This window comes from Miniopterus natalensis, chromosome 1, assembly GCF_054644295.1.
Source record: "Miniopterus natalensis isolate mMinNat1 chromosome 1, mMinNat1.hap1, whole genome shotgun sequence".
NCBI classification, from domain to species: domain Eukaryota; kingdom Metazoa; phylum Chordata; class Mammalia; order Chiroptera; family Miniopteridae; genus Miniopterus; species Miniopterus natalensis.
Window position 1 is genome coordinate 144,969,924 of NC_142081.1, and position 217,412 is coordinate 145,187,335.

Genomic DNA, 217,412 nt, shown 5'->3' on the forward strand with positions numbered 1-217,412 from the left:
AGCTTCCAAGAGCTGTCCTGTCATATCCCATTGGCTATAATGAGGGCCACATGCCTATTCCTCAACCAATAACTGGCAAAGAGGATGTGATCTGAGATCAAATTTTATCAACGCTTAAAGTTAGCACTTTGTCTTATACTATCTTGTCCTGTGACTGTTTTATGAGAGCAGTTTTTTCAGTTATATTGAGAAGTCTTCCTGGGAAAGTAAGGTAGCTAAGAGATGAGTTTGGAATCTGAAAAACCTGGGTTCAAATCCTGATCTGCCACTTATACTTGTGGGACCTTGTGCAATTGAACTACTCTCCATGAGACTCAATTTGCTTATTTGTAAAATGGGGATAGTGATACCTACCTCACTGTGGTCGTTAGAAGGAAAAATGAGATATTTATTATTTCCCTAGCATCAGGATGGTTTCAATTTATAGTAGCTATCAGCCTACAGTGGTGTCAATCACACAGTGATTATTCAGTAAATGCATACTTGGGATTTTATACATATTCTAGACCCTCAGGCTTGGTGACTAATGCCTGAACTCTTGGGGCAGCTTTGCCTCCATAGACGTTTCTGTGAATTCATTCTAAAGAATTTCCTGGGGTGCAGAGTTCTGAACATTTAGTGTTTCAAGATACTTCTTTGGTTTAATAACTATCCAAAAAGATGTTATTTTACCCTAGTTTTTCCTAAACTAAATTCTATCCCACTTCAATAATTATCCTGCTCCGTCATTTCTCTCATATGCTACACTTAATTCATTTTTTTCTCAAGTATACTATTTCTAAAGGGGCTCCAGGGTGGAGGTGGGTAAGTACATTTGTGCCCTGCCTTCTGAGCTTTTGGTTTAGGAGAAATTGTGAAAGGAGAAAGAGAGTGATGAGATGATGTATAAGGACAATGTGTAACTTGTGTGTGGATTGTGCATGGAAGACACTGGTATCACCAGGTAGAAAAGCAGTACTGACATTTTGGCACCAACTGGTGATATTGCCATCTTCTCCATTTACTGGGTCATTATTATTTTTCTTAATGTCTTTATTGTTTTCAGAGAGAGGAAAGGAGAGGGAGAGAGAGAGATAGAAACATCAGGAAGAGAGAGTCACTGATCAGCTGCCTCCTCCCGACCCCCCTTTACTGGGGACCGGGCATGTGCCCTGTCCAGGAATCGAACCATGATCTCTTGGATCATAGGTCGATGCTCAACCGCTGAGCCATGCCGGCTGGGCTAGGTTATTAATATTTGTTCCCTTTTTTAATTCAAAAATATCTGTTGAGCTAGTATTATATACTCGGCTGTGTGCAAGATGTGGGGCAACACAGAGGCAGCAAGGCATAGCCTGTGCCCTGAAGAATCTTAGAGTTCTTCAGGAGAGAGAGAGAGTTGACAAGTGGATGTGGATGGAAGGGGATTCTGGTGGGGAGGGGCCTGGAGAGGGAGTGCTGGGCATGTTTGGGGTTCAGGGAACACAGCTCTGTTTTGGCTGAGGCCTGTGGACTGCAAAAAGGGAATATAAGAGAACAGGTCAGATGGTAAGGTGGGACTATATCACATGTCAAAGAGTTGGGTCTTTCATATCCCAGACTTACCAACAGGTTATCAAACACAGTCACCCCTTTCTACCACCCTGGTCATTGCCATGGTGAAACTAAGCAAAAGGGCCCTGCAGAGGCCACAGCAGCTCTTCAAGGTGCAGTCAGGTGCCATCTGCTGGGTCTTCATTACTCTCATGATTTACTTGGAATTTGGAGGACTGCAGATTCTGAAATGCCTGGACCAACCATTTGAGACTACTTTGGAGACAGAGAAGTCTGGTCATCTAGATTTGTTGCCCAGTGAATAGGAACAACATGCAAGGTGTGTGCTCTGACTAGGAAAAGAAATTGCACATCCAGACGTTCACCACACGGATGGCACAGGGGTCTTACTTCGTGGATGCATCTGTGGCAGAGTGAAACCTCTACTGACTTATTTATGATAGACTGTATAAAACAAATGGGTTTTTGTTTGTTTGTTTTAAAATATATATCTTTATTGATTTCAGTGAGAGAAAGAGAGAGGGAGAGAGAGATAGAAACATCAATGACGAGAGAGTGGTCATTGGTGGGCTGCCTCCTGCACGCCCCCTACTGGGGATCTAGCCCTAACCCAGGCATGTGCCCTGACTGGGAATTGAACCACGATCTCCTGGATCCTAGGTCGATGCTCAATTGCTGAGCCATGCCTGGCCAGGCTAAAACAAATGTTTTTAACAATGAGAAAACAAAATTAAAAAACCTATCTACCCAGCCTTCCTGTCTTATGGAATTGTCTCCATTTGACTAATGAACTGTGGGAACTGCGAGTGAATGTCCCCAAAATGTGTCACCCTGGCATGAAGCCTAGCAATCTCAGGGAGAGTTTTTTAGTTCCCCTTTTTCTTAAAGAGATTCAGATAGAAATATCTGCTGTAGGAAAGGAGTCTTGACTTAATAACCTTAAGAATTTACACCCTAGCATTAGTAAGGAAGACTAAGCATGTTAGGCAAGATAACCCCCCAACCCCCTTCTTGTTTCTGAGTTAGCTACATAGCAAGGATTTTTCTGCCATGTGTGTTCCACTCTTCTTCAACTACCTATGTAAGTCATCCATTCTCACTTCTGAAATTTAATGCCCACTCCATACCAACACTGCCTTTTTCCTTTGTCCAAGATGTCATATATACCCAATATTGCTTCAGTGTCTTTGGAATTTCCATGCTTATGTGAATTCCCTGTGTGCATATATTAAAATTTTTATTTTCTCCTGTTAATCTGCTGTATGTTGTTGGAATTATTCAACCAGCCAGAAAAACTAAAGGGCTAAGGGGACAGAAAGTGATAAGGTTCAGAGATGTTAAGTGATTTTCCCAAGGTCACACAGATTCTATAGGCCTTCTTTGGGAACATGAAATAGCTCCCAAAACCACATCTTAATATGGCACTGTTCTAAAAAAGAGGGTCAATATAGGATCTTTATAACCTAGTTAACCAATAAATTTCATAAATAATGACAACTAAAAATATTTTAGTATACCTTTTAATTTATTTGCACTCATCAGGGAATAATAATCTAAGTGGAGATATGGTATAGATTTCATTCATTCATAAACACCCATTACATATAAAGTACAGGGCTAGGATTAATCAGTAAAGAATAAATAGTGCATACTTTCTCTTCTACTTGTATGCATGCTAATATAATCCTAAAATTAGTTCTGTACTTCATCAAGGTAATAAAACCTATCCATTTTAGATATTGAATAATGGACATTGAGCTGCCCATTAATCAATATAAGCAAGTTTTTTAAAAGATAATTTTTTAAAAAGAAGTTTTAGGTTCACAGAAAAATTAAGGGAAAGGTACAGAGATTTCCCATATATTCTGAAAAGAAAAAAAATCTGAGATGTTCTAAATTAAATTACAACAGCTGAAAAGTGAAAGAAAGACAGAAATGTTTCAGTGGAAATCACAATGCCCAATTGTAGATATTGGACTCCGGTGCAGTTAACTGTCTTCAAAGTTTTGTTTTTAAGGCTCTGCTTATGTATGCCATACAGACCTCAGCACCTGATGACATCACCAAAGATGTCAAACTGCAGACAAATAGATTATCACTGTTTGATTTCATTCAAGCAAAAGCCTTGCATCTGGAAGTCATCTCAACTGTTTTGGGACTTGCTGTGTTCATTAACCTTTGTGATTTGTGTTCTTCCTTCTGTTTTTATAGGGTGCGTTCCTAACCCTAACCCTAACCCTAACCCTAACCCTAACCCTAACCCTAACCCTAACCCTAACCCTAACCCTAACCCTAGCCCTAGCCCTAACCCTAGCCCTAACTCTAATCCCCAAAGAGTTCCTTTTCTCTCGTTCTTCTTGCTCGTGTTCCCTCTTGCTCCATGATCTACACTCGCCTGTGCGTTCACCTGTTCTATCTCCCTAGCCATGTGGCCTTAAGCAGCCGCATGGTGCATGGCTATGTGAACCCCACAAGCAGTGGACTGCAGCTGGGAACACACGCTAAGCTAGCCAGATGCTGGACTGGACTGGGCTTTAATATGGAGCAGAAATTTTGGGCAGTGGCCTTAATTCTGGCCTTGCTGAAGACAAGATTGGACTTCTTCCATGGTGGGACAGGCAGAGATGGGAACTTGGAGGAGAACCCCCTTAACTTTACATAATCTGTAAAGCTTTCCACCAAACCCCATCCTTTCTTGGGGTCCCCAGGAAATTCTTTTCCTTGTGGCACCCCAAGAACTCCACTTCCACCGATAACAATATCATTCAGGGTATTATCACTGCCCTAATAATCTTCTGTGCTTTGTCTCTTCATCCCTCCCCACTCTGAACTCCTGGGAACCAATGATCTTTTTAATATTTCCATAGTTTTGCCTTTTTCCAGAATGTCATATAGTTGGAATGATATCGCATGTAGCTGTGATATTGTGATTTACAATAAGAAATATATATTTGATATTTCTCCAGTATCTGGCACAGAGCTCCTAAACCCTTGGAATTACCTAAGTGATAAGAGCAACAAAGGTGTCTACTGGTTAATGAGGTGATTTTTGAAAGCACCTTGGCATGGGGGCTGGTGGCCAGGATAAACAAAACTGTGTGTTTAGAGGGTTGGAACTTTCAGTCCCACCCTGTGACCTCTGGGGAGGGGAGAGGGGATGGAGGTTGAGTTTAATCATCAATAGCCAATGATATAATCAATCATGCCTAAGTAATGAAACTTTCATAAAAAACTAAAAGGATGGGGTTTGGAGGGCTTCCAGGTTGGTGAACCAACCTGTGGAGGTGCTGGGGGTGTAGTATGCTCTGGGGGCACGCTCTGAGCCCCTTTCCCCACACCTGGCCCTATGCTTCTCTTCCACCTGGCTATTCCTATTCCTGAGTTATATCCTTTTAAAATAAAACAGTGCCCGGCCGGGCGTGGCTCAGTGGTTGAGTGTTGACCTAGGATCCAGGCAATCGGGGTTCGATTCCCGGTCAGGGCACATGCGCAGCTTGTGGGCTTGATCCCCAGTCGGGGGTGTGCAGGAGGCAGCCGATCAGTGACTCTCTCATCATTAATGTTTCTATCTCTCTCTTCCCTCTCTCCTTTCCTCTCTCTGAAATCCATAAAGATACATTTAAAAAAATAAAATAAATATAAAATAAAACAGTGATCTAGTAAGTAAAATGTTTCATGAATTCTGTGAGCCACTCTAGCAAATTAATCAATCCTAAAGAAGGGGGTTGTTGGAACCTCCAGTCTATAGCCAGTGGGTTAGAAGCATAGGTCACAACCTGGGCTCATGACTGGCATCTGAAGTGGAGCAGCAGGGGGATGGGGCGTGGGGGAGTAATCTTGTAGTACTGAGCCCTTAACCTGTGGAATCTGATGCTACCTTCAGGTAGATTGTGTCAGAATCAAGTTGAATTGTAGGACACTCAGCTGGTGTCCAGAAAATTGCTTGTTGGTGGGGGGGATATCCTTCTGCCCCCACATTGGAATTGGTACCAGAACCTGGAGTAGCCTTTTCAGATTGGCTTCTTTTACTTAGAAGTATTCATTTAAGATTTCTCCATGTCTTTCCATGACTTGACAGTACATTTCTTATTAGTACTGTATAATATTACGTTATCTGGATATACCACAGCTTATTTATCCATTTACCTACTGAAGGACATCTTGGTTGCTTCCAAGTTTTGGCAATTACAAATAAAGCTGCTATAAATGTCTGTGTACAGGTTTTTGTATGTACATAAGTTTTCAACTCCTTTGGGTAAATACCAAGGAGCATGATTGCTAGACCACGCGATAAGAGTATGTTTAGTTGTTTTTAAGAAACTGCCAGTGTCCTCCAGCGTGGCTGTGCCATTTTTCATTCCCAGCAGCAATGAGAGCTCCTGTTGTTCCACATCCTTGTCAGCCTCTGGTGTTGTCAGTGTTCCAGATTTTGACCATTCTAATAGGTGTGCAAAGCAAGTTTTAATATAAGGACAACCAAATTTATGTATATGGTCCTTGATGGTTTAGTGGCAAAAAGATAAACTTAGGAATCTGACTGGGAAAGATCCCAGCTTCATTACTACCTAGCCATGTGGCCCTGGGCAAATTTTATAACGTCTCCATTTCCTCTTTTATAAACAGGTCACATAATGAAAATGTTATAGGACTTTGATACTATTCTCTTCTCCTCCCCTGTAAAACGTGACATATATGGTTGGGTCATCTCTCTTTATTATGACAATACTTCTTTATTATCTCCCTATTCAGTGAATTACTAACATGACTAGACTCGACTTTCTAATTTTTTAGGATATATTTTTAACTCATTTCACAGGATAATGGTGAACTTAATCTAACCTACTTGCCTTTACTTTACTAGTGGCTACACAGCACATAGGCTGTAACTTAAAGCAATGTAGAATCTAGTATTAAATGCTCATATCATGTAGTAGTCTCTTATTTTTTACTTATCCTTTTAAAATTTATTTTTATTTTTCAATTACAGTTTACATTCAGTATTATTTTGTATTAGTTTCAGGTGTATAGCATAGTGGTTAGATGATCACATACTTTACAAAATGGTCCCCCTCATATTTCAAGTACCCACCTGGCCCCATATATAGTTATTACAATATTATTGACTATATTCCCTATGCTGTAATTTACATCCCTGTGACTGTTCTGTAACTACCAATTTGTAATTCTTAATCCCTTCACCTTTTTTACCCAACCCTTCCAACACCACTCCCCTTTGGTAACCATCAGTCTGTTCTCAGTATCTATGAGTCTTTCTATTTTATTTGTTTGTTTTGTTCTTTAGATTCCACATATCAGTGAAATCATATGGTATTTGTCTTTCTCTGTCTGACTTATTTCATTTAGCATAATACCCTCTAAGTCCATCCATGTCATGTAGTATTCTTTTAAATGAATCAATGATCAAATTCTCCAATTTGAAAACCTTCTAGATTATTAAAAAAACCCATCAAGTAAACACACATTGTCCTGACAGTTTATAGATTCCTGCTTATATCACCTATCCTGGAATATGTTAGATCTCAGATTTTTAGGTTTCTGTTTCAAAATGTGATATCTTTCAAAGGGAGATTATTAAGTTATTTCACATAAGGAACATACTGTATAGATAAGTTATGCCCTAATGCAGAGGCTTTTCACACAAGAAATCTACCAGAAAAGATCACAGAACTTCCATAATTTTAACAAACCCTTGGAACCAACAACTTCGGTGGTATAGAACGGGGGGGACAAGAAGGAAATAAAACAGAGAATTAGTTAAAACATCAGCCAAAGGAATTAGGAAACTGGAAACTTGATGGAACAAGCAAGATTTGTCTGTGTTTATTTCTCAAATAAAAGTAAAGGAAACTATGAACAGTGGGAAAATTCCTTCCACTCCCCCAAAAGGAAATAGAAAGGGCCTAAGAAGGCTGTCCCCTCGCTTTACAAATAAGAAACCAAAATGCTTAGACAGTTTTACTGCCATCAAAATGCTAGCTCTTTCCAAATGAGGCTAATGATGGGCACACTGAGCTGGGACAACCCGATTTTAATTCCAGGACAAACACATCCAATGCTTAGTTTTCCTTATTCTGCGTTTCTGTTACTGCCATAAATGATGTAAATAGTGCATTTTCTTCTTCGGGAAGAATAACAGAAATGACTGTTTGTTTTTTTAACTCTTCTGTTTGTGTTGGTACACTTGACCAGGGAGAAATCTGTAAGCAATTCAACATGCAGCTTGAGGCTGCAAGTTCCTTGAGGATAAGAACCATTCTGGTGATGTTTTCACATTCTTTGGAGTCCCTAGAGGCGTCCAGAGAACCTGACACTCAAAAGATAATTGGGAGGGGCTCCCTAGAGCTTGGGGCAGGCCTCTAGCCAGTTTTGCACAGTGGTTAGAGCGTCAGCCTGTGGACTGAGGATCCCAGTATCGATTCCAGTCAAGGAAATCGTTCCTCGGCTGCAGGCTTGATCCCTGGCCCTGGTTGGGGCTCGTGTGGGAGACAACAAATTGACGCGTTTCCCTCACATGGATGTTTCTCTCTCTCTCTCCCCCTCCCTTCCACTCTCTCTAAAAAAAAAAATCAATGGAAAAAATACCCTCGGGTGAAGATTAACAGCAACAACAAAAAGATGTGGAGTCAGAGGAAAGCCCCTCCTGCACATGTCGTCCTCGCCCGAAAATTGCACAGAGAGGGTGGTCACTGCGCCTTCAGGGACATCCTGCGGGAATGGTGGCATCCTTAGTGTGGCACCATCCTATACGCACTGAGCACCGAGACCGATTTCTGCTGACTTTTCTGTCGTGGTCCAATATACAGCTACCTCTGGATCCTGGGATCAGCCATGCCGGCAGACTGACACCCCCTCTTCCTTACCGCTCAAAAGTTCCATCCTTTAGGCTCTTTTTTCTTCTTCTATCCCTTCTCTTTTTCCTTCTCCTTTCACTCCTCCCCCTCCTGATCCCTCATCAAATTCAGCATTACCAGTCACGGGTTTTTTTTTACTTAAGATGCATCTTCCTAATTATGACTGATATTATTCATTTGGACTTCATGGTGGTCTTAACAGATCAATAGATCAATGTCAGCCAAAACGGCTGTGAGAAATTAGTCACTTAATGTGCTTAAATAACCACCTCTGGTAACAAAAAGAATATATTATGCTGTAATACTATTTGTTAGCACTTTCTAAGCATCTAGTATGTGCCAGAGAGGCAACGTGTTAAATATTCCACAGATATTATTTTATCCAGTTCTCACAACAACCTGATGAAGTAGGTACAATTATTCCCATGTCACAAATGGGCTTCAAAAGAGAGAAGTCACTTGCCCACCGTTATGCAGCCAGAAAGTGATCGAGCCAGGTTTAAAACCAAGAACTTGATTCTTGAACTTGGACTCTTAATTACTATGGTAGGCTGCGTTACTTCCTTGATGGAAAAAAGAAGCACTTTTCTTGTCTTATTTCCCTGAAGTTTCAATGCTTTGTGTTCAAAGTCTTATGATATCAATATTTTTTTAAAGCAACATCTTGTAAACTTCTAGGCATCTGAAAAGTTTTCTCATGGTCGTTCAATTATGAAAAACCTTTCTTTGAAGATGCAAGTCTGAATCTTTTCAACAATTTTCTCTGACTTCACTATCTTATTTTATTTAATGAAACATCTATAATTTATTATTCTGCCTCAGCTTCTTCTATATGTCTCATATACTGTGGTGATCATTATGACAGAAGCAGGAAGAAAACTCATGATCTTGAAATTTTTTTCTTCATCTTATGTGATGAATCAGACTTGCAAAGTCCATAGCACAAAAGCTCCTGATGAATGCTAATGCTGTGGAAGCTGTGCATTCTACCCTCTTTTCAAAACAAAACTTCCTTTAGATGTTTGTCCTGTTTGTGGCAGATTTTCCAAGTTTAGACAAATGCTTTCATTTCTTACTGATGTGAGGGTAGAAGCTTTATTGGGTTGTAAATGACACAGTAGTCCCATATCTATCACTTGGAGACCTTAAGCAAGTTATTTAATTCCTTGAGTCTGAGTGCTTTAACTTCTAAAATGAAGTGTGGTACAATGAGGTCACCTCTAGATCCATTCTCTGCCTTCCGCCTCCACTCTGGGGTCCTTATGAATGGCTCCAATGGATTCAATTCCCTCTGACTTCCAGATGGGTTCAGCCAATGGGAGGAACTAGCAAAAGAACAGAGGAAGGCATATTTATTTGACCAGCTCTTTTCTTGTTAGCAGTGCATGGCAATAGCCACATTTCTTTACCAAATGTCATTGCCTCTCGTACAACCTCAGCTCTTCAAGTTCCAATGACCACTCCTCCCCCCTTACCCAGAATGTGCCAGGGAGTAACGGCTTCCTGCCTATGTTAACCTTACTCTCACCCTGACCGATACAGAAGATATGGATTTAAATAAACTCTAAACTTTCTTCTAATTCTAAAATATTTATTCCACTGATTTTTTTTTAGAGAGAGTGGAAGGAAAGGAGGGAAGGAGGAGAAAGAGAGAGAGAGAGAGAGAGGGAGGGAGAGAGAAACATTGATGTGAGAGAGACACATTGATTGGTTGCCTCCCATGCCCTTAACCAGGCATCAAACCTGTGACCTTTTGGTATGCAGGCTGATGCTGTAACCACTGAGCACACCAGCCAGGGCAAGTATTATTCCTTTTTGATACATCCTAAAAAGATTTCCTCTTCTGGGAAAGGAGATGATTGTAATGCTTACTTAACAGAATGTGCTCTGATAGGAGCCAGCATATATAAATGAGAGGATACTGGACTGGGAGCCAGGAAATCAGCAGTGCTGCTAACCAGGTATATGACTTTTTTTCTTTTCTTTCCTTCTTCCTTCCTTCTCTCCTCCCTTCCTCCCTTCCTTCCTTCCTTCCTTCCTTCCTTCCTTCCTTCCTTCCTTCCTTCCTTCCTTCCTTCCTTCCTTCCTTCCTCCCTTCCTCCCTTCCTCCCTTCCTCCCTTCCTCCCTTCCTCCCTTCCTCCCTTCCTCCCTTCCTCCCTTCCTCCCTTCCTCCCTTCCTCCCTTCCTCCCTTCCTCCCTTCCTCCCTCCCTTCCTCCCTTCCTCCCTTCCTCCCTTCCTTCCTTCCTTCCTTCCTTCCTTCCTTCCTTCCTTCCTTCCTTCCTTCCTTCCTTCCTTCCTTCCTTCCTTCCTTCCTTCCTTCCTTCCTTCCTTCCTTCCTTCCTTCCTTCCTCCCATCAGATGCTCACCAGCTCCGGGAAGCCATGTTGCTTGGTAGTTAAGAACTTATGCTCTGGGGTCAGAAATAATTGAATTTAAATCCCAGTTCTACTACCTATCAGTAGTGTTACTTAAAGCAGGTTGATTAAGTCCTCATAGCCTCAGTTTCTTCATCAGGAAAACGAGAATAACAGTACTTCCCTCATAAAGTGTTTAAGGGTAAAATGAGAAAATGTGTGTGAATCCCTTAATACAGTGCCCAGCACACTAGTAAACAATAGCTATTATAATTATTATAATATTTTATTCATTCATTTAACAAGCCTATTATGTCCCTGGCTCTGTGCAAGGTGAGAAGGGTGAAAAGATGAGACCATTGTCCTGGCTTTCAAGGAGAAGTAACACAGAATGCTAAGTGCAATGGGAGATGCATGGATAGGATGTTATAAATGCACAGAGAAGGTGCACCCAACCAAAAGTGGAGATAGGAAGTTAGCCAAGGTCCCCAAAACAAGTGATAATTGAGCCAAGTCTTCATGGATGAGTTGAGGGGGATGAAGGGCAGCTGGGCACAGAGGACCAACCACATGAACAAAAGTATGGTGACAAGAAGCAGTATGGCATGCAGGAGTGAAACAGTGTGCAGCTGAGAGGAGGCTAGTGCAGCCAGGGCGGGACCAGGGGCCGAGGAGAGCTAGACAGGCTTGTCTAACAGGCTGAGGACCTTTACTGTAGACAATGGCGAGCAGCTAGAAGATTTGTAGCAGTGGAAGGTCCTGTCTAGATTTGGGTTTTGGATAATACTTTCTGCTGCTTATACAGAAAATGGATGTAATTGGGAAAAAGAATGGAAGAAAGGAAAACATGTCGGAAGAAGACAATTTCAGTAAAGCAGACAAGAAAGAGACAGTATGAGTCTGAATTCGGGTATTGGACATAAGGATGAAGAAGATGAGGCACATTTAAAAAATGTATTTGGGAGACAGAGTTGGCAGGACAGGACAAGTTATCAGGTGTGGAAGTGGGAAGGGATGGAAAGGAGTCCGGGACTATTGGAAGATACTAACTTAGGTGCCTGAGCAGGTGGCAAACACAGAAACCAGGAGAGCTTGCAGTGGATACTATGGGGCACCGTCTTCAAGGTCGGAGCCGTCATTCCCCCAGCCTCCAGGAGTAATGGCAACAGATGGCCCACAGCTGAGTCTTTTTTTCCCCAAGGGAGCTACTTTGCTCAAGATTATGACCCTTTGGAGGGGCAGCCCACGGTCAATGATTGTTTAATGTAGAAGCACAAAAACTAGGCCCCCTTTTCTCAATTCGGGAAAACTCTGAAGGACCAGTCTAGCCCCAGAACTCCATGAAGATCAACTTAGGCCTCTGTTTTGTCTGCATCACACTGCAACTTCTTCCTGTGCCTAATTCTGCTCTTCCCCCCCCCCCAATGGTTTCTAGGTGCTAGACCCTAGAGCACTCCCAGTAAATCTCTTGAACACAGATATTTCAGTCTGTTTCTCAGAGGACCATACCTTAGAGAGAGGGGACTATATTCATTTTTGGATGAGTTGAGCTTGGTATGTCTGTAAGATATCCAGATAGCTCTATCTAGCAGGCTTTTGGAAAGTTAAGCTAAAAGCTCCAGAGAGAGCTATGACCTATAAATAAAAAATTGGGAGTTATATCAGCACCCAATGATAGTGATGTGTAATCCCTTACTTGCAATTTCCAAATCCAAAAAAATAAATAAATCTAAAAACCAAAGTCCTTAAAAAATTTCTTTGCTGGCAAAACCTGACCTGATCTGACACCAAAACCTGACCTGAATGTACTATTTATAGTCCCTTTAAAAATCCTACTTAGAAAAAAAAAAAATCCTACTTAGTATGAATATTTCTGCATTTTGCTACAGTAACATTTAAGTGGTTGATTAGAAGGTGCTGTCCCAGACTCTACTGGACCAGTATGTAATTTTCAGCATATGTACCTTATTACCTTCCCCAAATCTGAAAAATTCTGGATTCTGAAGCTACCTGGCCCCAAGGGTCTTAGACATGGGACTGTAGACTTATGAAAGAGGATCAGATCACCTCTGGGGAAACTGTAGGTAAAAGCGAGTACTAGAGAGGGAACAGCAACATTTTGGACTAGCCAAAGGAAGCGTGGCCAGCAAAAGAAAGAAGAATGTTCCTAAGTTGTGTTAATCAGGAGAGTCAGAGTCATGGAGGCCAAGAGAACAGCTTTCAGAATGACTCATCATGGGCAAGGGTCTAAGAACCAGGAACTAGGACGTATCCTCCAGAGTTGGCACTTGGTTGTTGATGGATGACCATGGCGAGTGCAGTTTCAGAAGCTCAAATGCAGAGCCTTGTGGAATGAATGGGAAGTGAGGAGAGAAATTATACAGTTTCTAGGTGGGAAAGGGCATGTGATTTTAACCTGAAGGAAGCCTTGGGCATGTCTATAGGGAGGTGGAGAGGAGCAAAGAGTGAGTGAGAGGCTGAAAATAAAGGTCAGAGAGAGGAGAAGTAACAGGGTGAGATCTAGGAGGAGGCAGGAAGAACTCAGGCGGGGTTGAGGCAGAGATTCATGTAGAGGAAGTGAGCCAGAGGGTTGGTCTAGAACTGAAGGGATGACTCCTCGCCTTCTGAGGTTGGAAAAAAAAGGAATGAGAAAGGAATTAGATGTCGAAAAATGGGTAGGTAGGAAAGAACAAAGCTGAGATTGATCACCTGATTTCTTCTATTTTGTCACTGAAACAGATTAGGTTATCTGTCTAGAGTAAAAGAGGGGCAAATTGAAAAAGGGATCATGGGGAGAGAGGTGAAAGTTTGTTGTAAAACGAGGAGCAAACCCAGGAAAATTAGAAAGATGAATAATTGGTGAAAATGTGGTGGCTTTCATTGACATGGTGGCATGATCCACCCCCAATCCCTTAGCTTGATGCACAGAGATGTTAATTAAACAGCAAAATATCTGTGTAGCCATTAAAAGTTGTCACAAAGGATGCTCAGTGGAAAGGAGAAATGCTTCAGAGACACTGTGGGAGATACTTGTTGGCACCATCCTCAGAATGCCTCGGTGTTCATTTGCGTGCAGATCTCTATTCCTGTTTGCTGTGACCACATGAAAGTCTGCCCGAGGCTTTCTTCTAGCCAGGCAGCATGCTAGAAGTCAGTGCTAGGGGAATGCCCATCAAATCCTAGGGGAATTATTCCTCCTCAAACTTCCCAGCTCTAACCAATTACTGATGGGAAGTTTGTGGTCAAATACTTTAGCTTCCCCAGCCCTCCTTGGGGCAATTTTGGATGTTTTCTACACTGTTTCTAAGAGTTCTCCAGCAGAACTCAGCTCCAGTTGCAACACAGTGCCAATTGGATTAATTATACAAAATTTATTGGCTTCTTTCCCATAATGATTTTTTTTTTTAATCCTCACCTTTTTCCATTGCTTTTCAGAGACAGTGGAAGGGGGAGGGGAGAAAGAGAGAGATCAATGTGAGAGAGACACATCCAATTGTTGCTTCCTGCACGTGTCCTGACGGGGACAGGGAATGAACCAGCAACACGAGTACGTGCCCTTGACCAAAAATCAAACCTGAGACCCTTTGGTGCACAGGCTGACTCTGTAACCACTGAGCCACACCAGCCAGGGCTATAATGATTTTATTTTTAAAGGCCCCAAATTCTTTGGCATTCCTCCCATTAAGTGGTAGGATTGATGTCTCTTCCCCTTCGTGAGCTTGTGATGGCCTTGATGAAAACAGCATGGCAGTATTGACACTATATGATTTCCAAGGCTAGACTATAAAAGGCCATCAGCTTCTGCCTGGTTCTCTCAGATACTCACTCTTGGAGAAACCAGTCATCAGGTAAGAAGTCTGACTACACAGAGGCTGCTGTGCTGGAGAGCCCACATACAGATGCTCTGGTCCATAGACCCAACTGAGCTCCCTGCAGACCCTCAGGATTAACTGCCAGGTGTGGAAGTGGGCCATCTGGGACGTGCATCCCAGAGCCTTCAAATGCCTGCAGGCTCAGAGGACATTTCACAGCTGAGCTCTTTCCAAATTCCTGATGCACAGACTTGTATGCAAACTATAATGTGCTGTTTTATTTTTTGTTGTTACTGTTTTTTTAAATTCTGACCTGAGGACATTTTTTCCATTGCTTTTTCAGAGGGAGTGGAAGAGAGAGAGAGGGAGAAAAAGAAACATTTATGTGAGAGAGACACATTGAGTGGTTGCAACCGAGGTATGTGTCCTTGGCCGGAATTGAACCCTGGGACCGTTCTGTCTGAGGGATGATGCTTTAACCACTAAGCCAAACCAGCTAGGGCTAATGCTGCTGTTTTATACAACTAAGGAATTACTTGTTACACAGCAATAGTGACTGGGACATTCCCCTTTCCTGTATCTCTTCCCCACTTTCCTACTGGTGTTTCTCAGGGTCACCTTCAAAATAAATTATGGGCTCTTGAATCTTTATTTCAGAATTTGTTGCTAGGAAACTCAAACCAAGAAAAACTATGTAATAAAATAGTAACTATAACCACAACCATGAAAAAACACGAGTGTAAAGAGAGAGAAATATCTACAAATGTTAACCTGGTTAATTTTTAGGTAGAAAGATTGAGATTGATTTTTATTTTGAATATTCTTTTTGTATATTTTCTAAAAGTTATAAAATATGTATGTATATTTTTAATCCTCACCCAAGGATATGTTTTTATTGATTTTTAGAGAGAGAGAGAGAAAGAGAGAAACATCGGTGCGAGAGAGAAACATCAATCGGTTGCCTCCCGTACTCACCCCAACCAGGGACCCAGCCTACAACCTTGGCACATCGGGACAATGCTCCTACCAACTGACCCACCTGGCAGGGCTCTCAGAGTCTCTTTTATAAGGTCATTAATACCATTCATGAGGGCTCTACCCTCATAACCTCCAAAATGCCTTGCCTCCTAATACCATCACTTTGGGGTTAGGATTTCAACATTTGAAACTGGGGGGAGGGGCAGAAACATTCAGTCCATAACAAATATTAACATTAATTACTTAATAAGGAAGTCATTTTCCTATTCTTATTTCCTATCCGAGGTGGCTGAGGCATAGGGTGTTTGGTGAGGGCCACGGTCCTGTGCTGGCAGGGGCACTTAACCTCTGCACGGTCCGTTCCTGCATTCCTGTGACTGCACACTCTAGGTTGGGAGCCCAAGGCCATGGCTCTTCATCGATGGCTCACAATAGGGTGTGAGGAGGTGAAGTGTCAAGGTTCCCCAGACTGTATAGCTGGTTGGAGGCTGCCTAAGATACCAAGATATGCATCTTGTGGTGATTGGCAAAAACATTCTGAACTGGCATCTCACTCTCCCTCCCTGCACTCACATTTCAACAATGTTTATTCATTTTCCCCCTGTAATCTGATTGGCAAACACAAGGTTGTTTAAGTATATTGAGAACAAGAGGTAACTACAAACTATAAGCTACTTGAGGCTGAGAGAAAGGTGAGGAAAGCCAAGAGAGGGATGCAGATCTTGTGGGCTCTATGCAGTCACCAGTTGAAACCTCAGGTGGGCCAAGATGAGCTCATAGCTTAAGTGGAGTAGGTGGGAGTCACCGTGCTTTTGTGATGTGAATATCATTAAACTTATTTTAGAGATGGGGAAAATGAGGCTCAGAGAGGGTGACTGATTTGGCAAAGAACAGACACAGTGAGAAATGGCAGAGCTGAGGCTCTATATCATGGGTAATTTCTATTTCAGGATGCCGTCTGTCTCTTCAGTTTGGCCTACTTTGCATTTGATTTCACTGCACCTCCTTAACTCTCAGATCAGCAGTGTGTGAGCTAGGGTAGCAAAGCTGACCTGACAGTATTTAAAAACTTAGGTAGTTTGCTTTTAGTATGAACCTCAAATTGTGCCATATAGTGCCATATAGTTGTCTCACTAACATATAAGGCCAGCACAGTCAATTTCTTACACAGGCACATATTTTTTAACTTAACTGCTACCAGCTTTTGAATGTGTAAACTGAGAGCCACGGCTAACCAAATCATATGAGAGCAGGGCTTCTGTACCCATTGTTAGCCTCACAGACAGACAGGCAGGCAGGCAGACACCCCAACATCCCAAACAAGAAAAGACCTTGTAGGCAAAGAGATTGATAACCTCATATCCAATAGCACCTATTCTATAACTAGTTAGAGTAGCTCATCTTTTCCCGGGGTATCCATAATACTTTCACAGATGGCTAATCGTTTTTTGCATGTAATAGAAATAGAATCTCAAAAATATGTAACATTAAAGGGTGAAGCTGGAATTTTCTCTGCAAGATTGATAACGAGGACATAGGTAGTCCGCATAAATAGTGAGCACAGCATTTTTGTAGAGTGAAATGAGGTCAGTCATGTGGACAAGATGCGTCACTTTGTACTTCAGCAGCTCTCTGGGCCTTTAGAATGCAGTGCACGGCCACAGGTTATGCTGGTACAGGACCGTGTACCCTCTAATCCAGCCTGAAAGTCAGCCCTGAAAGCAGCACATTGAACTGGGACATCGGTGACTCATGGACATTTAAGGAAGGATGCAAAAAAGACCCTTTTTGACTTTTTTTTTGTGCGTGAATAGTGACAATGAAGGGAAGAGACGGGCCTGAGGGACCATGGGGGAGGGGAGTCACCAGCCCTTGAGACTCTGGTTTCCACATTTCCTCAGGCCCGGTCTGCTTTCAGATGGAGGTTCTCTGACATCCACAGCCAGCCCAAGCCTCAAAAGTACAACTTTTAAGCCCCGGCCAGCTCACTTGGGTGAGTGTCGTCCTGTGCACTGAAAAGTCGCCAGTTCGATTCCCAGTCAGGGCACATGCCTAGGTTGTGGGTTCAATCCCTGGTCAAGGTACAGCCGATCAATGTTTCTCTCTCTCCCTCTCCCTTCCTCTCTCTCTAAAAAACCAATTTAAAAAACATATTAAAGAAAAAAAGTACAACTTTTAAGAGCCACGTTTTGGCCCCTGGGTATCATGGTAGTCCCCCCGAACCCTCAGGACTCTGACACTGTGGAGAAGTTTCTTAGGAATGGGAAATTACGCGGAGTCAGTATGGAATGCGGGGAAAGCTCCACTCGGCTGCAGAGCCATCCACTGAAGTCCCAGCTACCCAGCTTCCCGCTGGAGTGGGCTGGGCCTGAGTACTCATCTACGAAGTCCACTCCGCAGCGTGTATTTGGCACCTGCTCGGTGCCACTCTGAGCTGTACCAGGCACTGGGGATACTCATGGAGTATTCCCTCATGACCTCAAATCCTCACGGGGAAGTTCCCTTGAAGAATTGTTGTGAGGATCTGAGCCCACAGTGGGAGTTTCTGGAACACTGTAGGAGGGATTAATGGACATCAGCTCTTTGATCATAAGCTGATACCTTCTTCAGCATCATTCCTGGATCCCACTCAGTTGGAGCAGACACCAGGACATGAGTACCTGATAAGGAGTTTATGTGTTTCCTGCTTCCTGAGGGGTTACAACTCGCTCCTAAACTCCTGCGATGCAGAGCTGTAGGAACCTGGTTGTGTCAGAAACATGGCAAACTCTGGCTCTCGGAGGTGGGCTACTCACAGGCGCATCTCTGGGCGCACGGGATCAAGTACAAAACCCAGTCACCAGGGGCCAAGGGACAGATTATTTTTTTCCCTGAAGTCCCTTTGTCTACCTGTTTTCTGGAAGTCAGAGTCCATGAATATACCTACTGTGTGCACCGGGTGCTGGGCTTGGGGTTGGGGAAGAGCATGAACAGGGTAGGCTTGATCCTGTCCAATTAGAGCCCACTATCTAATGGCTTGTGTATGCATTGATGGAAGGCAGTTTGATAAAAAAGATATTAAAGGAGCTGGTTAGCACATAGACCCTGAGTCAGACAGACTGCTTGGGTCCAAATGCTTCCATTCCCTTCTCTGTAAACCAAGGATCACTCTGATTGAATTGTTATGAGAATTAAACTAATACACATACAAATCATTTAGAACTGTGCTTGGCTCATGGCAAACACTGTGTAAGTGCTTACAACAGTGTTAAGTCTTATCAAAAGCACTGTCGGAGTAGCCTAAGGGATTAGAGCGTGGTCTGAGGGGTGGCATTTAAGATTCAACTTGAGGATGGGTAGAAGAGGAAGAGTAGGGGGGCTACTGTTCCAGGTAGCAGGACTGTCAAGTGTTGGCATTGAGGGGAAATGATAGAGTCATTTTCGTTGTTATTGTTTTATAGAGAAAATGTTGTGCCCTGATTGGGTAGCTCAGTTGGTTAGAGAGTCATCCCCATACACCAAAGTTGTGGGTTCGATCCCCTGTCAGGGCACATACAAGAATCAACTGATGAATACATAAATAAGTGGAACAATAACTCTCTCTCCCTCTTCCCCCTTCCTCTCTCTCAAATCAATAAATACAATTTAAAAAAAGAGACGGATTAGCATATAAAAAAGAACAAGAAACAATGTTGTGAATTGAGTGCCTTCTCTGTGCCAGGCACTGTGCTGGACACTGGAAACACAGTGGAGTCAGTGTGGAATGTGGGAAAAGCACGACTTAGCTCCTGAGAACCTTACATTGCACTTCATAGTTTAAATGGTGGGAGACTGAGAAGTACAAATGCCGAATCATTTGATTCAGATAACTGTATTCATATAAATTCTGCAGTCATGTTGGTTAAAAATGACTTGTTTTCATTAAAGGCAAGCCTTTTTCCCCTGATCTGACAGCTGCATATCTATATAAAATGAGACAGTTTGACACCCAGCTCTGATCTCAATTGGACAGTTTTCCCCACACACTAATGGAAGAGAAAGACAATTGAGCATTATTAGATAGGAGAGAATGTTCTCACACACAGGAAAACAGCTTTTTCCTTTGAAAGAAAACACATAAAGAACAGAAAATGACTGACAGAATCAGAGCTTCCCAAATGTCAGCAGAGCTGTTTCAGCTACACTCTGGCCTCTGTTAGGGGAGATTAGGATAGTTTTAAGACAAGTATTGAACACACCTTAGCGTTAGCAGATGCAGGGAGAAATTTGCTGGTAAAATAAGCCTGCTCTTGGAACATGTCAAAAAGCTAAAATACAACTTGGGCTTTTTGTATTTAAGAAAGGCAAACACCTTGGTAAAACTTCATTTATACACAGTCACTGAAAAGTTTAGTAAGCAGGAAAACTTCAGTGTAAAACCTTCTTTGTTCCTTCATTCAACAAATACTTATGAAGTGCACACATAGGCTGGATGCTGGGGATCTGTGGGAAATATAGCCAAGGTCACTCTGCCCCAGTGTCTTAGAGACTAGAGGACAAGACAGACATTAATCTAATAATGAAAATAAAATCTGATGCATGTTATGTTGGAGGAAGTAGCAGTGCTATGGGAGGTTCACCCCTTGGTGACCTAACTCAAGCCACTGACTTGGGGAAAGAACCCAGAGGACCAGGAGTTAAGAGTTTGCCAGTTCAAGGTGGTGGGGTGGGGGGAGCCTTTGGGCTGTTTATTATTTAAGTGGTAATAGAGGAACTATTTTTTCACATATTTTATATCCAGCATTGGATTTTTCCTTTGACTATCCAAAACATTACAGTGCAGTGCATGCTGAAGAACAGTTAGCTCACAGTTGTAGTAGAACCATGGTGTAGAAAATAAGCATTTGTTAGAGTACTAATAATACTGGGCTCCTTGCCCCAAGATGCAAATTCTGTGTTTTCATTTCACTTCTTTTGTCACAGAGAAGAAGCTATTTAAAAACCAAATGATGAGAGTAGATGACAGGTGAGGTTGTGTAGAGACCTGATAAAACTGCTGGTGGATGTAAAATGGTGCAGCTACTTTGGAAAACAACCTGGCAGTTGCTCAAATGGTCACACGTAAAATTATCACATGACCCAGCCATTCTACTCCCAGGTACATACACAAGAGAAATGAAAACATGTGTCCACACAAACACTTACACATGAATGTTTATTCATAATACTCATAATAGCCAAAAGTTAGAAATAATCCAATTGTCCATCAATTAATAAATGATCAATAAATGTGGTATATCCATGCAGTAGAATATTATTTGGCCATCAAAAGTACTGATACATACTATAACATGGATAAACCTTCAAAACATGCTCAGTGAAAAAGGCCAGACACAGAACACCACGTTATGTAATGCCATTTATGTGAAATGTCTAGAATAAGCTCATCTATAGAGACCAAAAGTCAATTAGTGGTTGCTCAGGGCTGGGGGCAGAATAGGAAAATAGGCAATCATAGCTAAAGGGCACAAAATTTCTTTCTGAGGTGATGAAAGTATTCTAAAATTGACTGGGATGGTGATTGCACATATCTATGAATATGCTGAAGACCACTGAATTGTGTACTTTAGATGGGTGACTCTATGGTATATAAACTTTATCTCAATAGAGTTGAAAAAGAAGAGTGAGCACATGACAGGCACCCTGTTCTTCCTCGCTGGGTGTTGGACCAGCACAGATGGATGATGTGGGCTTTGCTCATGATGCTGAAGCACATCCATGCTCTTCCCACTAATGGTCCCTTGGCCTTGGCCTTCTTTTCCTTTTATTTATTTTTTCGTCTTCCTCAATAAACACCAGGAACACATAAGTGTCATTTTTTTTTTCTTTAAAAAAAATGTTTATCTACTAGCCTCTGGTAATGTATTAGAAGTGCAGAATCTTTAATTTGGTTTGAAATTGTGATGCCTTACCCTTCTAGACTCTAAGTGAAGACTCATTTTCAATTTTTTACCACCACTATTAACCATTCTCACGTATTTACATTTCAGCCTCTTTCCCATGGCTTTAGCCTTGCTACTTCTCCATTAATCTAAGGGATTCAGCTCCATGGAATGGTTGATAACTCATCAGCCAGCCACGATTACATGAGTTTCCTCCCCAGGGGCCCAGAGAAGAGATTGAGGTTGGACATGACTGATCTGATGATCCTGTGGCTGCAAACATTTTCAGATGTCAGCAAAGCTATTTGGTGAAAATTAATACTACTGTTTATACACAGATATAATCTAAGAGTTTTAGGTTAAAAAAAAAAATTACAAAACCTCACAATTATTTGGCCAGGCTATCCTGTCCCCCCATTTAATACAATAAAATTAAATTTTTTACATCTGGCTTGTTCAGCAAACTTGGCAAGTAACAGCCAGTTAGAGAACCCAAATGTCATAAATGTTTGGTTTTCTAATGTATTCCATTTGTGGCCACAGATTTACCTTTCTACTAATGTAATACGTAGCTTAGTATTAAATTGTTTGCATTCTATAAACACACGCAAGATTGGTGGTGGGAAGTCAGCCAAGAGTTAACAAAGAGTTCATGGGAAAATCTACTTATTTTCAAAATTTTGCTGGAGCTAGTTTGCAAAGAGAATAACCCACATGTAGATTATTGAGGGTTAGCTATGTAATCCCTAAAGGGCCAAACACTGGGTAATGATTCCTCTTGGGAGTGTTTGCTACCAGTTTCTGTGTTTCAGAGGTTTTAACGTATATTATCTCAAATTTGTACAATAAAATCACAATGCAGGTATTATTATGCACATTTTCTCGATCAGGAAACTGAGGTCCAGCGAAGGTAACCCACCCAAGGCCATTGAGATGTTATTGATGGAGCCCAGACTTGGTAGACCTGGGCTGATCTACTGCACAACATTGTCTCACTTGTTGATTGATTTTTTCAATTGTTGTAGTGTACAAAGAACAGCCTGGATTGTGGAATAGTATCTGTGTGTAACAATTAATAAAGAATTCAAAGGAAGAGTAAGTTAGAGGTTAGTGTCTTGATTGTAAACAGTTTTAATGGCAAAGCATAAAAAGAAAGGATTACTTAGCAGAGGCCAACATCTATATAAAAACAATCATTTTCCAAAATCAAAGATCTCTAGTCAATAGGTAACAGTCTGCCAGAAGATCTCAATTGGGTCTCTACACTGCAGCTGTGACATCTCTCTCTCCATGCATTCTGAGCTGCTCTCTTTTATTCTAAAAAAAGGGATATTTCTTTGATATGTGAAGTTCAAAGGAAGTTTGTTTCTTACAAGTTGAGTAATAACATACAGGTGAAAAGAATTCTGGGTTGTCTGGTAAGCTGTGGTCAACACCCAAATTGCAAATATTTGGGCAAAATCATGAAAGCACAAAATAACAAAGTAGCAATGAAAGGAAATGGACCGCCCAGGAGTCTGGAAATGGACTTTTATGTCCTTTGGTTTTATTGTGTAATCAGCAGTTTAAGTCAAGCAAAGACAAATAATAACCAAAGTAGTATTCTATCTCTTGATCTCGTGTTCAGGCTAGATAGATACGCAAACAAAATACAACCCTCAGAATTCTTAAGAGGAGAGATGTAACCAATGATCTTTTATTACAATTATTATTATTATTATTAATTTTAAAGGAGAAAAGCCATTTCCACCCACCTCACTCTTATACCATGTTGGAAAACCTCTCCCTTTGGAGGGTTAAGAATGAGAATATTCCATAGGATGTTCCTTGCAGCAGAGTGGGAAGGCTCTATGTTCTTGGCTAAGGAAATGAGGTAGGAAGAAAAATGGCCCCCTAAAGTCCATGCTTTAATCCCCAGGATTTGTTAATATGTTACCTTACATGGCAAAAGGGACTTTGCAGGCATGATTAGGTCAAGGATCTTAAGACAGGGAGGTTAGCCTGGGTTATCCAGGTGGGCCCAATCTAATCACAAGACCTGCAATATGAAGAACCCTCCAGAGCTGTGGTCAGAAAGGCATGAGCTGACAGAAGAAATGCTACATTGCTGGCCTTGAAAATAAAGGAGCCACAAGCTAAGGAATGTGGGCAGTCCCTAGAATCTGGAAAAGGCAAGGAAATGCATTATTTCCTAGAGCCTGCAGAAAGGAATGTAGCCTTGCCGACCCCTTGATTTTAGCTCAGTGAGACCCATGTGGACTTCTGACCTACAGAACTATAAAATAATTCATTTGTGCTGTTGAAAGCCATCAAGTTAGCAGTAGTTTGTTAAACAGCAGGTAGAGAATCTGAGCCCTGATCAGCATATCCTTCCACCTTACAGCTCTACTTCTTTTTGGGAAGAACACCTACGTAATCTCTAGCTTCTTAGACCAAAGTCAGTACCTGTTAGTCTTCATTACTTTTATTGATCTACCAGATTGTTTGTTTTTATCCTTACTAAAAAATAGATTGTATGTTAATTCCTTTGAAAATTCATTTCTTTGCCCTCCTCTACCTGAAGATCTAGAGTGGTGATTTAATTATTAATCACAAGAACACTTCATTTAATATAAAGAAATCTACCAAATAGCCAAGGACTGTTTTTACCTTAACACTAATGGCTTGAATGAAAAAACACAAAACCAAACAAAATTCAGTAAGCCCACAAACTAATATTATCATTATTATCACTGTGCCGATAGCACTATGATAATATTATCATCGTTATCACTAAACAGACTTAGGCATTTTCCAATTTATTATCACTATTGCTACAAACAAACCTTCCATTTATAAACATGTTAAGAAAAGCATTTGGTCTGAGGCTCACATGAAAATAAGGTACAAAATAATTGCTCAAATGAACTTTCAGTGGGTAGGTCCTTATATAACAAACCTTTCCGGGTTGAACAAAACCAACTTCTCTGACTCCTCTGCTTCATAAATATGACTGATATTATATCATCTTTGAAAATCATTTTTATATCAAACATGAAAGCATTGAGCTTGTAGCTTATTAACTCCATCTGCACCAACACTCTCCAGCTCTTCTGACTCTTCCTCTCTCATTGACCCACTCTCTTTCCATTTCATCACAGCCTACCATTTGCCCCAGAAGGATTGTCTAAACTTTATCTCCTGCTGCCAAATACAAATGATCAAAAATTAAATGTATAAAGGACAGACAGACCTGTGACAAAGCTTTCATTTAGCACCATGAAAAGAAGATTTACCATGAAGCGAAATGAAACTTAAGCTTCAAGGCCCCTCTCATGTCTGGGATCTTTCTCAGGCCGTGAGAAGGATCCTGACATGTGCACACAGTTAGAGATTTTTGTGAACTTGGCAAAAGTAAAATATTTTCATTGCAATAGGTTAAGGCCATTCTCTTTCCACTTTGACTTCCCATCTATCACACTGCAGTCAAGCGGTATTACTGTGGGCAGGAGTATTTGGGGGATCTGGGTCAAGGGAAGTTAAGTTGGGGGCACATTGAGTTTGGGTTTAGTGGGGTATATTTATGAGGGTCACAGTCACTTCCTTCTATGGTTAAGCTATTACTGGCTGACCTGGTATAGAAATGGCTTCTGGATACTCTCCTGCCCTTGAAGCCAGCTTATCAGGGACCGTGACTTGAAGAACCAGAGTCAGAGGTCAGGTCAGGGTAAGAATATGTCTTGCAACACCCAGCACTAGAAGTCTGTGAGGAGTAGAGAGAATCAAGGTTGGCAATGATCAGAGCCAGACAATGCTGTGGGAATTGCCTCCAAGCATCAGGCGTGTAAAGTTCTAAGCAGAGGATTTAGCTATCATCGAGGTGGAAATTCTCTTCTGTCAGAAGTGTATTTGATAATACAATATATATAATTGTAAACTCCAAATATATTTTTATGACAATCATCTAAAATAGCTTTTATTAGAATCCTTGTGTTTCTGGCTCACAATTGTGTAGCAGCAAGTACATCTGTGTGTAAAGTTGCATGTTTTATGCATGCCATCTATCGATAATGAAATAAAATTTTGACCACCCTTGCTAGAGGAAGTCAATTAATTTTCTTTTCTCTCTATAGAAAACCATGTTACAAAATTGGTGTTATCTGAAGAGGTAATCAAAGAATATGCAGCCAAAATATGTAGAACAAAAACATTATAAAAGGATGTGAGATAATTAAAAAATAAGAGTGCTATATGGTTGTAGATTTAGGAGTATTTGCTATGTTTATTATCTTTCTAATATATGTAACTTGTTTGAATTTCTTTTTATTTTGAATAAATATTTATTTTTATACCTGATTTTGTATTTATAATTTTATACTGTTATAGACCATTAAATAAACTTCAAGCCCCACAAAACCTAGATCCATTCTTGCATCCAGTTCTAATAATTGATTATCCAGATTTGGTGATCTGTGGAGGAGACCTTTATTGTTCATTGAAGGCCTTTGATTTGCTTGGTTACTTTTTATGTTTAAACCCACTGAGAAGATAAGAGAAAACTAACGGAACATTGTGATACTTCTGAAAGTGAGTTTTACATCCTGAACACAAGTGTCAAACATTAATTATCAGCAAGTTCTTTTTTCAATCTCTGCTTTCAGAGGAAGCCAAAGTAAGAGATATGCCTGTAGCAGTTTGCTCAGGCTGCCATAACAAAGCTCCACAGATGGGGTGGCTTAAATGACAGAAATCTATTGTCTCATAGTGGTGGAGGCCAGAAGTCCGAGATGATCCTGTTGCAGGCGTGGTTCCTCCTGAGTGCTGTGAGGAGGAATCTGGTCTATGCCTCTCTCCTACTGTCTGGTGGTTTTCTGGCAAACACTGGTGTTCCGTGGCTTGTAGTTACACAGCTTCTGTCTCTGCCTTCATCTGCACATGGCCTTCTCCCTGTGTGTATGTGTCTGTGTTCCAATTTCCCTTTTTATAAGGGCACCAATGGTACTGGGTTAGGGCCCACCATAATGGCCTCATCTTAATTAATTACATCTGCATAAACCCTATTTCAAAATAAGGTCACATTTTGAGGTACTGGGGGTTAGGACTTTAACATATCTTTTTGGGGGGGCAGAATCCAACCCATAACAATGCCTTATTATTATTATTTTTGGTACTTTTCTTCATTATAAAAACAAATGATGATAATACCCAATGCTGATGAGAATGCAGTGGAGTGGTCATTCCAACATATTGCTGCTGGGAATTAATTAGAATATTAGAAACAGAATTTGAGCTCATGCTAGAATGTAAAATCCATGAAGTCAGGGACTTTGTCTGTCTTCCTTTTCACTGTAGCTTCAGCAAAAATAGAGCTTAGCACATAATAGGCACTCAACACTTGTTTTAAATGAAGGTATGATCTTGAAATTCCTATACTAAATGGTCATGGTTTGGTAATGGTTAGAATACAGAAGTGTTGCTAAATACCAGAATCTTGACTGAATAGATGGAAAGGGTCCATCCACCCAGCCTGAAAATCTATCCAAAAGAATAATTTAGGTCTTTATAAAAATCACAGAATTTGTTGAATGTGATGAAATTCATACAATGGAACAAAAACTATAATTATACTTAATTTAACTGTATAGAAGACATATGTGTATTATATATTCAGTAAACCACAAATAAGGCTTTCGATTCCTTCTCCACTAAGGAATTGGTAAGAATCCTTACCCTAGCTAAATCTTTTTCATCTTTCACCTTTCATTTAAAACTTCAAGTCTCAAACAAACTCAAAGGAGGATTCTCTGACCCTCTGAGTTAGGTTAGGTTCTCCTGTCACTCTCAATATTTCAAAACTTCTTTTTTGTTAGTACTTATCACATTTGAACTCAAGCAATAATTTGTTGTTATTTTAATCCTAGCTTTGCTACTACTGTATGTTCTATAAAAATAGATCTTTGGCCTTTTTACTAACGCAATCACTAGTACTTGCTTAGTGTTTGGTATATATTTGCTGCTCAATAAACATTGGATGAATTAACTAATAAGTTAATGAAAGAGTGAATGAGTGAATCAATGAATATGCCTGGCTGTGTGACTAAGTGAGCCATCTCTAGTTAGATCTTGATTCCTGTAACTAGGACTTTTGAGTTCTGGCGATGATCTTCATCTTCTTTTCCAATCCCAGTATTTGAAGGAATGTCATTTTCTTGTGACTCTTATTTCTCTACAGAAAGTCTGTCTTTGCTTTGAGTTTGCTCAGAATAATAGTCTTTATCAATTTTATTGCAAGGGAGTCTTTCTTTTCCTTCAATAAACTCTGCAAAGATGCCTACAGCTGTTATTTATTATCAGAGGGACCTCCCTTTCTATTTGCATGACCCTGAAGCTTTCTAGTTCTTTAATCTGGGTTCTCTGTGTTCCCTGGTTCAGTGGCCTCTATGTTCTGCCCACATTATGTGGATGGAAGTGAAATTCTTCTTTTGGTGAACAGAATAACCTACTGATTGGGGTCAAAGCTACAAAGACATCCCCATTAGGCAGAAATATGCACACGGTAAAAATTCCTTTATAACATTAAGAATTATTTCTGGCGATAGCTGGGAAGGTTGTTTTCTAATTTAACCATTTCAGGTTCATTGTGTCTGCATAACTTTTATATTATTTCCATTTGGAAGCTATTATAATCATATTTTGAATTTGTTTTTAATAAAAAGCTTTCTCCATCTAAGGATTATTTCTTTAAGATAGTCTAAAAGTGGATATGCTGGGTCATCAATTGAATATGGACTGTTTTTTAAGGATCTTGATACAAATTCAAATTGCTTGTCTAAATGTATGCCATCAGGACAAAAGAAGGCTCTCGTTACTGAACCCTTACTGATAAGCAAAATCACAGTATTATGATTTTTTAAATGAATCTTTAGCAATAGGATTGGTGAAAAAAATTATAATAATTTGTTGTGTTATTTACTTGATTGTTACTAGCTGAATTTCTCTTTTGGGTAATAATCTCTTTTATGAATATTCTATTAACCAGTTATCAATCTGGGCCCTACTGCTTTTCTTATCAGTTGGCTTGTGTGAGCTCTTTATGTAGAAAATATATTAACTCTGACATTTTATTGAAAACATTTTCCCATTATTTATCTCATAGTCTTTTGTGCATATAACTTTTCTTTTTTATATGTGCAAATCTGCTGGTCTTTTGTGCTATAATAGCTTCTGTTATTTCTAAGCTCAGGAAATCTTCCCCCTTGCATAAATAGTTTTATAAATAGAAGTTTTATAAATAGAAGTCCATATTTTCTTCAACTGTTTCTATTGTTAGAATTTTAAGTACTTAAGTTTTTAATCAATCTAGTATTTACTTGGGTATGTGGAATGGAATGAGAAATCAAGTTATATTCATATTTCTAGACATTTGCCCCAGCAGCATTTATTGAATAATTCATCCCTGCCCAATGACTTAATATACATCTTTATGGCATAATGGATTCTTATATAAAATAGATCAATTTATGAGTATCAAAAGCAAAATTTTTTAGACAAATTTTTCTCAAGCATGTGCTACACTTTATTAACTTGCTATAAGAACACCAGCAAGGAGACTGAAACAGAAGTGCCAGTGTAAAAATGGAGGGCTCATATAGTGGGAGGCAGAATGCTTACATAATCAAATAGCTTATTTTGAAGAAAGGTTTCATTTTCAGTTTACAAGGTCACAAAAATATCATGCCCCTGTCAGTTGTTACAAAGAAGTATGTGGCCCTGGCTGGTGTTGTTCAGTGGTTAGAGCATCAGCCCAAGAACTGAGGGGTCTTGGGTTTGATCCCTGTCAAGGGCACATGCCTGGGTTGCAGGTTGATCCCTGGCCCTGGTCAGGGCATGTTCGGGAGGCACTCAATTGATATGTCTCTCTCACAATGATGTTTCTCTCTCTCTTTCCCCTTCTCTCCCTACCCCACCCCCCACCCTTCCATTTGCTCTAAAAAGCAATGGAAAAAATATCCTCATGGGAGTATTAGCAAAAAAAAAAAAAAAGGATGTGGCAGGATGGCCCATTATCCTAGGTGTGCATTAAGCTCTTCTGATATGTTTTAGAATGATTTTGTCAGTTAATAAATATAAATCATTGATATTTGATGGGAGTTATACTGAACCACTTATTTGGCTTCCGAGACTCTAAATTCTCCCAAGTTCTGTCCTGTTCTACTAGCTGCCTCCTTTCAGTCTTTGCTGGATCGTCTTCCTTGTCCCAAATCTTACATGTCGCTGAGCCCTAGGCATCTCTCCCCATGCATTCCCCCCACAGATGACCTCACCCAATCCATTCGCTTTACATTCCATCTATCTGCCGGTGGCCTGAGAAGCTCCCCTGAGTTTCAGATTCACAGCAACTGACTCCTCAACATCTCAACCTGGGGTCTGATAGACATTTCAAACTTAACATGTTAACACGGCTCTTGATTTCAGTTCCCTAACTTCTGCTCCTTTCCCAACCTTCCCCATCTTGGTAATTAACACTATGATCCAACCAGTTGCTTCAAGACAAGAACCTAGGGCCTAACCTTGATTCCTCTCTTTCTCTCCCTGCTCTTACCTAACCCATCAGCAAATCTTTTATGTCTCCCTCCAGTATATATCTGCAGTCTCCTTCTGATTCCTCTACTCCTACACTAGTACAAGCACATTTTCTCCAACCTGAATTACTGAAGTAGTCTTCTAATGACTCTATTTTCCTCTCACTTCTACCCTATTCTCAGCACAGACCAGACAAATCTTTTAAAAAATATGACTAGATCACATCCTCACCTGAGAAAATCTTCAAATGGCTCCCATCGACTTGGGACAAAACCCCAAGTCCTTACATAGTTTACAAGACCCTATATGATCTGTCCCACATTACCTCTGCCCTCATCTCCTACCAGTCTCCACTTCACTTGCTCTGCTTCAGCAACACTGGATTACTTATTGTTCCTGGAAGACATCAAGCATAGTCCCATGTCTGGGTCTTTGTATTTGCTGTTCCCTCTGCAAGAAACACTATTCCCCAGACAGCCTCATGGCTCTCTACCACAGTTTATTCAAATATCTATTCAAATGTTACTTCCTCGGGGGCCTTTCCTGACCACTCTATTCTGAACAGCATCTCCCTCCTTTCATTCTCTGTCTCTTAATCCTGTCATGTTTGTGTTCAGTGCACATTTCGTTGCCTAACATTGTATTTTAGGAAGGCTTTGTTTGGTGTGTCAACGCCATAAGAATCTAAACATCACGTGAGCAGAGTCTTTCTGTTGTTCACTGCCAATGCGATTATCCCCAGTATCTGGAATTTTGCTAGGATACAGTATGTGCTCAATAAATACTTGCTGAATGTCTTGATTAAACCTTATTATTTTGAAAATATTTAAACATTTCTAACAATGTCTTCCTTCTCAGAAACATAGTATATTTTTCCATTTTCTCACTAGTATATTTAATAAATATATCTCAATAAAATTTTGCTTTTTTCTTTGACTAGATGAAAGACATTGTGCATTAAGGCTACTTCTAAGGTGTTTTATATTTTTTGTTGTTACTGTGTATGGGCTTTCCGTATTCATTTTTTCTTACAACCTCTTCACATCTTTTTCAGAACCATATATAAATATACCTATAAAAGTTTCTAGCTAATTATTTTAATTATATTGGAATATATTTATTTTGGGCTGTTTATTTTACATTCATCCCCTTGTATTTAATCAATTTACAAATTATTTCTTTGGACTTACAGTTGTATAATTATTTCATCCAAAAATAAAATATCATTTTATTTCTTCATTATTAATAATATACTTTTAATTTTATGTCATATCTTATTGCATTGAACATAACTTTCAGAACTATATTATGTAATATTCCTTCTTTTGTACATATTTTTAGTGGGTATATCACTAATATTACTTATAAATATAATGCTGGCTATTGGTTTTAATCTTATAGTTTTTCCTATATTAAGGAAATATTTTTTCTATTTCTACTCTTAAAATAACATTACTAGGGATTGGTGTTAAATCTTATCAAATACATTTTAAGCATCTATAGAAGCAATTATATATATATATCATATTTGATGTATGATAGTAATAGCTCTTTTATTATTTAACAGTTTCGACCTCTCTGACTATGGTGGCTTATCCTTTTATATACTGCATCATGTAACTGGTAATATGTGTTTAGCAAAGTTGTAGTTATTTTATGTCTCTCAATATGTATTACTGGATATTTTAATTCAGTTTATTTGCTGTGTTTTCTTCCCTTTCCTATCTATCTGCTATCTCACTATTACTACCAAACCTTATTATTATTGGCCAATAGATAAGAGAGAAGGCATTATTTCTGTTTCAGAGTCTTATCTCAAAAATAAAAATAGCCCTGTCATCTTCTTAATGAGTAAAAAGACCAGGTGTTGAATATCTATAGAGAAAGATTCCCATCAAGCTGGCTTAGCAGGATTGTCACCTTCCATCATAGATAACAGCCTGTCAGGCCTCCATTCAACATTTGCTAGTGGGGACTCCCATTTGTTGAGAGCCTTTTTTGTGTCAGACAACTTACCTGTGTATTATCTCATTCACACTTCACACTAATCCCAGGAACTGGATATTACTATTCCCATTTTACAGACAGGGACACTAAAGCAAGAAAGGGTTAAATAATTTGACAGCTCAAACAGCTGTTAGGTGGCACAGCTGGAATTTGAATTTAGGGCTCTCTGGCTCCAAATGCCACTCTCTTTCCATACAGCTATAGGCTCACAGGGCAGTGCTCTGAAGAAGCAGGGGTCAGGAAAGGGGATAAGATAGAGCCATAGATAACTGTGCTACAAGACAGGATATAATGACTGCCATGAAAGAGGGTCAAGCATAATAGTTTTCATTGTGCTTCGGATTTGTTTCTGGACTGAAGGGATCTGTTTGCCTGCACTCATCAAAGCCCAATAAGACACCAGCAGGAGTCTGCAGCCAAGAAAGTAAGGGTTTATTAAGGAGATGGCACAATGCCAGGAGTCACAGGTAGCTCAGGCTGAAAAACCTGGCTCCCTGATGGCTTCTAGGGGATGGGTTATATAGGGGAAAAATCATTAGACCTGGTGACTAAGGGAGTTAGGGTCTTGGCTAGGGTCATGGCCTCTATTGATTGGTCAGCACTAGGGTAGGAGGATGTTGATCATTGCATCTGGACCTGACATCAGCCATGGTGTTGCTCCATCTGGTTTCCCAAGAATGGGGTCGGTGGGGTCAGTCAGGAGCTGAAACACAACTGAGGCCTCGATGTTATCTCTAATTTGAATAAAACTCTTTCTCCCTGCTCAACAGACCTGAGGCTTTGTTTCTAAGACTACTGGATACTGACCAGATTGTCCTGAGGGCTTGGTGATTAAGCAAAGGAGAGGGAGGTGGGTGAGTCAGGGTGCTGGGTGAGGCCGGTTTGAGTCAAAGAGAAAAAACCCAAATAAAAGGGCAAATTAAAGAAAATAAGATTCCTGTGCAGCTGTAGATTCACTTGGAAAGCTCTGGAGAGCCTTTAGGAAGGAGGTGGCATAGAATATGGAGAAGTGTCTTCTAGGCTGAGGGAACAGAGGGGTGAGGGCACATAACCAGGAAAGCCTAGGACTTGTTTACGAAAGAAAGAGCAATACGCTTTGTGATGGATTGTGTTCATGCTGCCGCGTAAACCAAGATGAGGCTGGAAACTTAGGTTGGGTTCTTATTGTAGAACCTGAAAGATGGACGAAGGGGTTTCTTTTGAAAGGCAGCTATTTAAACACAGGGCGAACAAAGTCAGGTTAGTGTGGATCAAAGAAGATAAAGGGGAGAGAGGAGACCTCTGTGAGTGGCTGTAAATAATATAGACAAGGCCCAAAGGGAGCCTGGTTTGAAGATGGGCAGTAGGAACGGAAAGCTGGGGCGTGACTTAGGATCAGCTACAGGGGCAGATTTATTAAGGTTGTGCAGATAGGATGCTGCAGCACCGAGAGTGACAGAATCAGAGATGCCTTCAGGTCACTGGGAGCCTGAGCCGCTGGAAGAAGGGCTGTGCCACTAACAGAACGATATTAAAGGCCAGGCTGGCTGCTGAGACGCCCAGATGGAAGCTGGCTGTTTCTAGAGAGTATGATTTGTCGTCATCTGCCTGAAAATGATAACTGGCATGGCGGGAGGTCATTACTGTCTTTTGAGAAAATGGAGTTAGTAAAAGTTGAAGAGTTGAAGCCAAGAAGAGATTCTCAATCCTAGTTAACATCAATATGGATCGTGAAACACACACACACACACACACACACACACACACACACACACACACACACACCCCTGAAACAGCTAAGAAAGCTCCATCTGTTAACTCAGAATCCGCAGATCTGGCGCAAAACCCCCCGGATAGTGGCTACTTCCTGAGCTGATTCTGTTGGAAGGCCAGAGCTGAGAACCACTGGGCAGGGGGAAGTGCGCTGTAGACGGGAAGGAAGAAAGAGAGGTGCAGCTTTTCCTAATCTGGGAGGGAGATGCACTGTCTGGGCTTCTCTCTGCATTTCCTCTTTCACACCCTTCAAGCATGTTTTTATTATGCAGATTCCATCAAAATCTAGTTAGTACTTTAACGGAGAACCTTCTAGCTGCTTTAGCAGGCATTCATCCCTCCTATCATTGAATGTTAAAGAATCAGAGTGTATGAGAGAGGAAAGGAAACAGTTGTTTTTGTTAGTCCAGGGCTTTGCAAACTTTCTTTAGCATGGGATACCTTTCAGAAAAATGAAACCCCAGTGTGTAAACAGATCAAAGTAGACTGTTTGGAGAGAACCACAGCCTAGAACCCGGTTACTTTCCCACGTGCCCCCACCCTGGGACTTTGGAGAGCTCTTCCACAGTACAATCTCTGTCTCACAGGTTCAGTCTAAGCTCCCCCCTTTTACACAAGGAAATGAAGGTTTGTGAGTAGTGGAGTAATTGATCTGAGGAGGCAAATTAATTAGGGGAGATCTCCTAGGTCCTTACACTGTTTTCCTTCCTTGACAGGGTGTTGTCTCCTCCCCTCCCCCCAGCCTAACATCTCCCTAAAATCTACTTTACATTCTGACAGAGAGAGGTGCACAGGGAATCCAATTACCCACAGTAGCTCCGGCACAAGGTTAAGTGAGGGAAGAAGCTGCTGCTGCAGACTGCCCTGAATTATGTGGTTTATCTACAGGGATCCCATTCATCTGTGCTGCTCCAGTTTCGGCTCCTCTGGTAATTCTGAGTGGCCTGTAAAATCCTTATCTGGCCAGTTCCGCCAGATAAAAAGCCTTGTTAGTCTTAAAGGGAAAGTTTCAGTGATTGGAATTTTATCAGCAGGGTAAGTGTGGAAAACCTTTTTCCCTTATAGATATCTGAGGAAAAAGTAATGAGCCCTAAGGAATTATAATTGAAAATGAGAATTCATTGTCTTTTGTATGTTTTATATGACACTCAAAGGAGGCTGATTTGAGACATATTTGATATTTAACATATTTTGGCATCTAACATACTTCCTAATTATCCAAAGCCATCTCCTGGCTGCAACTCAACTGGTTGGGAATGTTTGTCACAATGGAAGGAGCCACTGCTTCTAAAGAGGCTAAAATACATTCCTGAGTTGATTTTGAATTCCTTTGTCTTTTAAAATTTATTCAGATAAAATTTATTCAGAAACTTGAAGGATTCTTCTTGTGGGAGTCCAGAATGAGTCACCCCAAGATGTGATGCTGTGGTGTGCAGATTGTTTGGAGCTAAAGGCAACTGCTGCAGGCTCAAGAGAAACTCCTGCCTAGAACAATTTGAATTAGAGGCCTTGTCCGTAAGAGAATATCAGAGAGAACTTCTTCTGACCTATCTATGGGGCAGGGCAAACTTCTACTTACTAAGCAGTGGTTCTTATCATCCTGCAATGAACTTTTGAAGTGCCCAAGGCACCTTACCTCATCCCTCACTCAGGATGTCTTATATACCCATGTCCCTTTCTGTCTCTGAACCTCTCCTACATGTGGGGGGTGTGACTATCTCATGTATGCAGGGGTTCCTGTACATACATGTGTATTAAACTTGGTTATTTTCTCTTGCTAATCTGTCTCATGTCTATTTGATTATTAGACCAGCCGGAAGAGCCTTGAGGGTAAGGTTTGTCTCTTCCCTATATTCCCAAGCATTGCATCTAGGAGAGTTAACTGCTCTTCCCATTCATGCTCTTTATTTATACAAGTGCCTTTGCTGAGTTGAGTTGCTAATATTGAGTTGTATAATCATGGTTTTAGATGGGATCATAAAAAGCCAGTCCATTTCTCTGTCACTATGCAGGAACATATTGAATCACAGAAGGCTGAATTCATCTTTTTAAGGAGACTTGGAGCACAATTTCCTTTTCTTAATGCCCTGTGATTCTGCACCCTACTATTTAACTCACAACTTCATATTCAAGTCTCAAAAAGAGAGTGGCTGTTATCTCTAAATTATCTCCTGGCACTGTGCAAGAACATGCATTGCTTCCACTTCTGGCATCACTGCAAATTTTCTTCATCAATATTGAATGGAAGGGCCTGGTCTTTGTGTCCATGAAGGAAAACTGTGCTCTAACTACATTCATTTTTAATTCATGTTAGGTCAACAGCAAAACTTCCAGGATAGAAATTTTCCCCTAGCTATGGCAACCTCATGTAGATGACTAAAATTCACAGGCACCCTACTTTGTATGGCAGCCCATCAGACAGGTACACCTAGTTGTGTCTCAGAGCCCAACTCACATTTATCCACATAGTAATACTAAAAAATAAAATTGAAAGCATTGTAGGCAGACAGGCTGTGAGCAGAGTAAGGAAGATGGCCAGGTACGGAAGGTGACCATAGTGGAAAGCCCCAGGTGACTAGCAAAGGACAATTGTAGGGTGGGACCTTTCCCCCAGGGTGACCTTTCCTCCCCTAGCATATCACTGGTAATGTGGTTTGGAACCCCTGACCTTTCTTCCCTAAAGATAACACCTAGGCCTCAAATGTATTTCAGCTCCAGGCCTAGAAAAGCTGCAAAGCCAGGCTAATGACTCCATGGCTGACCTCAGGACCAGCTGCATTGGATAATGACCCCTGACCTGCTGCCCACCAACCAATCAGTGGAGACCCAGGCCCCGAAAGGACACACCTGGAAAGCTATTGAATATCCTATTGAGATCTTCCCCTGGGGCCTCTCCTAAAATCTCGACCCTTAAAACATTTAGGACCAAGGACCCAGAGCACCTGTCATTCCCAGGAGCAGGCCCACGCCTTTCCCTTACTCCTCCCTCTTGCCCCTGGAGCATTACCATTATCTTCCTCTCTCCCAAGCTCCAAGGGCCCTTCCTTTACCTCTATCCTATAACTTGTTTCCTAAGCCCATTTCTTCTTCAAATTACTTCTTTTACCTCTGTGATTTATAGATAAATGTTCTCTTACAGTGTGAGTCTTGGCTCTGAATTCTTTCCTAGCCAGGACTCGAGTGCCAAGGGTGCTGAACCCAGGTCTGGTCTCACCCCATGGGTCTAACGCCTGGTGCTGTTCCTGCCACCTACAACACAAGTTCAATAAATGAATCATTAAGTTAACATGTTTAGTCTTTAATATCTGAAAATGCATGCTGTTTGCATTTCCCCCCTCAGTTTCCTTCCTTTTTCCTTTGATTCATGTAAGCAGCCAAAGCAGCTGTAGAGTGAAATACTTGTTTATTAATGTCCAGATTCCAGCCTTTGCTCTGCCTTCTCCATCTCTCCTCTGCTTTGGCCACTCTTCATCCCCCTGCACCTTCTGGGACCTCAGGAACCTGGCTGGTCACTTAGCCCTGTGTGCTGAGAAGCTCACCCTGGCTGTGCATAGTGTCCTGGTGGCTGTGGGTAAAGGTATGCAATCCTGATAACAACAACATGCCTTGGATTTACACCCAGTGTACAAGGCACACTCCTCTTTATTATCTCTGTAAGGCTTGAATCCATGCAGGGCAACTTCCCCTCCTCCCGGAACACTCTGAAGAGTGCCTGAACTCAGTATTTCCCAAAATTCCTTGGTGAAAAGCATCACCTGGGCAGTTTTTATATTTTTATTTTTTTAAAAAAATTAATATATCTTTATTGATTTCAGAGAGAGGAAAGGAGGGGGAGAGAGAGAGATAGAAACATCAATGATGAGAGTCATTGATCAGCTGCAGCCCGCAACCCAGGCATGTGTCCTGACCGGGAATTGAACCCTGATTGAGCCACGCTCGGTCGGGTACCTGGGCAGTTTTTAAAATTCAGACTCCTGGACCCTGTGGGGAATCGGAAAAATTCCCCCTTTCCTACTCTGGTTCTTTTGGCTGCCTGAATAATCGAGTCAACAGGAGGCAGATTGACAGGAGAAAATAAAATTTGATATCGTGTGCATGGGAACCTCACATACGTGAGAGAGCCAGAGATAGAAAGGGGGACTGAGGTATGTAAGACATCCTGAGCTAGGAATGAGATAAGGTGCCTTGTGGGCTTCAAAAGTACATTGCTGAAGAGCAAGTTCAGTAATTAGTAGTTTGCTCTGCCCTATGGGTATGCCAAAAGAAGTTATCTCTGATAATTTCTAAGGAGCAAGGCCTCTAATTCAGATTCTTGTAGATAGTTTAAAGGGAGGGGCAGAAATTTCTCTTGAACCTGAAGCTAAAATTGCCTTTAGTTCAAAGTAATAAGTATATTACTAAGGCACATCTTGGGGTGGCTTGTTCTGGAACCCCATAAACCCAAAGAGACCTAAATAACTACCAACACCTAGGGAAAGGGCCTAGGAATCTGTAATTATATCAACAGATCTAGATGATTCTTCTTTCCAGACAAGGCTAGAAAACATGGCTGTAAACACACTATTTTTCTCATAGGCTCAATGTCAGCAGCCCTGAAATGAATGACCAAAGTGCTGGGCATTCATATGGTGCCAGAAGTATATCAATAGCAGGGTGCAAGGGGAGGCCAGGTGCTAGAGATTCCATCCAGGCTACATCCTTGGTCCTAGAGAGGTGCTCCAGATGGTGTTGAATCCTGAGGGACTGAGGGGTTAAGAGGGAGGGACAGAATGTCTCTTAGTAACAGTAATTTGAACCCTCTTAATGGTCTTGGCCCAGACCTGGTGTTGCATCGGATCTAGGTTTGCAGTTTGGATGTGTTCTTTCTCCTGGGGTGGCTGCCTGGCCCATTAGGATAACAGTGCACAGAGCTGTTCCTCTACTTCGTAGAAAGTCTTCCCTGCTCCAGATAGGGTCTTAGAGAGAAGAAGGTGGTGATGGGCCAGTGGGAGCAGAGGGGTGGGTAGAAGCTGAAGTTATAAAAGTGGTAACTAGGAAAACTGCACGTTTCTGGGGCTATATAAAGCAGCAAGGTGCTGAGGATCAACATATATTACTTTGGTCAATTCCAATTCATCATACCGAGGGATTATAGTTCCTGTTCTGCACCTCAGATTTTAGTTTCCCATGGTGATATTGTGGTAGGAGTTAGACAGATATGAGCAGAGCAAGAACTATGGGTCAGGTACAAAAGGTCACAAGGAAGAAAGCCCCAGGTGCCTAGCAATGGGCAAAACTGGGACAAAAAGGACCTCATCCCAGGGTAACCTTTCATCTCCTACCATATGGCTAATCATATGGATTAAATGCCCTGACCTTTCCTCCCCTGGCATATTGCTAGTTATGTGGTAGACCCCTCACCCCCTTAGAAAAGGAATAAGGGGGCTGGAGAATAGCCCTTGCATGACCACTCCCTTAAGAATTAAGCCCTGCAGCGGATCAATGACTCTCTCATCATTGATGTTTCTCTCTCTCTCTCCCTCTCCTTTCCTCTCTCTGAAATCAATAAAGATATATTTAAAAAAAAAAAATTAAGCCCTGGAGATAACATCTAGGCCTCCATTGCGTTTTAGCTCCAGGCCTAGAAAAGCAACAAAACCAGACTAGGGATGCAGTGGCTGACATTAGGACCAACTTCGCTGACTACTGCCCCCCCCCCCCCCCCCCCCCGGCCCTGGTGCCAACCAATCAATCAGTGGAGACCTAGATCCTGAAAGGACACACCTGGAAAGCTGATGAATATTCTATTGGGATCCTCCCCTGAGATCTTCAGATAAATACCATCAAGCCTGAGGACACAGAGGACCCAGCTTAGCTCTCTCTACGGAGTACTCCTGGCCAAGGAGCCCTTCTTTTGCCTCTGTAACTTGCTTCCATTTCTTTTAAAGGAAGAACTTTTTTAAAAAAATGTTTATTATTTATTTCAGGGAGAGAGAGAGAAACATCAATGATGAGAGAGTTGTCATTGATCGGCTGCCTCCTGCACGCCCCCTACTGGGGATTGAGCCCCCAACCCTGGCATGTGCCCTGACTGGGAATCAAACCATGATCTCCAGGTTCATGGGTCAACACTCAACCACTGAGCCACACAGGCCAGGCATGAGCCCGTTTCTTCTACAGTTCGCTTCTACCTCTGTGACTTTCTAAATAAGCTTTCTCTTATAGTTTGAGCCTTAGCTTTGAAGCCTTTCTTAGCCAGAACTTGAGTTCCAAGGTTGCTGAACTAAGATCTGGTGTGCCTCTACCGCCCAGCACCTGGTGCTGTTTTGCCGCCAACAATATTAAGTATTATAAAGCAAATTTGAACATAAAATTTTCTTTTTTCTTTTTTTTTTTTTTATCCTCACCGAAGGTTACTTTTTCCATTGCTTTTCAGAGAGAGTAGAAGAGAGGGAGAGAAGGGGGGAGAGAGAGAGAGAGAGAGAGAGAGAGAGAAACATTGATGTGAAACATCCATTGGTTGCCTCCCGTGTCTGCCCACCGGGGCCGGGGATTGAGCCTGCAACCAAGGTACATGCCCTTGGCTGGAATCAAACTTGAGACCCTTCGGTCCAAGGGCTGACGCTCTAACCACTAAGCAAAACCGGCTAGGGCTGAACAGAAAATTTTAGATTTTCAATAATTTTCAATGCCTTTTTTATTTTTAGAGGATAAACAATCATGGACCTGAAATAAAGCAAAAGTTAGCTTTTAGTTATAAATTATTACTGTATATTTTATGCCTAATAACTTAATTATGTCACTATGGAATTGGTGATTTGAAGAAACATGGAAAATTACATTGGCTATGGCTGTGAATCTAGTGATGTGAAGATTTATGTATGTTAATTTGATTCATATGCAAGTCAAAACATGCATATTTTTAATCAGCAGATGGTTTAATATGCTTTCCACACTTACAAAAAATGAAAAGTTCTGCAAGCTATTTTTTGCCTTGTCATTTATTCTGCCGACAGTGTTTACTGAGAACCCAGTGAATGTGGTGCATTTGGGTACATGGCAGAGTTACACACGCAGTAGAACCTACATCCCCATCATAGGAGAAGGTAGGGTCAGTAAACTTGAACGCAGATTTTTCTCACTTTATGTTTTAAGGAGTGTTTTTCTAAGATTGTATGTGTTATTTGAACTTAAAAATTTTTTTTTTTAATTAAAAAATCTTTCATCACCATTTATTCCCCCTATACCTCCACCTCCACCTCCCCACCTCCCACAATCACCACACTGTTGTCCATGTCCATGCATGAGTTCTCTTTTTTTCCTTTTTTGCTCAATCCCTCTACACACTCTCACATCCTTCGTGTTATTTGAACTTCTAAGTCTCAAGTAGATTTCCTGTATATTAGAATTTCAGAGCTATTTATAACAATTTTTGTTTGACCCTCCATTGCCAATTTTTATTAAACTTGTTAATTAATTAATCAATTCACTTATTCAGTGAATATTATGCACCCAGTGTGTGTGGAATACTTGCAAGGAAACAAAGAAAACCTGATCCCTGCCCTCAAGGAGTTTACAGTCTAATAGGAAAAGTAGCTGAACAATTGAACGAAAACTCAGGTTATCAGCTTAGAAGCTATGTGCTCATCCCCACATCTCCAACTCACTTGAGATGTGTTGGATTCTTGTAGAAGGCTTAAGAGGGGCCAGAGCTTCTCTGAGAGGGGAGAAACACAGGTGGCTGGTCTCCTGTGTGAGAGTATAAGCTGGAGAGGCACCATAGCTTCCTGATACCTCTTTCCAGAGAGTGTTCCTGTTCTCAACAGCCTTTTTGGGGAAGCTCTTTGTTTAAAGGAATGCTTGGATAAATCCCTCTACAAATGTAATCACCTCTTTATTTTTACAATTCTATTAGATTTCCTAAAGTGAGGACACACACAACTCAGAGCCTTTAGAATGTATATATTAGACATTTAATTTTGATGACCTTTAGACTTATGAGAGCAACTTATCATTTCAATAGTTTGAACTAGTCCTCAGTTTGTTATTTGTTGTAAATGTACACTTTTTATTGTGGTAAAATAGATATAACATAAAATTTACCATTTTAACTCTTTTTTAAGTGTTTAGTTCAGTGGCATTAAGTATGCTAAATCTTGTGTGAACATCACCACTCCCATGACTAGAACTTTTTCATCATCCCAAATAGGACCTGTTTGTCTATCAACAAAAAACTCTCAATTCCCCTTCCCCTCAGTCCGTGGTAACTTTTTTTGTTTAAAAAATTTTTATTATATCTTTATTGATCTCAGAGAGAGGAAGGGAGAGGGACAGAGAGAGATAGAAACATCAATGATAAGAGAGTCATTGGGGATCGAGCCCACAACTTGGGCATGTGCCCTGACCGGGAATCAAACCTTGATCTCCTGGATCCTAGGTCGATGCTCATCCGCTGAGCCACACCTGGCCGGGCAGTCCTTGGTAACTTCTATTGTACTTTATGTCTCTACGAATTGGCTTGTTCTTGGTACTTCATATAAGTGGAATCGTACAGTATTTGTCCTTTTGTGACTGGCTTATTTCACTTTGCATAATGTTTCCAAGTTTCATCTGTGTTGTAGCAGTATCAGAATTTCCTCCTTCTTAAGGCTGGATAATATTCCATTAGATAGGTAGGTAGGTAGATGATAGATAGATAGATGATAGATATGCCACGTTTTGTTTATCCATTCATTTGTTGATGGACACTTGGGTTGTTTCCACCGTTTAGCTGTTGTGCTGCTATGAGCATTGGTATACAATTTTCTGTTTAGGTCCCTGCTTTCAATTCTTTGGGGTATTTCAGGTGGAATTGCTGAATCACATGGTAATTCTGTTTAATGTTTTGAGGAACTGCCAACTGTTTTCCACAGCTGTTGTACTATGTGGTTTAGTATAAACTTTAAAACTTAATTCTTTCAGAGTCTTAGCCTCATTCGGTCTTGATGAACATAACTAGTTTTTGTTCCTAGTAATTAAAAAACCTTAATGCTACTAACTATAGAAAAGAAAAAGAAAAAGGAAAGACAGAACTGGAAGAGGTGTTTATTCAAGATTCCATTCTGATCACTTTTTGTAAACACATTGCACTTTGTTGGAATTGTAGCACTTAATCCATTCTGACTTGTACTACCTCTGTTTGTTCCAGTTGCATTCTTAGGCAAGAACTGTGAACAGAGGTGCTTTAATGGGATATGTGCTCAATAAATATTTGTTGTTGAATCGATCGATTCTACAAATAAAGCCTAAAAAGATAACTGATGAATTTGCCAAGATCTAGTCCCTGTTTTTGGAAATTAAATTCAATGTTCCACCAATTATAGTTCCATTGGAAAGAGATATATCACAGAAGCAAAGTTTGAAGAAGGTTTTTAAAAGAAACCATATGGTAAAAGAGGTAGTTCCTAAATATGATTGGCATGCCTCATGTTAAATGGGGGCAGATTTCATAAGGAGTTGAACTTTGCTTAACTGAAAAATTATTTGATTTGGTGATAGATGGAAGGGTGGAGTTTGTGGAGTGGGAATGGCATTCTGAGATTATTTGGTGATGATAGGGAGTTAGGAATATAAGGGAGCATGCAAGCAGGCTTGCCTTATAAGAATGGAATAAAAGACTGATATGTGGTGGCAAAGGAAAACACTCAAGGGCTAGATATATGGGGTGATGAGGTTAGAATCTTGACTGATAACCACACTCTGGAAATTGAGATGGACTTGCTTCTGTTCTGAGGGAAGATTTCTCTGTGCTGTTTTTGGGCACTGGCAAGTGGAAGATATATTAGGTTTAAGTTTTTTTTCTCTGAGGAATGAGATCAATCATGTAAAAATATTTATTAATGAATAAAATATATCAAAATATTGACACCAGTTTCTTTGGAAATGTTGTCATGAGTGATTCTTTAAAAATGGTTACTGTGGCCCGGCTGGCATGGCTCAGCGGTTGAGCGCTGACCTATGATCCAGGAGATCAAGGTTCTATTCCTGGTCAGGGTACATGCCACGGTTGTGGGCTTGATCCCCAGTAGGGAGCATGCAGGAGGCAGCTGATCAATGACTGTCATCATTGATGTTTCTCTCTCTCTCTCCCTCTCCTTTCCTCTTTTTGAAATCAATAAAGACATATTAAAATTTTGTTTTAAAAAATGGCTCCTGTGTTTTCTAAATATTGTATGATAAGGATATCTTATTTTTGAAATCAGAAAAAGTTAACATTTATTTTCTCTGAATATAGAGTTTTTAAAGTTCACATATTATTAATCAGGAATTTTTTAGTCTAAGCCATAGGAACAGGCATTATCTAATTTAATCATAAAGGAAATTCACTGGGAAGAAATAAACTAGCCTGGCTGGCATAGCTCAGCAGTTGAGCATAGACTGTGATCCAGAAGACTGTGGTTCGATTTCCCAGTCAGGGCACATGCCCCAGTTGTGGGCTTGATCCCCAGCAGGGGGCAGGCGGGAGGCAGCAGATCAATGGCTCTCTCATCAATGATGTTTCTGTCTCCCTCTCTCCTTTTCTCTCTCTGAAATCAATAAAGACATGTTTAAATAAAATAAATAAATAAATAGATAAATAAATTTAAATTAAAAAAGAAAAGAAATAAGCTAGCTTATGGAACTAGAGGGAGGGTAGAAGAACCAGGAGATCCCAAAGGTCTCAAGGGTGGTCTCAGGCTTGTCTATAGGCTACAATCAATGAATTTCAGGTGATTTTTGTGTGTTTAGTCCCTCTTCTCAGTAACATCAAGGGAGCTTCTGATTGGTCAAACTCCCATTGTATACTTGGCCCTGGTAAGGTGAGGGTAGGGCCTGGCAACCTGATTCACAGGCCTCGCTGGCTAATTCCAAAGTGGGAGGAAATTGAGATGCTATTTCCAAAAACAGACGGAATAAAAGAGAAACCAATGCTCGCTCTGCCATATTTTGTAAGAGATAGAATTCACTTTATTATATAAGCAATTATAATTGATTTTAAAAAAATGAAACGACTGTGCTCTACATATGCTTGTTTAATCATATTTATGAGACAGATGCACTTTTCTTTTATGTTCTTCCTGGGGCCCTGAAAACTGGTCTTTTTTAATGGGTATGTGTGGGCATGGGGAAGAGCGACACGAGGGTGGTGCCGATCCAGGCGGAGCAATAATTTTAGACAAATATAACATTTTCATTTGCTCGCTTTTCAACTAAGGAACAATAGGCACAATATGTAATCCATCAAATATAACAAATATACACTGTTTTACTATGGCCAATTTTTTAAAATATCATTTCATAATGGATTTGAGGTGAGGTGACCTATTGTTTATCCAAGGTTCTTTGATTTGCCCACTTCAAAGTAGCAAAAGCCAAAAGGGGATGGGATGGAAGAATTCTATCTAAAAATCTCCTAAATCTCAGGCATAGGGTCCACTTGGAGAAACCCAGAAGTAGAGAAAGGCCTTTGGCAGGGCCGGAAGCCTTTCAGGGCACCAAGTGCACAGCCATTTGCCCGGCCCACGCCTGCAGGCTGCTGCTGTTTCTCTCAGCCTGTGCTTCCTTCCTCTTTCTGCACAGGGAGCGTGTTGGCTTCCTCCTGGAAACACAGGCCTCAGCTTTCCTGAAAACACTGCCTGCATTTCAGCCACACGCAGGGGTTGCTTTGTTACTGACTCCCCACTCCAGGGAGACAGACTCTGGGGCCGCCCCCCTGGGTCTCTGCAGGCCTATCAACCATGACGTGCAAGCAGGGCAGGAGGTGGGGAGAACTTTGGGACTGAGAAGTGGGTGAGAAAGGGTGGGTGTGTGCAGTGCCAGGGGTTCCCCACTGTGCTGTTTAAGAGAGTCGGGAACAGCTGGGAGAGGAGAGGGGAGGGAAAAGTAGGCAAAGAAGGGGTGCTGGTGGTTTTTCAGGAAGAGGGAATCAAAGGGTTGGGGGAGAACATCAGAAGGAGCATGTTTCAGCCAGGATGCTTTTAGCTGCATGAAACTGAAAACCTTCCTCACGGTGCCTTGACCAAGCCATTCTCTCCTGTGACAGGAGGTCCTGAGGTACCCTGTGTCTGCCACGCAGCCGTGGCGTGAAGGCCTAGGTTCTGTTCCTTTTCTCACTCTGCCATTCCTGGTATGGTCTTTGTTGTGAGGCCGTAGAGGATTCAGGCATCACATCTAAACACAGTTTGGTCCAAGGCCAAAATGAAACCATCTCTCAGATGTGATGAAACCCCAGCAGATTCTGTTCGTGCCTCACTGGCCAGGATTGTGTCACACGCCCATTTCTGCACCAAACTCTGGCAAGAGCCACTCACCCCCTGGAGCCGGCCCTGGGCTGCTCTTTCCAAAGCATGTGGCTTGTTAGAAGAGTGGGGGACACTGGAACAGGACCAGAGTTCTGAGAGGAAGGAGGCGCACAGGCAACATGTAGTGCTGGCTAGAGAGAAGGAAAAGAAAAATACAGGACTAGAGGGACAAGAGAAGAGAGACAGTGAAAGAGAGCGAGGAGGGAGGCAGACAGGCAAGCTCATTAAATTCGGTGTCCTAGGTTAAAATGCTCTTGTCATATTTTGCCGTTCAGCTAGGCAACTATTAGAAAAACATGCTTTACCTGTTCTTACTGCCAGTTGCAAGGCTGATTAGCTTTTTTGTAGTTAAACTTATTAGCCATTTTTCAATCTCAGAATTATAAAGGAGATGGCTGTAAGAGTCTCCAGGGAGAAATCACTCATTCTTTTCTCCTTAAAATAGACCAGGATTTGTTAAGTCATGGAGTTGTGAGGAAATAAATATAATGATTACTTTACTTTCTTATTTGTCTTTGTTTATAATTTTTATCTTCATAATTGTAAAAGCAACATAACCACATTAAAAAAAATTGGAAACCAGAGGCATGAAACCAAAATCACCCACAATCACACCATCAAACAACTGTTATTATTTGGCAAGAATTAACTCCATATAATTGCATGCGATTTTATAAAGTGATTTATTTTTCAAAACGGGTATATCATGTACATGGTACAAAATCTGAAAACAAACGAAAGGGTATATTAAAAAAACAAAGCAGGCCTCCTTCCCAGCCCTATCTCTAGGTAGCCTACCCATTAACAGGAAATATGTGTAAATAAATTTTCCAATCTCCTTTGCCAACACACTTGTTTTACAAAATGGTAGCCTGCTGTGTATACTGTTTTGCATCTTGATTTTTTCATTTAACCATATTACTTTGAGATAATCCCATATATAGTGCCTTTAAAATTTATCTTTAGAATTCATTCACACATTGCCAAGTACTCTTTATAACCATTATCTTAATGTCTTAAAAGGGTTGAGTAAATGATTCACCCATTCCTTTAATAAATATCTACCAAGCACTTGATAGATTAGCGAGGTGCTAGGGACTCTAAGATTAAAAGGAGGTGGACCACACCCTTGAAGGAGTCACAACAGAGTGGAGAAGGGCAGGTAAACAGGTAATTACAGGTAGTCTTCCAGTGCCAAAATGGAAGAATGTAGGAGGTGTTGAGGGAACAAAGGAGGTAGTCTTGAAAACACTGATCAAAGTGTAGAAGAGCCTGGCCAGGCATGGCTCAGCTGTTGACCTAGGACCCAGGAGATCCCGGTTCGATTCCTGGTCAGAGCACAGGCCCGGCTTGCGGGCCCCATCGCCTGTTGGGGGTGTGCGGGAGGCAGCCGATCAATGACTATAATTTAAAAAAAAAAGTGTAGAAAAGGCAGCAGCTCACAGACAAAAGGTAGGGAGGGTTCTTCAGGCAGGGACCAGGAATGGTATGTGCAAAGGCACAGGAACAGGAAGTAACACTGTGGTCCAGGGGGCTAAAAGGAGCTGGGTATAGTCCCTACTCTAGGATCTTTAAGTTGCGGCCAAGTCTTCAACATAAATAATGCTATGATGTACAACTTGCAGTATATAACTTTTCCTTATTTTGGAGTATTTCTTTGGCTAGATTCCCGGAAGTGGGACTGCTGAGTCAAATTGTAGGAGCAATCTAACCTGCAACTTACAGCCAAAATGCTTTCCAAATGGACAGTATCATTTCATAACAACACCAGTAGTGTATGAGCAAACCAATGGTCATGATCTTTATATCTTTGTCTTTGGTTTGTTTTAATGTTTACTTCTTTGATTACCAGTAAGGTTAATTTTCACCATATATTTTTTACTATTCTATTTCTTTGTATGCAGCTTGTTTTCTGTTTATATTCAATCACTGAGACTCTGTATTTTACTTTAGTTGTATGAGCTCTACTTATAATATAGATAGATATTCAGACTTTTAAAAATGTTTGCTGTCAACATATTTTTTTTCTGCTTTAGGTTGCCTTTTAAAAAATGTTTGACTCAAAGAAATTTTATTACCCAGTCATATCCATTGATCATTTCCTTCTTTTGCTTCTATGACAAATACTTCTAGCCAGAGGTTTAATAAATATTCTATTTTCTTCTAGTTTGCTTTAGAAAATATATTTAACTCATTAATCCTTCTAGAACTTACTTTTGATATATGAAAAGAGGATTCAACCAGTCCCCTCTCCAAATTACCAATGAGTTACAGTATCTGAACCTTCCCTTCTCCATTGATTTTTATTTCAAAAATAAATCCTGCTTAGGGATCAAGTCAGTCATCAATTGGACCTAATTTCTATCCTTTTCTGAATTGTGTCACATCAGCTTAAGACAGATCTTTCCTCTAACTTATCCAGAAATCTGCAGCAACTGTTCTATTTATATATAGGAAGAATTACAATACAGCACAAAGAGGCTCAGGTAAAGCTTGTTAGTGCTTTCCTCTGAATAGGGAATCTGCTGCTGAAAGCAGACCTTACCTTTGAAGCCTACAAGATCGGTGGTAGTATGCTGTGTGTTTTGAGTTGGTGGAAGGCACTTTTGAGGGAGGGTCATTTCATCCAGAAGGCTGGTTATTTCATCCAAGTTAGCCCAGTGTCACAGTTCTGTGGCACTGAATGGGAAGGCTCTCCTGTCTCTCCCGCCTTTGTGAGTACTCCGGATCCTACCTGTGACCCCAGTGTAGGTAGCATCAACTTCTCTCAAGGCCACGCCTACCTCAAAGTGTGGTTTATTGCAAGAAAACATAACATCTTGCCCCTCCAAAGCTGGACTGCAGGTTGTCAAAAAGCTAGCCAGTTTTTGAGAAAAGCAAGAGGTGGTTAAGTAGGGAAACCCTTTGCCAAAGGTTCTCCAACTTAAGCCTACCGAAGTATTATTACCCGGGGAGCTTAGGAAACAAGCAGATTTCTGTTCCCAGTATCAGGTTACATGGGGTAGTACTGGGAACATTTCCTGATCTCATCTCTCTATCCTAGCTTTTTGAAGTCTTAAAAAAATACCGGTTGCCCTGTAGGTGTGGCCCAGCGGTTAGAGCGTCTGCCGGCTCACCAAAGGGTCCTGGGTTCACTCCGGGTCAAGGGCAGTACCTGGATTGCAGGTTCCATCCAGGCCCGGGTAGGAGCGCCTGCAGGAGGCCACCAACCCCAATCCATGTGTCTCTCTCACGTCGATGTTTCTCTCTCTCTCTCTCTCACGTCGATGTTTCTCTCTCTCTCTCTCTTCCTCGCTTCCCTCCCACTCTCTCTAAAACCAATGGAAAAAATACACCCTCAAGTGAGGATTAACAATAAAAATACCGGTTGACGCTTACCCAGTCTGAGCGGTTCTTTATTCTTCTTGCAGGAAATGCTGGTAGCGGCTCTGGTACCGGCTCGCCAGCGCCTAGGAAAGTGCTCCGGGCGGAGAGGCGGCACCTCCTGGGAAAGGTTCTAAAACTACTTCCAGACACGTCCTGTCCTTCCCCGGGGTGAAAAGCGCCGTGGTTCACGATCTACAACCGCTCTTCGGACTCCTCCGATGCCCACCCTGGAACTCCTGCTGGATTTCTTCTTTTTTTAAAATTTTTATTTTTTTGTTTATTTTTGTTTAACACATTACAGATGTCCCTTTTTCTCCCCCGTGACCCATTCCACCCCGTCCCCCCTCCGCAGCCCCTCTCCCCACCGCTGTCCGTGTCCCGGGTCGTGCTTATACGCTTGGGTTTCTTCTTAAGAGTTAGGAACCAGCCAGGCTCCGCGGGCGCGATTCCGTCCCGCGGGGCATTTACCGTCTGGGTTTGTGCTGTTGCGACATAGCCTGGGGCGCGGGTCGTACCCCGCCCGTTCCGGCCTTCTCCGGACCCGTCTCCTTCATCGCCTCCACTTCTGGGATAAAGCTCGTTTCTTTGGCAAGGGGGGAGGTTGGGTTGGGGCCGCACTGGGAACCCGCCGACGTTCCTTTGCAACCCTCCCGATTCGTTTCCCCATGCTGCGTCCCTCTTCTCCCCCTGCCCCAGAACCCCACCTTCCCCCTTTGCCCCCAGCGAAGACTACGACCCCTTCTCTCAGGCTCGGTGGCCCGGTGTCTCCTCTCGCTCGGGAACCCGGTGATGGAGGAGGGGGCCAGAGTGTGCGTACAGCCCGACGGGGGTTCATGGGGCAAGGGGCTCGCTGGACCCTAACCCCAACCCAGCCCTCTGGCCCCGGAGTGACCCTCTCCCCCACGTGCCCCCAGGAGCTGTCCGCCGGGGCGGGGGGCGGAGAGGCACCGCTGCTCACCCCTCGCGGTCCCCGCGCCAGTCGGCTCCCGATCGGGGTACTCCCGGGCGCCCTCCCTCCTCCCTTCCCCTGCCGCCTTCCCGCACCCGCTGCAGCGCTCGGGGGTCGAGGGTGCTCCAGCCGCCAGGGGAGGGGCGGGGAAAGGGAGCAGGCGGAGAGGAGTGCGGTGGAAGGAGGAGGCTCCGCGGTGCCACCGCCGCCGGGAGCGCCCGAGCCCGTGCGCGCGCGCGCCTGGCGGAGGCCCCGGCGGCGGGCGGAGCTGCGGGCGGCGCGGCGGAGGAACAGGCGGCGGAGCGGGTGGGGCGAGGGCGGGCGGAGCGAGGGTGGGAGGGCGCGCGAGCCGGCGGGCGGGCGGGCGAGTGGCTCCCCCGCCAGCATCTGCCGCGGCCGCGTTTGCCTGAAGCCCGTAGACGCACCGACAGGAAGGCTGCCCGGTGGACGGACGCGGGCGCTCGCCTGGTGCTGGGGGGCAGCTGTGGCGAGGCTCCCTGCTTGAAGCGCGCGGCTTCCCTGCGCGCTCGTTAGCACCCCGGCTCCGGCGGCCTCGGCGTGCCAGGGGCTGGAGGTTCGGGAGCCGCTCTCCGCCGGTCTGTCCCCTCGCGGATCGGCCCGGGCCGCCGCGCCGCGGCCCCGAGCGGCGGCCCCGAACCCCGCTCCCCGCCGGGCGGCTTCGAGCACCAGCGCTCCGGGGCTCCAAACTCGGGCTGCCGGGGCAAGTGTCTTCATGAACCCAGAGGATGTCCGGGAAGCACTACAAGGGTCCTGAAGTCAGTTGTTGCATCAAATATTTCATATTTGGCTTCAATGTCATATTTTGGGTAAGTTGGAGCGCTTTGGGGTTTCAACTCTTGGTGGCCGATCGATTGGCGACGGCTCCCCCCGCGTTGCTCGCCGCCTTTACTTTTCGCAGCCCCTCGGGCGCGTGCCGGAGCCGGGGAGGCGTTTGCAGAGGCGTTTGCCTTCCGCCTCCAGCTCGCGCGTTGGAGACACAGTTCATCCTTTCTAGGAATGGGGAGGGGGAAAGAGGAAAACCGAGCCGGAGAGGGAGCACCCAGGCCTCGGGCTGGCTTTTTAAGGGACCACTAGGTGAAAGCAAGGGCTAGGCAGTTGGAGAAACGAGCAGCCCCATGAATTAGGTCTGCTCCCGGGGGGAGATGGATGTCGGGCAGAGCGTGGTGTCATAACAGGGAAGGCTAATCGGGCCGCCCGACCCCGAGGTGCATCTTCTCACCCGGCTCTGATTGGACGAGCGCTCGGCCCGGGTCGCCGCGGCCGGTCGGTGCCGAGCTCGGCGTGTCTCTTCCTGCACCATCTCGGGCTTTGTGTGGGATGCAGATGCCGCGGTGTATGGCTCTGTAATGGGCACGTAAATAACGTTTCCTGCGCGCTCTCCCCCTGCGTCTGGAAAGCGCTCCTTTTGCATAATGGGCTGGCCAGTGGCGCGTGAGGTGCCTGGGTTTATTTCTGTGCGTATTGCTGTCAGGGTAGTAAGAGACCATCAACGTTGGTTTGCATGTGTTCGTGCCTCTCCTCCTTTTTTAAGGAGTGACATCGAGCGGGGCCGTTTTGGGGGAAATGCAAAGGAGAAGGGGTGAGAGACATGTTTTATTGGGGGTACTGAGAGAGCAAATGCTGGAACGCAAGGTTGAGACCATGCTCTGCTGGCGCTACGACGTGCTGGGCACCTACGGTAATTAGGCTGGGACGCCTACTCTTTTGTTTTGTTTGGATTCTTTTCCTTGATCTCACAAACGCGTTCCGTAACCAGACAAAAGAGTTCACTAGGACCAGGGTAAAACGGTTTGAAGACCGTGTTATTTTGCCGGCCCATCTCATCCCATCCCATCCCATCCCTTCCTGGGCACTGCCCCCACCCTGTGGAAAGTAAAGATGGTGGCTGTCTGGGGGGGTTCTCCAAGTTGCTGTTCATTGTAGGTTCAGTGTGAGATAAACAGTAATGCAAAGGCGGGATCAATAATCCACGGCAATCTGAACACAGGGTGTATTTATTTTGATTTCCTTTAATTTTGGCCATTTGCTGTAAACATATACATCTATGAGAATAGTTGTCCATACAGCTCTTTGTGTTTTTTTTCCTACCACACAATTACCAGGCTATTTATTTTTATTTTCTATAGGAGTATCTTGCATGGGTCACATACATATGTTTTGCAAAAGGAAATGGAAGGGATTGGAGAACACTCTGTGTCATCTTTATCAGGAATGATAAAGATAATGAGAGGGACACATGAATAAATATCATATGCATCATTCACAGGCAAATTTTTCCAGCGATTGTACATGGTTTCTGTTAGCAGTCATCCCCCTCCCTACAAACACTGCTATACATATAGGAAGAAGAAATTATTTTCTTTCTTTGCTTCTCCCCCCCCCAAACCCCTGCTGGGAGGGTTTAAAAGTGGGGGGCTGTGACATTTCTGAGTGAGGAGTTTTCATTTTATCTGAACTTGAAACTCCTTGACTTTGAGAGTCAGGGACTGCGTAACTGGGATGGGACCTTGTTTGGGGGTATGGGCCCAGGCCTCTCAATTCTACTTGAACACTTCCAAAAGTTGCACATTTTAGCTGCCGGGCAACAAAAAGCACCCAGGGACTTTCTCTTCAGTTTCATAGCAGGAGGTAGAAAAGAAATAAAGGGGTTTGGGCCTGTTTCCCTGAGAGCTTGGTATAATTTTGTACAGTGTGCAGAGGCAAATTTAGTCTTTTCTATGGATTAGAATGTAGCAAAACCTGTGGAATTGTGCAGATCTTCAAAGAGTTGTAAAGTGCTTGCATAGACAGTTCCAGAATAGAGCCACATCTTATCTTATTTTGAAGGCCTTCATCTCTGGGGGGAGTTTTATGGGAAGCCTGAAAGCAGATAGAGACTTTGGAACTAACTGAGCTGCCCAAATCCAAATTGTTACATAGACGCCCTTGTCATAAGGGCCCTTCTCTCACTCTGCTTTCTGTTGCCCCTCTTCCTTTTTTGTCTCTCTAAAACATTCCACTCATATCCATCTCCCCACCTTTCCCATCCTGCTTTCTGCTTCAAAATCACCCCATATTTAAGCCTCCTAGTTTGTCAGTACCCTGATCGCCAGTGGTGATCAGCAGGAAGGCAGCCATGATATTTGATGAAAGTAATTCAGACTATGATGTTAGTGACTGAAGAACTGGGGTCAGTAACTTGGCAGCCTGTTTCTGTAAAGCTGCACACCTGTGCTCTCTACAGAGTCATCATCTTCTCTGTGACTGCCAGAAAGAGCAGACTCGGTGCGACTCTTACACAGTTATGAAGAAGAGATTGATAACAGAGAGCATGGTTTCCAAGTCTTTCCTGTTTATGCTGTGAAATGCCAGAATAAATTTGAAATACACTGAAGACATTTGGAGGTAAAATAAAAATTGAAAATATAGTAGCACCAGCACTGAGTTTGGTTCTCTTACTAATGAGCAGTTTGACTCCTTGCTGCTCAGTTAAGTGTCCTGATCCTCAGTTTCTCAGCAGTTAAAATGAAGGAATTGGAGGACTTATAAGGTTCTTTCTAGCTCTGAACAAGAATGAGTCCATTGAGTTCCAATATGCTGGGGGAGAAGAATACTACAGATGGGCACTAATATATAGTGAAAGTAGCATATATTGGGATGTTTGTTAAATTATAGACCTTTTCTCTTACCAAGACTTGTCTGAAGATCAACTTTATTATTTTATTTCTTCCTCAAAGATTCTTTCATTAAAAAATAATTTTTAAATTTCTTATTGTCTTATTCACTTATTGGTAGAGTATGCATTTTCCCCTGTACCCACTGTGAATCTCAAATGTAGTCCTGTGAGTCATTAAATATATTTTTATTATTCGAGTTAGAATTTCATGTGTAAAATCTGAATCCTTTTATGTAACAGTTGTAATGATATTCTGAGTAACAAAGTCAACATCTTGTACAGATTCCTTTCTCATTAGTTATCACAGGGTGGTGGAGAAAATCTTATTTTCCCTATTTTATATTGCAAGAACTCAAGCCTGAAGGAAATTGATTTTATTGAGGGTGTCACCATACTAGGACATTTCTCAGAAAACCCCGAGGCTGCTTAGGGGTAGAGGAAGGAAGAAAAAGGGAGTTTTGTTTTATAGTGGCTTCTTTTGGGTACTGAACCCTCACATCCCATCACCCACCATTACTAGATGTTTTGCGCTGGCTGTAACTCTGAACTAGGCAAATAAATTACCTCAGTATTCTTACGGTCTATTGCTGCGTAACACAAAGCCCCCAAACTTAGTGGTTTAAAACAGAACTTTATTTTTACTATCTCACAGTTATGTGATTTGACCAGGCTCATCTGGGCCATTGGCACTTGTGATCTCTTGTAGTTGTAGAGATGTGGCCGGGGCTGGAGTGACTGAAGATTCATTTGGGGTGGGGTGCCTCGCTGAGAGCTGTCAGGGTTGTTGGGTGGAGCACTTACACGTGGCTTCTTCTTATCTCTGAGAATGGAAGAAAATTCGAGCCAGTTAACACTGTACCAGGAACTGGCCCACTGTAACTTTCATCTCTGTCAGTGGTTAAACTGTGCATGGAGCCTGCTCAGTTTCAAGAGGGTGAGGAAAGGGATTCTATCTTTTGATGGACAGGTGCTTAGGTTGTGTGGTTTGTGGCTGTCTGCTGTACTGAGCTTTAACTTCTTGTTTATAAAGGAATGATAACATCTAATGGAACTGTAGACCAAAGGATTCAATGAGCAAATGTATTACCAAGCCTCAATATTTTAAAAATGGTGAATATCATTATTGTTGTTATCTCATACTAGTCCCATCCTGGACTTTACAATGTCTAGAATACCTTAGCCTAGTAGTACATTGGCATCATTTCCACCAAGTAATGATGATAACCCTTTGAATCTAAGGGAGATGAGAGGAATGGATTCTGTAGATTTAATTGTCACTTGTTAGAAAAAAGTCTCAGTGGAAGCCTTGAATGACTTGGGAGAACTAAGTTATTTTTTTCTTCTCTTTGCTGTACAAGGATTGGAACAGCCTTGGATACATGAGGCCAAATTCTCCATGATGTGCTTGCAAATACTACATTACGTCTTTAAGTGGAGGTTTTTCCTGGGTTGATGGCAGAATGTTGTACCTAATTTCTTTCCACAGGGCTTAAATGCAGAGAGGAGAGAGATTTAAGGAACCTTGGGGGAGCATCAAGTAGGAAGCCTTATCTTATGATTCACTATAAATTGTAAGATGTTCTGGAATGATGATACATCAGCAGTTTATAAGTCATAATTTTTGCTTTAATTTGCTAGACATCTGTTAGTTTCGATGGCAACCATATGGGAGTCTAAATTGCCTTTTGAATTACAGGGAGATAGTAGGAAGAAAGCTAAATATGGTTATGAAAGTATCATATGGGAAAAGCGTAAGAAAGGTGTACAGACCTCCATGAGGGAAGTAATTGAATACGGATTTGCTTGGTCTGGTCACTCACTATTGGGTCAGTGAGAAGACACTGAAGCATTCTCACCTGATGATATACCTGGAAGACTGAAATGAGCCAAGGGGAAAAGTTGGGAAACCAAATAATGTTCCGCCCAAATCTAAAGAACAAAATAAACTGACAAACAAAATAGGACCAGAGGTATGGATATATGGAACAGACTGACAGATCTCAGAGGGGAAGAGGCTGGGGAGGAGGGGAAGATACCAACAGAAGAATATATATGCGTAGCCCATGGACATAGACAATAGTGCAGTGAAGACCTAGGAGGGGAAGGACAGGGTGGAGGGAGGCAAAGGGGGTGAAAATGGGAGATATCTGTAATAGAGTCAACAATAAAAAATAAAATAAAATGTTCCACCTACCATAAAATTGCCAACATGAGCTCATTTATTTATTTTGTTTTTTTGTTAATCTTCACTAGAGGGTATTTTTTCCATTGATTTTTTTTTTTTTTTTTTAGAGAGATGGAAGGGGCGGGGAGAAACAGAGAGAGAAAAACACTGATGTGAGAGAGACACACTGATTGGTTGGTTGCCTCCTGCATGGGATGGAGCCTGCAACTGAGGTATGTGCCCTTGACTGGAATCGAACCTGAGACCCTTCAGTCCACAGGATCTCTAACCACAGAGCCAAACTGGCCAGGGCCAACGCGAGCTCATTTAGATGGATCACTCTGTCTTAATGTGGCCACAGCAACAGTCTCTGGCAGAAGGTGAAAGCCACCTGTATTTGAACAGAGCTTTATAATTACAATGTCTCTCTTCTAAGCATCTCCAAGCATCTAACAAGTGTACTATGACAGATGAAGAAATTGGAGTACAGAGATTTGATGTGACTTTTGAGGCGTTGAAGAACATGTCAGCGTTCACTTTTGGAGTGTTAAGTCTCTTGCGGTGACTACAGCCCTAGCTTCTCCTTTGAAACTTATTTTAGAAGATGTTTGCTATTTTAAAATAAAACATCAAGTCTCTTACATCTGTTCATAATTGAAAAGTGATAAAGTTTTTGCGCATGCCTCAATTAACACCACCCACAAGCACAAAAACATTAGGATGAAAATGCAGTTAAAGAATATGATAGAAAAACAAACTATTGTGTCATCTATTAAAAATTCATAAAAGAAAATTGGAGTATTAAAGACAGTGTTCTTGAGTCACATGCCTCTTTCTATATTAACACTGATGACTGTCTTACAATTTCTACCTTCAGAATCATCGTACTTCACTGGATTATAAGGGCCTCAGTTGTAGGGACTGTGTCTCAGTCATTTTCATAAGCCCAGTGTCTAGCACATTGCCTGAAACACAGTAGGTGTTTAATAAATGTTTGCTGAGTGAAGTAATTATGAAATCACTGGGAAGTACATAGGTGTCTCCTCCTCTAACTTCCTATTCAGTGAAGCATTTTCTGTTTTACATCCTGCCACCCCTTCTAAGGATGTATCTGTTTTTGGACCACTTTAATCGTTAAGAGAGTTTCATCTATCCTCAAACCAGATGTAATCGGTTTCCCTGCAACTTCTAGCCGCCTAATTTACTGTTGTTGATTTTTAATGTTTATTTTGAAATAATCTCACACCTGTACAAACACTGCATGTGGTACAACTTGTTTTTATCCAGAATCGTTTGAGAAAAAGTTGCCAGCATGATGGCTATCACACAACACCTGAGAGTGTATTTTCTGTGAACTAGGATATTCTCTTAGACAGCCACAGCGCGGCCATCCAAGCCAGAAAATTGCCATTGGTACAGCACCATCATCTAGTCCTTTGACCTCATTCAAGTTTCCCAGTTGTTCCAATCACATCTCATACAGCAAAGTGGTCCAGTTCTGAACACACATTGTATTAAGTCTTTTTAGTCTCTTTTAGTCCTTCACTGTCAGGATCTTGACACTTAAAGATTACAAACCAGTTATTTGGTAGAATGTCCCTCAGTTGGGGCTTGTCTGCTGTTGCCTTATTCTTAGAGCCAGGCTGTGTGTCTTTGGCAGGAAAATACAGAAATGATGCTGTGTTCTTACTGTTGCATCCCATCAGATGGCACCGATTTTTGTTTTTCCCACTACTAATGATGATCACTTGTTTAAAGTGTTGTCTGCCAAGCTTCTCCACCAAAAAGTTACCCTTTGCCCCCCTTTTTCGATAATTTTGTGGCAAGTTACTTTGAAACTATGTAAATAGCCCATTCTTTATCAAAATTTGTATCTATTAATTAATTTACTTACATCAGTAAGAACCTATTGTTTTCTTTTTTTTCTCAGTGTGTTTTAATTAAACTGTTACTCTCGTTACTTGCTTTGATGTTCCACTTGGTCCAGGTTTGGCCTCAGTGGCAGTCTTTTGAGGCTGCCTCCTGTGCCCTTGAACTCCCATCATTCCTTGAGTCCTTTGTTTTCTGGCAGAACAGGATGTTCCAAGCTCATCTGGTAATTCACTGGTGTCGTCTGTTTTGTATCAGCCATTTCTCCAAGGAGCCCTGATTCCTTTGAGTGGAGAATGGTATTTAGAAGCCAGCATCTGGTTGTTAAGTGTGCTCACGGCTATGAAGTGAGGATATCACCACCCCTGGGACCTCTCAGTGGACGGAACAATGGAATATGTGTATGTATATACATATTTGCACACCTACACACATTTACATCATCACTTCTGTATCTAGTTATACACTTGGGACCCAAAAGTTCCCAGTGACACCTCAGATCCCTATGTGATACCACAGTGTTTATTCTAGGTTTTTCCTTTTCCGTATTTATAACTACCTTCTTTGACAGTGAGATTCCTGGCTCCCATTAATCTTAGCAGTTCGCTTGTTTGAGAAAGCCATTCTTCCTTGCCGCCCCCACCCCTCCCATGGCGCCCTCCTGACCTGCTGGTGCTCCAACATGCCGTGCCACAGCCCCACGCCCAGTGTGAGCAGCCCTCTCACTCTGATCAGGCTGTGATATCCTGCTCTGGGCTTCCACATCCCTCCTCATGCCAGATCCTGAGCAAAGACCCACCGTGCTTGTCCCCAGTAATGGCTTTAGGACTGATTTTTTCAGAAGGAGAAGGAGAATGGCCTAGGTTACACTTGTGTAATACAAAGTAAGTCTAATCTCCCTTTTCCATAGCCCTTCATCATTTAAAAATAGCATTATGTCATTCCTAAACCTTCTGATTTATATCTTTGAAAGCTCTTAGTTTTCCATGTGTTTTTCATTTATTATTTCCAGATTGTTCTTTGCCCTGGTCATGGTACTCTGCCTTGGGTCCCATTTAGATATGCCTCCATTAATGTAGCAATCAGAATGGAACACATTCTTCACCTGCTGTTGCAACCATCCAGAGAGCCCTGGGCTGTTGCTCTCCACCGCCTCCTCAAGTGTCTAGGACCTGGAGGCAGATGCCTCCGCTACTGACTCATTTGTCTTTGAGTAAGGTACTCTTCACAAGTTAGCTCCTCAGTTGCTCACCTGCAGTGGGGAAAATAATTCCAGGTGTTCAGAGAGTTGTTATCCAATTAGATCATGCATGTGAGGGTGCTTTGTAGAAGGTAAACCTCTCAATGCAGATAATACATACATAGTTAACCCAGGCCACACTGCACGTGCTTTTCCTGGCAGCCAGATTACATTGTTGGCTCAAGTTGAATTTCTAGTGCAATGAAACCTTCCCCTCTGTTTCTTTAATTTTAGAAAGAGAGGGATGGGGGGAGAGAGAGAGGAGAGAGAGAAAGAGAGAGAGGGAGGGGTGGAGGGAGAGAGAGAGAGAAGTATCGTTTGTTATCCCACGTATTCATGATTCGTTGGTTGACTCCTGTATATGCCCTGACTGGGGATCAAACCTGCAACCTTGGCCTATGGGACGATGCTCTAACCAACTGACCTACCCTGCTAGCGCCTTCCCCTCTTTTTCAAGTGAACTTATGTTAAACCCATCTCCCTAGGCTTAAGTGCTAACCAGAATCTTAATCCTCCAGTTAATTGTTTGAATTTAGAACTATATATTTATCCATTTAAATGTCTTATTCTGGGCCAGTAGTTTTCAAATCGTACTGATAGCAGCCTCAGGCTTCCTTGAGGTGTGCAGGGACCTGAGTGGGAGTATCTCTGACCTCTTTCCCCAGAAAGGGTCAGCCATTAGGTTTGATATTTTGGGATACCATGAGGGATTTTGCTTGGAAAAAAGGGGGGTTCTATTGCTTAAACAAACAATTGAAAACCACCAATCTAGCCTTCAGATGTTTTTGAATCTTGATGGTCAAGGTATGTTTAAAAAAAATTATTCCTGGTATGGGTTTGTCTCCTTTGTGTGAATCTCTTTATGCATAGGAAGTCCCTCTCACTGACTAGGGGTGACTTCTGTAGGATTAGTTGATATTTCACCCCTTTATAGATACAGCAGTGTACTAAGTACTAATAAGTTGTTAGTCAGGAAATTTCAGTCTTCCTAGCAGGGGATCTGATTCAGCAGGTCGGGATAGGGCCCTGGTATTGTGGTTTTTGGTTTTTAAACCCCCGCAGGTGATTTTGATGCTCAGCCGAGGTTGCGAAGCTCTGGCTTGTTTTTCTTGGCAAGCTGTGGCATATCTTCCCATTGCTCTCTGGAGGGGACATGTGGGGGAGCTGGGAGTGGGTGGTGTGGAGTTCTGACCAAAGGGTGGCTGATTTCACCAGCACATGAAGCTAGTGTTCTTTGCTTATGAGAAAAAAAATAATGTGGCCCACTTTATCACTCCTGGAATATTTTATTAGTCCAAAAATGCCAGTTTATTTTTAAACCTGAAAGCAAACCTAAAAACAAAACGAAGTAAGCCAGTCAGAAAAAGACAAATATCACATGATCTCACTTATATGTGGAATCTAATGGACAAAATAGACTGATGAATAAAATAGAACCAGAGACATGAAAAGGAGGAACAGACTGACGAATCTCAGAGGGAAGGGGGACCGGAGCGGGAAGAGATTTAACCAAAGAACTTATATGCATAGCTGCATTGCCCAGGACACAGACGATGGGGTGGTGAAGGCCTGGGGTCGGGCCAGCTTGGGGGGGTGGTCAATGGCGGTGGGGGGGCATCTGTAATACTCTCAAAAATAAAGATAAAAAAACAAAATGAGAAAATCTCTGTTAAAGAGAACCACTTGAGCTGCAATTAGTATGCTAAGAATTAGCATCACATAGGGATAGAAGTTAGTTATACTTATTCAACAGGAACGGAGAAGAAATAGGCATTTTGTTCTTTCAGACTTGCTGTCCTGCACACTTACCGCAGTGGACTGAGTCTAAAGCACAGACCTGGACAGACAACTGTTCTTCCTTCAAAAACCTGTCTCCCTGTCCAAGGTGCTCGGTTTTGTACCCTTTTTTTCCCAGGGTTTCCTGCGCCCCCAGCCTCAGTGCCTGGTTTGGGGCTGGGGGAAAGGGAGATGTTTTCTACATCTCCACAGCAGTTTCACTAACTTCACTGTGCTGTAATGCCACAGTAGGGACATTTCTTCCCTCATGTATATATAATTTTGCAGCACTGTCACAGAGAGCTGACCGTAAAGCAAATATGGGAGACCCAGCCCTGATATTTGTCAGTTTTCTTTAGAAAGAAAAGTTTCAATGTAGAATATTCAGAGTATTTGTAATGAAATTTCCCATGATTTTCTTGATGTCTTTCTTTCCCTTACCCCCTTAAAAAATAAATTAGGTATTTGATTATAGCTGGGCTCCTAAAGTGGAAGTCTTTTGAAAGAGATAAAATTTTGAATAAAGATCTAAATTGTCTCACAGATGTTTTACTGGGGCACATAGTCATCATCACTACTGAAAAAACAACAACAAATAAACCCCAGATGGCATAGGAACCCTCTGATTAGTACTGTGATATTATCTATATGTACATAAAGGATCATTAATTATGAAATGCAATGTATAATTTTTCAGTAATGTTCCTACCAACCACAATAACAAAATAGTATTTGGAAATGGATGGCTACCTTAATGAAAATACACAGTGATATTCTACAGCTCTTCCAGCTACTATTTACAATTTGGATAAGTACTACAAGGCATAGGGCTCTTCTTGTTGAAATTTTTTTCTGAATTATACTTGGCACTAGGCTCAAATTTCTAAAAATCTAGAGGGAACAGCTGGTGCTCTAATAAATATTCAGGCCAGCTATTTTAATGTTTTTTACTTAATTAAGTAGTCCTATTAAAAGGAATACTTGACTTAAGCATTTCTCAAAGTATAATGTTTTGTTTCCAACAAAAATTTCCCCAACTGTTAATATTTCCCCCGAAGCAGCCTTAAAATGTAATTCTGCCAAGTAAGTACTGTAGTTCTAGTCACTGTTGAAGCATTTAATGCCAAAACTTTGTTTTCTTGTTTTAAGGTATAGTTGGATCAGTATGGCCCAGCACTTAACAGATGAAGACTCCAGAGTCATCGGGCTTCTAGGAAAATCCTTTTTAGAATACTGTATTAGAGCGTGAGGAAAGGTTCATCCTGACCTGGGCTTCCTAGTGCTCTTCAGGCAGGCAGAAGGGTCTGGTGGGAAGGAGTTTGGACTTTGAGTACGTCTGGATTTTTACCCAGCTCCTTTCCCAGGCTTATGACCTTTGACAGGTTACTTACCTTGCAGTTTGTCTCTTCCTCATCTGCAAAGTGATATTCTTAGCTATAGTGTTAATTAATGTTATTAATAGTAGTATTAAGACCTTGCAACTATCTCAGAGTCATGAGGATTTAGAGGAGTTAATATGTATAAACTGCTTGGAATACGCAAGAGGTATTTGCAATTATTATTCTATTTTCCTCAATACCCATCATTTCTTTTGGTTGTTTTTCTTAACTTCTTTCTGGACTATTAAAATAATCTTACATTGTAACATATGTTGTTTGTTCTCTGTAATGTTCTACTCGCGTAAGTACATTCTCAAGATAACTAAAACGAGAAAAGATCTAACAAGTGTTCACAGTGTTCCTTTCATTGAAATGAATGGCATGTAATTCTTATCATGGACACCAGACTCTTGAGTTTGTGTCTATTGTTTGTTGTTAATTTTCCCATTTTTCTTTACCCAGTTCGATTCACTCTTCATTTTCTTTACAAAACTAAACGGTCTCATATTAGTATTTCATACTGGGAAGTTGAGTTTTGGCTTTATACCTGGGGGGAAATAGAAACATTTTATTAATATTTGTGAAATCTGGATATTCTGGAAATATCTAGCTGGATGTAACTATATAATTTTAACGTCTATGGTATCATAAGTCCTATGTATTTTGGTCATTGTTTTACTCTGTATTTCAGACAAATTCCTTAAGTTTCAAAGGTTTTCATCAAATGAGTGATACAGCTAACTCACACTTTCTGCTTGTGTGTCCTTCCCATTGGCGCACAGCCAGGATTTTGGCTGACCTACCTGGATCATGGACTGAGAGTCACCCACCTTGGTAAATGAGGTGCCCCCTGGATTCTCCCCTGGGGCATTAATGGGATGCACTGAGAGCTGTGCTCTTTTGCCTCCAGTACTGTCACTTGATGCAGAAGACCCAGGCTGTCCTATTTCCAAGCATAAGCTTCTCTCTAACCGAGTTCAGCTCTGGGAGAAAAGGCCAGGGCATGCTAACTTTGTCATTTCGAGGAGCCTTGTCACTCATTCTCATGTGGAAGGAGTGCAAAAAACCCCAGCCCTTGAAGGTAGAAGAGAAGGGATGAAGGGCAGGGCTAAGGAGAATTTTACTATAGTATTTGTTGGTAGAAAGAATGATCTGTGTGGCAAGAAAGGATATTTTAGGAGTGTATTTAAAGTAATTTTAGCTTCCCCACCACACCCCCTACACTGCTGGTTTAGATTCACTCATTGATCTCACAATCCATTGATGGTTTGCAACTACCCAGTGGGAAAGCACTCAAGGTTCCTTTTTGTCCTGACTTCCTCCATCTGATTTTTGGGTGTCTGGAGGGTAGCCACCTGATGATCTAAAGCCGTGCATCTCAGAGCTCAGACATTTGAAACTGTCTTTATGGTTTTGGACAAACTTTTGTGTCACCCCAGTTTCTCAGATTTCAGTGTGCATACAGTTCACACCAGTACCTTGTTTAAAATGTAGATTCTGATTCAGCATGTGTGCGAGGGGCCAAAGATCGGGCACCTTTAACAAGGCCCCAGCTGAGGCAGAAGCTGCTGGTCCACTGATCTCATTTTGTGTTGCAAGGATCTAGATAATTTCAAACTACTTTTCTTTTAATTGACTTCATTTTAAAAGCTTAAATACATTTCTTTTAAAAGGAAACTTGAAAAATATCACTGTTCCAATGCATACAATGACAATAAAATGGCTTATTCACTTCTAGGTAGCTATTGGTGCCAGGCAGATTTTCCTTTGTACCGTGGAGGTTAACAAGTACGCAGTGTTCGATATCCTGGCGTCAAATGGAGACTTTGACCTTGACTAGACTAGGATTAAAAGAGAGAACAGGAAATGACTTTCTTATTCAAAGTTATTTAATGCTATATTCTAAAATTGTCTCTTCTGGCACCCCAGGTCACCAGGGAATCACACTTTGGGGAACACTGCTTTTAAGTAATTCGCAGGAAGTCATGCATGTATAAGCTGAAACCTATTAGTGAGATGGATGAATCTCTAGAGGTAAAGTGGGTGGAGGGATGTGTTGAAATTTTTGCCTACTCCAGGTTCTGTTTCTTATCAGGGAATAAATAGGGGCATTCCCCTATTTCTGAAATGTTGCTAACCCCAGGCCCAGTGAGTAGCTAGCTGCATTTTAGGTATAAAAAAGAAAATACTTTGGAAAATTATATCTCAGGCTAACAGGAAGTCAACCTTAAATACTTAGGAAATCGCCCTGGCTGGTGTGGCTCCGTTGGTTGGAGTGTCTTCCTGTGCACCGCTTGGTCCAGGGTTTGATTCCGCCAGGGCACATACCTAGGTTGTGGATTTGATGAGTCTCTCTCACATCGATGTTTCTCTCTCTCTTTCTCTTCCTTCCTCCCCATCTAAAATCAATAAAAATAAATACTAGGAAATCTATTTCAGTGGCTTTTGTTCTCTGCTCCTCCCTTTCCTCTTTCTTCAGGTTACTATTGATTATGTTTGGTTTTGGACTGAGTCCATTTATTTGATGCATTTTTTAGAATAGGACACTTTATGCTTTTCTTTTTTAAAAAATATGTCTTTATTGATTTCAGAGAGAGGAGGGGAGAGGTAGAAACATCAATGATGAGAGAGTTGTTGATGGGCTGCCTCCTGCACGCCCCCTGCTGGAGATCAAGTCTGCAACTCGGGCATGTGCCCTGACAGGGGATCGAACCTAGATCTCCTGGATCGTAGGTTGATGTTCAACCACTTAGCCACACTAGCCAGGCTATTTATGCTTTTCTATTGTAAAAACAGTTCAACAACATCAATATACCTTTTTTTTTAAGGAGAGGAAATTCACCATCATCCCAGTAATACTTTCTTTTGGTTCAGTTGTAGTAAAAGTGGAGACTCTTAGTCAAATGCTTTAAGAGCTGTGAACAAATACCCCCAAAACAACTAACCAAAAAGAAAACATTTTAAAGATTCAGTTGTAGTCACTAACAAGGCTTTGAATTTAGCAAACCTAAGTTACTTAAGTTTGTAAAGGAAAAATGTGCTTTTCCATCATTACCTTTTAAGCGTTTCTTCTGACTTTACTGGCATTTCCCCCCTCAGGATAACATTTAGAGTAAGTGTTTTCAACATACAGAACAAATACCTTGTGAATAAACATCAATTTCACACAACCAAAAAAAAAAAAAAATCAATAAACCTGCTTTAGGCATTTCAGAGAAACCCTGTACTGTTAAAGGACAGAGTTATAGTATTAAGTAACTGAAAAACAAAAACTAAAAAAAACCTGACTCCTAGCTCTAAATGTTTTTCAACATGACCTTTAGGTAGACAGGAAAATGTAATTGGGAACTTTCTGAGCACCTGTTTTATTGTTGGTGCCCACATGGCAACTCATGGGAGAAATGCTACTTAGTATTTTTTTTAAATCTCATAACTGGAATCCTAGGGAAAATAGTGTTTCTTTGATACCAGTTCTCTCAGCTTCATCTGTTGGTTTTTGAAAGAATAAATTGAATGAAGAGATAGCTAGATGATAGAGTTATATGTGGCATTTTCATTTTATTCTGAGTCTGCAAGATTTAATAATGCCTAATATTTTAACTGTATGCATTGAGAGTTTTAAAGTGCTCTCCAGTGAGGACTTAAAACTATTGCATAAAAGCTGCAAAAATAGTGTTTTACTCATCTTTTTAAAAAAATGCAGAATCAATATTTCAGAAATGAAAGGATTAGGGTCACTAAAAAGGACTGAAATATCTTTTATTTTGTGAAATACATATGTTTCATTTAAATATTGATATATATCCTTGGGTTTTTAAAATACATATTATCACTATATATCCTTCATGAATATTATGTATTGATCTATATCCTTGGAATTTTTTTTTGTTAAGGAATTTTTTTTTTCTTTCTCTTCGGAGAAAGAAAAGCTACTTAAATGACCATATCACCTCTAAACAATTTCATTTGCATAAAAGACTGAAATTTCATTATCACAGTACATATAAATATGCAAACTAAATGAAATTTTCTTTTAAGTTAAAAATAAAAATGAGAGATCAGTTTTAGTATCTAAGACACAGCAGGAAAAAAGACTATTGTATTTTTTGTTCCTAGAACAAAAATACATATTAGAAAATAAACTCTTTGAACTATGAAATTACTATAATTTAGCTGGAGGCATTAACAGATCATTAATTATTGCCAAGAACCTTCCAAGTGCAGTTTTTAAGTTTTAAGTGTCCATTCTATTGAATTTCCCCCTTTTCTTCTCCCTTCTTTCTGTGACTTTAATTCCAAACTGAGGAGACAGGGCCTTTTGCTTTTAGGAAAGTGAAATCTTTTTCTCACTCTTGAAAAGGTTAACCTGCCGATGAAAGAACAGCAGGTTGGAATTATCTTGAACAAGAATGCAAATATTTAATTCAGTGTTCTTGTGGGCCATTTTAGTGCCCACGTACTGGAACTATCTTTTAATTGGTCTTTTGCAGTCCTGATTATATAATCTTAGAACCTATATGCTGAAAGGGCCCTTAAAAATTACCTAGCCCTCTTAGTTTTTACCTCCCTTCCCCCAAATCTTTTTTCCTCCCTCCGAGCAAAATTCTAAGCAAAGCTCCCAATTTATAGGCCAGGGAACAGCTGCTATTCTGGGAGCTTAGGTCTCAGTGGGCTCAGCCATTCTCGGGCTCGCTGCACGGGGAGTGTGTGTAGAGGGGACAAGGGGAGAGAAGGCATCTGTTCACCATTTACCATTGAACTAGGATGGAGTCGACGTTTGGCCTGTGCAGTCTGTAGGCTGTGTGCACGCCAATTGCCCAAGTTTCCAGGTCCCAGCGCTTTGACGCCATTTAGTTCTAAGCAGTTTTGGCGCAGTCATTTTGATTAACATCAACCTTGCTTATGTTGAGTAAGTATTCAGGTTATTTATTATGTATTACTCTTGTGCTTTGGAATGAGCAGGCTCAAAGTATGCTTCATATGGATTCCATATGTGGCTTTTAAGTTAGCAGAAATGCAAAGGCTTCCAATTAATTTGCACGTAAAGTTGCATATTGAACAGATTAAACTTGATGGCATAGGTATTATTTGAAATTCTTCGTCATCTCTAATATTGTTCATATTTCACTTAAACAAGCTATTAGATGTTTGAAGATTCTGTGGTGATGAACTTAATCTATGAATTCACATATGTCCTATTTGGTTTCTTTTATTACCGAGGACATACACCCACAGAATTTTGTTGTTTGTTTTGCACTGATGAGGTCCAGATAGTATGAGGTGATATTTAAAAAAAAAGGGGGGTTGCTCTTATTTCTAACTTTTCCTGCCCCTGCCCCCCAAAGCTAGGCATTGAATATTGCAGCATGTAAGATGGTGGTTAAGAGACTACTTGGAGTCAAATATTGGCCTGGATACTTCTAAGCTGTGTAACCATGAACAGTTAATGCATCACGCTGAACTGTCCCTTTTGGGCAAAAAGTGGGTAACTATAGTGCCTGCCTCTGGGAAAACTGTAGAGACTCAATGACATGATGCGTGCACCACTGCGAGGGTAAGTGTGCAGTGAATGTTGATGTTGTAATCAAGCGTGGGGTGGATGACTACTCAGCACAGATGCAGGCTTTTGGTTCATTATCACCTAGGAAAGTTGCTGTCAGTGTCCAGGAACCTCAACTTTCAACTTCACTTCCAGGGAAGTACCTGCTGCAGGATAGAACTTGTCACTTGTGCCAAGCTCTGTTGGTTTACTGTTCTCCTTCATTCACTGGAAGAGATTGTATCTCCATGCTTTCCCATGGCAACTGGATCTGTCTGAGAATTTTCTAGCCAGGGCAGCTGCTCTATTCCCCTCTCTTTTGGACCTTAACTTTCTCTCATGTTTAGCTGCAGCTGTCCACCATGCCCACCACTGGCAGGACCTGACCAGCCCTCTGTTTCCGTATCACAAGTGCCAGCATATGTCATGTCTTGCCTAGAGGATCGTTTCTGGCTTTTGTTTTGTTTTTTTTTAATGGCAGTATATGTAGAAAATTACAGTTCCAATAAAAACAATATAAATATCGCTTGAAAAATATGTAAAATATAGTAGATATCCAGTAATTATAGAAATAAGTTAGATGAATCTAAAGTAATTTTCTTCACTTAGGAACAAAATTAACATCCGTTTGGGCCTCTGCAAAAATTTGTTGTGCACAAGTAGGTATGTTTATGATGTTTAATTTATTAATATGTAATTTATTCTGTGATAATTACAGATTTTCTAATTGAATTTGCATTTACATGCTTACAAGTTTTTGTTACAAATGGTGTTTGTGGGCTACTGAGCTTTAAGCAATCAGGCATTTTAAATTGTTTTTCAGTATATGGGAAGTAAAAACTGTAAGTGTGAGAAGCCATTGACATTATAATAAAAGAAAGCTGCTTTCTCCGAAGTTAGTGCCTTTCAGAGTGTGAGCATTTGCCAAGTGGATCTTTGCCTCATTATTTTTCATTTTCTGACCTATCATAAGTGGTTTCTCTTCCTTTAAGTGGATGGATGAATGTCGGGGGAGGGAGGCTGCAAGGGGTGTTTCAGAGGTGAGACCTCCAGTGTAAAGAAGGCCCGTGGGGCCAACATCGAGAGACCGATTCCCCCTTTATTGTGTACAGTTCTGGTTATATAGACTCTAGCAAGCAGCGTGCTAATGCCGCATGCACAGTTGCATTCTGCTGAATCATCATTACATAAGGTCACCATCATGCGCAGGCACAGGATAGCCAGGGTCATGGATGGGACCCCAAGACCTACAAGCCCTTATCAGACACACCTGACAATGATTTCTGGAAGTAAAGTTTTGCCCAGATTGAGATCAGCTTCTATCCTGTCCACTGGTAGTTTATTAGTTTTTAAAAATTTTAGGTACATTTCTAAACAAAGATAAGTTTCAGAGGTGGAGGGGTGAAACAAAGGAGGAGATGCAAAGGCTCTGTTGGGCAGCTGCATTGAGGGGAGATATGCTTGGGGGATCCCAGACTGTACTAATGGACTGAACAATTAAATTATGGGTGTTTCAAAGTACCTTTCCACCGAGGGGCACATGCTGCTGCTTTTACAATTCGTGACATGAAGACCGTAGTGGAAATTCATGTGGAGCAGTTGCTGGGACTATGAACCCCATAACGGTGGTCGTCTCAATTTAGTAATATACACAGGTTGTTGGGAGACGCTCCTCCACAGGTCTCTTGTGTTTTTTTATGTCTTGCTGGGTTTGCCAAGAATGCTCTTTACTGGGCGATTTCTTAGGGTTATGTTTGCAGCGAGCAACCTTGAAGGATGAGGTGATGTCTCTCTTGGGAACAAAGAGCAATCTCACTGCTTAGTATAAACCAGCAGGTTCCCTAAGCACAGGTTCCTCAGCGGTGATGTGAACATAACACAGCACGTGCAGCTTCCATCTGGGCCCCTTAACACCACTCCCATTAGAATTTGGGGGCCAGGAGAACTGACACAGACATGATGCCTGCGTTGCCTGCTATGCTGTGAATAATAAAGTCCTTTGTCTCTGACCCAGGAGTCTTGTGTCTTCTGCCAGCTTCTATGAATGCAGACATACCTCAGTGATATTACGGGTTCCGTTCCAGACCACCACAATAAAGCGAGCCTCGCAATAAAGTGAGTCGTAATTTTTTGTTGGTGGAGCGCCTTGCCTTCAATTTCAAAACATGCTACAGCTGTGATGTGCAGAAAAGCAAAGCACAATAAATCGAGCTATGCCTGTAGTTAACAGGCTAATTTATTACCTTATAGGTAAGGTGAAAGCAAAGCAAGGCCAGACGCAGGTGTACTGTGTAAAAGTTGAATGCACAGCCAGTTAAATGTGTTCAGATGTGTCCTGTTTAGAACATCATAATTACCTGGGCCTAACCTGCAACTGGCGGGGTTAAGAAGGTGATGGTGGGTGGTTCCTCGGAGCTTCTCACGTTTCTAAGACCTGGCGAGGGCTTCTCCGGCACTTTGTCTTTGTGGCACTGGCCAGCACGTCTCCAGGAAACCAAGGCATCTTTGCCGGGAATTGTGGATGCTGAGTTAGAGGTAAGGTGTAAAACTGACACATGTGAGTGGTTGATTTGGAGAGTGCAGAACAACAGCCTTCGGGATTATTGGTGGCAGTGGGAGGACAGCACAGGTTAGGAGCCTAGGCAGCCCCAGCAGGCAGACGGGACAAGATGCGGAGGCTGCCAGACGTCTGGCCCTGAAAGAACAGCCAGAGGTGGGGAAGTGCAGGCCAAGGCATAGGGCCAGAGCTAAGACGGGGCGGGAAGAGCTCGCTTCAGAAGCAACTTGGCTCTGCTGAAATTGGACTAGGGAAGAGAATTTGTTTGCTTTTTGATATTTGCAGAATGAATTTGTTTTCAAGCAATCAGTTAACCAACCTATTGGAAAATGACACTGAGATCACCTCCAAGCTGGTTTAGGCAATTTAGAGAAGCATTCATAATTAACAGCCGTGGCACTGATGAAAGCCAAAGAAAAACATTTGTGCAGAACAGCATTTTGGTTTTTTTTCTTTATAATATATCTGTGAAAGTGTATTTACCTGTTACCTGCAATAGGGATTTGTTCCTTCCCCTGTCAAAAGAATAATGTTTCTGTGGTAATTAAGGTTGACATTAAGATTCTAGGTGGAGAGAGGACTCTCAGAGCTCAAAGAGATGAAATAAGATGTTGTGACCACACTCTCATTAGTTTCTGGCATGAATCTTACTGGGGTTTAGTCAGAACCAAATTTTAAGTAATATTGTTCATTTGTTTAATAATATGTGAAAATTATTAACTGCCTGCAGCCATCAATTTAGATCCATGGTGACTTCTGGAATCTAGCGATTCGTGGCTTAAGTAAAAATTGGTCAGAAAGTGGGTTTTCATGGGGAGCTATCTGAGGGAGTGACCTCTTTTCCCAGGAGCGACCATCCCATATTGCTACGGAGGCTGTGAACCGCAGAACTCCCTGGGATGAGCATAATGCTCCCTGGAGGTATGCAGTGTGGCACTTTGTGTGTGTTAGGCGGTCATCCAAAGGGTTAAATAAGCGCCATATAAAATGGGTGATCCTTTTCAGTCGAATGGGTTCAGGCCTGCTGTTAGTGTGATAAGTACCACCTGGGACTTTCACCCCTTGAAGAGGAACCTGGTGGTGGTCACGGTGGTGCAGGCTGGGAGCTCCCTGCCAAGGGAGAGGGTTTCTCAGTCTGACAAGGACTGTTCAGGTGTTTGGGGACCTTGCAAACTGGGCCAAGACACCTCAGTCCAGGGCCCACTCTTCATTGGGCCCAAGGAGCCCAAAAGACATGGAGTTGCCTGACCTCTGTTATTGTACCCTTGAATTTGTTTGCTTATGTTAATAGATGAATAAGCTTGACCATTCATGTTCAAAATAATTAACTCTCACTTGTAAGTAATCGTCTGTAATTGCCATAAACTCTTGAAACCAGTATATATATTTTTTATCAAAATGAAGACAGTGCCAACTAAATCTTTTCAGTTTCTTAATACAGTTACTTTACTTTTATATATGTCAAGTGTTAACTAGTTTGAATGCACAGATAATAGAGATCATTTTTATATGGAGAGTTATTTTAATTCATACTTCTGCAAGTAATTTTAGGAAATAAAGGCTGAGTATTAACATACAAACTTTTATTCGCCATTCTGAAGTCAGTTTCACATAACACTTCACATTTTACAGGTGGAAATTTTGCAGGTGAATTTAGGATTTAAGTGGCTACAAAGAGTTTGGGAATTCTTAGCTTGACATATTGAAGAGGCTGGATTCTGTTCTGTTTTCTATTTGTGATATATTTCATGAAAATCCAATCTTTGGAATAAGTAGTACAGGGTAATATAGTCATTGTAACTTAGAAGATTCCTTTCCATTTATCAGATTGTCTCAAAGGGAGACTACCAATCTTTTTTTTTTTTTTTTTTAAATATATCTTTATTGATTTCAGAGAGAGGAAAGGAGAGGGATAGAGAGCTAGAAACATCAATGAGAGAGTCATTGATTGGCTGCCTCCTGCATGCCCCCCACCGGGGATTGAGCCCACAACCCAGGCATGTGCCCTGACCAGGAATTGAACCCCGATCACCTGGATCCTAGGTCGATGCTCAACCGCTGAGCCACGCCTGGCCGGGCCCAATCATTTTTAATTCTGTTTAAAAACAAAATTTTTTATTGCACTGAAAAAATAAATGGGGACCTCATGTGATTTTACAGAGTTTCAATCCTAGAAAGGATTTGAGATTTGAATACCATCTCTAAAAATGAAAGGCAAACTTCCTGTGTCACTCAGAAATCGAATTACTTCTTCAACTGTATTATTGGGTGACATTACTAAAGAGGTCACCGGGAACACTGAGAATATTGAGTTGTTTAGGTGAATCGGTCTTGTTCAGATTGTTGAAAGACTCATTGATTTGTGAAAGGGAAAACTGTGGTTGGGTAGTTATAGCATTTGCATTTAATTTTAACATTACGCGAGGGATTTTTTTGAGGCTGTGTGAACAAGATTATAAGGCAACGAGCTTTGCTGTCTTATGTTCAGGCCCCTTTTTTTCTGGCTGAGCCAGGATCTTGACCACCTTCTCACCCCATCACTGGGGTCTTTGGATGTCACCTTTTAATCTTTTTCATGCCTGCCCTCATTAGTCCATCTGTACAAACATTGCCCTGATCTGGGCCTCCATCCTCTGGACTACACTGTCCTGTTGTTTTCTCTGCCTCTTGCTTTCCTCCCTGTGGTCCACTCTTCCCCCTGTGCCTGGGTTCTCCTGTCCCACCTCCGTCCCATCACATCCTTGGTGTAGCCTGAAATCCTCCTGTCGTGTTTTCCAGTGCCCACCTATGTCCTTACCCCTTCCTCCCCTTCCTCTTCTCCCACTCCAGCCCTCTTGCCTTTCTTTTCTTCTTGAATCCTTTCTACTTCAGAGCCTTTACACATGCTATTCCCAAGAGTACGTGGGATTCCCCCCAAAATAGGTTAAGCTGTGGAATATTCTTCATACCACCCAAGACTATTCCTCCTGAGTGTCCATCATAATTAGGCTAGATCATTATTACTTATTTGGGTGATTATTTGTCTGTATTTTACACTAATTATTCGGCCTCAAGAGGCTGGGGCTGTTTTTTTAATGCAACATTGATGGTCACATTAGCACCCAGGGTAGGACCTTTAAAGTGCTCAATAGGTCTTGGTTTTCTGTGACAATTTTGGTTGGTGCCTGTAGCCCCCACGTAATGATGAATAGTGTCTCCCTTTCACTTGGAAAAGCATTCATTTTAAATGATGGTGTATATAGTGATCTTATTTAAAGGGTCCTGAGGATGTTAAATCAGTAAGGTAAAGGGTTCCATTGTCAGGCTTCTAGAGAAGGGAGCCCAGTGCAGGGTTGGGGTGGCAAGGAGCTGTTGCTAAATTCTCATTCTTGCTGAAAATAATTTATGTTGAAACTCTGACAGCATACAGATGTGCATGTTTTTAACATTTTGAAGAGGTAAGAACATTCCCTGTGCACCTGGGATTTTAGAATATGAAAGTGGGACGCATCAAAATTGTTGTAGAAATGGAAAATACACACTGGGTGGCAGTGGGTAGGTACTCCTTCCAGGCAGAGGCTGACACACTTTTGATTGGAAGGGGTTGAGGATACTGTTACACTTTGTTTGACCAGCAAACATGGCCTTTGCTGTTCTCATTCTAGGGTGAGCCAGTTCCAGTTGGCAGTGTGGTTGTTTTGGGGGGAAGGGGGTCTTGTGTGAGCATATGCATCATCTGTGCTTCAGTTTCCCTGCCCATCCGTAGATTCAAAGAAGGTGATGTGTACAGTGTCAGGTGATCTTGTTGAGTTAAGAAAAACTAAAAGGCAGCATGAGGCCCTGGCTTCTAAGGCCTGTGCTGGGCCAGGCCCCTGGAGACTCAGTTTCCTCCTCTCTGACTTGTAGCCCACAAGCACCTGCCTCAGGGAAGGCTCTGAAAAATGGAGCAAGAACATGCTTGGCAAGACACTTTCATATTGCTGGGTTCCTCCAGGGGAAAAGGGCTTTTTGTGACACCAGTCTGAAGATAATTTTTATCAGATTCCATAGCCTGAGGTCTCAAAACTAACAACAGCAGAAAGCCCCTCTCAGGCCTGGCTTCTGTGCAACAGCCCTTGGGCCGAGCCTTGAAGTGGTGGATTCCTTCTTGTTGGTCTTGCAGGGTGGGGCAGGCCTGAGAGATGCTAGAAAACAAAACAAGCATCAAAAAAACCAGACCTTGTGCTGTGTTTGCCTGAGTGCAGGTGTGTCCATTGTGTAGATATAGGCACACTCACCCAGAGTCAGGGACGGAAAATGCATGTGAAGGCCACACGCTTCTGAGATGCTGAAGTGGACCTAATGAGAGTCCAGTGATCGGCTCTGTGAAATTTAATACAGTCTTCCTCGCTTTTCTGCCATCTTTCAGTTTGAAGGTTGTATGTGAGGGCTGCTCTCTGCTTGCTTTTGGAGTTTGCCAGTCGAATGCTTCAGCGAAGCATTTGCAAGGTTTCTCTAATTAATAGTTAAATACCTATAACAGGCCAAATTTGGGTTGGCTGAAAAGAAAGGTGAGATGAGGTCATCAGAATTATGGGATTAATTTTTTAAAAAATTCCTGGCATCTGGTGTTTTGTGCCTACCAGAAATATTCCAGCAAAACCGTGATAATGCCTTTTAACGCTAAGCCTTCTAGATGACAGTTTCTCAGCCAGTGATCAAGCGAGGAGCACTAGAGACTTTGAGTAGGTTAATTCCCTTCCTTGGGGTGACCCAGTGAACTCTTGTTCGCTGTTTGTGCTGAGCACCAGTGGAACGCCATCCTGAAGTCCTTAGCCTGAGAAAACCACTACACCCCACTTTAAAGGGAGGATGTCTTTACATTTCCAGTAATAAATGATTGTCTCAGTAGAACACTTAAATTGCTTTCTCAGAACACTTTTTGTATTCTAAGTGGACTCTAAATTCCTTGAGGACCGAAGCTCTCCTTCCTTCTAGGAACACTGATGCACAGGGAAGCTTGGTGTGGGATTCTGAGGGTTTCACCTTTTCTAAGTCATGTGCACAGCCTCAGTTCCCGAACTGTAATTATGGTACCTTTTCCTTCACTTTGGGATCCTCCCTGTGACTCATTCAATTCAGGGACGTTTACTGAGCATGCAGGCCTGGGACCACAGTACCAGATGATTTCTTCAGATCACCCATGGACTTCAAGAGCTCTCAGTGCTGTGGAGGAAAGACATGCATATTAATATGCATATAAATGGGATGCAGTGCATAAGCCTGAGGATGGGATGACCAGGGCATGCTTCCAAGCAGGTGGGTTGCTGTGTGTTTGAGGAGGGTCAGGGATTTGCTGAGTAGAACAATACCTGTGGTATTTCTCAGCAGCAAAGGACCCCCACCCAACCTACTGGGATGCAGAATTGAGCTGGATGTTGCACATCTGCTATATGCAGCCTAGCAGACTGTGATGGCTTCAGTGCTGTTTTTCTGAGTCCTTGGTTGTTTTTGTCCTGTTCCCATTTACTTTGAGGGCACTTGCAGCCTACCCTGGGGTGTGACTTTCTTTGAACTTGTATAATTGATACTCAGAGGTTACCACTTAGTTTCTCTGTTAGTTTTGTTATCCGACTAGATTTTTCTCTCTCTCAAATGAGTTTGTTTAATCTCAGGCAGTACAGAATTCAGGATAGAACAAGACTGAAGAACACACTTTGGCAGGATCCTGGGCTGGGTTTATTCTGACCTCACAGCTAAGGTTGAATTGGCTGAGTGAGAAGAACTAAGGAGATGAGCCACTGCATGATTATTATTATTATTTTTAAACAAAAGTTTATTTTTCAATGTACAATAGGCTCCAAGATAACACTTCATTGTAGCTATAGGTGGAAACAGATGCTATGGCAGGGAATCCAGATGTTGAAACAGGAATGGAATTAAGGATCACCATTGCCCCAGGCACAAAGAACAGCTCATTTTTTACCAGATGTATAGAGCAGGAGCAGAGTGGACTTTTTGGACATCTTTGACAATCCAATATGCAGTCATTGTTAGCCAAGACAGGTATGTCAAGTGCTATGTCAGGACTGAGTTAAAGGGGCAGATGACATGATACTGGATATAGAGAACCCTAAAGAGTCCAACAAAAAACTACCAGAACTTATAAATGAATTCAATAAAGTAGCAGGATACAAAATATCCAGAAATTGGTTGCATTTTTATACACCAACAATGAACTATCAGAAAGGGAAACTAAGAAAACAATCCCATTTACAATTACATCAAAAAAGTACCTAGGAATAAATTTAACCACGGATGTAAAAGACCAGTACTCAGAAAATTATAAGACACTGAAGAAAGAAATTGAAGATACAATAAGTGCCAGCGCATACCATGTTCATGGATAGGAAGAATTAACATTATTAAAATGTCCATACTACCCAGAGCACCCTATAGATTCAGTGCAGTTCCTATCAAGATGCCAATGGCAGCCCAGCTGTTGTGGCTCAGCAATTGAGCATCGACCTATAATCCAGGAGATGGTGGTTCGATTCCTGGTCAGGGCACATGCCCCAGTTGTGGGCTTAACCCCCAGCAGGGGACGTGCAGGAAGCAGCCAATCAATGACCCTCATCATTGATGTTTCTATCTCTCTCCCTTCCTCTCTCTAAAATCAATCAAGACATATTAAAAAAACAACAACCAATGGTGTATTTCACAAAACTAGAATATTCCAAATTTTATATGGAACCACAAAAGACTGAGTAGCCACAGCAGTCTTGAAAAAGAAGAACAAAGTTGGAGGAATCATGCTGCCTGATATCAAACTATACTACAAGGCCATAGTAATCAAAACAGCATGATATTGGCATAAAAACAGACACATAGATCAATGGTGCAGAATAGAGAGCCCAGAAATCCATGCCTTTATGATCAATTAATATTTGATGAGGGGAGGGGAAGGAAAAAAATTTGACAAAAGAGGCAAGAACATATAATGGGGTAAAGACAGCCTATTCAGTAAATGGTGTTGGGAAAACTGGACAGATTCATGCAAAAAAACCCAAAAAAAACAAAACTAGATCACCTTCTTACATCATTCACAACAATAAACTGAAGGTGGATTAAAGACTTAAATGTAAGACTCGAAACCATAAAAATCTTGGAAGAAAACAGGCAGTAAATCTTGGACATTTCTCTTAGCAATATTTTTTCTGATATATCTCCTTGGGCAAAGGAAACAAGAAAACAAACAAATGCGACTACATCAAACTAAAATTTTTTGCACAGCAAAGGAAGCCAACAAAATGAAAAGCCATTGATGGGCTTGTCTTTCACCAGTGATACATTTAATGGGTAAATACCCAAAATTTATAAAGTACTTCTAAAACTCAGCATCCATACAAACAATCCAATTAAAAAATGGACAGCGGATCTGAACAGACTGACACTTCTCCACAGAGGACATACAAATGGCCAATAGACCTAAGAAAATATGCACAATGCCGCTAATCATCAGAGAAATACAAATTAAAATCACAATGAGAGATCACCTCTCACAATGGCTATCTTCAATAAATCAACAAACAAGTGTTGGTGAGCCCTGACTGATATTGCTCAGTGGTTAGAGCATTGGCCCAAGCCCCAAAGGGTCATGGGTTCAATTCCCAGTCAAGGGCATGTACCTGGGCTGCAGGTTTGAGCCCCAGCCAGGTTTGGGTGTGTGGGGGAGGCAACCAATCACATTGATGTTTCTCTTTCTCCCCCTGCACCCCTTCCACTCTCTAAAAAAATCAGTGAAGCCTGGTTGGGCGTGGCTCAGCGGTTGAGCGTTGACCTGGGATCCAGGCGATTGGGGTTCGATTCCTGGTCAGGGCACATGCCCGGGTTGTGGGCTCGATCAATGACTTTCTCATCATTGATGTTTCTATCTCTCTCTCCCTCTCCTTTTCTCTCTCTGAAATCAATAAAGATATATTTAAAAAAAAAAATCAATGGGAAAAATATAATTGGGTGAGGGTTAACAAAAACAAACAAACGAAAAAACAAGTGTTGGGGAGGATGTGTAGAAAATGGAACCCTCTTACACTGCTGGTGGGAATGCAGACTGGTGCAGCCACTGTGGAAAGCAGTATGGAGTTTCCTCAAAAAATTAAAAATGGAACGGCCTTGTGACCCAGCAAATCCACTTCTGGGAATGTATTTGAAGAAACCCAAAACACGAATTTGAAAGAATATATGCACCCCTATATTCATTGCAGTGTTATTTACAATAGCCAAGACTTGGAAGCAGCCCAAGTGCCCATAATTAGATGAGTGGATAAAAAAAGCTGTGGCACATTGACACATTGGAATACTACTCGGCTGTGAAAAAGAAGGAAACTTTACCTTTTGTGACATCATGGACGGACCTGGAGAGTATTATGCTAAGTGAAATAAGCCAGTCAGAGAAAAACAAATACCATATGGTTTTGTCTTATATTTGGAATCTGATGAACAAAATAAACAAAATAGAAACAGGTTCATAGATACAGAAGATAGACTGACAGCTGTCAGGGGAGCCAGGTTGGGGGCTAAGTGAAAAAGGTGAAGGCATTAAGCAAAAATACATCATAGACACAGACAACAGCATTGTGATTACTAGAGGGAAAGGGAGGTGGGGGGAGGTAGAGCAGGGTAAAGGGGGAGTAGATGGTGCTGGAAGGGGACTTGACTTTGGTTGGTAAACACACAATACAATACACAGATGATGTATTACAGAATTGTATACTTGAAACTTACTTAATTTTATTAGCCAATGTCACCCTAATAAATTCAATAAAAACCCACAAGCAATATTTGCAAAGCTCAATAAGGTAAAGCACAATAAAAAAAAAAGACTGAGTTAATGGGGTGTAATTAACACCTTTAGAAGGGGTCCTGGACACCCCAAACCACAAGTCTGGACTCTTTGGGTGAGGATGCCACCTGAACACTGATATGAGTGGGACCTCCACCCTGGGTTGGATGTAAGGACTCAGAGCACCCAGCACTGGAGCCTGGCTGTCCCACGAGTCACTCTCAGAGCCCTGCCAGACTTCCACTCCACCTGCAGACACGGCCTGTGACCAGGACGTCACACCAAACTCTTGCTCTGTTGGCTTCTATTGTGTAAGGTCCCCCTCTCTTGTGTAACCTTCGTGTGACTCTCTTGGCTTATTGGGGCCATCTCCTTTAATAAACCTGGCATTGTGGAAAGACACAAACGTGTGTGAGTGACTCCTTTCAGGGATGCTCTCTTGCTCACACCACCAAATGTCTTAATTCCACCTGTGGCGAGGGGGCCCTTCCCCAAGGCCTGGCATTTTTCCTTTTGCTTCTGCTTGAATGCCTTATTTCATCCATCTCGTCAGCCTGCCTCATGGGCTTCTTGCCACCTTCTTGGCCAGTCTTGGCACCGGCCCCCCCTTCTCCAGACCTGCCATCGGAAGCTCTACCCAGTTAGATTTTTAAACTCGGTGAGTGCAGGTCCACCCCACCCGTATCAAGCCCAAATGCAGCCAGTGCATACAGCGGGTGTCTAGGAAGGCTACTTGAGTATTTTTTAGGTCACTATTACCTGGCTCTATCAGTATGACAAGACAGTTCAGCAGTGACACTCTTAAGTATAAACAGTGTCAGATTTTTTCGTTTTAAAGAAAGCACAAGTTTGTGGTCAGCAGCATATCACCAATTTGATGTTCATTCATTCATTCTCTGCCTTTTGGAATAATACTCGTCTTTTCCTACATTGAGTGCTTTTAAATGTTGCATTTTTACTATACGGGAGGATTTTACTCTTTAAACTTGATAATTTGATAAATCCGAATCTCTTTGGTACTGGCTTAGAGCTAATTCTTTTCTATTAAGTACTTCTTAGGGTAGTTGACCATAAACCATTTGAGAAATCACTACTTTTATTAATGACTTCTGAGATGTGGCAGAACTAAAGTTGATGATAATGGAATGTGCTTTCATAGAAAACCCTGAGACTGCTTCACTCTGCAAAGCAGGGCAGAGATGAAGATGTTACAAAAAAAAATCACTTATCCACAATTTATGTAGGTGTATCAAGTAATACAAGGCTGGACAATAGAGATTACTTCTTTTTAAATCGATGTGGTGGGCACTGTTCTAAGTGCTGCTTGTGTATATTAACATCCGGTCCTCCCAGTGACCACATGAGCTGTTTGCACTGTTCTTCCTCACACTGTACTGATGAGGACATTGAGGCACAGAGAGGTATGCCTGGCCCATGGACACGGCCATGCGCCCACCAATGACCCCTCTGCGACCGAAGACATTCCAATATATACAATACAGTATGCAACTGGAAGACTGGGAAGTATTCAGAGAGAAGCTTCCAGTCATTCTTTTGACAGTTAATTGTTTATGACAGTTAATTCTTTGGACAATTAATTGTTTCCATTACAGTATGTGTGTGTTTATGATAGTGTTCCTTTTTAAAATTGCGGTGAAAAATGCGTAACTATGATGGTTAGTGTTGAACTCATTTAGAGGGCTCCTAAAACAAATAACTTCATGTTTTGATAAGCTAAGAGACTTTCAGAGCATTTCTGTTCTCCAAGCAAAGTGGTTTCAGTTAAAAATAATAAACTTTGTCATCTTGCCATTGTTGCTTGTGAGCGTGCCTTTGGAAAAACCGTGAATGTAGTTTATACATAATTAACTTACGCTTTCTCTCTGAAGTCTTTTTACAGCAGAATGTATAAGGTACAGCTTAGTTTTGGTATCCTAGCAAGTTGGGTGTTTTGTTGGTTTTTAAAGCTGGGGTTGCAGATTCCTGTGCTCAGAGGAACCAGACAGAAAACCAAGTCACTGAGAGTCAGAGGTAGGAATGTGATTGGAGCAACAGGAGTGTGGTCAGGACACCCATGCTTCTGCCCTGTGTAGGGGGAGCTGATTTCCTCCCGCTGATGGTTGACCAGGGGACATGCACCTCTGTTGCCAGATCTAATCATTTTTCCAGGAGAGGTTGGAACTCTGTATTTTTTAAATGAGAAATTTCTCAGCTCAGTGCTTTGGAAGAAAATTCAAATTTTACACAAACCTATACCAGAGAGTGTGGTGGACCCCCCACACAGCGGAGAGTGGGGAATTTAGAATGAGCTTGGAATCTATTCGTGGACTCCCCTGCTGTGGCATTGACTCCTGCTTGGGTTTGCCTGTAGTAGCTGTATCCCTGAAAATTTGTATGCAAGTTAATTTTTTTTTCTGTATTTTAAAACTAGCCTTGTTCCATATCGTGGAAAATCAGAGGACTTCTGATGAGTCTTTGGCACAGTGAGTGATCAATGTATTTGTTTTGTGTGTTTGTACTTCCTGTGTTTAAAATGGGGGCCACTGTTAGACACTGTGTCCGACTGGAGTTGAGGTCGTTAGCTGGGCACGCTTTGGGTACTTGGATTCTTATGGCTGTGGTGTTTGTTGTAATGAGGTGAGAACTGTCAGGGGAGCTGTAGATGCTTGGAAGAGTGTTCAGTCCTTAATACTTGTATCTAAATTCTAGGCATGTTGCCTGTAACTTCCAGTTTCAAGAAAATCTATGTCAATCTGTTTCTTTATAACCCAGTGCTATTGCTATGACTCTCACCCCCCTTGTTTTATATTCAATCATTCTCTTTGGCTCACAACAGCAATCCAGTCCAAAGATTTACTTTTTCTATTTCCAACCCCATCATTATTTTTATGTAAAAAGTGTGTTTTGAGTTACAACGATTCATGGAGATCAAGCTTCTACTCTGTAGGGAGAAGAGAGATGTCATTTATTCCAGAGTTTATTCAGAAAGATGTCCTGCCGCCTGCTGTGTTTCCACTGTAATCCAGGGGGTTTATTTGTGTTCCACTTAAAGAAAAATGGCCATATGTGGGCTGACTCCAAGCCAAGATGGTATAGGCCCAAAGTTCCTGGAGGAATGGGGGAGTAAGGAGGAAATATTTGAAAGAAACAGTCTTTTTTTTTCTCCCTGTATTATTCATTAGGAGATTCATTTACAGATTTTTTAATGCATTACATTTCTCATGATTCTAGTTCCTTTTGTTTTCCTAGCCCCGCCCCTCCATTTTCTTCTTTTGAAACAATTTCAAACTTATAGGAAAGTTGTAAGATTACAGGGTGTCCCCCCAAAATATGTACACACTTTGAATGATTATAAAGTCAATGTTTATTAACATACAGTTCATTTTCAAAATTTAAAAGAATCTACAGAAATGCATAATTTTTTTTGTCAATGCCTGTTTTCAAACTGATGACCAACTCTCTTGGTCCAGGCACTGCTGATAACACGAAGCAATGGAATCGCAAACATCTAGAATCGTTTCATTCGGTATTTGTGTGCCCTCAATTCGTCGACTGTTGCCGGTTCTTTTATGTATCCCCATAAAAAAAGTTCCAGTGGCACGTGAGGATAAATTTTCTTTGTTCAAAGCTTAGTCTGGCTTCACCCATTATTTCAAATCAGTTAAACCTGAAAAAGAGTGAAAATTAAGTGAGTTATCAGCCGTTAAAGTGTGTACACATTTTTTGGGGGGGGGGGCACCCTATATTTTAAAAAGCTCCTCTACACCTTTACTGAAAGACTCCAAGTTTCTTCAGTTATCCCAAAAGTGCAGAAGGGTCCCATGCAGGAGCACACATCACACCCATTGTCACATCTTCCTAGGCCCCTTCAATCTGGAAGAGTCCCTCTTTCCTTCCTTGTCTTTCACAATATTGACATTAAAATTTTTTTAATATATATAAATCTTTGATTTCAGAGAGAGGAGGGAGGGAGAGAGAGGTAGAAACATCAGTGATGAGACAGTCATTGATCGGCTACCGCCTGCATGCCCCCAACTGGGGATGGAGCCTGCAACCTGGGCATGTGCCCTGACCAGGAATCGAACCATGATCTCCTGGATCCTAGGTCAACGCTCAACTGCTGAGCCATGCCCGGCTGGGCAACACTGACATTTTTGAAGATCACAGGCCAGTTGTTACATAGAATATCCTCCCTTCCCTTAGAAGGTGTTCTCTGTTCCTCCTTCAAAACTGAGCTCGTGTTACCTTCTGGGAGGAGAGCTGGGCTGCTTTCGTGAGGAAGTGGTCGCTCTCCCCTCTAGATTCCTGTAACACTCTATTAATACCTTTATATTCATTCATTGACTCATTCATTCGGTAAATACTTTTTGACTTCTGTGTGCCAAGTGGGATACATTTAAGAACAAAACAAGTATTTGATAAGTATTTTGCACAGTTGTCTGTCCTGTTTGGCATATAGAAGGGACTCGGTGGTTCTCAAACTTGATTTAAGACTTACATGGGCTGTTTGTGAGTGATGCTGATTTCTTCACTAGAAACTAGAATTCATTAGGTCTCACCTGTGTTGTTAACAGCCACCCCCAGGTGATTCTCATGTGGATGGTCCTTGAGCCACAGGTTGATAAATACAGTCATAAGTGATTATGGAATGAGTAAATAATTGGTTTATGGAAAATCCTTTAGAGATACTTAAATATGAAGTGTTTCCACTCTTATTGCTTTATTTTTTAAAAAACATATTACTGAATTTCAGAAATATATATATGGCAGTATAAATTTCCTCTTAACAACTTATCTAGTACAAAATGATCTAACTATGCAAGGCTTTTTTAAGAGATGTGTATTTGCCCTAGCTGGTTGGGCTCAGTGGTTAGAGCGTCGGCCTGAGGACTGTAGGGCCCTGGGTTCAATCCCAGTCAAGGGCACGTACCTTGGTTTCAGGCTCGATCCCGCCAGGGCAAGTGCAGGAGGCAACCAATCGATGTGTCTCTGTCACATCAATGTCTCTTTCTCTCTTTTTCTTTCTCTCTCCCTTCCACTCTGGAAAGCAATGGAAAAAATATCCTCGGGTGAGGATTTAAAAAAAATAAATCCTCGGACCAGTTTTTCTGCCTCTAAACGTTATTTCAGGAGGACTGAATAAATGCTTCTAATAGTATTCATTCACAAAGAAGCTATTAATGTATTCTAGAGGAAATTGGATTCAGGGAGTAGGCTGGGTGAAGCCATTAACGATATAAATGAGTATTTTAGTTACAAATGAATATTTAGGTCCAAATGACTATTTTGGAGCCAGAGTAGCCCAGATCTGGCTTGGCATTTTATTGCACCAGAGGTCCATGGGACGTGTGTCAGAGGAGCCCTGGAAACAGGGTTAAGTGCAAAGCATTAAGGGACTTTTGTTTCTTCTCCTTGGCAAAGTTCAATCTTGCATGGGTAATCTTGGAGTGAACATGAAAACAAGTTGTGCCTTGTTTAACCGTGTAATGTCGTGGTCAAGAGCATGTTCTTTGGGGCCAGACTGGCTCTGAGTCCTCCTATGAACTCTCAGTGCAACTCATATGCCTCAGTTTCCATGTAGGAGGGAAGTAATAGCACCGACCTCACAAGCTCATTGTGAGGATTGAGTTAATTCCCATAGGTAGTTAGAAAGGGGTCTGGCATATTGTAAGCATTCAACAATTATTAGCTTTTTCTCCGCCTCCCCCTCCTATTCTTCTTCTTATTATATTTCAGTGCTTTCAAATCATATTTTGCCTTCTGGAATACAAATGTTCAGTGATTGCTGTTTTGGGATAAGTGTAGTTATTGGTTGTGCCTAAAAATATGCTCATTTGTGCCTCGTACATATGAGGGATTTAAAGTCTTCAGGGTAGTGTTTGTCCTGCGTATTTATGATTAATATTTTCTGGAAGTCAGTTGCTACCAGTTATGTAACTTTTTTCCCTTCTATAAAAAAGGTGCTCATTCTCGCTTTAGGGATGTGTTGAGAGAATTAATGAGTAAGTTAATGTTTGTGGTTCTATCCCATTAGGTTCTTTTTTTTTTTCTTTTTTTGATCGTTAATGTAGATTTTACTTTATTCTTCTTTTAACCATTAAGTTCTAATTAGCATTAGTTACTGCTCTTATAGTCTCTCCAAGTACCATCATCAAACTGATTCTCTGACCCAGGGACATCGAGAGAACTTTTTCTAGTGCATTGAGGGGAATGATGTTTTATAACATTTGCTGTTTTATTACTCCCTGTATCTGAAACAGCATCAACCTTATTCCCCGTCTCTAAAATTTTTATACCTCTCTGACAACAACAGAAACAAAATTAAGTAACTTCTTATAGAACTCTCAGTAATACAATCCTATTTAATAAGCATTAAGTAATTATTTTTTTCTCTGGACTATCACAATCTTTCATTTTTGGCTTTATTTTCTGATCCGTATGCAGCAGTTACATCTGTACTTTGTACTAACGTTTAAAGGTTTGTGTTTCAATTCTGTATCACCACAGGCAAGATTTGGAGCTTCTGCACCTCAGGACCTTTGTAAAACACAGGTAATATCTTTGAAATAACATATATGGCAAATACCAGGCACAAATGCCAGCATGTGTGGCTGGCTGTGGCTAATAGTGATTTTATTACTTTTTCCAATGTGATTCACTTTGGTAGTATAACTGGAACCAATTTCATAGTTTCCCTATAAAGCAAAAGAATATAGCTTTTCAGGTTCTAATGTCAATTGGAATTCTGCCCAACATAGACTGCCCTTAAATATCTAATTTCCAAATTTACTCTGGGAGGACTCCTCTTCTGTCAATAGATAATATTAAATTTTTCAAAGGATTTGGATTTAGAGTCAGTATGGGATTGTTCGTGCATTTTATTCAAAGTAATTGAGTGTATCGCAATTTTACATTTCCCGGTTTTGTTGTGGCTAACCAAGGGCAGGGGCACGGATCTGTATCCAGAGAGGGCCCAGCTCCTGTGCGCCTCTAAAGGCAATGCTTATTTAACCACAAGAGTCCTTTGTTCGCATAATTACAAAGTTAAAATTCAATTCCTTGCAATGTAGGCCTGAAAGGATTAGCTACGCACTTGATTGATATGTAAAGAGAGTTTTGTAATCTCTAGAACTATGGCTTTGAAGGAACACAATAATCTAAACTATAATTTTGAGATGGGACAAAGGATGTTATAGGTTTATTCTTAGGATTCTAGTCTTTGATTTGCCTCTGTAATTAAATACCTACTTGTCCACGGGGAGGGTGTGTAGAGGGGTGATTATTGTCTTGCTTCAATCACTGTTGATTTCTCAGGGATACTTTGAAGTGGTGTCCAACTGTCTTCCCCAGCTTTCAGACGCTTTGATGCAACAATGGGAACTTGTTAAGTACATAACCAGATTCTTCCACGCAGCCTCCTTATGGGAGGTCTATTTTAAGTCAGATAGGTTTGATGTCCAAACCGACAAGTGTTTTTTCACCAGTATTTTTAAAAGGTCAAGTAGTTCAACATCTTACACATAAGACAGAAGGAACTAAAACCATTCCTCTCCACCACCAAGCACCCTCTACTTCCAAAAAAAAGGAAAGGGAAAAGGGGAAGATTTAGAAAGAAAGAAAATGATACATATCTTCTTTGTTAAAGTGTCAGAATTTAGACCTTTTTCAGATCTTCTGTTTCTTTTTGCAGTTGGGTAAATCTCTTTTGTCTTTGCTCTGTCACCTTCCTCTTTTTTATTTCCACCAGTTTTATAATTTTGTGCATTCTATTGACCACGCTCCTTTGTACAGTCCTTTTCTTCTACTCTCCCGTTCATTTGGAGGTCCCCAAAGTTCTGACTAAGCCTCTTTTTCTATACTCTGGACTTTCTCTTGTGGAATCTTGTCCATGACCATGGCTGCTGAGTCTCTGATTTTTGACTCCAGAGCCTACCGACTGCTTCTCAAGCCTCTTCTACCTGACATCTTCACTTGAATGTTTTAAAAGGCATGGTCAAACCCATTGGTCCAAAACTAACTCATGTTCTTTCACAAAAGCTGATTCTTATTTTTTTCAAAGCACAATTCTTATTATTTTTTAATTTAATTTAATTTTTTTAAATATATCTTTTATTGATTTCAGAGAGAGGAAAGGAGAGGGAGAGAGAGCTAGAAACTTCAATGATGAGAGAGTCATTGATTGGCTGCCTCTTGCACGCCCCTGACTGGGGATCAAGCCTGCAACCTGGGCATGTGCCCTGACCGGGAATCGAACCCTGATTGCCTGGATCCTAGCTAGGTCAACACTCAACTGCTGAGCCACACCCGGCTGGGCCATAATTCTTATTTTTACTCTATTTGCTTGAAACTTGCCAGGGAAACCTCAGACATTGCTGCTAGGAATGAAAATGATGCAGCCACTGTGGAAAACACTTTGGTGGTTCCTTGGAAAGGTAGAGCCCTGACTGGTTTGGCTCAGTTGGTTGGGTGTCGTCCTGTGTACCAAAAGGTTGCCAGTTCAATTCCTGATCAGGGTACATCTGTGTTTCTCTCTCTGTCTCTCTCTTTCTCTCCCCCTTCCTCTCTCTCTGAAAATCAATAAAAATATATTTTAAAAAAAGTTAGTTACCATATGACCCAGCAATTCCACTCCAAGGTATGCCCAGGAGAAATGAAAATGGGTGTTCATATAAAATGTGTACAGGAATGTTCAATAGCAATGTTATTCATAATAGCGAAAAAGTGGAATCAACTTAAATGTCTACCAATTGATAAATGGATACATAAACTGTGATACACACACACAGTGGAATATTATTCAGCTTTGTAGAGGAATGAAGTACTGATGCATATATGGGTAAACCTTGAAAGTATTCTGCAAAGTGAAAGAAAAAAGACACAAAAGGCCTATATTGTGTGATTCTGTGTATATAAAATGTCCAGAACAGGCACATCCAGAGCAACTAAAAGCAGATTTATGGTTGCCAGGGCTGGGGGAGAAGGGAACAGTGTTTCCTTTTGGGATGTGAAAATGTTCTAGAGTTAGATCGTGGTGATCACTGCACTATATTTTGAAGATACTAAAAATCACTGAATTGTACAACTTAAAATGGTTAAAAGGGTGACTCTGTTACTTCCCCAGGGCTGCTGTAACAAAGTACCACAACCAGTTGATGTAAAAAGCAGGCATTTTTTTGTCTCATAGCTCTGGAGGCCACGGTCTGAGAGCAGGGTGCCGGCCGGGTTGGCTGCCTCTGAGGGCTGCGAGGGGGCGTCTGTCCCTGCCTCTAGCTCCTGGAGGCTTGCTGGCAACCCTTGGTCTCCTTTGGCTCGTGTATCCATCACCCTGATCTCTGCCTTCATCTTCACGTGACATTCTTCCTGTGTGCATGTCTGTGTGCAGATGGTCCCTTAAGGACAGTCTTATTTATTAGGGCTTACCTTAAATACTTCATTTTAACTAATTATGTCTGCAGCAACCCTCTTTCCAAATAAGGTCACATTTTCAGGTACTGGTTTTAACTTCATATGAATTTTATTTTCAATCCTCATCTGAGGATATTTTTTCCATTAAGTTTTAGAGAGTGGAAGGGAGAGAGGGAGGGGGATGGGGGGAGAGGGACATCAGTGTGAGAGAGACGTATCGATTGGTTGCCTCCTGCATGCGCTGCAGCCAGGGCTGGGGATCGAACCCAGGCATGTACCCTTGGCTGGGAATCGAACCCGAGACCCTTCGGTGTGTAGGCCGACACTCTAACCACTGGCCAGGGCCATGTGAGTTTTTGAAGGACATAATTCAACCCAAAACAATGACTTATATGTTCTGTGAATTTTACCTCAATTGAAAGAAAAAAAAAACCCCAACCAGAAAACAACCCTCCAGGAACTTACAACTGTCCTCAAGGAACAGACCAAAGGCCTGAGCGTGGTCCGGCGGGGCCTGCCCCCATTAGCCTTCCTGCTCCTCTCTGTGTGCCCTGGCCATCTGGCTTGCTTCCTGTGTCAGCCGCTGACCTCAGGGCCTGTGCCTACACCTACTTTTCTTTCTTTTTTCCCCCATCCCCTCCCCTTCGATTTGCTGGAAGTCTTTCACCCTTCAGGTTTCAGTTCCAAAGTTACTTTCAGGACAAGTGCTTGAGTGAGTTCCTGGGGAAAGACAGCCTCTTCCATTATATACACTCCTTTGTTTTGGTTGTCTACTGCTGTGCAGTGGAGCACTCCAAGCCTTCCTGGTGTTCAACAACACCCACTCTATTATGCTCTTGGATTCAGACGCACTGAAGACAGCTTGTGTCTCTTGTTTGATGTCCAGAGCCTCAGTTGGGAAGATTTGAACAGCTGGAGGCTGGAATCCTCTGGGAACATCTACACATGTGTCTGGGTTGACTCAAAGACCAAGTTCAGCTGGGACCATTGACCAGAGTTCCTACCCCTGGTTCCTTCATGAGGCTCACAGCAGGGCAGCCTCAGGCTAGTCAGACTTCTTGCAGGGCAGTTCAGAGCTCCAAGAGAGAGTATTTGAGTAAATAAAAGAAGTATGGCTCTTATGACCTAGCTCTGGAAGTCACATAGCATCATTCCCACTGTATCCTGATGGTTGAAACTGTCCCAGCCCACCCAGATTCACAAGGAGGGGACATAGACCTCACCTCTCAGTGGGAGCAGTATCAGACTTTGCGGCTGTGTTTAAAAATTGCCACAATATTCATCAATCTGTGTTCTTACACAGAGCCCCTTTGTAAATCACTCATTCCTTTGTGTCGTTGTTGGATTAGTTTCTGCCTTTTCAGCTCCATGATAAGCTTATTTTGCTCACCATAGTGTTCCCAGCATCTAACAGTGGCTGGCGCTTGGTAAGACTCTGGAATGAAAGTTGACTGTGAAAAATTGGAAAAGGTAGAGCAAGGAGAGACATTCGCTTTATATCGTAAACATCACAAGCTTGTGCAGCTGATCCAGGCACAATCGCTAGTAAAATATGCCCACGGGTTTGTGGCTTGATTGTTTCATCCTCGAGATCTCAGCTGTTGAGCAGTAAAGTCTGTGGCTGCCTTGTGACTGTTGATATTGCATGAGATGTCTGAGAGCTGCCACCCAGGAGGAAGTCATACTGCTGCTTGCAATAAAACACAGCAACATGAGTATGAGTGAAGCCAAGTGTTTGCTGAATGAACTCCCCGAAAGAGAATAAACAGAATTAAAAATTGAAGGTTTAACTAGGCTAATACTAATAGGGTGTGTGTGTGCTCATGGATTTCTGTGCTTGTTAGGTGAAGAAGGGAAGGTAGTAAGGATACTGTTTTGTTTTGTTTTTGTAATCATCACCCTAGGACATTTTTTCATTGCTTTTTCAGAGAGCATGGAAGGGGAGGAGAGAGGGAGAGAGAAACATCGATGGGAGGGAGACACATTGATTGGTTGCCTCCTGCGTGCACCCTGACTTGGGGCAGAGGCTGCAACCAAGGTACGTGCCCTTGGCCAGAATCGAACCCGGGACCCTTTAGTCCACGGGCCAGTGCTCTATCCACTGAGCCAAACAGGCCAAGGTAGGATATTGTTTTTTTAATTTTATTTTTAACAGATTGTATCAGACCTGTATGGGGCTGATTATGCTTATTTAACACTGCAGAATTTAGAATAAGACTCTCCTCCCATCTCCTTGGCTCTCATGTCTTTTAAAATTTTCAAGTCTGAGCCCTGACTCAGTTGGAGAGTCATCCCGTACACCAAAAGGTTGTGGGCTTGATTCCCAGTCAGGGCACATACCGAGGTTGCAGGTTCAATTCCTGGTCAGAGCACACACAGGAGGCAACGGATGGATGTTTTGCTCCCACATCAATGTTTCTCTCCTTTTCTCTCTCTAAAATCAGTAAACATCCCCAGGTGAGGATTAAAAATAAAATTTCAAGTCTGAGACAGACGCATATCTAACCTTGGCAGACACACAGTTCACTTGTCCCCTGGCTCCTGCACAGCTGCTTGACCCCTGTGCTGTAGACTCGATACATGAGTGCCAGTTTCCTTTCCTTGCCTGTAAGATTTTCAGGGCTGTCATTTACACAGAACCTCTTAAAATACGAGGGATGTGGTTCAATAAATTAAAATGTAGTTGTAGTTTTTCTCCTCCACACCAAAGAGCCCAAGGCAGTGTGGGGTAATGTTAAAACACCGGCCTTGGAGTCACAGGGACCTAGGTTTGAACCTTGATCCTGCCACTTTCCAATGATGTGACTTCAGGCGAGTTACTCTCCATATGCCTCCACTTTAAGAAAAGGGGAGTAGGGGAGGTAATAGAGCTGTTCGAAGAATTTAGTGAGATCTTACGTACAAAGATCCTAGTGCAGTTTGGCACATGGTGAATGCGCAGTCAACGCTAGTTATGACTACATTTGTATTATACAAACGTAACTGCTTGGGTTTTACTTGGAATTTAAGTATGGAAATATTGGAATGGCTTTCAAAGAAAACTAGATCTTAATTTTTTTTTTTTTTATCCTTACCTGAGGATATTTTTTTTCATTGCTTTTCAGAGAGAGTGGAAGGGAGAGAGAGAGAGAGAAACATCAATGTGAGAGAGAGACATAGATTGGTTGCCTCCCACATGCTCCTGACCCTTGACTGGGGCTGGGGATGGAGCCTGCAACCGAGGTACATGCCCTTGACTGGAATCAAACCCAAGACCCTTCAGTTGGCGGCCCAGTGCTTGAACCACTGAGCCAAATTGGTTAGGGCTTCTGGTTTAACTAGGAAGTTAAGTATCTGCTGTTTTAGGGCTGGGATATTAGTATATTATTTGTGTGATTGTTTCTACCTTGTCTTTAATACTGTGACTTTTGCCTTGAGAAGTATCTATTAAAGAATAACTAAATATAAATGGAAATGAAAGAATGGTTCAGAATTCTAGGACTTTAGAAAATTGAATGTATTTTTCTGAAATCTACTATAGCTAATGCTGCCAGACTGCATGCAGCGGTGTTTGTTTCAGGATGTCTGAATTAAACCTGGTGGCTCCCTTGTTCCTGGACCTGGTCAGTGGGAAGGGGGCAGAGTCCTCTCCAAGGTCACCAGCAAGTGCTTTATATCTTTGGTTCAGAAGGCTCTTGTTTGCTTCTACTTACATAACCATGGATGGTGGCAGATGCCGTGTCTCTTATGAAGTGAAGGAGGAGGGAGCATTTTGTAACAGATGGTTTCTTGGATATTTGGGGCCTGTCCAGCTCTAAGCTTTGAAAATGATGGGCTGGACCCTGATCTGGCACGGATGTGGGCTTGATTGCCAGGACAGGAAGTGAGGTCCTAGGGTGATGTCTTAGGGGCAGCTGCTGCTGCTCGGCTGGTGGGCTGGCACTGGCAGCCTGGGCTTCCTGAGGTTTGATGAGGCGATTGTGTGTGGCTCAATAACAACAATGAGGTAGGAAACCCGGCCTGGAATCTGAGACGGTCATAACCACTTTGGGGCTGTTGGCCTGTTTTAGAAGGGATGTCAGCTACTGTGCCTTGTGGGATTTGTGCCACTTTTTGGCATGGATGGAAATGTGTGAATGTGGGAGCCAAAGATATATGCATCTTACATGGGTCAGCCCGGTGTTCCAGCTTGTGTAGAGCAGTAAGCGATGCTTTGTGGGAGGGCTTGGCTGTCCTCATTGACATTAGCCTCTGAAGACTAGGAGCTTATCCTGGACTTTGTTAACATTCTCTGATACCTTTTTAAAAATAATTAAATCGCCTTGGCCAATGTGACTCGGTTGGGTGTTGTCCCATGCTCTGGGAGGTTGCCAGTTTGATTCCCAGTCAGGGCACATGCCCAGGTTATAGGCTTGATCCCTGTAGGGGGCATGCAGGAGGCAGCCAATCAATGTATTGCTCTCACATCAATGATCCCCCATCTCTCCCTCTCCCTTCCTCTCCCTCTAAAAATAAAAAAAAAAAATCAATAAAAATTTTAAAAAAAATCATCCTTGGCTGGGTTCTAGTGTTTGGCCTGCCTCTCACTAACTGGGTGTCCTTGGGCAAATGAGTTAGTCTCTCTGTGTCTCATTTTCATTATCTATAAGAGGAAGAGGCCAGACTAGATGATGTCATAGGTATGAGATGACTTTAATGTCCAACTCTGATGAAAACATTTTATATATCTATTCATATATTTTGGTATTTGCCTCTTTGAATAGAGGGTTCCACAAATTATTTCTGTACAAAGTGAAACATCAAACCTTCCTTTTGCTCTTAAATTCTTAAAGATTCAAGTGGTGCTTTCCCATATCTAGTATTCAAGAGTTTGGAAATTAGAGTCTGTACCATTATTTTATGGTGAGAGGGACCCAGATTTTATCTCCTTCTGCAGTCTGGAAATGATCTTGTCTCATTTGTTATAGGGAAACTACTGATTGTAATTGCTGTTGGTGAGGTAAAGTATGGAATTCTATACATGGTATAGAATTATAGAAGCATAATATTACAATGGCCGTAGAGGCTGTGTCTGGTCAATCCCTTCATGTTTAGAGGACACCGAGGCCCAGAAAGTTTTTACCACATATCTGAGGCTGTGCAGCTAGACCCTGTGATGTCTGGGGCTGTGCTTTGTAAATCTTGACTTCCCCAGGGCCTCTTGGGCATCATATCCAGCTGGTTTCTTTATCAGTGCTTGTCAGCAACCTTAGGTAAAGACCCCTTGTATTAGCCCTACTCTGACCCATTAGGTTCTGAAATGCCAAGTTACCCCTGTTCCGAAGAATTATTTCAAGATAGAACAAAGTCCAAGAGCTTTGGGTTTCCTCTTCAGTATGGTCTGTGTAAACATGTGCCGTTTCTCGAGCTGGGGGCAGGCCCTGAAGTGTTCTTTACTTCTTACCTCGACCTGCCCAATTCCTTTTTATCTGAGGGTTTCAATTTATCAGAGGGAAGCAGAGGTACACTTGTCAGGAGTGATGCAGGTTCTGTGGAATGCAAGGGAAGCAAGAGCTGAGTGGGCTGGGTTAGTATTGGAACTAAGAAAGAGTTGTGAGGGAAAGGTGCAACCCCGAAGGCCTTGCGAATCTACCCAGTATTTGGATAAGGTTCTTCTGCAGAGCTCTGGAAAACGGGAAGCTCTGGAGAATCACATGTGCAATGTCTCAAGTTACAGCGCCTTTATCTTACCTCCTTTGATTCTCATTCTTTTTCTTACCTTGCTGTCGCCACCCAGTGCTCCATATGGCATTTTTTGGACTCTGCTGCCAGCCAGATTTGGCCATTTCTGCTTAATTCCATCACTTCTCCCTAATTGAAATAAACACCCCCCCCCCTTGTTTTCTTCATTCTAAGACACTAACTTTTAAACTCATCTGAAATTCCGGCAAGTCTAAGAAGTCTCTGTGTCTGAGAATCTGGAAATAGCAAGACTTAAATGGTGGACTTTCTTGGTGAAGAGAGAAGGTGAGGGATTGAGAGCAAACCGATTAGAAAGGGCAACAAAAACCCTAAAGGTGGGGACAGTTTGCTAAGTGAGATGGAAAGTACTGTATTCTGCTTCCCCCCGGAGATTTTCAGGCTTGTGTAAATTTTGCACAGAGACCACCTCAAGAATTTTCAGGAAAGTTGTGGCCTTAGGCTCTCCTGGTCCCAAGGTCACAAAAACTCTCAAACAGGGGTTATCATCACTCAGGTTACATGTGGCAAGGGAGATGAGACTCCCCACAGTATTTAAGGATACAGACTGTGTCATGGCCAGGCCTCACAGTGACAGATTGTTCTACATCTAAGGCAGCATTGGAGATGTCACCAGCAGGAGTTTGTGACTACTGTTCTTTGTTGTAACTTGCTACAATGACTTATCATGGATCTAGCTAGTTACCATCATTCCTGTTTAAGTAGAACTTTTAATTAAATACTCTATCCTATGCTGTTGGCCAGCAGGTCATAGTGTGTGTGTGTTGTCAGGATGGTGGGGGTTGACTACAAGGCCATTTAGCATGGGCCTCACGTTCATGAAGGGTCTCAAATTTATTCTGTTAGTGTTAACTCCACGTGAACTTATATGCTCAGTCACAGACACACACTGGCAGGATTGAAAGAAGATGGCATTAGTCATCCAAATTTAGATTTGTTTCTCATTAACAGACATTTTGCCTGTAGTGCACTATGAATTAATGTGTTTTATAAATCTTGAACTGTCTCATGAAGAGTGTAATTAGTCTTAAGTGTTGGGGTGTTAGAAATGCTAATTTGTTTAATGTAGACATTAAAATATCTCATCGTTTCTTTATTTTTAACATAACTGGAAGTGTTAAAATTGAGAGTGGCTGAAGCCTCTCTCGACCTCTGAAAGGCCCTGCGGAACCGGCTTTGCATTCGCTGCCCTGGGCCATGTGCTCACTTCTGGTCCAATCCACTGGGAGTGGGGCCTTCACATGATATAGAAAACTTTGCCCCGTTGGTACATGGAACAGCTTGGCACCTTTCCCCTCAGAAAGTGCTGTGAGTGTGGCAGGCTTGTGACTGAATTGAAGATGGGGAACCTAAGAGTCTGACCTATAATAAGGCCTTCAGCAGAGCTTTAATTTAGTCCTGAGATTGCTGAAGTTCTGGGCAGCTCAGCTCATTTCTCTGCATCTACTCTTGTAAATTACAGATGAATGACACCAAATGATTTGAAAACTGCGAAGGCTGTAAAACTCATTTATGCTTTGAGACATCCAGCCACTGCTAAAATACTTTTTAAACATGAAATAATTGTTTAGGCAGTTGGCAGTCATTTTGGTAAAATTTCAGAGTGAACAGCTCTATGAGAAAAACAGCTCCAGAAATAAGGAAAGGCTGTAAAGAGATGCAAGGGGCCGTGTGGTCAGCTAGATGAAGGCTGAAGAGATAATTCATGGTGCTTAGGGAGGGATAACATTGGGAAGCAGTGTGAAAATGCGACTCAAGTCACCACTGGGGGAACTTTGAAATGGAAACTGGCATTTAATAGTAACAGTGACCATGTATTTTAAATTCATACCCCCGTTTATCTTTATCAAACTATAATTATGCTGTAACCACCACCAGGAGATGTCTTAAGGCAGGACTGGATTGCATGAGTCACCGTTTTCATTGTTTGGCTAAAGCTTTGATGTCTACAATAGGGACTAGAACATTTTATGTGGAAAGGTTGGCATCTTAGTGGTTGTTGAAGTAAGTAATCTGAGACCCTGTTGCCTTATGACAGAAGGGATTTTGGACCTTGGCGTTTTGCAAAGGCTTCATTTGTATGATTACAGAATACAGCGTTATGGGTAAAATGGTTGTTCATTCACAAATTACCTTTTCTGTGTGTTGTTGAAACTCTAATATCCTGGGTAGGTTTTATTACAGTCATCTATGGTGCAGTCAAGATATCTGAAGTACTCTCAGAAGTAGAGCACAGGCGCTATGCATAAGCTCGCTGCTTCATGGACAGATTATGTTTATCAGAATTATGGCATTTCTGCAAATGTTTCTTCAGACTTTTCTCTTTCTTATGGAGCAACTGACCAGGTATTTCAGTACATTATTTTGCTAGGAAAATGTCAGGTTAGTGCTCCTCTCAATAGGGCATGGTGCAACTCAACCACCTGTGGAGCTAAAAAAGGAAAGTACTTCATTTCCAGTGCTGGCCCATCCCTTCCTTTTAATTCTTCTGCCTCTTCCACCATCCTTCGTTCCTGCAGAAAGTACATACTGAGCTTGGAAGCGGTCACAGAGCTGGGTGTACAATGATGAATAACCCAGAAATCACTCTTGGCTTCTTGGCACTTGCATCTATGAAGGACCCAGGGAATAAATACATAGACACTACAGGAAAAAAATTATAAATTGCAACGAGAGCTGTGGAGAGAGAAACAAAACACAGGGGACAATGAAAGAGAATAACAGGAAGAACAGTTTAGGTGGGAGGGAAGGCCTCTCTGAGGAAATACTGCAGCTGAAAACAGAGAGAGGTTTAGCCCTGTGAGGAGAGCCTGCCAGGCGGGGTGTGGGGTGTGGGGGATGCGGGGGAGGCGAGGGGGTGGGGACAGTGTGGTGAAGGCCCTAAAGTGGGAAGAGGCTCGATGGTTGGAGAGTGAGGCTTGAGAGGGGTATGTCTATTCTACATTCCCTGAGTGTTGTGGTTACAAGCCGACTTGCCTAAAGGTCCCTTTGAAGGCAAAAGTGTCCTTGCCAGCTACAGCGGTTGTCACTGTTGGGCCTGCTGAACAAATTCTAGGGCGTGTGTTGGCTTTGTTTTGGGAGTTGTAAATGGATTTCACTTGAGAACATTACAAGAACTGCAAGATTAGTTTAAGCAAAAGAATTTAATTGAAGACTGCATCATTGTTCTTGCAAATCCCTCGATGCTTAGCCATTGTCTTCCGGCCTTTTCATTCCCTGTTCCCTGTCATCTGCTTGGAGTACTGGGCTGTAAGCCTTCACCCTTCACCTCCTACCACCTGTCTTTTTGTAATGCTGGCAGCTTTCTTTCTTTCTTTTTTTTTTTTTTTGAGCACATGGAAGTGAGATGGGAAGGAGAGTTCAACTTAGTGGTTCTTCTTTGGAATGAAACAAACCTCAGTTTCCAATGAGGTAATTGTGGTGGATTTATTGACAGGTAGTGGTTTTTCTCCAGAATCAAGATCCCCAGGAAACATCAAGTACAATTACATTATTAATAATGCCATATGCACTTTAAATTTGGGACAGGACCCTGAGTGCAGTTGCAAGGTGTTTCTCGGCACAAGGGCCCTGGCTGAGGGGCCAGCGAGGGCCGGAACGTATGCAGCCTGTTCTCTAAGGCTGAGGTGGCTCGGCCTGGAGGAAGGGGGTGTCTTTCTATTTCTCATGAAAGCTACTTAGTGAGCCAAGCCCATTTCTGAAATCCCCCCCCCCCCCGCCCCCAGGTGCCATAAAGGCTGGCGTGGCCCTGCCTGAGAGAAACCTCAGCGACCTCTGGATCGTGCCTTCTGGCCCAGGAATGCCCTGCTCCCACCTGGCGAGACACGACTACAACCATGTTTGGTCCTGTTTACACCATGCAGGGCTGCCTTTTTCCTCCTGGTGTGTTACTAGCTTTAATGGACATATTATTGCAGTCAGTGCATACAAATCATATTTGTAAGCATTTGATATATTTTTAAATATTTTCATCACCATGCTGAAGTCACATTTCAGCTTGTCAGAAATAGGAGCTCTCACCTTAGCTGGTTTGGCTCAATGGTTAGAGCACTGGCCCTTGGACTAAAGGGTCCTGGGTTTGATTCTGGCCAAGGGCACATACCTGGGTTGCAGGCTCGATCCCTGGCCCCGATCGGGGCTCATGCGGGAGGCAGCCAATCGATGTGTCTCTCTTACATTGATTTTTTTTTTTCTCTCTCTCCCCCTTTCACTCTCTCTGAAAAGCAATGGAGGAAATATCCTCGCGTGAGGATTAAAAAAAAAAAAAATAGGAGTTCCCTGGTATAACTCCACTCTTGTTTCTTGCTGGGGCAGTCCTTTCCACAAGTGTGTGGTGCCCGATTATAGTATCATCACTTTCATTCACAGAAGAAACCTCACCTAACGTTCCAAAGCATTGGTACTTTATTATTGCATTCAGTTCTTCTTATTAATAAAATTAAGTGGGTACTTTTATCCTCAGTTAATAAAGGAGGAAACTGGGCCAGGAGATTAAGTGGCTTGCCCCAAACAAATTAAAGGTTGGCGACAGGGCTAGAAAATGGATTCTTTCTTCCTCCTGGAGTTAGGGTGTGGATTAATCTCCTGGAACAAGGACACCCTGACCACAGTGGTCCTTGGATCATAGTCCAGTGGTGAGTAATGAGGGCTGGAAGGGTGGACTCATGCCTTTTCCACCCCTGGCCCTGGTGACTCTACCACAATGTCTCAGCTAGTGGTGCAGTGACTTTGTTATTAAGAAGGTGACCCCTAATTTGACTCATCACTTCAAGTAATATTATATCACACTTAGAGTCCTAGGAGCTTACTTAGCTTCAAGGGAACCTGGGAGGTGGAGTCTCTACTGGGAACCATGTGCCTGATTAAAAATGGGGGGGCGGGTGCAGAGTACTGAAAGGAGCAAGGGGAGGGTGCTGGGGGACTGTCCTCACATTGGTTCTCATTCATTCTTAATGCAACATTAGGCTGCGGGAGGGCTGCTAGGTGAGTGGTTGGCTAATAAAGATGGGTAATGAATGGCTGCAACTGAACATTTTAGGGTGCTCTTCTGTAGACTGCTTTTTGTACATATGCTTGATCATGCTACTTGGGTCCAGCTCATTTGCTTCTCGCTTGAGCGCTCTGCGGTCCAGCCATTGATGGTGCCTGTGAGATAGCCTGGACCAGCCCAGCTCACCCCAGAGGTCCTGCTTTTGCAGCTAATTTTGAATCCAAACAAGTAGGAAGTTGGTTTCCCTGTAATCAAGTTTTGAAAGAAAGATTTTTGCTACTGAGGGCAACCGTGTGAAGCTCGGGGAGGAGAGAGGCCTGTGCAGGCCTAGGGCATTTCCTGTACAGCAGCTGGGCCAAGGACTCTGCCGATTCTATTAGTCCTGTGTGTTGGATGAGGAGCCCTCCTGCTTGTTACAGGGAGGCATAGTGCTGGTGATACCACAGAAATCAGCTGGATTCTGACTTACCTTCTGCTCAGAACTCTTCAGCTCTAGCTGGTAGTCACACTCATTTCCCTCAGGCTTGGATCTGTCTCCCTTGGTCTCTCCCAGAAACGGTGGCCTTCCTGACTTTTTAAGGTAGGGAATAGATTCTGCCTTGACCATGTAGGGATTTGGGGGCTTTAGGAGTCTTCTAAACTGAGAGGTGGTGGTGTCCCCAGTGAAAAGCTGCTAGAAATGTTGTCCTTTAACACAGCCATGAGTCAGAAGAAACTGTAGAGCGATCTGCAGCCAGACCAGATGGTGGAGACTGGCTGGGGGGCCTTGATCACCAGGAGCTTCTTTCACCTTCCAGCTCCTGTCCCCTGTGCTACACGGCCTTCTGACTGTCTCCACTGTTGCTTAGAGAACGGATTCCCTGGAAACACCTACTGACTGATTGTGCCTACTTGAGAGGACCAGCCAAAAGGGACGTGCAGAGACACATGTGGTGTTCCCTCCAGCTTTGCAACCATCACCTCTGCTTTTGCCCTGACCCTCCCCGCTGCCCCCACTTCCTCAGGGAGTGAGCTGGGGTGGGTGTGCCCCACTTAGCCTCACAGTGGACTAACACGCAGAGCTTTGAAAAATCCAATGTGCAGGGCCCCCCCCCCCCAATTCTGTTAATAAGTATGGATAGGGCTTGGGAAGCCGTCTCTTTCCCTCCCCCCTCCCCCTCCTTCCCTCTCCCCCTCTCCCCCTCCCTCCCTCCTTCCCTCCTTCCTTCCTAGTTTGTTTTTTTTAATTTAATGTTATGACTGGGATTGGAAATCACAGTCTAGGTGGGCTATTTAGTGTGTGTTGTTTTTATTCTTTTTTTTTTGAATCTTTTTTATTTTATTTTTTTACTACTTTCTAGACCATTGTGGTTTCCTAGCCTAATTCTAATTTGCTACATAAAACCATCTAAATTGAAGTCTTTCACAAGGGAGTGATGCAAGCCTTGGTTTATGATAAGAGATACCTTGCTCAATAAACAGAAATAAGTACCCCCCATAGATAGCTGCAGTTTTATCTGGGGGAGCAACGGAAAATAATTTAAAGGGGATTATCTTTGGTGATGAGCATTCACCCTCAGAGGTATTGGGTTTAGTGGAAGAAGTCCTCAAAAATCCAAATCAGAGACAAATATTGCAGGGGGAGCCTGAAGGAAGAAGCACTGTGCATCTTGTTTAAAATAAGGCACTGCATTTATATAATGTTTCCTCTGTAAAAGTGGTAAAGAGTTAGAGTGGTGTGTTTTTTTCTGGAGAGAAGCATATGCCACTTAATAACACAGTGAAAATCATCAGAGCTCCTGTTGAGGTTAGAAGACATGGGTTTACTCTTCTGCTGTTGCTCACCAGGGTTGAGACTTTGGACTGCCACAGAAGACTGGTCCTCTTGGTGGCAATTTGCTGGGGACAGGGACCGGAAAGGGGGAGGTGGTTAGGGACCTGTAGCTCCATGTGTAGCTGCATTGGTGGGTGTGTTGGGTGCGTTGGGTGCAGGAAGGACCCCATGTGGCTGTTGGCATTGGATTTACCTTAGTATCTTCCCTGCCATTTCGGAAGCAAGAAGGAGCCCAGCTGTGGCCAGGGGTCTGTGAATGTCTTCAAATTGTATTAGACATTGTGCGTGTGTATGGGAGGGTACACATTTTCCTGGGGGAGAAGTTCCATGGCTTCTTAAAATCCAAATCTTCAGGGGAGTCAGGTGACTAATAGAAAGGGAAGGATCCCTATCATAAGTATGCTTATCTGTGATGGGGAAGGGATGCCTGCATAATGTAGTAGACAATCCTGTGAATTTAAACAGGTGTTTATTTTTCATTCACACTCTAGCAGCTTATGTCTAGCATACGATGCTATAATGGGTAAGGTTCCAAAGTTAAACTTTTTCTGAAGATTTCTCAAAAAAAAACCAGTTAGGTACAGTGTATATAGATTTTATTTAAAGCATTACAATTTTTAAAAAAACTAATTGCAGGCAAAAAGTATTTAAGGAAGACTGTAACAAAATACACCTGTGGATGATAGGACTGATAAAATACAAATCAATGATAAAAACCACACAGAGGACAGGGGACATAATTGTACCAAATAACAGTGAAGTTATTGCAAATGAGCATAAGCATTAAATGGTATGCTCATTTGCAATAACTCTGAGCTTCCTGGAAACCAAGGTAAAAAAAGAAACATGGTGAGTATTAGCATTCTTTTTTAATTAAAGAAAGCAAATTATTTCAGTAGGTGAGATACTCTGGGGTTAAAATCTAAGATTTAATAGCATTTCTCCCAGTACTTGCCACCCTCTGCACTTTTACCAAACATACAGAAATGCTTTTCTTGTGACTGCTTCCCACTTCAGCAGTTGTGAGATATCTAGCTAAAGGGATCCCAGCGTGTGGTTCCTTGAGCTTTGTCGCCCACCTTTCTGAGAAACCAATTGTAGGATCCCGCAAGGCAAGATTACACTCTCTGCCCAGAGTGGGGGCAATGAGGATGGTGAGTGTGCTTTCTGCAGCACCTACCAGGAACAGTGATGCTTGTCTGCTGTGGAAATTTGGGATCCTGACCAGAGTATCTGCTGAGAGCTGGGCTGCAGGAAAGCCCTTTGCTGTGGTCAGTTTGCACCTGGCCGCTTAAGAAGAACTCTTTCTCTCACCTCTGGCAAAGCACGTTCACTTTGTGACTAGTCATAAATGCCTCATAAAGATGCAAATTATTCTTTAATTTGGAATGAGAATCACAGTAAAGTCTCTTCAGAATCAAATGACAATTTCTTTGCCAAACTGCCAGGCTTTATCTTTCTGTTCCTGCCCCTCAAGAGAATAGTCACAAGAATTTAGGAATAAAAAAGACCTTGGCCCTGGCCAAGTAGCTCAGTTGGTTGGAGTGTTTTCCTCATATGCCAAGGTTGTGGGTTTGATCCCTGGTCAGGGCACAATCAAGAATCAACCAATGAATGCAGGGTGAATGGAGCAACAAATTGATATTTCTCTCTTCCTCTCTCTCTTTTTCCCTCCCTCGCTCCCTCTCTTCCTCTTCCCCTTTCTCTCTAAAAAGTAATAAATAATTTAAAAATTTATTATATATAAAAAGATTCTTTTGTTGTTGACTCTATTATAGATGTTTCCCATACCCTCCCCCCTTTGCCTCCCTCCACCCTGCCATTTCCTTCCATATGTGTTCAGTAGTTGTGTAAACTTTCTCACTTAAGCCATGGCTAACACTAGCTTTTATGTTGTTTTAGAAAACTAAAAACAAGTAAATACTTCAAAATATATTTCCTTGATAATAGTGTTTGATCTGAGTGAGAGGTGGAGAAGGAGGGCAGCCATGGAAACTAGTTAAGCACTTACATAGTTTTACCTAAATCTCCATTACAGTTTTATCCAGAAATAGTATGCAGTGCAGACAGATGTTTCCTTATCTTCCTCGAGTAGCTTGTGAGGAGAGCCTGATGTTGCCCTGGGATGTTTTGCTGTACTTTCTGTGTGTGTCCTGCTATAATTTGAAGAGTGCAGATGTGGGTGTGAACCTTTCCTAATGGGGGAAGCTGGACTTGAATGTGAAGACTTGCTTTATGCAGCAAAGACCCATTCAAGGGTGCAGGGAATCTGCAGAAATAAAATCGGGTTTCTTTTGATCTGTTCCTGCATCACATGAGAATGGTTTGGTAGATTTTCACTCGATCTGGAGAGTAGGTGTATGTAGGGTGTTGTGATAGTAAGCTATTGTGATGTGCGTAATTTTATTTTATTTTTTACTTTTATTAGCATTTAGTGCATGCTGAATTTACTCCCAGGCCACAAGTTTTTGTATCTTCAGTTTCCTCTGGGATACATTTTTCTTCTGTGCAACCTCCTCTTCTTGTTTGGGAACAATCTGCTCTTTTTCAGTAAGGATCCCCTCAGTGTGGCAGGGAGAGCTCGTGTGTGGGGTGCCCTGCCCATGAGCTCTGTAAGTTCTGCACTGCATCTTGGGAGCTTTGTTCACCTGGATGTGCTCAAAAGTCTACACCTCAACCCTTAAGTTCAGCATGACTCTCTGTATTTTTAAGCATGTGCAGCAAAAATTTAGCATTCTTTATGGGCCACTGACCCTGTGTCCAGCCCCACTGTTTGGCCTGGGCACACCTACCAACTCCACCATTGTAACGAGGAATGGCACACATTGCTTCTGTAAGGTGACATCCTTCAAATACTTGGTGGCTTTACGGATGATTTACATACCCTTGATGGCCTGGGCAGTTTCACTAGCATTCTTAAAGTGAACACGAAGATTTGTACCTCTTGATTTGCATGATTTTGTGGGGTTTTCTGGGTCAAGTGAATACAAACCACTTTCAAGGTCATCTCAGGCTACTTACAGGAGGAGCGACGTGAATAATTTTAGATGGTTCTGATTGCCCAGAGCAGCTGAGACTGCTCTGCAGAGATGCGTGTTCAGCTGCCCTCTGGGAGAAATGTGCCACAAGCATAAAAATGCCATAAACAGGACAACAAACAGTGGTTTCATCCTGAGCCCCCATCAGGTAATCAGGATGCACCCTGCACTCCAGGGGTAGAGTTGCAACTTAGCTGCTGCTTATTAGGGCAACTCCATGAAGTGCACACAGTAGAGAGGAGCTGTGGGAGGCGTGCACCTCACAGTGGTTCATGATCTTCCTGAGCGGTCCTGGACAGGCAGCTAAGGTATAGTACAAAAACACACACATTAAGTCTCAGTGTGGCAGGGAGAGCTCATGTGTGGGTTGATGCGCCCATGAGCTACATTTGAACACACGTTAACTCCATTTTTAGACTGTTTAGAAATCATTAAAAGTTGGCTCCTCTTCTGTTCATTCTCAGGGAGGAAGTATTCAGAGGGGTTGACAGCTTAGGGCTTTGTAAACAGAAGGCATTTTAAATTAGCCTTCTAAATGGATTGCAATAATATGTGGAATATTTTGCTTAAAAATGTGAATACTTGTTTTCTGGGCTTTGAGTCAAAGGCTCAGGAGGTTCATGTAGGAGCACACAGTGAGGAGCAGCTGCCAGGGGGAGGAAGGAAGAAGGCAGAGGTAGGTTTCTACCTGCTCACCTGCTCCAGTTGTAAGTAGGTGGCACTGTCCGCAGATGGGTCCTGGCACCTAATTTGGAAGGGTGATGCAACATGCTTTTCAGTGAATTAATTCATCAGCACCCCCACAACTGTACTCTAGCCAAGTCGTTGGCTTGATAACTGGCATATTTTTTCCCTGACATGCTCATAATCCAGTTATTGCTTCAAGGTTACATTAAAGCGTTAGACTCTTTCAAACCTTAATTAAGGTTTATGATGATGTCAACAGACCACCAGACTTTCTGAAATAGATCTTTGTTTTAACAAAACAAAATCTAGAGAGGAAGAGAAGAAGCCTGTGTAATAACTTACTATTATTAATTGTTAAACCATCGTGAATTATCATCTCTCATGGAAATATTTAAAATATTTATTTTTATTATATATATTTATATAATATTTAAAATGTAGGGCAAATGGGAAGTGAATTCAGTTTTGGATCTGCTGGATGTGAAGGGCCTGGTTGGATGTTGTAAGAGTGAAGTCCGAGTGGGAGAGAAGGGTTGAGGAATCCTAGCAAGGGTTCCCTGGGCGAGCTGCTTAGGATTTTTGAGCTTTGGTTTCCATATTTGTACAAAAGGCATGAAACTTGTTTTTTTGGTTGTGTTAGAGATGAAATGAAGACTGCTAAGACCACGGTTATGTGCTCAGTAAATATCCTCTTTTCCATTTCCCTTCTTTTGGGTTTTGAGGGTAGTTTTAAAACTTTTTTTACACACAGCCTTCTCTGAATGTAAGCCTCCTGGGCTTGTTCCAGGTTGTCACATATCTCAAAAGTTGGAACCTCAAACTACATAGGGCATTGGAATACAAATCCCACTGCTGCCTGGATTATGGTGGGGAGGTTCCTTCACAGTCCTGTGTGACTTAATTCTATTAATACATCTCGTGTCATGTTTGCTGTTTCATAAGATGTTTCGCTGCTGATTCATCTTAGCTCTTCAGTGCCAGACCCACATGGTGTCAAAGATGCAGTGACTGTCATTTTGACAAGGAGACGTTGGAACAGTTTTCAGGTTAAGAATCTGCTTAGCATTACAAAGCATGCATTCCATGGAAAGAAAAGAAATCTTCATGAAGCCCAGGAATTGACTCAGATAACCTCTTTTTTTTTTTTTTTTTTGGCGGGGGTTGGGGTGTTTGGTATCAAGAAGAGAACATTCTTTTTTTTTTTAATATATCTTTTATTGATTTCAGAGAGAGGAAGGGAGAGGGAGAGATAGAAACATCAATGAGAGTCATTGGTCGGCTGCAGCCTGCAACCCGGGCATGTGCCCTGACCGGGAATTGAACGCCGATCGCCTGGATCCTAGGTCGATGCTCAGCCTCTGAGCCACGCCCGGCCGGGCAAGTAGAGAACACTCTGAAGCTCGGGTGATGGGTGATGCGGGAGTTACTCTGTGGACCGAGTTCGGGCCTCGTTTCCCAGAGTGAAGCTGGGTGTGCCCGGCGCCGCAGCGCCGCGGGTCAGAGCCCGGGACCTGGCTGCGTGGCCGGAGCCCAAGTTCAGGCCCACGGTGTGAGCGCTTCTCCTTATTTCGCCTCACAGATGTTACGTTTTTTAAAAACTGAAGGCAAGACCCTCCACCAGCAAAGACTCAGGGTGCCCCTTACTGTGGTGGCCTGGGGTCAAACCGCAGTATCTCTTAGGTATGCCTGAATGAATACTCTATTTTTCATCCCGCTTTACCCCGTTTTCATGTAGCCCCATCGGCTAAGTAAGCCTCAGACAGGGCATGGCAGGCCAACCGAGTGGTAGTTAAAAATGACCAAGTTATTTTGGAAATTCAAGAGAGTAACTGTTTCTCAAGTGCCTATTAGGATTGGGCTGCTTTAGCGTCTGCAGGACTCTGACGTTATTCGAGGGGTTTGTGGCTTTTCCAGTGTGATGGCTGGAGCTGGTTTCAGGCTCTAGAATAAGTAGCAGGGGAGTTAAGATAAATCCTGGGAGCCTACCTGAGCATCTTTCCGTTGTGAAGGAAAGCTGTGGCTAACCTGCCACAGGACCAACCACCCAATTAAGTCAGACTCTTGTGATACATTAACTTTATATTATTTCATTGAAACAGTTCTGATCCACTTGAAAGTATTTTTTTTCACCAGAACTCTTGCGACGGTTGCATAAGCCAGAAGTGTTTTGCCCATTTCCAGGCTGATATCTGAGCTCTTGGGCAACGTTATTCATGAGAGTTGAGACAGTGAAAGACAAAACCCACCATGGCATTGATGTGTCAAAGGCACTGATTTTGTTTTTCTTCCATGCCCCTGTGTGAACTGGCTAACTAATAATGGTTTTAGGCTCAACATCTTTGACAACAGGCTTATTTTGATTGTTTTTATGCCTTAGTTTCTGAAATCTTTTATGCTAGGCCCGTGGCAAATGTCCTTTATCAACATCATGAAAACCTGTGATGTTAATGACATGGCTGGAGGTCCCTCAGCAACATCTGTGTGTATTTGTTCCAAGGGATGAGAGTGCTGTATAGTAAGACGCAATGATTATTAAAGATCTTATTCTAGTATACATGGCAAATCCAACTTACAGATGACATCCCCTTGCCGCTAATGTACTGCCGTTACTATGGATTCTAATGTAAAAAGAACCTGAGATTTTTTGAGAATTTGTGAATTCAGAGGTATAGAAGGTGGAAAGAAACTGTGAAAAGCAGAAATAACTTTGGGGGACAGAAAACATGACTAGGCAGACCTAGCCTATAAACATAGTGAACTTCCTATCCTGAAATGAAAAACCTTCCCCTGCTTTATCTCATGCACCCACTTCTTCTTATTTCACTTTATGGTATTGCTGTATGTCCTACGTGTTAGGGACTCATTTGGAATAAGAGCAGTATTGCAGAGTTCTAGAGACAGCCATCTCTTTGACCTTTGTATGAACATCTTTATTTAAAGAGGTTACCAGTCCTTCATGCAAAGGTCCCTTTAATCAGATTGCCTTCCTAGTCCCTAAACATGAGCAATTCAACTGAGGGGCAGAAGTTTTGGTTTGTAATGGGGGAGGGAGGAAAGGGGAAGTATGCAGCTTTGGAAAATGGAACACTTTGAAAAAGATGTGGGCCAGTTCTATAGCTTCATCAGGGGTTTAAAGTGGGATTAGTAGAGGGCTATGAGCACCTAGGCATCTGTAGAGATGGGGGAGTATATAAGAGAGGTGCATAAATGAGGCTTTGCCAAAAAGGAATTTTGAATAGGCAAAGTGTTTCTGGTTTTGCCAATAGAAAAATGGAGAGGAAATTCTTCTCAACAACCTACTTAAACCACAGAACTCCTTTTTACCAGCCCAGGGATGATAGTATCAGATACAGAGCAGACTGAAAAGATATTTATGAGTTGCCTTTAAACTTTACCATCAATTGCAGTGTAAAATGGGACAATCATGTTGGAAAATCACTTAGCAGTTTCCCGAGATAAGTAGAACATGTCCACAAAAAGACTTGTATTTAAATGTTCATAGCAGCATTATTCATACCATCCCCAAACTGGAAACAAGCCAAGTATCCATCACCCAGTGAATGGTGAAACAAATTGTGGTATATCTATGCAATGTAACACTGCTTAGCAACAACAAGGGTCGAACTGTGGAATACACAAGAACATGCATGAATTGCAGAAATACTGTGCTGAGTCAAAGCAGTGAGACACAAAAGAGTGCACACTCTGTGATCCCATTTATATGAAGCTCTGAAGCAGGCAGAACCAGTCTATTACAGGAAGCAGATCAGTGGTTCTCTGGGGCTTGGCTTGGGATTAACAAGGGAAGTTTTTGAGGCTGGTGGGAATGTTTTAAATCTTGGTTGTGGGATGATTGCATGGTGTATAAACTTGTCAAAACACATTTAACAATAATTTTGAAATGAGTATATTTTAGGTAAATTATACCTCAGAGTTGGTATTTTAAGTTTTTGTTTAAAAGTAAAGACATTTGTGGCATTCCTTGTAAATATTACTGCTAATTATGACTTTGTTTCTATAGAAAGATATTACTTTCCAAGTTAAAAAAAATTTTTTAAGTGACTTTTCAGATTATAATCTGTACAGAGTTGTGGATTACTTGCACTTTTGTATTATTGGTCCATTTTGATTCTTTCTAAACAGCCTTTTGGGTTATGTGCTATTTTCAGAAAGATTTTGGAGACTTTTTAAAGTGTATGTTTTAACAGGATTTTCCTGTAGATCTTTGGCAAACTTTGCACTTTTATTGTTTGAGAAATATAAATAAGAACAGAACAGAATTATTTTCTGGCACATTTTCTTCTTGTCCTGCTCCTTTTATGTTAAGTGACTCTTTAGTTCCTGTTGCTCCTGCCTTTGAACTTAGAAAAACAGACTCTCTGTCATAGACCTAAAATTAAGGGAAAACACATTAAGTATAGGAGAAGGCTGGCAGGGCAAAGTTCTGGTTTCTAATGGGCCATCACCAAAGCAGAAAACTAGGGAAATTGATTTCCTAATTGATGCACACATAGATATTTGAGGTTTATGGAGTTACGCAAAATGTGTGTTCCTTCTTGTCTTCTCAGGTTCCTGCATTGATGGGTGGTTATTTGGAGAGTCAGCTATTTGAAGAACTCATAGTTTAAGATGTCAAAATTTCATAGCTATTATCTTGTCAACGTAAACCTGAATTTGATGAAACCCAAATTAAAGGGAATTAGATGTCTGAAGAACTCAGAATCTTGTATATTTGCCGTGTAAAACATGAGTTGAAGTGGTTTCGGGTGTATTGTTGAATTTTTAAGTGGGGGTGTTCTGTTTATCTAGATAGAATGTTAGAGTCCAAGACCAAATCCAGCTGTGTCATCAGACTATGGCCTAGAGTTGTCCTATCTTGATAGAAGATTAGATCATAGACAGTTCTGTCTAAGCTGTCTTCAAGATCAACTCCAGTCAATGCTAGTACCTAGGCTAAAGGAACCACTTCACCCTTGAGGGACCTAGTTTAGGTAACGAGTAGAAATTGCATTGGACTTGGCTTTTGACCCATGTTCAAATCATGACACTCCCCAGTACTGTGACCTTGGGCAAGTTAATTCATCTCCTGAGCCTCAGTTAATTCATCTGTAAAATGGGGATATCCACTTGAGTTTCCCCTGGCCTGTGCCTGACACATAATACACATGGTTTATTTCCTTCTTTGTCAGGCATCTTCCTGGCTCTGGTCTGTATTACATATAACTATGTCCGGTAGCACCATATCCATTTTACAAAATGCTTGAGGGATGAGAATGAGGTGAGAAGAGTTCGAGACCATGTACCAAGTTTTGTTAACCCGTGGTATTTTTGAAGTGGAGGTGGTGCGTTTTCATGTCCTGGTTTGTGTTGTGAACTTGGCCTCCACGCTATGCAGCAGTGTGATCGGAATTGCATACAGCAGGCCGGGGTGCTGGGAATAAATCTGATCATCGGAGGCTCGTTACCTGCGATTGCAGTGCAGGAGAGAGGAGGTGTGACTGTGTAAATGAAGCTGGACGTGCTACTGAAATAACTCAGCAGATTGTTAAAAGAAAAAGAAAAAGAGGGGGAAATAACCCCAGCCACCTTCCCCGGCAACATTTCCTTGATATGCTTCTACCAACACTGCAACACCAGGTAGAACATTTGGCGTCTACTGCACCAACGTTTTACACTCGATCAGAGAAAACGCACATGGTAATGAAAATTTTCGTGCCATGGTAAACTATCTGTAAAACGCTTAATTACGTTATTGGTGCTTCCGTTCTGAGCCTAATTCTGGTCGTCTGTATGTGGATGGCATACCAGTTCCCAGTTGTGGGTCTAGGCAGTTGGAGAACGGAAGCAATTATCCAGCTAATGTAGAGAAATCTTGCTAAGGGGGAAAGAAAGGCGCCCCCCACCCTCTTGTCAATTACTCCGAATTGGTGTTTATAGCGAATTAAATTCCCTGGTAATTGCCCACTCTCTCCTTCCTTTGTCTGTTCGAGCCATTCTCAGAGGCCTTAAGTGAAAGTCCTGGGAGTATTTCTGGCCTCTGAGTGAGGCCATTGATCCTGCTATTAAACACCCACACTGCAGGCGCTTTAGTTGTCCTTCCCAGCCAGGATTGGCCTTCGTGCTGGGGGATTAGTTGACCCATAAGAAATATTATAGGACAAAAATGTGCTCACTGCAATTTTCTGACCAGTGTTTGCTGTGCAGAAATTCACACGTGATGGCCTACAGTTGTCTGGTGCTTAAAGATTAGGGGAGTCTCCTTTTCAGCATGGACCAGTTCTGGGTGAACTTTCTTCCACTTGGAGAGTGTGGAGGGGTGGTGCCGCAGAGTGAGCACAAGAATAGGGGTCAGAGTGTGGACTCTGGGCACAGAACTGCCACCTTATAGCTCTGCATCACTCTCCAGGCCTCCCACTCACTCTGGGCCTCACTTTTCTCATCTGTGGAATAGTATCAGCTAGTAGTTTTCTCATCTGTGACAGTGGTACCTTATTTTCCAGCCAACCTTCTAAGGGTTTTTATCAAAAAATTAAATGTGACATTTATAAATGAAGACACCTTCAACAACAAAGCGCTCTACAAATGTAAGATGTTATTAAGTGTGAACTCAATGAAATTATTTCAGTGTTCACATTAGAGAAACAACATTTAAGTCTTCTGGGAGCTCACAGATAATTGTAGAGCTTAAATTTCCCTTTGGTGAAGGTCTTTGAGGACAGATAAATATGCTGCAGGGCAAACTTATCTCTATGAATATCACATGTGGATTTTCTCTGGCTTCCTTTTTCCACTGTTTAATCTTATTATCTTTGCCCTTTATTGTCAAGCTCGGGAATAATGGGAAAATTGGAAGATTTTTACAAATAGTGAGTGGAAATAAGTTGAAGGACCTATGAGTAGAGAGAAGAGATTCTTTAAAAAATAGGCAGCGGTGGCCCTGGCTGGGTGGCTCAGTTTAGAGTGTCCTCCCGATACGCCAAGGTTGTAGGTTTGACCCTCAGTCAGGGCACATACAAGGATCAACCAGTGAATGCATAAATAAGTGGAACAACAAATCGATGTCTCTTTCTCTCTCTCTCTCAAATCAATAAAAATAAGCAATGGTAATTTTAAAATTCCTTTTTCAGAAGTAACAGACTCAGGAACAGGAAAGGGTTGTTAACTTAAAAAAAAAATTAGAGTTAGCACCCAGCCCTGCCCTTTCTTTACTCAGGGAGGCATATGGCAGAAATAGATTTCTGTGGTCCTCTGTGGTCTCCATTACCAGGCACTCCATTCATGCAACATTGGCACAGTTGGCTCATTCAAAAGACTCAGTGGTATTTTGGATGCCTCTTTATTTCTTCATCTTGCAGGCCATCACAACATTAATTTCTTTTTAACTTTCTGAGACACAACCACTTTCACAAAATGGGAAATGAAAGGACTCCCAAAAGTGGGACTCAGAATATACAGTTTGCAGAACAGACAGTGCAGGCCTGTGCTCTGCGGGAAGATGGGGGCCCTGGGTTTCACATAAGAACTCAAAAGGGCAGGGCAAGAATTGTAGGGAATGCCTTCAGGGAAATGCTAAAGGGGCCGAGGAGTATTATTAGAAAACTTGGAAGTGGCTGAGCCTTGTGGACCTGGGTCCAGGCGCCCTGGTCTTCATGGAGGTGGCGTGTGTGCCTTGCTTCCCTGAGGAGTTCTGTTCCCTGACTTGCTTGCATCTCTTCTACCCCTGCCCACCTCCTTTAAGTAGTGAAATATGTGGTGACTCTTCACAGAGCTGAGAAAAAGGCAGACAGCTGAGGAAGAGACTAATAATTAGGCCTTTTTGGAAGGTGTGAGACAAATTGGCAGCATGGCTGCCCAGAAAACACAATGGGTCTTTGTTTGCAACTAAGAACACTAGAAATCACAGTGACCCAGTGCTCCAAGGTCTTGTAGCTAGGGGAACCTCGCCCTGCCTGTGCCAAGCGGAGCTCTGCATCTAATTAGACTGCTGGTCCACACAAATGTTTCTATACCACCCCTGTCCCAGTCCCTCCAGAGCATCTCTTGGTTTTATTACTGCAGTGTTCTGAATCCCTCCCTCCCCCCCCAGTCCTTTGGCTTCTTTCACTCTTCTTGGAGGAAGACTGGAATTGGCCTCTGGCATGGGCCGTGGGCATTGAAGGATAGCGGCAAAAAAAAAAAAAAAAAAAAGCCCCTGGCCCAGGCCCCTCTGCCTCCCAACTGCCAGTGTATTTGGTCCCCTGCCTTTGTTCAGGGTGGGACAGAGCACCACCTTCTTGGCTCCCCTTTCCCGTTCGGAAGCCAGAGTCACTCGTCCAGCTGGGGAGTTGTGAGGTTCTTGTGCAGGCCCTTGGCTCGGTGGGAAGATCAGAATGGGGAATCAGCTGCTGGTTGTGTGGAGAGTTGGCAGCCTGCTTGTGCTGTGCCATTGTTATCCGTAAGGGAGCTGCAAAAACAAGTGTCTAGAATTCGATTCAGTGCTCCGGGACCCCCTTTCCTTTCTCCATTTAGAAGCTGCTTTCTCAAAAGGAGCTGCTTTTCACTTGATTAACTGTAACAAACTCTCTTTGGAGTTTTGTATTTTGGAAACCGCGTTGCCAGAGAAGACTCATTATGTGTTTTGTAAAAACCCCAAATCAATTCCTCCTAGTATAAATGGAGGAGAAAGAATAGAAGGCTTTAATCTATCTTATTGCCTATTAGTGAAATTCTATTGGGTAACCTGGTTCATCTACATAGTAAATGTGCTAGACCTGTCTGTGCTGCTTTTCCCCCTTGTTACCTTGGAAACAATGCCCTGGCTCAGAAATTGCATGAGGCCTGCCGCAAATCTGCAGTTGATTTCTTCACACTGAGAAGGCAGTTAATGGGGAGAGGTTGGATTTTTCCAAAATGTCTTCTGTAGTTAGTAGGAAGGAGAGAGGAAAGAGAAAAAGTGACAGTTTATTCTTGTAATATTTCCAGAATACTACTTTTAAGTTAATTGGAAGCAGTTTTACCTAGATTTAAAAAGAAAGTAATAGCGTGGCCTCTCTGCCTTGAGACTGCTGTTACAGAAGAGCTTTCCTGGTGCATTTCGTTGCACTGACATAGGAAGGGTCAGCGACCTGATTGACACTGGATTCCACACCTACCATCGGGGAGTCTCGACTCTCACCGCTCTGTTTAATAGCACCGGTTCTTCCAGATTGTTTTGTGGTGTCTTATTTTCTCAGGCCAACTTTTCCAGGAGATGGAGAAGCAAGATATAAAAATAGGACTTAGTCAGCAGCCAGAGAGCAAAATTGGCCCATCTTCCAAGCTGAGTATGTAGCCTACATCTCTCAGTACAGCAAGGAGCCCTCACAACCTTCTACAATGTCCCAGTTCACGGCTGAGGAGATTGGTGCCCAGAGAAATGAAATAGATCGCCCAGCACACGCATCTGGTTTGGGGCAGAGTCTGGACTAAAAATCAGAGTTTTGACTCCAAGGCTAGTGGTCTTTCCATATCAGCCCTGACCTAAATAAATCACTTACTCTGAGTTCTGTCAGAGGTGAAGGTGAGTGAAGCAAGTGTGAGAACCAAGCTATTTTCTTGAAGCCAACCACCAGTCTACTGGCTTGGGAAACTGGAAGGAGGAAGCAATGTGTCCTCAAATTTTAAAATCTCCTCTTATTGGTATCTGTTGTTAACAGAGGGAGTTAGATCCAGTCTGGAACCTTGGGTGCTGTGAAGACAAATTGTCAAAAATGGGCCTTGCCCTTGGAGGTACATTCAACTCTCTTGGTAATGCCACCTTTTCTGACGTCCCATTTACATGCTTTGCCGTGAGGATCAGCCTGTAGTGCAAGGAAACAAAATGTCCTTTAGGCTTTTCTTCTTGAAAACTTGGGGCAGGGAAAAGTTAGCCTGAGGCGATCACAGAATCTTTAAAAGAAACTTTTAGCGAGGAGGTAGTTTTTTAATATGGCATAGGATTCTGGTCATGACTTTGAACTGGAAGGTCTGCAGGTAAAAATAGGAACTGTGTATGTCTTTTGTGTATTTGCTTCTCGTTTGTAAATATGTTTTCTTACCTGCTGTTGGTTTGTTAGCTCCTTCAACAGTTACTGAACTTGTATTAAGTGCTACATACTATGAAGGTGCTTGGGAAGCAGTTGAGTGTTATACACAATCTCTGGCCTCAGTAATACTTAGGCATATATGTTTGTTCAGGACCTGGGAAATTTTCAATAAAAAGATGAGCATTTTGACTGCATACATTTAATGTAAAGGATTGAATATCTTTTTCGTAAGATGGCGGTGGTTCAACTGTTCTTATTATCCTAAGAATAATTCATAAGGTCTCTGTAAGATCTCACCTCTCATTTTCCTCAAAACAAGCTCCAATGCCAGAGGGTATAGTGTGGCCCCAAGGCAGTTGGCTCTGGGGGTTATTTGAGATTGCAAGGTGGGGGCAGGGAGGGAGCTGGGGCCAAGTATGGCCGAGTTCCAGAGTCTGTATATGTGTGCAGATGCTACCCCAGTGACCTTCCGACTGTGCAGTGGAGGTCGGATGGGAAGAGAGACTGGCGAAGCAGTGAGTAATAGCAATAGTAGGTGCAATTTACTGTAACACCTGCTGTGGTCCTGGCTCCCTACTGGGTGCTTTACATACAGGGTGGGGCAAAAAGTAGGTTTACGGTTGTGAGTACATGGAACACAGAGCTTCTTCTTGTATTATTATTTATTAATTCTTGTATTTTCCATTTGAAAAACTATAAACCTATTTTTGCCCCACCCTGTATTTTTTCACTTATTCATCTTAACAGCCCCGTGAGGGTGGTCTAGTTATGTATTCCCATGTCACCAGTGAGGACACCAGTGCTGAGAGGGTCAGCAGCATGGACAGGGTCTGGTGGCTATGTGATGGCGCAGGCATGTCACGGGGGCTCTCTGCTCTCCAGCCCATCAGCTATGCCCTCCACACATTACTCCTTCCTCTTTTTACAAGTTGAAAATTTGTCGAGACCACAGGGCTAATTTTCTTCTACTTTTAATCATTAAAATGGAATCTCTGTGGCCCCTAAGGGGCAAATGAAATGAAGGACCCTTATGCTGGAGGGTCAAGAATAAAAGAGAATCTGGGACCAAACTGGTAAAATGAAGTAGAAGTGAATCTCACACATGGTTTTGACTTCCAACTCACTTTGCCTTAATCATTTCAATAGAAAAACTGAATATGGGTTAGGGTGAGGATGGTGGTAGTAGGAGTTGGTGATTTCTGGATAAATACAATTTTCTGTGTTCTAGATCTGCCCCCTTTGCTTTCGTCTCACATAGGGAATTCGCAACTCATGGTAGTTATTTTTCATCTTGTGCACACTTTCCTTTATTCTAGGAACTAGTCCTTTGATACAATAAAGCCAACGTAAGCCCTGCCTTTACAGGGCTGGCCCTTTAATGAGGGGGACTTATGGCTATAACGTAGTGGGAGACCCGAAAAGAACTCAGTGTGACTTCATATTTAAACTTTAGTGATGTGGAAAACAAGCGAGTGGAAAGATATTTTGGACTTCATTTTACAAGGATCTTGAGAAACTCCTCAAACAGTTGTTCTGCAGAACTGTTTGCCACAAGACTGGTGATTTTAAACGTAATGTTGAGATCACTGAGATTCTTGGCCGGTGAGGCTTTTGTTCAGATCTGTGTGGGGAATGCCTTCCTGCACCTGCTATCAAAACTTGAAGTGTATCTCTTCTGCACGCTTTTCCATCTCATCATCTTTATTAGGGCTGTGTAGTGTGCATTTATTTTCCTTGCAGGTTTGCATGGATTTGATCCTAGACAGCATCACAATTTGAACCCGATTACTAGTGGTAATCACTCAAGGCTAGACATCCAGGTCAGCACCTGAGTTTTTCCCTGCTAGGCCCCTGAGTGACCTCAATTTCTAGTCAGTCTTGTGAAAAATAATATAATCTGGTTTTGTGCAGTGGGTCCTTTAGACAAAAATCACATTTATAGGCAGATTACTGGCTGCACAGGTTACTTTGAAATATTTCTAGTGCTTTTTAAAAAAACACACATAAAAGTCAGTGGAGCTGAAGACAAAGGGAAAGAATTATCTTTTTCTTTTTAATGTGCAGCAAAATATGCACTAATGATGCAGTTACAGCATATTAAGCAGTTAATACAATAACTACATAGTTAATCCATTTTGGACTTAGTGTTGTCCTTGTTTGTGGAGTAATGTAATTGTGACAGCAATTAATACCCTACCAAGGGATCCGCGGTAATGACGGAGAGAGAACAGGGAGAAAGCAGCGGAGGTGCCTGAAGACACGGGCAGTTTGGAAAGTGCTGAGGCATGGAATTTTCCGAGGGCGATTTTTGGCTTTCCTGCCTCTTATTATTCATGTTCACATCTCCTAGGGATGATCAACCGGGTCATACAGGTAATGCGTATTAGAAATGATGGCATTCCAAGATGGAGCAGCAAGTGATGGCGGTTACACAACATAGTGAGTAAACCAAAAACCACCGACAGGCACACTTTACAGGGGTGAATTTTATGTATGTGAATTATATCTCAATAACAATGTTAAAGCAGGAAAAAAAATGACGTCCCATCCAAGTTTCCAGCCCTCAAATTGGGGCTCTGTTATGTTCTCAGAAAGACTTTCTTGCCTCTGTAATTTGCAGGTTTTTGTTATTAAAATATCTTTTGGGTCACTATCTAGAAATTGAAAGCCAAATAGGACAAGTTCCTCCAAACAAGTATTTCGTTTTATATCAGAGCATGGCGGGCCTCTCAGGGCCAACCAATTGTTCCAGGTAATTTTTTTTCTTGCTGCTTTTACTGGCTCTGGGCTTCTTAAGGCTCAGCCTGTGCTTCCAGATTGAAGTCATTAACTTTGACCCAAATGGGAGGGATTTGAGAAGAGGAGGAGAAAAGGTGAAGATATAGCCGGAATCTCGTTTTCCACAGAAATTACAGTTGGAAAAAACTCCAAGGAAGCAGATTAGGTCGGCTTCGTCTTTCATCACAGCCCCTGCCCAGGAAGCAAGAGGAAGATCTCCCTCTTTCTGTCTACACCGGGCTGATATTGTCATTATTCTAAAGTGGCAGGCTTTTCATTTTTGAATTGAAAAGTAGGCTTTTATATTAAATTTTTAAAAATTCTGTGGTTCGTCTTTAAAATCAAATAAAACTCAATGTATTCTTGAATGAATTAGACATTATTTCTATTTGAAAAGCACCATTTACCCTTCTGTTTTCCTCGCTTTGGCCACTGTGGCCATGGCCTCGGTACTCTGGTGTCCCCTCGCCTCCCCTCGCCGTGGCCCCCTGCAGCCTTCTCCGTGGCGGGCGGCCCTGCTGTCCTCTGCTGCGCTGTGCAGGAAAGTTGAAGTAGGTGTTGCTGGGGCTTCCAGCCTACCTTAGAAGTCATTTTATCCTCAAGATCTTTCCACAGTTTGCATCAGAGTAAAAGAAGTCAGTTGGACAGCTTGGCCCGACTGGAACCAAGCAGTCTGGGTCAGGTACTGTTTCCACAGACTGTTTTCCTGGGTCATATGTTCTCGTGTGTGCAGCCAGCATCGTCAGCTCCATCTGCTCTAGCCTGACTGTGGTCAGTGGTCATGACCTACGAGTTTCTTGGAGACGTCTCTGTGTAAAAACTACATCTAAATGTGTATGTTTACGATCTTGATGGGCAAGAGCTTATTGTTTCTTAACGAAGATGATAGAAATTTTTGTTTTAACTAGTATTTCTGTTTTCTTTTGGCAAATAGGTATGCAAGTCTTTTTCTAGACAAAAACCTGGAGAGAATCACTAATGGAAAAAAGTGCTTGTTGTGTACTGTTAAAATGTCGCAAAGCAGATATCCTAGCCAGTCATCATGTATGCATATAAATTCTTTTAAAAGGATGGTTTAAACATCCTTTGGATCAATAGTTCTAAAAAAATCTTTATCTGACAGCTAAATACAAATATGTGAAAAGTTTTCACGTAAATTCTCACATAAAATTTCACATAATAATTGCAACTAAAGTATATGCTTTTTTTTCATGTCTGTCATTCAAATTGTTTATGAAGATCTGACTTGAATAAGTATAACTTGGGACTTTTGCCTCCTGTAGGTGAGCCTAAATGCCACCTGTTGCTGCACATGCTAGCAAGGATGACAGAAACCCTCGAAAAGCAAGATTGGTAATGGGGTGGAAGCTTTCATGTTGAAATACGTTCTTGTAATGCAAATTTCTTGCCTTTCTTTCTTGCAACTTTAGTGGGAAAGCTAATAGCAATGTTATTTCAAAGAAGTGGTTAAAAATAAACAGAAAATGAGTCTCTGGCCTTTGGTTAAACATTGATTTACTCAGCTAGTGCAGGCCCTCTCCCTCTCTCTCTCCTGGTTCATGTGTGAAATGCTGCCCTTGGCACAGGTTTTTGGAGGGTGAACATTTGTTTTCTGACTTTGGTTGGGTTTATGGTGGTTTTGACACAGGGGGAGGAGCATGTGTGAAGATGCAGTAGAATGCCAGGATGAAGCTGGGAGCCCGAGGGACCAGGGCCTGCTTGGGCTCCCTGGGATGCAGTACCATTGTTGGTGGTCCTGTAGATGGCAGTTGACAATGCCCTTTTTGGGGACCTGAGGGTGGCAGCTGTTCTGCTTCAGCAATTTTATGTAGAGGAAAGCTGCCCCCACTTCCCTCACTTCACCCAGCATGTCTCATTGTTTTCTTGACATTCGTAACTGTTATCATTGAAAGTAAGGTATCCCTTTCCCCACTGGGTGCTTGGGGTGGGGTCCTTATGCTATCTCAAGAAAAAGACTTTTTTGTGACTCATACCAGAAGATGAATGATTTTTATTTGCAGAGAATTATGTCCTTGGGTTTCCAAAGTCCCATTTCCCTTAATCCAGTCCTGGAAGACATGCAGCTTGGAATTCATTAGAGCTAGAAGCAAAGCCAGCCTCCAGAGTTTCTGTTCCATGGTGGAGCTGGGTCCAGTTTAGCATTAACTAGTTGCAGTCCATTAGTCCATTGTATGGGGTCCCCATGGCTGTGAGCCATGTGGGCAAATGCAGGGGTGCAAGAGCATGAGAACCCCTGAGAAACCAGGAGTGCAAGAGCCCAAGAGAGCAAGAGAGCAACATCCTTTGTTTAGGAGATTAAATATCTCAAATCTTCACGTACTTGCAGTGGCCATGCCTACTCTGGCCAATCACATGTTCCCAGGTGTGACTGACAGGCAAGTGCCTTCTCCATGTCACCCAGACTTTACTGGGCATGCGTCTTTTCTTCCCCTCTCTCGTCCCTTGCCCCAGTGATCTTGTGGGGGATAGACCTGGGGAGGGTCAAACTGCAGCTTCCTGGCAAAGCTGCACAAGTGGCATGCCTATCATATTTGCCTTCCCTTTGCTCCTTTCCTGTTTTTCATAACTAGGTTAAATTGCAACAGTATCATAACTACATCGGGGAAATTTATGTGTTAAAGAGCACAGGACAGTGTAGTCAAAATTTGGGGCATACGCAGGATATATAAAAATAGACTATCCTTACCCTCTAGACACTTTCAGCTGGTAGGTGTGGTGTGGGAGCACACAAAAATGTAACTTTTCCTCCCACCTTCCAAGTTCTTCTTGATGCACTAATAATCAAATTAACACAGGACAGGTCAACAGGAGACAATGTCAAAGTTTATTACGGATGTACATTTGGGGGTGTCATGAGGTATGAGACCCAAAGACACATCGAGGTTTATTTATCATTTTGGACAAAAGAGAAAGGGGGGCAGGGGCCTGGGATTTCAAAGGGAAAGTACACAGTTCACAGGGAAATAGCATGTGGTAAACAAATTCTTGCTGGGCAGCCCAGGACAGTGGAGCACGAGGGGAATCTAGGGAACAGACTTTTTCTTGGGTCCTTCCTGTCTGCCACACTTAATTCAGACCTGCTAAGGGGAGTGTGCAGAAGTGCATGTGCTAAGGTTCTCTTCCTGAAGCAGGGTTTCCTCTCTGAATTCCTCTAGGCAGGAAAGGAGGAAGCTCAGAGGTTCTTTCTGAGTCTTCTCTTTCTTAATAACCAGCTTAAAATCAGCATCCCAAAAGGCACCTTTTGGGGCCACAGAACGTTGGTTCCCTTCAGCTGGGCGAGGTGTGCCTCGAGGAGGTGCCATGCTGAGGTTAGAGGGATGAATTCCTGAGATGGTCGGAGGAGGACTGGGCACCCATGTGTGAGCTTGTTTCAGGCCTGGAAGGAGGGAGGTGGCGCCATCCACCTGAGAAAGTGTCCACCTGAGAAAATGGTGCCCGAAGCAGTTTGCTGTCGTCTTCCATAGTCAAATGGTTGCATAACAAGGGAACGTTCCCTCACTGGGAAGGAGCAGGAAGAAGGTCCAGGGAGGGGGATGTGCAGTTCTGTTGACTGCTGGATGCAGTCTGTGGCGAGGACCCTTGTATCAGTGCCAGTTCCTTTCTGTGGCCCAGCAGTCCTAGCTATTCCACAAAACTTCATGTTAGTCTGTGGTCAATTTTAAAAATCTCAGATCCATGCCCTGGCTGGTGTGGCTCGGTTGAGTGTCATCCCATGCGCCGAAAGGTCACCGGTTGATTTCCCAGTCAGGGCACATACCTAGGTTTTGGGTTCCATCCCTTGTCTGGGTGCATACGGGAGACAACCAATCGATGTATCCCTCTCACATCGATGTTTCTCTCTCTCTCTCCCTTCCTCTCTCTCTAAAATCAATATAAACATAAAAGTTAAAAAAGAATACCCTCAACTCCAGTGAATATGGATTTTCTAGATAAAGGGGACTCTTCTGAGCTTTCAGAAGGGAAGGGGCTGTGACTTTTAATTGCATCTGATCCTCAAGGCTTAGCATCAGGTGTGGGGTATAATAAATGCTCATGAATACTGGTAGAAGAAGGGAGAAAAAAGTCCCGGGGTTATTTTTGGGGTAAGAGCTAAGAGAGGAAGTCATTTTTGAGTAGATAAAGAGAACATAATCCTGGAATTATATTCAGTTTAAGTATAAGCATTTGGGGGGACTGTGAATGAACTTCCTTCGCAGGTGGGTTGGCTCTGTAGGGATAATGGTGATGGCGTTTCCAGCTCATGTTCCAAGTTCATGTCTCAGGGAGAGGTTCCGGGAGACGTGGGGCTGCACACACAGCTTTGCATAATTGATTAACTCTGCAAAGCTGTTTGCATTTCTCTCCTAAAATAAATTTCATTTTCTAATTAACTCTCCAGAATTAATAACTGCCAAAAAACAGGATGTGTGTTCAGTATGGTGATCTGAAGCGATGTGGTCAGCTCCTTACAAAGGGATAATTGATGATCTTGAATCTCTCGGGAAATTCTTAGTTCCAGAATTGGTAAACAGGTCTCTGAAAATAGCTAATATTTATTGTTTGCCACAGGCCAGGCATTGTACCGAAGACATCACCTTGTTCTTTCCTCTGATTATTTTTTCATCACAAACACCCTATGAATTAGCTCTATGAGTATTCTCATTTCTTGCTGTGAGAGCTGATTCTCAAAGTGGTGAAGTCACTCAGTTGATGTAGTAAATAAAGCTGGATTTGAGTTGAAACAGGCAGAGTCTGGAAGGCCAGCCAACGTTGCTGCTTTTCTTCTAGGAGGTCCCGTTTTCCTGGGGGTTTGCTCATTTCTGCTGTCGGTCATGCTAGCACCCTTGTCAGCTGTAATAGCATTGAGTGGACACAGTACAGGTTAGTAGACCACGGTGCCATGACACAGATTAAGAAAGGTTTGGGCAAATCATATCACTTGCACAATAGTAGGTTGTGATCATGTAATGCATTGGAGATCACTTTTGGAGCAACACTACGAGAGGGGAAGGTCTGTGTTTTACACCAGCAGAGACCCTTGGACTGGGAGAAGTCAGATGATGAGGGTACTTGGAATTCGGGGAAGTGGGGTGGGGGGTTAAGAATTTTGGTTGGCAAGTCTCTTGGAGAGTTTAAGGGCAGTAAACATTTTATTTTATTTTTATTTATTTAATTTTTTAAAACTTATCTTTATTGTTGAAAGTATTAGAAATGTCCCCTTTGTGGTAAACATTTTACATTCATTGCATGAGTAACTTTTGGATGAGAAGTTTCAGGTACTTCACAATATTTAAATGGAATGTGTGAGTATGGTGGCTAAGTGGGAATTAGCCTCATCTTTCTTCTGTATTAACAGAAATATGAAAAAGACAGAGGATGAAGAATATTTTTAAATTGAGTTTTAGATTTTGGTTTTTATTTAAAGCAGAATATAAAACAGGTTGTTTTTTTTTCTATCTCCATGACTACAGGATAGAAGACTTTAATAAAAAGCAATAGCTATGTTTATGCTAGAAGAGAAATCATTATTAGTCATGGCAGTTTTTGAATCAAAGTGTCTAGATAATCAACAATAATCAATGTATTCAGGTAATCTAATTTGGTTGATGTACAGCTGTTAATATTTTCCCTTTTACAAAAAGCAGAATTTGTGTTAATTATAGGCCTGTCAATACAACTTTAAGTAACTTTTGTAGCATCACAGATTGAGTTTTTGAGTTGATGGCATAATTTGGAGTTTTAATAACATTGGAAAAGTGGATGTGTTTGCATCAGTGGAGGGAGAAAGAAAAAAATTAATACCGTTTGATTTTTTAAAAAATCCTCTGGTAAATAACGTGCCTATCCAGAAGGTGGGAGAATACCTAAGCCTTCAGAAACCAAGAAAGGAAATAAAATAACCTTTTTTTTTTTTTCTGTCAAGGCAGATGGATGGGGATGGCATTGGATACAATATTCAGCATATTGTTTCTAATGAAAGAGAAAAAGGTCCCAGAATATTCTGTGTAAGGTGCTGATTATTTAGAAAAAAAATTTAGGAGAATTTTCCATTAACAGAGATTGTAAAAAGAGTTTTATTCCTGACCCTCCTTTTTAGCCTGAAGAAACCCGTATGGCTCTGGCCAGCATGGTCTCCCAGTAAGTGATCACTGACACCCAGTAAATAGAAAGAGCTGGGGAGCAGCAGTCCCTGGGGTGGGTTACAGACTTCACAGGTAACGTGTATTAAGAGCTTAGATCTGAAAGATGAACATTTCTGTCATCTCATTGGGAAGGAAACTAACTGTACCGGCCCTTTCTTTGAAAAACAAATTCACTCTACCTTCATTATAGATACACTTCAAATATTTGTATCTATGTTTCCATACCTTTTTGTAGGTAGTTGGCACTGTGTGTTTTCAGTTTGCTACCTCACAGTGAGCTTTTCCTGGTGTGTAGCTCTGTGGCTTTGGGATGCCCTGACTTGTCCGTCTCTCCTGGGCGCTCAGTGCTCCGTGCCTCCTGGGCTCGCACCTCTCAGCTCCCTCAGCCCTGTGCTTTCCCTTTGTTCTGGGGCATTCTGGCTTCGGCTCTCTTCCCCCAGCTAACTCTTACTCATTATGGTACTCTCTTTTATTTAGATGGATTTTAATGCATTGGAAAGTGGACAAAGACCATTTTAGCGAGATGACAGATATTGGTTGGCTTTGTTGAGCAGACCCATCTCTAACCTCTTCAGCATTGTTATCATTATTGTGTGTCCCTTGGGGGTCAGGCTTCTTGCTGAGCACCCTTCCTGTTTTCAGATAATAGCCATAGTTACCCAGGTGGGCAGGTGACATTCTTACTTTAGAAAAGATGAAATCGGGGAGGAAGGGGGACGAAGGTAAGATACGAGGTAGAGCCAGGAATTGGCAGCGGCCTCTGTCTCTTGTCCTTAGATCACTTGCTGTTTCTTTTCATTGTGACTCACTAGGATGCTGCTCTGGGAGGTGGGAGGAGGGGGAGAAATCTTGATAAAGGATCTTGGTGCAGAATGGAACTTGCCTTTAACAAAATCTGATCTTTGAGGAAGAACCCGCCCATCGTTAACAGTTGGTTAATTCAGAAAAAAATAAATGCAACTCTTGTTTAATAAGGAGGTGGAATATGATGTACTAAAACTTTAAAGGTTTGTTTGAGAGGTTGATTATTTTGGTGACAAGGTTTCACTTAAGGATGAATGAGTCAAGAAGTCTACAAGGTTGAAATCTCTCTTCTTTGCACCATTAAATTGAGTCCAAGTACTTTCCCAGGCCAAATGGAATCATCAGCCTTGTAGGAAACTCTTGGCCTTTTTTTAAATGATGAAATTGTGGCCAGTTTTGTAAATACAATTTATGCTTGACCCTGTAGACCATGGGAGGTCTGTTGCTGGAGGACTGGTTTTTCTGGGTCTTTGAGGTGTTCATGATCCGCTTCTACCGCGAGGGGCTAACCTTCTTGAGTTATCTAAATGTTTTAGTGTAATTTTAAACTGTAGACACATTTTTGGGATAATTTTTATTCCTATTTTGCTTAGAAAGTAAACTAAACCGAAATAAAGTCCAGAACATTTTCTACTGCTGCTGCTTATTAAGATCGCTCAGTCATTGGTGGTGAGATGAGAACAGTGCCCAGCAGTTTGAGAATTCTTGTTCTCATAAATCAAAAGTGCATTCGGTGACAGTTTTTCTACTGTTTCAGATGATGGTTTTAGTTCATTTGTAGCTATTATCCCCATTAGAGTGGAGTTCCTCTGATCGATGACTTGTAGTTTTAATGCAGTAGACAGTGGGTGGGGAGAACTGTTTGTAAGAACTGCTTGTGTGGGTTTCTCTTCCTGTCACCAGATTAAACCATAGGAGAGAGAACTGGGGCTCTAAACCTGTCCACCCAGTGTCTCCTGGGAGAGCCTTTTCAGAAATTTCTAGAAATTGTTCGGGTTTTTCAGGTTGGTCGCCATGGACAAAGCATGAGCAGAACAAAATAAAAAATTTTTAAATAAAAGAATTTCGGTGGTAACAGAATGGTACATGTAGCATTTTTCTTGTGGGGCGGGGTGTATGTTACTCCAGTTCAGCCAGTGATGAAAACAGCATATGGTTAGTTTTACGAGGACTTAGAGACAGATGGTGACCTATAGGCTAATTACGCAGTGGGCAGACTTCTTTAAACAAATCACTGTGATTGGGACATGGCTCTTTAAGACAGCCTGACTGTTTACTGTCACACTAGGTAAACACGTTCCAGGTGAACGGGGGAAAAGGTGCTACAGGAGGCAAGTCTGTTTATAACTTCTTTTCATCTCCATACTCATTTTAGTGGCTCAGGGCAAAAAAGAAGAAAATAAATGAAAAGAGGCAGGACAATAAAACCTTGGCTTGTGCCATGATGGCGTTACTTTGGAGAATGTTGGGTTTTCTCCATTAGACGGCAGCCTCCCTCTTCAATCCCTGGGAGTGGAGCTCTTTCTGGAGTCTCTATGGCCCTCTGAAGACTATGTGTCCGGCACGTACGTGAGACGGACACGCCAGGCAGGCCTCCACCTCTGAGCGTGCACACCGCATTTTGCAACCAACCGAGTGAGACGGACACGCCAGGCAGGCCTCCACCTCTGAGCGTGCACACCGCATTTTGCACCACCCGAGTGAGACGGACACGCCAGGCAGGCCTCCACCTCTGAGTGTGCACACCCGCGTTTTGCTCCACCCGAGTGCTTCTCACACCCAGCTCCTGGGTCCTTTTTGCCCTCTCGCCTGTGAGGTTGCGTCCCCTGCCTGACGCTCCCTTCTCTCTGGCTTCAGTTTCCTTCACCACACTTTTCACTCCCCTGACACATTTTTTTACTTACATATTTATTTTACCGCTCCTTCCCCAAGTGGAGGCTTCATGAGGGGGACTCTGTGGCCTGTCCTCTGCTGTGACGTCGGACCCTGGAACAGTGCTGGCACCCGGCGACATAAATGTTGGCGGGTGTGAGTCACTGATGAGTTAAAACTCCCTTAATCTTCGAGGCTGTGCGCAGCGTGGGCCTCGCCCGCCCTGGTTTGGTCACTGTCAGGCTTCCCTGCCTGCGGTCCTGGTGTGCAGCTCACGGTATTGCTGACGCCTGGACAGAGGAAATTGGGGAGGTTGACCATTAAGTCTACAATTTGTGGGCCTTCTCAGGGTGCCTGCTGTCAGGTGTCACCTGGGCAGTCATTGCACGCTGGCTAGGTTTGCTGGGTTCTGGGGGAGGTGGGTTGTGGTTGTAAGGGGGGGTGAGGTAGAAAGAGGGGAGAGGAGTAGACGAGTGGCGAAGCGAAAGAACATTGGCCTTGCCAAGGGTGAGCGAGTACTGAGGGGCAAGTTGCTTCAGGTTGACGCTCCTTTAAGCCCTTCTCCCTCTCTTTGTGTGTCTCCCTCTGCCCAAGCTACCCTGGCTCTGAGCTGGTGCGGGCACTGTGTGTCTTTTCACGTATGTTTTCCCCCCTTCTATCCCTGCAAAGGGCTGAAATTCAGTCAGGATTCCTATGTGCCCTATAAACAAGGCTAATCTAGGGTACAGATAAGATGCTGCAGTGACTTGTAGCCTTTCTACTGCAGGGGACCAGTAGTTTTTGTTTTGTTTCGCTGTTTATCACAGATCATAACTAAAGCTGCTGTTAATGTAGGGTCTCTAGACTGCAGCCCAGGGGACCAGGTCCCACCTGTGTATCTCCAGTCATTTGCCAGTTAGTGCCCTTTGTCTGTGATTTGGTTGAAAAGCCACCACAGAAATATGAGATATTGATCTAGTTTTCCACCCATCTATCAGTTCACTCATCCATCTGCCCATCTCTTTATGCCCTACCTTTTCCAAAAACAAAACTTAATATGTTTAAATATATAATATTTAAATATATAAAACTTAATATATATTAAAATACTTATGGTTTAAGGAGTCATAGTATTAGGTAGGGGATATGTAGATACACTATGACATTAGAATATCTAATAATAAGCACTCACATATTTGCTATTAACTGTTACACTTTTTTTTTTTTTAAGTAAGGAGGACCTGTGAAGGGAAACTCGGGGATCAAAGTATACACTGGTGGGCAGTTGAACTTACTAAAAGTGAGTGCAAGTGTTTTCTGAGCTTCCTGTTAGCCAGTGCAAAAAGGGAAACATAGTCAGCCTCATGTTACAAAATACATGATACTACTTAGAGAAGTCATACTGCCTGATAAAATGGATGCTGTGTGAAAAAGCAGGAAACAGCTTCAGCAAAGTCCCTACAGTAAATACAATAAGGAATTTTTAGGGCAGCTTCCTCGAATGTTCTTCAGGATTGGCCAGTGGAACAACCAAAAAATGCATCTCAATAATTGCAGTTTGCCAGTGACAGAGCAATTTTAAAGGTCTGTTCTATAGAACGTGTAATGGAAATATTTGTTCCCAAATCTTCCAGTCTTATTCTTCTGTAAACAGAACTAGTACATTTTACTAAGGCTGCAGGCAGGAGACATGAGTTCTAACCAAGACCGTCTGTATTTTTGCTTTTTGATATCTGTCTCTGCATTTTTTTATGTCTGTCATTCAGTGCTCTTACCTCTGTTTTCCTATGTACCTCTGTTGATTCTGTCATGGTGATTGTGGAACAGCCTGTGTCTTTCCAAAATTTCAATTTTTGGAAGCTCTAGAATATTTTTTTGGTTTATGCCGTGACATTATTGCTCTTTTGGAAAACTCTGTTGGGTTGCAAGATAAATATTTTCTGGAATTGTCTCTTTCTAATTTTGCCTTTCTTATCAACTCTGAGGTTTTGTGATTGCTTAAATTTCCAGTGAATGGAAAATTAAATTGTTAGTATAAATTGCAATTGGGATTTTATACGAGATGATGAAACTAGATGAGTGTGTGGTCTTCACACAGGCAATGAATATTCAGGTTTTTGGCCTGAATATTGGATGTTTGCCTTTCCATGGCTGTCACGGATCTGGAATCTACCTTTATTTTTTTATTGGGAGTTTTCTACACATGTTGATATAATCTCTCAGCTAAAATAATATTTTCCAGTAGTCTTGCTCTTTCTTTTTCACTGCTTATGGAAAGGAAGTAAAATTAGATACGATTTGGTGTTTGATTTAAAATCAACATTTCTATAGATTCAGAAATTCAACAAGGTAAAAAAATAACATTGATTCTTCTCTTTAAAAATGATTTCTCTCTTTTGCCTGAAAAAGTTTGGTTCTCTCCCTTCCGTGGTGTTCATTATTTTAGATGTTCCCATTGTAGTCTTTGCAGACCCCCATCGTAGCACGTTTACAAAAAGAGTAAATTAACCCATCTCTCAGCATCGTTAGACGGTAAAGCTCTTTGAAGGCAGGGATCCCTGGTGACTGGTGGAGTAATATATGACGTGTTGTAGATATTCAGTAAGATTTTGTGAATGAAAAGAAAGACCCACAACATAATGAATGCTTTCATGGTCCCACCGAATCATTGGGTTGAACATAGCTACTCTAGTGTCGTCTCAAATGAACATCTGAAGCCAAATCTAGGTTCACCAAACCTGCCTGTGTTTTAGAGGTGAAGGCCCCACTTTTGAGTCCCTGGACTTGAAAATCTTACAGTCATCTTTGCATCTCTTTTCCCCCTTAAATTTCTCTCATATTTTCCTCCCCCTCCCCCATCCCTCCCATTCTTATTGCCTCTACTATAGTGCACACTTTTGGTCACTTGCAAGCTGGCCTTGCTGACACGAGTCCCCCGTGTCCCCCAGCCTCCCTGCACCCTGCAGCAGCCAGACTAGGCTGCCTTCGACATCCCTCCATTAGGTTGCCCTGCCGATGGTCAGAGTGGGCTTTCCCAGGAAGTTCTGTAGAGCAGCGTAATCCAGGGGACATCCTTGGTGGCCTGGTGACCCTCAGCTCTGTAGGCTCAGAGAGGGTTTGATGAGCATACCAGGTGTTCATCTTCTCAGCTGGTTCGGGAGTAGGTGTACTGCCAGCTTACTGACTTACTGTGAGAGTAGAGCTGTTCTCTTTTCCACTCCATGGGATGCTAGTGTGGGAACAACCGGTGCACGTTCGTTCTCCTCCTGTAGCCAGGCCTGCGTGGGAAGCCAAATCATAATCAGATGCTCCGTTGGCCAGCTTGGAATAAAAACAGAGAAGTTCAGTGTCAAACGGCGTCAGGTTAAGCCTGAGGCATTCATTTCCCAGTCGGGAGGCTGGCCACTGGGAATACCCACGGGCGGCTTCTGCTCCCTGCATCTACTCCCCTGCGGGGCTGACTTTGCCCGCAGGCCCTGAACCCTTCAAGGTCTAAGGATGTTGCCTGCAGCTCTCTCTCCCTGTCCAAGGCTCTCAGTGGCCACGCCGTGGTGGCTCTCTCTCTTTTTTATCTCTTTTTCTTTTGTTAATCCTCACTGGAGGACATTTTTTCTATTGATTTTTTTTTTTTTTTTTTTTCCCTTAAGAGAGAGTGGAAGGGAGGGAAGGTGGGGGAGAGAGAGAGAGAGAGAGAAAGACATCGATATGAGAGAGAAACATTGATTGGTTGCCTTCCTGCACCTGACCAGGGCCAGGGATTGAACCTGCAGTGGCTCTCTTAAAATCTCCACTTTTCTCCACTTTCGGGTCTGACCAGGCCCCTGTGATTGACATTCTTGCCCCTTGATTTAACGCTTTTTATTTTGTAGGCCTTGGAACTCTTTCTGCTTTCAAAGTTTAGCTCTGAGAGTAGTATTGTTTTCCTAATTTCTGAGCCTTACTACCTAACATACCCCCATGCCCCGTAGCTCTTTTCCTCAGAAGCTTTTCTATTCCCTGACTCTAGTTGGAAGTCTCGCTTTCCCTGCCTGGCTGCAAGGTCCTCTGTCAGCCTCCCTGAGCCACCCAGTCTTATTTTCTGTTCTTTTCCCTATTGAATAAGCGTCCCCGAGCAGAAGCCCCAGCTTAAGTCATTCTGGGTCTCTGCTAGAGTTTCCTGAGCTCTAGCAATGTGTCTTGTCTGTCTCATAGGGCCAGATAAAGTGATTCCTGTTCATTTATGCATAGGGCCAAATAAAGTGATTCCTGTTCATTTATGCATTGTGCAGGGTCCTGCATGGGTGAAGCAACTTCTTTTTTTAAGCTATCGTGTGTTGAACATAGCACTTTACATAATTGCTTCACTTAGTCTTCTTTGAAGCAGGTACTATTTTTATCCCCATTTTACAGAGGAGAAAAATAAAGTTCAAAGAGGTTAGTTTTTAAACCCATAGTCAGAGGACTGATAGGGGCTGCCTGGGTCTGCTCAACTCCTTTAATTTGCTCTGAACTTCCAGTACCTCTGCTACATCAGGCTGTATTCTTAACTTGCCCCAAACTAGCCGTGCTCATTTCTGCATTTCTGCCTCTCCATTCCAGCCAAGAGCTTACCCACCTTCCAAGCCCCTTCTAGGTCTTACCCTTTCTCTCCTTTCCTTTCCTCTCCAGTCGCTTTGCCCAGCATCATGCTGAACCCCTGTGGTACCTGAGGATGCACCTGAGTCAGAGACATCTGGGATTATATCCAGGCTCTGCTGTGCTGCTCAGAGTTAACCTCTCTGAGTCACTGAAAAAAACATGGGCCTAATGATGACAGTTGCCTCATTCAGTTTCTGGATGATTTCATAAAATAGTGTGTGTGAAAGTTTTTTGTAAGTGGCTGTTTCTGTGTTCCTCAATAGATTAGCTACTTTCAGAGTTATTTTTACTTTGGCCCACAGTGAGGAATATATTTTAACATCATGACCTGGTGGCTGCAAACACACATTTGAATCAAAAGTTCCACAAGAACTTTCTCCTTTCTCTTCTCGTGTGTGTGTTAAAAACAATGCCGATTTTGACCCATTGAATTGATTTTATGTATCCTCTGTGGACGACCACCCGCAGTTTGGAGAAAACCATCTGGCCTAGGTGACAATAAGCCCTTTGAGGTCAGAGAGAGGACTTCATACTTCTGTGTCCTCACAGGCCTAATGGGTTACAAGATGCTCAGTCCATTCTGGTTGATGGATTTGTGTGTTGGGAGGGGCGGTGTTGGGGAGACTTAAGCTAATTATACAGTCATTATTGAGTGCCCCTTCACAAGAATTGGCCAGCAAGGCCCTGAGGGCAGCTTTGTTTCTGCTCTGCTTAGGAGCCTGCACCCTCTTGAAGGCATGGCGCCGCGGTCCTGCACTTGGCCGTGGAGGCTGCAGCACAGCTGTTTCTGTGACAATCGACCACAGTGTTTGATTCCCCCTCTCCAGGCCAAGGCACGTTTGCTGGCCCCCGGGGGATGTGCTGTGTTGGATTTTGAATCTGTTGTTCCGCTGCTGCTCAGGGCCATGCACCCACCTGTCCCAGAGCATCTCCGTTTGCCTCCTGTGTTCCCCGCTGTGCTCCCACCGCCTCGGGGTACAGCTCAGCTGGGTGTCTGCCGCCTGCCTTCCTCCCCAGCACCCAGGCTTCCAGAGTGAGAGCCTCTTACAGCTTACATCCTTGGGCGGCAGAAAACAAGCCTGTCGCTTGTGGTGTCTCAGCACCAATTTGTCACCCACTTCACTCGGCGCTGGCCCTCGGCTTCTCCTCTGTATGGCATCTTTCTTTCCCACGGCAGCTCCAGCTGGGCCTGGCCTGACATTGGAATCACTGATTTGGCTCTAGCCTTTGGTGGTGTTCTCAGGGTCAGCATACATCCCTCCTGCCATCTTTTTTTTCTGATGCAGAGGTCTTTTCATTCACAGATGTGTTTTTCCTGTGAGATTTATTTAGGCTGATGTCCCCCACCCCCCGAAGTTTTTGCATGCCAAGTCAAAGACCGATTTCCAGTCACTTTTAGGAAATGCTGGGCCTCCTCTTCGTTTTCAGCACGATCAGCACATATAACTCTTGTTCTGCTCCAGTTGTGGCAAATGTCACTTGCTTTCCCTGACCCTAGAAAGAGTTTAGAATTGTTAGCGCAGATGATAAGAACTCATAATCTCAGGAGCCACAGTGAGGGAAACTTTTTCACCGTTTCCCTGAAACAGACCTGGCAGACGGCTGTTGCCTCACCTCTCCTCGCATTTCCCATCCAAATGTGTCCAAGAAGCTCTCTGCCCATTTCCTTCTCACTAAAGCCAAAGAACCTTCCCTTGTATTTCCTTTTGGCTTCTAAACTGCTCGCTTCGCTTTTTATCCAGCTCATGTTAAACTGATTCACGATTTTGTGCCTGGAGAACCTTTGGCACACAGGGAAGTGTTGCTTTTGTGATTGGACGACTGTGCTGCAGCGGCCGTCTGCTTAGGCCTGAGTCGCGCCCGCAGGTGAGGCGGGTGCTCTGGGCTGGGGGGAGGAGAGAACAGGGGCGCCCAGGCTGACCATTGGCAGGTGTGACTCACTCAGCAGGGGGCTTGTGTGGCTTTCAAACAGCCCCTGGGGCCCTCAGCTGCTTGTGATGAGGGCTACAGGAAAGCAGCCCCCCCCCCCCCCCCCCCAGTCCCTGAAGGACTACATATAGCTTTCCTACTCTAAAGCAGGCTGAATTTAACACGGAACAATGGAATTAGGTGGATACGAATGATATCACGACGACAGTATCTCTAATCATTGTTCTCGTTAACAATTCCATTTCAAGACGATTAAGTGAATTTCAGAAATCCATTATATGGGGAAAAATATCTCAAGCAGTAAATATCGGGTCTAGTCTTGTGTCTGTACCCCAATCCTTTAAGACCCCCTCAAATTGGATGAAAAGTTGCTAAAAGTTCTCATGACAAATCATAAGATCAGGAGATCTAATCCACGTGGAAAATGGACAGATAAATGTTTCTAAATCCTATTGAAATGCTCAACAGTTTTGTGAAACATGCAAGTGTGTATAAGTATTTTAAAATGTAATTGGCATGTGGGAATTGGATGTTCCTGTGATTTTTATTAAAAAAAAAATTTACTGCACAAGAGGGGAAAAAACCCTTAAGTGTCAAAAGGAAAAATGTCCTTTATCTACTCATGCCAACAGTCCCCTTGTTCTCAGCTGTCACAAGGGACATGACGTGTCATATTGTGCAGAGTCCAAGGTTCATGAGAAGCAGGTTTGTAAGTGGCAGGTAGTGGGAAAGTGATTTATGTCCCATGGAAATCCATTCAGCGGGTGTAGCACTGCCAGGGCACGTGACACTTAAGGGAGCCATTGTCTTAACACTGGGAGACAAAAGGCCTTCAGTTACTGAAGGGTGCTTGTTGGGGGATAGTGATATCCTGTCTCCCTTTCCAGTAAGAGCAGGAACACAACTGTGTAGCGCTTTTGAAAGACAAAGCTTTTGTTCTTTCTCATTTAGTTGCAGTGGATATGAAAGTAGGACCTTCAAAACTAGGAACCTAGTCAGTTTTAATGTCAAGACCCAAGCAAATGTTGAAGTTAAATCAGGTGCCTCATTAGCAAATGTGTGAAGATTATTTTCTCTCATTTAAATTTTGAGAAAACCAATGAACGGCTATTGAGGTCAAGCGTGGGAAGCAGTAATTAGTAATGGAATAAAAGGACCCCGAGTGAGATTGACATGGATCACCTATATTTGGCTTGTTTTATTTCATTCTGTTTGCATTTTCACTAATCTAAATCAGCTGCCAGAATCGCATTGTTCAATATGGAGAGCAGTGATCAAGAAGTGGTTTTTATTTGAATTTTATTTTATTATTTATTTATTTACTTATTAATTCTTACCCAAGGGTATTTTTTCTATTGCTTTTCAACTGGGGTCAGGGACTGAGCCTGCAACCAAGGTAAGTGCCCTTGGCTGGAATTGAACCCCAGACTCTTCAGTCCGCAGGCCGACGCCCTAACCACTGAGCCAAACTCGCTGTGGCTTGATTTGTATTTTATAGTAGACCGTTATTACTTTTATTATTTATGTGGCTCTTGGAAAATAGTAAAGGGATTTTACATAGGAAGAGATAGTTTTTTCAAAGATTTTGTTTGGGGCAGAAATTTAGTGTATTCTACAAGAATTTGATAGAAATTATTGAATTTTCTTCATCTAGAAGTGCTTAAACTGTGTTTATCGTTTAGGTTTCTGATACTTTTTATTGGCTTCTTTCGTAATTTGAATTGGGAGCCTAGAAGGAAGGAGACGGAGAGAAAACTGGAATGAACTTTTTACCCATTTCTTCAATAGAGTGTGATAACTGTGTTCCATTTAATTTTGTTTTATGAAACATTTTGGAGCATCTGCTTTGCATCAAGAAGTACTTTTTGGTCCCAGGCCTCAAGAAGCTTATAGTTTAGCACATTTTTTCCAACCTTGACACCAGTGACATTGGGGCCAGCTAATTCTCTGTGGTGAGGGCTGTCCTGTGCATTGTAGGATGTTTAGCAGCATCCCTGGCCTCGACCCACAGGACGACAGTAGAACTCCACCCCTGACCCCCACCCCCCTGTCGCGAAAACCAAAAATGTATCCAGATATCGTCAAATGTCGCTTGGGGGAGAAGCAAAGTCACCCTTATGTCAGCACCCCGGTTGGACACAGTGCATCTTGATGTAAACCTCAGCAGTTCTGTGCCTTTACAGGTGTCCCATTACTAACGTTTATTTCTGGTTTGGGAAAAGCCATTTGAAAATGCCCTGAAGTGATTTTTAGTCTAGTCTCATGATTCTTGAAGGCCAGAGGAAAACTGTTTAACTGTGTATATAGGCGAGTGCGTCTGTGTAGAGGTGTCTCCTTCCTTCCCTCCCCCAAATGCATCCTGTCTTTTCTTCCTCTCTCTGCTCATGGCCTTTCCTCTGCCAGGAATCTACCCCTGCACCCCAACACCCCTTAAAAGCCATTCACCCTGTTCTTAAAAAGTCCTTATTGTGAACATTTGCCAATTCCTTTCCTCAGTTACCTTTTAACAAAACTAATTGCCCTTTTTTGCTACTTCAGTAGCATTTATTCAGTTACTACTGCATCCCTGCCATTTGCCAGGAGTTGCACCAGGTTCTAGGGATATGAAGATGAAAAAGACCTCCTTGCCCTCAAGGGTCTCAGTCTGACGGGCACAGGGCGTTTTGTTCATGCCTTGTCGTGTGCTTGGTCCGTGATGCCTGTTCCCCACACAGGGCTGCGGGGACCCAGCCCCGTCCACATGGCTGTGCTGGCCCCATCGTCCTCTGCTGTATGGGGACCAGAAGAGTGAGAGCATGGCGGCCCCACTCTGCTTCCGAAAGCCTGCTCTCAGAAGTGACCCACCACTTCTCACAGGCCATTGGCAAACACAAGCCACGAGGCCACCCCAGACTGCAAGGGTCGTTGAGACACACGGTCTCACTGGGTGCCCAGGAAGAAGAAGTGGGGTTTGGTAGGTAGACAGCTAGCAAACCCAGCCACATGCCTTGCAATACTGGTTGCAAATTGTGTTATCATCAGTTGCCTACATATTAGTCAGTTCTCTTTATGTAGAACAAAAACATTCACCCAAAATGTTTGTAAGACCTGCTCCCTCCATTTAAACCTCAGCCTTGCCCTAGCCTGTTTGGCTCAGTGGTTAGAGCATCAGCCTTCAGACTGAAGGATCCTGGGTTCATTTCTGGCCAAAGGCACGTACCTTGGTTGCAGACTCGATCCCCGGTCCTGGTTTGGGTGCACGTACCTCGGTTGCAGGCTTGATCCCGGTCCTGGTTTGGGTGCACATACCTTGGTTGCAGGTTCAATCCCTGGTCCTGGTTGGGGTGCATGTGGGAGGCAGTCAATTGACATCTCTCTCTTTCATTGATGTTTCTCTATCTCTCCCTTCCACTCTCTGAAAAGCAATGGAAAAAATATCCAGATGAGGATTAAAAATAATAATAATAAAAAAATAAAAAAATCTCAATCTTATCTGAAAGGTCTTCCCAGTATAAAGCTACCAATCTAGAAAAGCTCCCCTCCTCCTTTATTATACTGTGCTTTTTTTTTTTCTTTAGAGCCCCTGTCACTCACATGATATTATATGTACTATATATTATATTATTTGTTTTAGTTATTGTCTCCTTCACCTCCCCATCCCACCCCCAGGAATATAAAAGTGCCCTGAGGGCACAGGTTTTGTTTAGCTTGCTGCTGTGGCTGCAGAGCCTAGAACAGTGCCTGGCGCTTCAAGGACTATGATGAACTCCTTGAAAGCAAGGTGCAGTCATTCATGTTTCAGCAAATATTTGCTGTGTGGGCCCTGCGGTGGGCGGGCCTTGGAGATGCATGTGCACAAGGTATTTAGGCTCCTGTCCTCCTGGAGCGTGTCGTTTATTCAGTATCTCTTTCACCTTTCTTTTGTGCTTAGCATTTAGAAGTATTTAAGTATGTTCGTGCAGTGAAAAAACTCATTAGCAGCATACTTAGAAAATCTCTGTAGTAAACATGTTATTCCGTTTTAGGAAATGATAATCTAAGTGAAATACTTTGCAGATCATGGGGAAAACTTAGATGGAAATCTCTCCTGCTCTGCTTTAGCCTGGGTAAAAGTCTGCCTCTAAGTCACTCTCCTCATTGCTAATACGACCGCCAGTGGGGGAGACACTTGAATCAAGAGGCGTTTGTCACCACGTGGTAAATTAGCAGCATGTCCCGTTATCTGGGTTGGAACACGTTGTCATTAAGTGGCATTTGGACTAAATCTGATTAGAATTTAGAGTCTCCTTGGGGGGACAAAGGGAAATAAGTTTCTGCTTAAGAAAATTGCCTTTTCCACCTTAAGATGTTTTAGATTAGAAAAGTATTAAAACTAATTTTAATGAGGAATGCCTATCTTTGGATTGGTTGTGTGTTGGTAGAAATTCTTCAAGAAGTGGCATCTCAGGAGGGGGAAACGGAAACAGCTCAGCACAGTGAGCTTGTTCTGCATTGAGGGAAATAGCTGAAACAGCTTGCTGGTTTTCTGTAGCCTGTAGCAGTTGGTTGACTCCAATCTCTGCTTTCTTCCAAATGTGAAAATGTAGCTTCAATTCGAAGAGCACCTGAACGCCGAGGTTCAGTCTGAAGACACGGGGGCTAAACAATGTAGCTACGGCTTATCTGTAGTCAAGAAAAGCTTTTGGAGCCTACTTATGTTTGAAGTATTTCCAACTAGTGGTTATTAGAGTAATTCAAGAAAAATCAGTATCTAATGATAGTAAAAAAGCCAAAAATTATTCAAGAGAAGAGTGTATGTAATAATTTAGCGTATGTAAAGGCTTTAAACTCTCTTGTGAACTCCTACTCATCAGTTCCTTTATCCTGTTTTTACTCAGATTTATAAATTCTCCTTCCTTTCTGGGAAAGGACAGGGGTAAATCAGGGTAGATATAAAACATTTCCCCTCCTCATAACATCACCCCGTTAGGTTGTTCATGCCCACAGCATTCATTTTGAGTATCTGGCCGTGTTTTGCCATCTGTGTTACGTTTCAAGTTATTCTTTATATGATTTCCAATGTTGAGGGATTAGGAAGGGAGATCCTAGCCTGTTAGACATTTTCCCAAACAGTGATGCCTTTTGGTGTTGAGAACATAGGAGGGACATTGTCTTACTGTCTTACCGAGGCCGTTGTAATTCTTGAAAGGCTTGTTTCCATCTGTGCGCTGCTGCATTGCTTTCAGGGAAGGAAACATGTAAATCAGAAAGACTACAGGTTTGGGGCAAAGAAAGAGGCATGGGCGAGTTCTGCTCTGCCCGTTATTTCTCATTACTGCTCCTGTGTTAGCATAATTCCGGCGGGGACATTTAAGGACCATACCCCATAGGACACGGGGAGATTAAATGAGGTAACAACCTGAGGCCCACTACAGGGTAGACAGCGAGGGATTCTTGTCCCTGCTGCTGAGGAAAAAAAGGAATCAAAGTTTCCAATTCGTTGTCTAAATGGCTCTCTCTCAGACACTGGCCTCTGCGCCCTGAGATCAGCTTGCCTGCCCACGTGGACTTGAGCCCCCCTGCTCTGAGGCTGGTTGAGTGTGAACAGGTGGTCAAACATGTGCAAGAGAGAAAAAGCTGCAACTAAATATCAGGATTCAGAAACTTTATCTTCTGGAGTGTTCAGACGATAGGGGGGAAAAAACCAAAACCCTTTAAAGACACGTTGGAATACTCCACGTAATGTTCCCCAAGCTCCTGGGAAGCCTGGCTGGCAGGGCAGATCTCCGACGCTGCACCGCATTGAGTCCTGGTGGGTGCTGCGGGCGTCAGCCGGCATCGGGCAGGAACCGCCTACCCTCGCCGCTCTGCAGCTTGTAAAACTTTCTGCTTAATAATCTAATTTCTGCATTCAGTCCGGACTTGCCGGCCAGGAGACTGAGATCCAGAAGCAATGTAGAACATGGGTTTAATTGCTAGTTTTGTTAAAATGTACTTTTTCAAGCCTCTTACTTTGAGCTGTCTAGTTTTTTAGTCTGACATTCCAGTAAAATTTGAGATGCTTTTAATTTTTCAGTGGCTTTTAAAAATTAGGCTATTCCACTAGCATGGACTTTTAGGGAATTTTTCCCCTTTTTTCTTTTGGTTTGTTATGCTTAGTTTTCTGACACAAATATACCTTTTTTTTTTTTTCTTGTCAGTTAAGAACCAGTTTAATATGAGCAACCAGTGTTAACTATTTGTCACATATTAAAAAGGGGGACACCTGTAATACTCTCAAAAATAAAGATAAATTTAAAAATAAAATAAAATAAATATGTTTTCTGTTAGGAAACTGAGTTTCCTGTTACTAGAAGTGACAGAACACTCTTTTCATTTTTGTAAGCCTCTTTCAAACAGCTGTGTTGTAAAGCTGGTATTTGTGTGGTTGTTAAAATAGCCCCAACCTCAGAGAGGATCCTAAGGTGGCAGGTTCCTATGTCCTCAGGGACGTAGCCAGCTGAAAAGTTAGGTAAATAAAAGGCTTACTTCTTCAGCCATGCCTGATGATTGGTGCATGTTAGTCTAATTACTACATTGCAACTATGGATATAATGGCTACGAAGGAAGATGATTCCTTTCCACATTAATTAAATAAACTCTAATATTTTGGAGTGCATACAACCTCACATTCTGTAGATATTTGATTTTTTAAAAAACAAAATCATTCTGTTTAGTGAAGAAATTCCAAAGAACAAAACTTAAGTAGAAAAATGTTAGTTTTCACCATGTATCCCTGTTCACACCGCTTTAGCTCTTCTTATTCAGTCATCAGAGGATCGGCTTAGAAGGGAACTTTAGGTCCCAGCTGCCCACTGAGAAAGATCCTGTTCTTACCTGACATGACTAACCCTCCGTTTCTGAAGAAATATCCCCAGGGTACTATAGCTCTTCCTTCCAAATTAAAGTCAGCAGTCATATCGGCAGGGGAGTGATGGCAGTGAGAAAATACACTCTGTCAGCTTCTCTTCCTCCCAGATGAAAGTACATGTTATAAACCCCCTCCCCCACTTTTTAATTGTAAACTTTGATAGAAACATGACAAAGGATAGCAATCCATCCGCTTCAATAACAAACCAGTACAGCGTGCTGAGCACTGGGGCGGATGGAGTCCTGGGTGTTGCGGGCGGGGGGCCTTACCAGACAGCGCTGCCGCAGGAGCCGGCAGGCCCGCACCCCACCCCGCACCCCACCCCGCACCCCACCCCGCACCCCTGGGCGCGAGATCACTGTTCAGAGCTGGGCTTCCCAGAATTGTCCTGTGAAACCCAGTCGCTGGAGCGTAACTCTGCCCCTCTCCCCTAAAAGTCTTCTGGTCATAGACGTTTGGGAAATGATGCAAAATACCCTCCACTGCGCCCGCTTGAATGAAAGACCCTAAGAAGTTCACCTGTAAAGGAACTTGTTTTACCCCGACATCGCTAAGCTTGCCTAGAGATTGTGGCCACTGAACTTGCCCAACCTACTCTCATCTCTTCTCTGTAGTGAACGGCTCCCTGGAACTGACATCCCACAGAGAACACTTTGGGGAGTTTTCTGAGGGGCAGTGGATTTAAACTGTACAGCAAGTAAGGAGATGCCGGTCAAATCTAAGGGTGAAAGAGGTACCACTGCCGCCGCCGAGGGCAGTAGACAAGAAGGGGCTTATCTCAGATTCCCTTTTTGGCATGATTTTGTTAGAATCTCTTTTGTTGTCACTTGACTTAGAAGAAACAACCATCTGAAGAAGTTTAACGATGGACAGAACTTTTGTCAACACATTTCTATCTTGTTTGTGGATATGTGGAAACTGAAATATCAAATTCAATGTTTATTTTTTAGAAGAGTTTTAGATTTACAAAAGAAACCGCAAGGATAGCACAGACTTCCTTCTTACCCTGCACCACTTTCCCATTATTAACATCTTATGGGTTAACAGGCAACAGTTGTTACAATTAACAAACTGGTATTGATTTATTATTATTAACTAATGTCTATACTTTGTTCACATTTCCTTGGTTTTCGCCTAATGCCCTTGTCTGTGCCAGGATCTCATCTAGGACACCACAGTACATTTAATGATCATCATTTCTTAGGCTCCTCTTGTCTGGGGCGGTTTCTTCTACTTTCTTTGTTTTCGATGAACTGGATAGTTTTGAGAAGTACTGTTGAGGTATTTTGTAGAATGCTTCTCAGTTCAGATTTGTCTGATGTTTTTCTCATAATTAGACAGGGGTTATCAGTTTTGGGGGGAAGACCACATAGGTGCCATTTTTGTCATTTCAAGGCTACTGACTGTTACCAATATGACTTATTACTATTGATGTTGGGCATGATCACCTGGCTAATGGAGGGTCTGCCAGGTTTCTCCACTATAAAGTTATCTCCCCCCCCCCACCTTTTTCACACTATATAGCAGGTCCTCGAATAATGTTGTTTCATTCAATGTAGTTTCATTATAATGTTAATAGGGGGGAAAACAATTTCTGGCTGAGGCCACTGTCTGTGTGGGGTTTGCATGTCCTCCCCACGTCCCCATGGGTTTTCTCCAGGGACTCTGGTTTCCACAGCCCAGAGATGTGCACTGATAGTGGCCTGTCTGCATTATCTGAGTCTGAGTGAGTGTGGGTGGGTGTGAGTGCCCTGAGATGGGAGGGTGTCCTGTCCAGGGTGGGTCCCACCTTGGGCCCTGGGCTGCCTGGAGAGGCTCCAGCCACCCACGGCGGCGAGCTGCAATCAGTGGGTTAGACGAGAATGATCTTACTTGTGTTTATTAATCTTTCTTAAATGTCTGTATAACTCACATTATTTTAATGTTTACTGTTAGAAGTGTTTTGGGCCTTTATTTGGATGCTTGGTGATGTTTTTGTGACCAGAAATGTACTGTAGGAACTCACTCTTGTTTATATCAATTAGCCTGTGATGAAATTGGTTTCGTTATTTGTCATTTCCCTTAAAGGCGCAGTTTCCAAGAACCTATTGATGACACTACAAGTGAGAACTTACTGTGGGCTTTGGAAGGAAGTCACGATGCACAGCCTACACTTAAAGAATGAGAGTTATGGCCCTTTTCCCACTGAGGGCAGAGTGTCTACGTTATTTGGAATTCTCAAACATATTTTTAATTGTGAGACTTTAAAAACGACTTGGTAGGTAGAACGGTTACTGTTGTATTCATTATAGTTACCTACAAACTTGTTTTGAGGGATGTGGTGTTCTAAGTAGGAGAAACAAGCTTTCCGAATTGAAGCCACCCAGCCTCGATCAGAGACTGTAGAATTGGTGTCGCCGCCGGTGTTTGTTCTTAGCGCCCTGCCAGAGGTTCCAGATGCCGCCCTCTCCTTTTTCTGTGCCAAGATTGAATCCTGTTTGTGTTTTCTTCTGCCTCAGTTGGGTTAGCGTCATGTTTGGAGACCCTGGACCATTTTGTACTGTGTGTGTTAGTGTCGAGCATGGACCATGTTTAGAAAAGTGCTCTTAGGATTAAACTATTTTAACACCTTTATGTATTTTTAGGGCATTACTACTAAAGACATCATTTTATGTCTATTAATTGGCTTTGACTTTGCCGCTCACAGTAAGGGTATATAATTAAAGATTTTCTATGCAGTCAACTTTCAGATGGCTTCATATTCAACATCTGTGAACATTATAATACAATGTGATTGATTATAGGGATCATGTCGTTCCTTGGTTCTTTCAAAATACTGGTGTTATTTTAAACAAATTTATTTAAAAGTAGCCATTTCACTTATTTTTCGATAAGTATGCACTTGGTGGGAATTGGCAATTTCTTCCTTATATAGAAGTATATATATGTTTCCATATATTTGTATATTTATATATATTTCCTTTATATACCTGAAGATTTTAAAGATTAAAAAGGTTTTAGAAGATTTTATAACTATTATGTATGTAAATGTAGAAATATATTTTATTGTTAAAAATGAATAATGCCCTGTTCTTGTTCACAGAGGGGGGAAAAAAGGGTTAATGGGGATACATTTTTCATTTTCAAGTTTCTCTTCTGTCAACTCCTCTTAAGCCTTTGGAGGCAGCTGCCCCATGCCCACTGGTGAGTAGTATTGGCCATGACTAGACAAACAAGTAGTAAAAGACTGTTAACAGAGCAACAGAATAACATACAGCCTATTCCATGTCTGTCTCAAGATCATTTTGTTGAGAGCACACACATTTTAGGCTGTGGTTTTACATGACATTCATATCCTGCCTTTTCTGCCAAAAGAATTGTTCGTAAGAACAAAGTATTTCAGTCTTAGGTGTTTTTCCGAAGTGGCGGCAGGACTTCCAGGTGCTTCGTCATCTGAGCCAGTTTGAAACCCCGGCACTGATGCCGAGGAGGCAGCCAGGCTCCTCTGGGAGCTTCCTGAGACAGGAAGGCACGGGCCGTCCTGAGGTGGTGTAATAATTGGATCTCCTGCAGGAAGGATGGAGCTGGCTTTCCCGCCCACGAACTTGGCATAGAATTCCTCTGCATCTCAGGCCAAGGATTATGTGTGAGGATTATGAAGGCCCGGTGGGCCGGGCTGTAGGTGGAGATACCAGCCTGGCTTTGGAGTGCTGCTCCTGCCAGAAGTGTATGGGCGTGCGTGTGCGTGTGCGTGTGCATGTACACATACGTGTACACGTACATGTGATCGCAAATGCCTGAAGTGATTTTCCCCTTTTTTATAGGAAGAAAAATTTAGGGTTGCCTTTTTCTCTAATAACATCCCAACCGTGTGCTAGATCTTTTTATTTAAAAGCTGGGTTAGACTACTGTGAAGCTGTTACTTTATTGTTCTGTTAATAGCATTGTGAGGCTGCTGCTGATGGTCATCAGTAAAGCAAGGTACATGAAAGCAGTCCGAAAATAATGTTTTTATTCTAGCTCAGTTCACACTAATTCTTTGGTGGTTGTTAATCCGCACCCAAGGGCACTTTTTTCCATTGATTTTTAGAGAGAGTGGAAGGGAGGGCAGAAGGGGGTGGGGGAGGAAAGAGACAGACAGAAAGCGGGAGAGAGAGAAACATCGATGTGAGAGAGACACATCGGTTGGCTGCCTCCTGCACGTGCCCTGGCGGGGGCTGAGGGTCGAACCTGCGACCCAGCTACATGCCCTTGACCGGGAATCAAACCCTTGACCCTTCTGTCCGCAGGCCGACTCTCTAACCACTGAGCCATGCTGGCCAGGGCCAAACTAATTCTTAATTTATAACTACTTACTATTTTTTTACATCTACCTTTTACCATAATACCTGGAAAAAATCTTTTGATGTGAGGTTTCACTTATTCAGCCAGTTTGTTTTTGGACACCTGCTATGTGCAGGGCACCGTGCTGGGGAAACAGATGTGGGTAAGATGTATACGCTCTCCATTCTCATGAAGCATACCTTCATGAGACAGCTGAAAACAACTACGAATGTAACTAAAAGATATTTCAGAATGTGGTGAGGGGAAGGAGACATGAACAGGTGAATGTGGTGAAATGAGCCAGGGTGGACATAGAAGAGGTGTCGTCTGAAATGAGCCACAGAGTGGTGACGATTCATCCTTATGAAGAGGGGAAGGAGGGGATTAAATTAGCACGAAGGGTGAGGTGGAAAGTTGGTTGGTGTGGTCAAGAAGAAGGCCCACATGACCGGAGAGGAGGGTGGGAAGTGGTGGGAAGGAGAGCATGGAGACCCTCGCGCCGTGAAGTGTGATGTGCCTGCAGAGAAGTGCTCGTATTGATGGGTTTTGACAAACTGGACATTCCTGTCTCACTAGCATCCAGATTTCAAAAAAAGAAAGTTCACCTGGCCGGTGTGGCTTAGTGGCTGAACGTCGACCCATGAACCAAGGGCTCACTGGTTCGGTTCCCAGTCAGGGCACATGCCCAGGTTGCTCCCTTGTATGAATAGTCCAGTTGGATTTCAGGGACTTGCTTTGGGGAGACTTCTGGTTTTCCTCAGGCTGTTTTTTTGTTGTTGTTGGTTTTTTAAAAAAAATAACCATCCAAAGCCTAAAGCTTCCAGCAGCACATAGGATATTTTTCTTTGGGGTTTCATAATAATGCCAGGTCTTTCCCCAACCCTCACCGTCAACATGTACATGGAATTATTTGGTAAATAGGACTCATATTTGTTTTCAAAAGTCTTTTCTTTAGAAAATAAGAATTGTCTTTTCAGAGGATGCTTTTTCATAATATTTATGGATCTGTCCTGTAGGTGCAAGCTGAAACTTTTGTTTTCATTAAGAATTTATGCATGTTAACAGAGTTTATCTTTTCTGTGGTAATGGAATATTTTAGGGTTTGTTGCCTCATCATATTTAGATTCTTATATAAAAAGCCTGCCGGGACATTTAACTAAATTTAAGATAGAAATAAATTAAAGATAATATAGGAATTGTAAATAGCTTGGTGTTCAAGATAAGATTTTAAAGTTATTATTCCATGGTGAATTTTAATGATTATTGTATACAGTGGCATTTATGGATGTGTAATAACTGAATGAATATAATTAGTAATTCAGATTCTGGATTTGTAATGTAAAATGAGAACTTTTTATTAAGCTTTCTCCACAATAGTTCATGCTGTGAACACACAAAGTATGAGACACCGAACTTTACTCAATCACAGCATGGCTTTGGGAATCAGTAAGTTCATGTTTCAAATCAAGATGAGTTTCAAATTTTTAAAAACACAGCTAAAAAGTTAAAAGGTAGTTACGTAACCAGATATTTTATATCCTTTGGGGGAGTTGGGACAAGATGTTTCTTTTTATAATGCAAGGATAATGTTACTTTTGAAGAGATCAAGTATAAAATGGAATTGAAGTTAGACACTTTGAGAAAAACTTGTTGATTGCAAGACCTTGTTAGCATTTAACACATCACCCAAAATGCTTTCGACATTTTCATCTTTTTTTATTTAAATCCTCACCCGAGGACATGCTTAGAGAGAGGAGGGAGGTGAGAGACATGGGTGTGAGAAGGAAACTTCCATTGGTTGCCTTGCCTGTACTCTGACTGGGGATCCAGCCTGCAGCCTTTCGGCGCACAGGGCGGTGCTCAGCCCACTGAGCCACTCTGGCTGGGCCCTTCGACATTTTCTTTGGAAGACTTGGAGAACTAAGCTGAAGTCTTAAATTTCGTTTGGCGTGGCCTTGCCCAAACTATTGGCTAGTTGTCTTGACCCTCTGATCTAGTGTTCCCAAGAAACTTTGTGGAAACATACCCGGAAATACATAAATGCCTATTTCACCATTTAAAGGTTCTTGCAGTAAAAGCATGTGAATAATTTTTTAATGAAGTCAGTCTATTCTTATGACATTTTGAAAGAGAAGCGTATTGTTTTCAATCTGTATCATTATCTAAAAGCTCATTTTCCCCCCATTATCAAGGTATAATCTGGAGGGACAATTTGGGAAAGATGCAGGGGTTCTTGTTGTTTGTTTTTATTTTCTGTGATACCGCCACCTAGGGATAACAATTTTTAAACTGCCTAGTACTTGATGTATTGTTTTCACTTCAAGATGTGTTTTAGCCTTGGACTTCAATTTTTTTTCCTCTTGGAGATTTAGGTTGGTCCTAAAATGCTAGCATACTGTTTCAGCTTTTACTTAATTTCCTCTAATACTTTAGACAAGTTAGATAGCCTTTTTAAAAAATATATTTTTATTGATTTTTAGAGAGAAAGGAAGGGAGAGGGGGAGAGAAACATTGATGTGAGAGCAGAACTTCGATCGGCTTCCTCCTGCACACCCCCCATTGGGGATTGAGCCCCAAACCCGGGCATGTGCCCTGACCAGGAATCAAACCAGCAACCTTTTGGTGCATGGGATGACACCCAGCCAACCGTGAGCCACACCAGCCAGGGCAAATTCGACAACCTCGTACTAGTGGTGTTATCTAGCAACATGTTTTGCTTCCTGTTGTATTTTAAGATATTAACTGACAAAAAAGTTTTAAACATACATATATATTAAATAAAATGTTGAAAATACATGCCTTTAATTAGATATTGGTTTGTTGACTAGCGTAATGACATAAAGTAAGTAACAAATAAATGGATCATTCATTATTTTAAATTGTTCACATTATATGGCAACTTGGTACATTCCAGATACCCTTCGAGAGGTGAACGCATTGTGGGGAAGGGATGGAGAAGTGCGGGACCGCAGCTTGCCGTGGCTGGTGATCCGTGCCCTCTATGAGGCTGTGGATTAGTGGCTCACGTGCTTGAAAAGAGCTTCAGCCACAGCTGTATTCAGTGACCCAACCACGTCCCTTTCTTGGCTCTGCTTTCTCCTGGGTGACATCATTCTTTTTTAGGGTGTCCCCCTATGGTTTCAGGATGGCCCCCAGCAGCTGCTGGCATCTGTCCTATCAGTTGAGTAACTCTAGCAAATGAGAGTTTCTCTTAGGTCGAAGTCCCAGCATCGAGTCTCAGGGGGTTAGCTTTGAGCACTTCCTATTCCCTGAGGAATCACTGTGGGAAGGTCGGTGGGATGCTGTGATTACCAGGGTTGGGTCACATCCCTCTTGTCTCTCCTAGAGCACCAGTGTGTGGCCCCAGCAAAAAGCAAGGTGATGTAACCAGAAGAGAAACGGGCTCTAAGCAGGCAGAAAAGGCCCTAGGTGGGCACTGCGAAGATCAATGAAGAGTAAAGTCTAATTCCCACTGTACCTATAGTTGGTGCCGTATGATTGAGCCTACAGCTGTGTATGAACTTCTTTTTTCAACCATCCTATCTTCACAGTAGCTTTGTTAGGATGAGCGACTGAGCCTTCTACATTTTTTATATCCGTTTAGCACTAAGCGTGGTCCTGAATAACTGACCAGAAATGCTTAACCGATCGGCCGTTCCTGAAGTAAAATAGAGTTAAGTGGGAAATGTTGAGCCCATTGTGTTTTTGTTTTATTTTGTTTCATTTTTTTGGTAAGTGTTTAAGAGAAAACAACTCCCTACGTGGACAGTTTTGTTTTGTTTTTCTACAAGCATGTTTAATACTATAAAAGGTGATTGGGATTAGAACTGACACTATTAACTTGGGGTTCATATGCTTTCTAAGAGACCATGCAGGGCTTCCTGGGTGTCTGGAAACCCCCCAAAATCTGGCAAAAGTGTGCATGTGTGTGTAGGCGCACATACCTATGCACCTGTGTGCATTTTTCTTGAGAGGGGGTCCATAGTTTTCATTCGATGCTCAAAGGGGTATCCCTAACTCACAAGAGGTTCAGGACCACTGGTGAAAAATATCTTATACTGACAAGAAATAGTTCCTGACTTTAGGAAGTTAAACAACATTGTATGGGGGAGAAGCTAAAAGAGTGAGGCAACTTTGGAGAAACACAAAGGAATTTAAGCTTTAGCATGAATTGTGAATATACATTAATAAGTTCAGTCTGAACAGAGTTCAAGCAAAGTATTATGGATGAGCCTGTAATAAACCCGGCTTCTTCAGCGCTGCTCGTTAGATGTGAGTGACGGGGGACGTGCTGCCCGCTGGTTCGGGCTCAGGCACAGGCCCGCCTCTCGCCATTTGGAAGTAAAAGGAAACTGATAAAATATGTTACTTTGCTGTCATAAGCAATTTATGACAACAGTTTAATAAAAGTTGAAGAAGTATCTTTTCCCTGGGCGAGGAGGGGAGCCCGGAAGCGTCCGTGGGGGGTTAGGGTCCCGTGCAGCTCCTTGGCCCTGTCTCTGTGCTGATTTACCTGGGAACCACAGCGCGCGGGACGGGGAGCCCAGGCAGGGCTGCTGCTGTGCTTGTCCATTTTGATTTTACCCCCAAACTCAAGTTTTCCCAGAGAGTTTAAATTTCAGCCTTCTGCCTGGGGGCTGCCTGGGGCTTTGGCCCTCGCGCTCTCCGCTGCGTGAGCCTCGTTAGCTCATGCACAACGCGCTGTCTTAATATTGCTGGCATCCCCCTTCTCAGTTTTGAATGACTACATAACCATCAGATATGGAGGGTTTTGTGACAACATCATAGTCTCTAATATTTAGTAAAGGAGAAAAGTTCTCCTAGGGAGTCAAATGGATTATCCCAAAGGATTTCCTCATGAAAATGGATTGCAGTGCGGGTTGGTTTTAATTTCCTTCTGCTCTCAAGGCCATTTGGCTTTCCCCTCTCCCACCCTCCCACCCCTGACTGCGTGAGTCCTGGTTTGGGAGATTTTACAGCCAACATGCACAGAGCCGTTTGTCCTACATTAATGGCCTTAAAACTTTTTTGACAGTGATATATTGTAACATATATTTTACATCATGACCCGGTATATATGTATACATGTGTATCTAGATATAACTAGAAAGATTTCACAAAGCAGTATTTACCCTTATAACATACATTGTAACCTGATAGTATGTTTTCTCTTCCATGGGGGAAAATATTGGTCTCCAGTCATTAAATCAGTTTCATGACTGCTAATGGCCACCTGCAGGTGGAAAGCCAGCTCTCAAAGGAAGGGTCTGTGGCATATTGTCATCTGTGTCACTGGTGGGGACAGCTCAGGGCACCACAGAGTGGCTGAGCCCCTTATGTCACACAGCAGAGCCGAGTTGGGTTGTGGCCGTTGGTAGTGTCTGTGATCTTCCGGAGGCAGTACAGCACAAGGGTCCACAGTGAATGTGAGTGCTCCGTTCATTCTTGACTGTGGTATCACTGTTTGTCTCTGGTGCTGAGTCAGTTGCTCCATATTTAAAATAGAGATAATAAGAATACTTACCTTGAAACGTTTTAAGGCTTGAGTTATATGAACAGCCTTTAGTACAAGCACTTAGTAACATTTAACAAATGTTTGCTATTAATGTTATTAATATTGTATCTTAGTGTTTACATGTATCCCCCAAATGGCTTACATTTTCCTTCTGCCCTTTGGAATAATTTATACTGAGCCCATTAAGAATATGTGGCTTCTGTGTAGGAATAAACTTTATGTTCCAAAGCGTGGATTGTGGTTAAATGGAAACAACACATTGCAAACAGACATTAACACCTTGAATTAGTCAGCACGCTTTCAGTTACAAGTGACAGAAATCCCAATCAAACTGGCTTAACCAAAAACAGGAAATTATGGACTCACATAACGGAAAAGGCTAAGGGTATTGCTTTCAGCTTTGGCCACACGCAGCTGCTCTAACCATATCAGAAATCTCTTTGTCTGCATTTCTTGCTCTGCCTTTCCCTGTTGGCTTCATTTTCAGGCGGGATTGCCCCAAGCAGTAGCAGAAACAGCCACCAACTGCTCTAGTTTTACATCCCACTTCAACTTAATGCTGCATTGGAGGGCACTGACTCTGATGACTCAAGTTGCCTCTCCTGACCTGTGCCCCCTCAGTGGCTGAGCCAGTAGAGGCAATAGTGCCTGCCTGGGTCATGCACTCACCCTGTGGGCTCAGCCTCACCCAAAGCACATAAACAGAAATGGGGGTTGGGGGGAGGGCTGCTGCATGTAGAAACACAGTAGACGTCTACTACGCATGTCCACTGTTCTTCTCGGGTCATAGGACTTTCTACATGAGATGTTGTGTTTGAATACTCCACTGAAAAAAGTGTTAACACTAAGGTACTATTATTCTAAATGGCATCCTGTTTCACTCTTATAGTACACCTGTGTTCAGAGGTGTGCCATGCCCAATACTAAGCGATTTTCTGATCACTGCTAACCAAAAGTTTGTTTTTTCAGTTACCCCATCTTTTTGTTGCTACTTAAAAGTCATTTCCTTCTATCTTATTTTATGCCTCTCTCAGATCTAATCTGCTTTCCCAAGTTTTCTTAAAAAATATATCTTTACTGATTTCAGAGAGAGGAAAGGAGAGGGAGAGAGAGAGATAGAAAGAAACATCAATGACAAGAGAGTCATTGATCGGCTGCCTCCTGCATGCCCCCAACTGGGGATAGAGCCCACAACCCGGGCATGTGCCCTGACTGAGAATCGAACCCTGATCGCCTGGATCCTAGGTCGACGCTCAACCGCTGAGCCACTCCCAGCAGGGCTGCTTTCCCAAGTTTTTGGCACTTGTTGGTCTCACTACAAATAACGAAATATAGACTGAGGTGTAGCAGCCCACCTCCTCAGTGGTCACTCTTTCTTTTTGTGGCCTGGCCAGTCTGAGTGTCAGAACCATGTGACGCAGCACCCTTCTCACCCTCTGGCTGCAAATGAAGCTCACTGATGTACCAGACTCCATGAGTGCATGCTCACACAGGCACACAGACATAGATGGGTGGTAGACAGTGGGCACTGGGGTTTCAGTAGGGGCTCCAGATGGTGAATTGTGTCTGCCAGGTTGTTGAAGGGTCTCGAGCCAGCCAAGTTGAGGGCGCATCCCGGAGCCTTTCACCTGCCATGTGCAAGAGATGGCCGGCTCACTAACTAAAGTCAAAGTAAGCACTCTTTTATTTTTATTGTGGTAATATACATACTAAATGTACTATCTTAACCGTTTTGAGTGTCCGGCTCAGTGGTATTCAGTATATTTACATTGTTGCACGGCCATCGCCACTGTCTATTTCTGTAAGTCTTCACCTTGTAAAACTGAAACTGTACCTGTTAAACGATAACTCCCCACTCTCCTCTTCCCCCCAGCCCCTAGCAGCCACCTTTCTGGCTTTAGGATTTTGGCTACTCTCAGTACCTCATATACGTGGAATCATACAGTCTTTGTCTTTTTGTGACCGACTTCTTTCACTTAGTGTAATGTCTTCAAGGTTCATCCACGTTGTGCATGTTGCAGAATTTTCTTCCTTTTCGAGGCCGAGTAACATTCCACTGTACGTACCACATTTTGCCTGTCCATTCATTCACTGGCGGGCACTGGGACTGCTTGCCCCTTTTAGCTATTGTGAATTAATTTGCAATGAACATGAGTGTACAAATATCTCTTCAAGACCCTACTTTCAGAAGTGGAATTGCTGGGTCATATGAGAACCCTATTTTTGATTTTTTGAGGAACCACCATATTGTTTTTCACAGTAGCAGTAACACTTTCTGTTCCCACCCCCAGTGCACAAGGGTTCTGTTTTCTCTGCGTCCTTGCCAACACTTGTTTTCTGTATTTTTGATAGTAGCCAACCTAATGAGTGTGAAGGGGTGTCTTGTACTTTTGATTTGCACTTTCCTAATGATTAGTGACGTTGAGTGTCTTTTCATGTGCTTATTGGCCATTCGTGTATCCTCTTAGAATATTTATTCACGTTCTTTTTCCATTATTTACCCTCCTTTATTTTTAATATTATACTCTAATATTTGATAGGATTGGTACATCAATTGTTGTGAAGTCCATGTACAGACAAAAAGTATGAATTTAGTTATTCCCAAAGTACGTATTATTTTGGGGCAAAATTAGGAAATTCCCTAAAGACATTTAAAGTCTCACAGTTTTTTTATTTATAAGTTGATATATGTGTATGTATATATGTGTAATATAAATTTATTAAATACTAGGCCAGGAACAGATGTGATTTATTATCTAATGAGAGCTTTGTAACCCCATCAAGCACATTAATTGTGTGAAAACACATGTACTCACAGACTGGCAGCCTATTGGCAAGCTAAAGTGGTCAACCCGAAGAGTCAGTTAAAATGATGAGGATCCATGAAAAATGACACATACTTTAAACATTTTATTTTAAATGAAGACATAATTTTTAAGCAACACGTTGATTAGCATTTTGTTTTTCCCAAGCCAGCACTGCACACATGGAGACCTGCTGTTTCTCGCCCCGTGATCTGTCACTTGCTGTAGAATCCCGAGTACCAAAAATGTTCCAACGTTGGCCCAAAACCATTTCCTCAAAGAAGGATCCTCCGACTGAAGTATCTTTTTTATATAAACTTCAGATATAATTTTTTGGCTACAATTTCCATTTCCATTTATTTAAGTGGGCTTGAATTTAGCCATGCTATTTGCAAAGTAATCTGTGTTCAGGATCCGTCCAGAATTTTTCCAGTTGTTTACCATTGTCTCTCCCACACCTCATTCAACAGCAGACTTTCCATGCTTTGCTTTCACTGAGTCTTTACAAGGCAGTTTAATTTAATTTTTACAGATACGACTTTTTGCACATTCATATTTAATTGCTTTTACATGATGCTTGGATAGTATAAATGCAAAGCAAATACTGTTGGCACAAAAAGGTCTGCAAAGGAAACACGGCTGACCTAGTGGGAACAAATGTGAGCAGTGTGTTGGCACCATGCCTACCCGTAGTGGACACTTAAATGGGACTTGCTATGTTTTCTAAGCTCTTTACATATATTGACTCATCCAGTCAGGTACGATTTTACTTTTTCACAGATGAGGAAAATGAAGCACAGTGAGGTTAGGAGATTTGCCTCAGTACTCTGCTTGCTAGCTGCCAGCATTCAACCTGCCTTGGGCTTAGTCCATGGTTTGCAAAGGGAATGAGAACATTTTACGTGGAGTTAAATTAAGAGCTGGGGAGGGGAGAGAGAGAGAAATAAATTGTATACAGATATCTATTCCTTAAATGAAAACCCCATCATAACATAAAGACTTTTGGAACATTCTCCATAGTGCCCTAAAATTAGAATCTAAGTGTTTAGAGGTAGAAAAGACCTAGAGGAACTCGTGATTTTTTTTTTTTAAATCCTCACCTGAGGGTATGTTTTCATTGATTTTAGAGAGAGAGGAATTGGGGAGGGGGGAGAAACATTGATGTGAGAGAGAAACATCTCTCTGTTGCCTCCCACATGCACCCTGACCAGGAATTGAACCCGCAACATTTTGGTGCACAGGGCGATGCTCCAACCAACCGAGTCACCGGCCAGGGCCTGATTTTATTCTGTCTTCCATGTTGAGATGTGCGTGGTGTGGGGAAGAGGGAGTCATCCAGTAGACTGGATGGAAGGATCTGGATGCGCCCTGGTCCTGAGGTCATTTGTGTTTTGGGGAACCCGAGGCCCCACTGCCTCTGAGACGCAATAAGGAGGTTAGGGTTCAGTCCAGGCTGAAACTTGGGAGTGGCTCATGGCTCAGAAGCAGAGATTTGTAAGAAATATTCCAGTTTTTACAAATTATAATTTGAAGAACATGATGTACTTTAATCTTAAATGTACTGAAAGTGATTTGAAGTTGTTTTTTCTAGGAAGAAATAATTTTGTTTATACCAAAACAGTCTTGTGAGGTTTAGTGGGAAATCATAACATCTGGATAAGCAATAATATTTTATAGCCCCCTCCCAACTATGAAGTCATACAGATAATAAAAGAAACTCATGCATAGTAGGTAATGCAGTACTTTTATAGAGTGACATTTTTATATCACACGTACAGAGCTTTAAAAAAAAAACGCATACCTGGATAGCATTTTGATGAAGAATGGTAATGCAAAACAAAGGTGGTAGCAATGGATTCTTTCATAGTACATACAGCCAAAGGAAACTGTCAGTAAAAACCGACACAGAGCAAACAGCAAAATGGAATAAATTTGAATAAATTCCTACACAGGAAATCACAGGACATGTTGATAAATATTTCAACGTAAGCTGATACAAAGTAGAACAAAATATTAATTTTGAAGAAATTTCTATGTTGGGCATCCAATAAAATCTGATATCTCACTGAACAGTAGTATGTGCGTACCAAGTAACGGGAGAAACGGAATCCATTTTCCCTAAGTGGCTTGAACCTAGTGTTTAGTGAGCGTGTGTCTGCTGGCACAGTCGTATGGATGTGAATCTTAGATGTCAGAGGACCAGCCCAGACCTGGCCTCTGGTCAGCTGGGTGGTCTTGGCCCCCTCCCTGCCCATCTGAGGACCCGCCCCTCTGCCAGACTAGGAGCTAACTCCGTGAGCTGGCATGACCTCCCTGCCCTGCCTCCCTCAGCCAGAGGAGCCCGTGGCTTTCTCCGCCGCAGGCCAGCCCTGCTGTCGGCTGCTGGGCAGCAGGCAGGACAGCCGTGGAGTAACCACCGCTGCTCCTTGGCTGGATCCCGAGAGGCCAAGTGCTCCAAGTCACTGTTGTAACCATGGAGCAACTTCATAGGCACCAGTTGACTGTGGAGCCCTTTACACATCTTCTGATTCAGGCAGTGAGCCTCGGACAGTGGCCTCGGACAGTCTGTTTCCTCTGCTGGAGGCAGATGTGGAGCCTCCCTGGGCGTATGTTTTACCCTGTGGCTGCTCATGCCTTGGAAAAAGTTGTGCCAGGCAGTGACGTGATCCAGGGTCCTCAGGCCCCTATCTGGGGACAACCAGCTGAGCCCTATAGGCGGCCACACAGGGCCCTTTGTTCTGTCAGCTGGAACCCAGCTGACCCAGCTCTGGGTGCAGGAGAAGGTAAACCGACATCTCTCCATGGGGACCAGTGCCTCAGATAACAGTGCCACAGAAAAAATGGAACAAAGCCAGGGTGACAGTGAAAAGGGGTGTGGCTCTGGAGACTTCTGTGTGGGGTCCCTGCCACCTTCTCACAGGGAGAAACAGCGCCGGAGACCTGAGGGGCCACAGTTCAGTAGCTCACTATGAGGGTAGATAGTGGTTTTTGATGAGCACAGGGTTTGGCAGCAAAAGATCCTTCGTCAGTTATATGACCTTCTTAGGCCTTAGCTTCCTCATCTGTAAAATGGGACACCTGCCTCATGGGGTTGTGGCAAGGATTTAATCAGATAATGTATTTGAAGTTACTAGGACTGTATCCGGTACATAGTAAGGGTTCAGTAATTCTAGTTAAAAATATAAAAACTGGGTAATCCTGTGTGAATTTCATAATTTTGTAAACAAACAAAAAAAACCCTAGAGCTCTAAAATCTTTGTTCTAACTATTTCTTCCTCAGATTAGCACCCTTCCCTTTCTTCCCAAGACCAATAACCCATCCCGGCCCTTTGCTTCCACTCTGTAGCAGGAGCACAGATGGGGTGGAGACACATCTGGAGAGTAGAAACAGCTGTGTGCTTAGGGGCCTCTGGCTTCAAGCTGCTTTTTACAGCTGTGTTGCCTCTGAGCCTCAGTTTCCTCATTGGACATCACATTGTCTGCTTCACACACAGAAGACACCTGTAGTTCCTGGCACAGGCTGGTGACCAACTCGAGTGTCTCAGCATAAAGGGGACTTTCAACCTGGGCACGTTGGGCCTTTGTACAGGATGTGCTCATGAGCCCTGCCTGCCTTGGACCTCTCTTCCCCCTGACCCAGTGGCCCTGTCAGCTCCTGGTAGCAAGCATCCGTCATGTCCACCTGCCTAATTAGCGAGGAGGTGGCTGGGCAGACAACAGAGGAGTGGGTGTGCCTGAGGCTAGCAGTGGTGTTTCAGGAATCCTGTCCTGCAGGTACCACGTGTGACATATGGTGCCCGGTGCCCACATTGAGGAACCAACTCGCAAGTTAGGGTGGAGGCTCCGGAAACGGTGGACTAGCTTTCTGACCAAAGCTGGGTTTGTGCTTCCAGGGCAGTGTGGGTCTCTTTGCTTGAACATACTTGAAATCTTAATAGGTCTTTAATTAGCGATTCTTCTTAGGATCACAGTACTTTTTGTTCTCAAAGCCAAAAGGTTCTAAATTATTACAGATCTGTGCTATTTTGTGGCAGAATATCTTGACCAACCAGAAAGGACAAGTAAGTTACAGATAAACTGGCTATAGAAGTCTAAGTTCTGAGGAGCGGTGAGGGAGCAAGGGTTTTGCCAGCAGGCCTTCTCCCAGCTGCCATGCAGAGGGTTGAGATCCTGAGATTCCTGGGTGCCCGCTCTAGTCCAGGTCACTTAGGTCTCTTAAGCTTAATATCTGCACTTGCAAAGTGAAGGTGTTTTTTATTATTTATTTTTTAAAAAATCTCTTTATTGATTTCAGAGAGAGGAAAGGAGAGGGAGAGAGAGAGATAGAAACATCAATGATGAGAGAGTCATTGATCGGCTGCCTCCTGCATGCCCCCGACTCGGGATCGAGCCTGCAACCCAGGCATGTGCCCTGACCGGCATTCGAACCCCGATCACCTGGATCCTAGGTTGCTCAACCGCTGAGCCACGCCCGGCTGGGCTTGCAAAGTGAAGGTGTTGATAATGTTTACCTTAGAGCATTGCTGTGAAAGTTCAGTGAGATAATACAAGCGAAGTGCTCAATTGAACCATATCCATTTTAAGAATTCAAACAAACGTTAGCTTGTTTTTATTTATAACGGGCATATTTTTAAACTCACTGCCCGCACCTGGCAGTTTTTTACTCTTTAGAAGCAGTCGTAATCATTTTCAGATTCTAAATAAGATCCTGCCAGTTTGCAGGAAGTCTCTGATGTCTTTGAAGGCACCTGTCTTAGCTGAATGCAGAATAACCCAATGGAGATGAAAACATCAGCATCTTCTGGATCATGTGCTCAGTCGCATTATAAGTGAACGCCTGGATGTGAGTGCAGTGCCTGCGTCTAATCTGTGTGTGTTCTCAGTGCCCGGATGTGGGCCGTGTGGTGATTACAGTGGTCCAGAGGCATTTGTGGTTTAGAGCTTGTGGTCTGAAGTGAGACCGGCTTCCTGGTTTGCATCCTGGCTCCACCACTGTCAATCTGTGTGACCTTGGGTGAGTCACTTAACCCAACTGTTTCCTCATTTGTTAGATGTGGACAGAGTACATTTCCCCAGGGTAATTGTGAAGACTGAATGAGAAGGATCTGCAGGGTGGTCATGCTATACTGGGAGCGGTCAGTGCCATCCTCCCATTCCCAGCAGGGTGTGGGCAGGTACAGTGCTCTCCCACGGGCACCTTGCACCTAGTTCATCAGTAGTAAGCATAGCTGGTAAATAAACAATGAAAAAAAAAGTCTGTATCTCACTTTAGCAGTGATTGGATTGGACACCCATTTAGTGCATGATCTTAGTTACATGTGGAATCTAAAAAAGTCAGACTCATAAAAACAAAGAGTAAAATGGTGGTTGCCAGAGGCTGGGGGTGGGGTGGGGGAAATGGGGTGATGTTGGTCAAAGGTACAAAGTTTCAGTTAGGAGAATATGTCCTGGACACCTAATGTATAGAATGGTGGCTACAGTTAATAATACTCTATAGTAGACTTGAGTTTTCCTAAGAGAGTAGATTTTAAGTATTCTCAACAGACACACACAGAAAATTGTATCCCTGTGAGGTGATGGATATGTTAATGGGCTTGATTGTGACAATCATGTCACAATGTATAGTATATCAAAACATCACATTGTATACTTTAAATACAGCAATTTATATTCATCAATTATACCTTATTAAAGCTGGAAAATGCAAAATTCAGTGGTGTTGCAGTGCTACCTCTGAAGTGAGTAAGAGAACCTTGTAGAGTTATCACGTGACACTCCTCATAATTGGCAGACTTTGGGTTAAGTATGAGGTCTGGTCATTCCAATCTGATCTCTAAGTTTTGTGCTTTTTTTATTCAACATACTTACATAAACAAGTATTTTCTGTGTAAACATTTATGAAAGTCAGAATACCAAAACAGATCAAATATAGAACCAGGTGGATGCTACATCAATGTTTGAGTGGCAGCAAAAGACATCATCTTTTATATTTAATTACTGTGGCCACTTTGAGTTCTGTTGGTTTAATAGCGCTTGTAGTTGACTTATAAATATATCTGGGATTTTATACCAGTTTTCTCTTTCTGCACATTTGAGGGATATTTTAATAAAAATAAGGCACATTAATGCTGAGAGTCAGTGAGTTTCTCTTTTCAAGAGGGTCCATGCATCAGTCAGGAAACACCAACTGAATCATTCAGAGTGTGCAGAGAAGAGTCCTGTGCACAGCTGAGGTTTCTGATTTGCTGGATACTCAGTACACATTTTTCTGTCCAGCTCACACATGGGACAGAAACACTTTACCTTCCCAGATTCTCTGAGCATTGGGCTGTGGGTCTTTCTGGCCATGTGAAGGGGCTTCTTTGACTCTGGTGAAGGGGTGCTTTTAGCAGAAAAGGGGAAGAATATTTCTCTCTCTCATTGTTCAATGCTCCTGTCTTCCAAATTCTACTCATCAGATATAGACACTTCCATGTTCTTATTTTTCCCCCTTTAAATTAGACACACCATGATTCTATCTTGTTATTTCCTTTTAGCATTTTTATATTAGGAGGTTGACTGTTGGCATGTTCTCAGGTTCCCCCACCCAATGGTAATACTGGGGCTTTCTCCAGCCTTCTTTCCCCGGGAGCTCTGTGTTCTTCACAGATTACACCATTAGTCCTCACAGTTGTTCCCCGAGGTAGGTAGGATCAGACAGAGTGTCTGGGTGTGAGAACAGAGGGCTGGAATAAGGGAGTCTGAGGAAAGCAGTGGGCTACATCTTTTATATTAGCGTTTCTCCTTTAGGCAGATTTCTGCATTTGCACCTATTTTCGTTTCTCTTCAAAGCATTTTTCAAGTGATAACAATCATTGACGCCATTGCTGCAGAATGAAGTAAAGGGGATACCAATGTAGCTACTGAGAATAAGAACCTTCACGTAAGTCTTTTTAGGGTCATTAAGAAAGAACAGTTTTAAGTATTGGTTTCAGTGTGATTTTTGCATAGGATTTGTAGTGTATTTGAATTGATCTCAAATTCTGAAATGGAGTGATAAAACAAAACAAAACCCTCTAATAATAGAATTGTCTAAAGTCTACTCAGTTTCACTGTTTGAAGGTGAAAGATTAATATTCCTAAAGCCCAGCTCTGATCACTTTATAATTTTTTTTTAACATGAGTTTTGAAGTCAAAAGACCTGGCTTTATTTTATGGTCTGGTTACATGAGCTGTCTGATTCTCACTTTCCCCCTCTAGAATGGAGATAATAATATCCAATTCAAAGTATGCTTGTTACAATTAAGTGAGATCCTGGGTGTGAGATACTAAGCACAGTAGGTGTCAATAAAGCTTAAAAGTAAAAAAGGTGAAAAGCTAAAAACCTGCTATGACCTCTCTGCCCCATGGCGTAAGGTCCAGTGTTTTCGATGCCGTCTTCTAGACTGTCCATAGCCTGGCCTGGGACGACCTCATAGCTTAGTTGTTATTTTCCAGCCAGATAGACAACTTCACTCTTTATTTTCCATAAAACAATGCAATGGCTCTCAAACCCTTTGACCCAGGCCTTAGTATGAAATACATTTTATGCATTAACCAAAAGTTTCATGAAGCAATACTCCGTCTTGCCACATGGGATACATTCTCTTCCGTTTCGGTGAGGAAGATGCTGGTCCTGACCCATGGAACCGAGAGAAACCCGATCTAGAAGGCCCTCCATCGCTGTTCCTTGAAATTCTACCCCTTCCTCAAGCCTCATGCCCCCCTCTTGAAACCTTCCCTCCTCCTCAGCATCTGGTAGCCTTTTCTGAACTTACCCCTTTTTCTCAGCCTCATTTATGACATTTACTGCAAATTGACTTTTATGTTAATGATTTATTACTTATCTCTTGAGGAGATGGTGAGTGTAGCCGGCGTCCAGTCCTCTGAGGGGTTTGTTGAGAAATTGTGTGGTGTCTTGGATGCTTCGCTACCTTTGTGCTGACATTTGAAAGCCATAAAATTCGAGTCTGTGTGTGGACTCTTGGGAGCGGACAGCTACTTGCCTAGATTGGATGTTTTCATCTGTTGGGCTGCCTTGGATTGCTGTGTACATAGGAAAGAATGAAGTTAGGTTGGGGTTGGGATTCCAGCTTCTAAATGGAGATTCTCAATTTCCTGTTTTCTGACATGACTTTGCTGGTCTCAGAGGCTCCTTTCCGCTCCAGCCGTGTATGAGCAAAGAAAGGCCACAGCGGCCTCCTCTCTTATTAGGCTCAGCCGGATATCTTTAAACCTTGGGCCTTTGCCTTGTGAGACAGATGATTTTGCTGTATGAGACCTCCATTTTAAAGCATGTTTTTAGATGTTTTTGTGTGCATATTTCATTCGTGTAGAGCCTTTACCTACAATGAAACAATATTATATATACCAGAGCAGAATGTTTATATCTTTACCCACCATCTCACATTCAGAGCTTGGTTTTGAGATCCCGACGAATGATGAGCTTTAGAGAAGGGCAGGACCCATTTTATGTTTACATAAATTATCGACCCAAAGGTCAGCCTCATTTAAAGGAATTGATTTAATTTAGAAAACTTATTTCTTTCTCTTTTAAATCTAATTTAAGAAGCTTGACTGAATAGTGAAACCAGAGAACTGCCTGTGCAGCAAAATAAACTAACGAGTCTAGACATAGCGGCATCTACCTTGGGATGCTACATGGATAAAATACGCCAGAAGTATCTAGGAAATTATAGATGAAAAAGTTATTTAACATCTAATGACGCAAACAGTGAAAAGACAAAAACACACGGATAGCTGCATGGTAAAATCTACTAGAAGTTACCGATGTACAGTGTTTATAATGACTCTTTTAAAAGAGACCGATGGACCTTTGGGCGTTTGTAGTAAATCTGTTCATCTACAGGGAAATTTTTCTCTTTGGAGTATCAAACACTTATAGGGACTTACGAAATGAGTTTAGTTCAATTTGGTGCTCAGAGAATTTGCAGACAAGCTTCCTGATTTAGATTCTTTCCCGTGCAGTCTGCCATTTACCAGAGCTAGACTGTGTGTCAGAGGAAGCAGGGGTTGTCTTAAAAGAGATATGGACAGAATCTCCCTTCAGTGTGTAAAGTGCTTGACAAAGCTGTGTTCCCATGGAAGTTGGTTTTGAGATGACAAGGTTAAAAATCAGGTGGGATATTTTGCATTACTGGCTGAAACCCTGCCTGATAGGATTGACGTGGAGCACTAATTAATCACCCAGGGTCTCCCCAGTCGCTAATCACTTTGCATGAAACCCTGCTGGCAGAGGCTCAAGGGCAAACCGTGGGCTTCCAGCCAGCTTATTTTTCATAAGCATCATGCTACCTCTATAAATTAGTATGAACCTAAGATATGCTGTCAGCGGTTTGCTTTCCCATGGCGACCCTCTCTGGTTAAGCAGCTTTAAATGAAATCTTATATTGAGAATAAAAAGAAGTTTCTTGCAAAAGAAAAAGAAAAAAAGGTTTAAAATCCTCTTTGTAATCTTTATTCCCATAGTATGTGAGAAGACGATTTTGTTCCGGTAAAAATCTGCTAGATTAATTGAATAATGCACATGACACGATCATTGCCTTTTGTTACCAGAAAAGTGAGCCATGATGCCTTTTCCATGATATTTTAAGTTGCAATAATAATGTTTATTGAATGCATACCACACACAAAACACATACCTTAACTCATTAATTCCCACATCAGTCCTATGCAGATGCTCTTACTACCTCCATTTACAAGTGAGCAAATTGAGTCCATCAATTTGTCTAGCGCCACATCTAGTAAATGCTGGGGCCCAGGCTTGAACCCTGGTTTGTCACCAAAGGCATGCTCATTTGACTATGTCACTATTCATGATTCCTATGGTCCCTTTATACTATCCCTTTTAACTGGAGGAAAATGTCAACGGTCTTAGTCTTTAAGATATAATTCCTATTGCCACATTGATTTTTTTTTACATTCATCTGAACTAATCATTTTAGAAGCATGGTGATCTATAGCACTTTGTTTTATGTTTTCAAATCATTTTAACATCATGCAACGAAGAGAAAGTTCCTCTTTAAACCAGAGGAAAGAGGTGCAGCTTATTCACACATTGTTCACACTGTTGTTCATCTTGAGAGGCTTCCAAACAATTCTAATAGAAAAGAAAAATTCCAGAGCACACACATGGGTAGTTTCCAAGGCAGTGCCTGTTCAGAGCCCAGCCTTCCATCCCGACGCTGTGAATCATTTGGCTGCAGCCTGTCTTACATGTAAATTAATTTCCAAGAGTCTGTGTAATAAACTCTTATATAAAAGAACATATAAAAGAGTGATTTGTCAAAACCCATTTCCCCTATTAAAAATACCTAACTAGAGAGAGCAGTTTGATCTTTAGTGGTTTACACGGGTTCTATGTTAAGCCAATACTTTTCTCCTTAGTATGCAGTACTGATGTTTTTGGTTGAAAAGAATCCATTCCATTTCTTTTTATAGTGTCATGAGAAGTTGGAAAGAGGAAAAACTGAGCTGAACATACAGAATAAATAACTAAATGGTGCCGTCAGTCCGCCCTTTTGTTTTCAGACATTCCCCCTCCCCATCCTTTGTGAGTCATTGAGCCAGTAAGACCGATCAAAGACTCCTCAGTGTATAGAACATTTTATGTGGAGGTTTATTTGTCATCTACAACAAAGGACTAATTGCCTCCAGGCCTCCTTTCACATGGCAATCAATGGATTAGGATCTCATGGGTGTGCTCCATGTATTCTGCATTCATCTCTCAAGATGGTTTAGATCTTGATTGAATATAAAGCATCAGAAAGTTGATGTCAATCCAGTAACAGTATTAAAGGGATTTTAAACATGAGTGTGGAAATGTAGAAAGAGCTTGAAGTGAAGGCACCTGCCATCACTTTTTGGTGTTTGTTTGATTTGATAAGAATGGTAACTTCTGTGATAGCTATTAAGAAGGCTATGTGGTATTTCTAGGGTATAGCATGTTTCACTTAGAATTTAGCATTTCAAAGGGCCCACTGGGAGAAAATGCAGTTCTTGTTTTAATTTTTTTTTTTTTAATATATCTTTATTGATTTCAGAGAGAGGAAAGGAGAGGGAGAGAGAGAGATAGAAACATCAATGATGAGAGAGTCATTGATTGGCTCCCTCCTGCATGCCCGCAACTGGGGATTGAGCCCGCAACCCGGGCATGTGCCCTGACCCGGAATCAAACCTTGATCACCTAGATCCTAGGTCGACGCTCAACCGCTGAGCCACTCCTGGCTGGGTTCTGGTTTTAATCTTAACTTGAGGTTCTCAAAGATGATTTCTTGGATATCTTTGTTACTGATATTGTTAATAAGATTTCATTTTAAAGAAACATTCTGAATTCTAGCAAGTCAATTTAGCTAACTCCAATTATAGTTTTATTTAGTGGCTTTGCCTGGATGGTGTGTGGGTGGGTGGGTGGGGTGTGTGTGTGTGTGTGTGTGTGCGCGCGCGCGCGTGCGCACAAATGCATGGGCTTTAGGGGCAGATAGGTTAGGCAACACTAAGGTCTCCAGACTCCTAGGTCAGAGACATAGGACCTTGTTAATCACAGCAATACCAGTAGCCACTGTATCAGTATTTTTCACACTCTTTCTCTGAGCCCCAACTTTCATACAGTGATGTAGAGAGGGCCAGTTGACACCTGTGTACATAGTGAGTTGTGTTATAGGAGGGGAGCCCTGAGTTTAGGGAACCCAAAACTTTTTTAATGGGCAATAAGCCTATCTAATCCTTTCCAGGATCTCTGTAAGGAAACACTACCTCTATCTTCCAAATTTCCTTGAAAAGATTGTCTGCTGTACAGGTTTCCTTGAAAAGATTGTCCACAACAAATGACAAAATCATAATTCCAATCAGTTCCTCCCTCTAAGTTCAGTAACTTGAGAAAATTATCTTCCAACACAAAATGCTCTGGAAACAGACACCAAATAAGCACAGAGTCCATGAATAACTAATGAGCACTGGTTTTTAAGACTACATATGTGCCAGATGACATAGCCAGTAGCTATAGCATGATTGTACTCAGTCATTTTAACAGATGGGTAAAATGTGACATTTTAATTACATCAAGTATATATAGAACATATCCTTTTCAAAATGTCTCCCCTTCACTTGTGTTGGGCCACCAAATCCTGGGTAGCTGGCCAGGTGGTGGTATTCTCCATTTATACTTGTCCCTCAGTGACTTGACCAAATTCACCCAGCTAGTTAATGTTCCTGTTGGCACTACACTTGAGGTTTCCTGCATCCAATCTGTTGGTCTCTGGAACACATTGCATAATTCTACTCAAGGCAAAGGACATTACTGGCTCTTCCCGAGTTCCTCTTTGGTGGTTGCCAGCCCTCTCAACTAATGTTGAGTCTTGCCCAGCCACACCAGTGGGGGTTGTCTGGTGGCAGTGCTGCCAACGGTGTCCAGAGTCAGGGACTAGTTTGAAATTAGGGAAGTTGCTTTCTTGTTGTTATATGTTTTATTTTCAGTTTCATGGAACACAAGCAGTCTCCACTGTCCCCGCCCCTTTTTTCCCTGTGTTAATGGATCATGGCAGGTTATAGACTCTCCCTCTCTGGACTTTGATGACGCCTCTCTTTCCTGGTGTCCTGCTGCCCTTTACCTGTGCCGTTGCAGTCTCCCCTCCAAGTTCTCTCTGTGTACTTCACTATAAGTATGAGTGTTCTCTGGGACACTGCCTTGGTCCTGTTCTCTACAAACTCTTTATATGACCTTAACAGTAATCACAGTAAGTTATTTGTTGAGCACATTCTACATGCCAGGCACTTATAGAGGAGGAAGTAGAGAACTGAGAGGTTAAATTACTTGTTCAAGGTCATACAATTAGTAAGTGGCAGAGCCCGATTTCTAACCGAAGTCTGACTTTGGAGCCACTTTGCTGTCCAGCCTCCAGGCCCTCCTGTGTATGTGCCAGGGCATTTTCTCCTGCATGCCCGACAGTCATCTGAGTGGCAATGTGTCTAAAACTGAACTCTAAAATTGATCTTTCTCCTAGAATATTCTTCCCTGTCAGTTTTCCCAACCTCATAAATGACACCGCAGCCTACCAAGTTGCTTAAGCTAAAAAAGTCTGGGAATTTCCTGGGATTCCTTTCTCTTCTTCATCTCCCACAAGTAATTTACTCACCCATTCAACAAATAGTTATTTAAGGCCTCCTGTGAAGTATACATTGTTCTCAGTCTGGAGGATTCAGAATGAACTAAACAAACAAAAATCCCTGCTCCCATGAGCTTGCTTTCGTAGAAATTAATATCCCCATTTTATAGATTTGGAAACTGAGAAATAGGGAGATTAAGTGACTTGCCCAAGGTCACATATTTAGGATTTAAACCCAGAAGGTCTGGCTCAGGAACCATGATCTTTTTTTTTTTTTTTAGCTTCACCTGAGGATATTTTTTCCATTGCTTTTCAGAGAGAGTGGAAGGAGGAAAGAGAGAGAGAGAACCATCAATGTGAGAGAGACACATCGATTGGTTGCCTCCTGCACGTGCCCCTACCAGGGCTGGGGATCGAACCTGCAACCGAGGTATGTGTCCTTGGCCGAAATCGAACCCAGGACCCTTTGGTCCGCAGGCTTATGTTCTAACCACTGAGCGAAACCGGCTAGGGCAAGAACCAAGAGTGTAGGTTTTAACTTTACAGTCCCTGCTTCCTATCACCAAGTCCCAGTTGGTCTCCTCCTCAGTTTTCTCTTCTGTCTTCATCTTCCTGCGACTGCCTTTTTGGTCTGGTGTCATTTTCACCAGGATTACTGCAGTAGCCTCCCAATTTGTCTCACTGCCTGTGTCTCACCTCCCTTCAATTCATTCTCTGAGCTGTACTGGAAATGATTGTTCTGAAATGCAATCCGATCCTGTCATTGTTTTGCTAAATATCCTTGGTTGGCTTCTTGGTGGTGCCTTAATCCCCAGGACACAAAGAGCCTACTGTGACAAGGCCCCTGTTTAGCAATCCCTAGTCCTGATAGAGGTTCTCAGACTTAACCAGGTATCACAGTTACCTGGAAGGCTTGTTAATACAGGGCTTGCTAGGCCCTGACCCAGAGGCGGGGGAGAATTTGTATTTCTAACCAGTTCCTGGGTGCTGCTGCTGGAGCAGGACACTCACTGGGAGAAGCCCTGCTTGCCTGGGGCCTGGCCTGTCTGTCTGCTCCAACCCTGGAAGCACTTGCAGGTTCCTGAGAAACATGCTGTTTCAGGCTTTGATCCTTTTGAACAAACTACTTCCTCCACAGGAGTGATCTTCCTGTCTCCTTCCCTTTAAAACAGTTCACGTGTCACTTCCTAGGAAGCTTCCTCTGACCCCGCAGTGATCCCATAGCTTCAGCTGTTTCTATGGCAATGTGTCTCTGGGAAGTCCCCATCCCCTGTGGGTAAGTTGTGGTTTTACTTATTTGTTTCCCACCCACTGCCCCTCCACAGTCAGCTCTTTAAGAAAAGAAATCACCTGTTGTATTTTTCACCCTCCTGTCCTGGGCGCCTAACACTGTGCCCAGTATACATTGAAGATACTTATTAAATGACTGGAATTATATAACCCTACTGGTACTTTAAAAAAAGAGTAATCCTATTTTAATTTTTATTTGCATTACCCATTAAACCTTGCCCAAGATGTTTTTTAAAACATTAAGATATTCCAACACAAAAACAGTATACATCTGAGAGTGTTAAATTTCAGAGCTGCCACGAGCCAGAGCTGACTGCTTGGCTGTTTAGCGCAAACAGCAGGAGCTCATTCCCATGGAGGCTGGTGTTTGTCCATAGATAACTCACTTTTGCCTGTGGTTAGAAATACTTGAGCTCTCCCTCAGTCCTCCTCAGCCTTCAGAACATCTCTCTGATCTGTTCCAAGCCTCGGTTTTATCTAATCAGACAGTTACTGATGGAATCGCCTGGGCAGGGTAAGCATTGCTTTTGCATACACAGAGATTAATGTGCTGTAAACTTGCCGCCTCTGTGTTTCCATCGAAAGTTGCATAGTTTATTCCCTCATGTTTCCTTCTATGAGCCTGCACTGTCTACGTAATTTCCAAGAAGAATATAGGTTTTATTGCCTGCATAGCCCTCCGCCTTTCTCTGTCTTCCCATCTCAGATTACAAATTCTTGCCAGAGTGTTAACAAAGGAATTTCCAAACAAGATTGCCCCTGGATTGTAGACGCGTCTTCAAGGGGTGCTCTGGCCTTCATCTGGTGTGGAGCAAGTTCAAAGGCAGAGCCCTTCCACTGTCTCTGGGAAAGCAGGGGGAGAGAGCCTGGGCCCACATGCTTGGGAACGCTGCAGAGGCTCCTCCCTGCTCCCCTCGCCCTTTCCCATGCTCTGCTGGGTGGTCTTGCTTTGGGAACCATTTCTTGGGTTCTAGCCGTATCGCTCTTTTTGCAAAACTCCACAGGCAAGCAGAGGGCAGCTCTTTCCTTCAGGGAAATGTGGCTGAGTTATGGGTTTCTTCTCACACCAGGTAACAACAGCTTGTGGGCTAGTTCAGAACCGCTAGCGTTTCTACTCAGTTGTTTGGAAAGAACGACGGCCTCGCCAGCTCATTGTTAGTCCCCAGAGCCCCATCATGCTCGTGCCTGTTCCACAGGCTTCATTGTTAACAGTGAGCTTGTCACAGGGCTGAGCATGAGGGAAATTCATCTGGTCTGTTAGTTATGTCTTAGGACCTTCTTGGTTGCAAGTAACAAAAAGCCCCCAAAGTAGCTTGAGCTAAGACAGGAGCAGGGAGAGAATCGAACAGGAACCCACGGGCATTGTGTGGGATCAGGATGTGTGTCCAGGGGTCCTACGGAAAAGCAGCAGAGAGTGGTCAGGAGTGTGGAAGTCACTGTGGTCTCTCTTCTGCTTTCTGCATCCGCATGCTGTCTCCTCGGCAGCCCAGTCTGTTCTAGCATAAGGGAGACAGGCTGACAAAAATCCCTGTGCCTGAACCCCAATTCCTGGGGAGGAGAGACTGTCTCAGGCTGGTATTTGATGGGATGGCTGAGTCACATGTCCCATAATAGTTAACTCGTCAGCCTAGAGAGGGTAGAGTGCAGGTGCCCCCCCCCTCCTTTTACAAACCTGGCTTCAGGGCCCCCTTGAGCATGGAGGCCAGTTTTCAAAAAGGGTATATAGTCTGAGAAGCTACCCCAGTCAATATTGCTTGTAATTTATATCCCACATTCCTCCAAAAGGATTTTTTTTTTTAATGGGTACAATGAAACCAAACGTATTTACAAAGGATGTAATACAAAAACAAGGAGTGGCAATGTTAGGAGGAGAGTGGCTGCATCAAAAACCCTGATGGGAAGAAATTTATTTTAACGAGGGGTTTCAAAATTAGCAGGTTTTTAGATTCTGGGGCCAATATACCCAGAATTCCTGAACCAGAGAGCTAAAGTAAGAAAGAGAAAATATTTGAAATTGAACACGATCTCCATATTCTGACTGGGGAATATCTTTTAGTCGTTTATTTTAAATGCACGGGGATACTTGTATCTGCTGTTCCGGGAGGCTCCTCTCCCTGTTGTCAGAGGAGGGAAGGAAAAATTGGAGGGCAGGTGCTGCTGCCCCTTAAATGGGCACATGCTCCCTGATTCGCACCGTGCCCAGCACGCCTGCTGCGTGAGCCCAGGTCACGCCCCTCCTTTAGTCCTCTGTGTGCGCGCAAAGGTCAAACGAGGGCACATGCCGAGAGTGGCTCTGAAGTGCAGAAGAGAGGGCCGCTGATCACCGGGAGTGAGGCTGTTTTCTTGCTTGGAAAAACAGTCCCAAAACAGGTCTTGCAGCCGGGTTTCCTATTGACCCAGCCCAGGAGGCAGGCTGAGAAAATGCTTGAGCGAGGGGGAGGGAACTACGATGCAGGCACAGTGCTGGGCTCTTTGGTTCTCACCCAGGCCTCTCACAGTCACATTGCCCCTACAGTTGTTTTGAGCATTTCCTTAGGTCCCCTCATTATCTGCATTTGACAGATGACAACTGTGGAGCTCAGGAAGTTAGGAAACCCTCCCGTGATTCTTTTTCTCTTCCAGTAGAAACTAGTTGTCACCCCAGCCTTCAAAGACCAACTCAGCCTGGCTTCTGTTACCCCTGCCCTGTGCCCGCCAGCCTCCCTCAGGCGACTGTTCCTCCAACATGCACCTCTTCCCCCAGCCAGGTTGTCCCTGCCCCTGGAACACCCTTCCCTGATATCCGCCAGTCAACTCCTTCATCTCATCATGGTTTTGCTTATCCGTAGCTTTCTTACTGGAGACTTGCCTTGTCCAATCTATTTTAATATTGCAATACCTCCCTCCGCCTTGCACCACATTTCAGTCCCCTTCTGCTGCGCTCCTTTCCCACAGTGCTTCTCAACTTCTAAAATTCTGTGTGATCTACTCCTTTATGTTTCTTTTTATTGCCTTTGCCTCCCCGCATACCCCAACTGGGGTATCAGCCGTAAGAGCAGGCAGTCTTGTCTGTTGTGTTTCCAGGTTTATCCAAGCCTCTAGAGGGCTGCCTGGCTCATAGTAGATGATCAATAAATCTGTGTTGAATGAACAAAGGGTCTTTCCCAAGATCTCAGAACCATGTTGCCCTGGAGCCGGGGCTCAGCAGGCTGTGGAGTTCAGGAGGGTTAGGGCGAGGTGAAGCGAGGGAGGTTGACGCAGCTCGGACGCGGAATGTCCTGTTTACAAGTTTGAGCTTTATCTGTCATACCATCTTATGTGGATTCTGGACAGTCTGAATGTACAAACTGGGACATGGGGACCCAGTGGCAAAATTGGGATTGACTTTCTGTGCATTGAATTTTCCACCAGCCTACGCTTTCTCCTTAGATGTGGCAAGAATTCTGCCCAGAAGCCTTTTATTCCCGAAATCATCCTTTGCTCTAGAAAGACATCGTGTATTTTGTTAATGCAGGTGTTTAGCACACGTGAGTGGACTGCCCCACCTCACCCACCTGCCACAACTGGAGTGTTGTTCACTCTAAAGCGTCAGAAAATATCTAATAAAAAATACACATGTTGCAGTTTCAGAAAAATATATCTTTCCTAATGGCACGCTTTCTTTCCTCTCTTCTGTGCCAGATGTTTTCAATGCATCTCTCCTGTTTATTCAGGCAGAGCTTAAAATTAAAAAAAACAACACCAACTTCATCAAAGTGATGAAGGAATAACAATTCTGTCCATTGTTATTTAAGATAATATTTTTGAGGCTCCAGTCGAGGTGAAAAGATTGATATGAGGTTTGTTTTCCTCCATCATGTTTACCTTGCTGCATTATTTTGGGTCTGTTCATGGGATTCTGGGCAGATGCCATTGATGTAATTGTTATTTTTTTAAGTATTTAATAGATCCAAAGACATAGAAGCATGGAACAGACTGACGGACCCTAGAGGGAAGCCAGGGGTGGGTGGGTGTGTGGGACGAGATTAACCAAAGAATTTATATGCATATATATGCATAATCCATGGACAGACAGACAGTGTGGTGAAGGCCTGGGCTGGGTGAGGGGTAGAAGGGGTCAAGGGGAGAAAAGGGGACATCTGTAATACTTTCAACAGAAGAGATAAATTAAAAAAAAGTTGCCTGTGAATTTTAATGTACATCTATGCATAACTGATTTTTTTTTTTTTAAATTTTAGAGAGAGAGAAAAGGAGAAGGAGAAATAGAGAGAAACATCCATCTATTGCCTCCTGTATATGCCCCAACTGGGGATCAAACCCACAACCCAGACAAGTGCCCTGACTGGGAATTGAACCCTAACTTTTCAGTGCACAGGATGATGCGCCAACCAACTGAACCACACCAGCCAGGACCATAACTGCTTCCTTTTATGAGTAAAAGTTGTGGGTGGTGGTGGACATGTATTTTGATTTTAAATAATTTATATTTTTAAAGTATGCAAGCTGTAATTTGCTTCAAAGAGAATTCAGATAGTAGCCAAAATACCCATAAAAGAAAACTGTCCTTCAGAAATGCCACTGGATCTCAAGCTAGTTATAAAATTAGCACCTGAGAATCATTTCTGTCAGAGAGGATGTAAGATGGATTTTGAAGAGCCATCCATGTAGAAGATGTTGGAATCACAGGCATTATCCTTAACACCTCCCTCTCCTTTACCCTTGCCCCCCTTTACCATATCCAGTCATCACTGAAAATGTCAGTTTTACTTCTAAATAGTCTCAGTTCCATTTATTTCTCCAACACATTTCAGTCCAGGACACAGTCCGGTATTGCTTGCATGGCCAAAGCTGTCTCCTTCTAGTCCCAGTGTATTCTAATCTTTTTGAAGCCCAGATCATCATTTTTCCAAAGCCCAAATCTGATAATGACCTGCCTCCTCACCCCACTGCAGCTCACTACACACAGGCAGCCCTTAAATGGCTTTCTATCACTCTTAGGCTAATGCCTGGATTCCCTAATGTGGCTTAAAAGGCCTGCATGGGCTGGTTCCTGCTTGTATCTCTAATTGCAAATCTTCCCTCCCTTCTTCTCTTTCCCCATTCTCTGTGCACCAGCCACACCAGTCACCTTTTAGACGCTTTTACTTACCATGCTACTCTCACCACAGGGCCTTTGCACATTCTCTCCCTGCTGCCTAAAACATTCTTCCTTCTTTTGGGGGAGGAGGGGCACTTCTTATCCTTCAGACCCCAGCTTCTACATCCCTCACTCAGAGAAGCCTTCCTGGAATGCTCTCTGGGTCCAATCCCCCTCTTGCAGTCAGTATTGGCCTTATTTTCTTTTCCTGTATAGTACCATCAAGGACAGTGCTGTCTTTCATGCTTTGATGATTTGATTAAAATCTCTCTCACTGAACTGCAGGCTCACAGGGGCAGAGACTGTATCTGTTTTCTTGTTTATCACAAGAGGAAAGTAGTGTGTAGCACAAAGTAGGAGCTCAGGAATATTGGTTGAGGATTGTAGATGGGTGGATAAATGGCTTCTTGAAGTATCCATTTTTGTACCAGTTAGAGCAGGTTGATTTTCAAGATGTCGGAGGCTCAGCAAGGACTAAAACAACAGATGGAGGAAGAGATCTTCTGTTCCTCAGAGAAAAGGGGGCAGATGCGTCCCTCCTGACATAGATGCCCAGTGACCCACATCACCACGTAGGGCCATTTTCCTCTCCAGCTTTTCCTGAGCTCCAGCTCTGCTGGCAGCAAGCCCAGCAGGCTCCCCTCAGCATGCCACTCTCAGTTCCACCCAGTCCATTCTCACTCCCTGTCAGGAAAACATACCTGTGCCTCAAACCCTAGAAATTAAAGGAGCAGTTTTGAGTCTTAGGACAAGAGTTTCAGTGTAATTCGCCATCCCTTATTTGGCTGGACAAACATTTTCCGCACACTAGGAAAGTACTAAAATAGTTTCGAGCTTGGGCTGAGGAGTCTGATTTCCTGAGCATCCTAGCTTAGGCACCTGTGTGATCTTGGGAGAATTACCTAAAGTTTCTAAGTCTCAGATTCCTTATCTATAAAATGGTGTTAATATCAGTACCTACTGCATGGTATTGTTCAGTAGTAATATAGCGCAAGCCACATATATCATTTGAATGTTGCAGTAACTATTTAAGAAAAATGAAACAAGAGAAATTAATTTTAATAATATACTTTATTTAATCCAGCATATCTAACGCATTATCATTCAACATGTAATCAATAATAAAAAAACTATTAATGAGATACTTTACATTCTTTTTATTCGTATTCAGACATTAGCACATCTCAGTTTGAACTATCCACACTGTAGAGGCCCAGCAGCCAGTGGCTCCTGTATTAGGCAGTGCTGTTTTAGCTAATTCGTAAAAAACACAGTACCTAGTTCCTACTTACATTCAAAAATGTTGGCAAAATTATTTCCAAACATCAACAATTGGGTGGACAAACATTTGTGCCGCGTGTTTGCATACACGGCCGAGTGGGAAGCGCGTCAGGCCTGCTTTTCTGTTTGGAAGGCGTAAGGAGCTGCCTGTAAGTGTTCTCAGCTGTTCGCTGTAAGCTGGCCTCTTGGTTTCCTAATGAGGTCAGCTCGTTGGTTTATGGTCTTGGAAAGGTGGGAAGGGGGACTCAGTGTGCCTCGAGTGCTGCGTGCCTGTCTCTGTTTTTTGGCTCCTCTCTGTTTAATTATTTGGAGCTGGAACAACTTGATTCTAAAACAAAACATATGGTCTGAGAGGAATCGGGGGACATTCGCTAGTGATGTAGCACTGAAGGTATGTGCGTGTTGAGGCCCCGGCCCTGCGCCACTCGCTTGCTGAGGTATCGAGTGCTTTCCTTGACTTTAAATCCAGTGTTCTTCCTCCAAGTTCTTGAACCCTTGTTTGGAAAGTCACAGTGAAAGTAGGAATTATTGGAGCAAGGTGATGAAGGGATGATCTGTGAGTCGTCTTTAAATCCCGATTTTTCTCTCTCCTTTTTGTGGGAAACTGTTGGTTTCCTATCCATTTATATGGTTCGTGAAAGAAAAAGGGTTTTCAAAGTGGCAAGAAGAGAGAGGAGAACTTTATACAGAGAGGAGAAAGTTGACCCTCCGTGGAACTTCTCCGTTTTCTACTTCCTTCCATTGCTGACCCCAGCGCGGGGCACTTCTGATCTTCAGCCAGTTCCCATGTGAAGGCAAGGTTTTCATCTTTTTCTACCCCAGCTTCCCTTTGCTTCCCGAAGAGGGAGTATATGATGACCTGTTCTTATTCCATGGGATTCTAACCTGAATGCTTCACTTTCTGTTCCATGGGGAAAGTGGGAATTTATCAAGGCTCGTAATAACTCGTCCTTCGATGTTACACTTCTCTGGGTTCAGCTCTCCGCTGTTCCATGTAGAAGCTGCGTGCCTCTTTGAGCCTCTTTTTTTCTCTTCTGTAACCTGTGCCTATATTTCAAAATAAACCTGTTGTGATGCGTCAGAGAGACACTGCATACAAAGCGCAGTGGCTGGTGAGCCATAAAGGGAAATAAATGATGGTGATTCGGCAGGACCCTCAGAAGTGACACGTCCACCCTCTTCAGCAGCAAGAGGGACAGCTGACTACAGTGTCCTCTGCCACAGCATCCCACCCCCTTGTAGTGACACTGTGATTAAATGCTGCATCGGGGAGATGTGAACATTTGTCCTCAGAGGGCCTTAGCATTGGAAAGTCGGGCATTTCACTGGGATGAGTTTGATGTCATGCATGTAGATCAAGCGCTCAGTGATTTCTACGTCTAATGGGCCCCTGTGTGTACACCTGTCACCTGTTACCCTGTTGCCTCAGACCTAGAAATATGAGAGAGAGAGAAACACGCTGAGCTACTTTATTTGTACCCCAGAGTCCCGAGTGCCTTTTGGGAGGCTGGTACCTTTGATGTTTTGGGTCAGAAGCCTAAAGTGAAATAGCGCTCGGACCAGGGCAGTAGACAGGTGACCATAGTTTTTCTGTCGGGATGTTGAAAACAAAAAATCATTCTAAACATTTTTCAAACATCTAAGAGCAAAAGCAGGAAGAAAGAGGTCTTTGGTTTTTGCCAAACCAAAGGCACGCTGAAGCTCTACTGTCCAGCTCAGAATGTATCGCGTACTCTTACTGCTGTGTCTGATCGGGAGATTTGGGAAGTTCTGCTTTTAAAAACAGCTCCACACTTTCCGGGTGGTCAGTTGTTTGTGTGTTTTCGGTTCCTCTTCCCTCTGCTCCCGCTGTTCGCCCAGACCCTGTCGGATTTGTTAGCTGATGACGACAAAGTTTCACTCCCCCGGGCGAGCGGTGAAGACCTCGCCAGGTGGACAGTTCTCAGGTTTCCCTGAAACTGAAAAGAATGACCACCCTCACTGTCATTTCCCCTGAGCACCCCTCTCCATGGACAGCTTTCCCGACGTTTAACTTAATCAAGATGTTCGTAAAATAAACAGTGCACCGCTGCCATCAGGCCGCATCTGCTCAGCCTGCCCAGTTTTTTCACTTCAGTGTTTAGAAAGGCAATGCTGAGTTGCTAATGAAGGTGAGGAATGAGTCTTTCCTCCTGGCCAGCTACACGCAGTTCTGATCACTGAGCGCTTAGTGGGTAGACGGCGCTGTACAGTATGTCATCAAACCTGTGACACTCTAAGTCACACTGTTATTTTTGGTACAATCAAGGGAAAAAAGCTATGAGGTATCATTGATTTTTAAGACACATCCCCAGTTCAGAGATACTGAAATATGGGGTGGGGGATGGGCATCTTAGAACAGATGGAATACAGCGAGGACTAATTAAAATGGGGAGTCCTGCCCGGCCAAGCGGGGCTCAGCGGTTGAGCGTCGACCTAGGATCCAGGCGATCAGGGTTCGATTCCCGGTCAGGGCACATGCCCGGGCTGCAGGCTGGATCCCTAGTTGGGGCCGTGCAGGAGGCAGCAGATCAATGACTCTCTCATTATTGATGTTTCTGTCTCTCTCCCTCTCCCTTCCTCTCTCTGAAATCAATAAAGATATATTTAAAAAAAAAAAAAAAAAAGGAAAGTCCTGCCCTGGCTGAGTGGCTCAGTTGATTGGAGCGTTGCCCCATATACCAAAAGGTTGCCAGTTCTATTTTCCGTCAGGGCACATACCTGGACTGCAGGTTCGATCCCTGGGGCATGTATGGGAGACAACCTTTTCTTTTTTTTTTTTTTTGAGAACATTTAAGTTCTACTCTTTCAGCAAATTTCAATGATATAATACATTGTTATCAACTATAGTCATCACATCATACATTAGATTCTCAGGTCATATTCATCTTTTAACTGAAAGTTTGTACCCTTTTAACAACCTCTCCCTAGTTCCCGTTTCTGTGAGTTTTACTTACTCATTTTTGGATTCCACATATAACTGATACCATGTAGTATTTATCTTCTCTGTCTAGCTTATTTTATTTAGCATAATGTCCTTCAGATTTATCCATGTTGTCACAAATAGCAGGATTTCCTCCTTTTTAAAGGCTGAATAATATTCCATTGCATATATACATCCACTTTTTTTTTTTTTTTTTTTTTAACCCAACCCTTTTTGATGCTGTAATAACTTTAGTAAAGGGTATTCTGGTTTTCCTTTTGTTCTTTGTTTTTCTGTTAAAGACTATTACTCAGATTTTAGAGAAAACTATTCTCAGCCAGGTAAAGTGGCAAAAGAATCGATTGAAAATTTTCTAATTTATATTAATAAAAACATGATGTTTACCCTTATATTTATACTGCTTTCTCTCTTTCTTTCAGTTTTTGGGAATAGCATTTCTTGGAATTGGACTGTGGGCGTGGAATGAAAAAGTAAGTCTAATATCATGAAAATGCGTGCATCTGGGTTGTTAGAGGCTGCACATTGTACTAGATGTTATATATGTTAGTTTTATATACATATATATATATTCCCTTTGGAAACTGCAGAGTATAAACAAATGTGGTTTGGGTGGCTGGGTGAAAAGGTGAAGGGATTAAGTTAAAAACACACACAAAAGTCTGCTAGACACAGACAGCAGGAGGGTGATTACCAGAGTGGAGTTGGGGGGTGGGAGGAGGCAGAAGAGGGTAAGGGGGGGGTGATGGTGATGGAAAGACCCTTGACTTTGGGTAGTGAACACACAATACAATATATAGATGATGTATTGTAGGATTATATACCTCAAACCTATATAATTTTATTAACCAGTGTCACCCCAATACATTCAATAAAAACAACAACAAAACAACAAACAAATATGGTTCTTTAAGGAAAGTGTTTTTGCAAGATAATGGCTTATTTTTCAGACTCTTCAGAAATGGAGCCTAAACAGATCACTGTATAAAATAATTACAGAAGTAACAAGACACTTGCACAACAAAGACTGTGTATTGGAATTTTATCAGATAGCCAAGAGATACGTGTTCCCGTGGAACGTTTCTTCATCCTGGCACAAGAATTTCAATAATGCTCATAAATATCACTAAACCACCTGCAGCCTTCTTTCTCATTTATTTTCTAACCTTTGGGAAGATTACTTGAGCCATAGAGATGATTTTTTTTTTTTTTGGTGTGTTATGTGATAAGCTGTTAGCATGTTCTGTGAAGGAAGCTGGATATAATTTGTGTTTGAATATTAGATAAACTTATCATTAATGCAGAAGAATGTGAATACCAGTCTGCTGATTGAAAGCATTCAGGAATATTCGTAATTTATGATCACGTGCAGTATAGTAAAAGGGAAAATCTGGAAACAGAGCGTAGCGTGTTGTAGGCTACCATGAGGATCAGGGTCGGGCAGTTTATGCTTTTAGCAACACACTCATGACTCCACTGCCCAGTTCACTCCTCCACTTTCCTCCCCGTCTGCACCTTTTAATTTTTCCTGTATAACTCTCCTTCCTGAGGCCAAGCACTGGAATTCAAAACTGAATACAAGCTCTTTTCTTCTGCTGTCTTTGGAAGTGAAAGCGTTGGCAGTGTTTTATCTGTCCTGGTATTTGGCTACCCTGTAAAGCTTTATCATCTCCCACCTTGTAAGAATGAGGGAGTGGAGGGATTGGTTAGAAGTTGTAAACTAAGAGGTTAGCTTAAATTTTCCCAGAAGATTGTTCTCTTATCTCTTTGGTATTTCACCCTTTGCGCTTGACCAGGGCCTGAGGCCAAGAGTTTCTTTGAAGTGCTATATGTGTTAAGAAGGGAGAGAAAAACGAGGAAAGTCCAGTAAACAAAAGCCCCTCAGATGCCAGTAGGAATTTCCTCAACTAAAACAACGTTCAGATATAATGAGTCAAATAAAACTCAAATAAGTCCTGAGTTTTGAAAGGAAAGACCCTCTGTTTATTTACAAAATACTTCTGCAGAATGTAAAATGTTTTACGGAAAATGGCGATTATATATGAAGGGAGACAAATTAAGTTCCCCAAACAGAGATAATTTTATCTCTGGGAACTTTTATGTTGAACACTGGTCTTTTCTTGGATTATGACTAGCTTCTGCCCCAATCCCTTTATAAGCTTGGGGATCTGTATTGGTGGAATCTTAGAAATTCCCCTTTCAGAAGCCCTCTGGTGGGTGCAGTGCTGGATCACACAGCTTTTTATTCCTCTCCTTTAATAAGAGTCCATTTCCATCTGCTTTGGAAAAGATGCTGGAAGGCGTTAAATGAGCTAATTGTCTATTCTAGCAATAAACAGACAATTGGTTGTTTTGAAGGTTTTCTCTCTCTTTGGGAAATATAATTATCTTCTTGTTTCATCCATTGCACCAAATGTCTCTTCTCTGATAAAAATCACAAAATTCCAAAACTGGCAAATATCAGAGCAAGGGGTTGATGTGGTCTTTATGGAGGGATGAAATATCAGTCCCTTCTTTGCTTGGGCCACTGCCAGTAAATGGAAAGTTTCTCTGGAGAGCTGAAGTTGCTTGGCCAAGGTCACCCAGCTACTGTGTCGCTGACCTCTGCGTGCTGGGACCAGATGGAGGTGGTGAGGGTAGAGGGCTTATAGCTACCCAGCGTGGTGTGCACTGCTGCATGTGGGCCCTGGACCTGGGGTGTGGCTGTGAGTGATGCAGGGTCCTTGCCCCCGTGGAGCTTGCATTCTAGTGGGGGTGCTGACAATAAGCAGTTAACTAGCCAAGTATATGTATTCAAGTATATATGTTCAGGTACTAGTAAGTGCTGCTGAGAAACATAAGGTGTAGGGTTAGGGTAAGGGCTAGAGAGTGGTGACGGAAGAGGTCTCTTTTTTTTGTTTGTTTCAAGCATGTTTTTATTGATTTCAGAGAGAGGGAGAGAGAAACATCAATGATGAGAGTCATTGATTGGCTGCCTCCTGTATGGCCCCTGCTGGGGATCAAGCCTGCAACCGGGGCATGTGCCCTGACCCGGAATCGAACCCTGACCTCCTGGTTCATGGGTCAGTGTTCAACCACTGAGCCACGCTGGCTAGGAAAGAGGTCTCTGTTTGATAGAGTAGTTGGGAATGGCTTCCTGAGCAGGTGACACTGGAGCAGAGACCTGGATGAAGTAGGAGGGATTTGCAGAGGTCTGGGGGAATAACATTCTGGGCAGAGGGAATAGCAAGTGTGGTGGCCCAGAGTCAGAGACTTGGTGGTCCCTGTGAACAGGAGGAAGGCCAGTAGGACTGGAAGGGAGAGAACAGGGCAAGAAGAATAGGGGATGTGGGAAGAGAGGCAGGCAGAGGCCTGAGCAGGCAGGGTTCTACAGAAGTTTGGGTGAGAGGAAGTCACCAGGGCATGTTGACAAGGGGGTGTCCTAAAGTGGCTTTTATTTTAAGATTGCTCTGCTTGCTGTATGGAAAAATAGCACAGCTTTGAGGCTGAACAGACGTGAGTTCAAACACTGGCTTCTCCATTTACCGTCTGTGTGACTTTGGGCAACTGTGTTAACTTCTCTGAGATCCCCTTTCCTTGTTTGTGCAATGAGGACACTAATGTCACCCCATAGGATTGTTGTGAAGATTAAATGAGATTGCCTCCAAGACAGTGTCTGCTACGTATAAAGTAAATGCTTCTTGGAGACATGGCTCCCTCCCCTGGACACATGACCATAGTATGTCCACTCCTACATGGGGGCTGGGGCAGAATGGGAGCTTGGGAAGCTGCTTCAGATTTTAGGAGAGTTCCAGGCTCTGATTCGTGGACCAGAGAATTGGTTTGGTTTTGGGGCCCCTTAAGGAGGATATAATGTGCATTGATCACCTTGGTTACTGAAAAGGCTGCTCTGTCAAAGATGTTTGGGTTAACTTCTAAGCGGGACCAGGCCTCTCACAGGATGACTTTGGAGGTGAACCTCAGCTGGCCAGGGGTGGCGGGCGGCATGCACCTGTGGGCAGTGACTTCAGCCCATGAGTCAGTAAGTCATTCCCCCCAACAGAGAGATGCAGGGACATTTACTTGCAAGGAGGCCTGGAGGGTAAGTCTCTGAACTAGGTCACAGCTGGAAGGGTCAGATTTAATACACATTTTTATGTGGACTACAGAAACATTAGAGGCAAAAGTTATTATGCCTCGTACTTAATACCAGGCTGAATTTTAAACCTAGGGCTAATATTACATTGACTGTTATACATAGTAATTAAATAAGTCATTTCTAAATTCCACATTGATGGTGAAGATGCAGAGGATGACTATCTCTGGAGAAAACTGGTTTACGTGCAGTGTTGCAGAAATAACAGGATCTGCTGTTTTAGAAGGAACATGAACAATTATGTAGCATGACTTGCAGTTGTACAGCAGGCCTGGTGGCATATGTCCAGGATCAGCTCATTCATTCAAATAATATTTATTGAGCACACAGCATGGGACAAGGCTCGTGTTGGACTCTGGGGATGTAATTCCTCAGGAAATTCCCAGTCTAGGAAGTGCGTACATAGATATGTAAAATGTATGCACACGTAAGTGCTAATTTGAAGTGTATGTAAGTTTAACAATTCCTCCAGCAAAGTACTCACTACTTCTGTCTCTTTGGGTTACTCTTACTGTTGAAAAGACCTTCCTTGCACCAAAGAAGAATCATGTCCTAGTAGTTTTCACTCGTTGGTTGTGGATCTACCCTATTGGATCCCACCAAACACGCCCTTCTCCATGTTGGCCCTTGAGGTGTTCAGGGTGGAGTCCTGATTTCTTCTGACTTTCTCGGCTAAACATCCGCTGCTTTTTGAGTGGAGTCCCTTCAGTATCTTGGTCATGATCCTCTGACCTTGGTCTCGTGTGTCCTCTATACCACTGAGAGGGTGCTTTAGGGTACATAGAGCATCTCCCCTCATCTGCTGTTCATGCCGATTGACGTCACACTGTTGATCGCTGAGAGTTCAAGTTGATCTCAGATCCAGCTGGGTTTACCCTCCCCAGAGTTAAATCCAGGGTTCCACAGTTACCCAGCTTTCACCCAGCACATTCCCCATTCCACTCAGCTTGGTTGTAGCTGTACATTTTGACCAACCTGCTCCCTCAATTCCTCCGTCTGCTCAGGCCTTCCTTTAGCTCCTTGCCCCAGCGCCTCCTGGGGAAATCCTGATTCAGTAGGTCTGTGTGCACATGTGATGCTTTATTTTCACAAGCCTCTTAGATTTTCCTGATTGGAGTCAAGTGTAGTTTTCACTGATCAAAGCCACTGCTATGTTGAGCAGGCCAAGGACAGAGCCCGATGACATGTCACTAGAAATTTCCTTTGGGGTTGACACTCATTCGCTTATGTGTGCCCTTGGGTGTCATCAGTCAAGCAGTTTCTAATCCATCTACTTGTCATTACATCAGATTGTATTTCTGCATCTTGTCTCTATAGATAGACTATAGCCTTCACTTTATCTCTGATTAACTAGCCTAAGGACTTAGTTGAACCTGCCACTTCTTATTGAATCCATCTGGGTCATGGAGCACATCATTTTCTCATCCAGGTACTCAGAAACCCTTACCAGTAAAGCAAGGACTAAGGCATGCTTTATCATTCCTCCCTTCTAGAAACACTTTCCTCACTTGGGTTCCAAGATCTCCCACACTCCTGGCTGTCCTGCCTCACAGGCAGTGCCTTCTCACACTTCTTTGCTAATTCCAGCTCACCTCTCTGACCTCTAAATTTTGCAGCGCCCCAGGCTGGGTCCTGGGACCTCTTCTCCATCTTTACTCATGCTCTTGGTGGTCTCATCCAGGCTTGGGCTTTAAATGCCATCTAATACTGATGACTTCCAAATTTAGATCTTTGGTCCCGACCTCATCTGAACTCCAGACTTGTATAGCCAGTTTGCCTACCTACCATCTCCACTTAAATGCCCAATGGGCTTCTGAAATTTAGCAACCCAAAATAACACTCCTGACACCCCCACCCTCTTCTCTTCCCAATTGCAATAATCAGCAACTCTCTTCTTCCACTCGCTCGGGTGTTTTGACACCTTTCTTTTCTTTTATACCATGTTCAGTCTGCCAGCAAGTACTGTCAGCTCTCATATTGAGAATCTGATTTCTTCTCACCATCTCTACTGTTACACTCTGGTCTAAGCTGCCACCACATCTTGCCTGCATTGCTCTTACACCCCCACTCCTACCCCAGGCCCATCTCTATGCAGCAGCCGGAGTGGTGCTTTTAAAATGAAAGGCAGATTCTGTCGCTTCTCTACTCCCAACTCTCCAATGAACTTATCATCTCACTCAAAGCAGCACATGGTGCCCCATTACTTCTTGGACCTTATTTCCCATACTGTGCCCTCCTGTGCTGCACTACTCACCACCCCAGGGCCTTTGCCCTTGCTCTTCACTATCTGGCATGCTCTCCTCCAGAGATCCACATTTCCACTTTACTTCCTGATCTCGGCTCAAATGTCACCTTTGTCCATAGGCCTTCTGGCTTGTTTAAAGTAGTCACTCTCGCCCCACTCTGGGCCTTTCTTCCTCCCTTCACTTTGTTTCTCCCTTTGTGCTCTCATAGGACATACCACTTATGTGCTAACAGGTTTATTGCTGCCTTTCCCAATTAAAAAGTCAGCTCTGTGAGGGTGGAAGCCTTTGTTTACTTCTGTACTCCAGTACCTAGAATATTAACTGGCACATAGTTGGTGTTCAGAAAATATTGCTTGTGAAAGAATGAATGAGCAAATGAATGATGAAAGCCTTCTTTTAAACCCTGGATATTTTGTGGCCTGTATGGCTCATTTATAGAAGTCAGTAGCTGCCTCAGATCCCCAGTAAGCACACTACATTAATAGCATAAAAGGAAGTAAAATTATGTGTGGTTTCTGATGTGTGATTTGATAGTGGTACAGTGGTAGGAACAACAAATCCACTAATTCCGGATGTCAGGAAAGAACCATTTATTTCTGGCAGAAAAATGAGAATCTTTGTGTGATTGTCTCAATTTGTGGAAAAGTTAGGGGTACCCTCTTTTCCATTTTGTTTCACATTTATGCTTATAACTTAATTTTTAGGTGGAGGCAAGAGGCAGAGTGATATACCACTGACACATTGCAAGTGAGGTGTTGCCTGCAGAGGTGCTGAGGGTGAGGGGCCACTCAGCTTTTCAGAGCAGGAGGAGTTCCTGTCACTGGTTTTCAATGTGAGTTAGGGTTCCATTGCTCCTCCTGTGCCCTCCCCTACACACACACACACACACACACACACACACCCAGCCCCCCTCTCCCCCCTGTAAGCCCACCTGGTGTAACCCAGCTTGACTTGTCTGGCCTGAAAACTCCTCGAGGGCAGGAGCCTGTCGCCTTTGCCCTTTTATGCTCAGTTCTAGCACTGTGCCTCCCACAACAAAGATGTTTGTGACTAAATGACTGAGAATATGCAGGAAAACCTCGTACATTGTGAAAGACCACTCAGGAAAAGTAACTCTTCACACGGGGGGTTTCGTTCTCACTTCTGTGATTTCTGCATCCCTAGAATTAAACTTAGAGAAGGGTGACCTGCTATTTCAGAGGGGGGGAAACAGCCCCAGAGAGGTTACCGTGGGAGTCTGGCCCTCTCCCCCAGGCCCCTCTCCAGCCTTCATCTTCCATCCTGATCCCAGTGGGGGGTGGGAGTCGGAAGAGCTGCACCCCCTCTTTGCTCTTCTCCCTGGCTGTCCTGGGGATGCAGGTGACTCTAGGCTTTCCCTCTGACCACTGCCCGTAATTGTCTCACTTTGGAACCTTCCAGTTGCTTCCTGTCAGTCGTACAGTGGACTTGCCTTGGAAAAGCTCCCTATTTTCCCAAGAAGGCACCTCAGCGAAGTGAGATTCAGTGACCTGGGCAGTTCCTCGCAGTAGTGGTCAAGTTTCTGCAGCCTGAGGGAGGTGGGAGGTGGAGGTGGTTACCCCGATAACTTGAACAGAAAAATGTCTGCCTTTGCTCTGAAACTGCTTTAAGGAGACACGTCTGAGATGCTGAAAATATCTTTGAAGATTTTATTGACTGAAATGGTGTTTGTCTGCATCTCTCTTCCTCAGTTATCCAAGTAAACCCCTCGAGTTCTCTGTTGTGGCCCCAAACCTAAACACCGAACAGCCTTGCTCAGTACTTGGAAAGCTAGCGGATGACCGGGTGTGTTGTCACCGCTGTGTTCAACAGACACGCGAAATATGTTGAGAATTTAAATTTTCTCTATTAGTATGTCCCTCAAAACTTGACTCAGAGGGTTTTCTCAGGAATGAAAATCAGTTGGGGTCAAAAGTTTAGCAACTTTGTTCACTCTCCGATTCCACAGTCTAGTTCTTCGTTTTGAGGCACAAGTCCAGACCCAGTTACTACACAGGGCTGGATAATAAATTAAAACTACAAACCTAACTTTGGGTTAAAACGTCCCTTGCCCGGCTCCATCTGCCTTGGGCCCCTGAAGAGGGGAGCAGGGCGAGGCCCCCCTTCCCTGCTTCCTCCTGTCGCCCCTCCCCCCCACACCAGCTGCTCCTCTGCCCACTTCCTTTCAGGGCAGAGGGGGGTAGGGCTTTGCCATCTGGGCTGGCAGATGGTAGAGGGGGTGATGTCTGGTCTTTCTGAAGCTCCTTGCAGTTCCTCTGCCCAGTGGTTGCCTTGAGCCAGGCGGGTATCACTATTCTAGGTGACTGCCTGCTGCTCCTGCTCCCATCCGGCCAGTGCTCCTCTGAGCTCTGCCTCCGAGGTCTCGTCTCACCCCAGGCTGCCTCCCCAGTGCTGCCCCTGTGTTTTCTTGGACACATTTGTTTCCCACCAGAACAGCCCTCACCTGCCCTGGCGCCCTCCTCTCCCTCGAGCTCCAGGGCAGGATCAGACCTAAAGCCCACAGGCTCCTTTGTGGGAAGACGCGGGTCCCGATCACCATCTCAGAGCTCCCCCAGTCCCCTTGGAAATCCTCACTGGGCTTAAGGTAAAAAGGAAGCTGCTCCCACCGGGCAGTGGCGTCACAGCTCAGCAGCCGCGCTCTCCAGAGGCGTCGCAGTTCCCGCCTCAGTCCTCCGACCACCGTTACCCACCCAGTGTTGCTGAGATGTGCGAGAGGAGGGCGTGCTCTGTGCCTGGGGTGGTGGGCGTGTGGGGGGAGGTCTTTGTTTTTCAGACAGCGGTCAGTCTGAGGTAAGGGCTTCATTCTAGTATCACCTTACGTGTTATGATGGAGTAAGAATCCTGCCCACAGGTGCTCTCTCTTCTCAGACAGTGGAGCAGTGTGTTCAAAACCCTGTGCTGGGGTCAGGCAGCCTGGCCTCAAGTCCACCTTACCACTCGCTTACCTGGGTGGCCTGGCAGGTTACTCCATCTCTGGGTCTGTTTCCTGCTGTGAATAACAGTCCTACCTGCTAGGTTTATTGTGAAGGTGAAATAATCCCGGGTGCACTGTGCCTGGCACAGCGAGTGTTCAGTAGTGTAACCTGATGTCACTTCCGTTCCTGCTCTCGGCATTGCCAGCCTGGGTGACCGCAGAGCCTACCCACTGCTTCTGGAGCATACGCCCGCTGCCCCAGGAATGAGCTTTCCGAATGCATAGACGACCTGGGCCTTCTGCTCAGATGCCTCACTTTCAAACCCAGCCCCGCCCTGCCAACCTCCTAGTCTCCTCTCACCACTAGTCCCACGTCTGCATAGACCCCTCCGTAGGCCAGGTCCTGTCACTTTGTCTCTGCCCTTGCTGACATGATTTCTGCCCGTATCCCCCTCGGTACCCCCATGACACCCAGAGCAAATACCTCCACCCAGTACTCTCTCGGTTCACTTGTCTTCCTCTAGCCTAGTTGCTGAGGGTGTCACACATCTTCACTGTGAATCCATATGACTAACTCAGTACCTGGGACCTCCCAGGTGATCCCCATGAAAGTATTAGCTCAGTAACTAAGCAAGTTGTGTATCTCAGTGATCACCTGCCACCAGGCAAGACTTTGCTTTTTTCCATTTTAGTTTGGGGAGCACCATGATCAGAGCCTCAATTCCGTATTTCAGTTTGAACTTTGTTCTTAGGGATGTTCCTGGGGTATGATATGTCCATCTCTTCTGTAAATGCAAGTGAGAATCTCTGGAGAGTGGCTGGGAACATGCTAGATTTCTGAGAAGTGACACTTGCGTGTGGCTGAGTTTCCACGTACAGAGGCAGTCACTCGACCCGGGGTGGTGCCGGTGGTTTCCGGCCTGTGAGCGGTACCAGCGGTGGAACTTGTGCAGCTGGCCTCCCCAGCAGCTGCTCGACTGCAGCTCTAATGGAGACCTGTAGGGCGACTGCCCCTCCTCTTCTGTTCCTCCCCAAAGGCAGGTTGTAACCACTTATGGTGAGAAAGGATTACTTTTTCTCTCACTGGTGACCCTTTTTGACAGGAGAAAAGGGGAAACCACAACTCTTTAAAACAGCTGATGTTCCTCTCACCTCACATTTGTGCCAGGCCCTGAGTTACGCTGCATCTGCACCCTTGTACCTCCCTGGACTGCTAGGTTCTAGCGAGCCCCCCTTTTTTCACGCTCCATGTCCTCTCTCTGGGCTCTGCAGCAATTCATCAGACAGATGGGTGTTTGGGGGTTTGCAGAGTGGTTTGCCCTGTAACAGTCTTTGTAGATCTTTGATGAATTTTGAAGGGGCAGGTTTTCCTGCGGTCCCAGTGTGGTCTTCCTGTGGACATTGTCAAAAACCTCACCTCCAGCTCCAGAATCATCCCTCTCTGAGCAGCTCATTTTCTTTAAAATGTCCTATTTTGTCATCCTTTGTCCAGTAGGGAAATGCTTCTTTCCCTCTAGGAAAACTGTTGCCTGAAGCCAGTGGGGTCTGGTTTAGGAGGGGTGGGTGGACCAGGACCTGGGCTCATAAATCTCAGAGGAGTCCATCTGGCCTGGCTTTTGGTGCACATTCCACATGCCTGCCTCTGTCTCTCATCCAGCAGTTGGAAGGAATGTGATTGTTGATGCCAAAGCAGAAGAGTCCCAGACCTGAGGGGTTTATTAATGCTATTTTTGCATTTCTCTTCTGTGGGTTGAGAGAAGGAACTGAAGCCTGCTGGGTGATACACAGGGGCCTCTATGTGCTGGTGGTGGGACAAACCACAGACACTCCTGAGGTTTATTGGTTTGAAGCCTTTCTGGAGCTTCATTTGCCTTTTCATTTCTTCACTTGCATAGAAACTACTTCCAAGAAGAAAAAGCTATACTCAGCACATGCTCCTTTTTCGTAGAACCATGGGGAAGATGCTGCTTAAGTTCCAGAGATCACGGAATGTATGAGGTGCTGGTGAGGAGATGGAGGTTGGAGGGAAGGTGGGCTAATGTTTCATTCTTTGTGAAACATACAGTGTTCATAAAACCATTGAACGAGGGTGTCTCGCAGGGACAGCGACATGGTTCATTGACAGGGAGGTCATTCAGCAGCAGTGACTCCTTCAGCAGTAGCTGGGTCCTCCGCAGTGGCCACGGCTGCCCTTGGGTCAGGGCCACGTGGCTGCTGACTGCTCAGCATGCGCACCATTGTTCCCTGACTTCTTGCTGCCCATTTCTCTCCTTCTGTGTGCTCTTAGCCTCCACCCACTCATGGCTCTGTCTTCTCTTGACTTGTGTGTACTCGTGGATTTTCCCTTCTGCCTTTACTCTTGAGTGTCTGAGTGACTTCCAGTTCCCCAAGAAAGATGGGATTGGCAAGTCAGTTACTGCCATCTCCATTAGGCATGATCACTGGGTGTGGCCAGAGGGTTTTTCTTAGAAATGGGTCAGGCAGGGCAAGCTGAGTTAGACACTCCGCCTACATGCTCCTATGGCAGCTGATGCCTTTCTTCCTCTTGGTCTAATAGAATAGCGATGGTAATGCAGAGGTGATAAACTATGATTGAGTTGTTGTTGTGTGCCAAGCACTTAGCATAGTGTTTGTATTTACTGGTACTATTTCTTCCCTCCTCATAATAACCTTATGACAAAATAGGGTACCATTTCGCTGATGTGGAAATTGAGGCATAGGCAGGTTTGATAACTTGCCCAGGATCACACAGGTTGTAAGTAGTGGAACTGGGATTCAGGACAAGGTGTCTGTATTATAATACCCTGTCTGTCTCTCTGCCACACCCCAGAGCAGGCTTGTCTAAGCGGCTGGAATATCAGTCTCCCTTTCGCCATGATGGATGCACATCCACACATTTGTTTGTTGGCTCTCTAAACTTCTCTTATAATAAGATGGCCTTAGACATGTGTCTTATTTCTCTTTAGACACATGCTAAGTTCTGAGAGATCTGTCTAGTACCTAATGGATAATGGAAATCTATTCTCACTGGAGGATCACTGTTCAGGGCTCCAAACTGATACGCCAAGAGCTCGTTGTCCAAAAGCCAATTTGTGGAATGGCTAATTTGCTGAAAATATTTGTTTCATTCAGCTCTTAAAATTGACTGGTATTCATTTCACCTTTATAGCGGCACTTTATGTTCTTGTTGATCTGTTTTTACCTCTGATGCCTGCTGCAGCACCAGATGTAGACGTCAATGACTGAGGGGCAGAAGAATGTAGATATGGGAGCATATAGTATGGACATGGAGAATTCTTATAAATGCTAGTTTACATCAGTTTTCATTAATATCTTAATGTATCAATAAAGAATATATGTGTAGGAAATACTCCTATATCCTTGAGTCTGTAGTATTTGAACAGATTTTTCTTGTGACCCGCAATCGGTCTCCGCGCTCTCTCTCATTCTTTCCCTTTCTGTCTCTGCCACTACTGTTCAGAATTCCACTCTCATGTCATCCAAAGGAAATGGTGAAAGGAATAAGTACATGTGGCTATTGCTCTTCTTGTCATCCACTTACCTCATTCCAGTTCGATTCAGCTTTGTAGGGTATTTTCAGGCAAAGTCCGTATCCTTGACATCTCTCCCTCCCAGGCCTCTGCCTGCAGGATTCACACGGAGAAAGACAAGAACTTACAGCTGCGATATGAGGGCCAGGCTCTGCGTGCGCACTTCTCGCGTAAGCAGCACTTGTGGGCACAGCAGACAGTAGCCAGATGACATTTTGCATTTATTATTTTTAAATAAATTTGAGTTCCAATAAGTTGGCACCTAAACCCAAGGGCTGAACGTTCAAGTTTACATGGAGAATTGGAGCTTAAGTCACATGTTATGTGTCAGTGGTATGTGACAAAGCACCTAAAAGTTCCATCTGGAATTCATGTCATTATTGATGCTGAATTGCTAGAGTCAGCATGAAGGAAAATGGTTTACACTGGCTTCGTGGGTATGTTGACTGGAAGTATCAGCCGGCTGAGTAAAGGAACCACCCCCAATACTTTATTTCAAGCATAAAGTGTGAGCTCCAGTTTTGGTCACATGGGTGTTTGAGTGTGTGTGTGTGCACACGCATACCTATGGAGGTGCATCCATGCAGCACTCAAGTGTAGTTTATTCAGAGCTGCTGCTGTGTTGTGCAGGACTCCCCGGGTGCAAACACAGACCCAGACAGAACCAGCTTGTCCACTCACTGAGCTCATGGTCAGGCCGGGGGTTATAATACTGTTAGGATTTTCCCTCCCTCCCCTAATTCTTTGTTTCTTTGCAGTGCTGGCTTTTTAGTTCTCACTGCAGACTGACTTTTTCCACCTGATGAAACACATACTGCATGTGGCTCCAGAACTTGACATTTTACAGCCTCAGCCTTGAGAGAGGGATGCTTGCTCTAATCCTGGTTTCTGAGGGAGGGTATTCAGGCCGCCTGCTCTCACCGAGGCGCTGGGGTCCTGTGAGAACTGGCAGCTCGGAGGGCCCCTGGAGTGCATTTGGGGGAGAAGGAATTCATGTGGTTCCCTGAAGGAGAGGGTGGTGCCCACAGGTTCCCAGAAGACAAGGTGTCTGCTGGTGTTGTTCTTACACATTCCTAAGGATTTACCACGAATGAATGTCTGTTTTAAATCACTTGGCAGACTTAACTGTAATCTTAGATTTCTTTTTTTCTTCCGGCTTCTTGTCAACTACAGGCTTTAATTATAATTATCCTTCGGTAGGCATGTTCTAGCACTTCTTACTCATTTGTCAAATTGAACTTAACAAAATTACAAAGTCCAGGGAGAGACCCCATCTTGAAGACAACAGAAGGCTCACCTGTCAGCTCCCCTTCATTTCTGTAATCCAATCTTGGTGGCCCGGATTCCGTTCCGCTCCTCCTTGATCTCCCTGTGGAGTGGGAAACCGTAAGACCGCCTGCCCTTCAGTGAGTATTTGGGAGCACTGCACGGGGGAAGAGTTAAGTCTTCGTCTCCATCTAGGTAAGTGGTCCTAACCACAAGGGCATTGCGCGTTGGCTTCCATACTTTGTGTTTTGCAATTTGAGTTTAGTTCTCAGCAGATAAATACTTGGGTATATTCTGAATCCATTAAAAGTAAAGGCCTGGTCATTCTATGTTTTGCAGCATGTCATTTCCCACACACTCTCCGTGTCTGTCTCCAGCCCTGTCTTCTGCTGGAATTTAGGGTTAAATGAGTAGAATCTTGCAGTCCAGCTAGGCCCCCCAATGATTGTTGTTTCCATGGAAACAGTGGAAGGCTTCGCAATTAAAACTGAACCTGCAGGCTGAGGAGAGTAAAAGTATGAAAATGAGTTTGAGAAGCCAAATTCTCATCCTCCAGATGAAACCCATAGAGGACAGGTGATCCCAGAGTCTGCTGCTAGCTGGGATCGGACTTTCTTGCCTTCGGGGCTGGAGTGTCTTTGGCCTTTCAGGCACAGGTGTGTTTGTCCGCTTGTTTGGTTTGCCAGGGTTGCCCAGATAACTGTCCTTGTGATTCCCAGAGCTCTGTGTGTGCAGCCGTGGGTCACAGAAGAGTGGGAACAATCTGATCTTTGCGAAGACTTGAGTGTGAATCACAAATTTAAAGCCTATTAAGCCCGGCGGGGCGTGACTCAGCGGTTGAGCATCAACCTAGGATCCAGGAGATCGCGATTTGATTCCGGGTCAGGGCACATGCCCGGGTTGTGGGCTCGATCCCTGGTCAGGGGCCTGCAGGAGGCAGCCGATCAGTGACGACTCATCATTGATGTTTCTATCTTTCTCTCCCTCTCCCTTCCTCTCTCTGGAATCAAAGATATATAAAAAAATAAAGCCCATTAAAAATGGATGAAATTATAGGATGGCCTTAAAGTTGGAAGGCACCTAGTCAGCAAGTGCCCGTGTCCCCTGCAGCGTGGGAGCCCATCCCGGAGCCACGCTGACGGGCAGCCTCTCTGACCATAGCTGGGGGCGTGCGGTATCAGAAAGGCCTCTTCCTCCTCGGCTGCCTCTCCTTTTTGGTGCCAAGTAAATTGAGTCCACTTCTCCCATAATTGACTTTTAAGACTGTTATCGTGTCCCCCAAAGATCTCTGTTCCCTGGCTCAGGAAGCCTGAAACCCGAAACCTGTGTCTAATGGCTTCTGACCGGAGAGGCTGATATATTTCCAACACTGGATCCTCACCCCTGCCGCTTAGACTTTATGTGCCTTTTCTTAGCATCCTTTGTGCAGATGAAGAACTGGTTACCCTGTTCATGTACCACGTGTACATTATTTGGAGTTCAGAGCTAGGAAATCCTAAGAACAAGATTGCATCAAACCATTGGTCTCTGCAGTCCGGTGAAGGGTGCGGTTGCCTTTTGTGATGTCACCCCAGAAGTTATGAATACACCCTACATTCCTAAGTGCTTTAATAATCTCTCAACCCTTCGTCTGTGATTTATTTAAACCCTTGGCCTTTTCCCTAAGGATTAAGTTGTACATTTTAAGACTTCTTAATTCCTCATTTGTTCTAGATTAATATCCTATTATTGTTCTTAAGGTCATGCTCCCCCTCTCCCAAAGAAATGAAAACCTAACAAACACCATACTCTTGTCCAAATGTTCCTACTACCTTAACCTGGGCTAAAAGTTCAGTTTCCCAAAGTCGGGTGCTGATCAGTGCTGACTGGGAAGGGCTTGGAAGCAGGTACATGGCTTCCTCTTGGTAGAAAAAGGAGTGAAACAGACATTCCTTTCTGGGTCCCAAAAAACTTATAGCTGTGTGACCTTCAGCAAGTCACCAAACCTTTCTAGGTTTCATTTTCCTCAAATATAAAATCAGGTGAATACTTTGTATTCTTCCAGGTTATTGGGAATGCTGTGAAAACAAATTATGTACTGTTAAGACTTTATAGTTAACTGTACTGTGACACTCTGTGGGTATTTTGAGAGTTCAAAAATAATTTAATAAGATAAGAAAATAAAATATTGATGATACTGGGTATTTAAGACTCACATACATCCAATTTCAAAATAACAGTAGCTGATCGCTATAGGGAGGAATAGTAAATTTGTACCTAGCATTTTAGAGGAAAAGAAAATGTCATAATTTCTAACACAGTTTTGGGTGATATTTGATGTGGTCCCATTGAGGGAGAAAGCCTTTCAGTAAAGAAACGGCATTGTTTGTGGAGAAATGAAATTACTCTGAGTTCCTGTGGTAGAATAAAAGGGTTGAAATCCAGGGAGTAACTGTTGATTTGTGTAAATCATTTAAATCCCAATTCTTAGCTTTGAGTATCTGAGCCTGACAGTCTCTCTGCTGTGAAGCTCAAGGGCAGATCCTGAGGTGCAGTTTTTCCCCCGAAAAACTTTTAGGGGCTTGTGGCTGGGCCTGGCCACTGTGTCAGCGTGAAGATTCCCTATTTCCTGAGAAATGCCAAGGGCTTGGAGCAGGCACTTGTCTGACATCTGCGTGTCCTGAGACTTCAGAATGACCCCTCTTCCTGAGTATTGGGAGGTGTTTTTCTTTTTCCCCCCCTTTAAAAAAAAATTGTATTTTTCAATTACAGTTTACATTTAGTATTATTTTGTATTAGTTTCAGGTGTACGGGAGAGGTGTTTTTCTTACACACCTGTATTTTACTCCAAACCACTTATATTTGGGGACATAGAAAGCACAGGTAATTTCCTCATCTTCTCCATGTCAGGTGTAACGATGGTTTCTTGGGGTCATTTCTTTGCTTTATGTAGTTTTACTTAGATTATGAACCTATCTAGATTTGGAAAGAAAGTAGTTTTCCGTTTTCTTTTGCTTTTTTTGTAGTAACTCTTGGGTATTAATCACACCAAATAATCACATGGCCTCTGCAGTTTTTCGAGGAGGGAAGAGACAGTTGCAATAATCTTCTGATGTTGGAGAACTAACCCTGCATCCGGTGCCCTGTTGTGTGTTCTTTTCTGCCCCCAGGGAGTTCTGTCCAACATCTCTTCCATCACCGATCTCGGCGGCTTTGACCCAGTTTGGCTCTTCCTTGTGGTGGGAGGAGTGATGTTCATTTTGGGATTTGCAGGGTGCATTGGAGCTCTACGGGAAAACACGTTCCTTCTCAAGTTTGTAAGTATCACACTCTGCTCTCAGGTCGAAAGCCAAATGTATCCCCATCAGGGACACCCTCTCTGTAGGCCAGAGTGAGCTGTACCAAGAGGATTGGCAACAGTGTGGCCTGGGCAGCGCTTTTCTAGTTCCACCCCCTGCCCATTGCCTCCTTAATGATAAATGTACCATCCTGACCCCATGTTATCCATGGAGGTTTTGTACACGTATATCACGACTTTGTTCACGGGCCATACAAAATTATCAACTTAAAAATGAGCCTGCTCTATTTGGTCAAACATTTAATTAACTCACCTCTAATGTGATGGCTGGAACTGCTTCTCTTTGGTGAGGCCTTGGCAGAGTCAGACCAAATGATTTCGAGGGCCGCATACGGCCCACGGACGATACGTTCCCTGCCCCTGGTTTAGAGAAACCAGACGAAAGCACAGTGGCCGTGGCCTGTCCAGATTAAATCTGTTAAGCAGTGGGTTTTGGTGAATATGGAGAAACAGTAAAAGGCAAAGTCTTCCTTTTTATGATCAGCATAATTTTAGGTCCCTTGCAGAATGTTTGGTGTGATCACTGTTAGCATGAACATATTTGGGAGGGGAGTTTTCCCAGGGGGTGGGGTAGGTATGAAGAGTGAAAGTGGAGAATGGCAAGCGGGAGGCTTTCCCTTGGAGATTCCTTCCAAAGGAGAAATGGCCTATGTGTACGTGTGCATGTGAAATGGGCTCGTGAGTGTAGCCCAGAGGTGCCTGTCAGTCCGGGTGTCCCCATTCGGCGGCGGCCGTATCACTGCCTTCTATACAGCAGCATCTACTCCCCTTTCCAAAAACAGAAAAAGAATGGAAATAAAACCCCACCCTCCTGTGATGAGGGAAGATGGTGGGATTTCTAGAGGGCAGTATCAGCGTAATAATCACCTGTTTTTAGAATGATTCTCAACCTTTAGTAATGCAACATCGTTGAGGACCATTTTCATTTAAAACAAGAGCATAGACCAGAACCAGTCCCAGTGGCCACGCAGAATGTGATTCTCTCCCTACCTAGCACGCCTGCCATATCTCCCTCCGGTGTTTTTTCTTGAACATCCCTAAGAAAAGCAGACTCACCGCCCACTCACTGTCTATGCAGGGCCGGCCGCTTCCAATTTGGGCAGCCCTGGCCCAGGCAAGGTGCTGGAGGCTTTCACCTGAAGCTCACATGGCTCATGCCAGTAGGGAAAACCAAGGGATACTTGGTCCTATGTGCAATTTAATGAGCCGTTGGGTCTCTGTTCTGTATACATAGGTCTCTGGTAGGGGTAGCTAGCTTCCCAAATCTCCATTTGTTTTACACACACACACACACACACACACACACACACACACACTCAAACACACACACACACACTCACACACTCACACACTCACACACTCTCTCTCCCCCCCCCCCCCGCCCCATTCCTCACCTAGTCAAAGACCTGTGGAGCCCCATGAAAGTTTTGTCCCTGATTGCAACCTGCCAACCTGCCAGTCCTCTTGGAATGAGATATTTCTAAAGCTTGAGCTCACCTCACTCAGCTTTTCTGTAGGCATTTTTGGGCCTCATCATCCTCACCAGTTGCCACTATTTTATCAGTTTTTGCCTCCATGCCTCCAAATGTGGGATCACCTTTTATGTGATTCACTTGAATCATATTGGTTTATAAGGGTAGTGCCTTTATTATTTTAATAGATGAAGATACTAGAGCTAACTTCAATAGGTATAAATATATATATTTCTGTAAATCACCACCTTAATTTATAAAGTCTCATGTTGGAAATAAAGAGAATTGTGTTGTTTCCTGGCCTTTTTAAGTCTTGAGGAATATTTAAATAGGCCCTTTCTCCATTTAATACATGCAATAAAAACTGGCCTAGAATAGTCTTTGAAATAAGTAAGAAGTCAGTGTGAACATCATTCCAAACAGCCTCAACAAGCTGATGCTGTAAGGCCAGGAGAATTGCTGAGGGAAAATCCAAGAGCTAAGGTACTGTGAATAGAGATGGAGCTTCCTTGTTGACTGAGGCCCTAGAACGAAGCCCATGAGTCCATCTCTGCACCTGTGGAAATGGGGAAATTGGCTCATAGACTTGGGGGGTGTGCACACATATGAGGCAGCTATGATTGTCTCATTTCTGTAGTGTCATGACTGTCATGTAGAATGGTACCTAATAAAGGGAGGGGGATTATTTTTTGCTATGCTATAGGGTAGGCACTGAGTAAAAGTGATAAGATTTTTTTTTCACTGGTGGACATTTTAATGAACTTCCCTCCGTGTGGCTTCAAGCTACCAGGACACAGGCCCCCCAACACCCTCATCTTCTCAGCTCTTTGCTGAAGAACTTTGCCTTCACGGTGACAGGCTGCTTTGGGAACTTTCTCTTCCCCAGGACTTTGTAGTAGCCCCATCACACCACATCAGTCAGGGATAGGAGCAGCTCCAGTCTTGTTTTTGGCAGCATTTACCCGGGTCTGATCACTGACCAAGGTCCACAGTTTATCAAGGTTGACAGTTGGGCAGAAGCTCTGGTTCCTCTGTAAGTGGTCGTCCTCATAGCCACTTTCCCACAGTAACCTGGGCGGTAGTTGTCAGAGTTGATCCCGTGATGATGCAAGCCACCAGCATTCCCTCGGTCTCCCAGGTGCTTCCTGTGCTTGCCCATGTGGCCGTGGCTGTGGCTCACGTGGCCCAGAGTTTCTGGGTCTTCCTCAGGCTGGATGGCATGTCGGTGGCCGAGATGCAGGAGCAAAAGTGATTTTTTCCTGTCCCTTTTTCTAGATTGAGGAAAGCTCACTTTGAAATTATTGGTACCACTGATGATAATGAAGAACTCATTCAGTTCTGTTGCCAGTGAACTCATCAAGGGCAGACAACCAGGAGCTCTGTGGAACCTGAGGGGCTGAGCTGGAGGGCCTAGACTTGGGGCCTAAACTTTAGCGTCCTAGACTTTGCCAGGCACTTATTTTTTCCTTCCACCCCTCCCCTCATGCCCACGCTCCCAGAATGGCACTTGGCACCCTGGATAAACACTGTCAGATATACTGACATCTAATGTGAAATGGCCCCACCTCACTGCCCTCCCCCATCCTGTAACTCTAAGCTCTTTGGAGGCAGGGTATGGTCTACTAATCTTTATGCAGACCCCACCCAGCTCGGGGCCTGATCGGTTCCAGTTCATTCAGTATAGGTTTGCTAAATGAATAAACATTTTTAGTCTTTTTTTAAGTGTGTAGTTTCCTTGGCGCCCCTCCCCCAACACAGCATTCTCTTGGTTGGCTGCCTGATGTCTGCTTGTGGAATGGAGAGACTGCAGCAGCTTTGTCCCATCTGCCTCTTGAGCCACCCACTGTCCGGCAGCCTTCAGGAGCTCTGCTGAGCAGGTGTGGCCCCAGTGTCACCCTTTCTGTCCTTGTCACCAGAAGTTTGCTTGCAGTTTCTACTCTGGTCCTTCACAGCCTCATTTCTCATAATCTTGTTTGAACAAAAGAATTTGAAAAGGGTAAGAATGTGGAGGTTGGAGGAAGTGGAAAGAACGGTGGGTGTGAATAGTATGTTGATATGACTAAGGTGAGGCTCTTCTGAGGGTTCTAGCTGGAAGGGAATTTTCTCCAGTTTTCTGGGCTTTACCGCATTACCCATGGTCTCTCACCTTTATAACTTGCTGTCTACATTAGCCAGAAGCCTCCCAGTGGCTGTATGTTGGTGTTATTTAAAATATTCCGAGACCGGTGGTTCACAAAGGAAGGTCCTCAATCCGATGGTTTTGTTTTGTTTTCTTAATGGGAAATTATTTTCATGTTATAGTTACCCCCCACTTCCCCTTTGATCTCTTCATGCAAGATAAACGTGTCTGCTGTTTTACCCCGTTTAGCAGGTGCAGGGGGAATTAAAGCAGTGTCTGAATCCATAAAAGGAATAGATTGCATACAGGATCAAGGCCACAGTAGCAAATGACAGGTGATCTTAAAATATTGGGGTAATTTATTTTTTAATGTTACAGAAGCTCAGTAGAAGTAGGGATGGGTCACTGCTCAGCGTCTGGCAGCACATTAATCAGGAGAAATTCATTAGGCCTTAATGTGGGTCTAATGAGAAATTCCTATTATCATGTTTGCTTATGAGCTTTGTTGGTTAATTGCCAAATGGAGCCACCAGTGCCCCAACATGTGATTATAAAATGGTTTTTCAAAATCCTTTCTTAGAGTGTAATATTTTATTAATGAATCTTAAGAAACTGAAGGTTATCCATTTTGGACATGTGTAACAACCCAATGTAATTACCAGCCTTTTTAGAAGGAACCATTCAACAGTATATGATCAAAATAGCCCTTATAACTGTTCTCTGTGTATGTGTCTTTTGTCTTAGTTTTCTGTGTTCCTGGGAATCATTTTCTTCCTGGAGCTCACTGCCGGCGTTCTAGCATTTGTTTTCAAAGACTGGATCAAAGACCAGCTGTATTTCTTTATAAACAACAACATCAGAGCGTACAGGGATGACATTGATTTGCAGAACCTCATAGACTTCACCCAGGAATATGTAAGTTTAAATTTGGTTTATTTTTAAGTTGAAAGCCTTCTGGGAAGGATGACCCCAAAGAGCATCCTCTTGGCTTCTGCACCTGCCCGCTGGAACCCACCTCTGACTTGTCTTCATGGTTTTTGGTTTGTTTGCTTGTCTATTTATTAGTTTCTGACTTGTTCTATGACTTACATGATTTGTGCCCTAAATGGAAATATCCTATTTTCACATATCTTAATTTTTGTGGAACAAAGAAGAAAACTCTTGAGCAAGAAGGTTCTAAAGTTGCCCTTTGCTGTCGACATTTAAAGAATATTGTTTTGCTATTGGTTTAACATTAAATTTGGTATTAAATATGGATTCTTTCTTGTTTTCCTTGCCCATTTTTGGTCAGTCTCCACACTTCACAGCTTGGAATAATATACTCATCAATACTTGTTCACAAGTTCCTGACATATACCCATCCAGTATTATAGCACATGTGGTTTAAACCAAAAGTTGAGAAAGTTCTAAGCCCTGGTGGCCTCTAATAAATGAAGAATCTGTATAGTGGTGGCCCCTGCAATGCGGATGATGTAGCACAATCCCTGTTCAACGCAAAATGCAAAATGGTATGAACAGGCTCAGAAGATACAGATCTGGTGCTCAGATCTGATTAGCTAAGTGACCTTGGGCTAATAGGACCTTGACCTCTTTCCCCAGCAGTTAAATGGAAATAATAAAAGCTACAGTTTAACTCATGGACATATTATGACACTCTAATAAGATGCGCATGGTTTTATAATAGGCTCAAGGTGTTATTGTCCTACAAACTGATAGGTCTTTATTTGCATACACTGAAAAACTGGATAAACAGAGCAGGCCTGGACGGTGGTGTCCATGGAATTAATGTATAGGGCAGGATGAGCTGGGGTCCCCTTGGATAAAGGGAGAAGGCTACGTCAGCACTCTTCCTGGAGGACACCCCCCCCCCCCCCCCCCACGCACATTAGGTGCTCAGAACAGAGCCGGGAGCCGAGTTGTGTTGGTTTTGTTCCTTGGCAGCAAGGACTGCCCTGGAGTGAGCTGTGCTCAGGTGTGAAATTAAGCCCTGTTTCATCCCCTCAGCAGACTTCACTGTTCTGTTAGGTCATAATGGATGCAAGGTCACGCCTTGCCGAGTATTAGTGCTGCCTAGTTTACATGACAAATCTGATGGCGCTCTGCAGGCAGACTTCCCGAAGCACTGCTCGAGCCCGCAGAGGACCAGATGGGCCAGACGAACATGCGTGTGCACGTTCTCTTGAAATGCTGCCTGCTTTGTGTGGAAATGCTGTCGTTTCATGTGATTTTTCTCTCTCGTGGAGTTTAATGTCTCTAAGTAGCTGTTGGTCCTGGAAGCCTTAAAATGGTCAAGGCTTGTTGTTTATTTAACTGGGAGAAGTGGAGCTAGTCCAGCCCAAGGGAGTGACATGGGACTAACAGCCTCTGAGTCAGGCCCCGCTTATGACTCACAGAATTGAACAGCTTGTTTTATTATGTTTTAATTAGATGATTGGATTTTTCAAGTTGAAAATGTAAATACCTGCCCTTGTTTAAAACAAATTCCGAGTAATAACAGATATAATGAAGAGGAAGCCCCTAAAACTTTGGGGGGTAGTGGATGTGTTCATGATTTTGATTGTGGTAATGGTTTCACAGTGTACACGTATGTCAAAAATTATAAAATTGTACACTTTAAATATATGCAGTTTACTGTATGTCAGTGATAACCTCAATAAAACGGATTTTGAAAAACCATTAAGGTAGAGAGCTCAAAACTATAAAAAAGGAAGTTCCTAGCTATCCCATCCACAACTCCATTTGCCTCCTTCAGACACTACTGGTTAGTGTCTTATCCTTCTAGAATGTTCCCACATGTACTCCAGCCAAACTGATGATGTTCAGACCGAGCCCTGCCGTAAACTCCTGGCCTGCCCTTGCCCCACCTAACACCATAGGTCTCATTCATCTTTTAAATCACAAGCCATCCTTACAAACCTTCAGCCTTAATTATTTTGGAAGCATTTACAGGGGCTGTTTAGGTTCAGCTTTGTTTAAAAGTAGTTTCTGAGGCGGAAGAGAAGGTTAGAGTTGGCAAAGCTGGTTGTGGGGCATTTGGGCGGGTGTGGGTACAGGCGCCCGGTGGCCTCCAAGTCCAGATGTTCTAATTCTCTCCTGTTTGCTCTAGTGGCAGTGCTGTGGGGCTTTTGGAGCTGATGATTGGAACCTAAATATTTACTTCAATTGCACAGATTCCAATGCAAGTCGGGAGAGATGCGGTGTGCCTTTCTCCTGCTGCACTAAAGATCCCGCAGTAAGTGAATGCCCGCAAACTGTGGGCCTGCTCGCGCGTCACACGGGACGGCGTGTGGGGCAGGCAGAGTGATTTTTTTCTTGGAACCTCTTACCTGCATAGTCCTGACTGTGGCTCCTGCAGGGGTTCTAGTGCTTGGTTCTTCCCAGTAGGAGTAATAATCGCTGGCGTTACTTTAGCAGTACACACTGGTTCCTATTCTGAGCCTTGGCACATTTAAGTTTGGAACATTCCTGCTGGCAAATAAAAACATTATCTTCCCTTTTTAGGGGAAATCAAGGCCCATGGAGTTTAAGTACTATCCCAAGCTCACGTTGCTAGCGTTGGCGCTGAGCTTCAGACCCAGGCAGCCGGTGGTTCCTCTTTTATGAGGAAGACAGGCTTACCTGAGGGTTGGTTCTCTGCGTTGGTTTGGGGTTTGTAACCCTTTCCTTCCTGACTTAGTTCTGGGGGACACATTGGAATAGAAGAGTTTGAGACGAGATAGGGCTACAGTGCTTTGTGGGAAGACTGCAGCTGCCCAGCCTCTCAGTTGTAATGACTAGTTAATTGCAGTTTATTTTATATACATGGTTTACGGACTTGAGTATATTATTTTGGATCCAAGTATGTGCCTCCTATATAGAATGACTTAAAATCCAACTCCTTATTGTTAGTTAAAAGCCAGAATTGAGTGTTAGAATGACAAATATCAGTTGTCCTACATTGTCCCTTCCGGACTTTTTAGCCTCTCATTGGCCTGTAGTCCCCAAGTATCCACCCTCAGAGCTGCCCTTCCCCCATCAAGCAGATCCGAGAGGGCGCTGATGAGTTCAGTGGCCATTTACCCCGAAAGTAGAGAGTGTGAGACTCTTAAAAGGGCTGTGGTCTTGGGGTGGAGAAGCAGAAGTTCTCTTCAGGCTGCTCATCAGGGAGTCAGCCTGGGCTGTGACTCTTGGTCTGAGGAGAGAGAATCAGTAAGCACTGGGCTCCCTGCTCTGGGATCTCCCAGGACAGCTAACCCTTCCCGCTGGTTTGTTTCCCCCTTTCCTCTGAGGAGGCCAAAGGCAAGAGTGCCCAGCACAGAGCCCAGGGCGCCCACTCGGGCAGCCTCCGCTGGCAGGCAGCCACACACCGTGCTCCTCCCCAGTTCCCGCCCCGCCGGGGCCTTCCATCAGACCAACTCCGAAGGCTCTCAGAAGGCACCGCGCCTCCCCTTTCAACTACAGATCCTCTGAGTAGAGAGATCTCATTCCATAAATGCTAGGCTAATAAATCCCACCCATACCCTGCAGAGGGAGAAAAAATAAACAAACCTGAAAGAGGGGAACCACATTTCTGATCACACGTCAGATGTTGGAACATCTGTCCATGTGATATGTGATTAGGGCGTTGTTTGGTTTTTAAGGAAGTCATGTATTTCCACTGAAAAACCACTTAAATAATACAGAAATATATAGATTAAAAAGTAGAAACCAAAAAAAGAAGATAGTCATTGTGCCCTTTAACCGTGGTTTTTACCTGTCTCCATCTCCCTGAACCCCATAAGCTTATTGAAACCGTCAGCTCTGAGTCTCGTACCTCCCACATAATGGGCTTGCTCTACTTTCTGATATTTCCTGAGCCTCGGTTTTCCTCTTTTGGAAGAGAGGGCATAATTTAACACCTACTTCTGAGGGTTGTTCTAATAATCACGTGGGATGATGAGGTGCCTGGTCCATCTGCAGGCCCCCATACACATTTCATCACCGCCGTTTACTGGGGATTCTGCTCACTCCTCCGCGGGCTTTCTAACCGGCGGGAATTCACTGCTCTGTTCTCTCTCCACCAGGAAGACGTCATCAACACTCAGTGTGGCTATGATGCCAGGCAAAAACCAGTAAGTGGAATCTCGTCTTCTCGCTTAGCACGCAGGGTGTTGGAGGAGCTTTTGAACTTGCGTGGTGACGCTGTGCTCTCCTCTCCCCTTGTGAAGGAGGTCGACCAGCAGATTGTGATCTACACGAAAGGCTGCGTGCCCCAGTTTGAGAAATGGTTGCAGGACAACTTAACCATCGTGGCCGGTGTATTCATAGGCATTGCATTGCTGCAGGTAAGACAAGGCTCCTCCCTGTATGTCACAGGGAACCAGTTCCCTGGGAGAGCCCTCTCCAGGACAGGAGCTTTGCTCAATCACTTAATGACACAGTGTTGAAGACACAATCGGAGGGGCTGGGGAGCAGACCTAAATAAGTTGGTGTGTATTTTATTAAAGCTCTGATTTTAGATGCTACTATATCCTAAAATATTTTTAGGAAACCTTTCCTTTTGAAGATGGAGAAATTGATTGGGTACTGAGTTACCTGCTGACATTCCAGCATTTCCATGGGCTCAGTAATACTGCGTGTGACCGCTGGGCAGACAGAAATGATCAAAAGTAGGAAAGGAGTGCCTGCCTTTCCTCCTGGGCAGACCCAAGAGCTAGGGTTTTTCATCATGTGGAGATGTGGTCCTTTTCTTTGAGCACAAATGGGGCCCAGTGGTTGAAAGAAAGAAGACCAACAGATTCAGTGCAATCTCTATCAAAATTTCAACTGCCTTTTTTTTTTTTCTCCTTTCAAAAATGGATAAGTTGATCCTAAAATTCATATGGAAATGCAAGGGACCCAGAATAGCAAAACAAACTTGAAAAAGAACAAAGTTGGAGAATTCACACTTCCCAATTCCAGACTTATTTCAAAGCTCCAAGCTTACTTCAAAGCTACAGTAATCAAGATGGTGCATACTGGCTTAAGGCTGGACATATAGATTAATGGAACAGAATAGAAAGCCCAGAAATAAACCCATGCATCTATGGTCAGTTGATTTTTGACAAGAGAACCAAGACCATTCACTGGGGAAATAATAGGCTTTTCAACAAATGATGCTGGACCAACTGAATATCTATATGCAAAAGAATGAATTTGAACTCCTACCTCACACCATATACAAAAATTAACTCAAAATAGATCAAAGACCAGAATATAAGAGCTAAAACTATAAAACTCTGAGGAGAAAGTATAGATCTAACTCTTTATTACTGAGGAGTAGGCAGTGTTTTCTTAGACATGACACTAGAAGCACAAGCAACCAAAGAAATAGTAGGTTAATTGGACTTCTTCAAAATTGAAAACTTCTGTGCTGAAAATATTACCAAGAAAATGAAATGACAGCCCACAGAATGGGAGAATATATTTGCAAATCATTATATCTGATATGGATCAAGTATCTAGAATATACAAAGAGCAACTCAGCAATTAAAAAGACAGACCCAATTTAAAGGTGAGCAAAGAATTTGAGTGGACCTGTCTCCAAAAAAGATACAAATAGCCAGTAAACACATGAAAAGATGATAATCATCATTCGTTGTTAGGGAAATTTCGAATTGCAACCACAATGGGTATCTACCACTTCACACGCATTAGGATGGATATACAGTTGACCCTCCAACAACATGGGTTTGGATTGGGGGGGGGGGGGGGTCCATTCATAAGCAAATTTTTTTTCAGTTGACCACAGTTCAGTTGACCTATGTAGTTCATCTGACTTGAGTTATACAAGGTTAAACTCCATGATTGGGAATCTGAGTATGTGGAGAACTGACTCTAGTTATATGCGGATTTTCAACTGTGCGGGATCTCAGCACACCTAACCTCCCAAGTTGCTCAGGGGTGAGTTATAATTAAAAAGGAAGATAATAACAGGAGTTGTCCAAGATGTGGAGGAACTGGAACCCTCATATATTGCTGAAGGGAATGAAAATGATGCAACTTCTGTGGAAAACATTTTGGCAATTCCTCAGAAAATTAAACAGTTACCATATGACCCAGCAATTCTATTCTGAGGTATGTACTCAAGAGTATTGAAAACATATGTTCACCCAAACACTTGTATACAGATGTTCATAGAAGTACTATTCATAACAGCCAAAAAAGTGGAAACACTATGTATGTCCATCACCTGATGAATGGATAAACAAAATGTGGTTTATCCAGATAGTGGAATATTATTCAACCCATCAAAAGGATTGAATTACATGCTGCAACATGGTTGAACCTTGAATACACTTTGCTATGTGAAAGCAGACTGACACAAAAAGCCAGATGTTATATGATTCCATTTATATGAAATGCCCAGAATAGGCAAATCCATAGAGATAGAAAGTAGATTAGTGGTTTCCAAGACTGTGGAGATTGGAGTAATGGAAATAACTGCTAATGGGTAGTTTCTTTTTGGGGTGATGAAATGTTTTGGAATCAGATAGTGTCATAGTTGCACATCCTTATGAATATACTACAAACCACTGAATTATGCATTTTAAAGGGATGAATTTTACAGTATATGAACTATATCTCAATTTAAAAGATCAAAGTTAAGAAAAATGGGGTTCATTGGCCATGAAAAAGCCTGATGAAGTTTAGGATTTCACTGTTTGATTCTCTCTTCCTTTCTCAGATTTTTGGGATATGTCTGGCTCAGAATTTGGTTAGCGACATTGAAGCTGTCAGGGCTAGCTGGTAGAGCAGAGCCCCTGCCACAGCTGCTGTGAGACACTGGACAGATGCAGCCTTCCGGACCCTCCAGCGTGCCCAGCCGAATCCACCCTGCATGGACCCCAGTCACAGAGGCGTCCTGCAGTCCCACCTGATGGAGCTGCCAAGAACTTGTTTTGGGGGGTAAAAATGAGAAATGCTGCTTACTGACAGAATTAAAAAAAAAAAATAACCAGTATGAAAGTCATTGCACCATGAATCTCTACTGTAGCCATGAATTTATGGATGGTTGGATACTTACCAAAAAAAGAAAAAGGAGGGAGGGGGGCCCAGATGTACTTGAATGTGGGGAACAGTCTCGCTCTCCACCTGTGTAGTAGCTGCAAGAGGCAGCTTTGCTCTTCCTCACACCAGGAAGGGACCGCCGCCTGTTCAAGGCCTGAAGAAGTGCATCTTTCCTAAAACTCAGCCCTTTACCTGTGAGGGCTGGGGGGTTGCACCCCTCCACTGCACATTTCAAGGAACTGTGACAACTCTCATCCCAAGAAGAAAACAGCTTGTCTTTGGGTCAGCTTTTGTGATTGCATTCAGCAAGCAACATGCGTGGGAGCATTTGGTCTCCTGATAAGTGTATTTCGTGTGCACTGAGCCACAACATGGGGACACTGCGATGCTGAATTTTAGCAGGACAGCTCTTTTTTCCTAAGTAGGCCTGAGCTTTATTTATCAATGAAATCTAAGGAGGAAATGAGGTTAATAATGAGGTATTAGTTAAATATTCCCTCACCCCAACCCACCAAATTAGGTGTTGGATTCTTTGGAAACTCTGGGACTTTGGCTTTTTTTTTTTTTTTGCTTTTTTTTCTGTTTCCGGTCTCCCAAAAGCTACAGTTTCTCTTAAATTTTAAAGTGTTTTTTTACGAGCTTGAATATTAATTTTTTGTGTGTAATCTCCCCGCATGACCTGAAGCCACGAGCTTCTCTTTCTGCCATATTTCCTACAACATTTATAGATGTGGTTTGATTCAGCACTTATTTGATAGGGTCATGGCCTTGAGAGGTGTGGCGAGTCCTCCCTGGCTGGGAAGGGACCAGCTGGGCTGTGGCAGATGCTTCCACGGACTCAACAATCCTTCAATCATATTGGTCGTCAGTGACCTCTTCCGCATCCGGCCTCTTTTTGTGTTTGAGTGGAATTAAACCCCGTCCCAAAACAATGTTGACACAATCAGAAGGCTTCTAGTGGGGTTTTTTTTCTTCTTCTGGTTTTAGTTTTCTTTTATGAAAAAAAGAAAGTAGAGAGTGTGTGGGTGGAGCTCCTTCTGTTCTCTTAGTGCAGACTAACCGTCAGGATGGTGACAAAGCACAAATACTTTGGAGCGGAGAACGCTGACAGGCAAGGGTTCTGTGTCACAGGTGGAAAACCACCTCCAGGGGCTGCCACCCACCCCTGCCCTGACTCTAAGTGGGAGGGACGAGTTTTTCCCCCAGATTGTAATCCAACTATTGTCTACCAGGATGCATGCCGTTCTCCTGGGGGAGCTGGTATTAGTCTGCGGAACGCTGGGAAAACCACAGGCATGTTTCATGGTGGTGACACATTTGCCAACACATGTGGGCAGCCAGCTAGCATACTTTGTGGAAATTCGGCAAGGTTTCCTATCTCAGCCCCACGGTGCATCGCTGAGGCTGATGACTGTGTCCTTCGGCTCAGAGAAAGGACAGCAGTTCTTTGAAAATCTGGTCTCCAGAGTTTGGGTGTGTATGACTCTGCATGGGTGTGTCTTTGTGTCTTTGTAGTTAGAGATGTTCATTCCGTACTCCAGCTGTAAGATTGTTTTATCTCATCTCTGCCCCACCACAGCTGTCCTTCTGTCATGTCGTCCAACACGGAGAAGACTTGAGCTCTCTGGTTGGCACTCTTGTCTTTTATGTTTATGACCTCATTCTCCAGTGAACTCCATCTGACCAGTTGATTCAGAACCAGGCAAGATTCCCACCCTTCGGCACATCCAGTGAAAGGCCAAATGGAAGTCCAAGTGAGTTTTCAATTTTAATGAGTCACCCTTTATTTTTTACACTCGAGAGTGGTTGTAATAAAGGCCGTCATTAATAAACTTGGTTCTGCCTTCCATGGAGTTATGTCTCTCTTCTTTTTTTCTCTCTTGAAATGGCAAAATGCTCGAATCCAGTGGTTCCCAAACTTCAGCAGCATGCGTCAGAATCACGGGATGGCTTGTTGAAATACAGATAACTGTGTTGGCCCCATCCCCAGAATTTCTGATGTAGTAGTTCTGGGTTGGGGGGAGGTTGAGAATGTGCTGTTCTGACCAGTTCCCAGGTGGCACTGTTGCCCTGTTTTTGGAAGCACAATCTCTACGGGAGAAAGGGAGGGAACATTTTGTGATTAGGAGGAAAAGGTTTCCTTGTGCTACTGGATGCCGACCAATGAGACGGAAGAGCTGGGTATGGAGGAAATCTGTTCCTCGTTGTCTGCTGGTCACAGTCTCCCAGAGACCATGTAGAATACAGATCATCAGGCCTTGCCCCTAGCAATTCTGTACTGGGGAGGCCAGAGCATATATATAAAATTCTTTTTTCTTTTTTATAGAGCCTTTATTTTTAAGAAGATCCCATTGAAAATTTAATGCACAATGAGAATTAGGACTCATGGGCCTAGGTAAATCTTGATAATATTCACAACCTTTTTTCTAGGAAAATAATTTCTAGTAGTTTCTTAGAGCAGAAGTCTTAACCCATTTGAGAAATACCAACTTAGATGAACTTTTATTTTGAATTATCACTGCAGAAGAAGACTTCTGTCTTTAGAACTGTTAAAGGTTTTCTTCAGAGATTAAATGAAAAAATTTTAAGGTTCATATGGTATTTTCAGACCCTGACACTGTGCCAAGACTTGTTTGAGAAACATTTTGTCTCATTCCCCTGGATAGTTGAGACCAAAAATGTTATTCTGACTTTAGGGAAATTTATCAGTGGTAATGGGAGATCAGCAATCCATATTTCTGGAGTTTTCTTAGCCATGCTGGGGAGATCATCTTATGTACATGAGGTAATTTGTGCTCCTTGATCTCGGCAAAGTCTAGGCCAGGGAAGGAGAAATATTGCGGCTCAGAAGTAAAAGGATGCTGCCTGCAGAATTCAGAACTTGCAGGAAGTTTCTTCTGTGTTTAAAAGGTAGACTTGGAGGAGGATTGTTCAACTTCTCTATATCTCTACTGTTTGACCGGTTACCATAAACATCATTGCTTCTAGGATTTAAAAATACTTTATGGTATTTTAAAAAATGGACACAGGAATTAATATAGAATTTTGCGTTATGAAACACTTGGGGGAAAAATTATCTTTGTTTTCTTCTTTCTACCAAGGAATTAACCTCTACTTTTCTTTCAGCTTTCTTCCTGCCGCAGGTCCCAGTCATTCTTCTGTCAAAGGGATTCTGAAAAGTGTCTCTTGGCTTTTCCTTCTTATGCAGAATGTTTTCTCATTCATGCCCCGCGCTGGTGTGGGCAGAAATGGAGCAGTTCTGAGTTTCCTGGAGCTCCTCTCAGGCCCTGTTTCCGGCTGCCTTGGACCGCAGCCCTGGGAAGCCGGTGGCTGAACAATGAGGAGCTGGCGCCGGGGACCTGGCTGGCCCTCCCAGCTCTCTCGGCCATTTATTCCACGAAGCCCCGCTTCTCTAGGGAAACCCTGTTTAGACCTGCGAGGAAGAGCTGGGAACCTCTCCATGAGCACTGGCCAACGGGGTTTCATGGCCAGCACTCTACAGTGAGGCCGTGGGCTGTTTCTAGGTGCTGCCCTCTCAGGAGGGAGAAGCCTAGTCCTGGAATTAGAAGGAGGATGTAGTGTTTGCCTGGAAGTAGGAACTCACTAGGCTTTATCGTGGTGACAGAGAAAGTGGACAGAAATCTATCCAGGACAACAGACAAGGCGCATGTATCCGGGTGGGGGTAGGGGGCAGAGGAGAGAAGCTGAACTCTAGAGAGAGGGCCAAAGCCATCTTCGGGCTTACCTGAGCCTTTCTTTTTGGAAGAGTTTGTGAGAAAGGTAGAGTTTGTAAAGTTACAGATTTTAGGACTTCTTGAAGGATTTAGATAGCAGCTTTCCTTTGGAGTGTTCATGCTGAGTAGTTCTCTCGTAAGCTGGGCGCCAGTGAGAGGGAGCCGAGTTTTCTTAGCCTGGTATCCACTAACCCACCCACACTCCTCAGGACCTGCGTGGGCCGGGGCAGTTTCTCTCTCCCCTACTAGGAACTCCCAGCCAGGAAAACCTGCAGGAAGAGAGGTGAGTTCATGGGCTTTACGCTCTATTAACATACTCTGAAAACGGCAGCGTGCAAACAAGATAGTGCTTCCCAAGATAGCGCTTCCCATGTTGTTACCCTTTATTGAATGTGTAGCTGCATTATATGTGGGAGACAGACAACCTTTCATATCTGGAGTTTATCACGTATTGGATTTTGCTTTTGCAGAGCAACTGAACAGAACATTTTAATGGCCTGCCCTCTAGTGGCGATCATGTAAAACAACGGACAAGCTGGACGAGTTGCTGCAGGGCTCACCCCAATCTCTGCTGAGAGGTGTTCCCACTTTGCAGAAACTTGAAGGCTATCCAGCTGTATGTTGTGTGCTTAGGGCGGGTAGGCATTTTATTCCTTTTGCACACTCTGGAAAATGCCAGAGCTTGTTTTAGAGAGTTAGGGAGCAGGGTGTTTAACTCCCTTCGCCATCAACATCCTGGTCTTGCTGCCAGGGCTTTAAAGGGCACTGCCCTCCTGCCTAGACCCCCACACAGTTTACGGGAGAGATGGGGATGATCTAAAACTGCCAGTCTGCCAGGCAGGACACTCTTCTGAAACAGTGAATAGAACATTCCGTCTGTTTCCTCTAAGAGCATCCATGCGGGTTACCTGGATGGAGTTTGCTTCGACCTGAGAATTTGCAACCTTGGTTGAGACGGTGGTGAAGACTAGTTTGGTGTTGGGTGGTCTGGATCACTGAACTCTACCTTGTGTTTTAGGAATCCGTTATGGGTTGAATCGCATCTTCCAGAAATCCATGTGTTGCATTCCTAACCCTAATACCTCAGAATGTGGCCATATTTGGAAATAGGGTTGTTGCAAATGTAATTAGATGAAGTGATATCCAGTATAACCAGCGTTCCTGTAAAAAAGGGAAATTTGGACACTGACGCGCACACAGGGAGAATGAACACCATGTGACAAGGAAAGCAGAGATCAAGTGATACATCTACAAGCCATGGAGCACCAACGATCGCCAGCAAGCTACAGAATCTGGGAGGCATGGCACCTGCTCTCAGAGCCTCCAGAAGGAACCAGCCCTGCTGACACCTGGACTTTGGACTTCACCCTCCAGAGCTGTGAGATGATACATTTCTGTGGTTGGTATAAGCCTCCCTCCTGCTCTGTGGTACTTTGCTGTGGAGTCCGAGGAAGCTGAGACAGTTTGATCCCCTGTTGCCGGTTTTCAGGCTGGAAATGGTAGGGCTGCTTGGAGCCCCGTGTGCCACTTCTTGCTGGAAGGAAAGGAGTGTGTATGCGCCACTTATTCAAGTGGGTGCACCTGAACATGGTGTGGGGGGCACTCTGTGTGTCTGCTCTAAGCCCTTAAAAATAGTCTGGACACCTTTTGTGGGACATTTTTAAAATAAGGACTGCTTTGTTACATTATAATTAAAAATGATGGTGCTGCAGTCTGTGTTTATTGGAACTCCCTGACGTGAAGTGCAACTTGTTAGAGTGATTAAAGTCTCATCAATAAAAGAGCTATATTTCCATGATGTGTGCTTTCCTTTAGTCTTGTTACTTCGTGACTGAATCAGCCCACTAAGTTCACTGACTCCCTGCTGCCAGAACCCTGGCCCTACCCCTAACCTAGCAGGTCACACTTACTGAGAGTTTACTGTGTTCCAGGCACAGGGCTGTAAGCACTCTGCCTACACTTTCGAGGCAGTGTAAACCGAAGGAGAGAAAAGCCCACGTGGACAAATTAGACTTCATCAAGAGCTAAACTGACATCTTCCCAGGTGGAGCTGAGATGGAAGAACACGGGTAATGGAAGAAGGCCCCAAGGAGGACAGCGGCTTGGCCTGGGCCCCCGGAGAGAGCAGAGGAAGCCATTCCAGGGCAGGAGTGAGCAGGTGAGTGCTCTGGGGAGGGGCCGCCCCAGGACTTCCAGGCTGCGGGAGCGGGGAAAGTGCTGAGAAGCAGTGAGAAGGTGGAGGACAGGGTGCTCTGGGGTTGTCGCCCAGTCCCTAGCTTATGCCAGGCACTCAGAAACCAGCTGAATGATGAGGGATGGTTATTGAGGTGAGCAATAGCCACCTCATTGCGGAGTGAAGTAGAAGTTTTGGTGAAGCGGGACACTGTCTATGGGTATAAAACCCTGCCATTTAATGGGAATACTTAAAAAAAATCATTTCAGAAAGTTTGCCAGAATTGCCTATCAAAGCGTTTTGTGGCAGGTAAATAAAGTAACCGTTGCAATACTCTCTCCTCCCAAGAAGCCACTGTAACCTGGCAAACTTGCATATCTAATGGCCTTAAAGCTCTACAGGGCAACAGGAAATGTTCCTTCTCGATCTGGAACCCAGCTGTTCCCTCCATCCGTGCCAGCATCCCTGTGAAATTTCTGTGACCTGGAAGCTGGCAGAGAGATCAGCAATGTGTCGCTGCAGCAGGGGACACTACATGGAAGCAGGTGGAGGTTAGAGGGGACACTCCTGCTCTTTCTCAGGTTGAAGCCAGGCCCTTGCATTAGAGCAGCAGTTCTCAGCGATAGATAGATGCACATCAGAATCACCCAGGAGCATCAAAACAAAACAAAACCCACACACAGCGCTCCCTCACTCCTATTTTACACGCCCAGATCATCCCAGTGTGCCACCAGTTTCTCAAACTTTCATTCACGTGTCTTGGGTCACCTTCATTCACCTTAAGTCGCCTGGGTCTGGCTTAGCAGGTCTTGAGTGAGGCTGGAAAGTTCACGGCTCCAGCAGGCTTGCAGGTGACACTGATGTCATCTGCAGAGCACATTCTGAAAGACAAGGCAACCCGCCGGGAGCTGCGCTCCCTCCCATCACATAAATGTGAGAGCAGGACTAAGAAAACAGCTCCCCAGGGGGTGTCACGCTCTGTTTAGGAAGGACCATCTCAGGACTCTGGCTTCAGGTCCTACTTAATTTCTACTAATGCTGTCAGACTGCTTCCTTGAGCAGTTGCTATGCTGACGCTCAGCACATGTCTTTTGAGTCCCGTGTGCATCCAGCGTTCTACTCAGTAACAGGGCGAGAGGGAAATGAGACACAGACTGAGACCGGGTTATTCCGCCACGGAGCAGGGCCAGCCTGTAGAGATGTGGGTTCCTTTATTGACTGTCGTGGAAAGTTGAGTCAAACTGGACACTGGAGCACATGCCTAATGACAGTCTCTATGAGACTCTAGGAGGCTGGCCACTTGCTAAGCCTGAAGGATATTGTCGTTAAAAAACAAAATTGACCTGAGTAAAACTTCAAGATCTTGCTGGCCTTGTCCAGCAGTTCATGAATCGAGCAGCACCCCATCTAGCAGGACGAAGGGAGCTCCGAGGAGCCATAAGACATGAGACTTTTATAGGCAGGAGGGAACAAAACAAGGGAATTACAGTAGGCACCAGGTGGGTGGGTGTGTCAAGATCGCTTTTCTTTAGCAGGGATGGCAGGGCGTCTATCGGGCAGATCACCGCCCTGGTGCTGATCAGGGGACTCCTGACCAACTGGTTTAAGATCAAGTCTAGGTTTGGCGGCATGGGGCTTAGCATCGGTGACCCCATTTTGTTTTTAACACTGTGCAATCGATACACAGTGAAAGAGGTCTTCAGGTTGCTTTTAGAGAAAAGGAGACCCATTTGTGGTAAAGTAAGAAAGTCACAGATTGTGACTGCGCCAGTTAGAGCCGAGTGCCGCTTAGCGCCTGGCCACCGCTTACAAGTGTGGCCCGAGACACGTTACCTTCTCCCTCCCGTCTTCGCTGCCCACCTCATCAGATGAAGGTGGTAATACCTACAGCATGGGATGAAAGGGTCGAGTGCTCCTTCCCCAAACCCTATTCATGCTGCAGACCTCCCCTAAACGGGCTTTCTCAGGAGGTACCATCAGAACTCCCGCAGCCCCCACGCCACCCACCGAGACGTGCTCCCCCCATACTCTCTCTTGAAGACCTTGTACTTGAACTAACTAGAGTGGCATCTCTTTCCCATGGGATTGGCCTGTCTTAGCCTCTGTTTTTAGCACCCAGATGTTCGCAAGGCTGCTGCTTTGAGCATGTCACAGAGATGAGAGGAACTTTGTTTCTGGGTAGATAGTATATACTCACCCAAAGGATGGGCTTTTATTCTGTTTAAGCATCAAACTGGGAAGGTAAATGGGGGTGAGGATTGAGCCTTGGAAGAAATTATTTTGCTAGTCAATTCTGAGTTTCTCCCAGGCTTGAAGGATTTCTGAACCAACCAATTTTTCTAAATAGCTGGAGGTAGGATCAAGTTAAGCTGAGAAAAACTTGTGGGATTGCCAGATTGAATTAAGATTCTCATGACATCATGAGTGTAGATTTCAAACAGTAGTAAGAGTATATTTTCTGAACTAGATGGCTACTCTTCAGCTGTCCTGCAGGGGACAGGGGGACAAACCTTCCCAAAATAAGAGGAAGTCACAAGTCAGCACATGGCAAGGCTGGAAAGCACACACGACACACGGGAAGCTAAGGAGGAGGCTCTGTGCTTACCAGGGCCACAGCCACTCCCTTTGCCTTTTCTGGAAGCTCAGAGCCCCGGGTGATGGGGTCAGGATGTGCCGAGGGGTGGTTGTGTCTGTGGTTGTGGCCAGTAGGACTGGGCAGGTATGGGGATATCCGATGATTGCTGCAGAAGATCTGCCAAGGAGAATAATCAGTCCAGGTAGTTCAGGGTGACAGAAAGATCTGACCACTCTGGGCAGTGTCTACCTCAGACCATGGCTGGGGTTGAGCAGCTCAGGAAGGCTCCAGCTCCAGAGATTGGATGCCCTACGTTTGGGGTAAAGCACACCATATATATATAATTTTTTGTTGTTGTTGAAGGAATCTGTTTTAATGTCTCCTGGGGACCCTGATGTGTGGGTTTAGGAAGTGCTGAATTCAGTGAGCACTGCAGGCAGAGGGGCTCAGCTGTTTATGGAGCATCTCTGTAGTTAAGGCTCAGCTGGACCAAGGATGTCTCCGCCTCTAGAGTCCCCCAACACCTCAACCCCAGGGCATCAAGGCCTGCTGATTGTTCTTTATAGGAACCTCCTTCGTTCCTCCTCTTCTGCCCTGTCACCGACTCAGACACTCAGTCTCTACTTTTTCCTATCTAATCCTGGTTGAAGTATGAAGAACTGTGAAGGCTCTGAGGCTTCACCCTTCTTGCAAGCTAATGAGTTATCCTGCCTCAGTTTCACCAGTGCCAAGAGGAGACATGAGCCTCCTGGGTCAGAGACGAAGGACTTGATTACTCACAGCCCTGCAGGGACATGAGTTTCATGTTTGTAATAGCTCCTCATGTCCCCAATCCCCATAGGGAACAGTAACTCAGATACATGCTGCACATACAGGGGGTTTGTACCCCAACCGAGGGACACTCAGCTTAGGAAACCCCAATCTTACAAAGGGGGGTGTAAGCAATCCTGGCCCACCCTGGCACCAGGACGTTATCCTCTGCCCACAAGGGGAGACACTATCCCGATCTTATAAGGGCGTTTGTTATATAAATGTCCTTGAAGAGATAGTTTGAGACAAAAGTGACCTCTTCACAGAAGTATAACAACACAAGACACCCATGGAGAATTGTCTCCCAACATTAGGAACTCATCACAATGACCTATTCACCTCCTTGCATTAGTCTGTCTGTCTGTCTGTCTGTGTCTCCCTCTCCCTCTCTCCTGTTAGCAGTTTTGGTTCTAGAACAAAACATAAAGCAGACATTTCACTCCTGTTTAAAACCTTTGGTTGTCTATTACATAATAGTTGAAATGTCTAAGACCCTCATCTGTCTGCTCCACACTTCCCACCTTACCTCTCATTTCCACCCTCATTCATATGTGCCCTCTGCCCCCGGCTGCCTGGAGAGCTGAGCCCTCTCTCTACAGAAGCCCTTTGACTCTGTTTATACCTCTATTAGCACCTGAACTTGTCTGCTTAATGTGAAGATTAATATGTTTCTCATCTGGTCTGCCCTCATTCCATCATGGCCCAGCGTGGTGTCTGATGCACACAGCCGGTGCTCAGTAAACCCTGTGCAGTGAGGAGTCTGCTGGGCCAGGGAGTCAGGCTGTTTGGGGTTTCCCTGCAGTTTGGGAGTCACAGCTGGTAGCTCCTGTTGTTTTAATCCTTTGGGCTTTGTTTTCGTGAGCGCTGTGGCCCAGGCCTGCAAGCAGAACAAGCTGTCCTAGGAGATTCTGGTGCTGTAGCGACTAGTAGCCTAGTGAGTCAAGATTTTTTTCTGCTCCAAGTAACAGGCGGCCTTGCTGGGGGGGTTAAACAGCAGGCGTGTGTCTCATGTATCGGGTCTGCGGGTCCTCACTGCAAGGCTGGTGCTACCGACGGGCGGGCTCTTCTCTCTGCCCTACTGTCCCTAATGTGTAGGCTTTTATCCTCATGTCTGGGCGTCATGGTTGCAGGAGGGCTGTTGTACTTCTGGGGCCCACGGCAATGTTTGGGGGAAGGAAAAGGGAGAGAAGGAAACGGTGCGGGGGCCACGGCCTCCCTGCGGGTCTTTGTGTTTTTGTTCACGAAGGATGCTCTTTGCAGGGACTTCACAGAACCACGCCAGCTGGGAAAGCTGAGGAATGGAAGTATTTTAAGCTCTGTTAATTAGTATTTTAAGTTGTTAATAAGGAAGAAGGGGGAGCTAGAAATTGGGCAGCCACCTCACATATTTGCCACAGAACAAAATGTCTTTTTAAACGTTTTTGTCTTTTCATTACCCTTCATTTGCTGGTCCTACCGACGTGACCCTTCCCCAGACGCACAGTCCCTACGTGCACTGCTTTGTAGACGTTGGCGCCACATGTATCCCTGACCCTCCTCCCTCCTCTTCCACGCTCTGCCTCGTTCTCTCAGACAGTGAAGCTGTCTGTCTGTCGTCTGTCGGGGTCTCTTGCTGACAGTATATTCCTCTGCAAACATGGCAAAGACGTGGGGAGCTCTGGCACTTTGGGGTCCTGGTTAGTGTCTTCTACAGAAAACGAGGTTTGACCGCCGTTCCTGCGCTGTTGCCACATTTTAGCTCCTGGTCTGTGCGATCCCTGTGGTCTGAGGCCTGGAGAGTCACCTGGCCCAGCGGCTCGCCGCTCCTGGGCACGAGGGTACGTCAGGGAAACATTCAGGGGCAGGGTGTTTCTCTTCCCGGGGGTCTTGGCTGAGAGTGGATGGAAACTTCTCATTGTACGAGCCTTTTTAAGTGAGGAGACTCATTTCTGAGGGGATGGGTATCCTTGGAGGTTGGCAGGTGTTAGAATTCTCCAAAGGGAGAGCTTCTCAAAGAGCCGAGTGCAATAAGCTTGGGTTAGCAGGGTCCCCTATTGCGTAAGAGCTCCTGACTCATGGGATGAGGGGATATGAGGACACTTTTGGCCTCAGGAGAAGGGCTGCATTCCTGACTCAACTAAGAAAGGGATTTTTAAATTCCCACAGTCACCGCAGGGTGCTGCCAGCCCTGTGAGGGGACAGGCAGGCCAGCACTAGCTCCTGCTACTAGCAGGATGGAGTGGGCGCAGGCTTGGGCATGGCTTGCAGCTGTCTGTATTTCCATGTTCCTGACACTTGCCAGACTGCAGCTGTCACTGGTCCTCAAAATGTGATATCTCTTCTTGGAGGGGATAAAACCATGCAAGCTTACACAAGTCATAAAAATGCCCTTGGGTCAAATATTTGTACCTCTGCGAGCCATGGCCCTCCCCACAGTGCTGCTTCCCTCCCCTAAGAATCCTTTCCCCTTCCTGCTGCTCTGGAAGCAGGCAGCCTGCACAGGAGCTCTCCACGCGGTCCGACACATAGGCTTCCAGCGACTATGGGCTGCTATGGAGTGAAGGGGCCAGGGAAGCTGGGCCAGGTGCGGACTCTAA

The 217,412-nt window shown here is 43.3% G+C and overlaps 1 protein-coding gene and 1 pseudogene across 5 annotated transcripts; one reads left to right on the forward strand and one right to left on the reverse strand.

Annotated features, from left to right (window-relative positions):
- The first annotated feature begins 51,024 nt into the window (after nt 1-51,024).
- Nucleotides 51,025-211,076, forward strand: TSPAN5 (tetraspanin 5). 5 transcript variants are annotated; one of them, XR_001603045.2, is made up of 8 exons: nt 51,025-51,213; nt 176,902-176,952; nt 193,759-193,905; nt 198,282-198,452; nt 200,644-200,769; nt 202,580-202,840; nt 205,222-207,298; nt 207,871-211,076. XR_001603045.2 is itself a non-coding variant. In XM_016211194.2 (8 exons), exons 1-8 carry the CDS (start codon nt 51,133-51,135, stop codon nt 205,285-205,287), a joined length of 807 nt encoding a protein of 268 aa, XP_016066680.1. In that variant the 5' UTR covers nt 51,029-51,132; the 3' UTR covers nt 205,288-211,076. The 5 variants fall into 5 exon arrangements, 3 of the variants coding, with proteins under 3 accessions (XP_016066679.1, XP_016066680.1, XP_087682628.1); XR_001603046.2 differs by having other exon boundaries at nt 208,671-211,076; XM_016211194.2 differs by having other exon boundaries at nt 51,029-51,213; nt 202,580-202,627; nt 202,724-202,840; nt 205,222-211,076.
- LOC148094432 (large ribosomal subunit protein uL15 pseudogene) lies at nt 196,171-196,639 on the reverse strand (annotated as a pseudogene).
- Nucleotides 211,077-217,412: the final 6,336 nt, after the last annotated feature.

Coding starts and splice junctions, on each gene's coding strand:
- TSPAN5 (XM_016211193.2), top strand. CDS start 51,133: ATGTCCGGGAAGCACTACAAGGGTCCTGAAGTCAGTTGTTGCATCAAA. Junction 198,453..200,643: donor TAGACTTCACCCAGGAATAT/GTAAGTTTAAAT, acceptor TGTTTGCTCTAG/TGGCAGTGCTGTGGGGCTTT. Junction 202,841..205,221: donor TAGGCATTGCATTGCTGCAG/GTAAGACAAGGC, acceptor TTCCTTTCTCAG/ATTTTTGGGATATGTCTGGC.